We start from the raw sequence: 202,077 nt of genomic DNA, 5'->3' as shown, positions 1-202,077 counted from the left end.
AGAAATAATTGTTATACTTTCTTTACATACAGTTCTCCACTTTTGCTGCAAAACAGAAATTTAGGCACACGGCCAGACTACTAACACATTTCAATACCATTAATATGCTTTTTTTTCTCAGGAAACTCAAAATATTTGTTAATTCAACATATATAAAGATCATTTAACATGTGAAAATACAAGTACCAGAAAAATAAGCTGGCAGCAGCACTATTCCAAATTTTCAAACAAGTTTTATTCCCATACAATCCAGACATTTCCTTTTTTTTCTTTTTTATGTACACAGGGAACAGGATTCTTTTTTATGCAAACAATAACTTAGGCCCTGTCTCGACTACATGAAAGTGTAACCTGACTGCCGTGGGCACAGAGCTGGCTCCCCAGGAGGGAAGGACCCTTCCCGGCCGCAGCCCCACCACCTCGGGAGAGAATGGCCTTTCCCCTCACACCGCCCCCCCCCCCCCCCCGTCGCCAGCAGGTCCCAGGCGTGACTCGGTCCGTCCCTGTCCTTTCACCTAAGCGCAAACGAGTGGCTTGAACCTGCCAAGCAACAGGAGGGCGACTCCTCGTCCACCGTCTGCGGAGTCGGCAAGGCCCGGGAGCGAGTGCAGTGCCGGCTGTCCCCGTCCGCGGGGCACACCGCGCCCACTGCACAGGAGGACCGTGGGGCCTGGCCCCCAGCAAGTAGCCCAAGGCCCTGGGGCTTCCTTCTCTCGGCGACACAGCGGCTGGGCAGTGCCCTCAGTGGCAGCGAGACGGTGTCCGCTCCTTTCTCGGAAACTCCAAAGCAGCGTGGCTGTCCTTGCAGGAAGGGGAAGGGGGCCCAGAGGGGCAGGGTTCTCACCAACACAGCGAGCTTTTCAAGTTTCAGGGCTGAGGATGGACCGCCCTCCAGGCCTCCCCCCGAGACCGGGGGACCAGGGCCCCAGCAAAGCCAGGGGCAGGTGTGCGCTCCAGGACCCCCCTGGCCAGCGTGCGGCTCCTATGATGTCGCCCTCTGTCCACCTGGCAGAGCCCAACCAATTCTCCTAGAAGAACCACACCTGGCAGCACGAAGGCTTCCTGCCTCGCGGTAGGAAGACCAAGGTGGCAGGAGGGTGTAGAACACAGGAAACAGTGCTGTTCCTCAGCACTCCAGAACGTCAAGTGATGGGAAGAACGATGTGACGGAGCGCAGGAATAAACGTGCCGTGTGTGATCCCCAATATGCAACACAGCCAAGAATTCAGGGCGCATTCACAAGGCAAGCCGCTCAACCTCGGACCCCTTCCTCCACGGAAGCATCCGTGTCAGAGCCAGAATCAGCCTTCCGCTCACAACCAAGGGCTGTTCATTTCCACCAAACATGGCAACTATTCTCTTGCGGATGTCGAACATGGGCCAGGGAGAGAGCTCCCAGGTAAACCACTACTTAGTCCCGTCACCTCTGCTGACCCGCTCCCCCATTCTGGCCAAGGCTGACTAATGCCTGCCCTTCCCTCGATTCCAGAGCGGGAGAATCATCATGAAAGCACTCTTCGGGGCTTCACACGCTGGATGGACTCGAGGGGTGGGTAGCATTCCATTTACGGCAGCACGTCCCAACACATGCCCCGGCTTGCCTCTGTGGCTCCCGTCCAAGTGCCCATTCGGTCTGGGTGTGAACCCCCGGCCCAGGGCCCCCAACTACCACGAAGGGCAACGCCAACCCAGAATGACAAGAGAGACAGCCCCCAGTCCGAGTCAGTCTGGAGAAGCAGAAAACTAGAAGCTAGACTTGACAGAAGAAATGGAAACAAGAGAAACCCCCGGCGCTTCCTGCCCCCGGTGGCTCTTCCGGGGCATGAGCCATCAGGTCCCTCCTGTGCATCCTTTAAGCCCCGGCAGGACACCGGGTACAGCCAGGTGAAGGGGCTCCTGCGGCTCCCTGAGCTGGCTGGCAGGGGGTGCTGTTGGCCCAGAGGCTACCCCGGAGAAGCCCGGCTCCTGCCACTTCCATGAGGGCAAGGACACAAAGCCGCTGTCCCTTGTTGGTAAGCCGCCCCTGCCCACACACCCAGAAAAGTCACCATCTCTCTGTACGTCTGTACAGTCTCAGGGATTCGGGGAGCTTAGGGGCTTGGCCAGTTCCTGGGGCACAGCCCAGGCATGCAGGTGGTGGTGGTAGGGTGGCAAAGGAGGCGGCGGAGGAAACTGGTTAACGGGGGTGGTGGGAGGGGGACCGGGCTACTTTTCAGTTCACACAAGGGATGGTGGTCCCAGACCACCCCCACCCAATCCCTGAGGGGCTGCCTCGGAGTGGGTAGGTGAGCATGATCTAGAAAAAGGGAGATTCGTTCAATGGAGTGATTTCCTCACCTGCCCGAGACTCCGAGCAGAGGGTGCTGGAGAGCCAGGACTGAGGGTCTGCCAACCGGTCACAACCCCACCCGTCACCTTCCTGCCAACCCTGACCTCGAGCATTGGGCACAGAGCCACCACAGAAGAGATCCCTCACCCAACATTTACATCAACGTTCATGTACCTTAGGTTTGTTTTTTGACTAGTGTTCTTAAAAAGAGGTGGTAAAACTTGCAGGGATAGTTTTCCAAGCACCTTATCTTGCCGAACAAGAACTATTAACAGTTAAGGTATCCAGCTTATCCAGAGGAAGAAGTCAGCGAGCGCAGGGCCTACCCGACCCTCCAACAGCCGACAGCCAGGGTCTGGGGCTCGAGGCTGTCCCAAGCGAGGCAGCTGTCAGGCCACCCGGCTGAGGGGACCCAGGGCATCGTAGAACCTACCACAGGCGTTGCTTCTTAAAGTGCAAAGAGACCTGGAGGCTGCGTGGCCTGCAGGGCCCCAAAACCCACGGCACCTCCGTGTCAGGCTTCCCAGTCGCAGAGGCCACGGCCCAGCCACGAGGAGTGGGAGGGCAGCCAGTATCTGTAGCAGCCTTAGCAGAATCGCTGTGTTTGGGGGACAGAAGGTGGGGCATGCGAAGGGTTCTCCAGGGGTCAGTGGGAAGGCGAGGAAGCCGAGGCGAAGGCCACTTCCCAGGAAGGGCTAGGGAGGGCCACAGGCTGTGTGGGTGACAGGCAGGCACGGCACCCTCGTGACTCTGACAGATCGTGACTTTTGCCCCTCCAGGCCCTCCTAGTCCTGGGAGCACAAAGGTTGTCCCTGTGCAGGAACGGGCCAACCACACTTCTCCACACATCGCCCACTTCCCATGAACACCCCTGGGCCAGTGGTGTTCTGTGGCCCAGGATGAAAATGACTCCACTCCCTACAGCACACACACTAAACCAAACCCCAGGTACACCCACCGTCCCCCCAGCTGTGCCCTCTCGAAAAGGCATACCCCCACGTGCACAAGCACTCACGCACGCACACACCCACACACCCAGGCGCACACAAGAGTAGTGTTCCCACAGCACTGTAGTGTCTTCCAAAGCAGACCAGGATCCAGGCTGGTCTCCCAAGCTCTTCCCACCAAGGGCTTAAACTGTCTTCTTGGGGAAAGGGGATCTGGTGACAGGCTGTAAGCGGGACCCCAACAGCTTCTCTGGCCACCACCCTTGGGGATCCTGGTTTCCCTGTGACCACCTGCTTGCTTCTCCGAGAGGTGGGAGGAGGGGTGGATCTTGAGGTCTGCAGTGTCTTCCTCTTTCTTTTGTAAGTTACTGGGGATTTGTTTCCATGTTCCTTCCAGTGTTCTTTGTTTTAAAGGGACTGTATCCCCAAAGCCTGTGAAGTGGGAGGGGGCGTGTGGGAAGCGGAGGGGAAGCCACACACTCGTGGGTCCAGGCACACAGCCACCCTTGCTGTTCTGACCTGCCGGGCCAGCACCCTCAGCACTGTACCTTGGGTTGACAGAGCTGTGGCCTGGGTGTTCCCGGGGAGGCTGCTGGACAGGGGCTCACCTAACGGGGGTGGGGGTGCAGATATGGAAGGTGGGAAGAGACGGATGAAACGGACGGGAATTGCTCTCTGCGGGGGCTGCCGGCCTCACCCTGGGGTGGCCCAAATCTCGGAGCCTCCTCCCGTTGGCAGAGGCCGGGGCTCTGTCCAAGCAGTGGGTGGATGCCCCGAGGTTGGTATGCGGGGGCAGGTGGGGCAGGTGGTCTGGGGGAGCAGTGAGCGTGCGGAGGGCCACGGGGGCCACTGCCTGGCCAGTGCAGGCCTCAAAAGGGTCCAGGTCAAAGGGCAGGGTGCCCCCTGATGGCTGCGAACAGCTCTAGGTCTGCAGCGCCGGGCTCAGGGGGCCTGACAGCCTAGCCCACGGCAGACTGGGCCTGGTGCTGGCGCTGAGGTCTTGAGAAGGTAACAGGGGAGAGGGGACACTCTCCCCACCCCTACCCCAGTGGACCTGGTTTTGTTCAAGACCAAACGCCACCCCGTGGAAGAGAGAAGGTCTCCTTTTGCCCCAGGCCTTGGTGGCTCACAGCGTGTGTTCTGCTTGAAGCTGGGAGGGGAGCAGGGCCTGCATGGGGGACTGGGGGGTGGGCGGAGGGGATTGGGGGGGTGATGGCTGACTCGTGACAGGTGTGGAGGTGAGGAAGGGGACGGTGGAAGCCACGGCAGAGGGGGAGCTGGGCGTGGCACCAGGAGGCTCACTGATGGGCCGATTGTGGAAGAAGAAGGGACATTGTTGGATGAAGAGCTCAATGATTGTCTGGTAGGTCCTCGTGGCCGTGAGGGCGTCCATGGTGCTGAAGTCGGGTCTCATCAAGGTGGGCCAGAAGCAGATGGAAAGGTTCTCACTGGTCATGAGATTCACCTTGTTGTTGTGGCTGACTCTGTGGGGGACACCAAACTCATGGTCAGAGCACCTTGGATGAGGCTCTCCGCCGGCAGGGCCCCTGCCCTGCCCCCTGTGTGCTCATGGTCACCGTCACCCCAGCTGCTCTCCCACAACCTGAAAACAGAAAAGGCCCAAGTACAGCTGTCTGTGGCCTAGCCTGGAAGTCGACACCTGAGACCCTGTGCGGCCAGCGCTCTGCTCCCGTGTCACCACTGGGTCAGCCCCTGAGGGGTGGCTCTGGGGTCCTGGCTCATGGGATGCCCTCCACAAACCCCGCGGGTAGACGGTCTGCCTCAGGGACTCTCGTCCAGACACCAGAGTGTGTGACGCTGCTCTGGCTGAAGAGAGAGGGAGTGTGCACATCCTGAGCTGGAACTCCATAAAACACCACTCTGCCAAGAGAGGAACAGGTTTGCCTGGAAAACCAACCTATTCTGTCTGTGAAGAAATCCGGGAAACAGTCTGCTGACAGACTTCCTGCCCGCAGCTCCTGCACTCACTTGACAGGTTAAGTTTCTTCACAGCACCCCCATCTTGCCCAGTGTTTTGTCACACACGGAGAGGACTCTGGGCATGCTCAGGGCCGCCTGGGCCTCTCAGATAGAACCAGGATGGCAATGTGAGGAGCCAGGAGGCCAGGATACTCCTCGGTGAGCCAGATGTGCCCCCACTGAGGAGGTGCACCAGCAGCCCCTGGCAGACTGGGCTGGGCCCGGCTGCCAGGCTGAGAACACGGCCTGGTCCATCATTCTGCTGCTAGCTGGCCCTAACTGGCAATTTCAGGAGGAGGGAAGACCAAATAGCAAGCCCTGCAACATACTTGTTCAGGTGAGAGATGACATATTTGAAGACTTCATGGTTTTCCTTTGGAAATTTCTTGAGTACCTCCTTAAGGGCATGTAACTTCTGCTCCCGGTCATTGATTTCTGAGGAAAGAGAAAACCAAAGTCTTTCGTGGCCATGGCTGGTGGCTTACGGGCTCAAGACAAATACTGGTCCTGGGCAGGTGGTGAGACTAGCGGGCTGAGGGCCACCTCAGGGCACACACCGCCCAGGGCTTTCAGACAAGGTCAACCCCAGTCTTTCCCCCAAAAGCCTCTGCCCAAGGCAGGCACACCTGGTGGTGGCACCGACCCAAAAGCCAGGCCTACCTCTGGGTCCCAGGCCCTTGCTGAAGGGGAGCACTGTGTGCCTGGGGCTTCCTGGCCCCCACTATCCGAGACTCAAGGATCCACAGAGACACCACCATAAAGAACACCATTCTTTGCTCATCCGGTTGCCCCTGGAGACAGGCATCCCAATGCAGAAAGCCTGCATGCTTCCTGACCAGACGGGTGAGCGCTGCCACCCACCCACGCCAACAGACTGTCTAGGGAGGGAGTTTGTCACAAGACCAGGGCTCTGTCCTTTTCCTAGAGACACAAGGACCCTCTACACAACTCCCTATTGGAGGAGCTGATGGAAACAGTGGGGGAATTCTCAGGCAGTTCATCAAAGGAACTACGCACCCCCTTCCCCCATTACCGCCCACACTTTGCCCATCATGGAATCCTAATGCAGTGGGAGTGGGAATACAAGCCAACTCGAACAAGTGCTCATCCGCACCAGTCCTGGTTCAGTTAGTCGTCAGCGTCCTATGAGGCAGGGGCTTGTCAGGCCACTGAGGGATAAGGAAGGTGAAGCCCAGAAAGGCTGCAGAGCTTGGGAACCAGACCCCACTGACTGGCTGCAGAACCTGAGTGGGGCCCATTGTGCTTGCTCCCTGGGGTCCCGGCTGCCCTTTCTTGAATACGCTTGGCTTGCCTTGGCTGGGAGAGCCAGCCCAGATTTCTCTGAGCATGAAAGACCTCCTTATGACTACTTCTAAGAGCTGAAGGTGACACCTAGGACCCAGAAAAACCACAGTCGGATCCAGGAAGAGATAACAGCTACCCCTCACTTAGGGTTGTAGGGGTGGGTGAACGGCTAAAAAAATATGATGGTTCCTGACTGTTGTGGGGGCACAGACTCCTTTGCGATGGATGTAAGCTCTGGAGCCTCTCCTCAAACACGCCATGCACAACTCTGTCTACAATTTCTGGAGGTTCGCGGGTTCCCCAAAACTCATCGTATTCCTTAGGAAGCCTCTGGCCTCCACGTTAAGAACCTCTGCAGCAGGTGACGTGCCCCCAGGGTCATGGTGCAGGGAGGCGCAGGAGGAGCCTGGCTCAAGCTAGACTGGGAAGGACAGGCGGAGTGTGCACCGCCGGGAAGGGACGGCAAAGTGCAGGGGGGTAAGGCCGTGCGTGCAGCGGGTCAGAGCCCAAACCCAACCCCCGCGGTCCTGGGTTCAAATCCTGTCTCTGACACCAGGCAGCCGTGTGAGTGTGGGTGAGTGACACCTGTGAGCGTGCACCCCTTGTCTGTATGAGGGGCTGACGACGGTGATGCCGCACGGTGAGATGCAGACACACAGTCAGCACCTGGAGGCAGTCTGAGGGGCAGGAAGCAGTGGAAAGGAAGGCCGCAAGGATGGACAGGGCTGGAGTGACCCAGAGCTTTTGCTGGCAGGCTCACAGGCATGGAACCTGGTGAATCTTTTGACTCAACTGTGGGACTTCATAAAAATCGTGTTTCCGTAACAGCTGTCTGGTAGAAAATGACTGAAAGGCCACAGGAACTAATTGTGTGGGGCCATTATCACCCTCAGGGCTCTCCACCCAAGCTTTAAGGATTCAACCTCAAGAGTACACTTTCTCTCTGGCTTTGAGTTTCAAAAATCTTTCCTGTTAAGCTTCAGTACAAAGTTTACTTAAAACAAGTACATTGCTCTCATCAGCAGGAGTGACTGTCTTGACACCTGAGAAGCATGTGCAGGGCTCAGAATCCCCCACGGAATCATCACACCCTCTCCCAGACGCGAGTTTGGCACAGGTCTCTCCTGGGCGCCCGTGGTGCGCCACCAACGCAGCTGTGTGTTTCCACTGGGCACCTGACCCCTGGGGCACCTGCACCCAAGAGCAGGCCTCACCCGTGCTCCTGGCTAGAGGCAGGAAGCGGGGCTGGCAATGACGGGGGCCTGTCCCCCACTGAGCGACAAGTATGCTTGCTGCCTCTGTCTTCCTTGGGAAGAGGAGCACGCGGAGGTGGGAGTACCAGGACTCGTGTGCTGTCCTTGGGGATGCCAGCCTCCCTCCCCACGTAGCGTGGCAGCAAGGTGCTCAGCAAGGACCTAGATGGCCCCTCTCCTTGTGCTTCCCTGCTCCCTTCCTCCAGCCGGCTTTGAGGCGCAGGTGCTCCTGAGTGCTGAGGAGCACTGAGTTTGGCGGGAGGAGGAGGAGAAGGGAGGAAGAACATCAAGGAGAGCAACAGAAGCCTCTCAGTGCAGAGCCCAGCCTTCCCTCTGTCTCATGAAAAACACGGCCCATCTTGCTGACTTGACCTCACTCGCCTCCTCCCTCAAGCAAAGGAACCTTCTCTCGGGTACTCAGGACGCCACTGATTTCTTACCTCTGGACAGTGCCAGAGTGCTAATGGGACAACTTCAGAGTTGCTCTTTGTGTAGCCCTCACCACACGGGGCTCCTCCTACATGCTGGTTGAGAAAACCAAGAGGCAGCGCCACAGACAGAAGACTGGTGAGGGGGAGGGTGGGTGGGCACAGGCCGTCTCCCAGTCCAGCATGCCTGCTCTGGGTCCCCGGCCTCCTGCCACGCTGCGGGGTTCCCCCAGTGATCCTCTCTGAAGGAAAAGGTGGGATGGCGAGGGCACCTCTGCAGGGCCAGGGCCTCCCCAGCTCACACCCCGTACTTGTGAAATTTGGTCTCAGGTTCCTGAGAGGCATTTTCAGGCCAGCTGAACCAAGACAAAATCCGGACACAGACCAGACGACTGAGAACTCATTCAGAACTAACAAATACCCCCAAGAACTCAGGAGGAAGCAGAGGCCACGGCTTAGGGGTTAGCCCGCTACACTCCTCACAGCACAGAGATCAAGTGTAGCTCCAAGAAGTAAGAGTACTGGTCCAAGGTCACACAAGTTGCTGTCAGGGTTCTTGATCCCAAACACTGTTCTTGCCCTGGCTAGGGCACTCTTCTGCTGCCACCTTTAGCCCAGGCCATCAGACTCTAGGCTGGGATTTGCTGCCACCAAACTCAGAGCCTGGAGGAAAATCTCTGATGGCCTTTGACCATCTCGCACACCTGCAGCAGCAGAAAAGGAAAAGCCTGGCTCAAGGCCCTCTCACCCTTTCAGTGATGCGCATGCAGGCACTCACGGCATGCCACCCCCACCTCTCCCTCAGGTGCAAAACGAAGCCAAGGCCGAGATTTCACTCTTGGGCCTGGACTGGAAGATTCTGGGTGTCTTTCTACAGGAGGCATGACCTTGCAGTCACCTGTCCGGTGCTTCCCAACCCATCAGATGAAGCAGGGACTACACAGTCATCTGTCCATGCCATCTGCCCGGTCCTACGCAGGGCCTGGCACGTGCCAGGATGTGAGTGAGGAACACCCCTGGGACCTGATGCAGTTATCTACAGACAGACAAGAGGAAGCAGGATCCCAGAATTACTTTATCATCTCTAGCTGTAAGGCATCCCAGCTCTCGATGGGAATGGTAAGATGGTGAGCCAGTATCCTGAACCACTTGGGGCACATATCCCTTTGACAAGCTGATGAAAGCTACTGGTCTTCTCTGTAGACTAAACTGTGCATATGGAGCTTTATAAGCAGTTATGGGGCTAATGAGGGCCTGGAGCCAAAGGTCCTTAGGCTCAGGACGTCTGTGCAAAGACTGAGCTGGCTCTAGGAACCCTCTGGCACAAAAGACATAGGACGGGGCCTGCGGGGGACTGGCTGGACTGGTGGGATTCCACATCGGTGGTGGTGGGGTTGGGGGTGTCGTGAGAGGAGAAAGAGAAGACGCGGGGCAAGAATAAATGATCACAGGTGGTCAAGGCCAGGGTGAGGTGTGTGGGTGAGAAAGAACAGGGAACAACTCAAAGCCCTTTCCTCTGCCTCCTGAAATCCTGGTCCTCCTTGAGGCCACAGCCCAGGCGCCACCTCTTCCATGAAGCCCTCGACCCTAGGCCCTCTCACTGCATTTTCCGCACTTCTAGCTCAGCTGGCTTCATTCTGTCTGGCAGGTAACTAGAGTACGTGCCCTGGGAGGGCAGGGACAGTGTCTGTGCACAGAAGGTCAAGCCCCAGCATGCCACTACCTAAGCTGTATGGGCGGCGGCCACTGCTGTTACCTCTGAATCACACACACATCACCTTGAGTACGGTGGGAAGATAACTGGTGAATAATCACAAGAATCTCTATTTGTGGGCCTGTTTTCAGCAATGTTCAATATTGTGAAATTCTGGAGCTAACAAAACAATTTGATAGTGACCTTGATATTTGTTGTGATGGGATCTGAAACCATTTCCAAGCCCTGAACACACACAGACACAACAGCTCTTAGGTATTAAGTGGGAAGAGCTGGTCAAGTTGATGTTGCCATGGAAACCCAGCCAGGCTGAGAATACCTACTTTTGGGCTTGAGAATCTTCGTTTCATAATGTCCCTTAACACTAACGCTGGTCCTGCCTGGCTGGTGTCCCTGGCTCAGTGAGACCCACCCCAGGACATGCACAGCCCCAGCGGCCTGGGAAGGTGCCCAGTCAGCGAGATCCTCCCCCCGCCCCCCACCTTCCGCCCACCCCCAGGTTCAAGACAACGGAGCCCCAGCTGAGGAGCTCCAGCTGACTAGCTGGGGGCACAGGAAACACACAATGGGAAGAGGAAGCAGAAATCTCCACCCTTTTCCAGGCTGCAGGAGCAGCAAGAAGCTCCCTTCCTCAGCAGTGGAAGCCAGGGACGCTGCTGTAGGAAGGGCAGCTGATTCCCTATCAGCAACACCTCCCTCCCCTGCCCCCCCATGCCCCTCCCCAAAAAAACCCCAAAAGATGCTATGTCAGCAGTTCCTGCAGAAACAATGGGATTCTGTCGGGAGTCAGGACCCTACGAGCCTCTAGATGGCGCCAAGTCAAGACAACCGCTGACAGGAATCCTCCCGCCTGGAGCGCTGGAGCACCAGCCCACACCTTTTCTTCCTAACTTCCGCCCAGAGGGGAGCTTAGGTGGAAAGCAAGCTGGCTCCAGATGGAGAGTTCCAATGCGTTTCACATCTAGGCCAGCCTGGAGCCTGCTGGACGAGGCACCGCTGGGAGGGCTCTATCTTTGGACAGCAGGTGTGGTGCAGAAGGTTGCACTCATCCCCACCCAGCCTCTGGAGAAACCCGGACTCCTGCTGGGAAAGAAGGCCAGGCAACCCGATGGATGATCGAGCCAGAGCTCTGCGCTTCCGCTCCATCCCTGATGGGCTCAGATAAGCTCAGGAGCAGTTCAGGGGCCGTGAGAGATTTCGCTCTGCCAAGACCACAGGGATAAAGTATGGCAAAGGTGGTACCCAGCCTGCAGAAACAAGCATCATGGGAAATGCAGACCAGGGAAAGGTGACTCCGGGGGCCCCGCAATCCCAGCAGCAGCCAGGTTCTGACAGGGGTGCCTCCACAGTTCCGGCTGGGCTGCTGTCGGTAACCCCATTTCCCAAAGTCCCAAAAAGCCTGTGATCCAAGACTTAAAACCCTGATTTGTGATTTCCCCCAAACTGCTGCCCACACCATCAGCCTTGTGAGTAAATCATGCTGGCTCAAAACTCCCTCTTTTGAGTTGGGCAATGATGAGATGAGACTAAGGTCCTATAGTCTAAGGAACACAATCCCCCGCCCCCACCCCCCCCACCCCCCGTCACTGGCCAAGACCCTCCCTTCTGCAGCTGCACAGCAACGGCTCCTTCTGGGGGTCTTGGCCCACGAGGCTTGCAAAGCAGGAAGGCCGCCTTGGACTAAAAAAGGGAAAAAGTGCCACAAGGTGGAAAGCTGCAGCACAGCACCAAGTCCGGGAAAGGCTGCCTGCTGGGAAGACTCCCAATACTGTGGACAGGCGTCTCCCGAGAGGGGCAGGTCGGGGGCGGAAACAGCTGTTGGGGCCGGCAGGATGGCACAAAAAGGTCGCCAGTATAACCAGAGGTACTACCTTGCTACAGCCCCCAGTGAGCATCTGGTCAGGGCAATGCAAGCTGTCCCTTTTCCTCCAGAGGCCCAGACCACATGCTGACTTCCTTGTAAGAGAGATGGGTGAGTGGAGGGGAGAAGAAAGGCCTGTTACAGCCCTGCCTCTAGAGCTCTCTTAATCTTTCATAAATAGGAGGAGGGACAGTGTCGTAGGAAACCAAGGGTCAGGGAAGGCTGTGCGGGCCACGCTTCCACTGTGGACAAGCAAAGGAGCAGGGATGTGACTCAAGTCTGATACAAATCCAGGCTCTTAACTCATAGAGTTTTGGGGGAACCTGCAACTTCCTTGACAGAACCCTTAGAAAAGCCCCTCTGGTCTACAAAGGCAGGGGCCTGATCTGCAAGCCCCTCTGTCCTTCCAACCCCGGCTCTAAGAGCCAGAGTGGCTGCTCCCTCAGAGCAGGACCCAGTCTCATGGTGCTGCAACCCCTCCCCCCCAGTTCAGCCAACACAGCCCGGGGTGCTGCCTGCACCCGGGAGCCGGGCCGGGTTGCCAGTACTCACTGTGAGCCTCCACCAGATCAATCTGCATGTTGTACGGGACCAGGGGGTCTGGCAGCTCTGAGAAAAAGCTCTTCATGGCACCAGCCACGGTATTCACTGTAAAGTCTTTCTCTGCCAAGTCCAGGTTGTGATCTGAAAGGAAGTTGGGAGAATGAGGGCAATATAAGCTGGAGACAAGCAAAAGGAAAACTCAGTGCTTGGGGGAAGTCAGAGAAACCTCGAAGACCCTGGGATGCTGCCCAGGGGTGGCCTGGAGCCAGGGCAGGGACTCGGGATTTTCACAGACAGAACAGGACGTGGCATCCCTGGGTACTGCTAAAAAAAAAAAAAATTTTGTGAGATCTGCAGACAGAGGCTGACACCCCATGCCTCCTTCCAAGGTCATCCTTTGAACAGAGCAACTGCACCCTGTCATTCTGTGCCACCCAATCCCCTTGTCTGGCTGGGATGTGGTGCTACCTTTTCCATATACCCTCCCCTCTGGAAAAAAAACAAAGGACTTTCCTAAAAGGTTGGCTCACTTTTCATGGTGGGTTACAGAACATTACCAACAATCCTGACTGTTGCCTCCATCCTTGTTCCTTAAAGCGGCAGGGGGAAAAGACTCATCTTTCTCCCTCTGGCCCCTCCCAGCCTATGACACCACTGACCTCTGCGTCTTCACTTTTCTTTGAATACTGCATTCCTGATTTACAAGAAATCATCTACTGTTAGACATAAGCTGTTTCCATTTTGGGGAGATATAAACTGTTAACAGATTCTTGAATATACACAAGTACATACCCAAGTGTGCGGCTACACCCTCATTTTGACCTCATGCTTCCTATCCTGCAAGATAAACAGGTGTTTCCCTTCCCTAGTGTATGCCCTCCCCCTACTGCCAGCTAGCAGAGACTGGCCGTGGCGTCGCACAGTGCTATGGCTCCCCGGGAGCCTGCGGGTAGGGTGCCTGCTCCTGGCTGCTCTGTCCTGTAGGCCCCACGGGCTGCCTGGCTTCAGAGTCTGGCTTGGTCCCCCCAGGCCCAGCCACTCGCAGAGTTGGACCCTACTCTGATCCTCAGCTTACTTTCTGGCTGGTAACATCTGAGAACTTTTATTGCTTTGGCTCGTTTGCTTCTGGCACCAGTGGGTGTGACTTCTCATCCCGTAGTGTGCTCAGTTCTAGGGCTGAGAGTTTGGTTCTCTGGCCCTAGGCCTCTGAGACCTAGCTTAGGAGACAGGAGTCCCTACCAAGAGCCAGTCTAACTCACGAGATTTCAGCTTCAGGAGCCTGGGTCCCAATGCTCAGCTGATCATAAATGTTCCCTCGCATTGTTTCTCTTGTGTAGGGATTTGGCGAGGAGGGGAGTCATGTGTATTCCTGGGCCCTGGCAAAACAGGACCATGACCACAACCCCACTTCGTATTATGTGCCTGCAACCACCCTTGTTGGGCCCACTGCAAGGAAAGTAAGACCCCCAGAGGTGACCGAGGTGCATGCCGGGGTGACCTGGGACAGCATCAGTGGATGGTAACACGGGGGGCAGATGGCTGACGCGGGTTTGGCAGGGATGATGCTTCTGTTTGCTGATAGGGCCTGTCCCCCCCTCTTCCACATGGCAGTGTGCACACGGAGGCAAGGCTAAGTAGGGCCAAATATTTTCTCTTTCTCAGTCACCAAGCCTGGCTGTCCCGTCTGCCTTGGCCGGCTCCAGCCTCTGATGCTTGACCAGGCTGTGGCCTTACCTTGGTCGAACTGTCTCTGCAGACTCTCCATCTCAGACTTATTCCCGCTGACCCGGTAGATGCCTTCAGTGCTCAATCCTGAGGAGAAACAAGCAGGTTTCTTAGGAGCAGGGAGTGCAGAGCAGAGAACGAGGAGGGCTGGACTGGAGCAACAAGGCACCCGCCAGAGGAATAGGGTGAAGCACTCTGGACTTTCCTATGTGCTTCAACCCACTCACCCCCCATTTTCTTCTTCACTTCAATATTTAAAAATGCTTTTTTGTAATGTGTAAGTGCCTCAGCTAATTTTTGTCCATATTTTGATGTACTCTTTTGAATTTTATTTTTTTTTTTAAGTAGCTCCAATGTGGGGCTTGAACTCACAACCCCAAGATCAAGAGTCACATGTTCTGGGTGCCTGGGTGGCTCAGTTGGTTAAGCGACTGCCTTCGGCTCAGGTCATGATCCTGGAGTCCCAGGATCGAGTCCCGCATCGGGCTCCCTGCTCAGCAGGGAGTCTGCTTCTCCCTCTGACTTTCCTCCCTCTCATGCTCTCTCTCTACCATTCTCTCTCTCAATAAATAAATAAAAATCTTTGAAAAAAAAAAAGAGTCACATGTTCTACCCCTGAGCCAGCCAGGCACCCCTTGAATTTTAATGTTTTTTAGAAAAATGGAGATAATACTGTGTTTTAAGCCACCCTTTTCATTTACAATGTATGTTGTGAGCTTATTCTAATCAAATATTCTTCTTTTTAAAAACATCAAAGTACGAAATAACTTTTAAAGTAGTCCTATTGTGGGCGCCTGGGTGGCTCAGTTGGTTAAGCAACTGCCTTCGGCTCGGGTCATGATCCTGGAGTCCTGGGATCGAGTCCCGCATCGGGCTCCCTGCTCAGCAGGGAGTCTGCTTCTCCCTCTGACCTTCTTCCCTCTCATGCTCTCTATCTCATTCTCTCTTCCCTCTCTCAAATAAATAAATAAAACCTTTAAAAATAAAATAAAATAAAATAAAATAGTCCTATTGTTAATCATTTAGGTTTTCCCTGTTAAAATACCCCACAATTATGTTTCTTATGTTTTCTGGATAGCTAGTAAGTTTAACAGATTCTTGGCAGTGTGTGTTTCTTACTTTGTGAATTTCCTATTCACGTTCTTGTCATTCTTGTTCATTTCCCTATGAGTGGTCCCTCTCATTGTGTACTTGAAAGAGGCCTCTGAATAGTAAGGAACTATGTTAACATTACATATGTTTACATTTTGTTCCTTTTTGTTATCTGTCTTCTAATTTTGTATACTGAATTTTTTGAAGTACATAATTTAAAAATTTTAGGTTTTTAAGACCATTTTCTTTAGATGTCCCCCTTTGTTTTTATCTTTGAACAGATCTTCCTATTCTTAGAGCAGGTCCTCTCTATTTCTTCTTTCTTGTTCTTTTATTACCCTTCCCCCCCCCCCGACCCCCCAAGCTCTCTGATCCTTCTGTAATCGATTTAGTATACAGTGTCAGCTAAGGAAAAAAATAATACTTAAAAACAATACTAAAATTTAGTTAAATAATACAGAAGAATATAAAGTATCAGGTGAGAGACTGACCCCCCCTTCACTCCTCACCCCAGGAAGCACTGCTCAGCCTGGAGTGGATTCCAGTCACTGGCTACTGACCCCCCTCTTCTCCCTGTCTCAGGGAAGGAAAGCCCACTGCTGCACCCCTAAGATCACAGTTCTAAAGGATGATGAATTCACAGTGAAGACCAGAGTGGGATCTCATGGCTAAACCAACCCTGGCCCCTTCTGAAGACTGTGGTTTCAAGCAACTCTGCTTAGCCGAAAGGGCACTGAGGGCATGCCCGGGAGCCAACACCAAACACCAGAAGGCAGTGTGGGCAGCGGAGAGAGGACCGGGCCAAAAGGCGATCAGTAAGCTCCAGAGAGCCAAGTGTCTCAACGTCAGTTAATCACTGTGATTAGCGCCTCTGGAGAGGCACCCATCAGGCAAGATCAAAGCAGTCGGCCTATTTCTGGGGCCCCAGAAGAATGGCAGGTGAACCTTTAAAGAACATCGAAGCCAAAGTCATCAATTCTCTGGCTTAAAAGGTGTTAACTGCACATGGGCCTTTCACCCCCGCGAAAAGGGGGTTTCTTAAGAGGCCAGCCCCAAGGAAGGACATCTTACTGTGCAATGCCTAGCTACAAGGGAGCTGCCCTCACTGCATTTGGAGGGAGGGTGAAGTGCATACCCTTGCCAGACCTGAGGCCCCAGATGCACCCTGTGCCCCTTCGGAGTCCACATTTCCTGAGTGTCTCTAGGCCGTGCACTGAGCTAGGCGCTTTCCCACATCCACCTACCACTCACTCACTTATTGAAGCCTCAGCCCTGTTTGGGAGCAGCTCCAGGATAGAAAGGACGTGGGTGAGACAAGTGAGGATCTGAAAGGCGAAACCCTTGCCCCAGACCACAAGGATGTTAAAGTCTAAGTCCAGGGCCTCTGCCGCTCTTGCTCCTCAGTGCTGTTCTGGAACATGTCTGACATCTGGCCAACAGGTTGGGGTCTGGACCACAGGCTTCCCCCCAGAAGAAATGCCAGGCTTGGGAGAAGCCCACGGGCCTGCAGCATCCTGGGGTGCTTTTGAGATGGCACATCTGCTGCTGCTCTCAATGCCCAAAGGTCAGAGGTCAGGGATGGGCCTAGTAGTTTTACGATGGTCTCTCTTCTTAGTGACTTTCCCAAACTGTCTCAGACATACTTAAATTTCCTACCTACTGCACATCCCAGGTAACATGTATCATACACTTAACACACAAAATCATCCCCATTTCGACAAGCCCTGGCTGGGTATGTGTCAGCGGGCACAAGGCTTCACCCCCCAGGCTGGAAATACACCTATTTTCTCTACCTAGCCTTCCTTATCTGAGTATCAGTCCCCTCTGGCACTAAGACAACAAAGGCACAAATGGCAGGAGCTTAAGAAGTCCTCGAGAATGTAGCAATGGCCGCAGCACCTGAGCCCCAGTGTGGAGAGACCCTGTGTGAACTGCAGAAGAAAGACCCTGACAGCCTCCTTTCACGAACATTCGCCATCCTTTGGCAACTCTGACCTGCAGCTTGGAGAGGAGTCCTCTGCATGGTCTCCTCGTGGCCACCTGCCCCAGCAGCACCAGAGGGCAGAAAACAAGGTGCAAATCAGCTCTCTGGAAATGATCCGAGGCGTGGGCCCGCTGAAACCTCACTAGATGGATGATCACGAGAGTAGAAGCGTTTAAAAGCGCAAGGCGAGCTCCACGGCATCAATTAATCATCAACTTAGTATTTCCTGTAATCAGGACACATGTTTATTTTGCGAAATCCCATTTTAAAAATAGCAATTCTGCTGCTGCCCTATACAACACCACGGCATAATTTAGGAAAGGTATCATTTGCTAGGCCAGTACCATTTCTCACAGCTACTAATCAGACACCAATTAAATAAAAACAAAACCTTACAGCCCACTGCAAACACCACAAAGGCTGCTACTGAAGCAGGGCAGAGGGCAACGACACAGCTGAGAGCGAGGGCGCCTGACAGAGCCAGCCTGGCCTCCCAGGGCTGCGCATGCTGGGACCCACACAGATGCACACTCCAGCGTGGACTCTGGCTCCCGCCTGCCAGCATAAAGCAAAGGCCTCACCAGCAGCGCCCTTGCCCCCCGACTGCACGTCCATCCCAGGCCCCCAAGTCCACTTGAGAAGCTTCAGCCTCATCTCTGAGGCATCTCTACACACCAGAAATCTCCAAAGACCTGCTACCAAAGCAGAGCCTCGGCTCTAGGCCTTTTTTTTTCCCTTTCCTTTTTTCAAAAGCCCTATCTGAAAAAGCCCTTCAAAATCTTCTGTGTTAAAGTTAATCTTTGGGAATGCAACAAGAGAAAAGTTCAGCAAGGCCAAGGTCACTCTCTTCAAATACCTGAACAACTGCCATGTAGAACAGTCTTGTTCCAATGACTCTAGAGAACAGGGCCGAGACTAAGAAAGGAAACTGCAGGAAGGGAAGCGTTCTCTCACTATGTGAATAATCAGTAGCTACCACTGGCACTCGGCATCGGCCAGATCTTCTCAACTCCCCTTCACTGGACAGCCATTTGTCAAGGGTTGCTGTTTAAAAATATCAATACCTGGTCTAGGAAGATCACTAACAACGACCATCGTCAATACTTATGGAACGCTTACCACACGAGAGACACATAATGACAAGTGCTTACGACGCATTTTTACATTCGTTCTCACAACAGCCTCTTCGGAGAGGTTATTACCAACCCCATTTTACAGATGGGGCTGCAGAGACTAAGAGGCAAAGTAAGATGCACAAGGTCAGAGAGCTGAGGAACTGCGACGTAAACTCCATGTGACTTTAGAGTCTGCATTCTTTTACTATGTTCGGAATCATCAGTTCTCAAAATTGGCCGTGCTTTGGAATCACCAGGGAGGCTTGCTACTTTAATACAGGTGCCAGGGCTCCACTGGCAGAGATTCCGGTTCTGTGTTTGGAGTGGGGCCCAAGAACAAGTACTTCCAGCACATCGCCACACACCGCTGGCCAGGGAACCAACCATACTTTTTGATAACTGCTATTCTAGAAGATGGCCCAGACTTCTAAGACCTCTGACTCCTAAATTCTATGTTCAGTAAAACTGGAAGGGGGTTCCCAGTATGGGGGAATACATACTGGGAGAAACAGATACAGGCTACTTCAGAAACAAAGCATTTTCAAAAAGTACTGTAATTGCTGCTTTTTTGTAATATAAGCAAGCCCTTACTGCATTATTTAAACTTTATCCATGGCCACGTACGACTTTCATTAAATGTTAAAAAATAGTAAAGAGAGGGTGGCTGGGTGGCTCAGTCGGGTAAGTGTCTGCCTTCGGCTGAGGTCATGATCCCAGGGTCCCCCATACTGGGCTGCACACTCAGCGGAGAGCCTGCTTCTCCTTCTCCCTCTGCTGCTCCCCCCCTTGTGCTCTGTCAAATAAATAAATAAAAATCTTATAAAAAAAAACAGTAAAGAGAAAGTCAAAGGGGTCTTATTCTTTCTTTTACAGAATGTTCACTAAGCCCCTCCCAGGCAGATAAGTGCCTTTCCAGAGGCCTTTCAGGTGTGGTCTTCCTCAAACCTCCTTTGATGACCTAAGAAGGCTAGTAGATGGCCCAGCACCGCCGGCCCTGAGGTGTTCCCCATGGGCCAAGAACGGGCACACTGGAGCCCTGAGCCCGGCTCCTCCCCAGCACTTGGCACACAAGGGGCACTGGGAGCTTGGAAACCAAGAGGGAGAATCACCTCCTGCCGGGGCATGTGTCTGATTTTCTGAAATGTCCAAACAGGTTTTTATTCCTGGATCCCGAGCACCATTTCTCAGCACCAGTGTTCGCAGCCAGGAGCCTTTCCACAGTCAGCCTGGGTCAGGCTTGGCCTCTGCTCATTCACACCAGGACTCATTCCTCCTCAGTTTCCTTTCTAGCAACGAATCGATACCTCTTCCAAGACAAACTGACTTTTTTAGTTTTTACGTTCTATATTTAGATATAAAAACTCAGCACCTTAGTCCTATAAAAAAAAAAAACACCTTAATTGGTGCTGCCGCTGCTCTAAAATGGCCCACACCATACCGGCCTTAACTGTGAAACAACTTTTGTTGACTTTTCTGGGGGCTGAAATCTAATAGAGCATTCCTCTCTTTCATACATCTAAGAAGTCTCAGGCGGGCTAAATTTTAAGGCCAGAGGGGTGCCGAGAACTCAGGGAGAGAAGGAAACTCCCTCGACCATAAAATCTAAACCGTCTGGAAGAGGGCCGACCTCTGGGGAGGAGTGAGACGCCCTCCTTTAGGGTCAAAGGCCAGCAGTAGACGTGGGCTCTCCTTCTCCTACTCCCACCTCAGTGCGGGACGAAGGGCTGGGGGCAGTGGGGGCCTGCGGTCAAAAGCAGAAGCTGCTTGCTCGCTGGAAGATCCTGCCCAGCAGGGTTTCCCTCCGTGTACAACAGAGAGAACAGTCCCCAGTCGGCGGCCCAGCGGTGCACCTCTCCGGGAGGCCTGAGCACAGAGCTAAGGGAGTAGCTATTACCCACATGATCCGAGTGGAAAGCGAGTTGGCAAGCGGAGAAGCACCTGAGTTTTGCTGCCCAGGAGACATGGGTTCAAATCCTGCCCCTGACTTCGGCGCACTTGACCGCCGAACGGATGGGATGAACACCTACCTTCTGAGGCTGTGAGGGATAGCTGAGAAACCTATGTAAAATAAAGCCCACAGCTTAATGCCTGTCATTTTTTTCCCTCTTTGCTCCATACTCTCAACAAGCCTCAACAGCAGTGCCTGCCTGGAGGCATGGCCTGTTCTGAGGGCTCAGCCAAGGCAAGCCAGTCGGCAGAAAAATATTTTAAAACATGCATGGGCTTTGACACTAAAGTGACCTCAATTCTTATCCTGGCTCTGTCTCACTGCTGGCTGGGTGACTGAGGACAAATCACTCCACCTCTCCGAGCCCTGGGTTCCTCATCACAAACGGGTTTGTGTGCTAATGACTCTTGTCGGGATGTGGCAGAGAGTGAGGCTGCATGTATAAAAGTCTGCAACGCCAGCGACTGGCACACCGAGAGAATAGTGATAATGACAAAATAATGATGGGAGGTTAATTCTGCCTGCGGGCTGACTGTGTGCCGGGCACTCTTCTCAGTTCTTCACTAGGACTTGTCAGGGTGAATCCACCCAATAACTCTTTGAGGTAAATACTGTTTTTATTCCCATTTTACAGAGAGTGAATGGAGGCTCAGCGAGGCTAAGCCACTTGCCCAAGCCCACAGGGCTTGGTCTATGGGGGTGGGGGCAGGCTCTGAGCTGGCTCACTCAGGCTCCGTCTCAGATGATGACACAAGGGGCTCTCCCACCTGGGACGTTAACTCCCTGTCCCTTCTCCTCGCGTATGGTGTGTAGCTTCCGTCCTGTAAATGCCAGATCCATTCTGGGCTCTGAGAACGTTCCCCTGGTGCAGTCCTATGCATTCATCTCTTCATTCACACCCCACTCAGCGTTCTCCTCTGTCAATTGGAGGGTGAGGAGGAAGAGCGTCAGAAAAAAGGCCGCCTCCTCGCCAGAGAAAAAGCCAGCCAATGGCAAGTGTCCTTGCTTTATTCCTGCGATGCAGTTTTACTATTGACGACCTGAAAGAGTCCCCACCAGATCTCCCTGTTGCCTTCCTGTTTCGGATGTGCCTGGAATGATTTTCTGGCTCTTCTATTACTCGAACACTAGGGTCACTTTGGCCCCGCCAGTGCCCCTTTGTTAGCTGTCTTCCCTTGGTAATTCCCTCGTCAATCAAGATCTGTTTCTGGCAATGCCAGACCTCCTTTCTCCCCATGACAGAATGCCACTAACACTCTATTATGACTGCTTGACCGGGTGTTAGCCCCACAAGTAGGCATTGTGGCTTTATAAATTTCCAATGCTATTGTACATACACATAGTCATGTCATAAATCTCGAGGCTGAGGAGGAAGGGAGAGAAGAGATCTGGAGGGAAGAGATGAAAATATCACACCAGGTCTGGGGCATCATGTGGCTCTAGCATCTGGCTGATCCTTTATAAGCTACCCATGTATTTACTGCCATTAACTGTGAAAGAGGCCTTCTGGACTCTGCTCTGAGCCAAACAAGGGGCTCTGCATTTTTCCTGATTTTCAAGAAAATGCATACCCCAATAGATGTGTTTATAAGAAACACTGACAAAGTGAACTTTAGGTCAGCCTAGAGTTGATGCTGCCTCTTCTGGCTCTTCCAGGCAGCCCGGGATGGAGAGGAGAGGAGAGTGTGACCCATAATCGAGGTGAGCAGACTCTACCCAGCAAAGCAGCAATCAATGCTCCAAGCTAGGAGCAGCTGGGAGACCCTTCTGCCAAGAATTCGAGCATCCTTGGGGGCTCTGGGTGTGACTTCGTCGGCACTCACACAAGCCCAGTGGCACAGTGGTGATAGCCGTGTGACTCTGAGGCGAGCTGGTGCCACCACAGTGAGGGGTCTCACTGGCTAAACAAAGAGCTACCAACAAAGAAACAGCCCCAGCTAGCACACAGGTACCACGTGTCACCACCAGCCCCATGTGCACGTATAATGCCAACTTCCTTTCCAACAGGCCCCCAAGTTAGAAAGGCCCCTTAAGATCAAGGCAGATTCCTCCCAAGCATTAATGAGGGCAGAGGTTAACTTTTTTCAGGTTCCTGATTCCCAGTGAACCAAGAAAGGAACAAAGATGTCACCAATCACAGCCCAGTCTCCTTCCTTTCCTGGCTTCCCTTTCCTAAGAATTAAGAAAGAGTACTTTTCGTAAGTTAAAAGGCCTCAAATCTTCAAGCAGAAAAGGGGGTTGTGGTCCCCACTGGTCGGCAATCCTTCTGCTCTGCATCTGGGATCAAATACAAACTCTACCACACGTGGCCTGGGGTGGCCTGCATCATGGCCGGAGCCTGCTCCCCGACCCCCCCATCAGGCTGGCTTGGAAGCACAGACCCCTTCTTGCCTCAGGGCCTTCCTACAGGTTGTTCCTTCTACTTTTACCTCCATTTTTTTGGCTGGCTAAACCTCACTCCCTCAGAGAGGGCTTCCCTGACCCCCAAATCTAAATGAAGTGTGTTATGGTAACAGCTTCCATTTATGCAGTGCTTCTACCACGGGCCAGGCTCAGGGATAAGCACTTGAAGTGCACCATCTGGGCAAGGCCTCACAACCACCTGTAAGTTGTATACTACCGCTATTAGGATTCCCATTTTCCAGCGGGAGAGACCGAGCCACATGGCAAACGACTGGCAGGGCTGCTCTCGAACCCAGGCGGTCCGGCCCCAGGGCCTGTGCTTAAATCCCCACACCCCACCCGCCCTGAACTTTCTCACATGGCACCAGCAAACTGGCAAGTCCCCGTACAGCTCTGAGGCCATATGCCGCGTGCTGGCCCCCGAGGAGGCCATGGGAGCAGGCAGGGTTTTCCGATGACCCTTCTAGGTAACTGGATTTGGCACAGTAGCTCATACCTGAAGAAGGCATTCAGCAACTACCCCCGGAAAGGAGGGAAGGAAGGAAGTGGACTGAAATTGTGTGTTCTCAACTAGTCTCATGCCTCCAGGCATCCTGGCAGGCCTTCCCAGCCCCTGGAATGTGGGAAACCGAAAGCCTTAGGCTTGGTCGGCATAGAGAAGGGGGTTCATAAACAAGTGTGCCCAACTCCTATCTTCCTTTATGTACTGGGTGAGGGTCTGCGCTCCCTGCCTCCACTAGTCCCTGTGGAGGTCCCGGGGACTCAGTGATAAATTCATTATCTCATGGGGGTCAGTCACGTGGGCTTCAATATCTGGGTTGTTCACTCTTACAGGGCACGGCCATAGTTTGGCTTTGGCTGGGATCCCCCGCAAGTGGGCCGCAACCCTTTCCCGGAAGCGGGACAGAAAACCACACGCACACACGTGCACATGAAGGAGAGGGTAGGAGCGAGGGCCAAAGGAGCTCCCCTTGAGTCACCATTCAACGGCATAGGCGGGTGGGCTTCGTGGAGGCGCAGAGTGGGTAGCGCGTGCCCGGGCCACTTTCAACGACAGCCGGTGGCACCGACTGCAGGAGCAAGCTCAGCCCCTGTGGGCTAAGCTCGCTGAGGGCGGGGCAGGCTGGCTAACCAAGCTCGCCACTGTGGAGAGGGACAGCGCCACCGGAAGAGCCCGGCCAGGCAGGCCTATCGGAATGGTCTCGGGGATTTGGGCTTCCACCCAGACTATTTCTGTCTTGGATGGAAGGGCAGGGTTACTCTGTGAAACAAGCTTTCCTTCTCTTTGGCTGCTGGGCGCTCCAGGCAGCTTGCCAGGGCGTGCTGTTCTGATCAGGGCACTGGGTCCTGAGGAAATCCGCTAGCAACGCCGAGTCACAAGCTACACAAACTCTGCTTATCTGCAAGAGGCCAAAGCGGAGCTGACTGCCTGCTTTTATGGCAAGGGGGCATTTTTAGGATGCAATCGGCTTGTGTTTGACTTACAAGTGAACAGAAAATCAGAGGGTGGTGAGAAATGGGCACAGGGGAAGCAGTCAAAAAAAGTGGAGAAACCTTTGTTTTACAACTATTTAGATTATAGGAAAGCAACTCGCTAACAAACCTAGAATTATAGGAGGAGGGAGAGATTAAGTAACACAGAACCCCCATAAAAATCACAGCAGATGAAACCGCACACCTCCTATTTCAGCACTTTAGCATCAATTCAAAGCAGCATAAATATGGCAATTACTCACATAAAGCCTGTTGGTGTAGTCCAGCCATAACTGCACGTATTAAACTATTAAGTGATAGATGGGAGTATCTATCCTGAAATTAGCTGCCTTCTCTGAAAAGCTGAGTCACAGAGAACTAGTTGACTGGACTGGACTTAACAGCTCCAGTCCCACCAAATCTCCTCCACAATAGCTCTAGAAAGTGGCTACGTTGAATGTGGACGGAACTATGAAGGCTTTTTGAGGGTAGCTGCCTCCCAAATGTTAAAAGAACTTGGTAAAGTTCTGAGTCTGTTCAGTCTGATGTTACAAAGCTCCCAGTTTCAGTAGCCTCAAACAAAGAAGAAAGAGCTGGGGGGCGCGTGGGTGGCTCAGTTGGTTAAGCACCTGCCTTTAGCTCAGGTCATTATCTCAGGGTCCTGGGATTGAGGCCCTCGTTGGGCTCCCTGCTCAGCGGGGAGTCTGCTTCTCCCTCTGCCCCTCCCCACTAATGCTCGTTCTCTCTCATATATTTTATTTTTTTAATTTATTGACAGAGAGAGAGAGACAGCGAGAGAGGGAACACAAGCAGGGGGGAGTGTGAGAGGGAGAAGCAGGCCTCCCACTAAGCAGGCAGCCTGATGCAGCGCTCGATCCCAGGACTCTGGGATCATGACGGGGGAGGAAGGCAGACGCTTAACTGACTGAGCCACCCAGGCGCCCCTGAAATAAATAAATGAATAAATAAAATATTTAAAAAAACAAACAACAACAACAACGAAGGAAAAAGAGCTGTAATGTGGGTCCTTTCCATTCCGACGGGCTGTGAGCGGCCTCTGCCTAGAGGACTCTTGGACTGTTTCCTCTCTTACAAAGACAGATTAGTGGTTCTTTGAGATTAACACCGGATACAGTATATAAGGTGATCTGGGAAGAAAAAGCATGAGCACAGGGTTCTCCCCACGCTGATGAGAGGCACGCTGGCCCAGGGCTGGGCTCTTCCTGTTGCTCCTTCCCAGCCTTGGAGGACAGCTGCCTCCTCAGACCTAGGTGCCCTCAGAGGGGCAGAGGAAGCCTACTGGCAAGATCTTAAACTTAGGAACCCAAGGGGAGGGCAGGGGCGGTATGGTATAATAGCAAATAAGGTTGTTCTCTGTCCCCAGTTACTGGCACAGAGCTCCTAAAACCCTTAGAATTTCCTTAAAGATAAGGATGTCTTTTGTTATTCATAATAAGCCCCTTCCAACCATACCTGAGTTTATGATAATGAGGTGACTCTTGGAGGGGAGGGGGGGGGCCTAGACAGCTTCAGGGTGGGGACTGCTCACCAAAAAGACCAAGTCTTGATTAAAGGGTTAGAACTTTCAGCTCCCCCTCCCTAAGAGAGGGTCTGGAAATGGAGCCCAATCACCAACAGTCAATGATTTAATCAACTATGCCTAACTAATGGAACCTGCCTAACACCTCAACAACAGGATTTGGAGAGCTTCTGGGTTGGGGAACACATCCAGGTGTGGGGAAGGTGGCAGGCTCAGAGAGGGCACACGCCCCATCCCCTGTACCCTGTCTTAGCATCTCTTCCATTTGGCTGTTCTGGAGTTGTATCCCATATAACCAGCTATAAGAGTAAGTATAGCATTGTCCAGAGTTCTGCGAGTCGTTCTACCACACTATTGAATCTGGGGGGAGGTTGAGGGGACCCCTGCCTCTGTAGCCAAATCAGAGAGAAGTGTGGGTACCTTGGGGATCCACTACTTGCAACTGGTGTCTGAAGCGAGGACAGTCTTGGGAGAGTGAGTCTTTAAACCTGCGGAGTCTGACAGTGACCAACTCTGGGTAGTCAGTGTCAGAGAGCTGGGGAAGTCCTCACAGATCTGGTGTCAGGAGGAAAACAACAGCTCTCGTGCAGTCAGACAGGAAGGAGGACAGTTGATGTGGGCAGCAGAGTCCAATATTAGCTGGCCTGACTCCACGGCTTCAGGAGTTGCTAAGGCACAGTCTTCTTCAGGCTTCAAATTATCCCGGTAAAGGGAGGCAATGGGGCCAAGAGTGTAACGGCTCTGGGTTAGAATCCCAGCCCCTATCTTCATCTTTCTGAATCTCATTTCCCTTATTGGAGAATTGGAAATCACATCTATCTCAGAGGACCGCCATGAGAATGAAACAAGACTCATGGAAACACTGAGCACTGGGCCTGGTGATGTGAGCTCGGAACCGGCACTCAGTACGCATTATCTGCAAGGGAGTGGCTTCCACCTTCATTTTATAGTCCAAGAAAATCAAGCCTTAGAAGTTAAGGAACTCGCACAGGGTCCTACCTACCACACTGCCCACAGATGGCCCCTCTCTGTGAAAGGCTCTGTGCTGCTTGGGAGGGCTGCATGAAGAGTATTTCCCAATTAGATTAAGCAACCTGGAGTTCACCAACAGCTGTAGGAAATCAGCTCAAGTAGTAGTTTGGCCTTTTGTCGTGCTGTCTCCCATCAGGGCAACGTTATAATTTGCTCTCAGTTATAAAGCTGAAAATTATATGCATATTACTTATTCCAAACACTTAGCAGCCATTTTCCATGTGTAAGTTTGGTGGGGTTTTTTGGAGGGCAGTTCCAGGAAAGACAGGGTTGGTATGTTCTCAAGAACTGGGAAGCACGTATCAAAGTGCTCCCTAAAACTGGGAGACTTTCTCATGATCACTGTGAAGACACAAGAGAGACAGATGCATGCTAGGCCGTCTCTCTGTGGGGGGGGATAAAATCCCCGACGGTTGTCTATTTTCAATCTACAACATGGAGGTGAGACACCCGAAATAAAGCCAGGAGCTAACCGTACCACATAAAAACACTTTTTTTAGCTGCCATTACTGCTATCTGTCATATGCATGTGTGATCAGTGAGTGACTCTCCACTTGGAAAGGATCCAATGGGAGGGGACAGGTGCACAGTAAAGCTGGAGGTGGACTATACCCGCTGTGGTCACCGGGGCACATGGAATCACCGGGAAGTTATGAATCCTGGGGCCTGGTGAAGAGAAAACTATTTGGTCTAAGCTCAACCACTTCACTGCTACTTATCCTTTAAAGTCCCGCAACTCTACCTCCCCAGCCCTCACAGAGCTCTCTTTTGTCAGCTGAGTGGTTTAGGGCCAAATCTTTTTACTTTTATTGGACCATAAATTCCTTGAGGACAAGGGTGTGCCATCATCCTTGTTCACTCTGGGTCATCTGGTAGGTATTCCACAAACACTTGGCCCCATAGCTGTCTTCAACCTCTTGGGAGGAGACGCCCTTCACTTTTCAAACCTAATGAAGAAGGCTGTAGATTCCGGTCTATCCCCAGTGTGCATGTGCAGGCACACACATATACACACAAGCTCTGCACTGATTTTCAGGGGTTCACAGATCTCCTGAAGCCCATCCAAAGACCCTAGGTTAAGCACCTCTAAGTAAAAAATACACCTGCCTGCACAGTCCTTCAAGTTATAGACTCCAGGGGTCTGAGAATCTGCCTTTCCCCAAGTTATCTGCTCTAACAGCACTAAGTCGCTCCCACAACAAATATTTCAGCAAACTCCAAAGACAGCCCTTGTGGCAGGAGCATCCTACAGCCTTCAAAGGTGAAACAAAACTTATGCACTACAAGAGCCTGGGCAAGGAAAAGGAAAAGCAAAAATGTAGACAGACTGTAGTCAATAAGAGATCTCCGAGTGATCAAGCCTCAAGAACTCATCTTGCATCTAGTGACTTGATTTCCTTAGCTGACCTAATTTAACCAACTTAGTGCATAGGAGGGAGACATCACTTACTCCTTCGATAAATACCTGAGTGCCTAGGCCACGTCGGGTGCCATGCTAGGTGATGGCAAAGAAGAGACAGTTCCCGCCCTTGAGTTCCTCACAGGACATGGGGAAGCGAAGGGGCAGGACGAAGCCGAGTGGCAGCACCACAACGGGGTTTTGTACCCTTGGCAGAGAACCTACTGCTTCTTACTCGGAGTAACATTTCACCTTGCCCCGAGCAGGTGGGAGAGGGGGTATTCAGGGAAGGATTCCTGATGATGCAGAGGACAGAAAGAGAAACAAAGATGGAGGTAATCTCAGAAGCTGGATCCAACTCAGGAATGCACGCAACAGAGAGATCGAATAAGGGCATGAGTTCAGAGACCTAGGGCTCGGACAAAAAAACCCACTGCTTCTCTCAGGCGCACAACACCCACAGAAACAATTTATCCAGCAGTTATTTAGCGGGACGGCCAAACTCTCTGTCTTTACACCCTTGTCGGCAGAGTGTTCTCTAACGGGCTGCCTGTTGCCACTCAGGTAAATGTTCACTTAGAGTCACTGGGACTCCACGGCTGCCTCCGCCCAGCCCCTGCTGGCTCGGCTGGCGCAAGAGACACAGACAGATCATCGGGCAATGAGGAATCTTTGGCAGGTCTCTTCTCTACGGACCCACCTTCGAATTAGTACCAGCCCAGCCACTGTGGGCTGAGAAATGTTAAGTACAAACCTAGAGTGGACCATCCATCCACCTATCCTCCATGTACTGTTGTTGTGGTTATATCACAGCCTTATCGAGATACAATTCACATACCATACAATGCTCCTGTTGAAAGTATATAATTCAAAGATTTTTAAGTAAATTTACAGAGTTGCGTAACCATCATCACAATCAATTTTAGAACATTTTCATCAACCCCACAAAGAAACTCCATACCCTTGAAGGCCCTGGTAACCACTAGTCCACTTTCTGTCCTTATAGATTTGCCTATTCTGAACATTTCATATAAATGGAATCCTCAGATATGTGGTCCCTGTGACTGGCTTCTTTGATTTAGCATACTGTTTTCAAGGGTCATCCCTCTTGCAGTATGTACAGATACTCTGTGCCTTTTTATGGCTAATAATCCATTGTATGGAGAGCCTGCATTTTCTTTATCCATTCGTCAACTGGACATTTGGGTGGTTAGCACTCTTTGCCTACAAAGAGTAACGCCGCCTTCTCCGTATTATTTTAAACCCTAAATTCTAAAGTGATTTTCAGACATTTCTCCAAACCCAGGAAAGATGCATTTGAATCTTCAGGGCCTGCACCTCCACGCAGGACACCATGTCTCCCATTAGTTCCGGCAGCCTGATTCACTTGCCCTGATCTGACTCGCAGCCCCTTTCCTTCCAAGCCTGTCTACTTAAATACCCTTCCCTGGACTGTTCGCAGTATACCCTCTAGCCCTCACATTAAAAACACACGGAAATCGGTTTCTACTCTGATGTTGCAACCTTGCTCAAGGTTTGTATTCTATGCATCTTTTTTCTTCTCCTTTTCTGTGCATACAATTCCATTTTCCCACTGAATGGAAATCTTGACGGAGGAGGTCTTCTGAATGTCTCTATACTAGTCAGTCATTCATAGCCATTTATTAGAGCCCTGTGTCCTTGGTTTGCAGGATACAATGATGAAGACCCAGTCCCTTCCCTCAAGGAACTTAGGATCTATTGAGGAAGCAAAACAATCGGAGTTCAGTGTGACTGGTCACAGAGGACTGCACAGAGCCCTACAGAACATGGGATGGGGTGGGGGGGTCCTGACTCAGGGGGTAGGTCAGAGAAGGACTCCAGGAGGGGACTCTTTTTTTTTTTTTAAAGATTTTATTTATTTATTTGAGAGAGAGAGAATGAGAGACAGAGAGCATGAGAGGGAAGAGGGTCAGAGGGAGAAGCAGACTCTCTGTTGAGCGGGGAGCCCGATGTGGGACTCGATCCTGGGACTCCAGGATCATGACCTGAGCCGAAAGCAGTCGCTTAACCAACTGAGCCACCCAGGCGCCCAGGAGGGGACTCTTGAAATGGAACCGCAAGCGAAAGCACTTCGGGTGAGAAGTATCACAGAAGCTTAAGGAACTGCACACAGTTCTAATGCGTGTGGCTAAATTTTATCATTGTGGATGAAAGAAATAGCCAGAGGTGAGGCTAGATGATGGGCAGGGGCTGGATCCTACTGGCAATAGCATTAAAACTTTATTGTGGCGGTGACAGAGAGCCACTGAAGAATTTTAAACAGGGGAAGGTGTCACAATCTCATTTGTTATCGACAATTTGCAGCAGTTTGGATAAGGGACCAAGAAGGACACAAGCTGAGAAGTGTAAAGTCCAGTTACCAAGAGGCCATGCCCATAAATTGGGAAGGCAGACTAAATGCAGAGGCAGGGCCAGATATGGGACCCTGAGGACCAATTAATCAGAGTGACTGAAGACGGAGAGGACTCAGAGAGCTTCGTGCTGATAAAGTTCAGCAAATTCTCTCAGATGAAAACCTTCAAACCCTGCCTTCCCACTAACGATAGCGATGGCTGACAAGCTTTCGCGGGAAAGTCAAAATCCCTTTTCCAAATGAAATCTGAAACTAAACCTTAGAGGGGGAAGGACCCAGGGTCCTGGTGGCCTGCCTTCACCATCCCCACACAGAAGCACTTCTTTGGAATCCTAGGGATCCAAGACAGAGAGTCTGGAAAGGCCTGGCCAAGTCCAAATGCTGGAGCCTGACATTCAAAGGACTCTAGGGCAACAGAGTTTTGTGGTTAGCAGCACCTCTCACCTCCAACACCCGAATCTTGTGCAGCCCGCTTCCCCTGCCTGGAAGATTCTTCCCCATCCAGTGTCTGCTACAGAACCCAAGTTACCAGGGCACCTGGGTGGCTTAGTCGCTTAAGTATCTGCCTTGGGCTCAGGTCCTGGGATCAAGCCCTGTGTTGGGCTCCCTGCTCAACAAGGAGTCTGCTTCTCCCTCTCCCTTTGCCCCTCCCTCTGCTGGTACTCTCTTCTCTCAAATAAATAAATGAAATCTTAAAAAACAAACAAACCCAGTTTATCTTTCAGGCCCGGCCACCACCCTGACACACACCAAGCCAGCTAAAGGGATTGATTTCCTTCCGTTCCTTGTTTCCATCTAACGCCTCAGCCTCATGGACACTGGGCAAACTCACTGCCATGAACTATATTCACTGTTAATGTTCTCTTCCATGTACCTATCTCTCCAACAGGACCTGGCCTTTGGTTTCCTCAGGATCTCCTCAGCATTAAAAACGTCGTGTACTCAAATGGCCCCAAAGCATTTATAGATTGATAAACTAATTTACTGTGCGCACGCCACCCCATCAACCCACGAAAGTAAAGACAAACAACTGCAATGACTAAATATGAAAATAGGAAGAGGAAGGGCGCCTGGGTGGCTCAGTTGGTTAAGCGACTGCCTTCGGCTCAGGTCATGATCCTGGAGTCCCGGGATCGAGTCCCGCATCGGGCTTCCTGCTCAGCAGGGAGTCTGCTTCTCCCTCTGACCCTCTTTCCCTCTCGTGCTTTCTATCTCTCATTCTCTCTCTCTCAAATAAATAAATAAAATCTTTAAAAAAAAAAAAAAATAGGAAGAGGAAAAAAATAGCACGGTCTTGGATTGAAAGACCATATATTACAAAGATGTTCAACTGCATTTTAAACATAAACCAAATAAAAACCTCAACAGAATGGTTAAAATACACTAAACAAAATAATTTTAAAAAAATCCACATAGATATTTTGCAAAAAAAGTAAAATATCCTTGAAAGATCCAGGAGAAAACATCACATAGGGGCAGGTTGGAAGGTTGCCCGGTGGACCCTGGGGGCTGCTCAGTATATAAGTGAAGCTGGGACTGGGGCTGGAGAAAGATGGAAGGTTTCCAACCAACTACTCCCTTTACTGACTTGGCCTTGACTATAGTCTTTGCTAGACTGAGAGCCCTTCTAGGACAATCTGAACTGTCCTATTCATCTCTGAACCTCCAGCACCTAAGGGAACTGGCACATAACAGGCCTTGATTACTCTCTTAGGATAGTAAAAACTAAACATTATGAGGCTATAGAATTTACTAGTAAAAAGAGCAATTGGGGTGGATAGGAAGTGGAGTTGAAAAAGACTAATTATACACATTATAAACTAACAACTTAGGAAATATGATTTTGGTAAAAAATTACATCTGTAAAACAAATCTTTAAAAAGCCTCGATTTTTAGGATTTAATAGTTGGTAAAGTGATTGACACGAAATACAGGGGAAGGATATCAAAAAATGGTATTATGATAACTGGGCAGGATAACTGAAGAGGAAATAAATCCCTTTAAATCCATGCTTTATTTTGGGACAGGCCACCAACGACTCACCGGGACTGCTCATTTCTACGTTTTTGAGAATTTTAGTCTCACCATGGGTCCACATTGGCTTGTGCCTAATTCTTTCTTCTTAAAGAATTCACATATTGACCTTAAAACCTGAGGTAAAATCTTCTTCCTCTAAGCTCCAACAAGCCACATCAAGCCCTCTGGTGAACTGAAACTGCCCTATCATGCAAATACGATCCCAAATGCAGCGAGCCAGCCAGCTGAGTCAGTCAGAACTTGAAAATTATTTGTCAGTTTTTCAGTGGAGGTTGACCTATGGTATAAAGGAAGACAGAGATGTCACCTGCTTAGGTTCATGAAATAAGCTAGAAACTGAATTTTCAATTTAAAATAATCTCATCTCTGATGATATGGTATGACACAGGGTGACGTGTGGGTAACAGTATCACAGCAATCCATCATTACCGAAAGCGTATGACCAGGTGACGCTCTACAGAATTCCATGTCCACCAGGGGTACAAAAATTAACAGCACCATCGTGTCTTTTCAGGAGATGGTAACTTAGGGAGACAAGGTAAAGATGTGAAGAGTGAAATCATGCTTAATGATAGTAAGGATGGTCAGTAAGCAAGAAGGCAGGATTCATGTTGGGCCTCTGATAACAGCTGGATGTGCTGAGGCCAGAGGGAAGGAAGGCAGGCAGAGGGTAAAGGAAAACAAAAGGGAAGGAGGTGGTGAGGTGGGCTAGGGGCTTGCAGTAAGGTCTGACATGGGAATTCTCTAGTGAGAGAGAGCCCACCTACAGAAGGCCCTGTCTGGTTCAAAATAAGGACTTACTTCCAACATTATATCTGGAATGTCCCTCCCCCAGCGCTGTATTTACCAGTGTCCCTTTAGAATAGAACAGGAGCTTTCTTTAACACTTCCTCCATGTGTCAGGGATGTTTAGGATTTAAGAGGAGACCAGTCTGGACTTCACACACTTACCTGAAGTTTATACAAATCTCTTGGTATCATCAGGACACGGAACACACCATGCTCATGAGGCTGTCTTACGTTAACAGGGTTGGCTTTTGTAATTTAGCCATTATTTCTAACTCATGATCAAATAGGGCATCCATAACGATGTGCTACCAGTACCAGCAAAGTCGACAGTGTGTATATGCGTTACTCAGAACAGACCTTAATCTCTAGTCAAAGGCAACAATTTTTGACCACGGGAAATGTTCAACATCCAACTATGTTTTGACTCCCAGAAGGTTTCCAGATACAATCTCTACAGCAAAATAAAGGAATCTTGGATGCTGAAAATCTCCCATCTTGGAGCCACACACCGTGCAAACAATTCCTTGGAATCCACTACTCTACCATCCTTCCAAAGGAGGCCAGGAAGGATAAAACAGAAATCGGTTTCCTTTTTACTTTGAGCAAATAATTTTCCTGAAGAGGATACAATTATGTGAAACAGGGACTGGCCTAAAAACGACCAGGAAGAAGCAGCAGAGAGTATGGATTAGGACACAGTGAGCAGGAGAAACCACGAGTGAGCGGCAGGCTGGCATCCCACACAACCTGACTTTCTCGGCAGCCAGCAAACCTTCCTGAGCATGTCTGTCTATCGACGGAGTGCGAGGTCCCGGGCTGGGATTTTCCCCAAACACAGTGGTGTGAGCTATCAAACCAGAAACTCCATTTGGCACATCAGCTGCCTCTCAGACACATTGCTATTCTTTAAGGGCCTCAAGGTGAGAGACACGGTCACACATTCACAGCACTTCTGGGTGCCAAGAGCATCACTAGTCCAGTCTCGGCAAGAGAGGCAAGGGCTCTGGCTTCAAGCACAAGGCTTTCAGGAAACCTCAGCTACATATGGTAGGAGAGAGAGGGAACCTTTCAGCTCTTGGGGTTTCATCTGTAAAATGAAAGAGTTGGATTAGATGCTTTAAAAAGCCTTTTATTTAAGTATAATACACATTTGTAAGTTTCTTTTTTAAAGATCTTATTTTTTTAGTAATCTCTACACCCAACATGGGACTCCAACTTACGACCCTGAGATTAGGGGTCATGTGCTCTATGGGCACCTGGGTGGCTCAGATGGTTAAAGGTCTGGCTCCTGATCTCAGCTCAGGTCTTGACCTTGGGGTTGTTGAGTTCAAGCCCCACATTGGGCGCCAGGTTGGGCGTGGAGCCTACTTAAAAAAAAGAGAGTTGCATGCTCTGCCAACTAAGCCAGCCAAATGCCCCTACATTTGTAAGTTTATAGAGAAGTGCACAGTGATGAATTTTCACACAGTGAACACACCCACATAAATAGCACCGAGGTAAAGAATCAGAGCATTCCCAGCATTCCAGAAGCCCCCTTCCAGTCCCCACTGCCCACCAAGGATAACCACTACCCTGATTTCTAATAGCACAGCTAATTTTCTGTTTTCTACTCTATAGAAATAGAATCATCCAGTATGCATTCCTTTGTTCCTCTTGTTCAACATATTCACAAGAGTTACTGTATTACAGAGAGCTGAACTAGATGATTAATCATGACCTGAGCCACCCAGGTGCCCCTGAACTAGATGATCTTTAAGGCACTTTCTCATTCTAACGTGTTACCATTTAAAACCATGGTGTTGCCTTTATACGCTGCAGATAGGGGTGGCATACTGGACAGCATTTTGGCAATGTCCATCAAAATACAAAACATACACGTCAGTCCATTCTGAGATATTTATTCTACGGACACATTTGCACATCTGTCTGTGTGCGTCTGTATATACACACACCTGTAGATAGACAGCCACTGTAGTACCGTTTACAAGACTGGAAACAATGTCTTTCAATGGGAGACCGAGTAAATAAAATATATAGTATGTCCAAACCACGAGACACCATGCAGTGAGCAAGGAGAGGAAAGGGGGAAGGGGAGGAAGGGGAGGAAGAGGAGGAAGAAGTAGAAGTTTACACCTACCTATATGGGAAAATGTCCACAATGTATTTTTAGGTGAGGAAAAAAGCAAGGCATAGAACAGTATGTTTGGTGTTGCTCCCTTTGCGGAAAAACAAGTAGCACATGCTATATATTATGTGTATGTATATGCAGAGAAAATAAAACTCTGTGAAGGAACAATTCAAACTCCTAACAGCAGATAACTTTGAGGAATGAAAAAGTGACTTCACTTTTTTACTTCAAACAGTTCTATACAGTTTGATTTTTTAAGAAGTAATGTAACACTGGGGCACCTGGTTGGCCCGGTCGGTTAAGCATCTGACTCTTGATTTAGGCTCAGGTCATGGTCTCAGGGTGGTGAGATCAGGCCCCGAGTTGGACTGCACGCTCAGCGTGGAGTTTGTTTGAGATTTTTTCTCCCTGCGTGGAGTTTGCTTGAGATTTTTTCTCTCCCTCTCCCTCTGCCCCTCCCCACTGCTTGTGCAAGCTCTAAGATAAATAAAATCTTTAAAAAAAAAAAAAGTAATGTAACATTTATTGTTAAATTCCTATTCACACAATGCAGCAATAGCACAAATGACAAATGGGGAAGTCTGTCAAACTCTCCCTTCTGTCCCAGCACCACCTGGGGAGACACTCCCGAAATCTTTCCTATTTTCAGTTTTCTTTCTTTCTCCTTTTTTTAGTCATCTCTACACCTAACACGAGGCTAGAACTCATGAGCCAGAGATCAAGAGTCACAGGCTTCTCCGACTGAGGCAGCCAGGCACCCTGACATTTTCCTATCATGTCACAAACACATACATACTGGTTTCTTCTACCTTATGAGTGGGATCATACTACACACATTATTTTACAACTGCTTTTCTCACTTTACAATAAATTGTGGACATAGTTCCATATTGGTACATACAGAGAAATCTCATCTTTTTCCCACCTGCCTAGGACTCCAGTAGATGGATGCACTCTTCTCCTCTGTTAACAGACATCCTTGTACATAACTTTGTGGACAAGGGCAAACATTTCCATAGGACAAATTCCCAGAAGGGCCAATGGCTAGGACCAAGGACATAAGAGTTTATAAAGTTGTTAACAGTTACTGCCAAATGATCTTTTTAAATGGCCATATCTATTTAACAGTACACTAATGCACAATTTCTAGACACTGTGCCTTTGATGATTTTTAATAAGGAGTACCCATTTTACAACAAAAATCACAAAAGCTTTATTATTATTTTTTTAAATGACAAAGCCACTTTATTTTATTTATTTGACAGAGAGAGAGACAGCGAGAGAGGGAACACAAGCAGGGGGAGTGGGAGAGGGAGAAGCAGACTCCCCATTGAGCAGGGAGCCCGACGTGGGGCTCGATCCCAGGACCCTGGGATCATGACCCAAGCCAGAGGCAGATGCTTAACGACTGAGCCACCCAGGCGCCCAAAAATCACAAAAGCTTTACAAAGGAGATGAAGGGCGCCTGGGTGGCTCAGCTGGTTAAGCGACTGCCTTTGGCTCAGGTCATGATCCCGGGAGTCCTGGGATCGAGTCCCGCTTCGGGCTCCCAGCTCAGCGGGGAGCCCGCTTCTCCCTCTGACCCTTTCCCCTCTCATGCTGTTTCTTTCTCACTCTCTCTCTCAAATAAATACAATCTTTAAGAAAATAAAAATAAAAAGGAGATGAAAATCTAAAGACCTAGCAAAAAACCCACTTTTTAAGTTTAACCTATTTTAAAAGCTGGTCTCCTAATTGCTGAAATTATGTAGAAGGCCAAAGAAAGCACCTAATTTATTTCTGTGCGTATATCCTCCACTCACAAAGAATGCTGGCTCTCAACATTCTGGCCAGAAACAATCAAGCCACCATGACGTCTGGTTGTCAAGGTCCACGCTACAACTGGACAAGAGAACTTGCATTACCATGAATCAGGTTTCTCTGCCATATCAAGATTTCCACTTTAAAATTATTCAGTTGTAGGTTCTGGTTCCCCGCTTCCAGGAAAGGCCGAACCTTGTTAGGGCTAGCATTTCAAAGCATCTACAAACAGGGCTGTTATGCTAGTTCTCAGAAGGTGGGCAAATTTTTAAGTCAGCAAGCCCCTTGTCTGGACGAGCTAGTCTAATAAACCTCTCATTTTAAAGTTGGGGACAGGGACGCCTGGGTGGCTCAGTCGCTAAGCGTCTGCCTTCGGCTCAGGTCATGATCCCAGGGTTCTGGGATCGAGCCCCGCATCGGGCTCCCCGCTCAGCGGGAAGCCTGCTTCTCCCTCTCCCACTCCCCCTGCTTGTGTTCCCTTTCTCACTGTCTCTCTCTCTGTCAAATAAATAAAAATCTTTAAAGTTGGGGACACTCAGGCCTTAAAATACAAATAAATAAGATTAAGAGCTTGAGCTCTGGAATTAGATCAACATTTGAGATGAATCTGCTACTTACTAGTTAAGCCACTTCTGGGCAAATGATTTAATTTTCCTCAATAACAGCTTATCATTAAAATAGGAAAATAGTAGTTTCTATCTCATAGGACTATAGGGGGATTAAGTAAGATCATGCGGAAAAGAGCAAAGAGATTAGCTCAGAATATTTTCACTCTGCAAGATCACCCAGGAAGTTCTATGCGGAACTGGGCACAGACATTCCACTCTACCGGTGTGCTAAAAGAAAAACGTACAAGATGTGTACGTTTTTCCAAACACTAGAAATTCTAAATGGAACACCTGTCAACTCTGCTGATAAAACTGACAGGTGGCTGAGGTCGTCACCAGTGCTTCTCCTGGGAATGAGAAGAGTGAACTGAACTCCCTTTCCCCCGTGGTGCGTGAAGCCATATGACCAGTTCTGACCAATGCCTTATGAGTAGAGGCGAAGTAGGTGAGTAGAAGTGAAGCATTTATAGCTGGAATGAGATCCTACACGAGTCTTTCCCTCTTGCACCCAGCATCATTCAAGAGGGTGGCTGCTCTATCATCTGGATCCCTGAGTGAGGAAAATGAAGAGCAGAGCCTCCAGGACAAATATCAGGGATAAGAAAAAAATCTGCTCCTTTAAGCCACTAAAAAAATATAAAGATTTTACTTATTTATTTGACAGAGAGAGACAGCGAGAGGGGGAACACAAGCAGGGGGAGTGGGAGAGGGAGAAGCAGGCTTCCTGCCGAGCAGGGAGCCCGACGCGGGGCTCGATCCCAGGACCCTGGGATCATGACAGGAGATAAAGGCAGACGCTTAAGGACTGAGCCACCCAGGCGCCCCGAAGCCACTGAAATTTTAATCTGGCCTGACACGACTGATATTCTGTGGCCACATGCAGAAGAAAACTTTAGCTACAGAAATAATGATAATAATAATTAAGGCTGTGGTGAAAAAGAAAATCTATTCTCTCAAAAGGAACTTTGTTCTCTTTATGTAGACTAAAGAATGAAAACCTATGGGGGTGTCTGGCTGGCTAAGTCAGTGGAGTACAGGACTCTTGATCTTGGGGTCGTGGGTTTGAGCCTCATGTTGGGAGTAGAGTTTAAAGTAAACAAACAAGGGGCACCTGGGTGGCTCAGTTGATTGAGGGTCCGACTCTTTTTTTTGTTTTTTTAAGATTTTATTTATTTATTTGACAGATACAGCAAGAGAGGGAACACAAGCAGGGGGTAGTGGGAGAGGAAGAAGCAGGCTTCCCACGGAGCAGGGAGCCCAATGCGGGGCTTGATCCCAGGACCCCTGGATCATGACCTGAGCCAAAGGCAGACGCTTAACAACTGAGCCACCCAGATGCCCATGAGCGTCTGACTCTTGATTGGCTCCAGTTGTGATTTCAGGGTCATGAGATCAAGCCCTACCCTGGGCTCCACATTCAGTGGGGAGTCTGCTCCTGTCTCTCTCTCTCTCTGCCCCTCCCCTGCTCATGCTTATATGCGCTCTCCCTCAAATAAATAAATAAATCTTTAAAGCAGACAAACAAATAAAGGGGGCATTAAAAAAAAAAAAAAAAGAAAGAAAAGAAAACCTACAAACTTCTCCATACTACAAGACCTGAGGAAGCCACAGGGGTCTGCACGTCTGTTACTTACAAAGTCACAAAGTGCTTCCTGTTTTGGTGATGAGAATGGTTTGCGTTTACTCCTGCAGCACAAGCCACCTGGTATTAGAGGAGACACATCTTTCTCAAGTTTCTCAGCAGAGTGATATATATACACAAGAAATGGGTACTCAAGAACAAAGATCCAAATGAAATGCTAATAAAATCAGAGGAAGACAGAAATAGCCAGGCTAATGGAGAGAAGTCAGGAAAGGGTCTAAACACATCCCTCTCAGAAAACCCTGAAGCCACTCCCTCAACAAGATCAGGTTACCTTTCAATGACACAAAAGCAGCAATTTCCCAACCAGTGGTAGCGAGGAAGTTCTCATCGGTAGGTAAAAAATAAAGACCATAAAAAATAAGTTTTTCAGAATGCTAAATTGATTTCAGTTAGAAGACTGTATCTCATCATTTTTAAAACAGCAGAAAAAAGATGACTTTACCCCTTTCTCCACTAGAGAATCACACAAAACAACCAGGAGAATGAGAAACAGAAACATCAGATCTTTGACAAAACTAGAGACATGTGTGACCCCAAACCCCAATATGTGAGTAAGAACCGCCAAATGCTGTAAAGGTCAGATGAGGGTGTGGGAAAGCAATGAAAGAGAAAGCCTGTTGTTACAGATGTCGGACAAAGCGTGCAAGCCTATTTCTGAAAAAGTAACCCCTTCATTCTAAGGGGGCAAAACCAGCAATCCATTGTTTCAACCAGTGGGAACTGGCTCAGGGACTGGGTGACGGAGGCCGACCCATCTGGCATGAAGACTCGCACACACAGGTCAAACCTACAGGAAGCAGTCTATCAGCGAGGGAAGGCAATGGAGAGACTGCCTGAGGCATCACAACCACCGATTCCAGATGTCGGAGGGCAAGACAGGCAAGTACGCAGTTTATATATAGAATATTTAAGGAAAACTCCAGCTAAGCCAGCCCCTTTCCCCCAAAGATTTTCGGGGAGAACTTCTAGATGAGGAATCACTTCATTCAAAGATGAATGACAATCGAAAAAGGATCCAGCACATACTGAACGGTACATTTAAAAATGGTCAAGACAGCAAATTTTATATTATGTGTATTTTGCCACAATTAAAAAAAGAAAGTGCCCAAGATCTCCAAGAAGACTACCAGCAAAAAGGAAGTTACAAGAAAAACTAACTGCAAAGAACATATATCACAAAATGTTGCTATGTAGTAAATAAAAATATATTCCCATGAATTAAAAAAAAAATAAATGAAAAATGCAATACCCTCTGTGAAAGTGTGTAAAACAGAGCTAGCTACAAGTACTTAAAAAAGATATGAGACAACAAAAGTAGATAAAACATTTACAGGCCAAGCTCAGAGAAGAAGAGAAATGTAAATATTTTTCTATTATGGAAATAAAAAACACACAGAAAAGACATTGCTGAAAACCCAACAAGGGACACATAGAACAGAAGTTAAGATGACTCAAATCCACAGATTAAAAGGGCTCACTATGTTCCAGGAAAAAGTGACTTAGTTCAATTAGTAAGGTATATCCTAATAAACTTACTGAACTTTAAAAAAAAGTGTTCAGGTAAAACACAGGCTGCCCTCATATTTCCCCAACGTGTGGTCCAGCCTGGAAGAGAGCAGCGCTGTGCCTATAAAGTCATCAACAAAAGAAAGGATAACCCAATTATTTCACATCCAGGAAAAATGCCACTGAATATAAAGACAATAAACATTTCTGAGCATTCAAAAGGAAACAAAAATCTCCGTGGAGTAACTGTATTTATGAATACTGATGCAAAAACTATTAGCAAATAGCATTCAGCAGCACATTTAAAAATAATATGCTATATATGACCAAGTGATCTGTTTTTCCTCACAACACCTCCAACACCAAATGTGTGTGGGTTTTTTTCTCACACCAACCAATTCTCTGGACACCACCTGAGTGTCCAGTTCTCTTCAATTCTGACGCTAACTACCTGGAGTCGGTGCAGACCCCAAAGGTTAAGGGCTCAGTCCCACAAGCCTGGCCTTTGCTTCAGAGGCCAGCCAAGGCCTTGGGCCCTCCTGTACTTCCGACAGCTTATAAATTGGGGGCTCCCACAACACCTTCTGTAGGTTTGATAATTTGCCTGAACAACTCCGAGGACTCAGGAACACCTTTTACTTACTATTACCAGTTTATTATAAAAGCCTACAGCTCAGGAATAGCCGAAGGGAAGAGAAGTCAAGGTGTTCGGGAAGACGGATGGAGCTTCCCTGCCTCTCTGAGGGCACCACCCTCCCAACACCTTAACCAGGAAGCTCTCTGAATCCCATCATTTAAGGGTTTTTACAGAGGCTTCATTACACTGGTATTTCTGATTAAATCTAAATCACAGGCCTGCTAAGTGAGTGAACTCAGTCTCTAGCTACTTGACCCTCCCCAGAGGGTGGGGATAAGGCTTCAAGTTCCTAGGTCTTTCTGGTGACCAGCCTCCATCTTGAAGCTATCTAGGGACCCAGTCACCCAGTCATCTCATTAACATACAAAAGACATTAATCATTCCCAAATTCCAAAGGTTTTTGGAGCTAAGTGTCAGAAACCGAGGACAAAGACCAAATATCTATTTCCCATTCTATCACAACAAGCATGATTCTAGGACTCCTGGGTGGGTCAAAAGTAGAAAATTATTAATTTAATATATTCCTAAATAGACTGAATGGAGAAAAACTATAATGACTGCAACTTCATAACAGCTCAAAGGGCATTTAATAGAATCTAACTCCACTGCTGATAACAATAAAACCAAAAAATTCTTTGTAAAAAAGGACGGATAAGTAAATCCTTCAAAATGAAAAAAAAATATGTATTTACTGTAGAGGCCGCTTTTAGTTAACCAACTTGAACAATGGAAAATGGAGTAAGATAGAAGGCCCCCAGCGAGCCCCAAACCCCTGGCTAAATACAAACAGGCCCATTAGGCAACCCACCTCAAAATATCCATAAGCCCTAGCTGACCAACGGGTTACTTACGCCTGGACGCAAGTACCAAAAAAGGGAAAATTCCACATGTTCCCATACTTCCTCACTTTCCCCTTTTAACAGCCTCCCCACCCCACTGCCTCATAGCAGGTCTCTCCCTTGCGGTGTATTCAATAAACTTCTAACTCCCTTTGCTCCTTTGCTCTGCTCGGGTGAACTCTTTCACTGCCTGCGCCACCGCTGGCCCCCACCCAATCAGGTTGCCCCACATTTATCTTATCCCAAAAGTCAACAAGAAACAAGGTAAGAATAGGCACTATTACTAGTATTATTTAATATTGTCCTGGAGGTACTACTGGTCAATATAATTAGTCCAGAGGAATAAATACACGGAAAAGGAGTAAATGATAATTGGGGCGCCTGGGTGGCTCAGTTGGTTAAGCAACTGCCTTCGGCTCAGGTCATGATCCTGGAGTCCCGGGATCGAGTCCCACATCGGGCTCCCTGCTTGGCAGGAAGTCTGCTTCTCCCTCTGACCCTTTCCCCTCTCATGCTCTCTATCTCATTCTCTCTCTCAAATAAATAAATAAAATCTTTAAAAAAAAAAAAAAAAGGAGTAAATGATAATTATTTACAGATATTATAAGTTATTTACTAAAAAAAAAAACCCCAGGAAGTTCTATATCTTGATTGTGATTATCGTTATGTAACTATATACATTTGTCAAAGCTCACTGTGAGTCATGCTTAAAATTGGTGAGTTTTATTGTATGTAAATTATATTTCAATAAAGCAGACTGAATAATTTGAAATTATTACAAGCAATAAAAAGTTCGGTAAGGAGTTTGGGTACAAAGTTAGGATGCAGAAATCAAAACCATCTATATATCAACACCCACCTATTTAGTTCCTTTTTAAACATACATCTAAAAAGAAATGTGCAAGAACTGTATGAAGAAAACTTTTAGACTGAGGAACACAAAAGACAACATAACCCAAAGCTATCAACAGTTAATGTAAGGGGTGCCTGGCTGGCTAGTCAGTTAAGCATCTGCCTTCAGCTCAGGTCACAATCCCAGGGTCTTGGGATGGAGCCCCGTGTGGTGCTCTACACTCAGTGGGAAGCCTGCTTCTCCCTCTCCCTCTGCCTGCCGCTCCCCCTGCTTGTGCGAGCTTGCTTGCGTTCTGTCAAATAAATAAATAAAATCTTTAAAAAAATTTAAAAAAAATAGTTAATGTATGATCTAATAAGATCCCAGTAGGATTACAAAACGTTTATTTTTAAAACTAAACAAATAGGTTCTAAAGTTCATATGGAAAAATAAACAAAAGCAAGAAAAGCCAAGAAAACCCCAAAGTGGCTACCCATAAAACTACAATAACTAAAATAATGTAGTTCTGACACATGGACTGGATGAGTAACTAGCTAGCTAGATCAATGAGATGAGAGGGTTCAGAAAGACACCCCAATAAATAGAAGAATTTGGTATATACTACAAGTGTTTTTCAAATCAGTGGGGGGAAGACAGATGATGCATGATGCAATCAACAATGCTGTCCCAACTGAAATAATGTTGCACTTTCCACAAAATAAATTTTAGATAAAAATAAAACCATAAAATACTAGGAAAAAATGATGGCAGACTTTCGAAAATAATCCTGATTGGAATAACCCTTCCTAAATATATCAAAAGCCCAGAGGCCAAAAGAAACAAGGGAAAATTCAGCTGTAAAACAAACACAGGAATACATTCTATAAGGAAGAAACATTAGGAATGTATTTCACAGGGAAGAAATATTAGAGTCAAGCGAGGAACAAGGACACCTGTAACTTACATACAGGGGAAGGGAGTCCGCTGGGCAGAAGGCTAACAGGGGGACTTGCTTTTTCAATGCGTACTGTCCTGCAGTTCATACCAAACACACGATAAAGAAAATTAACAGTGGACGAGCTCGTATTCTGAAATCATCTTTTCTGCTACTTTGGGGTTGATAAAGTAGTCTCACTTTTGTGAAATAATTGTCTAAGAGATAGGATGCGTTTTTTTTTTTAATTTTCATTTAAATTCCAGTTAGTTAACATACAGAGTAATATTAGCTTCAGGTGATTTGTCTAATAGATAGTTTACCAAATTTAATGTCTTTGCCTGGCAGAACAGAAAATGCTTGGTAACCCTGTATTACCCCCAAAATGCTGAGGGTGACCGTACTGGCCCACTAAATCAAAAAGTCTGGGAGCCACGGTAGTACAGGTAATGATTATATTGCCAACCTCTTAACAGGCAAGATATACAAGAAATAAGACCAAAGCTGCGGTAATCCAGCTCCTGACTTGGGAAAGCATGGCTGCCAGTCACCTCTACTCTTCACAGCATCATCAGAGGGTCTACCTCACAGGGCTGTTGTAATGATTAGATGACCTACAGCACCTAGCACATGCCTATTCAAGGACAGATGAAGGCCTTACTTCTCAGATGAGGTGACCAACACACCTCAAGACAAGAACAACTGCAAAGTTTTATAACTTACAAACATGTCCATGTGTCTCTCTCCCTCTCTTTTTTTAAAGTAGCCTCCACGCCAACATGCAGCTGGAACTCACAACCCCGAGATCAAGAGTCACATGCTCTATCTACTGAGCCAGTCAGGCGCCCCTCCATGTGTCTCTCTTGATCTTGGATATTATCACCCATCATGGAGCAGAGGTAAAGCAGACATCAGCTCCATTCTGCACTGAAGAATTAAGGATAAGAGAGATGAAAGGACTCTAGTGCTCTCCCCTGGGTTTTCGCAGTCTTTTGTACACAGACATGTCCCTTCTCCTATATCTAGTCACCCATTCTCACTTCTTAACTCCTAAGGGCAGGGACCATGTCCTATTCACTGACTTCTGGACTACTGAAGATGCTCACTAATTGCCTGATGAGTGAATGACAGATCAGAACTAAAAGTTAGATGTTCTGATACCTGCATCAGTCACCTTGCCACTGTACCAAAATGGTTACTATGCCCAACTTCCCAAATGTGAAGAAACTGAGAAAGCCTATTTGGATGAATAAATCATCTAAGCCATGTATTTATTAGTTTAAATCAGACTTAAAAAAAAAAGGATGAGGGACAGTACCATCTGAACAACTGTATTAGAAGGTCTGCTTTTTTTTTTTTTTAAAGATTTTCTTTATTTATTTGACAGAGAGACACAGCGAGAGAGGGAACACAAGCAGGGGAAGCGGGAAAGGGAGAAGCAGGCTCCCCGCTGAGCAAGGAGCCCGATACCAGGCTTGATCCCAGGACCCAGGGACTGTGACCTGAGCCAAAAGCAGATGCATAATGACTGAGCCACCCAGGCGCCCCAGAAGGTCTGCTTTTAAGAAGAGCTAAAAATCTCCCTGTCATTAGTATGTTGAGAGTGATCCACAAGTACTACATTTACCAAATGTGTAGAAATAGCTGGTCCAACCTAGAAGGACATGTGGACATATTAAAATACTGTTTTTATCATCAACCCCACTTAGTAGACTAGGAAGCGAGGCTCAGATAGGGTAAGTAACTTGCCCCAAATCGCAGAGCTAATGAGGTGGCAGAACCAGGCCTGGCACTCAAGCAGAACGATTCCGGTGGGTTGTTCTTGACTGCTCTGCTGTATTCTCCTTCTTGTTAAATGATGGTTATAACTGGGTGGCAGCATTAAGGCTCATTTTTACTTTCTTCTTCAGATCTTTCAAGAACAGAAGTCTGACAGTAATATAGCAATTTCCATTTTATAAAAAAGATAGCCATTTTCTTTTTCAGATAGTTTAAGGGGTTCTCCCCCTGTAATCTTGGTTGTTTTACTGAAATGATGCATAAGTCTTTCCCTTCCAAGATCATACAGAAGATAAAGCTTCCTTACCTAAAATACAGGAAATGTGAAATAGAGATGTTCAGATTAGGAAGATATTGTTGACCTTACATAAATGCTGCCAAGAAGGCTGTTGAAAGGCTAGCTGTGTGTGGGCAAGGGCCGACTCCTCTGGGGCTCCACCCTCCCAGCAAGGATGAAATGAAGTCACGCTTACATAAAGCTCAGGACTGGGCCTCCAAAATTTTAATTATCTTCATCATTATTGTTGTTAAAACTGCTACTACCACATTCCTGCCATCAGATGACGTGCATCTCAGCCCATTTCCATGTTTTCCAAACTAGGCTGACTTTTCATTAATACCTTACTTACTGTGCTGCCCCCTTCCCCCATCGCTGGTTTGCATGGATAAGGGCAGCTGAGAACCAAGGGGCTTCTCAGAATCAAGAATTGTTTTATTTAGTTCAGTTCGGGCCAGGTATTTTCAGCTTATTTTTCCTCATCTAGTCTTAGTGATATTAAAAGAAAACAACAACAAATACATAACCTACATTTTCAACACTCAGAAGAATTTTGCATTTACCCAGATTTGGGGTCCTTTACTTGCCTTCTGGGTTACAGAGGAATACACACTCTCTACCTAGGAAGTGAAATACTTCATTCTAGATTAGTTTCTACAAAAACACTCTCTTGCTGCCACAGCCCAAATGCTGGCTCCTGACAACCACAACAGAAGAAAGAGTTTTCTGTTGTGGCTTTTCAAACACAAAAAAACAGATCACAAAACAGAAACACTAGTTGTAGCTGCAGTTATCAGGAGCTCTGGACTACGTACGAGAAAGGTCTTGTTTCAACCAAATTGCAGCTTACGTGAAAAGATAAATTGTGTGAGTTTGTTTTTCTTCAAACTGCTGGGAGGCCACCAAATTCAAAAAGCCAAAGAATTCCAGCCAGGAGTGAAAGAGGGCAAACAGGGATGAAATCATACGGCCTTTACACCATCTCTGTTTGAAAAAGTGGGATTCAATTGCCTGATACCCAAGTCAGCTTACATTTCAAACAAACAAACCACCTGAGAGCCAGGCCCTACACAAAAGAGCAAGCTTATCTTTTCAGACCAGGATTCTCAAGTGGCATTCTTCCACATCTCCTTCTACCAGTCTTAGGCCTTCTGACTTTCTCTGTTGCCTCAATTCCCATTCTTACTGACCCAGTTGCTCTCTTCTGGCCAAGCAAACACAAAGATCCCTGACTGAGGTCGCTCGAGAGCAAGGCCCCACGGGGATGCATAAACCAAGAAAGAATTGGCCCCTAATTCAAGGATCTTAGGAGTTCTGATGCCTCTGTCAATCACCTGGCCATCTGTATGCATCTGCTCAGGCTGCCATGACAAAATACAAGAAACTAGAGGGCTTAAACAACAGAAATATATTTTCTCATGGCTCTGGAGGCTGGGAAGTCCAAGATGATCAAATTACTGGCCAATTCGGTTTCTGGGGAGACCTCTCTCGTGTCTCTTCTTAGAAGGATACGAATCCTATCAGATCAAGGGCCCCACCCCTACAGCCTTATTAACCCTAATACAAGGCAAAATGTGCTGTAAAAGAGGCAGCTCTAGAGTGTGAAGACTTTAGAAAGAGTGGGGATTTGTCAGGTGCAGGGGTTGGGGGGACGTGTGAGCAAAGACACGGAGGCACAAAACTGGAAAATGTGAAGAAAGAGGAAGTTGGCAAGGCAAGCCAGGCTCGGCGGCTGCCCCATCTGCTTACCGTTTCTTGCATTCTCCCAGTTCTGGCTCTAACCCAGGCTCTCCCCCCGCCCCCCTACCCATGCTGAATTATACCCCTCCATCCTTTCAGGTCTAAACTAAGGATCGAGGTCAAACCATGCCAGCAATACAGGGGACCAGTCACATATCCAGAGAAAGGAAGTGCAGAATGCAGGAAGATCTGCAGAAACACAAGGAGATCAAGAGCATTCAAGTCCCCAAGGGTCAGGACTGTTCTCCTACATAGTGGCCAGAGCTATTTTATTGAGCAAAAGCCAAATACAGTCCCTCCACTTAAAACCCTCCATCAACCTCTTACCTTACTCAGTAAAAGCCAAGGCCCTTATACCAGGAATGTTCTACTCTTAGGAATTTCATACTGGCTCTTCTCTCTGTCTGGAAGGTTCTTCCCCAGGTAATGGCATGGTTCCCTCCCTCATTTCCATCAGGCTCTCATCATAAGACACTCTCCCCCAGCTCCCCGTATCTAAAATTTTAACACTTACTCCAGACATTTCACATCCCACTTTCCTGCTTTATTTTTACTCTCTTGAGCACTAATCATCAAGATTCTTTATATATATTTTATTTGTTATTGTCTGTCTCCCCCACTAGATTAAAATGCCTGCTGCATAAGAGCAAGGATTTTTATGTTTTGTCCAATACCATATCCTCAGCATCTCAAACAGTGCATGGCACATAGTATATAAGTGCTGGGTGAGTGAAATAAGAACAGGATTCTTACAATTCTAGGTACTCTGGGTCCCTGGAACTCTGAACCAGGCACAGAAGTCAATGCACAGGGGACTACCTACCTCAAGAGTGAGGTAAAACAGAGGTGAGGATAGCTCTGTGGAAAAGAATATTCCCAAGCCTTTACCACAGGTCAAGTAAGCATGGGGGGTGGGGGGCGGGGAATCTAAAACAACAGACTGCCCTGAGGAATGAACATCTAAACTGGGATTCAAAAAGCAGCCCATGAAATAATCAGAGGACAAGAAAGAAGTCAGCACTGACAATTTCACAAGAACAAGGGCTCCCCTTGCTGAGTGTTTACTATGTGCCAGGCCAAGCAGCTGATATGCACGATTCCATTCAATCCTCACAATCCTAATAAGGTAGGTATTTCCATTAGCTGCATTTTACAGAGGAAGCGCACAACTCAGAGGCTAAGGCAGTTGAGCTAAGAGAAGGAGCAGAGCTGGAATTTTAAACCGAGTGTGATGGGTTCCAAAGTCCATGCTTGACCCGCTCCGCTCTCTGGCCCTGAGGATCTCAGAAGGGAGAGTGAGCCACTGGGCTGTTCTCCCTAAGGGAGAAGCCTGGACCAGACCTTGACGGTGAAGGGCACAAGGCCCATGGGCAGCAGTGGCCTGGCAAATGAGGGCTCCCACACAGTTCGAGGCCTCCCTAGAGTGGAAGGTGCACCTAGGTGCCCCTTCGACCATATCAACAGTGGCACTAGAATCCAGCTGCAGCAGCTAAGGCTAATTATCCCTGATGACCCGCCAGGTACTCTCATAAGGTCTTTAACATACTGAACCATCTCCATGATTCAAAGTATTACCATCCCCATTTTACACTCAAGGAAATGGAGTCACTGTCCAGGTTAAACATTTGCTCACAAGGAGCAGAGTGGAGATTTGAATTCAGGCACTTTGCTCCAGGTTCATCCTGTACAGATTTATTCAGGAGCAAGGCAAAACGGGGAAGAAAGGCTACCAAAACCTACATGACGTGTACATGGCACGTGCGCACATGGTCCCCCTTGGGGCATGTGGCAGAAGTCCTCACTTGGCTTCTCTGCTGCCTGTCCCACAGTTACTCATAACAGATGCACTCTGTACTCTCCCCATCTCCACCTCCTGCCTTAATCTGCCCTGATGTGTTTGTTGCCAGGCTGTCTCCCAAAGGCCTCTGATCTAATGGCAAGCATTTCTCCCTAAAGATGCTACCCTCAATTAGTGGTGAAATTTAAATCTGCCACACAGAAAGCACTCTGCTCATTTACCCAGGCAAATGAGCTAAATCAGGAGGAAGGTCACAGCTCTAAGTATCTGTCAAAGACCATTTTTAGAGAGGGCTTCCACTTGCACAGAGGAGACGAGAGCCACCTCTGACCTGCGAATGATGCAGACAAGCTGAATTACAGCCACAGCCCTCAAGCCATGGCTATGGAGCTCGGCACTCACCCTCAGACATTCTGAAGCCTCACCCTTCCTCCCCTCACAAACTGCCCCCAGGGCTGAACCTTTCATTTTGGAGTCTCACCGGTAAGCATCAATAAGAACACCTACTTATCTGTGTGGCAAAATAGCCAAAATTGACTCAGAGAGCAATGCTCTACAATAGGCCGGCATGTAAACACCATGGAGTTATCACGATCTGTGCTGACCACAGTCTCAACTCAAAACCACAGACAGAACCCCAGGAAAGAAAACAGCTGTATCACAAGGTACTGGAAGAATTCAAGATTCTTTCAAGCCAGGCACACTTTGCAAACAGGGATGATCCAGCTGCTAAAAGAGTATGTGAGACAGCTCTGAGTACCCATACACGCCCTTGCCAGAACTACCCCTTTCTCCTTAAAAGACATGAAACACAAAGCCATGAACAGGTAGCAAGGAGAAACCTTATTGCTTTAGCTCACAGCTTCACAGATGATTACCCCTTCAGGGACTGATAGGTCTTTTAAACTGTCATGTTCAACATGCTACAATTAATTATTAAAAGCTGCCTCACTCTTGGGTATATACTCGAAGCACACAAGTGCACACATATGCACAATTCATGTACAAGAATGTTCACAGCAGCGCCCCAAACTGGAAAGTACCCAAATATCCAGAAGAGAATGAATAAATAGTGGATTATTCATATGACAGAAGAGTATACAGCAAGGAGAACGATCTCCAATCACATGGGTGAATTTATGGATTCAACCATGGGATGGATGAACCTCACAGACATCATGTTGAGTGAAAGAGGCCAGAAACAAAACTGCACATTTGGTATGAGGCCACTTCAAGCATAAAAAGACAAAATTACTCTATACTGTTAAAAGTCAGGATAGTGGTGATCCCTGGTAAAAAGGTTTCTGGGGGGAACCACTCATCTTGTTTCCTGAACTGGTCACACAGTTGTTGTTCAGTTTGTGGCTGTTCACCGAGCTGTACTTTAATGATGGGTGTACTTTTCTTTAATGGATGCTATACTTCAATGAGAAGTTTTAAAAAACTGCCTCTAGACGCTGTCCAATCTCATCCATTACTGTTTTGGGGAGATGTCCTGTTTGGATTTCTACAACCACAGCAAGTCAGTGACCGGAGCCACCAAAATAATGGCTGACATCAACTGAACGATCACTGTGTACCAGGCATTATGTGAGAACACTACAAACAGGAGTGCATTTAATTCTCAGAAACTCTCTGAAGGAACTACTATGTTTATTCCCAATTTGAAAGAACAGAAAAACAAGGCTTAGCCAGTTCAAGCTGAAGGCCAGCTATTACCTATGAAAGTCAGGATGCCAGGGGTGCCACAAAAGCTTAGGGTCCTACCACTGGGCTAACTGGACGGGAAATGTGTTCGTGTTATAAATGCAGAAGTTACATTAGGCCCTCAAACTGTTCTCTTTTTTGTGCCATTGACCTAATTGAGTCCAGGCCAGTTGTCTTCCAAATCCACATTCTGGATTTGTCTAATTGTTTCTTCATGGTAAGATTCAGATTACATATTTTCAGCAAAGAGACACACAAAGTTTGGTTGAACTAACAGTAGGGGTGCCAGGGCCGGTCACTTTGTTAAGGGGGTAACCCCCAGATCTCTTCATTATAAAGGTACATTTCCCCTTGGTAATTAATGTGTTGGGTGATATTTTGAGACTGTAAATATCAAGTTCCTTCAGAACTGCTCCCCAGTGATTTTATTTTTAAGTTTTTAAAAATTAACTATTGAGGTATAATTTATATACAATAAACTCTATCCATTTAAAGGGTACAATGTGATAGTTTTGAATATGCATACATGAATGGAATCATCACCACAATCAAGATATAGAGTATTTCCAACATCCTCAAGTTTTTCCCATGTCCCCTTGCAATCAGTTCTTCTTGCCACTCCTTGCTCTCAGGCAACCACCGATCTGCCTGCTATCACTACAGATTAGTTTGCATTTACAGAGCTTTATATAAATGGAATCAGAATTTGTAGTCTTGTGTGTCTGCCTGAATCACTCTCAGCATATAATGCTTTTAAGATCCAACCATGCTGCTGTGTGTAGCTGTAATTCTTCCTTTTGGCTCCGGAGTACTATTCCAGTAGATGGACGGACCAGTTTGTTTATTCACCTGTTGACGGACACTGGGTGTCAGTTTGGGGCTCTCATGAACAAAGCTGCTAGAAACAGCTGAGTACAAGTCTTTGTGTGAATATGTTTTGTTTTCCTTTCTCTCGGGCAAATACCTAGGAGGATGGTGAGTGTACATTTAGCTTTTAATAAACTGCCAAAGAGTTTTCCAAAGGGCAGTCTACCCTTTTATATTCTCAGCAGCAGTGTGTGAGGGTTCTGACTGCTCCACAGCCTTACTTCGTCCTGTTACTCATTAAATTCCCCCGTGATTTTAAAATCCAACAATGTTCTTTGCCTGAATTAATTACGCATTTGTGTGATTATGTCTAACTCTCCCACCCTCGGACATCATGGGGGATACTTTAGTTCAACCCAGTTCCTAGCATACAGGAGGGGCTTCATGAATATGAAGTCAGTAAATACCTGTTGAATGAATGAAATCTGCAGACCTCCCCCAACCCCAACAAAAAGACAGTTAGCTAAAAATTTTTAGACCTACTAATGACTTACCAGGAAGTTTCTATCTTTCTATAACCACTGGGCATTGTATCCTGCATTCTCCTACTAAACCAGAGAGGTCAAGCTTGACCTGATTCTGTTGCCCATTGAGGAGCAGTGCCCCAGAAGGCAAATAAAGAGGCCCCTCTTGCATTACACAGCCAGCTAAGTGCAAGCACTGAAACCCCAAAGCTCTGTTCTGTGGCTCAATTCCGGGCTCTGCAGGAAAGGGGTTTGAAAATATATATGATGTTAACTAACTAGAATTTAAATAAAGATTTGAAAAGAAAAAAATAAGAAATATGAATTTCAGCTGCAATATCCTGCCCAGGTAGGTGCTACCTTGAAAAGCAGTGCCCCAGTCCTGTCACCAGGTAAGAGTCCTTCCAGGAGAGTAGTGGAAGAGATTGTTAAGGGCTGCCACCTTCTCTCCAGCCAGGCTAGCCCTGCACTTTATTGACACTGGGGTCTCCCTATGGTTGATAAAAGACACTGACCCCTCCCAAGGGCCAGCTTCCTGCCGCATCTGGGTTCTTGGAGCAACAAAACAATCTCTTGTGAAATGAGGTCACATATGCCAAGTGCCCAGTACAATGCATGGATCATAGCAAGCACTCAATAAATGTGTCAGGAATAGAGAATGGGGAGAGTTAATGGGATGGCAGACCATCTTTGGCATTATTATTTTAAACAGCTTCCAGGCTTCCTTGACTGCAGGGACTTTCTCGTTCCACGGGGACACACTGAAATTAAGCTGCACTAACAAAACCATGGCCTACCAGATATTAATACGGTATGGTCTGAATGCATTATAATTCAAGATGTAGAAGAGGGGCCTTCTGCCCACATGAAACTGCTTCTCCCTGAGAACAATTTTTTTTTCTCAGCCCTCTGTGGCACTTGCTAGTGTAATTGGTCACCTCTTAGTAAGCAAAGTAATTAAGAAAAGGACTATTAGATGGGAAATCATCTTTGCTTACTGCCACCCTGCCCGCTCCCACTGCCAAAAGAAAAAGGTTAAAGATCACAGAAAGAGGGGCCAAGCAGGTTTAGTCTCACACATTATTCAGAAAAATCATTCCTAGAGAATGGTATTTTTAGTTCATGGCCGACAAGCGAGTCCACAGGCCTGGGGAATACATGCAGCAGTGCCCAGACAAGCAGGGCATGAGGCGTTCAGCCTCCAGGATACTGGACCTCCCGGGATGGGGGGCAGTGACACTTGGAAGCTCCCTCAGGGGGTTTCTATGCTGTAGAACATGGATGTTTCTCCCTTCCCACACTCTGGCTCAAAACTGGGCCAGAAAATGGAAATATGTTCCATGCTCATGGATTGGAAGAACAAATATTGTGAAAATGTCTATGCTACCTAGGGCAATCTACACATTACCATCAACTTTTTTCAAAGAAACGGAACAAATAATCCTAAAATTTGTATAGGAACCAGAAAAGACCCCGAATAGCCAGAGGAATGTTGAAAAAAGAAAAGCAAGGCTGGGGGCATCAAAATTCCAGACTTCAAGCTCTATTACAAAGCTGTCATCATCAAGACAGTATGGTACTGGCACAAAAACAGACACATAGATCAATGGAACAGAATAGAGAGTCCAGAAATGGACCCTCAACTCTATGGTCAACTAATCTTTGACAAAGCAGGAAAGAACGTCCAGTGGAAAAAAAGACAGTCTCTTCAACAAATGGTGTTGGTAAAATTGGACAGCCACATGCAGAAGAATGAAACTGGACCATTTCCTTACACCACACACAAAAACAGACTCAAAACGGATGAAAGACCTAAATGTGACACAGGAATCCATCAAAATCCTTGAGCAACCTCTTCAACCTTAGCCACAGCAACTTCTTCCTAGAAACATCGCCAAAGGCAAGGGGAGCAAGGGCAAAAAAGAACTATTGGGACTTCATCAAGATAAAAAGCTGTTGCACAGCAAAGGAAACAGTCAACAAAACCAAAAGACAACCGAAAGAATGGGAGAAGATATTTGCAAATGATATATCAGATAAAGGGCTAGTATCCAATATGTATAAAATCTTATCAAACTCAACACCCAAAGAACAAATAATCCAATCAAGAAATAGGCAGAAGACAGGAACAGACATTTCTGCAAAGAAGACATCCAAATGGCCAACAGACACATGAAAAAGTGCTCAACATCACTTGGAATCAGGGAAATACAAATCAAAACCTCAATGAGATACCACCTCACACCAGTCAGAATGGCTAAAATTAGCAAGTCAGGAAATGACAGATGTTGGCGAGGATGCAGAGAAAGGTGGGAATGCAAGCTGGTGCAGCCACTCTGGAAAACAGTATGGAGTTCCTCAAAAAGTTGAAAATAGAGCTACCTTATGATCCAGCAATTGCACTACTGGCTATTTACCCCAAAGATACAAATGTAGTGACCCGAAGGGGCACCTGCACCCCAATGTTTATAGCAGCAATGTCCACAATAGCCAAACTATGCAAAGAGCCTAGATGTCCATCAGCAGATGAATGGATAAAGAAGATGTGGTATGTATGTGTATACACACACACACACACACACACACACACACACACACACACACACACTGGAATATTATGCAAGTATCAAAAAAAAATGGAAATCTTGCCATTTGCAACGACATGGATGGAACCAGAGGGTATTATGCTAAGTGAAATAAGTCAGTCAGAGAAAGACAATTATCATATGATCTCACTGATATGAGGAATTTGATAAAGACGAGGATCATAGGGAAAAGGAGGGAAAAATGAAACAAGACGAAACCAGAGAGGGAGACAAACTGTAAGAGACTCTTAATCAAACAACTTAAGCAAACAAACTGAAGGTTGTTGGAGTGGAGGGGGGGGTTGCGGGGATGGGGTGGCTGGGTGATGGACATTGGGGAGGGTATGTGCTATAGTGAGCTCTGTGAATTGTGTAAGACTGATGAATCACAGACCTGTACCCCTGAAACAAATAATATATTATACGTTAATAAAAATAAAATAAAGCTTAACAGAAATTAAAAAAAAAAAACAACTGGGATTTAAAACTATTTTGTGACCACAGTGAGGTGTAAAGATAGCATACTAGGTAATACAGGAGGACTGTGAGTGGACTCTAAAAGTTAAGTCCTCCAGGGGCACCTGGGTGGCTCAGTCGTTAAGCGTCTGCCTTCTACTCAGGTCATGATCCCAGGGTCCTGGGATCGAGCCCCTCATCGGGCTCCCTGCTCGAAACATGAAGCCTGTTTCTCCCTCACTCCCACTCCCCTTGCTTGTGTTCCCTCTCTTGCTGTGTCTCTCTGTGTCAAATAAATAAAATCTAAAACAAAAATAAAAGTGAGTCCTCCAGCGAGATGAACTCTGGCCAGGACTGAATATTCCTACTTCCTACCATGCATCGGAGAGCTCAGATGAGCTTGGCCAATGTTCTCTTTTCACTCGGGAGTCACACTACTATAGAAGGGAGTCAAGTCAGGGGCTCCACTGCCCTGACAATTTTCCATGTGGAGGAAAACTGGGGGAAGAAAGTGTTCTAACCAGAAATACAAAGTCAGTCTGACCTCCGGCGGTGACCCCAGAGCAGCTGCAGAAGATCCATGCCCTCTTCCAACCTGATCACGGAACTAGAGCAGAAAGTGAAAAGCTGTGATCCTATCAGCACAGCAAGCACAGAGGTGCTCTCTGAGCCTGGGCTGGGCTCAAAGCATCTGCAAATCAATCCAAAAGCTGTTCTACCTACTCGCCATTTCTTAAACACGTTCCAATTTTAGGAAATATGAAACGAGGCTAAGTGAACTGGTCAGAAAGCTCGGGAAAAAAGACAGATGCAACCCAAAACCAATCTCCACCCGCAATGTTAGCAGAAGCCCTAAGAATATGGGGCTCTGGAGAGCTCCAACAGGGTCCTGGTGACTGCAGGAGCAGCAAATTTTGAGGGGAGAAGGCAGCGATCTTTTCCTTCTGGTCTGTGTCTAGAAGGAACTGGCAATTTACTCACCAAGTATGAGGAGGAAACAAGGCAGTCATAGGTGCCTGCTGTGGGCAACCCCTGGAATGTCAGGCTGCCGGCAAACAAAGCTTCTCTCCCACCCCTATCCCCCGCCGCCCCAACTCCTGCCCACCCTCTTCTCAGGTCTAAGATTAAAATACAGTTGGCCCGGAGATGGAATTATAAAGATGATGCCCCCAAGGTATATACAGTGTAAAATTAAAACAAAATACAAGCTTCAGAACGGTATGCACATGATCTTCTATTTTTAAGCATTGCGGGGGGGGGGTAATATTAGCAGAAAACATAATTCAACTACTACAGATTACTTCCAGAGATAGGGATTAAAGGACTGTCACTTTGTTATATATCTGTATTTATAATTTTTTACGGTGAGCAAGTTTATGACTCTTGTAATTAGAAAAAATAAGGTGATGGGATGGTTCAAGATGTCCCAATTCACAACACTCACGCTCCTGCCTCTCCAATGCAAGGTCTTGGCAAGTAGGTTTTTGGCACTGCTGCCGGCCGGGACCCTGGCTGTGAAGGGGTAGGGAGCAACTGAGGCCCTGAGGCACACAGGAAAGGGGCTTCTTTCTGGATTTTGTTCCCACCACGGTGGTCAGGAGTGTGAGTACTGCCTTTGAAAGTGATGATGCAATATTTTATTGCCAGGACAGGCAAAGTGCCCAGGTGTATAAGAAAGATACAAAAACTGACTTTTGACTCAACTGCTTAGGACAGACCTGGCAAACACGTTTCATCTGGAGTGTCCTCTCCAATCAGCTAGATGAACTGCCTCAATTACCACACGGAAACGAGTCATAGGACGATTTCTATCATGAGCAAGAGAGGGAGATGGGATGGGGAGGTCAGGTGGCAGCAGAGGCTCTCCTTAAGTGCAAGTTCAGTATAAGTTAGTCAGACCTGGGAAAACACCTAATCCATAATTCATTCACTCATTCACCACAGTCTCATCAGTTCCAGGCCTCTGCTCAGACAGAAGCCACATGAGGAGGTAGCCATGGGTGGTGTCAGAAGGGAGCTGAGGATGATGGAGAGGTACAGACAGCACACCACGCAAGGGGACATTCTACAAGACAACTGTCTAGACTTTTCAAATAAGGTCATCATTCAAAACAAGACAAAAGGCAAAGAGAACTATTCTGGACTGAAAGGGACAAAGGAAGCAACAGCCAAATGTACTATGAACACTGCTTGGATCTTAGAACAAAATCTCAGCTGTAAGAGATAGTTTTAAGTCAACTGAGTAAATTTAAACATGGAACATATGTGAAATACTACGGAATTAATGCTATTATTCTTAAAAGTGATAATGTTATTGCAGTTATAGAGGAGAAACTCCTTAAGCTTAGGGATAAACGCTGAGATTTTTAGGAGTGCAGCTTATTCTCAAATGGTTTAACAACAATAAAAATTAGGGGAACAAAGGGCAAATGTGGCAAAATGTTAACCCCCGGTGAATACTGAGTGATCATCATACTACTCACAATTCAGAAGCTGGGGAGAAAAGTCATGGACATTTACATTTAACGGCAGAGTCTGATGGGCAGTCGCAACAAGAACCAAATGGACACGTGGTGAAGCTACAGTGACAACCGGCGCACACTGAGCCCTTGCCTGGGCCACATGCCACATTCAGCGCCTCAGTGCAAGTCCCCCGGAACCCTAGAGGCTGCCCCTGGAGGCACGTCCTGTCATCACCCCCAGTTTACAGATGAGCAAATGGCAGAACAATGATTCCAAACCTGGTCTAACTGCAGATCTGAAGCTCGATATCACTACTCCAAAATGCCTGTCCTAGCTGATCTGCTTCTTTAAGTATTAAGTACATCAGAAGAAAATGCTATAGGAGCCCCCAAACAGGGGAATGGTTAAATGATCTGTGATCCAGCACTTTCCTGGAACATTATGCAGCAATTAAATGTCATATTCTTTGAGGGAGATCCCCTCTGCATGCTAGATGGGGTGCTGCCCGATTCATGAATACTTAATAAAACCGGTTGCTCTTCAAATTAAAAAAAAAGTCATATTCTCATGAAGTAGTTAATGACAGGGAGCATGCTCACAAAGCAATGTCTGGTTTAAAAAGCAGTGATTCTTGGGGCGCCTGGGTGGCTTAGTCGTTAGGCATCTGCCTTTGGCTCGGGTCATGATCCCAGGGTCCTGGGATCGAGCCCCGCATCGGGCTCTCTGCTCTGCAGGAGGCCTGCTTCTCCGTCTCCCACTCCCCCTGCTCGTGTTCCCTCTCTCACTGTGTTTCTCTGTCAAATAAATAAATAAAATCTTAAAAAAAAAAAAAGCAGTGATTCTCAAAAAATGGTCCTCCAACCCACCTCCTGGTTACTGAATTCTTTTCCTGCAGGAAAACAGGAGTAGGTAAGCTGGTAAACTCAGGGCTCTTTTGCCACATCTAAGTTATGCTAAAAATTTTTTGAGAACTATCATACTGCATATTCTGAATTATGTAAAAGTAAAAACCAACACACATATGCAGAGAAACAAGGCTATAAGGAAATACAGCAGACCATTAAAAGTGGTATTCACTAAATGGAAGATCAATGACTCTTTAAATTCTTTTTCACAGTTTCTGTCATTTGGTGAATTTCTACTGTAAACATGCCTAAATTTTATGAAGAGGAAAAAAATTCTTTTAGGGAAAAGAGCACACAATCCACCCCCCCACACACACGCTAAATTCATAGATACCAGGTTTAATTTTTTTCCCGAAATTCTACAAAAGTACAAACTAATGCCAACGAGGCGATGCATATAACCAAAATTTAAAAGGAGGGAGGGAGGGAGGGAGGGAGGGAGGAAGGGGAAGACAATGGAATTAAGGTATTCCAGGTTGAACACCACTCACTTAATCAACAGGTAATGTATATTGTGTGCCACACTCAGGAGACAAGAACAGAGAATCCTATTCTCAGCAAGTTGAAATGTGCCTGAGAACTAGCAGGGAGGTTACATTCAAAGGGCTACTGGGGCTGGGGAGTCTTGGAAGAACGAGGGAAGTTCCAGAGGCAAGGAGGGATGTGGGATACATTCCACACTACACGAAGAACACAGACAAAGCAGAGAAGTACCAAGAAATTCTGCTGGTGGGAATGCAAGCTGATGCAGCCACCTGAGAAAACAATATGGAGGTTCCGCAAAAAGTTGAAAATAGAGCTACCCTACAACCCAGCAATTGCACTACTGGGTATTTACCCCAGAGATACAAATGTAGTGACCCGAAGGGGCACCTGCACCCCAATGTTGATAGCAGCAATGTCCACAATAGCCAAACTATGCAAAGAGCCCAGATGTCCATCGACAGAAGAATGGATAAAGAAGACATGGTATGTATCCACAATGGAATACTACTCAGCCATCAAAAAAATGAAATCTTGCCATTTGCAACGACATGGATGGAACTAAAGGGTATTAGGCTAAGTGAAATAAGTCAGTCAGAGAAAGACAATTATCATATGATCTCACTCATATGTGGAATTTAAGAAACAAAACAGAATCATAGGGGAAGAGAGGAAAAAATAAAACAAGATGAAACCAGAGAGGGAGACAATCCATAAGAGACTCTTAATCATAGGAAACAAACTGAGGGTTGCTGCGGTGGAGGGGGGCTGGGGGGATGGGGTAACTGGATGACAGACATTAAGGAGGGCATGTGATGTAATGAGCACTGGGTACTACATAAGACTGCTGAATCCTGACCTCTACCTCTGAAACCAATAATACATTATATATTAATTAACTTAAATTTAAAAAATGGAAAAATAAAGCATTCAGCTTGTATTCTTATAAGACAATTTAAAAATTAATGCTTGTTGTAGTTAAAACAGAAAGTGGGGGAGAGAAAAGGAAGAGTGAAGGGAGAGAGGGACAGAGGAAGGCGGGCAGGGGGGCAGGAAGGCAGGCAGACAAGCATAACAGTACTGTGTATGGGAGGAGGCAAGACTGCGGCCCATGTCTGGTAGGCAAGGAGGCAGCAAGAAGAGCTTTTTGGTAGAGGAACTGTCATGTAATCAGGATGGACTGCGGAGGGTGATGATGGGGAAGCAGAAATGAAATGGAGGGGACAAAGCCAAGAGATGATGAAGCACAAGTGACAGACTTGGGAGCTGACTGGAGATGACCCTGAAGCGCCAAGCTCTGGGTGACAGGGCAGACAGTGGCACAGTCTCACAGAGCTTTAAGAAAAGCAGCAGCTTGGTAGTGGCTGGTGGTGAAGTCTTATATCCGAAAGGATTCATAAGCAGAAGGGCAAGGAGAAGCATAATTTTATCAGTGGAGAGCAAAAAGTGAATCACAGGCTAAGAGTGAAAGAAGCAAGGTGGGTGGGGTAGGTCAAGACCACTGATGTGCCCAGCTAGAGGGCATCTGGGTAACATCCCAGCACCTTGGGCTACCACAGGTGAGCCACTTGAGGAGACCATTCACACAAGGCTCCCCCTGAGAAGGGAAAGCTCTCCCTGACAAGAGAAAACCAACTAATAAATGCTGAAGGAATCAAGGAGTAAAACTACGGGCAAAGAGTAGCTTTGCAGTAGAGAAGCTTAGTACATACCACATCACCTTAACCAAGTGATCAAAGTGAATGCTGCCAGTGATGGGACAAACTGACATCATGTGCCACATGATGTGATGCATCGAGAAGGACACGGCATCACTTCCCTGCTGTTTCTGCCCCAGGTGCAAGTATGAACCTAACCGTGAGGAAAACACCCCAAAAACAAACAAAAAGCACCAAACTGAGGAGGAACCTATTACAAAATAACTTATCTGTATTATTCAAAATTATCAAGGCCTAGGGGCACCTGGGTGGCTCAGTCGGTTAAGCATCTGCCTTCGGCTCAGGTCATGATCTCAGGGTCCTGGGATCGAGCCCCGCATCGGGCTCGCTGCTCAGCCAGGAGCCTGCTTCTCCCTCTCCCTCTGCTGCTCCCCCTGCTTTCTCTCTCTCTGTCAAATAAATAAAAGCTTTAAACAACAACAACAACAACAACAAAAAAAAAACTATCAAGGCCATGAAACATGGAAAGACTAAACTGTTCTAGATTAAAAGAGACTAGAGCCTTGACAAGTAAACCTATCATGTGGTCCAGGGTTAGCTCCTGGCCCAAAACAATTTTTGTGTTTTGCTATAAAGGACATTACTGGGACAACTGATGAAATGAAAATATCCACAGATTAGGTAGCTTAGTGCTGGGTCGGTGTTAATGTCCTAAGTGTGATAGCTGCTTGGTGATTATGTAAGAGAATGTTTTTAGAAAATACCCATGGAGGTAGTTAGAAGTAAAGGTGCATCAGATCTGCAAACTTTCAAACATTTCAGAAAAAAAGATACGAATATATACAGAAAGAATGGTATGGGGAAACTGGTAAAATACATTTAAGGAACCTGGGGATTTTTCTAACTTTCAATTTGTTTAAACTTATAATTTTTGTGCCTTTCCAATAAATCTAAAATAACTTCAAAACAAAAAGTTCAGGAAAAAGTGCCCTCCCCCTCCCTGAGATGACACAAACTGTCTCTGTGAAGTGCTAGGTCAACAAGTAGAGGCTTCGGTCACCTGAAGTCACCAAATCTTTGTGTAGATTTTCTCCTTGCCCAAGGGAGAGGAGCCAGAAAGAAATGGATATAAAACCAGTGTCAAAAAGATGGACACTGAGGAAAGCCTTTGGGAACAGAATGAACTAATAAACAAAGCTGCAGATCTGCTATGATTAGGCAAAGTGCTTACTGTGATTCAACCCCAGTGTGCTGCAGAGAAAACCCTGGAAATAACTACAAAGTCTTTAGCAGGCTTCAACTTGAAACGTATTTTCCCTGATTTGGCACATCCTAAGTAAATATTAACACTGTCATGCAGCTTAATAGGATGCCTGGGAGGCTGTGCACACCACACAATACTTAGTATCATCACAGATAACACTGGAATCAGAAAGAACACAGAGGAAGGCTCTAATCCCTACCTTGGTTTCAAATTAGTTTAAGCCTATACTCTTGAGCCCAACTGTTAATGCTCAAGAACTGACATAACCATGTGCCTGCTATACCACCGTCTCCTCAAACTCATCAGCTCTGAAAGTGCCCAGGAGAAAACCAAGGGAAACAATGGCATGAAAACGGAAGTTCCAGAGGTTTCAAAAGAGAGGACGAAGAGACATGTTATGGGATCACACTAAATGAACGAAATAAATGTTTCCAACACAGGGAAAATTTTGTCACTTCAAGAACATGGAAACTATTAAGACAGCGGGTCTTCATGATAACACCAAGTTGTCGGTGGAGTTGAAAGAGAGCTGCCTGACCAGAAGATATCCAAGGATCCTCGCTGGTTTTTGACCTCAGGAAAAAAATGCTGTCAATAATGAATCTCAGGCACCTGCTCAATGGCCAAGGGCTGTAACAGTCACAACCACTCCTTCGCTGTCTTAAGCCAAACTACACTAGCATTTGTGTCCAGTGTGATGCTGCAGACGCAACGGTAATACGACCCTTCCCCGGCCCTTGAACAGCTGACAGACCCGCGGGGACTGCGACAGACAGGCTGCCGGCTCTGACAGGCAGCTGAGGGGGCATGGAGACGGCATCTAGCACCAGCCCCAGCTGCAGTCCTGAGAACAGGATGCTCCGCGCACTGAAAGGTCTAACGGATCCTGAGTGACAGCCTCAGAACTACATGCCGATAGAGGACCCGCAGGGCTGACCGCTGAGCAGACTGCTCAGCTCCTTCTCAGAAAGCCTCTCGCACTCCGGAGAGAGGAGCCCTGCGCCCCGACGACTCCGGCCTCTGGGAACAGCCCGCAGACAGTGAAAGCCGTCCTCGGCTCTGCGTCGCGCTCTTACCTGTAGCTTCAATGTACTCAATACATCGCTCGATAAACACAGGGATGGGCTTCTCTGGGGTCACGACAGTTGTCAAGGGCACCCCAAAATAGTTACTCTCCCAGGTTGCCTTTGTGATGGATGGCCGGGGTTTGGGCTTTGGTTTCTGTTACAGGAAAGAGAAAAGAAAGCACAGAAACAAAGTGAGTATCAACACGCAGCTCAAACATCGGTAAGGCTTCCAGAAGGGAACTCACGGTGCTGTGGAAACTGCTGGAAAGACTCCAAACAGGATAGAGACCCACTTGCTCATCTCACTAATTTCGTATTTTCTAGCCTCCAAATATCACACAAGATGCCAGCAAGTTGACATACAGTCACACCTCAAGTGTGAGACTGCATTATCCAAACAAAGGTGTTTATAAAAAGCAGGCCGTGTTTAGTTAGTAACAATGAGATGACTATCCACATCCTTTATCAGGGGTGCCCTGGAGTAAACAGGAAGTTTTCCAAACATCCCATATGGATAATGAATGTTATATACTCAAACATGGCTAAAATCTTTAAAAAGATAAAAGATGGAATTGAGAATGAGTAATTTCCTCTTTCCAGAAAAGAAATAGAGCACACATTCTGCAGGGCTGAAAGCTCCAAGGGAGAATTTCCTTTGCTAGACTGGCCTGGGGTTAATTCTCAGTGGCTCTGGAATTAGGAAAGGGTAAAAGCAAGTTATCAAACAGGACTAAGAAGAGAATACTTGTCTCTTTTCCGGCAGTCCCTTTCATCGGGAACACGAGCAGCAGCAGTAACAACTACTTGAGGGCTCACTAGGTACCAAGCAAGTCCACATACTATTTTTTTTTTTAAATCTCATGACATTCCGGGACGCCTGGGTGGCTCAGTTGGTTAAGCAACTGCCTTCGGCTCAGGTCATGATCCTGGAGTCCCGGGATCGAGTCCCGCATTGGACTCCCTGCTCAGCGGCGAGTCTGCTTCTCCCTCTGACCCTCTTCCCTCTCGTGCTCTCTATTTCTCATTCTCTCTCTCAAATAAATAAAAAAATCTTAAAAAAAATAAAAAAATAAATCTCATGACATTCCACTTTACCGAGGAAAAATGTCCCACGCACCTAAATGACACAACTAGTCAGTGACATGGCTAGGATTCAAACCCATGAGGGTCTGTCTCCAAAGCTCATGCTCATAAACACTATTGAGATACTCTGCTCCAAAATTATTCAATCCTTTTATTTTGAAGTTCACATGAGGAAAAAATACTCCAAACAAATGGTAAGTTTCCTAAAAGCCACAGAAATACACCTGAAAATTTGGCCTTTTGGTAAAATATCTACTAAGGAGGAGGGTAACCAAAGAGGATCAAGGTAAATGGACTCAGGTGCAGCTCCAGCAATTCCATTTCATTTCCAAGTTAATGAGACCAAATCAGAAGGGCAGATTTATTACAAATGTATACAACCTATATACTTAAAAGTATTTAGGGATAGGGCTCCTGGGTGGCTCAGTCAGTTGGGCATCCGACTCTGGACTTCGGCTTGGGTTGTGATCTTGGGGTTGTGGAATCGAGATCCACGGCAGGATTTGTGCTCAGAGGGGAGTCAGCTTCCCCTCTCCCACTGCCCCTCCCCTGCTCGTGCATGTGCGCGCTCTCCCTCAAATAAATAAAATTTTTAAAAAGTATTTAGGGGATCTTTGTATAAAATCCACTAAAGGGGACCACTAACTAGCTTCTAGGTCAGGGTCAACCATTCCCCCTTCCTTATCCTGCCCATCCTCATTCCTTTTGGTACCTCTATTTATACGGGAACAAATCACTTCCTGTTTAGTCTGAGATTCTTTGAGGACTTCCTGTACAAACAAGTGGCAAAAAAAAAAAAAAGAAAGAAAGAAAGGAACAGCTGAGAATAAAATGTACATGAAAGAAGGAACAAGCCCATCTGGGCTGGGGGCTGACATCACCTGTAACGACCACCCAAAGGCAAATCTGTATAGAGCCTACTAACTGATTCAGTGAGGAAGACTCTAATGCAATGTGAACGGATCTTGGGGTCCAAGAGAACCAGGCCCTCCACAAAGCTTACCCCTGTCCCTGTCCCGCTCCTCATAAAATCAGCCACATAGCCTCCCAGGGTGCAGGGAGTGACTGCCGCTATCTCTAGGCTCTGACCTAGACTTTTCACTAAAGAAGTAAGAAAAAGCACATTAATGATTTATGATATATCTTTACATGAGATAATTTAACCAATCTAGACTCTCTCCCAGGCATCTTCTACTTATAGGAAGTACAACATAAAGAATTTAAGGGTTGAAATCTTTTTTTTTTTTAAGATTTTTTTATTTATTTTTTAACAGAGAGAGAGAGACAGTGAGAGAGGGAACACAAGCAGGGGGAGTGGGAGAAGGAGAAGCAGGCTCCCCGCGGAGCAGGGAGCCTGATGTGGGCCTCGATCCCAGCACCCTGGGATCATGACCTGAGCTGAAGGCAGATGCTTAACGACTGAGCCACCCAAGCGCCCAAGGGTTGAAATCTTAACAGACGTGGGTTTGAATCCTGACAGACAAGTCCTGTGACTCTGGGTAAGTGACTTAGCATCTCAGGGACAGCACCTCCTCACAAGGGTTCTGAGGGTGAAATGTGCAGGACCTGGCTGAGCGCCTAGCATACAGTAGCCACCCAATAATTCGAGGAAAGAGAGGGGGGAGTGCTTCTGTTGTCACACATTGCTGCAACTGGATAACCATGAGTCAAGCTATGCTCTCCCTTAAAAATGCCATATAGTTTAGGGCGCCTGGGTGGCTCGGTTAAGCAACTGCCTTCAGCTCAGGTCATGATCCTGCAGTCCCAGGATCGAGTCCCGTGTCGGGCTCCCTGCTCAATGGGGAGTCTGCTTCTCCCTCTGACCCTCTCCCTCTTGTGCTCGCTCTCTCTCATTCTCTCTCTCTCTCAAATAAATAAATAAAATCTTAAAAAAAAAAGCCATACAGTTTAAATTATCAGCTCCAGAATCTGAATACACAAGGAAACCCATCTGGATTTCAGTGACATTCTTTTTAAAAATCTCAATCCTGCAGAATTTGCTTGTCAAAACTAACACAACAACAGCACTGTTCTTCAGTAAAACTGATGCTCTCAAATAAACTGTTAAGAAATTAAAAAATGGAACTTTAAGAAAAGCTGCAAGGAGACAGTTTTTCCAATCACCATAAAGCCTTCTAACCATAGTTCTAGTAAACACATAATAAATTTTAATCTTATACTTCCTCTACCTTCTCAATACTAAAACAGGATAATGAGGTGTGTTCTAACAATCTACATTAGCTAGAAAATTTACTCTCCATCAACTGAGTACTCAGTGTACTATGTGTTTACACACCCCTCTTGCTTAGGTTCTCTAGATGTATTATTTCATTCCAGATTCAAAACAGATCTGTGCATGTGGGTTTTAAAAACCCCATTTTACAGATGAAGAAGCTGAGTCCTAAAAAAATTCAGTTACTTGCCCAAGTCAGTTCTGACTCCAAAACCTGTGCTCCTAACCACTGTGATTCACTGCCTTCCTCTGAAAGTTCCCGGGGAAGGCAGAATAAATAAATGGATGATGGAATAAATGATTAAGAGTACACTGACAATCTGGAGAATTTCTAAGGTAATAAAGACCCACTCACATAAAATACCAAGGATCTGTAGCTGGAAAAGGAAAGAACAGAGAACTATGTCAGTTATTTCAAATAGCTAAAGCACTATCTCATTGAAAGAGATCATTTTCTATAGTTCCAAAGGATTATGCTGGGAGAGATAAGAGGAGAACATAGGCAATTTTGGCCAATATAAAGAGAAATTTAAAAAACAAAATCCCCAGCTGTTTAAAAAGGAAGGGACTGCTCTGTAAATACTCAAAGCAGAGACTCCAAACTACCTGCCATACCCATTGTCAAGGAGATTCTGCCATTTGATGGAAGGCTAAATTGGACAACTGCCTTTATCCCTCTCACCCCAAAGAATCAAAGATCTAGTTCAGTGCTTCAACTTATAAAATGCGGGAATGGAGAGTAAGCTGTGGCAATAGCACCAACTACCCTTGCTAAATGACATGGATTCTCTCTCTCAGATTTAAACTGTGGTTTATGGAATGTCAAAACACCTCCGGAGAAGTAACTGAAGGCTCTGTAGGGTGTCACAAAATTAGGATGGGACTTCTTGTACAACCGTTTCTAAACCTTTGTAGTAAGCAAATCAGACTCTGTGGTGCACGCCAAGAGGTGGGCCAGATTGCTGATATAACAAGCAACACATCAGGCACCTGAAGGGTTACTGGGCACATGTCAGATGGAAACGCCACTCTTGTGAGTGGCCTGCCAGCTGTCTCAGTCCCCGGTCAGACATGGGTTGCTCATTATGGGGTCCCTGGGGCACTCAGAGCAGCAGGCCCTTGGAGAGGAGAAAGTAATACCATCCCAACATCAATCTTCTTTTGAGGGCACTCACATAGCAGGCTGAATTGAAAAAGGCATCTAGCCAGAGGAAACCAAACCCTGAGAATAATCTACACATCTGTGGCTCTAAGTTTAGAGTCTTACTGGGTCAAAAAAATGGAAAACGGTGATTAATTAGGAGTGGCCATGTGCAGGACACTGCTAGGTGCTCTGCACAATTATCTGAAACCTCACAACCACCTTCTGGGCAAGGGTTATTAGCACCATTTTATAGGTGAGAAAACAGGCTCAGAGAGATTCACACCCAGCACAGAGAGCCAGGATCCAGGGGCTAGTGATCTCAACACCAAAGCTCCTCTTTGGCCTACGTGAACTCTATGATGAAATGCCATGACAAAAACAAAGGACTGGGTCAGTTTGAGCCACCTTCATCTTGTCCTTTTGATAGATACATTTTTTGAATGAGTAACATAGGCCATTGTTCTTTACTTCAAGTTCCTTAAAAACATGCCTGATTCTTAGTCTTGATAATACCCAGGTGGCAAAGGAAACAAAGAAATGAATCAATAGTTTACACCAGTGTGGTACTGCAAAGAAACAGTGACTGGAACTTGCCGCTGGCCCTCTGGCTTTTGAAACAAGGAAAGAGCATCACAGGAAACTCCCAACTTTGGCAGACTAGGAAAACATCTGTCACCTGCCTGTGGGGTGGTAAGCCCACTCCACGGCCCCTCCAAGTCCAGAGGGTTAGAATGCCAATCAAAGAATGAGTTAGAATGCCAATTGGTTAGATTGGTTAGAATGCCAATCAAAGAATGAGACGCAGCCCAGGGTAAGGCCCCTTCTATCAGGCTACAAGATGCCTGGGTTCCAGGGCCTGACATGCAGTAGGCACTCAATAAATTTCCTGAACAAAGAGTTTCCAATAATGCACAGGGCCAATATTTCTTTATATTTTTCCAAGTTGAGCTGAGATGAGGACTATCTCTGTACGTACAGAAGCTTTTTCTTCTCCTAACGTAGTGCTACTCTCCCGAAGATGTGAGGTGAGGCTCAGAAGGTCTTATTCATACTGACAGTACGTCCCAGACTCCCTTTTAAGAAACAGCTGAGGCGATCAATTCCCTACATCACTGTGTGGCCACTGAATAAAGGATAGTCATTTATGTACACATACAACCATGTTCCTACTGGACTCAGTTCCTAGAGAGCAAGGATCTTAGCATTTTTCTTTTTTAATGAATGATGCCCAAGGTCACATAGCAAACTAGCAGAAGAGCTAATACTGAGACCAAAGTCATCTCTCACCCTCAACGAACTTACAATCTAAGTGGTCAAAGAAGAGACACATCCCTAGCAAACAAAGCTGATCTAGGTATCAGATGAATAACAACTGAGCCACAAAGAAAAAGTCTCCCACAGCTCCAATGGAGAGGTCAGCCATTCTTTCTAGATAAAGAACATTCTTATCTTCCAGGTAGTTATTTAGTGACCCTAAGCTGACAACCTCAAATACTCTCCTGCTCTCTATAAAACACCCTCAATACATACAGAATTACTTATCTAGATTCTAGAGTCAGAAAATATCACTACAGTTGTACCACCTAACACAGTCTTTTAAATGCTTGGTAACCCATCTAATAAAGGAAATAAAAAAACAACATGAACACAGGCCGTTGGGAGTCTCTCTCTTTTTTTTTAAAGGACAAATGCCAGGGCACCTGGGCGGCTCAGTTGGTTAGGCATCTGCCTTAGGCTCAGGTCATGATCCCAGGGTCCTGGGATCAAGTCCTGCATCGGGTTCCCTGCTCAATGGGGAGTCTGCTTCTCCCTCTACCCTTCCCCCCTTGCTCGTGATCTCTCTCAAATAAATAAGTAAATAAATAAATAAAATCTTTAATAAAAGGACGAATGTCATATACCGAATGTAGTCTGGAACAGGGACAGTGGCCTCTGAATGAAAACAATTCTCCCTCTCTAGAGTGATTTTTAGCAAAGCCCGAGAGAGAGAGACACGATTTGCCAAGTTGTGTAGCAGGAGACCCTGGACTAAATGTAAGTGGTAGGAGTCAGAAAAACCAAAAGATCCCATATACTACATTACTACACATTTCCCTGAAAGCACCTTTTTGCATTCTATACTCAGCATTAGCAACGATCCTCTCATAATTTCCAACAGATCTTCAAAAGAACCTTTCCAATCAAGTTTCTCACTCATGCCCCAAATATATTCTTGGTTAACTGGTGCTCCCCCTTCTGGCTCTGAAAAAAATCTAAGCCCAAGTTTAAGAGAAAACCTGAGGGTGGATTTGTTCTCACTGGCAAAGTCTGTTCTGAAAGCATAAATGCTTACTAGACTTGGGCTCCTGCACACTGGCAGTCAGTATTACAACCTGGTCACCCACTATCTTGGAGCATCTTATTTAGGGATAGAAGAGGAAGTAGCATAAAGTCTCAGCCTTCCTAGCATCCCTAATCCTCTGTCATCATGGGAGAAGAAAGACAGATCATCCCCTCACAGGCCCCAAATAAAGTGAAACCAGAGCTTTTTGCTCTGGAAAGGTGTGGAGTCTGGCAAATCTGGGTCACTCCTTGCCGCTGTCTCAGACTGAGTGGCCGGTGCGACAGGGAGCTGACTAGAAAGGAGGGCCCAGTAGTTCTAGGAAAGTTTTTTTATACACACCCTGCCCTGTCCAACACTCACTGGATATGGACTTCTCAGAGTTACAGGTCAGTTTTTATCTGCTTGCCTCCTCTCAAAATACTGAATAAAATGCATTCAAGAAGACCTTTCTCTTTGGAAGCAGCGGTGATTCTTCACTCGGGCTGAAATAATTTAGGTCCCTACCAAGATATTTCAGTATCACTAGGTGGTGGACGAGGACAAGTGGGTTCAGTGATGATCAGAGCAATTCTCTGCTCTTTGAAAAACAGATTTGGGCTGCCTATTGTAATTTTTTTTTTTTTTTAAAGAACAGGTGTGCTATAAGCTAAGGCCCATAGTTAAAGATAGTCTATTTTTGTCACCAAAAACACACTACAGCAGCTCTTTGGGCTTAAAATAAGCTGAGAAAATGCATGACACCAGTTCAAAACAATTTCTCAAAGTTCCAGTTGCTATTTCAGTGTCTCCATGCCTTTTTTGTCCTCTAGTCAACTAGACTCTAAAGCCAGAAACAAACAGCACCAGGCCGTTCTTAGGGGGTAGTGTGAGGAAATGGATTTTTTTAGATAATAATCACAGTCCTTTGTCTGAAATGAACAAATTAACTAGATCGATTGAGTGGTCCAAATGTGTGCCTGGCTATTAAATACTACCATCCTTCTTGCAGGCTGGACTCTCAAAACCCACTGGAAATGAAAGTCAGAGAGCGGATTCAAAAATCTCCGCTCCTCCCTCTAGTAACTACACTAATGTGGGCGGTGGCAACAGGACAACGCTGGATACCGGACCTGGCACGCAGTAAGTACTAGGTACATTGAGGGAAGTACAAGACCCTTCCCATGGTATTCGCAGCCCTCACTCTCTGCAGTAGCCCCTCTAGGCTTCTTTCAAGTTTTTTCTCCCCCCAGCTCCAAGTTCCATACTGTTTTCTCAAGAGCTCTCCCCACGAAACCTCCATCTTCACTGCCTTTGTCCTCCTCACCCTGTAAGTCTCAGTTCAGATACTGTTTCCCTGAGGACCTTTCCCACCTATCCGGGCTAAAGTTAAAACCCCTTGGTCTACAATACCTTAGTACCTTGCACCTCTCCTCTGGCAGCATCCAAATGCATGTCAGCACGTTTAAAATCCACCATCCCCTCGACGTTAAACTAGACGAACACAACCACCACACACACGGTACTCAGCACAAAGCCAGGTGCACAGGTGCTCACTAAACGCATGTGCATTGAATGTTTCTTTCCAAAAATGAATGGATGAGTATATGCTTTTGAAACAAAAGTACTTCTTTTAAAAGATAACAATTCTTTCAGGAATCAGAAAATCCAAGGTCAAGTAGGCACCCCGCCCCATTTTTAAGACCACGGTATTTATTTGGCTTTACAGCTCATTGAGTAGGACTAGCCTTTTCCGAAGCACACACTTAGAGTCTTTCCTGAGCAGGTTACAAAGAGCTCATATTTCATACCATCCAGCTTGTCTGTCAAAATGCAACATCCCTCCCTGGGGAGCTAGCAGTCCAATTCCCCAGCTGGTTTTTATTCACACTAGAAACTTTAACTCCGTTCTAGGCCTCACAAAATGAGAGCTGTGTCCACACAAAGCCACAACAACCAGCCGATTCACTGAATCCAATGAAATAAGCCAATTCACTGGGGGGGCGGGGGGGGGGGGGAGACACAAACTGTCAAACTGGTTACTTGGTGCCTTATAGACCAAACAATGCGTGATTGAATTGGTTTGCTTTTCAATAGGTTGTCTTGTCATGTGGTAGCTACAGTGAGTGAAAGATTTTCTTTATCATTCTGTTTTGTCTTTTTTTTTTTTTTTAAACACAAAGATAAGAGCACATCAGATAGAAGGGTGAATGGCCAATAATGTCTTCTCTTTAAATCCGTGGTCAAACACACTAAATTCAGCAACGCGAGCTTACCCAAAAGGCACATTTTGTGAAGCAAGATTCCCCAGCCTGTTTTTTTTTGGTTTTAAAATAAGACCCTGCCGGTCCTGATCTCATCTTTGCAAACGCATGGTACTGAGAGACAGAGACCATGTGCAACACCAACTCTTTACAGACAAAGCATCTATTCATGGGCCCCACTGAAGTGCAATCGTAGATTTTCAATTTCATTCAGCTGAGTGCGGAAGGCTCCCACTATGAGGGTGGGTTGCTAAATGGTTCAGCTGGGAAAAGGACCCAGAATGACAGTCAGCTTTACAGTCTGCACTTTCATTAACAGAAATGAAAGCGATTCCCTCACACTCCAACTCCAATTTTACAGTAAAGAGCTAATCTAGCAAATCTGCCAAGGGAGCCGGGCAATTTCTTTCTCCACATCACATTGGTACCCAGAGCATAGCTTTTTGTTGTTGTTGTTAGGGCTGTTGCTAGGGTAAGTGCTGAGAAAGCAGCTAAGGAACACAAAGGGTTAAAACTTACACAAAAGGGAGGGACAATGTTGGCCCCCCAAGCCCTAAGCTAGACCAGACCAGCACTCTCCTCTCCTTGAATACAACATGCACATTTTTACCTTCAGGCCTTTACTTACCACCGAGGCTTCAGTCCTACTCACTACTCACTCTTCGAGGTCTCCTTAAATAACAACACTGCAATCCCTAACCCCTGTCCAGGATGCAGCCTCCTCAGGGTCTCACATGCATGACCTCACTCCATTTCTCACAACCAAATGAGGAAGGTGCCACTGTGTTCTTCATTTTTGCCCAAGGGATATGGAGAGGTGAATCACGTGCCCCCAGTCCCAGTGAGGGAGCGGAGGAGTTGGGATTGGACTTTAGCCCCCAGACCCCTTGCCCCTTCCCAGAACCCAAACTGCTGATCACTCCACACACTGTGCTCCTTAACGGCCCCCAGCCTGGGATTTCCGTTCTGCCCCAACACAGTGCCCCCTGGGCAGACCACCTATTTTCAGTAGTTGTGTAGGTCTTGCTGCCTCAACTGGGAGCTCCGGTCTGGGCAAGAAGGATCTGTGCCATTTCCCCAGTGGTGTCTGGCATGGAGGAGGCACTAAGTGTGTTTTCCATTACCAACTGGCTCCCCCCTCACTTCAAATAAATACTGTATTGCTTTGTCATGCCAATAAAAATCAAAGGCCAAATCCCCCACGTAGGGGTTGGCTTGGCATTCTCTGCCCCATGGTATCTTGCTTTTCCAGTAAAACCAGTGTCAGTCTGCTTTCTTAAGGCAGCAATTTTAATAGGAGGTTTGCCCCAACGGGGAAGAGAATAAAGGCTCTACTTATCTCTGCATTAGGATGACAAAGCAGCTACACTCATTTCAAAGCACCATTTTCCAAGACAGGAAAAGACAATTTCACCTTTTACTCACACTTTCCAAAGGATACTCCTGAACTGACTTCTGGCACGCTATTGCTCTTGGGCCAGAAGTATCATTTTTATTTGACTTGAAGAGGTGTGGCCCACATAACTAACAGACAGGAAGTCGATCACTTCTTGCATGCTGACCCAGCAACCCAGTGTAAGGAAGTTCTAGGTTAGGAAGTCGCTCTTCAAAAACATGGACACCAGCTGTTTTCTGCGGAGCCTACCGTGTGTGCTCTTTAAAGCATGGCTTGTTTGGGAATGTGTCTTAAAAGCATTATCTTCAACAAGCATTAAAAATGTAGCTAGAAGCCAGAAAATTAGTTATAATTCAGTGTGCTATTATGCCACCCTCCTAATTCCCAGGTGTGCAAACACCCCCACAAATTAAGACTGTCAGCATTTAGATAAGCTATTCTGGTAACAGTCTTCATCAGGAGTGGAGGAGGAAGAGAAGAAAGTCAAAACGTTAAAAATGTTTGGATTCCAGTATTGTTAAATAGGAAAGCTTTAAGGAAATACTAGAGGGCAGGTGACGCTACTTTCTGACTTCCTAAATAAGCACGGTTTTCCATGGGTCTGCCCACTACTAACCCTTGCAGAACAAAATACTGAAGGTAGATGAAGGAATCCAAGTGGAAAAACAAAACAAGGGGAAATCAAATGCCTATGATATCTACTAATGTTCAGTTCAGAAGGGGAGGGGAACAGAACACACAATACTGCCCTGCCCTTTCTGAAACTACACAGGTAAGGAAATTCTGGAAGCTCCAGCCAATGGTGATTGGGGAGCACTGTGTATGCTATCAGGGAACATAGAGTAAATACATTTTCCTTCTGAGGGCCATGGCATCGTGTTCCTCCATCTCCGAGGGCCCTCTTTAACCAGTAAGAGCTGCAGAACTAGCCTCCAGGTGATCTTTTACAACAGAATTGTCAACTCTTAAAACAGCCTGGAACTCCAGATCCTTCTGATTTGGTATATCTTGTAATAACACAAGCTTTTGGCAAGCTTTCTTCCAAAGTTCCCTGAAACGTTTTCACACAAGTCACTTTGTTCTCTGCTGTTTCATGGTCAGGAGAGGAGGAAAAGCTTTCAATGCAGAGAAATCATTCTGTGTATCCCAAGGCTGGTTGTGGGCTAGCATGTAACACAGACCTGTTGTCGGGTCTCACCAAGATGTCTTTCTCTGAAAAACAGAGTATTTCCCTCTACTCTAAAAAGGGGGGAAAAAAGAAAAAGTTGGGAAATAACTGTTCTGTCTCAAAGCCTAAGCCCAAGGGGACAGGGCGCTCTACTCTGTACACTGCAATTCTACACAAGATAAAGAGGCTTTCTCTGCTGCTGCATTTGGAACTGCTTCCCCTACATCTGATGGCAGGTTTGACACTCATAATATGTGCGGTTTACTTTCTGCTCGTCCCGCTTTGGTCCCTAAATCAAATCTGAAGCCCTCACTGATAGCAGCAGCATCTCACTTAAAATAATGCAGCTGGAGGTCACTCTAATTTTACAAATATGGGACAGGTTTATTATTGTGTGTGGGGGGGCAGGTTTATAACTCGCAGTGGCAAGGTTCTTACTTTTCATTTACGTACCTAAGACCCTTCATTGACTTGTATGCAAATAAAATAATCATCCAATTTTTCCTAATCTAAAATGCAGCAACCTGGGGCACCTGGATGGCTCAGTTAAGTGTCTGCCTTTGACTCAGGTCATGATCTCAGGATCCTGGGATCGAGCCCCGCATCGCATTGGGCTCCCTGCTCAGTGGGGAGTCTACTTCTCCCTCTCCCTCTGCCCCTAGCCCCAACCCCATGCTTGTGCTCGCTCTCTCTCAAATAAATAAAATCTTAATAAAAAGAAAATAAAATGCAGCAACTTTATGGGTCAGTGAGGGAAGAAGGAGCTTTTACGAGCTGTATGGGTGAAATGTTTGTTTAGCAGTCAGAGACTGAAACGTGCAATTTAATTTCTGGTGTTTACGTATAGGAAGAGCAAGCATATCGTCACTGGCTTGGCTACTCGTCAGGATTACCAACAAGTTCTACATGGTCTGCTCATTTTGGTAATTACCTAACTATTATTTTGGACAAAGACAACTCAAACTCAAGCTGTCTATCTAAGGTCCTTACTACTTGTGAGCTGCCAGTAGCAGCAATCTGAGACACTGCTTACTTTATGCTAAGTCAGAGACTAAATACACACACAGATCCATTTCTTTTTTTTACCAGAATAAGCTGTCCTTGAAAATCATCATCATCAATCAGCTCTCACTGAGACATTGTGTGAGCAACTCCTGTGACTCATTCCTAAACTGGTATCTTACCTTAGTGTTCCTCCTTAGACTGCGAAGAATATTCCTCCTCCTTGGATCTTCGTCTGTCTCATAGGGAATGACGGCATTGTCCCCTTTATAACCTTGAGATGCCTGATCCTCCTCTTTTTTCCGGATGGGCCCCAGCTCATCATCGCTCCCCACACTGAAGCTGGTTCGGTAACTGGCAAACCTCCCTAGCCGGCTGCATCTCGTCCTGTACAGCACTGGCTTGCTCACGATGGAGACCTTGCGGCCTCGCTCCAGAGAGCTGGTGTCCATTTCACTGTCAGAGCCATTGCCACTGCCATTGGACTGGGCTTTGTTGATATTCCGAATGGTGATGATTTTGCCTTGGGTGCTGTCATGGGGCACTGAGTATATGTTTTCTTCTTCATTCCTTGGCTTGACCACAGCATCCATGGGTTCAGCATAATCAGAAGGATCAAACCCATCCGGAGGTAGCCAGGTGCTAGAAGACACAGACTTCCTCTGTCCATCTCTATGGCCTTGGTCTAAATAAGACAGATCCCCCTTTGTAATATCAAAATGGACAGGAGGCTTTGGTTTGACTGGTGGAGGTACTTTGTTGTTCAGTTTACTTTCAAAATTACTCATGATGAAAGACAGCCCATCATTTCCCTCCAGTTCCATAGAGAGTTTAGAATGGTCTTTGGACAGAGAGGGTAGTGATGTGTCTTCTCGAAACAAGCTGTAAGAAGGGGGCTCAATATCCTCTTCTGAATCCTGCAGGTTTGAGTTGCAGAGTGGAGAGCCCGCTCGGGGGGAGTTAAACACCTCTTCCGTGGTGCTACAGGCCTCGGCAGCATTATCGTACATATGAGTAGCCTCGATTATGTTCTTTTTATCCACCACATCTTTAAAAAATGGGTGGAAGATCTCAAGTTTATGCTGGGGTTGGCTACAGGGGATGCTTGTGAACCTTCCGTCAATTTCTTGAGCAATCTCCTCCCCCTCACTCAACTGCTCCCGACTTAAGTCATTGTCCAGGACATCTATAGCGCCGTCAGTGAGTGCAACCAGCTGAATGGGGATAATATCCTGCACTTCACAAAGAAAGGCACGTAACATAGCCAAGGAGGCCTTACGTTTGGCTGAATAAAAAACAATGTACCCATGGACCAACCGGCTTTTTCTGATGCTAAATGAGGAATGGTACGAAAGAATAGACAGTTCAATGCGCTTCTTGTGGAGTCCGATTGGTAGTTCAAGTAAAACAGAGTTGTTGCTTCCACAATGGGAAGACTTACAGGTTTGGGACTGAAGGACAGGAAAGAGTATGTCATCTGCACTGAAAGGATCTCCACACATCAGACACATGACAATTCGCAGGTCAACATCAGCCAGATCTTTGATGCTAGCAGTAGAACTGACCAGGTTTAAGTTACGCTTGGAGTCCAGGAGTCCTTTCAAAACTTGACTGATTTGCTTTTCATTAATGTTGCGTCCATAACCGATGCCAGCAGAAGCAGGGTCGAGAAAGACACACTGCAGTTTGCTGGCAATCTGCTGACCTTGTTGTATTAAGCTATGTAGGGTCTCTCCACTGGTATCTCCTCTCTTGTTAACCAAGATTAACGTCAGGGGGAGATGGACTAAATGATTATCTCGCCTGCCAAGTGTGGACTCTCTACTCTTCTCTATACTCTCCACTACATAGGATAGAGATTCCTTTGAATTGTAAAGGCAGAGACAGCCATGGGGCTGAAATGTTGGCGTTTGAAAAGAGTTCACAGGAAGCCTAACATTCCCTTCTATTGGCCTCAGGGAAAGCTCATACATTTTACCATCTATCACATACTTGTCATCATTTGTACAAAGAGCTCGAATCTCATTGGCCAACTCACGTGCAAGGCCATCTTTGCCCAAGATAACCAAGTTGATCCTATCGATGTTGGGGTCAGAGAGTGAATTTTTCTGATTCCGGTCAGATGGCCGGATAAACCGAGAACTAATCAAGTGCTCAATCTTAGCATCCACACAAGCTGGGCAGCTAGGGCATGTTTCCTTGGTTGGGTGATACACAAAATGAATGTGCTTCAGGATAAGGGCATCGCGCTCTGCTTGGAGCTTCTGTAATGCTTTAAATCGCTGTTCCTCCCCCAGAACATCCTGAATGACACCCATCTTCTCCTTGCTGGGCTTAGCATCCAGCTCCAGCTCATAAAACAATTCTGAATATTCCAAAAGCAGCTCCTGAAACTCTTCCTTTGCTTTGTCTATAATTTGCTTTTGGTGTTTGCCGTAAATATCCATGTATACAGATTCTTCCAGCCACTGGTAGAAATCTTCATTCATAATAAAACTACGGGCCTCTTCCCAAGGCTTTCCCGGAGTTATGAAGGGAGAGGTCTCCAGGTTTTCTTTAAATGCCCTTCTCATCTCAGCTCTTTTCCTCTCATTCCGTAGCTTTTCTAAGTGGGCCTCGTACAGCTGCTCGGCAGGGACAGTATCCATCAAGTCAAAGGGAATCCGTTCATTCTCCATGTTGTCAATGTGGCTGGTGGCATCCCACGGTGTCTCTTCAAGCACGACAAACCACTTTAGGAATTCTGGCTTGGTCTCCAAGAGCTTTTTGGTTTTTATGCAGCTTAGGTGGTCTATTTCATCTAGATTGGGTATAAGAGCTTCAAAAGCTAACGGAAGGGCTGCCAGGTACAGCTTTCTCCTGCGCTCAATGTGCTCGTGCTTGAGGCGGTGGATGTGCTGGAGAAACAGCTTCTTGGCTTTCTGAGTCCCTTCCAGGTAGATATAGTCCTGGTACTCGGGAGAGGCCTGCATCTTTCGGCTGACACTCAGCCAGTTCTCGTTATGGCTCTTCACAATACGACTCACCAGCCACTCATACTTGTCTTTTGCCGTAGCTATCTGCTGACTTTGCTGCTTGAGAGCCTCAAAATAAGGAATGATTTTCGTCTTTCCCCGACTTTTATCAATGAGTTGCACTAAGGTGCTGAAAGCCAAGTCCACGTTTACATTGGATCTTGCTGAGGTCTCCACAACCTGGAGGTTCTTTTTGCTTAAGGCAAAAGTATGTGCGTCTCTAATGTACCGCTCAACACCCTCATCACACTTAGTCAGGACGACCACTATGGGCTTTTTTGTTTTTGCAAGCTGATTGTAGAGATTGGACACAAACTTGAGCTGGTCATCAAAGTTCCTATTCATGCCCCTGCTAACGTCAATACCAAGAAGAAAACCATCAATCAGCAGCTTTCCATCTGGCATTTGTTTCTGCTCAAAGTCCTGCTCCAGCCCCAGCTGGTCAGTGCAAAAGTACATGAGTTTTTCAGCTGATGCGAGCTTGGTTGCAGCAGCTCTCTTAATATAGGGCTGCAGGGCCGTGCTTCGATGAGGTTGAAAAGTCTGATCATCGATGAACTCAGTCTGTTCCACAATGTGCATCTTACATTCCACACAATCCTCCAGGGAACGGCTAACTTCTCCCCAGTAGAGAAAGTGGTCATTATTGACCACTCGCCCACCAAAGTCACTGGTGCTGAGGACAGAGGTATGGTCCAAGTGAAATTCATCAGCACTCGGGCGCACAAAGCGGTTGCAGAGACAAGACTTCCCAATGCCACACTGGCCCTTCTCCTTCTCGGTCCCAGACAATCCCACCACACTGATGTTGTAGGTGGGAATGCGGACATCTTGCTTTCTTGCCATCATCATCGTCGACACATCCTGCCACAATCAGCCACTTCCAAGATCAGATTAGTGTTTTCCAGTGGACCTGATGGCTTCCCCACATTATCAGTGGGGGCCGGCTGCCCATGCAGCAAGACTGTCAGGTCCCATAGTGTTTGTATACCAGTATGAGGTCAGTTTTCACCACTTTTTCATCGCCAAATAGTAAACATTTCTTCCTAGATGGGGGAGAGAAAAAGAAAACCCATCAGCATTGTAATTCTGGAACCCAATTTTAATCACTGAACTATAGCAAAAACCAATTTTCTTATTCAACAAATACTTAAACATCAAATGTGCCAGGCCTTATGCTGAAGATAAAAGAGTACGACTGACATTTATGTGCCCTCTGGAGGTACAATACATCTAACGGAGGAAGACATATATGCAAGTGGTGTGCTGAGTGCTAAAACAAGGGTTTGAGGGCTCCTCAGACAAGTGGATGATTCCAGGGCTAGAGCAGAGTTGGTACAAAATGAGCCTGGAACATACTGTTATGCAGGAAAGGTAAGAAGTGCTAGAAAAAACGATAGGGCACATCCCAAAGATATAGGAGTCAGCTAGAAGGGCTCCCACTGGACAAATCTGGCACAATTTGAGCAGCAAATTAATTAAATACAGTAATGAATTATAACCCACTGCACAAAACAGGAACTTGAGTTCATACTACTGGATAAGAAGAGAATCATCACTCAATATTAGTCTAGGGGGTGGATTTTGATGAGAATCAAGATATCTGCACAGAACTGAGGTGTCTCCTGATATGCTACTTATTAGTTGCAAAGGGAAGAGGAATAAAAAAACCACTAATTATACAAGAGAGAAACTGGGTTAACATTGTGAGTAATGAAACTTATCACCACTAAAGAGGAACGGAAGGATACCATGGTATCCCCCCAAGAGGATACATTACTATGCAGTGTAATGGCCTAGAATGCATTACCTCAACCTGATCACAAGGAAACATAAGATAAACCAAAAATGAGCAAGATTCTATTATGGGGGTGGGGTGGAGAAGTAGTGCACACTCTGTACTTTTCAAAAAATTATCATGGTCATAACAAAGAATGGCTATGTAAACATTCCAGATCAAAAGAACCTAAAGAGACATCATAAGTAAATGCAATTATCTGACCCTAAAATGAATTCTGCACCAGAATGGGAAATACAGGACATTACTAACAATTAACAACACTGGACTATGTACAGAGTATTAGATAAAAGTATTTTATTAATGTAAATTTAGGAAGTCAGTAACTACACCATGTGAGTGAATAGCCCTACCCTTATGAAATACACACTGAAGTACTGGCGGGGGGGGGGAGGGAGGCCATAATGTATGTGACTGATCCAGAAAAAAACATGTATATATATTGAGAGAAAGAACGCAAATGAGGTAAAAAGTTAACAATAGGTAAATCTGGACAAGATCGTCCTTTGTGCTATTTTAATTTTTGCAACTTTCTATAAATTTGTGATTATTTCCAAATCAAAAGCTTTTCTAAAAAAGGTGTGAGTATGGAGTAGTTTCCCTGACAAGAACATAAGCTCTGTGAGGACAAAGCCCACCCCTTCCTTCTTTTCTTCTGTATCTTCAGCCTATGACACAGTGCTTGACACAAATATTAACTGAAGGAATGAGTATCTACGAGAGCATATTAAAGAGTCCCCAAATCCAGCCTTTTGATTGAGGAAAGCCTTTATGGAGGAAGTTCCATCTTAGGAGAAACCTGAAGTAGGGGAAGGAAACATGGAGACTCCTCTCTGCAGAAGAAAGCATGGTCCTTCAAGGGAGGGGGGGGGAGTGGGTGAGATGTGTTGGCAAGTACAGAGAGATCAGATTAAGCCACTTTCAAAGAGTTTGGATTCTTTCCCAAAGGCTAGGGGGACCACAGAATATGGCTGAAAAGTGGCGCCTTAAAGGACCTAAAGTTTGGGGCGCCTGAGTGGCTCAGTCAGTTAAGTGTCTGCCTTTTGCTCAGGTCATGATCCAGGAGTCCTGGGATCGAGCCCCGAGTTAGGCTCCCTGCTTGGTGGGGAGTGTGCTTCTCCCCTCTCTCTTTACCCCTCCCCTGCTCGTTCTCTCTCTCTTTCTCTCTCTTGCTCACTATCTCAAATAAATAAATAAAATTAAAAAAAATAAAGGACCTAAAGTTTAAAGGGCTGAAGTAATGAAATGCTATGATAATGTCTTACAATAGCTTCTTGGTTGACACAAGTAAAATACGTAGGCTTTGGCTGTCTCTACATAAGTGGTCTTCTGGCAAATACTGTTTATACTGCACTGCCGTCTACTCACACATGCAAATATGACCATGCAATTGCCGATCCTGTAGCCAAATGAACAGTCTCCTGCAATAACTGAGAATTCAAAATAAAGAACAATTTTCTTTTGAATCTCAGTCACGCCTGGTAGGAACTCAGCGTTTCTACAACCTTAGTATGTTTTTGTGAGGCCTGTCTCCTAAGAAAAGCCAAAGGAAGTCAGACCCTCACACACTATTCTAAGACGACGGGGGAGACGAATGGAAGAAGAAAGTTGTCCCCTATGATGATAACCTCAAAAGGTCACAGACCTTTCCCAAACATCCATATCTTCCTCTGATGACCCAGAAAGCCAAACCCTCTATGGCAACAAAATGTGGCTAGATGTGATATGTAAAAATTGTTTGACCATTTTCAAAAGAGAAATCTCAATGATTATAATGGTGTGCTCCTAAAGAAGCCAAGTTCCAGACTTCAGCAGGGAACAAGCAGCCATCTGTGGGAAAGAAAAAAAAAACAAACCTTCCCCAACCTCCACTTCCCTAGGTGATTGCTTACTTAGGTAAAATTGTAAGATGCTTACACACATCCTTTGAAATACCCAAATAGCAAAGATTTATACAAAATCAAAGTGTTTTTGCACATTACTTGTAGTACACATACACAATTTTGTTTCAGCCCCTGAGGAGACCCAGGTTTAACAGAGCCTCAGATAGGAATGTTGATGGAAGTTAAAGTCAAGGGTGCTCCCACAACAGAGCCCTTCTCTATCAATTCCCCAACCCAGGGTTTGGCAGGACTCAAGGCCACCTACTTGACCAATCTTGAAATACAGCTTGGTGACACGGGTCCCACTTCCAGTGTCTGCTGCACGCAGCTGGCAGATTGTCCCACCTCTTCTCTATAAAGTGGGCCAAATAATCTATCTCTTCACAGAAATCTCAGGAAAACAAAACACCAACCTGCTCTTCAAAATCAAGGAATAAAGACAGCAGCTCAACTCTGAACTAAGCTAAAATGTATTCTCCACTCAACCCCTTGTTTCCCCAGTTTTTAAAAGTACTTTTCAAAAGATTTCATTTATTTATTTGCGAGAAAGAGAGAGAGAGAGCGCACAAGCAGTGGGGAGGACAGAGGGAGAAGCAGACTCCCCGCTGAGCAGGGAGACTGATGTGGGGCTCAATCCCAGGACCCCAGGATCATGACCTGAGCCAAAAGCAGACATTTAACTGACTGAGCCACCGAGGTACCCACCCCCCGCCCCACTCAGTTTTTTAAATGCATGATGTTCCGGGTAGCCCATTCAAGTCAAAGTCTCAGCAGCCTAAAGGGTGCTGAAGAGAAGAAAGCAGCACTCTCAACTCTCAAGAATGGAGCAACTGATATTTTAAACCCAGAACGCTAACTGACTGAACTAAAAAAGCTACCAAAAAAGAGAATTAGCTGGCATGGAAATGGTTAATTTGGGGACACCTAGTAACTTTCCACTTGTTAGAAACCTAATCACAGTTCCCTGGTATAAGTACACTCTTCTTACGTGCCTGTCTTTGATGTCTGGATAATGCAGTTTTACTAGTTCCTCAATTGGACTGAATTACACGGTAAACAAAGACTGTTATAATCTAAAAATGCTGCAAACACTTGATTTAAAGGAAATAACCCTAAGTGCTTGGTCACAAACACGTTCAACTTTTCTAAGAAGTGGATAAAAAAAAAAATTAGCTGAGTCACTAAATTTAATGATCTTAAGGCCACAAAGAAAGAGAAAGTAGAAGACAAGGCATGTTCAAGACTTTGTGGTATCTTTATTTATTTATTTAAGATTTTATTTGAGAGAGAGAATGAGAGAGAGAGAGAGAGAGAGCATGAAAGGGGAGAGGGTCAGAGGGAGAAGCAGACTCCCCGCTGAGCAGAGAGCCCGATGTGGGACTCGATCCGGGACTCCAGGATCATGACCTGAGCCGAAGGCAGTCGCTTAACCAACTGAGCCACCCAGGCGCCCCCGTGGTATCTTTAGTTTAAATCTGACAGGAACTGGTGTTCTTAGTGGGCAACCAAGCTATTTAAACAGCAAAATCTGAATGTCCATTCTGATAATTTGCCAATATTAATCCTTTTAAAATTGAAGAGTTACAGTGGAGGAGGAAAAGGATTCTTTAAACAGTAACTACTTTTATCTTTGAGCTTTACAGAGCTAGTTTTATTAGAAAAACTAAACCCCAACATTTAGTAGTTTTACACCACAAGTGAACTCCTTCAGAAAAGAAAATACTTCAGGAATATTTTCAGTTCTTTGTTACAAATATATGCTACACTTACTACAACATAATGCCAACAACTGAGAGCTTTTTCAGAACTTGTCACCAGGCTTCCATGTTTATTTGACTTGCTTAACCACCATACCAGCTCCCTAAAGAGTGGCTCAACTGGAAGGTAGGAGGGTGTTTTCTTTTTTAACACCTCTACAAAACCCAGGGCAAGAAGCGGCAACATTCCCAAGATAGTACACATTTCATAGGACACAGAAATGCCACTGTGATCCAGCATTACTATGACTGCTAAAGTTCATACTGTCAACAGCTCTATCAGTGTGTCTCACCCTCCCACCCCACCCCCACAATCCCAAGAGGAAACGTTTCTGGTTTCTGGGCTTTGTGATCTGGAATGTCCCGTAAGACACAGATCCACCACCCATAGCCAAAACTACTGTCTCTACCTCCGAGAATAGCCAACAAATTCTGAAAACGCATTTAGTTTCAAACAACCATGTACAGAATACCGCCAAACTAGCAATACTATAATATTATATAATAATAAAGTAAGGAAATAATTTCATAGGGAGCCGCTAGCAAAAAGGAAGTAAAATACTTGTTACCATAATTTTTCTTAATCCCAATAGAGGAAGAGAATGGAAATATGCACTGTAACTAACAAAGCAAAGAGCATTTTCTAAACCTCCTTAATACCTCATACTTCTCAACACCTTAAATTTCTGAATGAGTTTTCAAAGCTATGAATTACCATCAGCAGCTGGTTAAAATGTCTGCATTAAGTAAATATATGATAAGACTCCTATCCACAGGAGAGAGGAAGAGCAAAAGGAGGGGATCTAACTGGGAAACATTTTCCCTGTAAGACAGACTCCAAAAGGAGAATTTTCTAGAGGAAGAGATTTTTCCAAACGAACCAAGAAGGATGGAATGTAAAAGCTCCAGTAAGAAGAAAACACAAGGGGCGCCTGGGTGGCTCAGTCGGTTAAGCGAAAGCCTTCAGCTCAGGTCATGATCCTGGAGTCCCCGAATCGAGTCCCACATCGGGCTCCCTCCTCAGCAGGGAGTCTGCTTCTCCCTCTGACCCTTCCCCCTCTCATGTGCTCGCTCTCTCATTCTCACTCTCTCAAATAAATAATCTTAAAAAAAAGAAGAAAACACAAATCTACAGTCTACTGAACCACTGAACTTGAACAAGATAGTCTTTCAAAACTACAGTGAGATATCACCTCATACCTGTCAGAATGGCTAAAATCAAAAACACAAGAAACAAGTGTTGGTGAGGATGTGGAGAAAAAGAAACCCTCGTGCACTGGTGGTGCGAATGCAAAATGGTGCAGCCACTGTGGAAAACAGTACTGAGGTTCCTCAAAAAATTAAACACAGAAAACTACCCTATAATCTAGGACTCACACTACTGGATATTTACCCGAAAAATAAAAAAAAAAACAAACACGAATTCAAGGGATACATGCACCCGTGTAAGCATTATTTACAATAGCGAAATTATGGAAACAGTCCAAGTGTCCATCAATAGATGAATGGATAAAGATGTGGTACAGATATACAATGGAATATTATTCAGCCATAAAAAAAGAATGAAATCTTGCCATTTGCAACAACATGGATAGACCTAGAGAGTATAATGCTAAGCAAAATAAGTCAGCCAGAGAAAGACAAATACCATATGATCTCACTCATATGTGGAATTTAAGAAACAAAAGGGCAAAGGAAAAAAAAGAGAGAGAGAAACAAGAACAGTCTTTTAACTAGAAAATGAACTGATGGTTACCAGAGAGGAAGAGGGTGGGGGATAGGGGAAATAGGGGATGGGGATTAAAGAGTACACACTTCTACGGGCACCTGAGTGGCTCGGTCGGTTCAGCATCCAACTCTTTTTTTTTCTTTTTTTTAGATTTTTATTTATTTGAGATAGAGGGACAGAGAGAGAGAGCACTAGCAGGGGGAGGGTAAGAGGGAGAAGGAGAAGCAGGTTCCCTGCCAAGCAGGGAGCCTGACGTGGGGCTCGATCCCAGGACCCCAGTAACACAACCTGAGCCCAAGGCAGACCCTTAACCAACTGAGCCACCCAGACGCCCTGAGCATCCAACTCTTGGTTGTGGCTCAGGTCATGATATCAGGGTCATGCGATCGAGCCCCACATTGAGCTCTGCATTCAGCATGGAGTCTGCCAGAGATTCTTTCTCCCTCTCCCTCTGCCCCTCCCACTTGTGCTCTCTCTCTCCCTCTCAAATAAATAAGTAAATCTTAAAAAAAAAAAAAAAAAAAGAGGGGCGCCTGGGTGGCTCAGGTGGTTAAGCAGCTGCCTTCAGCTCAAGTCATGATCTCAGGGTCCTGGGCTCAAGCCCCACATTGGGCTCCTTGCTCAGCGGGGAGCCTGCTTCTCCCTCTGCCTGCTGTTTCCCCTGCTTGTGCACGCGTTCTCCCCCACTCTCTGTCAAATAAATAAATAAAATCTTTAAAAAAAGTACACACTTATGATGAAATAAAATTATTTTAAAAACCTAAGATAGTCTTTAAAAACCCAAATGTTTCCATTTTTATAATAATAAACGTTAGAGTGAATTTTCAGAAGGTTTTTGTTTTTCCTTTAAAAGCTTTACACAAGGGTGCCTGGGTGGCTCAGTTGGTTAAGCATCCGACTCTTCATCTCAGCGTCATGAGTTCAAGCCCCCACTTTGGAAAGAAAGAAAATAAAGAAAAGCTTTAGATAAATCAGAGAAGAAAAACTGGAAGTGAAGTCCAAGGTCCTTATTCAACAAATTCATTTATCTGTGAAATCCAGATAAACTTACAACCTTAAAGTTAGTGATGTACACAAATGATGTGTCAGGGTTATTTAGCTACACATAGAAAACGTAACCTTTATGAACCTGACTGACATAGAGGAAATCTTCATTTCCTCTGTGATTTCTGTTGGAATGTGAAACAATGCCCTTAATTCTGCTCATCTCATTACCACATGAGGAGTGTCTTATGAAATGACTACATCAAACTCAACAAGCACAACACAGCCTCTGATACTGAATACAAGAGAAAGGTAGCCACTTCTTGGCCCTAGTGACAGAGCAGCTAAATTCTCTCCTTCTTTCATAATATTTCAGAGGGGTTAACCATTTTTTTATTACTTTAGTCTCTAATCTTTAGACCTGAGAACTGAACTATCCATCAACTTATTTATAGAGCTAAGACAATGCAAAGAAACAAAGAAGAAACAGAGCACTGTCCTTGCTGATGAGAATCTTATCATTTACCTCAGATAAAATATTTTTACTTACAAAAAAGAAAAACTAAGCCACACGACAATCAAGGGCATAGACCATTCCCTGGTTTCCAGAGAAAGGACGAGGAGATCATTCAGGTCTAGAGTGGCTAAGGGAAGGTATCAGAGCAGAAGTGAAATTTGAATTGGTACACAGAAGACTGGCAGGGCTTGGGAGACGACCCAGGCGTTGTAAAGACGAGAAAGGGTAAGAATAATGGTGACCAAAATGGAAAAGCACTAAGACTGAATGACTGGAATAATTTTCATGCATGGGAGGTAGAAAAATGGAGGGGAAGCCAGGGCTCAGACTATGAGCAGACTGTATTTTCTTTTTTTTTTTTCTTAAGATTTTATTTATTTATTTGGCAGACCCATAGCGAGAGAGGGAACACAAGCAGGGGGAGTGGGAGAGGGAGAAGCAGGCTTCCTGCGGAGCAGGGAGCCCGATGAGGGGCTCGATCCCAGGACCCTAGGATCATGACGGGAGACGAAGGCAGATGCTTAATGACTGAGCCACCCAGGAGCCCCAGGAGACTGTATTGTCACTTGTGAGAATCTAGTATGACCACTATCTTTGATCCCACCAATGTTACTTACTGTCAGTAACACCACTACTTTTTAACTTATCCAGTAAACTAACACCAGCTAAGGAGTGGATCATCTAACAAAAGAAAACTCCATTTGAATATGGCAAATTTTATTTCTATTCAGTCCAATGCAAATTCAAATAACAAAATGGGGAAGGGGGCAGAAAAATATAGATTTATAAAGGAAGCAAAGAGCAAATATTTGCCCAGAATAGCACTGGAGGTTGCTCCCACTAGTACAGGGTACACACACCTACTCTTGTTTTAATGTAGGAGGGAGGATTTCCTCATAGTCGGGGAATGAATCTCGCTACATCCCCAGGGCTCTGGGTACAGGAAATCTCTGAAATGGGTCATCTGGATCTTTGGAAAGACTGATTTAAGTGTTTAACCATCTGGTCTTGAAACATGTAATCTCATGCAACAGATAGGCTATTCTTAGACACTGGGTATGTATGGGCATTCAGCTCTCACTATACCCTGTGCAAACCGAATGGACAGCACTCTCCAGAGAGTCCAATGAGAAAAATCAAAAGCCAATTTAAAGCACTTATATCTTAGATGTCGGTTTTTAAAATAATCTGGCCTAAAGTTAACTTTTAAAAGAGCAGCTACGAAAGATTCTCCGCCATTCCATTTGTAATTTTTGCAAATGTCTCTTCCTGTTCCTCTCGATTCGTTTTCTCTCCAAGCCCTGGTAAAAGCACCTCTGAATTCCAGGATTAAAAAAAAACAGAACTATGCTGCTACCTTACCATCCTAGCCGGCCCACACTGAATAAAGCAAGCAGCCCATTTTTCATCCTGACACAGTTCTCATGCTTTGAGGTGTACAGAACTCTACAAGAAGGTCCCAAAGAAATAAAATTTCTAAGCCAAGTTATTCACAGGATGAAATCAGATTCCCCTGGTGAACGAAGGGGGCTGCTTTCAGCAAAAGCACTTCCTTAAACTTTATCCTCAGCAGGTTTCTACCAGGTAGCTCTGGAGTTCTAATCAAGCTATCTGATCAAAGCAACTATAAACAAAGACAAAACCTAAGGCTGAGAAATCTTTCTCACTGATGCAGCAAGATTCCTCTGGGTTACCTATACTAAGAAAACCAACAACAACAAAGAGGATTTCTGATAAGCTGTAAAAATAATCCAAGCCAAAGGAAATGCAAAACCAAGGCCAATGCACTCCAATAAGCCTCGGGATCACAGCCTATTTACCATTAATACGGTCAGTGCAGATTCTTAACAAACCAAGAAACAAAAATACAGCCAAGTCTTACCTTTGAATATCCTGGTATTCAAATCAATTTTATACTGTTTTTGAAATGGTAAAGAAAACCTATAAAATTACTTCAACAGTTGCTTCTGAGCACTTATGATCTCTTCAGGTGTTTCGGTTTTTCTTTTAAAACTTCTCAGCAGAAAACTTTTTTAAAACAATGTTCTCCATAAACATTTCTCTGAATATGCAAGAATGGAGGCACTGTCCAGCCAAATGTGCCTTGCAAACAGAGGACAGTGCTGAAGAAACAGGCATTTCTGTCAATTGGGGGAAATAGGTCAGCTTTTTTCAAGTCCACAGTAAGCCTTACCATTCTATTCTCCTGATGGCATTCTAAGATGACATGAGGATTTCAGGCCATTATTTCTAATTATTCCTCGTTACTCATTTGCATTATTCTATAAACTGCCAGTCCTAAAACAGGCTATTGTAAGTAATAAAAGTCATGCCACATGCATAAACTTTTTAAAAAAAGAGTGGTTTTTTATTTTACCTAATAAACCTGTATTAATGATAAGGACAGTGTTCACAAAGAAACAGAAGAAACAAAACCAACTTCTAAATCCAGCAAATATTAATAACGCATAATTTGGATCCACAGGTTAAAGAACTTAGGACTCACACTAGCAAAATCAATACTCCCATCCATCTTTTCCACTTTCTGGTCTCCACATTTACTTACACACTTGCCTTATTTCAAATGAAGGTTAAAAAAAAAAAAGGGTCTGAGAAAGATGAAAAAAATTAACACAAGAAAGAACAAGAAAGAACATGCAAAAGAACCTGGAATCAGCTCAATCGTATTTGAAAATCTGCTACACTGAGGTGTTTATCCCTGTCTTCTAGAAGAGATGAATATTTGAGTCAGTATGTGTAAAACAAACTGGATTTTCTGAATGAAAAGATGTTACATGTAGGCACTTAATAACAAAAAGTTATTAAGAAAAATATTATTTCCTATTCAAATACTAATACTTTTCAGTATTTGAAAAGCATATTTCAATTCCCTACTTTGAGGCTACTCAAGGAGATACGGTGGAAAAACGATACAAGTAGAACTTCTATTTCTTAACTTGGGTTGCTCACGGTAGTCACTTCATTAATTGTTCATACTGTGCATGCTTTATACACTTTTCTCTACAGTTTCTTAAAAGCACACAAATCATATAATACGCACAAATCAGAGAAATGAAGAAGCAAGAGTACACCGAAATAGCAAATAAGCTGGGATTTGAACACGACCCTCTCTCAACCACTACGAGCAACCACGGCAATACACTCTCCCCCTTTTACACTAGGCCTCTGCCTGGCATCATGTCAAACAGGTGACTCTAATCCTCACTGTAGCAAGCCAGAGGAAATGCTGAGAAGCAGTGCCCTAGGGGGCCCGGGATGTAACTGGCAGTTCTTCAGGGCTATGGAGAAGGCTGAACAGGTGACACATCAGACCTTTCAGCCTTAAAACAGAGCAAGTCAATTTGATCTGTTTTATATGTTGGGATCCCACATAAAAAAAAAAATTCAAAAAAAAATTCTTTTTAAGTTCTATGGCAGTCTATGGGCTTTTATAAAAGCTCAAAAAACTTCATGAGTCTTAAAGCCATTAATGATCAGACACTTGGTGGTTTGATTCCCAAGATTTTGCCAAGAGACAAGAGAGTCAAAAAGAACCTCCTGATCTGTGTCCCCCAAACCCTTTCTTCTCTTCCTCTCATTCAGGAAACTCATCCAGATTAGTTACTACTGAGATCAGGAAAAAAGAAACAACTTAGTGAGAGAGGGAGCCCGGTCTACAACCCAGGTCTCCTGACACCGTCCCAACCCTTTGCCCCCCAGGTCTGTCTTCCTACTCTATTATGCCGTGCTGGCCAGAGGACATAAGAACGGAGGACATAGGCATGTACGGCGGGAGAGGCCAGGGGCAAATCTGTTGAGGGCACTGTCACACTAAGGAGAGTCTGGACTTCATCCTGAGGAAGCCCCAGGATTCTGGGCAAGAATGGCATGGTCAGGTCTGGGTTGAAAAGGGGAAATTCTGAGAGCAATCCATACACGCTCACCCTTCCTCCATACTCAGTCTGTTGTTTTACCCCCACCCAGCGGGTAAATGCTTCCCATGTAAAGGCCACTTCAAACCTGGTCATAATAAGCACTGTGAAAAACAACTGCTCATGATGGAAACGCTGACACAGTGGTGGTGTAAGATGGCCCTTTGCAAAGCCTTGTCAGGGCCCGGTCTTTGTAATTTAGTGGTGGCTCACAGGAAGCGCCTGAGAGCCAGATTCTTTCTGACTGTGCTCAAGGCCATAATTTCCTTCCCATACTTAAACCGATGACCCTGTGTCTCACTGTCAAGGGAGTTTGCCAAAGGGAAAGGGCAGATAAATAAGCAGCAAAATCCGAAGAAAACTGGCCCATTTGAAAAAAAATTCCTAAGATTCTTCTTGGGGATTAACAACAAAAGGACTTCTAGATGAACTGATCTGTTTCTCCAAATGAAAGCCCCTTGAAGGCAGAGCTGGGGAAACTGGCAGCCAACGCTTTCAGGTGACAGATGCGGAAGCTGAGGAGGAGAAAGGAAGGAAGTCACAGAAGCCGCGGTCACACCTGTGTGCTACGCAAGGCGTCCCTCCCACCCCCAGCCCCAGCCCAGAGTGGTTTCTACAGACCACCCTCGGGCATGAGATAAGATTAATCAAGATCTTGAAAATCAAACTAGGAAGGAGACAAGGAAGAACAGTCACCTAGTACCGTGGATTACAGCTACAATCTCCACCCCTCCCCATATGCATATTTTCAGGAGCTTCTGCTACATGTTCTATATAGGACCGATCTACCATCCATTACTTCAAGATAAATTTCAAACTATAAAAGTAACATGTCCTGTTGGGGAGTCCAAAAATAACTAAGAAAACACTTGTGATCATCTAAGGAATTTAATAAATGGCATTTTCTATAAAATGCTAGCTTCATGATTTTCCCTTAGATAACAGACCAGAATAGTAACTAGCTCTTCCTTATCAACCACCATTCCGTGAAAGTCCTTAGCCAGTAATTTTCATGAAGATCAATGAGTCACCTCTTATCACTACTTTAGCCCTCAGACTTAGAAGGAAAACAGGCCCAGTCTACTCTTCCATGACAGCGGTCCTACTGGAGGAAATCACCTTGACCTCATGTATTTGGATGCTGTTCAGAAAACCATGTCTCTGAGTTAAAATTCTCAAAAATACACTGTTAGGTAACAGCATACCTTTCTCAGTTACATACACACAGAATGCCCGCCCTATTTCATCCCATCATAAACCCATGCAGTGTCTCCCTCAATGACCTCACTTCCTACTCCCCAGGTTACACATGGTCCTGAGAACATACTGCAGGTACATTCTTTTGAAACGTCATAAAATCAAAGTACAACAAATAGCTATTCCTGACTTCTAATTCACATTAGAAAGAACGGAATAGAGAAGTACCCCACCATTATAAAACCTTATCAGCAGACTGATCTTGACTACCCACCGCATCGACTATGTTAAAATCTTAAATGAAAATTTTTATCACTTGGCTAATGTGACTACTACCATCTGCAAGAGGAAGAGAAGGTCTGGTGATGTATGAACACGATTCAACTCAACTCCTTCACTCTGTGCACCTCTTCCCAATTCCTCAGACCACTCACCTGCTCCTGTATCCATCTGTTATTTTGACTTTCTGTTCAGAGAACCCACTGTATAAAGGGGCTTAATTTTGCTGTCCATACAAGGACAATCCCTCTGGCAATCAAATCCCCTCAAGAGTGCAGGTGTCAGGGGTGCCTGGGTGGCTCAGTCATTAAGCGTCTGCCTTCGGCTCAGGTCATGATCCCAGGGTCCTGGGATTGAGCCCCGCTTCGGGCTCCCTGCTCCGCAGGAAGCCCGCTTCTCCCTCCCCCACTCCGCCTGCTTGTGCTCCCTCTCTCGCTGTGTCTCTCTCTGTCAAATAAATAAAATCTTAAAAAAAAAAAAGAGTGCAGGTGTCAGCCTGTAAACTTATAGAAGTTATTTGCACCAAAGTACCCTATCCAAACCACCAACCCTTCTTTTCAGTCTTCTCCATCAGGAACATCCTGGGTTACATTTGGATGAAGAGATGATACACACTTCCCTGAGCCCTTTTGCCCAGTGAAGAATCATACACAATAAGGTGGGGGTTGTCTCACTGCTGCTGCTGCCTTTTTTTTTGGAAAGGGGAGGGTTGTTTTGTGTTAACTTGTCAGTCCCTGAATTTATATATTCCTCCATTGTCTCATTTAATATATTGGAGTGGGCCATTTCAAAGACAGCAATTAAAATCTATGTATCATGGCTTGTCAAATCTTATAATTTCATGAGTTCAAAACTTAGGCTACTGACTCCATTTTTCATACTGACTATGTAACAGAAAGCCCAATCCAACCAGTTAAATCTCATGAGAGGTAAAAGCCTAGTCAGGAGCAATCAAAAGGCAACTGAGCTTGAAAGCTGTACGTCCACATTCCACACTGTTAAGGTTGCAACGAGCAGATGGCATGGATGGAACTGGAATGTGTCCGATACAGCCTTCTCACACCCGTGCTCCACTCCCCCTCCAAAACCCATATTCCTACGGGTGCAAACCTCACTCTATAATCTAATACAGTAAGGCCAGTGTTGTCTGGAGTCACTAAGTTTTATATGTGCTTGCTTCTAATTAAAGACCATTCGATTTAAGAACTTAATAAAAAGGCCATAAACCTGTATCATTCCACAAGAATGCCAAGAATGGTAAGTAACCAACTAATATTCTTCCGAAGTGACCTTTATTAAGGGCTGCCTCTACAACTTTGCCAACTAACATATCAAGAGCCAGTAACATTCCTATCACAGGCTACTCCCATTTTTAAAAAGCAAAGGCAAGTGAAAAGGCCTTCTTCAAGTAACCAAAGCAACTCAAATTCCTACAGTGAAAAGTACTAGTACAAGCAGTCTGAAAAGTGGCAAAATCAAAGTTTAAAAGGCCACTTACAGTGCCAGCAAATGATTCAGAAGAATTCTGAGAAAGGTAATACTAACATTTTAGTGGTAGAACACTTGGAGAGAAGCCAAGAGGCCTGGACTTTCTCCCTAACTAGGTCATTAAATCTTGCAGGGGGGTGGCAGGGAGGCACACATGGATACAAACTAGCTAAATGGCATCTCACAGCCAAGTTATCTTGACAGCTTTCATCCGTCAGCAGGATCACTGCACAATGATGTTCTTCAGGGAGACAGGTAGGTCTCTTGGGGCTAATGATAACCTAAGTGCACGCAATTATAATCAGACTGATAACAATCAATCCCTACCCTTGGAACAGACAATCAAATTCAACAGCTGAGAGAGACTATATCTGCTGCCAGGGAAGTTAGATCACCTGGATCCTCACAGCTCAAGTGCTCCTTTCCACATCTATGCTTGCTTAGCAAATTATCTTTTTCTTTTTTTAAAGATTTTTTATTTATTTGACAGTGAGAGAGAGACAGCAAGAGCAGGAACACAAGCAGGGGGAGTGGAAGAGGGAGAAGCAGGCCTCCCACGGAGCAGGGAGCCCGATGCGGGGTTCCATCCCAGGACCCCAGGATCACGACCAGAGCCGAAGGAAGACGCTTAACGACTGAATCACCCAGGCGCCCCCAGCAAATTATCTTTTAAAGTACAGATCTGATCTTGTCAATCCCCTGCTTAAAACAACCCCTCAAAGCTTCCCTCTGCCCTTCTACTAAAACTCCAAATTCTTACACATCCCAAAATGTGATCTCATCTCCATCATTCCACCTTTTTCTCACTAGACTCTCACTAGACTGTGGCCTTCCTTCAGTTCCCTGGATGCCCCATTCATTCGTTCTCATTCAACCATTCAACAAAAAAATTACTGGTTTTGTAAATTACCTACAATTGCGCCAGGCACTGCCCTACACCCGGGATACAGCAATGAAGAGACAAAGATCCTTGCTCACACTCTAGCAAGGGGAAACAGACAATCAGAAAACAAAAAAAAAGTGAAGGAGTTAATAAGGTGGGAATCTGGAGTAAGAGTTTTCTTTTCATGTGTTTATTGTTAAGTTTTTAACTCCAAGAAGATAAGGATCTAATGTCTTATCTACTCTGCTCTCTATCCAACCTCAGCACTGAACCTAGTACCTGGCTCAATAATTATCTGCTAAATGAGTAAGTCAATCGGTGTCTAAAGAAAAAAGCCCCCCCCAAAACCCAAAAAACAAACAAACAAAAAACCCCTCCAAAAAAAACAAAAGCTAAAAAGGCATCCACAAGTAATAAGTGTTACCTCAAGTTATCAAGGCCCCTGCAGACATTATACAGGTTTCAAATTTACTAATACAGTTTATGATCAAAGTGAATTTAGTGCCACTTCAAGAGATATCCTAATAATAACATGCATCTTACCAAGGCATCATCCCAGAAAGAGGTAAAAGCATAAAAAGTGAAAGCAAGGACCTTCAAAGATATAAAGTAATCAAGACATTAAAATTATGCAGAAAACCAGAATTCATTATTTACTCCAGTGGCGTGTCCCAAACCACTGACAGTTGTGCTAGTAAAAAGCTTATCTCGGATGGACTGTTCCCCTCCAACTTCATTACCACAGCCTTGGTCGTGCCCTTTTCTCGCAAAACCTGGACTATGGGGAGTTTCCTCACTGGTCTCTCCCAGGTCCAAGCAGTGTGTACTGTCCTGTGTTAATTTTAATACAGTTTTTGTCTCAACATTCCTACCCCAATTTGACTCCAACCTACCTTTTCAACCTTATTTCCAACTGTCCCTCAACAAGAACTCCACGCTCCAGATCAACTGTTCCCTGAACATGCCTTGTGCATTCCCGTTTCCAAACCTCTACACCAGGTACACCCCTTATCTGGAATACCATTATGCTTATCCCCTTTCTGAATGTTATCAGTTTAAAATAATGCCTTCTCTGCCATCCCCACTATGACAAATTCACCATCTCCAAGCAGTTACAGCATTCATTTGGCCACATCTGTATACTCTTCTCTGTAGCACCAGAACTGAAAGCCTGCACTACATTTCCCAGACTCCTTCGCCAGCTGGCTTTCACTTAGGTTCTGCCAAAGGCTGGAGACTAGATTGCAGGAAGAGGGATACAACACTCTTTTCCTGCTTCTGGTGTGTCTGCAGCAGCAAAGCAACTGTGGGGGACTGTAGGCAACTGCACACACCACAGGTTCTGGCACCACCGTCGGCCGAATGCTGGCTCTTGGGTTCCTGCTGAACTGCGGCAATACGGCTCCAACAGCAGCAGCAAGTCAGCAGCTCTAGACTCTGACGGATCCAGTCCAAAGGCAGCCAGCTAGCTTCCTGATCTTTGGGTAACAACCCCCTTCTCCTTTTTGCTTCTCCACACACCCCCTCTTTTCCTCCTTTTGCTCCTCCCGCCCTTCCAACACTCCTGGAACAAACCCCTTGCATTTAAATCCCACTCGGCTTCAAGTATCTAGAGTGGAGTTTCCACTTTCCTGATTAGGCAATAAATGACACAACAAACAGCAGATGATGAGGAAATAAAAACAGCCGCATCAACTATGATGGAAAAGGAAATATAAAATGGCAAAAGAAGACTACCAATTAAGAAAAAAAATCTCACACAACAAAATCCTACAACATATCTCCCTGGGTATATTACAATGTACTTTCTGAGATCTAAAGATTAAGATGCTAGTTTCACTGTACATTCAGCTATAGATAGTATAGTTTAGCTGTATTTTTTTCAAAAGGAAGTCAATATCGCATCTCTCTTTGACTAACCGAGTTTCTACAGAATAGGGAGAACCCTCCAAGCGTTTCCTTCTGTCTCCCCAGCACCTCACACACAGGAGGTACTTCTTAGGGATGTGGTGTCTGACTGGTGACTGCTATGACGCTTTGGAATTCATCGAGATTGGGGGATGAAGGCCAAGCAGTCTAGTTCTAAAAAGCAACTTGAAAACAAATCTCATCCAAAGCCCTGAACAAAAAAATTCTGAATCTTTATCAGTCCTGAAATGCAGCCACTAAGGAGGAGACAGAGGAGTTCCAGAGATTTGGGGCAGGGGCAGGGATTTTCAACTCTTCCTTGACAAAGCCACCCCAGAACCTATAAAGGCTAGCTCTATACTTTTGAGGAAGGCCTCCATTTTTTTTTTTTGGTTAAAGATCTAGCGTGAAAACCCCATTACACAAAACTGCCCAGAATACAGTTTACCTTTCTCAGAAAGATGAACAACTGAGTCAATCTGGGGCTGATGTAAACCCCTGGCTCCTGAAAGTATCTGTGTTTCCAACCTGCTCAGAGATCATGTAGACATCTCTTAAGTCTTGTCTTAAATTCATTTTCCAATGTTAGGAGAACAGTGGAACCAAGATAAGGAGAAGTGTTGGAGGATGTAAATTTTTTTAAAGGTTAAGTAAAAAACTCCTAACTCCGGAGGCTAACAACTATTAAAACCATACCTACGGGGGCGCCTGGGTGGCTCAGTCGTTGAGCGTCTGCCTTAGGCTCGGGTCGTGATCCCAGGGTCCTGGGATCAAGCCCCACGTCGGGCTCCCTGCTCAGCGGGAAGCCTGCTTCTCCCTCTCCCACTCCCCCTGCTTATGTTCCCTCTCTCGCTGTGTCTCTCTGTCAAATAAATAAATAAAATCTTTAAAAACAAAAAACAAAAAACACCATACCGACCGCCCTTCATCACATCATCTGCTGCTCCAGCTTTCCATTAACAAAAAAATGTTTCATGAAATGTAAACCTTAGAAAAGATATAAACCCCAATAAGAGCACAAAAGCAGCTTGACTTCTGCAGATTTCCAGAACTGAGCCATCAACTGTTGTCATTTTCATACTTCATTTACCAACATGCCTAACAGATACATACTAGAACATTTCCAGCCTGTTCCGTTATTACTTCGAACAACTTTACCATAGGAAACCATACCCTACAACCCAATTCAAGCATTTTCTAAGTATTAGGCACAATAAATTCCTTTCAGAGACTGGCAAATGAAAAGTTCTGATAAAATGGGATTTACTGAATGCTTCACAGATAATCAGCTCTCAACAAATTGGAATATATGAAAATAAATCTATCAATTACCATAGACAATCTTATTATTTGATACTTAAGCCAATGCTTCATAATGAGGGGCTTCGGGTTCATTGGTTATGCACCATCTCCTGAGGGCCATCTTGGGGGCAGGTGGGAAAGAAAAGGCCAGTCAGAGCAAGAGCAGTATGCCAGTGTGAGTCTTCTCCCGACACAGTAAGTGGGGAAGGGGAAGGAACAGAAGATGCCCTAGAACTGGCTTTACGCACACACACATGCAGACACCACCAGTTTTCGCATCTCTCTTTTATACCAGCAAATACTCACTAGCCAGGCACAGCACAGAATAAACAATATGCAGGTGGTTTCATTTCATTTTTCACAATAAGCCAACGCAGCAGGTACTATTACAACCCCCATCTTACAGATGAGAAAACAGGCTCAGAGAGGTGAAGTGACTCATTCTAGATCACCCAGCTTTGTGTGACCCTTGCTGCCTGCTTCTGAAGCCTGCGCACCTGGTTTAACCCCAACACTGCACTGCTGCAAAGACAGGAGGGACAAAAGCCATGCAGCTTCAGCTTTCTCGAGAAAAATCGAAGCTACGAATGCTAGAATCCACTTACTCTATTAGCAGAGCTTTCCACTGTGAGGGAGGCAGGCTCTTTTTTACCTAGAGGCAAAACTTGAATAATATACTCCCCACAGTGATGTGTGAGTACCTTATGTTGCTCAAAGTACTATTACATACTTTGCCTACCAACTTGTGAAACCTACCTGGCAAGGATAGGTATCCCCTTCATTCCCTAGATAAGAACACTGAGACCTAGAGATTACATGCCTCATTCATGGTCAGAAGGATTCAATGTGTTGTCTCCTCAATGGGAACAGTGATGTCACCCAAGACTCACGAGAGAAACAGAATGTCTGCCATAGTCTGAAACACAAAGACCATTTCCAGTGACACTTAATGGAAAATGGTTGTCTTTAAACTTCAGTATAATCTGCAATTGAGAATCAACATAGCTTCCGGGGTCTGAGCATTAAATTGTAACGTACAAGTTACCTTTCTTCATTTCTCAAACCATGGAAGGGTCTTACAAGACACGGTAAGTTTTTGCCCTAAACCTTAACTTCGTTTTTTTTTTTCCTCACCCCATCGCAAAAATTCATTTCTACTCACACAGAAAGTATGCCTGAAAAATCACCAAAGAAGTAATTATGTGACTTCACTATTCTGGAAATACTCTTTCAAGGCTCCAGAAAAACTCTATCTTTCATACAGATCATATGGCAATGTTCATATAAATCCTGTGAGGGTTGGCCCCTCATAAGGACAATCATAAAATTAAATACTTTGGGAAGAAAAGTCTCAATTTTTAAAAATATTTTATTTATTTATTTGACAGAGAGAGCAGGAGAGCACAAGCAGGGGGAGCTGCAGGCAGAGGGAGAGGGAGAAGCAGGTTCCCCACTGTGCAGAAGGCCTGATGCAGGGCTCAACCCCAGGACCCCGGGACCATAACCTGAGCCAAGGGCAGATACCTAACTGACTGAGCCACTCAGGCGCCCCTAAAGGAATTAAAATGCCTATACTAAAAATCAGTGGGTAGGTGAAAATTCATCTTTTATCTCAATCTCAAGAACTCACAAACAGTAGAGTAAAATGGAACACAGCACACAGAGGAAAAGACCTGTCCCTGACTTTTCTTTCATCAAAAGTGAAAAACACCAGGATACAGTGTAAACAAAGTCAATTCCATTTAAAGTTTCAAAGAAAAAATCATAATAGCCCAAAGAATGATCAGAAGTAACATTTTATTCATAAATCAAAGCTGCCTTAGAAATTTCACATCACTGTTTCACACTCAAAATCTCTAACCTCAAGGTAAGAATCTCACTTCATCAGGTCATTTTTGATAAATTCACCATATCTAAAAGGAAGCCTGACTTTGTCCATGAGCTTCTGAGTTGTGTGGAAATAATTTTCCTTGAAATCCACAGGCAACAGATTGCATCCTAATTGCATCATTTGCTCTTTGTTTTGAGGGTGCTGGGGACAAATCTGAAGGGCAAGGGAGTTGTATCTAAAAATACTTAACCTGGGGGGCCTGGCTGGCTCAGTCGGTACAGCATGAGACTCGATCTTAGGGTCGTGAGTTCAAGTCCCACAGTGGGCCCACTTAAAAAAAATGAATTAAAACTTCTAAAAAATTTTTAGAAATTAAAAAAATTCAGCCTAATAAAAAATGGAAGCACATGGAAAACAACCACATCCTGACTTTATGATCAAAAAAAGCCCAAATCAGTAGAGAAGTTTGGTTTTTCCCAACATGCAATCTTCACCAATGTGAAACTGTATGTAAAAATTTAAGAGCCCAATCTGAAATCTTTTTAAAAAATAGGAAGAACTCGGGCGCCTGGGTGGCTCAGATGGTTAAGCGTCTGCCTTCGGCTCAGGTCATGATCCCAGGGTCCTGGGATCGAGTCCCACATCAGGCTCCCTGCTCCTTGGGAGCCTGCTTCTCCCTCTGCTTCTCTCTCTCTCTCTCTCTCTGTCTCTCATGAATAAATAAATAAAATCTTTAAAAAAAAATAGGAAGAACTCAACAGAAGGGCAGACACAAACCCAATACAGAAACACTTCAAAGGTATTTGTAAGTAAATGTGCTCTCCTCATACATTCTCAGTTGGGAAGACAGTATTACAAATCTATATCCCAATCCTGTTTAAGGGATTCACTTATAATGGAAGGAATTAAGTCCCTGAATCTACCTAAACCCCAGATCATACTTCCTCTATTGGTGCAAAAAAACCCAATCTTCCTACGCTTATTTGCTTACAATATGCTATGAAAACCTCACTGGGGATTGGATAATGTAAAAATGCTGGCAGTGACCTTGGTACACATTTTAAATATTTTTAATCTGCTTAAATTATAGGTCAAAGGTAGGGTGGGGGCAGTACTCATAATAAATAACAGAAGAGCACTTTATAATCTTCAAAGTGCTTTCTCATTTAATCTTCACAACAATCCCAAGCAGAGGCTGGTGCCCACTGTCCAGATCACAGAATTTTCATGCTGGTAAAGGGACTAACATCCCACCCAATACACTGCGCTAGAAAAGAAGCAGGGGGTCTTGTCCGGTTGTTCCCTATTGTATTCTCAAGGCCCGGAAGAGTACCTGGTACATGGTAGATGCTCATCAACACCTCTACTACATGTTCAAAAAGTCCAATCCAGGGGCACCTGGCTGGCTCAGTTGGTGGAGTGTGTGACTCTTGATCTCGGGGTTGAGTTGGAGTCCCACGTTGGGTGGAGAGAGTACTTAAAAATAAAATCTTAGAAAAAAAAGAAAAAAGCCCAACCCACTTTGCAGAGAAGATAACCCAGTCCAGAAGTACTATGGCACAGCCAGGACCATAATGCTGGCCACCTGTACCCCACACTCCTATTTCCTAAGTCAGGGTGGGTTCTTCCCCCTAACCAGGATGTCACTGAGGCTATAAAAGGGTTTCCCAAACTCTCTCTCAGAACTCACACTGGCATCTCATCATTTTTTATGTTTTCCATAAATCTTTTTAAAGATTTTATTTATTTATTTGACACAGAGACACAGCGAGAGAGGGAACACAAGCAGGGGGAGTGGGAGAGGGAGAAGCAGGCTTCCCGCTGAGCAGGGAGCCCGATGTGGGGCTCGATCCCAGGACCCTGGGATCATGACCTGAGTCCAAGGCAGAAGCTTAATGACTGAGCCACCCAGGCGCCCCATGTTTTCCATAAATTTAACCTGCACACTTTTCCTCCTGTAAGCAGGCATTTAGTTCCTTCTTATTCATCAATCTTCACTTTTGTTCCACAACCCTCTATTATGTATAATAATATGCCCCTATAATATGCATACAGGCAGTGCCTACTCTGTACAAAGGACAGTGCCCGTGGAGGATAAAGCTGAATGAGCGTCAGTGCTCTAAGGGATTTACAGGTTGATGATAATTAAGATAGGCAGTATCAGGAGGGAGACCTGGACCTGCAAATTATGGGAGAAGGGACAGTCTCAGCAGAGGGACCAACGTGAGCTGACAGAACCTGTCACAGGAGCGTGTTCAGGAGAAACAAGTGGTGCATCTGACTGGAAGACATGGTGCAGGATGAGGAGGCCAAGTGATGATTTGGAATCAACCTGTGGAAAGAGCTGAACTTGAGGACAAGAAGCTGCCATGCCATTCCACAAGCAGTTTCTCACTCCCTCCTGACACCTCTCTTTCCGACTGGTCCCATGTCCTCTTTGCCAAAGGGGGGGAAAAAGCACACAAATGATTTGGAGTATTCACCCTATATCCTTATTATGTTCTTTTTATTTGGAAAAGTTTCCTTGGCAGTATCTTATTATGGACAATTTCAGGATCAAGGGTAACAACTGTGGCTCTACACCCACCCAATGGCTCAATTAACCAAGTAACCTTTTACCAGTTAGGATCCCTTTCACAAACTGATGAAAATTTGGACCCTCTCCCTCAGAAAAATGCACTTACACAAAAAATTCAGGAACCCCAGATTAAGAACCTTTGCGCTAGCAAAAATTATACGACAGGCAAAAAAAAAAAAAAAAAAAAAAAAGACTCAGTTACTATTTCTACTACCCAATAGTAATTAGGAGTACCCAATTTCCCCATTCCCATAAGCACAGAATTCTCTTTCTTCTGAGTGACACAGTAATTACCCTTTGTGAATACATAAAATGAGGGAATTTCTCCAAGATTTTTAATTCTTGCCCACTACTGACAATACAGCTTCCATTTATTAGGCTCTACTATGTGACAGGCCCTCTGCAAAGCAGTGGACATGTAGTAAATAATGTTAAAGTCCTATATGCGACAAATAGTTATATCCCTGTTTACGCCTAAGGAAACTGAAGTTCAGAGGGGTCAACCCTGACCTGACTCAAGGCAACCTAGCTGGAAAATGGTACAGCTGGGTTTGGAACTCTGGCATTGTGACTTTCAAAGCCTAGCTATACTGCCTCCCAGCAGAGGTGACCTTGTCACCATATTGATTAGTGGGAGAGATCAAAAGATACTGCCATCTCCTAGTAAGTAAACAATGAAGTCCAAGGGTCCAGCCCAGAATTACACACCCTCTGGGTGCCCAATAAATACTTGCTAAGTATTTATTTGCCCTCAAAGAGAACCCTATACTCCTGACCGGGGGGTGGGGGTGGGGGTGGCACCAACAGTCTTTAAGAGTTCCATGTGTCACAGCCTGAGCTTCATGGTTTCCAACTGGACCTCTCCAGCTTGGCAATGGCCTTAAGCACCTAATCTGTTACACCCTCACATGCAAAGTTTTGCAATATACCTATGAGGTAATGAGATAAGTGAACAGTAAAATTTCACTAAAACATAAAGTTTAAATAATCTTTCCCGTGTTTCTACCCTGTACATCCTCCAAGACTACAGCCATGATACAACATGATAGTTGTTCCCATAGGACTACTAGCTACCATTTCTGAGTACTTATGTTGTGTATCACCAAAAGCCTACTTATTTAGGGCCAGGACCTAGTCATCCTCATCTTTATGTGACCACTGCTCAGCTACTTGGACCTTGGAAAGCAGTGATTATTATTTTAAATATGAAGATGTTTTTTATTAAACAATAAGAACAGATGAAAGCTTAAGAGCCACAATGCCAAGCTTCCCCTCAAAAAAGAACATTTTACACAATTCTCCCTTAGATATTCAACAGTATAATTACTTGCAACAAGAACTCCTCCAAGTATCACAGAAAAACAAAATGCAGTGCCCAATTTAAAACGGTGAAATAAAAGGAAGACAAAATGAGGCCATGGGTCTCAGTGTTACTCTAAACCAGTGGTTCTAATCTTTTTTGGGTCATGGATTCCTTTGAGAATTTAATGAAAGCTACAGATCCTTTCCCCACAAAAAATAAACCACCAACATGTAGCACATACTCTTCAGAGCATCATGGATACTCCCTCAACCCACTCCCTTAAGGATCACAGACCCTCAGTTCATAGCCTCTGCTTAGAATCCACATTTCTAGCCACATCTAACTAGAGGCGATACAAATTCACCAGCCATTTTGTTTTTTAGAGGTCACACTGACATGAAGGGAAATTGAAGACAGAGGTGATGGCTTTACCACTTGCAACATCTTACCACCCATCACAAGGGCCCCTAATCCTCTTGCTACCTGAGTCATGTTATTCAGCCACAGTAACAAACTGTGGGGTGAGGATGTTCTATTTCTCCCAACTAGAATGTAAGAAATTCAAAAGCAGGGACCATATCTGATAGTATTATGTATTCCACCTAGGGTTGTACATATTCTAGATAATTAATTATTGACTGGTTTACTAAAGAACAGATTTAAAACAACCTACACATTATCTCTTAGGATAAAATGAGATAAATTCACATAGTGCAGGTAAAGATATGCTACATAACTAGCAGATTTTTAAATATTTACCTAAATTAGATCCCTGGAGCTTGATATACAAGAAATACAAGAATAAGCCTGTAAAAAAATGTGCTTTCTCATCTCTGTAGTCTTCTTTATGGCAGGGATTTGGCCATCTATGGCATATATGCTGGTTTACAGCAAACTACAGCCACCATTCTTTAAAGGCATGAGCAAAACTACCAGTGAAGCCTGAGAAGATGTGAGGAATACTGCTTCTTGTTGTGGAGCTTTTTTTTTTTTTTTTAAGTAATCTTTATGCCCAAAACTCATAACCCTGAGATTAAGAGTCTCATGCTCCCCTGACTGAGCTAGCCAGGTGCCCCTCCTATGGAGCTATTTAAGAAACATCTCCTGAACATCAAGGATGCTTAGATTCCTGGGTTATATGCCTCCCCCTTTTCTTTTTAAAGATTTTATTTGTTTATTCATGAGAGACAGAGGGAGAGAGAGAGAGAAGCAGAGGGAGAAGCAGGCTCCCAAGGAGCAGGGAGCCCGATGCGGGACTCGATCCCAGGACCCCGGGATCATGACCTGAGCTGAAGGCAGACGCTTAACCATCTGAGCCACCCAGGCGCCCCCCCCCCTTTTTTTTGAGAGAGAGAGAGAATCTTAAGCAGGCCCAGCATGGCATGGGGCTCAGGACCCTGAGCTGAAATCAAGAGTTGGACACTTAACCGAATGAGCCACCCAGTGCCCTGTGGGTTACATGCTTAGAGATAAAATAATGAAAAGCAGAGGCCCTACTTTCAAGGAGCTTAAGATGCAGGTGGAGAGGGGCGCCTGGGTGGCTCAGTTGGTTAAGCAACTGCCTTCGGCTCAGGTCATGATCCTGGAGTCCCAGGATCGAGTCCCACATCGGGCTCACTGCTTGGCGGGGAGTCTGCTTCTCCCTCTGACTCTCCTCCCTCTCGTGCTCTCTCTCTCATTCTCTCTCTCTCAAATAAATAAATAAAATCTTTAAAAAAAAAAAAAGATGCAGTTGGAGAAAGAGAAAAGAAAACAGGCAGTTCGATCACAGAGTAGTAAGTACCACATCAGAGGCAAACTCAGACAAGGCCTGAGCAGTGAGGGTCAGTCAGAGAAGGCTTTCTGAGAGGAATAAAATCTAAGCCAGATCTAAAGAGTTAAAAGAAATTAGTTAAGTTTTTGTTTGTTTGGTTTGGTTGGGGATGGGGCAGCAGGAGAACACCCCAGATAAAAGGAAACAGTATATGAAAAAGGCCCAGAAGCATGGATCTCTGGGAGATCTACAGTCACTCAACATGGCAGAATACTGAATTTATTTATTTTTTTAAATGATTTTGGTTTTGGTTTATTTTTTTTAAGATTTTATTTATTTATTTGAGAGAGAGAGAGAGACAAATATAGCGACAGCACAAGGGAGAAAAGCGAGTGTGAGTGGGGAGGAGAGGGAGAAGCAGGCTCTCTGCTGATCAGGGAGCCCTATGCGGGGCTCGATCCCAGAACCTGGGATTATGCCCTGAGCTGAAGGCAGACGCTTAACTGACTGAGCCACCCAGGTGCCCCTGGAACACTGAATTTAAGGAAAAAAGTGGACAGAGACAGGCAGAGCTCCTGGAGGGCACTTATATAAACCAAATTTATGTACGCTTCCCCCTTCCTAAAGTCACAGCCCTCAAATGCTCTTGCTCTTCTTGGCTTAAACAAACAAACATACATACATACACACACGCAAACCAAAACTAAACAACTTATTTTGGAATGACTTTAGATTTACAGAAAAGTTGCAGATTACAGAGTTCCCATATCCCATTCACCAGCTTCCCCTAATATTAACATAACCAAGGTACACGTGTCAAAACAAAGAAATTATCTTTGGTACGAAAACTAAACCAGACTTTATTTGTATTTTACCAGTTTTTCCATCAATTCTCTTTTTTGTTCCAGGACCCAATCCAAGATTCCTACATTCCACTTAATTCAAAGACTGAAAAATTCCTTCCTTTACCTCTAAGTACCATAGATTTATCATTTACCATCCCTCTCTCCCATCTCTATTCCTCATCCCCCAACATCACCAGCCCACTCTGAAGGTAAAACACATCATTTCAGAACAGAATGGAAGTTACCAATTCAGATGATCTAAAATAGGAAAAACTGTTAGGGATTAAAGGAAATTTAACAAAAAATGAAATCAGTGACATCTTTACATAGGAAAGATGCATGCACACTCACACTCACACACACACACACACACACACACACACACACACATTCACAAAAAAGAACTTGGCTTAAGGTGCTGCTTCCACTATAGAAAAGAAATTCAAGCAGACCCATTTCTGCTTACTCAAACTTGCCCAGCAAGTAATAAATCCCTTTAATTTCTTTTCTTCAATACCCCAACCACCCTTAGGAGTCAAGCCAAAATCCCCTGAACGCCCACTCATCCTCAAAACAAAATGCTGGCAAAATCATCTGGGCTACGGAAGAGGAAGAAAGATGATTCATCCTCTTTCCTAGATTTTCACTAAGAACTCTTAAGCATTAGGACAGAATTCCATTATGTCACAACAGTCTTTATAAAGGCACTTGACCAAAATTAGTCATACTTGTTTCTGTTACATTTATGACCTGCATTCTAAGCCTCCATCTCCTAAAATTCCCAAACCTGCAACAACCTTGATTAATGTTGATTTCTAGAGGGGCACTAGCTTGCTCAGTCAGAAGAGCATGTGACTCTTGCTCTCGGGGTCATGAGCTCAAGCCCCACACTAGGTGCAGTGATTACTAAAATAAATAAATTAATTTAAAAAAAAAAGTTGATTTCTAGAATTGAAGATGAATCCTGTACAGAAATCACTGCAATGTCAATGAAAACTGGCAATTTTTTTTCTACAATTAAAACACAATTGTTAACAATGGTTATCCTTGGAAGGTAGAATTTAAGGAATATTTTAACTTTCCTTACTATTTCAGCCATTGAGAGTTACCCGTCAAACATTCATCAAATACATCAAGGAGCATGGTCCTATGCAGAGTTAGGAGAAACAAGAAAAACAAAAACAAACTCTATTTTGTAGAGCATATAGTCTAGATCTGTACTCCCCAGTACTTTGGCTATCTAAAGTTTCACCAAAATTAAATAATATTTAGGGGCACCTGGGTGGCTCAGTCGGTTAAGCGTCTGCCTTCGGCTCCGGTCATACATGACCCCAGGGTCCTGGGATGGAAACCCAGGTCAGGCTCCCTGCTCAGCGGAAAGTCAGCTTCTCCCTCTCCCTCTGCCTGCCGGCTCTGCCTTACTTGTGCTCTCTCTCTACCTGTCAAATAAATAAATAAAATTCAGGGGCGCCTGGGTGGCTCAGTCGGTTAAGCGTCTCCCTTCAGCTCAGGTCATGATCCCAGGGTCCTGGGATTGAGTCCCATATCGAGAGCAGGGAGCCTGCTTCTCCCTCTCCCTCTGCCTGCCGCTCTCCCTGCTTGTGTGCTCTCTCTCTCTGTCAAATAAATAAAAATCTTAAAAAGAAAAGGAAAAAAAAGAAAAATTCAATTTCTCAGTCCCACTAGCTACGTTTCAAGTGGAAACATAAAGAACGGTGCAGAAAGTTTTTTTTAAAGATTTAATTTATTTATTTGAGAGAGAGAATGAGAGATAGAGAGCACGAGAGGGAAGAGGGTCAGAGGGAGAAGCAGACTCCCCACCGAGCAGGGAGCCCAACGTGGGACTCGATCCTGGGACCCAGGACCATGACCCGAGCCAAAGGCAGTCGCTCAACCAACTGAGCCACCCAGGCGCCCCAGAAAGTTCTATTAGACAGGACTGATCTACAAAGAAGCCTTAATGCTAATTTAGATCCTGGAAATAGACAGGGAGGGTCTGGGAAAGGTTTCTGAAAAGATACGTATATATTTGAAATGGGTATTAAAGTGAACATTCCAGGGGCGCCTGGGTGGCTCAGTCGTTAAGTGTCTGCCTTCGGCTTGGGTCATGATCCCAAGGTCCTGGGATCGAGCCCCACATCGGGCTCCCTGCTCAGCAGGAAGCCTGCTTCTCCCTCTCCCACTCCCCCTGCTTGTGTTCCCTCTCTCGCTGTATCTCTCTCTGTCAAATAAATAAAAATCTTTTAAAAAATAAATAAATAAAGATAAAGCAAACAGGGCGCCTGGGTCGCTCAGTTGGTTAAGCGACTGCCTTTGGCTCAGGTCATGATCCTGGAGTCCCGGGACTGAGTCCCACATCGGGCTCCCTGCTCGGCAGGGTGTCTGCTTCTCCCTCTGACCCTCCCCCCTCTCATGCTCTATTTCATTTTCTCTCTCAAATAAATAAATAAAATCTTAAAAAAATAAATAAATAAACTAAAGCAAACATTCCAGGCTGGCTAGTGACAGCACATGACGCTGGCCCTTCCCTGAATCATGCAATACCAAAATTTCCAGGGCAATTCCCCAAAACTCAAAAGCAAAATACTTCAAGGAGGCATTATAAAAATGAATTGGCTTTGATTTCTATTTTGCTGAGATAAACTTAGATGAAAATACCCTAAAATGAGAAAACCAGAGGATGAAGTCCAATTAGGACCTCACTAAAAAGGAGGAGGGAAAACAGAACTGGAATTCACTGCCAGATCATTCTGGAAATCTTTAACAGGTAAGCTAAACTAAGGATCAAGGGGACAAACCAAAGAATTCACTATGCTCATCCAAATACCTTTCAGTGGGAGAAACATTTCCCAATAATCGAGGTCAATATGTGAATCGAAGGTGATAAACCCGAGAGAGAGAGAGAAAGCAAGCATACACACACAACCAGCCCAGTGGAGAGCTGTATAACAATTTGGTCCTTTGCGGATGGGAGGAGGGAAGTGTAACCCTCTGGTCTCTGAATCTCACTACACTACCTAGCATGCGCTGCCTCAGTTTCCTCATCCATAAAATGGATACAAGGAGAGTACCTATTTCTGAGGGCTATTATGCGGATTCCTTGAGTTACTACATGTGAAGTGCATAAAACAATGCCTGGCGTATGGAAAGGACTAAGGAAGCACTGACTGTTACTACTGCAGGAGTTTCTGAGGACCTAGCTTCACTTGGTAGAAAGGAAAAGGATTTCCCTAGGGGTGAACTCACAGGGAAGAGGGATGTTGTGCTGTCATATGAAGAGGTGGGGCAGTCTGAAAAGTCCAATCCGTTCCAGGTTGAGCAAGTTTTGTAGACACCTTCCAACCCCATCCTATGGGCTATTAAAATGCCCAAAGCCATGGGGACCAGGTGCTAGAACTTCAGCAAGGTGTAGGATTTAGCTGTGGACCCCTGATATACTGACTTAGTATTATCAGTGTTCAATTTAAAAAAAAAAAAAAAACTCTCTCGTCTGCATAGGTAGACTACTCTATCCTTCATTCAGGCATTAATCAGGCACCCATGACAAGTCAGGCACTTTACAAGGCAACAGAAAAGCAATAAAGGTTTTTAAGCAAGGGAAGGCAACAGTCAGATTTTTGTTTAGTACTCGTTAAGAAAATAAACAAGGGAGGGGGCGCCTGGGTGGCTCAGTTGTTAAGTGTCTGCCTTCAGCTTAGGTCATGATTCCGGGGTCCTGGGATCGAGCCCCGCATCGAGCCCCGCATCGGGCTCCCTGCTCAGCGGGAAGCCTGCTTCTCCCTCTGCCTCTCCCTCTGCTTGTGTTCCCTCTCTCGCTGTGTCTCTCTCTGTCAAGTAAATAAATAAAATTTAAAAAAAGAAAAGAAAAGAAACAGAGAGGAAAGGATGCAGAGAAGGATACCTTGTAAGAGACTTCTGCAATCAAGCACAATACCTAACCTCTTGGATTTCCCAATGGATACAGTACTGTGGATTTCACTTAATTGGCTCCCAATGAATACTTAACTTCCCATTTGAGAATAACAATCCCTATCAATTTAGCATTTACTATATGCCAAACATTTCATTCATTACCTCAGTTTCTCACAACAACCCAGTGAAGCAGATATTAGTATCTTTATTTTACACATGAGAAAACTCAGAGAAGGCTCAGGGAAGTCAAACAGCTTTGTTTAAGGTGACACAATAAATGGAGGAGTGGGATATGAATGTCTGTCTAAATACGTACCCACACATTACTGGTGCTGGCCTGTGGCAAAGTTTCCCCCAGCGTACATAAAAATGAGATCTAGAAACATATATCTACAAATGCCCATATGTGGTTGCCAAATTCCTTGAGAAGGGCTACCTTTTATTCTGATAATGGATCCTAATTTTTATAATAGCAAGGAGAATTTCTCATTTTTTTAATGCCCTCCTTGGCAAAACTACAAATTAGTAAATTTGTATGTGTTTTCCCACTACCACATTCAACTGGTCTATAAAAGCCAAGTCCAGGAACCACTACACTAATAATGGCATTTACATAGCATTTACCATGACCCAGGCATTATTTTAAGCTTCTTAAATATACCACCCGTTTTAATTGCAGTGACTCTGGGAGTAGACACTACTATATTCCCCTTTTTATAGATGAGGTGCCTAAGGCACTAAAGTTTAAGTGTCTTGTCTAAGAGCACAGAGCTGGGAAGAGGGAGGACCGGGACTCAATGGGAGGCCGCCCCTGTGCCGTGGTTAGAGTACCTGAGGCTGCCTTCCTAACCCTGTGGAAAGCAAACAGACCTCAACCACTGCTACTGGCCTATGACCTATAGCGTTTAGATGTGTGAGACACTTACTGATAAGAACCTAAAACTGACTGCTACCTGGGGGCAAGTTACAAGATAACACATCAATAGCAAGCGCTGCTCTGCTGAATCAAAATACCAGCGTGCTGCCTTTGTAGCCTCTAATATGCTGTTTTACCTAAATGCTTTAATTAACCAAATTGTTCTCTTTCATTCTCCCAGAAAATTGAAAGGCCTTCCAACCTTCCGGGGCTTCCACATTCACTCTTGGCATTTAGTTCTCAAAGAAAATCTAGAATTTCAACACAAAATTCTTTGTGGTAGGCAGAGTTAAATTCTTTAACTTAAGAATTTAAGTTAAAATAAATGACTTGTCCAAGGCAACAAAGTTGGTAGGAAGCAAAATGGAAACTGACAGCAGAAAGGATTCTTTACGAGGCTTGAGGAATCCCATGAATCAAAGACTGCAGAGACTTTTTTTTTTCCTGGTTTCCCTCTAAAATGCATACCTTTAATTCAACAAATATTGTGTTCCTACCGACATGTTCTAGGATAAATGTGGCGGGTTCACAGAATAAATGGGGGGAACAAAACAAAAAAATCCTGTGGCACCTCCAAAGCGATTCAGCAATTTCTTCCTGATGTCTGAATGTAAACCCCCTCACATTTCAATTGAACATCAGGTCTTCTGGTATTCTCCCTCATGAAAGAATATAAATAAGTGTGTGATTGCGTGTGTGTATGCAAACGTTTTGTTAATTAACAACAAAAACAAACAAGGTAAAATCTTAAATCTCCAAATTATTCCTTATTCAAGATAATACATGAACTTGGACCACGTTCTTAAAAAGTTCTTTCTTGGGGCGCCTACTGGCTCAGTCGGTGAAGTGTCTGCGTTGGCTCAGGTCATGATCCCAGGGTCCTGGGATTGAGCCCTGCACAGGGCTCTGTGCTTAGTGGGGAGTCTGCTTCTCCCTCTCCCTCTGCCCCTTCCCACTTGTGTGTGCGTGTGCTCGCTCGCTAATTAAGTAAATAAAATTTAAAAAAAATTCCTTCTCATAATAAGATGAAATCTATCTTCCAAGTCAAGGTCTTCTTGGGTTGAAATGTTTGGTCACACCTAATTCTTTAAGATAAGATCGGGGGAAAAAAAAAATCAGGCCACTGGCCTTCTAAATTTTTTACTTTCTGGTACCAAAACAGGGTGTTCCTTGTGTTACCTGTAAGGGAAGAACTGCTTTTGTTGGGGCGCCTGGGTGGCTCAGTCTGTTAAGCGGCTGCCTTCAGCTCGGGTCATGATCGTGGGGTCCTGGGATTGAGGCCCACATCCGGCTCCCTGCTCAGTGGAGACCCTGCTTCTCTCCCTCTCCCTCTGCCTGCCACTCTGCCTACTTGTGCTATCTGTCAAATAAACAAAAAAATCTAAAAAAAAAAAAAAAGAACTGCTTTTGTTTTAATAAACGGCATATAAACTCTCTGAGGGAGGAAGAGGCAAGTTATGTATAACTAGTACTCTCAACAGTGTCGACACCCAAATATTGGTTGAATGGAGAGGAAAAAGGAAAAACGAAACCTGTCTCCCTGGATCTCCATCCTCCGGAGCTACAAAGTACAGGTTTGTTCCCTCTTCTGCTCAACAGCCCTAAATTATTTACATCTTAAAAGAATTTTGGTTCATAAATGGGAAGATAAGAGTAAGGCATGTCCATTCTTGATTTTGACCAAGAAAAAGACAAAATAATATACTAATGGATTCTCTCTCTTAAAACAAGCATGGGAGGGAGGGGGCACCTTGCTAAAAAGAGAACTGAGGGGGTCAGCTATGCTAGGGGCCACAAAGTAGACTTCAGTTCTCCTCATCTCTGGGGTGTACTCAATTCTATAAAGTGTATAGCATGCAGCAGGAGTCAGTATAGAGCCAAGGCTCTGAACCATGCTGCCTCTGGAACCTACTAGATGCGTGACCTTGGGTAAGTCCCCTCTGGAAGCCTCAGTTCCCTGGCTACAAAATGAAATACTACCTACCTCAGAGGATTATTGTGAGGAGGAAACAGGGAACACTCAGCAGTCTCCTGATACACAATAAGTATATCATTGCTATTAACTGGTAATGCCGCTAATTCAATTATTGTCCTAAGAAAGGGTGACTGCATTCACCTTCAAAGGTACTAGAGTCCAACAGATCTATGACTAATTTCTTGCTTTTTAGCTCAATTTTTCCTTCATGTGTTTATAATAAACACCAAACATAATACAACCATACAGCCCCCCCAAAAAAACACCCAAAGCAAAACAAAACAAAAACACTTTTGTTAAAAAAAAAAAATACTAAAATCATTGTGGAAAACTCAGGAAAAAATTTTTCACTCAAAATTCTACAACACAAAGATAAATACAAATAGCACTTTGGCATGTTTCTTTTACTTTTTCCCCCATATATATTTTAAAATAACTGGAATCATAGTGTTTATAGTTCTATATCCTGCTTTTTTCTCATACTTAATTTTATTTTCTGTGTACTTTCCCATGTCAAGAATTCTCCAAAAAACTTCCTTTTTAAATGACTCCATACTTTTTCCATAAAGCAACCATTCCCCTAAGATTAAAACATTTAGATTGCTTATTTTTTATACACATCACTATAGCTAACATCTTTGTATACAATCCTGGTCCTCATCTTTATTTCTTGGCCCATATAAATTCCTATAAGTTGATAGAGAATTTTGTATCTTTTAAAATATTGCCAGACGGGCGCCTGGGCGGCTCAGTCGTTAAGCGTCTGCCTTGGACTCAGGTCATGATCCCAGGCTCCTGGGATCCAGCCCTGGCATTGGGCTCCCTGCTCCGCAGGAAGCCTGCTTCTCCCTCTCCCGCTCCCCCTGCTTGTGTTCCCTCTCTTGCTGTGTCTCTCTGTCAAATAAATAAATAAAATCTTAAAAAAAAAATATTACCAGGGAGCCTGGGTGGCTCAGCCTGTCAGGAGTCTGCCTTCATCTCGGGTCATGATCCCAGGATCTTGGGATCAAGCCCTGCATTGGGGTCCCTGGTCAGCGGGGACCCTGCTTCTCCCTCTGCTGCTTCCCCTGCTTGTGCTCTCCCTCTCTCCCTCTAATAAATAAATAAATAAAACCTTTAAAAACTAAATACACAATAAAAATAAAACATTGCCAAAATGCTCTCCAGAAAGTTCACACCAAGTTTTCGTGCCTGACAGTCCTGATCGTACCACCAGCAGTGACCACTACCTATTTCTTTTTAATTCCCAGCAAAGAGAGACACAAAAACTCTGGAATTACAACACAAATAGGAAAGATCTGTTATTAAAAGAATGCTTTCGTCACTTGTGGTAATTTGTACCAGGTCACTATTAACCCATTTTTTTTTTTTTTTTAAGATTTTACTTATTTGAGGGCGCCTGGGTGGCTCAGTTGGTTAAGCGACTGCCTTCAGCTCAGGTCATGATCCTGGAGTCCCGGGATCGAGTCCCACACTGGGCTCCCTGCTCAGCAGGGAGTCTGCTTCTCCCTCTGACCCTCTTCCCTCTCGTGCTGTCTCTCATTCTCTCTCTCTCAAATAAATAAAATCTTTAAAAAAAATTTACTTATTTGAAAGAGAGAGAGACAGGGAGAGGTAACACAAGCAGGGGAGTGGGAGAGGGAGAAGCAGGCCTCCCACTGAGCAGGAAGCCCGACAAGGGGCTTGATCCCAGGACCCTGGGATCATGACCTGAGCCGAAGGCAGACACTTAACCAACTGAGCCATCCAGGCGCCCCCTATTACTCCATTCTTGATCAGATATGTGACCTTGAACAAACTTGGAAAAGTTACAAATATCATTCTATACAATTCACATCCTACAGTAAAATCAGGACTTAAATGCCTCCCACATGGAGACGCTCAAACAGTTTTCAACTTATTAAGAAGTGTGTGGAAAAGGAAATGATGCCCCATCATATAAAAGAGAGATTTGGACAATATGTAGAAAATTCAGAAATGTACACTTTCAGATTTATGTACTTTTCTCCATGTAAGTTGCACCTTAATTAAAAAAAAAAAAAAACTTAATGAATCATGGAACACTACATCAAAAACTAATGATGTAATGTATGGGTGATTAACATAACAATAAAATTTTAAAAAACTTAAAGAGGATCTGTACGGAAGAAAATATATGTATTTCTTGTATTCACACAGAACATGAAATCACAACTATTTTAGCTAATGCTGCCATTTATAAGCCTTTATGGCTGCTGGCTAATGCTGGGCATATGCCAACAGCAGAGACTCACTGCCTGAGCACTGAGAGGCCTTTTTCCCTTTTTCCTCATTTACCAAAGGTTTTATCTGCATTCCTCTAGTGACTGACCAATCAGAGGGAAAAAAATCTCCGAGAAGTCAGCAGCATTCAAAAAGTATTCAATTATTTCAGGCCATTAGAAATGGTATCACAAAAGCAGCATCCACCAGCTTTCCACCTACAAACTTAACATTTTTGGAAAATAAAGACCTAGTGATACTTTTATCACCAAGCATTTAAAGTACACTACTCCCAGTGAAATAATTCCCTTGAAGTAAAAGCCACTCTAGTTAAAGATGCAGATTTCGAGAATCTAACAATCTTGTATTAATGCAGTACTGGCTTTCATTTGTACACAATCAATTTGTTACTGAACAAAGAATCCTTTTTAATTGCCCATGGCAATTAACAGTAATCATTTTCTTTTGTCTTATTCCTAACTAGCGCAGGCTATAATAGATGAAACCATGATTTTGACCTTTCTTTTAAATGGAGATGGGGAGAAGTACAGTGCAACTTTTTTTTTTTTAATTTTTTACACTTCCGGAGGCTGTTAGCTGTAGCTGGCCAGCACACTTTCACTCCAACATTATTTTTGGGTTTTTTCAACCCAATATTATTTAACAACTTTCTGATTCATGAAAAAAGCATTGTAGTGAGTTCCACACAAATAAGTCAAGGGGCTAGGTGTAGTTTTGTCTACACATTTCTAGTTGCCTAGAGAATTTTCTCAATTGAAAATTGTCAATTAGGAGCCACTCAGATACTTTTCTACTTACCAAAGAAAATATAGACTTAAGGAGTCATTACATGACCAAATAGGTCTATCTTACTATATTATTTCTTTTGGACAACTTATATATATATACGAAATATATATACGTATGTACGTGTACACACACACACACACACACACACACACACACACGTGTTATACCTGGGTTTGAATCCAGGTCAGAAATCAAATGCTCAACTTTTTCAACATGCTGGCTAGATAAGCTGGTACCTGGGTCTATATATTCTTTTTCAAAATAGTGTGCCATAGAACAAACTCTGTGCTCAGTAGTCTGTGAATACGAAAGCCTTTAAGACTATTAATATGGGGATGCCTCTCAAGAACGCAGAAATTCATCAGAATAGTCTATTCAACATATACTTCCCTCAACCCACCTTATGTTATATAAGGCTAATCATTCACAACTGACTATAAATTCCTTAAGGAGATGAAGTATAGCTTATTCTTATATCCCAGAGAAATAAGGCAGACTAATAAAATAAACACAGACCTTGGAATCAGACAGACACAGATTCATAACATAGCTCTCAACCTCTCAGCTGTGTAACCCTGGTCAGGACACTTACAATATTATGTATATTTGAGGATTAAATGCTGACTAGGAGGGCATGCCCTCTGAGAGTTTAAAGCCTAAAAATGGCCATTATAGTTGGTGCACATCTCTCCACCCACCTACCCCCCAAAAGAGAAAAACAAAAAGGCTTTGGCACCTGTTTGGGTTCAATCAACTTATGTGTAGTAGTGGGGGGCCTACTACAAAATACCTACAAGGTATTTTGCTAGGTGTGACAGGAAATAAGAGATACATGACAGTCCCCACCCTCAAGGAGTTTACTATCTGGAGAGAGGAAAACAAGTATGATTAGCTATAAAATAAGGCAGAATGGAAACAGACTAGTATAATCCCTCCATTTTTCACACGAAGAAACCATAGCCAAGAGAAGTGAAAATGATTTGGCCAAAGTCATACAGCTAGTAAGCAGCAGAGCTGGGGCTAGGGCCTGAGTTTCTTCATTATCAATTCAACATTCTTTACACCATAGGAAGCTGCCTCTCAATTGTTCAAATTTGATTTCCAACTACAAATTGCCACCATAGTGACCAGCAAAGGGACATTTTCCAAATAAGAATGCATAGACACTAGGAGAGCAAAAAAAGTATGAAATACCACGGATGCATAACGCAACAGTCACAACTGCCACAAATTTCATAAAATGAAAATACTCATTTCAATAAAGGAAGATGAAGGAGATAGGTACGTCTGGCTATTTTCAACTAAAGTAAATATTACTTTCCTGTGATGATGGTTCATGGCTGAAAGTACCTGGTTCTCTACTAATATATCAACTTAATGGTTCATCTTAGCACCAAGAGACTGGCAGAAATCCCTTGGACAAACAATAACTTGAAACAACTAAATGAAGCAAGAAACAAATAAATGAAAATTAGACTGACAAATGCCAAAAGTTATTTTCAAGAATTCTTCATAGACAAAACCTCATTAAAGCATTGTATCAAATATTAAATAGAAATAAACTTTCAGGAAGATGAACATGAGTGATTTGTTTGCATTTCTTAATACCAGCAATTCAAGGGCTATTCAGACACTGCTATTTAAGAGCCTAGGTCAACAATGACTCAGCTTGAAAGATTCCATATTGCTTTTAAAAGAGGTGTATGGTTTTAGTTATGTAGTGAATACAATCTGGATGCCCCTTCCCCCCAAATTATAAACTAATTTTCACATGAATGGCTGGAAAAGAGACAATGTTTATGTTTGAAAAAAGTATACAACAAAGGCAATCCAGTTCATTTTACTGCATTCCCCAGAGAAAGGGCACTTACCCCCAATTCTGGGCTACAGGATTTGATTGGAGGGGGGGTTGAGGGGGGATGGAGAGGTTAAGAGTAGCACCAGGGGTCCAGTCCCAGTCCCAGCTCTAACTTGGTTTGTGGTCCAGGACAAGAATCTACAACCAGAGCTGGACAGCACACTAGATTTCAGACTAGGAATGTGAAACCCAGAGAGGTGAAGTGATTTATTCAAGGTTCCCACTAATTAGGTTAAGACCAGAAGATCTGCGTGTACTTCCAATACTGCTTCAATTATGACGGGAAACCTGTTACCATGCCCCATGCAAGTTCATTTCCCCATCTGTAAATCAGGAGGCTAGACTAGGCACGGGTTTTCAAGTTGTGTTGTGTGTCCAAGTTGTTTCAAGTTATTGTTTGTCCAAGGGATTTCTGCCAGTCACCTTCCCTCTTCAAGTAAAGAATCTCCAAGTTATGTATTTCAAATAATGCGAAAAAGAAATTTTAAACAACTAGACTAGATGGTCAATAAAATGTCACATCGACTGGGTAATTTAAGACACCTAGCTGGTGAAGGACAACAGTCACAGCAGATCACAGGAAGGCCCTGCAGGAAGCTCAACACCTCTCAGAAGGCCCCCACAAACTGAAGATGTGAAAGCAGAAGATACCAGAAGGAGATGGACAAACACTCTCACCATGTCAATCTCCAACTGTATTGACCTGCTGTGTCTCCCTGTCACACAGAGACTGCAGAAACACCTATGAAAGCTGTAGTTTACGGTCATCTGTGAAACCCTCACTCCTCCCAGGCTGTCCTTTGCCAAAAGCTACCATCAGGCCCATGGACAACCTCTTCCGTGTAACTCGTATCAAGAAGCATGACTCTTCTGATTTTTTTTTTTCCACTGTCCTAAATGCTTTGGCCTTCATCATGCTAAGAAAAAAGAGAAGATGGGTAAGGGAAGGGGGACATGGTCAAAAGAATAGTTTAAAAAAAAAAAGGAAGAGAAGAACTCTGATTACACTAGTATTACAGAGATTTTCTCGGCACTGCAGGAGCCCTTGAAGACCTGTTACTACATAGAAAACAGTCATCTACTGCCATCTCCTGCTCCACACCCCACCCCCGACTGGCATATTAACTGTTCCAGAAGGCCAAGGCTACCACCTCTGATTTCTGTAGCACCCAATTCCATCATGAAAGCAAATGCTGACACTGAAGTTGAAGCCTCTGCTACCATCAGAGAAATCTGACAATCTTTTTAACACCAGTTACCAGTTTAGGAAGAAAAATCATCCCTTTGTTCTTCTGTCTCCTCTCTTCCTATTATGTAAACTTAGGCTTTGGCCATGCAGAAACTTTCTGTGCTGCCCATGACGTTAAAACTCTAAAACACAAATTTAAGCAGTACTGCACACACAACTGCCTTAACTAGCTAACACTTTCCCATTAAGAATAAAAAACAACTATTTATACCAACATGGAAAACATAAACTCTAAAATAAATTCAGAGACTGAGTCATGATTCACAAGGCCAAAATTCAGAAACGAATGGAAATCAACAGAAAGATGAACCAAAATTCTGTAAGTCAATAATGGTGTGTGTGTGTGGGGAGACAATAATGGTGAAGATACATGCTGTAGATACTTAAAATTACCAGACTCTGTCAGAAAATTTAAAGTCCTAAGAACTCAGAAGCTAAAGGAACCATATGATCTATGATCTAGCCCCCTTTATCATAGACAAGTACCCTAACATTTGATGAGTCAATGGTCCAATTCTGTAGATAACAGTGAATGCTTTTTTATTTCAAGTGTTCACACAACTATTTCTAAATAAGTGCTGAAGTAAACAAAGTTTGATCATAGCTCAGTTAAATAAAGTCCTTCCAGTAAATGCTCCTTCACAGCTGGATGGCTGCTTTAATATGCAATTGCCCTAGGCCACAGGGGGAAAAAAAATCAGGCTTTTGATTTACTTAAGAAATAAAATAAATAAACCTAGAACATGCAAAGGTTCCCTCTCCCAAGTTAAGGACAGAGAATGGTTAGATGCCTTTTCTGTAAAAAAACAAAACAAAAAAAAAAACACCTCTTTCTCTGAATAGATTTCTTAAACCCCACCCCCAACATAAGATCACTGAAGAAAAAGCTCCAAGAAAGGTAGCTAAGGTACATTTCTCAGGTAATAAGACCAAAAATCCTTTCGTATCAGCCAGTTCCTGGCACCCTTTCCTCACTCTACCAAATCAGGTCACTCACAAGGCTTGGGGACTGTCAGGGCCCACCCACATACTTCTTGTACACCAAAGAGCTCCCCCACCCGCCAGCATGGATCTGCCCAGAGGCATTCAACTCCTGTGGCTGGGAGCGCCTACAACACCAGAGGGCAGAAATCTGAGTGACATTTGGCACTCTCTCTTTCAACAAACAACCGCAACGGGCTTTCCAAACTCAGGCCGTAATCATTTTGAAGACCAGGAAGCTGGAGCCTTCCTGGGGCAGAGGTGAAAAGAAATAAGCCCACCCTCCCAAAGGTCACACTGCAAACCAGAGGCCATTAGGGAAGAAGGCAAGACTACAGCTTCTGCAGCCCCAGAGCAGTAAACACCAAATGGGGCTATTACCCCCGTGGGATTGGGGAGAACTTGAGAACTAGCATTTCCCCAGCCAGAAGTAAAACAAAAATAAGACTGTCATGGGGGGGGGGGGGCAAAAAAGCACACTTTTAAGTTCTCCTAAGGGGTACTGGCTTGGAGGTGGAAGGGGGGAGAGAGTACAACTGTCTTTTTACAACAGCTCAGAGAAGGAGGGAGGGAAAGTGAGAAAGAAAGACCTGTGAGCAGCTGCACTCTCCTGTTCCAAAGGACACAAAGCTGCAAAGTCCAGGGATCTGAAGGGGCTGGGGAGCAAGATGGGAAGGAGGAAAAAAAGGCGGGGGCAATGGAAACAGACCTACCCCCTCACCATCACTAACCTTGGTAGAAGTAGGGAAAATGGGGGCGACAGTCCCACTCCAGACAGCAGTAACCAGCCAACCACCCCCCACCTATTTATTTACCCAGACCTCAGGATCCCTGGGGATAAAACCCTGAGGGTGAGGGTGCCCACTGAATCTGCAGTCTAAACCAGAGCCTAGAGAACCCTAGGCCCAACCCAGCCCCTTCCCCTCCAAAGCTGAGGACTGGAGGCTAGAGGAAGACAAGCCTCAAGAGGGGAAGCACTCAGTGGGAATGGGCGGGTCAAGAATGGAGAGCTGGAAGAAGCAAGCCTGACAGGAACCTAATGGGAAGAGAAGGAGATTGGCAGGACACAAAGGGGAAAAAAAAAAAAAAGGTGAGGAAACAAGTCAACGAGGAACAGAATTGGGAATTGGGTATCAAAAGGGAGGGAGAATCTATCCAAGAACTGAAATGGCTCCAAGAGGGAGCTGGGGGGGTGGGGAGGCAGCCGGTGATAGGAAGGAATGGTTGAGAAGATATCCCTACTACTGGGCAGCACTGGGAGAAAGAGAACTCAAAAGGGAGCTAAAAGGCAGGACAAAGGAGGGAGAACAAATACAAGAAAGGGAAGAGCGGAGGTTGAGGGCTGAATCAAAATGGTCGGGGGTGGAGGAGGTCAGGTGGAAAACTTAGAATTGAGAGAGACACAGGTGGGATGCAATCACCAGAAGACCAGAATTAAAGAGAACCACTCCGACAGGGAACAGCAAGAGTAAAGCTAAAATGGGTCAAAAAGACAGGTGGGCAAGTGGACAGCTCCGAAAGGGGCAGAGCTGGGAGAAAAACGTTAGAGCGGATGGGGCACAGCTAACAAATGCAAGAGCAAGTGCAGAAAGGATCTGGGGCAGGTCTATGAGATGCAGCGAAATGGGAAGGAGAGGGGGCGATGGGTCAGAGAAGTTATCAAAGATTCAGTGAGGTAAAGGGCAAGTCTAAGGAGGGCCAAAATGGAGAGGAGAAGACTTAGAGAAAGATGAGGCTGGAAACAGTTCTCAAGCAAAGAAGAACGGAGAAGGAAACACGTCAAAGAAAGGGGGAGCAAATGAATGAGACAGTTCAACAGTACCAACGAGAAGGTGGAGAGGAGAGGAAACCGCAAGGAGAACACTGGGCAGCACTGAGGCTGCGGACAGGCTGAGTTAGGTCAGAGAAGTGAATGGCAGAAATGAGAGCTGCAGGGTCATAGAGGGGCGAGGAGGCTGCTTCATGGAAGGCAGAGTCGGAAAGCAAGCAGGTTAGGGGGGCACAGCAAGATCTGAGATTGGGCAAAGGGCAGATCGGGTAGGTAGAAAGGTCTGGAAGAGAAAAAAAGGGTCTGAACGGCAAATGGGAGCAAGATCTGAGAAGGAGAGGAGGTGAGCATGGTGCATCCGAGTCCGAGAAGGGGCAGGGGACTGAAGCGAGAGGCATGCAAGGGTCGGAGAGCTTAGAGGCATCCCGGGGGTGCAGCAGGTTCCGCGAGTGGGCAGCAAGGCCCAAGAGGGAGATGGAATTAAGTCCAAGGAGAAGACCTAGGGGCAGCAGTGCCAAGATGAACAAGGTCTCGGGTGGATCTCCAAGAAGGTGGAACCGCAGGTCCTAAAGGGACAGTTCCTGGGGGTGCACCAGAGGACGGATAACAGTAGATGGGTCAAAGAAGGGAACAGATCTGGAGGCTGGTGAGACTGGAATTGAAGAGGGGGCAGGCAGGCGGGTCACGAATCTCAAAGTGAAGGTCCAGAATTAAGAGATGCAGAAGGATCACTGAGGAGGTGGGTCCCGAGAGCACTGCAGAGTCCATGAGGGGCGAAGCGCATTACTGAGGGGCGGAAGAGGGAAGGGGGAGGCGCAGAATTAGGAGCAGAGTGGCTTAAGTGAGGAGGGGGTGGCCGAAGCGGACACCGAGATCCCAAACGGGTCGGAAGGTAGGGGCAGACGCGGGGACAGCAGGGCTGGGGCGAGCAGGGACAGGTCCGAAGGGCGGGCGAGCCCCGCGGGCCGGGCCGCAGCGCGAAGCAGCGGGGCCAGCGGGGCCCGGGGGGTTGGGGGGCCGCTCCCTCCCCTCCCCCTCCGGCTCCTCCATTGTTCGCGGGCTCCGGGCCCCGCCGTCCCCGCCTCCCCTTGGACCCCGCAGCGGGGCGGCGCCCGGCCTCGCCGCCGGGGCCCGCGAGCTCGCGCACTCACCAGCTGGGCGCCCTCAGCGCGGCTCCGGCCTCCAGGATCCCAGCAGCGGCGACGGCGGCCCCGGCGCCATGTTCTGCTGCTCCTCGTCCAGCGGCGGCTGAGGCGGCGGCGGCGGCGGCTCCGGCGGCGGGGGGCCGGGCGGACCCTCCCTCGCGGGCTCCCTCCTCCGCCTCCTCCACCTCCTCCTCCCGCCGCGCCGCGGCTCTCCCTCGGGGCGGGGGGGCGGGGAGGGGAAGGGGGGAGGGGCGGGAACCAGGGGGAGGGCGGACCGGCCTCGCTTGCTCGCTCCCTCCCTCCTTCGCAATGGCGGCGGCGGCGCCTCCTTCCTGCAGCCGCCGCTCCCGCGCGCGCGCGCTCCTCGCTACTGCGCGTGCGTGGCGTGCGGACCGTTGCAGGAGGATAACGGCCCCTGGGCGCGCGCCGCAAGGGGATAACCGGCGCCGGGCAGCAGACGAAGCGAGGGCGTCTAGGCGCCCAAGGGGCTCAGTGCCACTACCGCGGTCTCTGGCTGGGAACGGGCGCGGAGGCCATAATGCGCGTGCGCCTCAAAGAAATGCCGCTACTGCGGTGGCTGCGGCGCGAGACAGCACCAGGCAGCCTGCGCCCGGGCAGAGGGAATGGGATGGGCAAGTGCGCGTGCGCGGGAGGGACTGCCTGGCGCGAGGCGGAGGGAGTGGCCCGCGGGAGTAGCGCGCGCCCTCGCGCGCGCCAGAGCAGCCGATCCCCTCCTGGCGGGGGCTCGTGGAGAAAGCGGGAGGGGAGAGGCATGGCCCGGCTTTGGGGGCGGGGGCGAAGGGCGCGATCCCGCTCGCGCGGGACCTGACCAGCCAATGGGACGCAAGGGGAGGTGGGTTTGCCGCGCGAGCCTCAGCCCCTGGGATAACGGAGGAGGTGAGATGGAGCGACGTAGCGTGGGGCGGTGGGGAGGTGCTGAGGAGAAGGGAGAACACCCAGCGAGGGAGTTGATTGGGGAGCACGAGGAGGCGTGGCCCGTCTCAGCCCGTTCCAAGCCTGGCAATTTGTCGTTCCGGAAGAAGGGGCAGGGCTAGGGAGCGCGTGCTCTTTTCCTCGGCAGTGAAGAAATTCTGCAGGCAATGCGCACGTTGATACGACTTGCTCTGGGTTCTGTGATCGCTCGAAATCCGGGAGAGGGACAAGGGTCTGCCCCTGCGGGCAGGCCTGACCTCCAAGTCAGCATTGTGCAAATGACTGCAAATCAAATGTCAGTTCCGGCCCGTGCAGTGTAAACAGTAGTGATGGGAAGGGGCACCGCCATAACCTTTAAGTTCTGAACTGAGGAGGGGTTCCTGTGGGACCCCTCCGGAAGTACGCATGGTGGAAGATGAGCGTTCTGGGCACCGAGTCAATATTTACGGAATGCATGAAGAAGGGCTGTTTCCTGTTATATTTTGCGTTTCTTTCCTCAGTCTCTTCATCTCCAAAATGGATTAATAATTGTACCTCCCTCATAGGGTTGCTGAGAGAATTAAATGAGATATATTTGTAAAGTGCTAAACTTTATTTCTTTTTATTTTACTTATTTTTTAAAGTAATCTCTACGGCTAATATGGGGTTCAAACTCACAGCCCGGAGATCAAGAGTCACATGCTTCACTGACTGAGCCATCCAGGTGCCCCTCATGCCCTTAAGTTTTAAAATATCCATTAAATAAAGGTTTTTTGGTTACTGATCAGAGTCCTTTCCCTTGACTTTTTTAACTTAGCGTTTTTTATGCATATAATCTGGTTTTTAGATGTCTGTGATTGTTTTTTTGTTGTTGTTTTTTAAGTCTAAGTTCTGTAAGCCAAACTTATCAAGTGCATGGCCCAGGTTTTCTTTACACTGTCACCGCAAACCTTGGTTTAGAAATGATTTTGAGATCACTTAGGGAACAGCAGATTCCCCACAAATTAATACATCTTTATAACTCCAATGCAGTGTTCAGGGGGTTCGATTCTTGGAAAGACTGTGAACTGACAGCACCCAGAATAAAGAGCACTGGCTTCACTCTGGACCTAAATGTCCCTCTCCCTGTCTTTTGGAGCCTGTCAACTCTACCTTGTCCTTTGAGTCTCAGCTTAACCTCACTTCCTCAGAGTGGCCTCCCATATTTGGTCGGTCTGACTCCTTATTTGATGAAGACAGTATTCTATGCTAGGCGACATTCTAAAACACTTTAAACACATCACTTAATCCTCAACATCTTATGAGTATGTTACAGTTGTTATGATTCTACTAAACTAAAACACAGGAAGGTTATGTAGCTAGTCAGTGGCAGATTTGAAATTCAATCCGACAGTGAGGGTCTGATGACTACAAACTTACTACTTCTTCATAGCACTGCACCAGGGCCTGAAGTTCTGTATTGGTATCACCATTTTATGTGTGAGCCCTTTGAAGGCAGGGACTCTGGCTATTTCTTCAGTCTGGCAAATGGCCCACCATAAATACTCCTTAATGAATAAATGAATGAATCCTATACTAAACAATGGGGATAGCTGAAAAGACAGAACCCTTGTCTAATGACTAACTCCTACCCCTCTTTCAGACACGAGTTCATAATGACCCCTCATCCAGAAGGCCCTCCTAACCCACAGGCTTGGTCAGGCACTCCCTCTAGGCTCCCAGAGCCCCTTTGGGTCCTCCATCCAATCCCTGACCGCTCTGGGTTTTCCCTGTCTGGTGATGGGTCTTTCTCACCGGACTGTGAACCCCGTGAGGGCAGGACCGGGGCTGTCTCAGCCAATGTTGATGTATCCAACACAGGTCAAGGCACGAGGCAGGGGCTCATGCAGTGTTTCCTTGACGGAATGATCGGAACTATCAAGGAGCGCCCTCCCAGCTCTGCAATTCTTTCCAGTGCGCTGGAGGGCCGGTGTTAGCTGAGCAAGCCTACCACAGGAAGCAGGCTTCCCTGGGGGCAGCCGCCCCCGCACACCCGGCTAGCCTCCACTCCAGGATAAATAAACAACCGAGTAAACAATTAGCTGACAGAAGTGCCGACTGCTGGCCTGGGCCTCTGTCAAGATTTCCCAAGCATCACCCCGAAAGGCCCCGAGAACTGGACGTCACACCAGCCAGAGAGGCAGGGTAGGTACGAGGCGGGGTCTGGGGTGCTGGACCCTGATCGGAGAGAGGCACAGCCAGAAAAATTCACCAAAGAGTTTTGCAAAGAGGGTGAATGTGCTGGAGCAAATTCTCTCTACATTCCTCAGAGCCTGAAAGAATCACACAGGGTGGAGACCAGGTCTGCGCTCGTCCAAAAGTCAGTGAGCTCACAGCGCCTCCTATAAACCGAACTGGGGAAGCAGCGTCTCGCTGATGCCGCGGGGGATGTCAGAGAGCGCTGAACTCTTCCGCCATTGGTCGGAAGAGCAGCCAATCGCGAGGAAGGAACGGGAGGCGGGGATGCTCGGATTCACGGCTGGATCCCGTGGCCCCGGCCAGTGGCTGACATGTAGTGGGCACGCACTAAATAGCTGATGGAAGGATGGATGATGAACCTCTCAATTTCTATATAATTTGAAAATGGAAAGATGACATGGATACCGAGAAGTACACAAATCACAAGTGTACAGCTCGATGAATCATTCACAAAGAAACACACCGCCTGTAACCTGCACCCAGATAAACAGAATGTTACCAACCTCTCAGAAGCCCATCCCCCGGACCCCGTTCAGTCACTCCCCTCCCCCAACGACAAAAATCTATCCTGATTTCTACGGCTGTAGATTAGTTTTGCCCGTTTTTACACTTTATATAAGTGAAATTCTCAATGCTGTGTAGTATTCCACTGTGTGAATGAAATACAATATATTTATCCATTCTATTGTCGGTGAGCATCTGGGTAATTTCCATTTGGGGGCTATTATGAATAGTGCTGCTATGACAATCTAGAATATGTCTTTTGATGGGGTGCCTGGGTGGCGCAGTTGGTTAAGCGTCTGACTCTTGGTTTGGGTTCATGTCATAATCTCAGGGTCATGATTTCATGAGATTGAGCCCCCAGTCCACTCCTTGCTCAGTGTGGAGTCTGCTTGAGATTCTCTCTCCCTCTCTTTTTGTCCCTCTCGCTCGTGTTCACTCTCTCTCTCAAATAAATAAATAAATATTTAAATAAATATGTCTTTGGGGGCGCCTGGGTGGCTCAGTCGTTAAGCGTCTGTCTTCGGCTCGGGTCATGATCCCAGGGTCCTGGGATGGAGCCCTGCATCGGGCTCCCTGCTCTGCGGAAGGTCTGCCTCTCCCTCTCCCACTCCCCCTGCTTGTGTTCCCTCTCTCGCTGTGTCTCTCTCTGTCAAATAAATAAATGGAATCTTTAAAAATAAATAAATGAATGAATGAATGAATGAATAAATAAATATGTCTTTTGGTAAACATATGTATTTGTTTCTGCTAGCTATGTACCTGAGTGAAATGGCTGGTCACCGAGTGTGCGTGTGCTCACCTTCCCCAAAGTGGATGTACCAATTTCCATCCCAGGAGTTATGTGTAAGAATTTCAACAGCTTCACCTTTTCCATCTTTTTAATTTAATTTTGGCCATCCTAATGGTTGTGTAGTTGTATCCTTTGTAGTCTTAATTTGTCTTTCCCCAATGATTCCTGAGGTTGAGCATCTTTCCATGGCTATATAAGCCATCTGAACAGCATCTTTTGTGAAGTGCTGTTCGAATCTTTTGCCCATTTCCCCACTGTTATATATTATCTTCTTTATTTATTTTAAATTATGCAATACTGCATGAATTTCTTGTCCTTGCAAGAAATTAAAATACTCTAGATAAAATTCAGTCTCCATGGAGTATCCAACCCCATCCCACTTACCTCTTCAGAAATGTGTTTTCTTCCAGACCTCTCTATACACTCACATGAATGCAGCATAGTATAGTGGCTCGAGGCATTGACTCTGGAGCCAGAATGCCTGCACTAGAATCTCAACTCCACCATTTGCAAGAGCTGTGTGACCTTGGGCAAGTTATTCAATTTCTCTGTACCTCAATTTCCTCATCTTTAAAATGGGGCTGAGGGCGCCTAGGTGGCTCAGATGGTTAAGCGTCTGCCTTCGGCTCAGGTCATGATCCTGGGGTCCTGGGGTCAGGTCCCGCATCGGGCTTCCTGCTCCTTGGGGAGCCTTCTTCTCTCTCTGCCTCTCTCTCTGTCTCTCATAATAAATAAATAAAAATATTTTAAAAAATAAAATAAAATGGGGTTGATAATATTAATACCTAACTCACAGGCTTGTTTTGAGGTTTCAATAAGCCAATTGCTTAGAAAAATGACTGAAACATGGTAAATGCTATACTGGTGATAGCTACAACTGAGTTGTGAAGATTTTTTTAAAATATAAGTCATATAACATTTTCATTGTGGTATAATGTAAATAACATAGAGCCGCCTGGGTGGCTCAGTCATTAAGCATCTGCCTTCCGCTCAGGTCATGATCCCAGGGTCCTGGGATTGAGCCCCGCATCGGGCTCCCTGCTTGGCAGGAAGCCTGCTTCTCCCTCTCCCACTCCCCCTGCTTGTGTTCTCTCTCGCTATGTCCCTCTCTGTCCAATAAATAAATAAAATCTTTAATAAATAAATAGATAGATAGATAACATAAAATTTACCACTTAACTATTTTTAAAGATTTTATTTATTTTAGAGGGTGATAGTGCGAGCGGAGGGGAGGAGCAGAGGGAGAGGGAGAGAGTGAATCTGAAGCCAACTCCTCACTGAGCTCGGAGCCCGACATGGGGCCTGATCCCAAGACCCCAAGATCATGACCTGAGCTGAAACCAAGAGCAGGCGCTTAACCGACTGAGTGCCCCAGGTGCCTCACCACTTAACCATTTTTAGCCATTTCAGTGGCCTTAAGTGCATTTGCAATGTTGTTCAACCATTACCACTATCCAATTTCAGACCTTATTAATTATACCGAAACTGAAACTCTGTATCCATTAAATGATAACTCCCCTTTCTGCCTCCCTGCCATGCCCCAGCCCCTGGTAACCAGCATTCTACTTTCTAGCTCTATAAATTTGCCTTTTCTAGGTGCTTCCCTTAAGTGAAATCATACAGGGACACTAGGGTGGCTCAGTCGGTTAAGTGTCTGCCTTCAGCTCAGGTCATGATCCCAGAGTCCTGGGATCGAGTCCCACATCAGGCTCCTTGCTCAGTGGGGAGCCTACTTCTCCCTCTGCCTGCCGCTCCCCACTGCTTGTATGCGTGTTCTCTCTCTGACAAATAAATAAATGAAATCTTTAAAAAGAATAATGGAAATCATACATTTGTTCCTTCATGTCTGGTTTATTTCACCTAGCACCATGTTTTCAAGTTTCATCCATGTTGTAGCATGGATCTGAATTTAATTCCTTTTTAAGATTGAATCATGTTCCATTGTATATATGACATCTTGTTTATCCATTCATCTGTTAAGAGACATTTTGGGGTTTTGGCTATTGTGAATGATGCTCTAGGAACGTTGGTGTACATGTATTTGAATCCCTGTTTTCAGTCATTTGGAATATATACTTAAGCATAAAATTGCTGTATCATGTGGTAATTCTACATTTAACTTTTTTGTGGAACCACCAAACTGTTTTCCACAGTGGCTGTACCATTTTCCATTCCCACCAGAAATGTTCAAGGGTTCCAGTTTTCCCGCATCCTTGCCAACACTTGTTACTGCTTTTTGTACTTGTTTTCTTTTGTTTTTGATAATAGCCATCCTAAACGTTGTGAAGTGGTATCTCATTGTGGCTTTCATTTGCATTCCCCTGAAGACTAGTGATGTTGAGCACATTTTCCTATGCTTATCTGCCATTTGTATATCTTCTCTGGAGAGATGTCTATTCGAATCCTTTGTCCATTTTTAAATTGAGATTTGTTGTTGTTGGGTGGCAGGAGTTCTTCGTATATTCTGGATATCAATCTCTTATCAGATATATGCTTTGCAAATATTTTCTTCCATTCTATGGGTTGTCTTTGCACTCTCTTGATAGTGTCCTTTGATGCACAAAGTTTTTAATTTTAAAATATTTTATTTATTTATTTGATAGAGAGAGACACAGCGAGAGAGGAACACAAGCAGGGAGTGTGGGAGAGGGAGAAGCAGGCTTCCTGCTGAGCAGAGAGACTGATGTGGGGCTCGATCCCAGCACCCTGGGATCATGACCTGAGCTGAAGGCAGACGCTTAACAGAGCCACACAGGCGTCCCCAAAAGGTTTTAATTGTGATGCACAGTTTTTTTTTTCTTGTGTTGCTTATGTGTTTGGTATCAGGTGGATCACATAATTTTTTAAAAAGAAAAATGTGGTAGACATTACCTTAGCCAAATGATCAAACTCACCAAGAATGAGACAAACCAGCATCACACACCCCTCATGGGATACTCTGAGAAGAACATAGGATCTTTCTGTGATATTCCTGCACCAAATGTCAAACCTGGATCTAATCATGAGGAAATACCAGACAAACCCACATGAAGGGACATTTTGCAATATAACTGATGTGGACTCTTCAAAAATGTCAGTGTCTTGAAATACTGACAAAGTAAGGGGACTGTTCCGGATTAAAGAAAGCTAAGGGAACATGACAATTAAATGCCACTTGTGATCCCGGATTGGATTCTGGAACAGAAAACAAATAAAATAAAATAAAAAATAAAAACCCTAGGGGTGCCTGGGTGGCTCAGTCAGTTAAGCATCCAACTCTTGATCTCAGCTCAGGTCTTGATCTCAAGGTCATGAGTTCAAGCCCCACATTGGGCTCCATGCTGGAGGTGGAGCCTACTAAAAGAAAGAGGGAAAGGAAGAAAGGAAGAAAGGAAGAAAAAAAGGAAGGAAGGAAGGAAGGAAGGAAGGAAGGAAGAAAGAAAGAAAGGAAGGAAGGAAGGAAGGAAGGAAGGAAGGAAGAAAGAAAGAAAGAAAGAAAGAAAAGAAAGAAAGAGAAAGAAAGAAAGAAAGAATCTATAAGGTATATTACTGGGATGATCAGGGATATTTTAATATGGATCTATATTAGATAATAGTGTAGTATTAAGGTGAAATTCCCTGAATGTGATAATTGTGTTGTTATGGAAGAGGTTAAGAAGGAGAAGTTTTCGTTTTTAAGAGGAACATGTTGAAGTGTGAAGCCTTTTGGGATGAAGGGGCACAATGTCTGCAACTAATTTAAAATGGTTCCGATAGGAGCGCCTGGCTGGCTTGGTCAGTAGAGCACGCAACTCTTAATCTCAGAATTGTGAGTTTGAGCCCCACGTTGGGTGTAGAGATTTCTTAAAAATAAAATCTTCTATTAAAAATGTTTCCAGGGCATGTGGGTGGCTCAGTTGGTGAAGTAGCTGCCTTTGGCTCAGGTCATGATATCAGGGTCCTGGGGTATAGCCTGCATGGGGTTCCCTGCTCAGTGGGGAGTCTACTTTTCCCTCTCCCTCTGCCCCTCCTCCCTGCTTGTGCTCTCTCTCTCAAATAAATAAATAAAACCTTTTTAAAGACTTTATTTATTTATTTGCCAGAGAGAGAGAGAGCAGGAGACTATACCCCCTGCAACATTAATCATTGGTTGGTTAATTTCCACTCACCTTCTGATCTCAGCTCAAATGCCACTTCCTCTAGGGAAGCTGTCCCTAACATTTCAGCTAGGTCAGGTGTCTCTGCTATATAAGCTATTGTGGCAGCCAGGACTCTGAGATGAACTGCAACAATCCTCACCAGATATTCATGTTCCTTCCTGTATAGGATAGGGCTGATCTGTGTACCAAAAAGATATGGCAGAAATGAAAGGGTGTGACATCTGAGGCAAGGTCATAGACGATATTGCTGCTTTGGCCTTGCCCTTTCTTGGATCATTCACTCTGGGGGAAAACAGCTGCCACATGAGGACACTTGTGTGTCCTTGTGGAGAGGTCCACCTGGTGAGGAACTGAGTCTTCCTGTCAAGAGCCAGCAAATTCTTTAGTTATTGTCTAAAAGATGAAATTGAGAGTTAGGCAGAAGCTTCTAGGAGTCCCCTGAGCTGCAGGGGGTCATGGGGTCTCCCCAGTGACACTATAAAAAAAAATCAAACTAACCTATAGAATTTTGGGGGTGGGAGATGGGGACCTTTGTATGCAGGATCTTCCATACAGGTCTGTGGAAGTGGTGTTTAGGGTAAAGTAAGAAAAGGGGTCAATCACAAAATAAATGAGGGAAGGCTTTCTAGGGAACAGCAAGCACAAAGGAAAGTCGCTGAGTTAGGAAAGCACTTGGCCTATTTGAACAACTGAAAAGAGACAACTGTACCCTCTGGATAGGAAATAAGAAGATCCCCACTACCTGATGTGTGTTAACAATGAGCATTCATGGGGAGCCTGGGTGGCTCAGTCATTAAGCATCTGCCTTCTGCTCAGGTCATGATCTTGGGGTCCTGGGATTGAGCCCCGCATTGGGCTCCCTTCTTCGTGGGAAGGCTGCTTCTCCCTCTCCCGCTCCCGCTGCTTGTGTTCCCTCTCTCGCTGTGTCTCTCTCTCTCTCAAAAAAATAAATATCTTTTTAAAAAATGAGTATTCATGATATTAACTAGTATTTATTGGGCATTTGCTATATGTCAAACACAGTGATAAGTACTTTGAAAGCTTACGGAAGCTTTAAAACAACCCTACCGAAGTGACCCCTTGATCAATCCTGTTTACGGATGAAGAAATAGAATTAAGAGGTTAAGTTGTTGTCCCAAAGTCCCCCAGCTAGGAAATGCAATGGCAAGATTCGTACACAGTTCTGACTCTCAAAATCATTCTCCTAAACCACTGTCCATCTCTCACAGGGAAACACTCGTCACATTTTAAACAAAGCACTAGGTGAGTGCGGAGTTACACTTTGCGCTTCCACAGCCCAGTTTCTTACTTAAAACTACTATTTCCAGCATGCCCTTCTCGCCTTGGGAAGATGGGGTGGGCTCAGGGCTACTAGAACTACATTTCCCAGAATGCAACTCCCCGTTGCTGGCTGTCACGCATGTCGTGAATTGTAGTCCTCGGAAGAGACATTCGCCCGCAACTCCCGGCATGCATTCAGGGTAAGTACAGTGTGGTGGGAAAAGGACAGTCGCGCGGCATGTTGGGAAGCGGGACCGGCCCTTTTCCCAGGCTTGCGGCCGCCCTGACCAAACACATTCTTGAGACTACAGTTCCCAGTGGGCTGTGCGCGAGAGGGCGGGCGAGCTCTTCTGCCGGAAGTCCTCTCTAGCCCTGGGTCCCCTAACTGCTGCGAGAGCCGGAGCCGCCCAGGAGCCGCGGGACCGGGGCCGCTGGGGTCCGGACGGGGGTCGCCATGGTAACGGGGGCGCGCCCACGTCGGGGCCGGGCGGAGGGTGGGTCTACGTGCAGGTACTCGAGGCTCGGTCGGGTACTGACAAGCCTCCCCTGCCGCCGTACTATGGTTTGGGCCAGGCGCGGGCTCTCAGGATTGTGGCTGACCGGAGGCCCGGGAAGGGGGCAGCTGGGCGGTGATTCCGGGCGCGGGAGTGCACCGGGGGTCTCGAAGCCATGGGACATTAGAGACCGGGGGCCAAGGGGAGGGGGCTGTGCGGGAGGGAGACATTGGAGACGACTAAGGGGTGGAGGGTTGAAATGGGGAGGCAACTCGAGAAGCGGGATCTCGGAGGTGGGGGGCAGGAATTGGAGGTGGGGGAGGGGGCGTCCCAAGAGAAAGACGCGTCTCAAGAGAAGGGCTCTTGGGAGTGTGGCAGGATTGTTGGAGAATGGGAGACCCTGGGATTGGAGAGAAGGGGGTCTTCAGAAGCCGGAAGCTGACATTGAAGGCAGAGAGGGGTTGTTGGAACGGGCAGGTTACTGCTGATGAGAGAGAGAATCTCAAGGGGAAGAGACTGGACACTGGAGAGGGGAAGTAGGCTACTGTAGGGAATGGGGCTTTAGAGTCAGGGGAAGTGTGCTGCAAAGCGGGAGAAGGCTTGGAGGTAAGGACTGGTTATTTGAAACTGACGGGGAGCAGTGGAACAGGTCTTTCCAAGAAGAGGCGTCTTGGGTAGGGAGCAGGCATAGAAGTGTGAGAGTTGGAGATGGAGCTTTTGGAGCAAGCACTGGGCTTTGGATTTGGCTGCCCTCCCCTAGGGTGGGTCTTTGGACAGTAAAGCAAGGATTCTTTTGAGAAGGGAGCTGGAAAAAGAGATAAATGGAGGTGGGTGTCAGAACAAGGAGGGAGTCTCCCCCACAAACAGGGTCCTTGAAGGCAACATGTGACCTTTGGAACAGGGGAGAAGATTGGCCTCAGAGGAGTGATGTCCTAAGTAAAAGACCTCCTGAGGCCTGAGAGAGGGGATTGAACCCTAGAAATTGGAAGTCAAAAGGGAACAATTTGAGGGGAGGGGGCTTGGAGACAGGGAAGGTTGGGAGGTGTCCAGAGGGAACATCAGGGGGTGAGTATGCAGGAGGGAAGGTACCTCTCAGGGTAGATTCCCAGAGGTGGAGAGATTCTAACTGGGAGAAGAAACACGAAGAGGTGTTATAAGGGAATTTGGGGGTAAGAGATAGGGCTCTCCCTCAACCCTTTTGGCTCTCCTTACCGTATGCCCCATGTATCTCTGGCTCTGCCCCCAGGTTGTGGCTGCCTGGTGGGGTTCCCCCCCTCCCCATCCCCCTGCCAGGCCCATGCTCTTTCCCTTCCTACCCAGGACCCCTGGCCTGCTGGGAAGTGGTTTTCCCTGGCTCAGCGGAATGGGTTCTTGGAAGGAGAGTGTAATATCCTGTGTCTGTCCTGCTTGATTGGTTGGGGGAGGGGGGTTGGAATATCGGAGAATGAGGCTTAGGAAAGAGAGTGGACTCCCAGGAATGGGTATGGGCTCCCAGAGGGTAAAGGGTTCCAGAGCAAAGCCTTTGGACTCCCAGCTGTGCTTTGTGGCTGTGAGCCTTGCTTTCTTCATCTATAAAATGGCTCTACACCTGCCTGTCTCAAACAGAACTGGGTCCAAAGGCAGGCTTCCTACCTGGGTGAACTTGGGCCTTGGTTTTTCTTTTTTTAATTTATTTTTATTTTTTTTAAAAGGTTTTATTTATTATTTATTTGAGAGAGAGAGAGAGAGCAGGAGCTGGGGGAGGGGTAGAGGGAGGGGGGAAGCAGACTGCCCGCTGAGAGGGAGCCCCATGCAGGGCTCGATCCCAGGACCCCACCAGGATCATGACCTGAGCCAAAGGCAGACGCTTAACCGACTGAGCCACCCAGGCACCCCGGGCCTTGGTTTTCTTAAAGCTAAATGATGGTGAATTATAGTACCACTGAGAACTAATACTTGATAGTCACTGTGCTACACCCCTTACGTTTATTAACCCATGTGACTGTCTTATGAGGGAGGTTCTCTCATTACGTACATTACACATAAGAAGAAACTGAGGCCCAGAGAGACTGACTAGCCTGTGGAAATACAGCCAAGAGTGCCAGGATCCATTCAGGCTCTAGAGTCTGTGTGCTTAGCCGCTTGGACAAATGCACCTCCGTCATCATAGCTCATTATATTGAGCACTCAGTATGTAATAAGCACTGTGCTAAGCACTTCTAGCATTAACTCGTTCCATTTTCGTAGTAGCCCTAGGAAGGTTGACCTGGCTTTTCAGAATCATAAAAACAAATTTCCTAGCTCTCACTGCTGATAATCACAGCTGACACAGTGCGTGATCTGAGCCAGGCACTGTTCTGGATACTTTTCATATCTTGTTTTCATCTTGTCACACTTTTATGAGACCCTCTTTTCCAGGGGGGTAAACTGAGGCACCACGCAGTTACATCACTTGAGAAGTGGCAGATACTTTGGGAAACCATTTAGCAGTGGCTGAAAAAAGTTAGACGTAGCGTTACCATATGACCCAGCGATTCCCCTCCTAGGTATATAGCCAGGACAGATAGAAACATACATCCACGTAGAAGCTTTTATGTGAATGTTCATAGCAGTCTAATTCACAATCACCAAAAAGTGGAAATGACTCAAATGTTCTAATAAACAAAACAAGGTATATCCATCCAGTGGAACGTAATTCTGCCATAAAAAGAAAGGAAGCAGAGATCCAAGCTACAACATGGGTGAACTTTGAAAACATTGCCGAATGAAAGAAGCCAAGTACAAAAAGGCCACGTATTGTCTGATTCTATTTGTATGAAATGTCCAGAACAGGCATATCTGTAGAGAAAGAAACATTCTTCGTTGCCAGGGGCTGGCGGGGAGAGAGTGGCTGCTAATGGGTGGGGATTTCTTTTTGGGGTGATGAAAACATTCTGGAATTAGTAGTGATTTTTCCACAAGTGTATGAGTATACGAAAAATCACTGAACTGTACACATCTTCAATGGGTGAAAATTTTTAAGAATTGGTAAGTAAAAAGAAGGAAAAGGGGGCTCTCTGGGATTCAGACCAAAGAAGTATGAAGCTCAAACATTTTTTTTTTAAGTTTTTATTTATTTATTTAAGTAATCTCTGCACCCGGGCGCCTGGGTGGCTCAGTTGGTTAGGCGACTGCCTTCGGCTCGGGTCATGATCCTGGAGTCCCGGGATCGAGTCCCACATCGGGCTCCCTGCTCGGCGGGGAGTCTGCTTCTCCCTCTGACCCTCCTCCCTCTCATGCTCTCTCTCTCTCATTCTCTCTCTCTCTCAAATAAATAAATAAGTAAAATCTTTAAAAAAAAATTTAAGTAATCTCTGCACCCAACATGGGGCTTGAACTCACGACCCCGAGATCAAGACTCGCGTGCTCCTCCGACCGAGCCAGCCAGGCACCCCTGCAACTCAAAACATTTTTTTTTTAAGATTTTATTTATTTGACAGAGAGAGACACAGCGAGAGCAGGAACACAAGCAGGGGGAGCGGGAGAGGGAGAAGCAGGCTTCCCGCTGAGCAAGGAGCCCCGACGTGGGGCTTGATCCCAGGACCCTGGGACCATGACCTGAGCCGAAGGCAGATGCTTAACGACTGAGCCACCCAGGCGCCCCCAACTCAAACATTTATTGAGTGCCTGCTATGTGCCAAGCTACTGAATTGAGTTTATAAACATTTAATCTGCAAGACACCCTGCCAAGATGGATCTTCTAAGGAAACTTATTTTGCCGGTGGGGAAACTGAAGTTGGGCTGGGGGGGCAGATCCTTTGTCCAAGGTCAAGCAGACAAGGGGTAGTGGAGCCTGGGCCTCAGGGCCCTGGAGCTGACAGGGGAGTTGACCTGTGGAAGCGGTCCTTCCCCTGGGGTGTTGGGACGTGGCCAGGCTGGCCTGACCGGGCTCTGAGGAGAAGTCGAGAGCTGGAAGGGCATGGGCCCTACCTACCCAGCGGGGATGGGCGGGGCTGTTGGGTGGGACCCCCCCAGCCCCTGGCCAGCTCTCCCGACTGCTCTCACTTCCTTTTCCTCCTCCTGCCCTCAGATCCGCTTCATCCTCATCCAGAACCGGGCGGGCAAGACGCGCCTGGCCAAGTGGTACATGCAGTTCGATGACGATGAGAAACAGAAGTTGATTGAGGAGGTGCACGCTGTGGTCACTGTCCGAGATGCCAAACACACCAACTTTGTGGAGGTGAAGCTACCCCCATGCCTCTCACACTTGCCTTTTTACCTTTGACCCTCCTTACCAGCCTCCTGCCCAACCTCTAACTGCAGTAACCCCTCAGACCCTCTTTCCTTCCTACATTCATTCCCTCGACATGCTTTTAGCTTTCTGTCTTCCTTTTTTTTTTTTTTCAAGATTTTATTTATTTATTTAACAGAGAGACAGCGAGAGAGGGAACACAAGCAGGGGGAGTGGGAAAGGGAGAAACAGGCTCCCTGCCGAGCGGAGAGCCTGATGTGGGGCCCGATCCCAGGACCCTGGGATCATGACCTGAGCCGGAGGCAGATGCTTAACGACCGAGCCACCCAGGCGCCCCTGTCTTCCTTCCTTTTTGGGGAACTTTTCATTATGAAAATTTTCTTTTTTTCTTTTTTTAAGATTTTATTTATTTGAGATAGAGCACAAGCAGGGGGCAGTGGCAAAGGGAGAGGGAGAAGCAGCCTCCGCAGGGCGCCGTATGCAGGACTCGAGGATACCGGGACCCTGGGATCATGACCTGAGCTGCAGGGAGATGCTTAACCAACTGAGCCACCCAGGCGCCCCTCATTGTAATAATTTTCTTCTTTTTTTTTAAGCTTTTATTTTTAAGTAATCTACTTCCAGTGTGCGGCTCGAACCCACAACCCTGAGATCAAGAGTCGCATGCTCTATCGCCTGAGCCAGCCAGCACCCCTCTTTGGTCTCCTTAAATCGAGAAGCCTCTGTCTTTAATTCCCACGGCATCAGCCGGGCTAGTTGTCCTGTAAATTCAACACATTTATCGGGGGTCTGCTGTAGGGCAGGTACTGTTCTAGGTGCGGGAATAGAACAGACCCGAGTCCCTGCCCTGGGAGAGCTGATGTTCTGGTCAGAGGGAGACAGAGTAAAGACAGCATCTAGCAGGTGGTGAGGTGCCAGGGAGAAAAAGCAGGCCAGTGTGGGAGATGGAGGTGCTGGGGTGCGTACACTGGGGGTTGGAATGCAGGTATCAATGATTTATGTAGGAAGTCTGGAAAAGGTAACAGTGGAACCAAGGCCTGAAGGAGTTGAAAGAGTGTTAGGAGAGGATATATGAGAGTGTGCACCCCAGACCCGGGGAATGGCAAGTGCAAAGGCCCTGAGGTGAGAACATACCAGGGCATTCCTGGAATAGCAAGAAGGCCAGCATGGGGGCGCCTGGGTGGCTCAGTTGTTAAGCGTCTGCCTTCGGCCCAGGTCATGATCCCAGGATCCTGGGATCGAGCCCCTGCATCGGGCTCCCTGCTCCGCGGGAAGCCTGCTTCTCCCTCTCCCGCTCCCCCTGCTTGTGTTCCCTCTCTCGCCGTGTTTCTTTCTGTCAAATGAATAAATAAAATCTTGAAAAAAGAAAAAAAAGGCCAGCATGGCTGAGGTGCTGCAAGCCAGGGAGGAGGGAGGGGGGCTGATGCGTCAGAGACAACAGGGACAGATGGCTCTGGGCCTCCTGGGCCGTGGGGTGGACTTCAGCTCTTATGAGCGAGGTGGCAGCCTCAGGAGGGTTTTCAGCAGAGGAAGGGACGTGGGCCAACCTAGGAAAGAGCAGGTTGAGGTATCTGTTCACACCCCAGGGGAGAATCCGGGCGGGAGTGATGATGAGTCAGAGTGCAGAGAGAGGGCAGGATGCCCTGATGTGGAAGGTCCCGCACACACAGGGCAGGGAAGGCTGCGGCCCTTACAGGGGAGGGACGATCGACAGAGGGGAGCAAAGGAGAGCGGAGAAGCCCTATCTAGAGGTGGGAGGTGAGGAGGTAGGGGAAAATCAGGAGATGGGGGGGGGTCCCGGCAGCCTAGAGAAAAGGGTTTCCAGGAGGAGGACGGGATGGGGGGCCTTGCGGGGGGCGGGGTTGGGGGCTGAGAGCAGGCAGAGCAGGTGCAGGACAGAATGAGGGGGTGCACGCCCACTCCCCTGGGGTGTCCCGCTGCCAGTGCCGTGTGGCCTCCTACCCCGAGTGCCAAGGGACTGGGAGCGGGTCCGTGAGGCAGGCTGCTCAGGTGAGAACGTCACACCCAGATCTTAGGTGCCTCCCGATCCCAGGCCATTCATTCATTCATTTGTTCACCCGTGCATTTATTAACCACCCACTCCCAGTGTGCCTCCGTTCACAGTGGGGACTGAGATGGCCCCGTGAGCAACACAGACCTGTCCCCAGATCACGACAACCCCGAGAGGGTAGGGCTGGGATGGAGCAGCGGGGCGGGAGGAGGGCACCTGGCTCAGCCTGAGGGTCAGGGAGGGCTTCCTGGAGGAGGGAATGCTGTGGGGAACAAGAGAGAACTGGTCCCTCCCCCAACAAACTGGGGATGATCAGGGGGAGGAGACATGAAATAATGTCTCTCTTAGGAGACTGAGGTCAGGGCAGGCCCCCTGGAGGAGGACTTGTGAGAGCAAACCCAAAGGATGAGTGGCCGGTGAGAAAGGCCCAGGCCGCTCAAACTCTCTTCCTCTCGTGTGATCATTAGTACATATTCCTTAGTACCTATATTACTCTCCTGTATCGCTGTGCTAACAAATTACTACAAACATAGTGACTCAAAACAACACAGATTTGTTGTCTTAAATAGTTCTGGAGGTCAGGTGTCCAAAATGGGTCAGCAGGGCTGGGTTCCCTCTGCAGGCTCTGGGGAGAGTCCATTTCCTTGCCTCCACCTGCTTGAGATCTCTGTCTCCGAGCCACACACTCCTGTCTTCCTCTTTCCTTTATAGGGACCTTGTGATTACTCTGGGCCCATCTGGATAATCCAGGATCACCCTATCTCAAGATCCTTAGCTGAACCACACCTGCACAGTCCCCTTTGCCATGTTAGGTTACCTGTTCACAGAGCCCAGGGATTAGGGTGTGGACCCCTTCCTATTCAGGGCCCTGCTGGAGACACAGTGGTGACAGCCCCAGCTCACAGTCCAGTGAGACCGACCGGTTCCCGGACAGTGACAGCTGGGGACGGGGGCCCAATGGCGGGGGCAGTACAGACCGGTGACCTGCCCCAGCCTGTAGGAAGAGACTTATCTGAGAGTCTATAGCTGAAGAAGCCATGAAAGTCTGGGGCGGGTCCCTGAGAAGCCTGCAAATTTACAACCAAGGTGTTGGGACGAGCCGGGAGGGTGATAGCGGGAGAGGGAGAATTTCAAGTAAAAAAAAGTGCTGCTCAGCGTCCGATCCTGCCAGGGCCACACCAGCTGTGATACTAGTGCCATCTCCGGGTGTTTTCCTGGCCTCTAGGCCTGTCTTAAACCCTCTCCTCCAGAGCAGCGGCCTTCAAACATTTGATTGTGTGTCTGTATCAGTTTATTTATTTATTTATTTATTTATTTTTTTTAAGATTGTATTTATTTGACAGAGAGAGACACAGCGAGAGAGGGAACACAAGCAGGGGGAGTGGGAGAGGGAGAAGCAGGCTTCCCGCAGAGCAGGGGGCCCGATGTGGGGCTTGATCCCAGGACCCTGGGATCATGACCTGAGCCGAAGCCAGACGCCTAACGACTGAGCCACCCAGGCGCCCCTCTGTACCAGTTAAAAAAAAAAAGTAGGGGCTCCTGGTTGGGTCTGTCAGAGGAGCGTACAACTCTTGATCTCAGGGTCACGAGTTCGAGCCCTGTGTTGGGTGTGGAGCCTACCTAAAAAAAAAAAAAGTAGAGTTTGCACCCTGATACATGCTTGTTAATCCGCGGATTATGTGCAGGAATTACTACAGTAATGTTAGAAAACGTAGTGAAGTACAGAAATTAACAGAAGAATGAGCTGGAAAAAAATCAGGGACTACTGTTGGCTTTCGCAGTTGCCACCAGGTGGCGACAAAGCACACGCGCCGTCAGACCCAGCGCTGGGACTTTGCAGATTTAGGCCAAAGACATTGTGCTTAGCAAACCAGTTTGCCTGTTTGTATCTATGTCTGTCTCTTTATCTTCTTCCCAAGTATATAAGATTAGAGTCTGCGTCCTTGGCCCATTCCTGGGTTGTGTGTGTGCGTTAGTGTCGAAGTATTTCTATTTTATATCACAGTTCAGTTCACAGTCAGGCTGAGATTGTCTTGGTTCTGAGCAGTAACTACACTGCCCAGCACAGAGCCTGCCTCACAGGTAGCGTTTATGGAATGATGGCGTGAGTTAGTTCCAGGTTAAGAAATGTGACTTTGTCCAGAGACAACAAGCAGGGAGCCACGGAAAGGGGAGCGTGGATGTCATGGAACACCCCAGCCTCCCTCTTGGCTCTGGGCTTTTTCTCACAAGCTGTTCCCTTGGCCTAGAGCACTCCTGCTCCTCCTCCAGGTCTCAGCCCAGATGTCCCCTCCTCCAGGAAGCCCTCCTGGATCAGCTGCCCACACTGGGGATGACTGAGGATGACTCTCTCTCCACTGGACCGGGAGCCCCGGCAGGGGAGGGTCAGGCCCGTGTCAGTCAACACTGTGTCCCCAGCACAGGACCAGACAGAGCAGGGCCTCGGGGACCACACCTGGGGTGAAGGACTGACTCTCTGGGCTCCGCTCTGCCCAACCTGCTGGGTCCTGCCCCCCCCCCGCCCCCCTTTTCTGACAGCCTCTCTGCCCCACAGTTCCGGAACTTCAAGATCATTTACCGACGCTACGCCGGCCTCTACTTCTGCATCTGCGTGGATGTCAACGACAACAACCTGGCCTACCTGGAGGCCATCCACAACTTCGTGGAGGTGCGCAGGCGGGCAGGCTGCAGCCCCAGGGGCCCTGGAGTGCCCAGAACAACGCCTCGTCTCCCCGCGGGGTGCACAAACCCTCTCCCCACCTCCCCGCAGCGGCGGACAGGCGGCCTCCCTCTGCCCATCTCTGCCCGCGCGGTTCCTCTCTGTTCCTCCGCCTCTGTCCAGTCTGCCTTTTCTGTTGCTATCTGATCGTCCTTGTTCTTGTTTCTGCCTCTAACTGTCTCCGTCACTGGCTCCCTCCCCCCTCCCTCCCCTCCCTTCAGTCCTCTTGGTCTGTCTTTCCGATGGTGACCTTGGTCCCCCTCCCTGAGTATCTCCCCCTGTCCGGCTCTCACCACCTCTGCCTTCTCCCACAGGTCTTAAATGAGTATTTCCACAACGTCTGTGAACTAGACCTGGTGTTCAATTTCTACAAGGTGGGCTCCTGGGGAAGAGGAGGGGGCGGGGGGGCGCTGCCCAGCGCCTCTGCTGATGGCTGGTGCCTGGCTCTCAGGGCCCCCAGCTTCCAAGGTTTAGACCGGCACCCATTGCAGGGGGAGGGCGGGGAGTGGGGGGTGCCCTTCCCTCACTTCCCTCACACCGGGGTCTCCTCCTGCCCTCCCTTCGCTCAGGTTTACACGGTCGTGGACGAGATGTTCCTGGCCGGCGAGATCCGAGAGACCAGCCAGACGAAGGTACTGAAGCAGCTGCTGATGCTCCAGTCCCTGGAGTGAGGGCGGCCAGCCCCTCCGCCCCGGCCTCCTGTTCCCTGCTCGCCCCCTCTCCAGGCTGGGGCTGCCCGGCACCCTCCCTCCCTGGTCCAGGAGGAAGGCCCCAGCTGGGCCTGGGCCACCAGGGAGGAGACTGCGGGCGGAGGCCACTCACGTGTACCGAGTAACCGTGCCGTTGTCATGTGATGCTGTGAGTGCGTGTGTGGAACCCCCAATAAACCTGTGGCCCCGCCCGGCCTGTGTCTTTTGAGCCCTTGCCGGTCAGCCCTAGGGACCGCGGGCACTCGGGACTCCCTGCCATCGGTGCATCAGTCAGCTGGTCAACAAACCCTACTTGGCCTGAGCAAGGCAGGCCACCCGGGTGCATTCACACCTGCTACTGCCCCCAGAAGGCCCCCGAGCCTGGACTTCTGGCCAACACCTAACAGCACCAAGCGTTCCCAAGTATTAGCTCCCCGAATCCTCACAAGATCCCGAGGAAGGACCGTTAGTATCCCCGCTTTCCAGGTGAGATCACTGAGCCTTGGGAAGATTAAAAGACTTGCCTAAGGTCACGTAGCTAGTGTGGCGAAGCCAGGTTTGTTCTAAGCCTGGGCAGATGGCTCCAGAATCTTTGTTTTTAACCCCAGATTGGATGGCTGTCCTTTTGCCTCAGTTCTTCATCTTGAAAATGGGTTGATAATAGTTTTGATCTCACAGGGTGTGCTTGAGGATTAAGTTAATGCTGGGAAAGTTTAGGAGGTGCCAGGCATCAGTCAGCACACATTCACTCTGCGGACATTCAGCGCCTGCTGTGTGCAGGGCCCGGTCAGAGACCCGGGGGACGCCTACAGAAGTGGACAGCGAGCACTAGATTTGCTAATCATTATTTTAGATGTGGGAATCAGGCTTGCAGAGGTGAATGCCTTTATAGATACAACCATTACAGCAGTGTATTCTTTTCTTATTGCTGCTGCAACCAGTTACAGCTTCAACCAATAGGGATTGGCGACTGACCACCTGTGGGGGGGCGGGGGCACGGGGGGGGGGGGCGCCAGGGCGAGGCCCGGATCCGCAGCCAGGTCAGGGGGTGGGAGCAGGTCGGGGGAATGTGCTGAGGTTATCAGGACATGGCGAGTGTCTGAGTTGCCTGCAGCCGCTGTGACTCGTGACCACAAAGCGGGTGGCGTAAAACGAGCCCCTAGCTGTCCTGGGGGCCAGAAGTCTGAAATCAAGGTGCCAACACTCTAGGGGAGGATCCTTCCTTGCCTCTTCCCTCCTGACATGCCGTGGTTGGGGGCCACACCCCCCCAATCCCTACCTCCGTCTTCCCAGGCCCTTTGTTCTGGGCCCGTACCGCCTTCTCTCCTTACTTTTATAGGCACACTTGTCATTGGATTTAGGGTCCACCAGCATAATCTACATGATCTCATCTCAAAGTCCTTTAACGTGATTACATCCGCAAAGAGCCTTTTCCCAAATAGGGTCACGTTCACAGGCTCCAGGACGTAGGCATGTTTTGGGAGGGCGCCACCCTCAATCACTGGAATGAGTCTGAGATACCGCGGGTCATCCAGGAAAGGCGATTAGGAGGCCCTCGAACACTCAGACCTGAGGCCCAGAGAGGGAAGGATGCAGGGAGCTTTCGTTTACTGTGGATTTGACAAATGTTTCTTGGGCATCTGCTATGTGCCAGTCACTGTTTAGCCCTGGGGGGTGGGGGGTACCACAGTGAGCAGGACAGGTCTCCTGGAGGGTGATGGGGCAATGCCTAATTAAGCAAGTCAATAGCCGGTATGTCACAAAGTCAAGTGTGATGTGGAGGCAAGTAAAACAGAGCGAGAGAGAAGTCTGGCAGATGGCTCTGCTGTTCTAGACGATGGTCAGGGAAGCCTTTCCGGAGGAGGTGACACTGAGCGGAGGGTGAAAGAAGTGAGGGAATAAATGAACCGTGGGAGATTTTAGGGGAGGGCTGTTCCAAGCAGAAGGAATAGCAGGTGCAAAGGCCCTGAGGCAGAACATGCAAGCAGGCCAGCATGGCAGGAACAGAGTGGGCAAAAGGGAGAGTGAAGATGATGTGTTCAGAAAATAGAGGGATTGTGGGAGGTGGGGGAGAGGGAGAGCAGATGGCAGCGAGCCTGACAAGCTGTGGTGGGGACACTGGGTTTATTCTGGGTGAGACGAGAGCCACAGGAAGGAGTTTTTATTGGAGGGTTTGGGGGGAGGGCGGTAACAGCTTTACTGAGATAAAACTCACATCCCATACAAATCACCCACTTAAAATGTACAATTCAGCAGTTTTCAGTATATTCACGGGCTTGTGTTACTGTCACCGCTACCAATTTTAGAATATTTTCATCACCCCAAAAAGAAACCAGTGCCCTTAGCTATCACCCCTCAATCCCTCCATCACCTTTCCCCAGCTCTCGGAAATCTACTAACACGCCGGTCTTTCTGTCTCTGAATTTGCCTGTTCCGGACAGTCCACAGAAACAGAGTCATACCATAAATGTAGCACTGGAATGTCCTGAACCGAGGAGGGATGACAAGAGCTGCTAAATCTGATTTTAAGAAGTCAAGGGTGGGAGCCAAGAAGCCAGGGAGGTGGCTCCAAGAGTCTAGGCAAGAGAGGACACTGGCATGGGCCAAGGTGGGGGCGGCTTCTGGGCACGTTTAGAAGGTGGAGTCAGGATTTGCCGACAATCTGATGCAGGCTGGGAGAGAAATCAAGGAACACTCCCAATATTAAGCCTGAGCATCTGGGACCACCGAGTCTCCTTTTCCAGGAGTGCAAAGACAGTGGAAAGAACATGTCAGGTTTGCGCTCTTGGGTCTCCACCGAGGCGGCCGTGGTTACGTGGGTCTGGAGCTCAGGAGAGAGGTCCGGGCCGGGGATGGACATTTGAAAATCACCCGAACACCGACCATATTGTATTTACTGCCAGGAGGTCTCGGAGGTCACCAGGGGGGTAGGCACGAAGAGAGAGAAGAGATTTGCAGACAGAGGGCAAGGGAGGAAGAGGAGAAATCGAAGCCTAACAGAGAAGGAACAGCCATTGAGAAAGAAGGAAAACCATCCAGTGCAGCGCGATTGAATCAAGGGGAAAAGGGGGCTCAGGAGGAGAGTACTGTTCAGATCACTACACCCTGATCAGAATGGCTCGTTGATGCGTCATCCTTGCTCGGGGGCCACGCTAATCTCTGGATCGTTCCATTTCTAGTATGTGGGCTGCCAAAGTGAGCCCTGGGATGGCTCATTTCAAAATACCTAATGCCGGCAAGCCCTCAGAGCGCCCGGAGCTCGGTGCTTTGCTGGTGGGAAAGCGAAATGGTGTGGCTTTTCTGGAAAACAGTCAGCCAAGTCCTTAAAAGTTAAACATTACACTGGCCTTATGACTCAGCAAACCCACTCCTACTTGTTTACCCAAGAGAAACAACATTATGGACGAAATCTTTATGGGAGCCCAAGAGACGTGAAAATTTATGTTCAGACCAAACCCTGGATTTGACTGTTCATAGCAGCATTATTCATAATAGCCAAAAGGTGGAGACAAGTCAGGTGTCCACCAACTGAGAAATGGATAATAAGGTATGTTATAGCCACACAATGGAATAGTCTTCGGCCATTAAAAAAAGAACGGAGCACTGAACTGTGCTACGATATGGCTGAACCTGGAAAACACGACGTCAAGTGAAAAAAGCTAGTCCCAAAAGACCATGCGTCGTAGGATTCCATTTACACGAGATTTCCAGAACAGACAAATCTGGACGGACAGAAAGTAGATTAGCGGTTGACTAGGGTTCAGGGGAGTGGGATTTGGGGGTTGATAGCTAAAGGGGACGGGGCCTCTTTCTGGGGTGACGAAAGTGTTCTAAAATCAGCCGTGGTGATAGTTGCACGTCTCTATGAAAATACTAAGAATCATCAGATTGTACGCTGTAAATAGGTAAATTGCATTAGGACATGAATTCTATCTCAAACCAGTTATAAAATAAATAAATAAATGAAATTTACCTTGCAGTTGCAAATGGGGGAAAAACCTGCACATGGCTATCTGTAGTGGTTTTTGTTTGTTTTTATGCATCTATTTGAGAGAGAGAGAGAGCACGAGCGGGGGTGGGGGCAGAGGGAGAAGCAGACTCCCCGCTGTGTAGGGAGCCCAGGGTGGGACTTGATCCCAGGACCCAGAGATCACGACCTGAGCCAAAGGCAGATGCTTAACCAACTGAGCCACCCAGGTGCCCCCAAAAGGATGAATTTTAGCGTATGCGAATTATACCTCAGTAATTCGACTTTTAAAAATGCTCCTGGGGGGGGGCGGGAAAAAGGTGCTCCTGAAGCCCAAATGTTGGCCAACCGATGAATGGACACCCAAACATGTATCGAAACAGTGCAGCGTCATTCGGCCGTAGAGAAGAAAGAAATCCGGACATGTGCTACTGCATGAGTGAACCTTGAAAACACGCTGAGTGAGGGAAGCCAGACGCACAAGACCGCATAGTGTAGGATCCCATAAGAAATGTCCAGAATAGGCAGGTGCACAGAGATGGAAAGCAGATTAGTGGTTGCCAGGGGCTGGGGGGAGGAAGGAATAGGAGTCACTGCTCAGCGCATAAAGGGTTTCCTTTTGGGGGGCGATGGAAATGTTCTGGAGCTAGCTGGTGATGGTGGTTGCACAATCTAGTGCATATATGGAAAATGACTGAATGGCGCACTTTTAAAAGGTGAATTTTAGGGCATGTGAATATACCTCAATTTTTATTTATTTATTTATTTATTTTTAAGATTTTATTTATTTATTTGAGAGAGAGAGAATGATAGAGAGCATGAGAGGGAAGAGGGTCAGAGGGAGAAGCAGACTCCCCACCGAGCAGGGAGCCCGGTGCGGGACTCGATCCCAGGACTCCAGGATCATGACCTGAGCCGAAGGCAGTCGCTCAACCGACTGAGCCACCCAGGCACCCATACCTCAATTTTTAAAAGAAAAAAAAAGGGGGGCGCCCGCCCAGCTGCCTCAGTCAGGACAGCATGTGATTCTTGATCTCGGGGTTGTGAGTTCAAGCCCCACGTCGGGTGTAGAGATTACTCAAAAATAAAATCTTCAAAAAAAGAAAAGAAAGACTTCTGAGTGGTCACGTCAGAGAAGAGCAGAGACTTGGCCCCTGGATTTGGTAAAGCGGGGTCAGTGGGGAACAGAGCAGGGCCGGTGGAGGGGTGAGGGTAAAGTCCATTCCATGGAGCCATCAGAAGTGGTTTCTGGAGAGCCTGGGAAAGAGGAACAGGGCACAAGCCCCTAGAAACTCCTTGAAGGAAGTGTTGTTGTAAAAGAGAACAGTGCAGTAGCTGGAGGGGGATGTGAGATAAGGGAGATGGGGATTGTTCTTAAAATGGACAGGCGCCCGGGTGGCTCAGTTGGCCAAACATCCGACTCTTGATCTCAGCTCAGGTCTTGATCTCAGGCTCGTGAGTTCGAGCCCCGAGTTGGCTGGGTGTGGAGCCCACTTTATATATTTTTAAAGGTTTTATTTATTTATTTGACAGAGAGAGCGAGCGAGCACAAGCAGGGCAGCGGGAAAGGGAGAAGCAGGCTCCCCACTGAGCAGGGTGCCCAAAGCAGGACTCCATCTCACAACCCTGAGACCATGACCTGAACGGAAACCAAGAGTCCGCTGCTTAACCAACTGAGCCACCCAGGAGCCCCTCTGTGGGCCTTTCCTAAAGCAGCCCCAGGAAAACTAAAACATGTGGGGGAAACAAAACTACAAGAAAAGGCAAGGTCATTTTGAGGAGGAGTACGGAAGGGCTTGCTTAACCAGAAATCAAGACCATCATTATTCAGCCTTTGCCCACTAAGAGACCATGGTATCTGTGTAAGATTAGACAAGCAGATAAACAGAAAAGAACAGACAGCCCAGGAGCGACCCATACATTCATGGGGATTTCATATGAGACAGAAGCTGCCTTTCAGATCATGGGGGAAGGATGTGGGTTATCCACATGGGGCTATCTAGAAAAAGAAAAGACTGCATTGAAAGTAAAACCTCTGGACATCAAAAGACACTAGAAGCAAAATGAAAAGGTGAGCCACAAGCTGTGAGAAGGTATTTGCAACACAGGTAACTGACAGAGGGATTCATGTCCACGATATAGAAAGAACTCTGACCGATCAGTAAGAATGAGACCGCTGAATGAAAACAACGGGCGGAAGAGGGAGGGGGAAATGGCTCCAGAAGTTCTGGAAGACAGGAAAAGGACGCAGGTTATGCACATGGGGTGCGAGATCTCTACCTGACACTATACGCGGAACATCTGAGATGTAGCCTGTCTGTAGTTACCAGCCACGTGAGCGAAGACAGGCCTGGCGGAAGGGCGTGGGAGCTTCCTTAACCTGGTTGAGAGTGAGTTCAAGGTAAAGAGGGGAGAAATTCTTTCTGACCTGAGGAAGGGAGAGGTTGGCTAGAGGGAAAATATGAGGTGGAAGACAAGCCTGGCTCCGTGCCCAACACCTGCCTGAGTCTTGTCAAGGTTAGCCAGGGTGGGTCAGCCTTGCCTTTCCTTCCCCGTGATGCCTGCACTTGGCCGACAACATCCTCTCTGACTGACATAGCACAGGCCAGCCACTTCCAGCGTACTAGTGGAACTAGATGCTAAGTCTTCCAGTAGCCTGCTTCCTTGAGCAGCATAGAAACCACCATCCTTCCAGGCACGGAAGCTGGAAACTTCGAAGGGATTCATGACTCATCTCTGCTTCTCAACATCCCGCATCCCAGCCAGCAGGAGTTCCTGTGGGTTTGACCTTCTGAATGTATCCAAAGTCTGACCCCCACAAGCTACCACCCTCGTCCCAGCACTATCAGCTGCCAGCCTCGTCCCCAACAGAAAGTGCCTCATATGGCAGCAGAATCCATTCACAGTAAGTGCACAATGTCTTTTCCCTCTTTGGATGCCTCCTGTGGACTCACGACACCCCTGTCCCCTCTCTTCCCTCACACCCCCCCCCCTTGCTCACTCTGTCCCAGGCACACTGGCCTCTTTGCTGTTCCTTGACCTGATGAGGCATGGTCCTGCCTCAGGGCCTTTGCACTTGTTCTGCCTGCCTGGGACAACTTTCCCCCAGATATTTGTGTGGCTCATTCTGTCACCTCTTTCAGGTCTCTGCTCAGATGTCACCTCCTCAGTCGGGGCCTTCCTGACCTCACCACAGAAAATAGTTATCCTTGGGGCACCTGGCTGGCTCAGTCAGAGCGCGTGACTCTTGATCTCGAGGCTGTGAGTTCAAGCTCCACACTGGGCATGGAGCCCACTTAAAAAAAAATAGTTATCCTTCTCTTCATATACCATATCACCATCTGTCTCATAACCTGTTTTATTTCTTGATTTCTTTCCAGTGCATTTATTTATCACCAGTTGACACATTGTGTGTGTGTGTGTGTGTGTGTATGTGTGTGTGTGTGTGTGGCCTCGTTACTAGAGTGTCAGCTTCATAGGGCAAGGAGAGCTGCCTCGGTCGCTGCTGTATTCCCATGTGTAAAGAGAAGTTGCTCAATAATTACACGTAGTAGATGCTCAAGAAATAGTCCGCGAGTGAACAAATGAATCCTCTCCACAGCTCTAAAAGGTAGGGACTCTGACTCTCCCATTTTACAGATGAGGAGACTGAGGCACCAAGAGTCACCGTCACCTCCGTAAGACCATCCAGCTCCCGTCTGTTGAGTTCTTGCTGCCGGGCAGGCTCTGCACTCAGCACTGGACGTGCAGGTTCACCGAACGGGATCTGGATTGTCCACGGGGCAGGTAGGGGCCATGAGGACTCCCAAAGGTGAAATCACTTAGCTGGGGCGCACAGCCAGGAAGTGGCAGATCTGGGATCAAAGCCTGTCTGGGGTCAGGGCCATCCTTTAACCTTCAGCTGCCGAGTCGGTGTGAGAGGTTGGGCCAAAAGACTGAACATCCTCATTCCATTTGTTGTTGCTTGTTTCTCCTTATCAAGTTATTGGCTAGCCCTGTACCCTCATGCCCCACCCAGTGTGCACACCTGCATTTATTTTGAAGCCAATCTCAGGTGTCACATCGTGTAGCCGCACGTCCCTTGGTATCCTGGCAGCCTTAGAATCGCCAGATCACATATGAATTTTTAATTCACGCATTAAAAATCATAAAATCACAGACTCGTCGACCTCTGGAGGGGACTCCATGACCTCCTTGGTGCTACCTCTCTGTGGGATTTCTTAGAGTTGTGACCAACAGTGAGGCCACTGAAGCCAAAGGGTCCTGGTTTCGAATTCAGCTTCCCCACACCCCCCCGCCCCCGCTGTGCAGCCTCCAAAGAGGGTCTCGGTTTACTTATCTGTCAAATGGGGGCAATGACAACAGTCCCTACCTCAGAAAGCTGTTGGGAGGTTTGCATGAGTTAATACGTGTCAGGCACTTAGAACAGATCCATCAACAGATGAACAGATAAGCGAAATGTGGTCCAGCCTCCCAGTGGAATATTCTTCAGCCAGAAGAAGGAATGGAGCAGTGATCCATGCTACAGCATGGCCGAGACCTGAAAACATTTCGCAGAGTGAAAGAAGGCAGACATGGAAGCCACATAGTGTATGACTGCATTTGTATGAAATCTCCAGAAGAAGCAAATCTAGAAAGACAGAAAGTAGAGTAGCGGTTGCCAGGGCCTGGGAAGGATGGAGAGATTGGGGTGTGACGGCTAAAAGGTGTGGGGTTTCTTTTAGAACGATTTCATCACCCCCCAAATTGATGATGGTGATGGTTGCCCACTCTATATATTAAAAACCACTGAATTGTACACTTTTATCTCAAAAGTTACGTGTCATGTGATTGCATTTATGTAATGTGACACAATTCTAGAAATGTAGGAGAGATCAGTGGCCAGTAGGGGCTCAGAAGGGGGTGAGAGCAGAGAAAATGGGTGGCTGCACCGGGGTGGGGGGGTCACCCTTGTGATGAAATGTTCTGTATCTTGACTGTTGGTGTTGATGTCCTGGTTGTGATCCTCGTTACTTGTGGATTTCATGTTTGTGAATGCAAATATGGAAAATCCCCCAAAGTAGATACTGGCGAGCCTTTCTCGGTTATTCCCAGACATGTACAAAACAACAAAAAACTTGAGTCGCCTGACGCACACATTCCCAGCTGAGGCTGAACAGGGCAACGCTCTGCCTTCTCCTTGCAGCTCCCACGCCGTAAACAAGTGTCCTTTTCACGGTCCACTTAATGCCACATTTTTCACATTTTTGTGCTTTTTGTTGGTGATTTTGCTGTTTAAAATAGCCCCCAAACCCAGTGTTGAAGTGCTGTCCAGAGTCCCTAAGCGCAAGAAGACGGGGATGTGCTTTTACGGAGAAAATAGGCAAGATTTTTACATGCATGAGATGAGCTTGGTTCAGGCTCGAGTTACAGAGCTGCTGGCCTGAGTTCAACGTGAGGGAATCAACAACGGATATTATGTAAGGTGTTTTGAAACAGAAACACACATGAAGCAAAGTTACATATTAATGGTTTCATGAACACGTTGTTGTCATGAATAGGAAGCTGTCAGAACCTAACCCCGTACTTCCCTCCCACCACTAACTCAGCATTTGCGGCAACTTTGTAGAACATCGCTGCCAATGAAGAGAATCGGCTGTGCTTTAGTTTTGTAACATGTTCCCACTGGAGGAAACTGGGTGAAAGGCACACAGGATCTTCCTGTATTATTTCTTAAAACTGCAATGTGCATCTACAATTATCTCAGGATAAAAAGTTTAGTTAAAAAAAATAGAGTGGGGGGCGCCTGGGTGGCTCAGATGGTTAAGCGTCTGCCTTCGGCTCAGGTCATGATCCTGGGGTTCTGGAATCGAGTCCCGCATCGGGCTCCCTGCCCCTTGGGGAGCCTTCTTCTCCCTCTGCTTCTCTCTCTCTCTCTCCCTCTGTCTCTCATGAATAAATAAATAAAATCTTAAAAAAAAAATAGAGTGGGGAGCCTTGGTGGCTGAGTTGGTTAAGCATCTGCCTTTGGCTCAGGTCATGATCCCAGGGTCCTGGGATCGAGCCCCACATCGGGCTCCCCGCTCCACGGGCAGCCTGCTTCTCCCTCTCCCACTCCCCCTGCTTCTGTTCCCTCTCTCGCTGTGTCTCTCTCTGTCGAATAAATAAATAAAATCTTAAAAAAAAAAAAGAAAGCTTCCTAAATGAGTGAGCCTGGTTCCATATGAAATTATGAGGCAGCCTGTAACTCTTTGGGTGCAAGCTCAGGAAAAATGATCCAAATGATTTCTAATGGCACATTACCAAAAAATATCACAGCACAAAAATATCAGTATTTTGGTGATAAAAAAATAACACGCTGTCCTTACTACTGGAAACAGCTTGTGTTATCACTAGACCACACACATACCCACATACCCTGATTTTGGACACTTCTTCATTTTTTTTTTCAACAAACAGTTCCTGAGGACTTGTCGTGGCCCTACCCTGTGCTGGGGACACAGAAGTGACCAAGATACTTCCAGCCCTGCCCTCATGGGGGCCCACGATCCAGGGATGGAGATAGACCCATCCCTGGATAGAGATGACCCAGACTGGGGCAGGACAGGGAGAGGGAATCCCAGGAGGCTGGGGGATCCCAGAGTGGAAGTTGGACCTGGCCTGGAGGGAGAAATCAGAGAGGGCTTCCTGGAGGAGGGGATCTAAGCTAAACAGGATGAATAAACACAAGCCAAAAGGAAGAGGGGGTAAGGCAGGAGCTCCAGGAGAGGAATGCAAATGTGCAAAGGCCACGAAGAAAAGGGCAAGCGGCTACCCTGGGGAAATGAAAATATTTCTGTGGCTAGAGTATCATGGAAACAATAATAGCAAAGGCTTAAAAAAGCATCTATGTTGCGCGCCTCCTAAGCGCTTTGTACCATCACCCTAGGCTGCAACCTTCCAGTCGCATCACCCTATGAGGAGGGCCTGAGTTATAGGAGACACAGGGAAGGGCAAATGACTCCGCCAAGGTCACACCACCGTAAGCAGTGGATCTGTTAGGTGGAAGGAGCTAGACGGGACCAGTGGAAGGAATGCCCGGAGGCAGAGTCCCACGACCTTGAAGGGGAATGATAGAGACAGGAGCTGGAGGCCAGGACCATGATAAAGAGGCTACACATTATAAGGCTCAACATCCTGACCTTGTGCCTTCCAGGACCTTGCGGCTGACAGATCGGGAGCTGTCAGGTGCAGAAAGTGCATTCTCCACTTCCTCTGTTGCCCCAGGGTAACCTCTAGACTCATTATAATAAATTTACATTGCGGCCCCGCCCCGCCCCATGGAGCAAGGCTGCGGAGACTGTTCCGGGACACAACTCGGAGGGTCAATAACTCCCCCTCCCAACCTGTGGGAGGAGTTTCCCAAAGGATTGGAAGCAGCCTCGGTTAGAGACCACCCCCCTGTACGTCCCGGCTCCTCCCAGCCCAGAGAAACCCAATAATATCCAGTCTCAAAGCAACCTAGGGGACGGATCCACCTGGCGGCACGTGCCCGCCCTCCCACCTTGAGAGTGTACTTTCGCTTTAATAAACTGCTTTGTGCTGGCTCCTTTCCTTCTGGCTGTCTTTATTCTGAGCGCAGATCCCCCACGTAAATCTTCTTCTGGGGAATCCAAGGACCGAGACCTTCCTTCACACAGCGCAGGCTCTCACCCGTCACAGATGGAATCATAGGCGGTCTGACTCTTGAGTCTGGCCGCATAAGCTTTGTCCCAAGGTACTGGGGAGCTATAGAAAGTTTTTTCCTCTAAATAAACTTTTATGGAGGTACGTATTAGTTATCTGCTGCAGTATCACAAATTACCCCCAAATTTAGCAATTTAAAACACCACCAGCAAAATTTTTTTAAATGGCTCCACGCTGGGCGTGGAGCCCAATGCGGGGCTTGAACTCACGACCCTGAGATCAAGACCTGAGCTGAGATCAAGACTCCGAAGCTTAACCGACTGAAGTGCCCAGGTGCCCCAAAACAACAAACGTTTAACTCACGTAATTTCTGGGGGTAAGGAATCCAGGAGCGACCTAGCCGGGCAGTTGCGTCTTAGGGTCGGTCATGTGGCTGGGACCATCTTTTGAAGACCTCCACTAGGTCTGGAGCGTCTGCTTCCACGTTCACTCAGGTGATTAGGGGTAGAAGGCCTCGGTTCCTCAGTGGCTGTTGGCGGGACCTCCGGCCCTCTGTTTAATCAAACAAGGAGGCCATTAAATTGGAGTGGCCCTAACACAGCAGCTTAGAGGAGTGAACCCAAACCTAAGCCTCAAGGTATAGACACGGAAACCCAAGGACAACCAATCAGCCAGCTCCCTGACTGGTGTGTGATCGCTTAGTGTGGGGTCCCTACATAGCCTCAGGATGGAGCTGGTCACCAGAAAGAGGGAGTGATTAGAGGGTTGGAACTTTCAGCCCCAGTCCGCATCTCTGGGGAGTGTGTGTGAGCGTGTGTGAGTGTGAGAGTGAGTGAGTGTGTGTTGGGGCGAAACTGCTGGAGACTAAAGCTCTGTAAAGGGGGCACCTGGGTGGCTCAGTCGTTAAGCGTTTGCCTTCAGCTCAGGTCATGATCCCAGGGTCCTGGGATCGAGCCCCGCATCAGGCTCCCTGCTTCGTAGGAAGCCTGCTTCTTCCTCTCCCGCTCCCCCTGCTTGTGTTCCTGCTCTGGCTCTCTCTGTCAAATAAATAAATAAAATTAAAAAAAAAAAAAAGCTCTGTAAGAACAGTTTTTCTTCCCCCAGTTTACTTTCCCATTTTCTTTTTTTTAAAGATTTTAAGTAATCCCTACACCCCTCTTGGGGCTCGAACTCACCACCCCGAGATCAAGAGTCGCACCCTCCAGGGACTGAGCCAGCCAGGCGCCCCATTTCCCATTTTAATTTAAGCGAATTTTACATCGGGTAGTTTTCCCTTTTTATTTTTTTATTATTTTTTTTTAAGTAGGCTCTGCGCCCAACATGAGGCTTGAACTCATGACCCCGAGATCGAGTCGCATGCTCCGTGGACTGAGCCGGCCAGGCGCTCCAGCTTTCCCTTTTTAATCACAATTAACATACTTGAAAATTTTATACTGAGGATTTGGAAAAAGAAAGCCGACAGTAATCTCATGACTAAAATTATGAATTCATTTTCATTGTCTAGGAGAAATGGGTAATTTCAATATTAGTGGAGCATTGTATGGAGTTTAAAATAGCAACAAAGTAGGAGTGCCTGGCTGGCTCAGTCAGTGGAGCACCTGACTCTTGATCTTGGGGCTGTGAGTTCGAGCTCCACATTGGGTGTAGAGATTACTTAAAAACAAAAACAACAACAAAAAACTCTTTAAAAAAAGTAGTAATGAAGTTTTCTGTGGTTTGGTTATTTTTAGCTGAAATTTTAATTGTTCCTTCTTTATGGATCTGTAGGCGCATCTTCTGAAAGATTTCTATTTCATTTGCAACATGGCCAAAGGCTGCACTTGAAGGTTAATTTAAGTTTTGGAGGCTTCTCTTTCCCAAGGGGCAAGGCGGTTTTGCCAATCACTTTATTTCCCAGTGACAATGGGGGGCTCGATCCCAGGACACTGGGATCATGACCTGAGCTGAAGGCAGACGCTTACCTGACTGAGCCACCCAGGAGCCCCTCTATAGAAAAAATTCTTACGTGACAAGATTTGATAGGCTTCTGGGTTGATTAAACCCATCCACCTTCTGGGATGGTGCCTTATTCCAGTTCCACAGGGGCAGAAGCTTTCTGTGCTCGGGATCCTTCCAGAACTTACCTATGTACCTCTTCATCTGACAGTTCATCTGGATCCCCTATAAGGTTTTTAAAAAGTAATCTTTGCACCCAATGTGGGCCTTGAACCTACAACCCTGAGATCAAGAGTTGCATGCTCCACGTTGGGTGTAGAGATTACTTAACTAAATAAAACTTTAAAATAAGTAAATAGGGGCACCTGGGTGGCTCAGTTGGTTAAGCGTCTGCCTTTGGCTCGGGTCATGATCCCAGGATCCTGGGATCAAGTCCCCCATTGGGCTCCTTGCTCAGTAGGGAGCCTACTTCTCCCTCTGCCTGCCACTTCCCCCGCTTGTGCTCCCTCTCTCTCTGACAAATAAATAAATAAAATCTTTAAAAAAATTCATAGGAGTATTGTACTTATAAGAACAGACATAGGAGGGGCGCCTTGGGTGGCTCAGTTGTTAAGCATCTGCCTTCGGCTCAGGTCATGATCCCAGGGTCCTGGGATCGAGCCCCATGTCGGGCTTCCTGCTCAGTGGGGAGCCTGCTTCTCACTCTCCCTCTGTCTGCTACTCTCTCTCTGTCAAATAAATAAATAAAATCTTTAAAAAAAAAAAGAACAGACATAGGAATATTATATATGGGAAAACTATATTATAGTAAGACATACAAATATATAGAATGTTATATGTCAAATATATGAATATTTTATGTAAATGCCATGTATAGAAAATATAGGAAGACTAGAGTTAGAGAAATATACACAGAGGAATATTGCATACATGAATATAGGAAGATATATTTGAATACAGATATATGTATATAAAGTTTGGCAGTTAAGGGCACAACATGGCTTCTGGAGCCAGATGGCCTGGGTTCCAATCCCAGCTCTGCCACTTAATATCGTGTGGCTTTGGGCAAATGCCTGAACTACTCTGTGACTCAGTTTTCCCATCTGTAAAATGGGGATAATAACAGTCCCACATCACTGATTTGTTGTGAGGATTACATGCTTCCAAGAGTGCCTGGCATGTAGCTTAATAAACCAATACAGGGGCGCCTGACTGGCTCAGTTTGTGGAATGGGTGACTCTTGATCTCGGGGTTGTAGGTTCGAGCCCCACATTGGGTGTAGAGATTACTTAAAATAAAATCTTATAAAATAAATAAATCAATACATAGCGGGCTGTTTTTCCTTTGGGCTCACTATACTCACAGCCCTGCATCTTCCTTTTCCGCTTTCTGCCATGGGAAATCCCTCTAAGACAATGGTTTCACTCTGGCTGCACCTTGGCATCACTTAGCTTTACAAAATACTGATCCCCTGGTTCCAGGGACTCTGATTTGGCTGCTCTGGGGTGCGGCCTGAAGATCAGAATTTTTAAACATTCCCAGGAGATACTCCTACTTGGCTGCAGTTGAGGACCCCTGGAGCAAGCCCACCAGAATGGATTCTGGCTTGCCATTTGGAATGGCTGCATGAAGAGTTTACAAAGTTGGGGCACCTGGGTGGCTCAGTCAGTTAAGCCTCTGACACTTGGTTTCAGCTTAGGTCGTGATCTTGGGGTCATGATCTCCGGGTCGTGAGATCGAGCCCCCCAGCGGGCTCTGTGCTCAGTGTGGAGTCTGGGAAAGATTCTCTCTCCCTCTCCCTCCCTTGTCTCTCGCACCTTGGGTGCACACGCACGCGCTCTCTCTCCCTCTCTCTCTCAGATAAATACATAAATAAAATCTTAAAAAAAAAAGAGTTCATGAAGTAGGTGAATCATCATTTTTTCAACGCAAAGATAGCTTTTCGTCTTTGATTTCCAGCTTCTTGCTACTCCAGTCCTGCAGTGAGAACCACGCCTTTAGCTTACTCTGGAGACTTGATTTCTATGGGATGCATTCCCAGCAATAGGGTTGCTGAGTCAAGGGCAAAGATGCATTTCTTTTAATGGACGTAGATTATAGATTGTGACAGATGCTGCCAGATTCCCTTTCAAAAAGGCTGTAACAGTTCGCATTGCCATCAGTGATAGATGAATGTGCCCTTTCCCATAGACCCCACCCAGCAGCATGTGTATGCCTCTCTGAAATTTGTACCATTTAGGGGGTATAAAGGAAAGTCTCCATGTGGAGGAGCCTTTTCATATCTTTTCATATATGTATTAGCTGGTTCATTTTACTGCTCTGCAAATTATCTATTCAAACCCTTTGTCCATGTTTCTTCTGGAGTGTTTTTCCTTTTTTTTTTTTAAGATTTTTTTCTGTTTATTTATTTGAGAGAGAGAGAGCACATGGGAGGGGGGAGAGTCAGAAGGAGAAGCAGGCTTCCCGCTGAACAGGGAGCCCGATGCGGGGCTCCATCCCAGGACCCTGGGATCTTGACCTGAGCCGAAGGCAGACGCTTAACGACTGAGCCACCCAGGCGCCCCTGTAGCTGGCTTTAATATCTGGTGAATCCAGTCAGCCTTCATTCCTCTCTTTATTTATTTATTTATTTATGTATTTATTTATGTATGTATTTATTTTTATTTAAAGATTTTATTTATTTCCTTGACAGAGAGTGACACAGCGAGAGAGGGAACACAAGCAGGGGGAGTGGGGGAGGGAGAAGCAGGCTTCCCGCGGAGCAGGGAGCCCGATGCGGGGCTTGATCCCAGGACCCTGGGATCATGACCTGAGCCGAAGGCAGAAGCCCAATGACTGAGCCACCCAGGCGCCCCCATTCCTCTCTTTAATAATGACCATTCTCAGATAACTTTCTGTCTATAGGAACTTCAGAATTGTCTGGTCAAATTCCAACATGAAACCCCACTAGAAATAGATCGAACCATAACGAATGAGTTTGGCTAAGCAACTTCATCTTTTTGAGCCTTGGCTTGCCCGTCTGTAAAACAGGGTCTAAGTGATGTGAGCAATTTCATGAGCCCATGCACCGAATGCTTGTAGCGCAGTGCGGGGCACATCGTCAGCCCTGGATAAATAACAGCCATTAGTCACAGGAAGAGTTCAATAACTATGATCCTTCTTGTGATTGTGATTTTGCGTCCCCCCTTCTGCCTTCATGGCCTCTCCCCTGTCCCCTCAGCTGTCACAACGATTCCCGTTAAAACCCAGGTTGACCATGTCTCCTCTCTGCTCAAAACCATCCCGCGGCTCCTGTCTCACTCCAAGCAAAAGCTAAAATCTGACAAGGCTCCGCAGGATCTGTCACCCTGCCTAACGTCCCCATTTCATTGGTCCTTACTGCTGCCCTCACTCATTCTGCGAGGTGGCTTCTTGAAACACAGTCCTGCTTCTGAGCTTTCACTCGGGCTCTTCCCTCTTCCTGGAACGCCTCTCCCACATGTCAGATGTCCATCAGATGTCATCTTCTCATGGGGGACTTCCTTAAACACCCTATTTAAAATTCCAAATTGATGAATTATTGAACACTGCCTCTGAAACTAATGATGTACTTACTATGTGTTGGCTAACTGAATTTAAATTAAAAAAAAAAATCCAAACTTCAGGGCGCCTGGCTGGCTCAGTCGGTGAAGCGAGTGACTCTTGATCTTGGGGTTGTAAGTTCGAGACTCGTGTTGGGTATAGGGATTACTTAAAAATAAAATCTTAAAAAGAAAAATCCAAACTATTCCCCTTCCTACTTACTCCCAGCACTTCCTGACTGGCTCCCCTGTTTGTCACCAGCTGATGTTCTAAACTTGCACTGTCAAATATGACAGCCAAGTGGCTAGTGAGCACTTGAAATGTGCCGAATCTGGGGCGCCTGGGTGGCTCAGTTGGTTAAGCGTCTGCCTTCAGCTCAGGTCATGATCCTGGGGTCCTGGAACTGAGCCCCACATCGGGCTCCCTGCCTAGCGGGAAGCCTCCTTCTCCCTCTGCCTACCACTCCCACCTGCTTACACTCTCTCTCTGTGTCAAATAAATAAATAAAATCTTAAAAAAAAAAGAAAGAAATGCCAAATCCAACTTTAGATGTGCTGTAAGTACCAAATACACATTGGACTATGAAGATATGATATGAAAAAAAGTAGAACGCAAAATAGCGCCATAATTTCTATGTTGAATACATGTTGAATGATAGTATTTTGGACGTATGGGTATCTTAGTTCCTTATTGCTGCTGTAACAAATTCCCATCAGCTCAGTGGCTCAGTAGAAGACAAATTTGTTATCTTACAATTCCGGAGGTCTGAGATGAGTCTTACAGGGCTAAAATCTTCTAAATCCTAAAAAAAAAAAAAAAAATCCCCTAAATCCTTATAGGGCTAAAATCAAGCCACCTTCCTTCTGGACGCTCTAGGGATGAATCTGTTCCCTTGCTTTTTCCAGCTTCTAGAAGCTGCCCACATTCCTTGGTTCTTGAGCTCCTTTGCCTCACTCCAACCTCCGCTGACGTCATCAGATCTCCCTCTCTCTCTGTTTCTCCTGCCTTCCCTTTTCCCTTATTAGGACCCATGATTACAGTAGAACCCCCCCCCGCCAGATGATCCAGGATAATCTTCCCATCTCGAGCTTAGTGTAGCCACATCTGTACACTCTCTTGCTATGTAAGTTAGCACATTCACAGGTCCAGAGAACTAGGAGGTGGGCATCTTTGGGGGCTATTATCCGCCTACCTGAATTACCTTAGTAATAAAATATATTACAAAAGTTAATTTTGCCTATTTCTTTTTATTTTTTTTTTAATGTGGCTACTAGAAAAGTAAAAATGACCTATGGGGCTCCCATTCTGTTGCTGTTGGACAGCACTGTTCAATATGTTCTGCTAGTCTATTCATTATCTGCTCCCTCCTACTACTAGAATGTCTGCTCCAAGAAGCCTGGGATCTATTTTATTTACCATTATGTCCTTGGTGCTAGCGCAGTTCCTCGCACATAGCGGGCCCTCAATAAATATTCGTTGAGGGAGCAGATATTATGAATGTTTTTCCTGATGACCTCAGACACCCCTACTTCCACTCCACCCTCCCCCATATCTTCCTTCTCCTCTTCCAAGACCAAGGATTCAAGGTAGAGGCCAGATTGGGCAGGGTAGGAGAGATTTGGGACAATCCTGGAAGGCTTCCTAGAGGAGGGAGCAAGGCTGGTAAGATGAAGGGATCCCAGGCCAGTAAAGGTCTTACAGATGATGACACTCTCCCTCCAGACTGTGAGCCTGGCTGTTTCCATGGAGATGGATTCAGGTCCCACCCCCTGGGCCAAAGTGTTGGAGATATGGTTGCCATGACAACGACGGGCTATCCTCAGGATGGCAAGGTCTGTTCCAGCCAGATGCCCTTTGGGTGGAATTAGAGTAATGTGGAATAAAAATAGCAGCTCGGGAAAGGGCTAAGCTCTCTATGTCGAAGCTCACAAATCACACTGTGACACCTGCTGGGCTGGCTGGTTGCAATCAATGGCAGACCCCCAGCTCCCTGGCCCTTAGTCCTCTGGCTTCTGTCGCTCTTCCTGTCCTAACTCTTGGGCATTTCTTTTTTTTTTTAAGATTTTTATTTATTTAATAAAAAGAGCGAGAGAGAGAGAGAGCAAGCGAGAGCATGAGCAGGGGGAGAGGTAGAGTGAGAGGGAGAAGCAGACTCCCCACTGAGCAGGGAGCCTGATGCGGGGCTCAATCCCAGGACCCTGGGATCATGACCTGAGTCAGGGGCAGACACCCAACTGACTGAGCCACCCAGGCGTCCCTTGGGCATCTCAAAATGCACAGAGATGGCTGTTCCAATGTGCTGGCCCCTCAGTGCCTTGACCTCTTCTTCTCCAAAGACCTTGCCCTCCGCCTACCCTTCATCCCTCCCTCTGTCCTGTGGCCAGAGCAGACACCTGTCACTTGACAACCACACACTCCCTCCACCATTTCAACTTCTAGCAGCCCACACCAGCACCCCCATTTGGACCTTTCCAACTCGCTTCATCTGGTGTCCCAACTCCTTTAGTCTCAGCAAGACCTCCATTCCATTAATCCGCCTGCTTTGCACGGACCCAGCCCCCTCATGACCACTCAGCCCTCACACAGCTTAGAGCCTGTGTCCCCTGCCCTCAACTCCCTTACTCCCTCTCATTCATTGGTCTTATAGGAAAGACACCCAGCTATCTGCCTACTGTGGCCTGCAACTGGTCGGCTGAGTGGCTGGAGAAGAATCTGGAACCACGGCGCCAGGTCTCACGTTAACTTCAGCACCTTGGACCTCAAGGTTTCACTAACATTGTCTGGCAATTGTTTGTCTGAGCCCTAGTCCCTTTGTTCTTCCAAAACTCCTAAATATGTTTTTTTTAATTGTGGTAAAAGATACATAACATAGGGGCAGCCGGCTGGCTCAGTTGGTAGAGCATGCAACTCTTGATCTCGGAGTCGTGAGTTCAAGTCCCACATTGGGTGTAGAACTTACCCCCACACCCCAAAAAATGCATAACATAAAATTTATCATTTTAAGCATTGAAAAGTGTTAAATTCGGAGTCATTAAGCACTTTCACCATGTTGTGCAACCATCCCCACTATCTTTCGGTCTCTACCAATTTGTCTATTCTGGATAGCTCATATACATGGAACCCCACAATATTTATTCTCTTGTGTCTCGCTTCTTTCACTTAGCGTAATGTTTTCAAGGTTCATCCATGTCGTAGAGTGTGTCAGAATTTCATTTCATTTCTCCCCCATTGAAATATTTTATTTGTATGTATGTATTCCCTCCCTTGGAAAAGATCACCAGGACCTTCCCTCCTGTGTGTTTTTGTCCTACCTGTTTTGGTCCACGACACCAGCTGCGGTTGTCAATGCAATGAAACCAAACTAATGGGATGGGTTTATAAGCTTCACAGCAATTTTCCCAGCTCCATGATCATCAGTGATTTCAGTGTAATCAGGCTTCATCATCTCAATTAGAAGCTGGAAAATTACTTTGGAGCATGGCCTAATAAGAACTTGGCAGGTGCCTCTCTTGTTGGCATTGTTAATGTTCTTGAGCTCTTGAGAGCGTCGGCCAGGACATTCACACCAGCTTTATGGAGGCGTGGAAGGATGGAGGCTGAAAAATGTTCCATTGCATGGATATACCACATTTGGTTTATCCGTTCATTTGTGGAGGGACTCGAGTTGTTTCCTAGACAACTCAAACTCCTACATCTCCTCCCTTCTTGCCCACTGTCAGTGGGGACTTTCCTTCCTATGTCACTGAGAGAGGAGAACCCCCCAGAAGAAAACTTCCCCAGACTCCTACTACTCATCTACCTCTTTCCTCCTGTTCCTTGGTATACCAGTTATCTGCTACTGCTGCATACCAAACAACCCCCAAACTTAGTGTAAAACACCCCTGTATTATATTCATGGATTCTGTAGGTCAGGCATTTGAACAAGGCACAGCAAGGGACAGCTTGTCTCTGCTCCCTGATGTCTGGGGCCTCAACTGGCAAGAGTTGCAGAATGGGGTGGGGGGTGGGGGATGACTCCAGGCTGGGAGCTGGAATCAGCTGGAGGAGTCTTCACTCCTGTCCTGGCAGTTGGTACTGGCTGGGACGTCAGCTGAGCTGACAACCAGAGTACCTTCATGGGACCTCTCTGAGTGGGCTACTTGACCTTCCTCAGCGCATGGTGGCTGGGTTCCAAGAGTGAGTGCCCTAAAAGCAGGCGGGAGGTGCCTGGCACTTGACAATGAGCGTCGGAAGCCTCACCTCCTCTGTGTTTCGTTGGTTCACGCAGCCGCAAGGTTTTGCCCAGGTTCAAGGGGGAGGGAACACACCCTCGCACAAAACACACTCAGTGGGAGGAATGTCAAGGTCACACTGTGAGAGCATTTTGGATGGGAGAGATTGTTGTGACTGTCTTTGGAAAACACACCTTCCTTAGTAATGACGAACTATGCTCTTGAGCCGGGGGACCCTTCCTGTCTTGCCTCGGTATGAACAACATTCCAGCCGTCCTCTTCTCCCCTGTTTCTCCTCTGAAATCTAGGAATCCAGATCATCCCTACCAGCACACAAAAGGGCTGTTTGATCTTCTCTGACCTTTCTATAAAAAATACTGAGTCCCCAGCCCACTCTGTTGCTTATGGTTATATCCTCAGTCCTTAGAACAGTGCCTGGCTGATGGTAGGTGCCTAGTGAATATTTTTTTTAGCAAATATTTTGAGTGAAACTGGTATTGAGAGTTGCCTCCAGGAAGGGGAACTGGGTGCGCAGCAGATATACATTGTTTAAAAATGGGAGCTGCCCGCACCCAAGGTGAGAGGGGCTTTTCTCCACCCTTTTAAAATTGTAAAATAGAGGGGCGCCTGGGTGGCTCTGTCGGTTAAGTGTCCGACCCTTGATTTTGGCTACTATCTCAGGGTCGTGAGATCGAGCCCGTTGTAGGGCTCTGCGCTCAGCACGGGGAGTCTGCTTGAGATTCTCTCTCGCCCTCTGCCCCTCCCCCACTCTCAAATAAATAAATCTTTAAAAATAAAATAGAAATACTTACTTTTCTCTATAGCCCTTTTGAGTCTTCTGAATTATGCACTCTGACTACATCTTACCCGTTTAAATTAATACATTATATTATTTTTAAAGATTGGCCACCCAGGGGTGGCTCTGTCAGTTAGGCATCTGCCTTCGGCTTGGGTCATGATCCTAGGGTCCTGGGATCGAGCCCCGCATTGGGCTCTCTGCTCATCAGGGAGTCTGCTTCTCTCTCTCCCTCTGATCCTCCACGCTGCTCATGCTTTCTCTCTCTCAAATAAATAAGTAAAATATTTTAAAAAATAAGTAAATAAAATAAAATAAAAAAATAAAGATTAGCCCAGGGGCACCTGGGTGGCTCAGTCGGTTAAGCGTCTGCCTTTGGCTCAGGTCTTGATCCCAGGGTCCTGGGCTCGAGTCCCACGTCAGCCTCCCTGCTCTGCAAGGAGCCCTGCTTCTCCCTCTGCCTCTCTCTCTCTCTTTCTCTCTCTCATTAATAAATAAATAAAATCTTTAAAAAAATAAAATAAATATTAGCCCAGCATCTGGCACAAAATGAATCAGCCACTGAAAGTCATGTGTTGTCATGATGAGGTGGGGCTCGCCCTGCCCATCCCGCCTCCATTCTCCTCCTCTGAACACCCCCGCCTGGGAACTTCTGTTTCCTCTGAGCCTCCCCATGCTGGCCCAGCCCAAGCCCAGCCCTAGGGGTGTTTGATCTGACCACTTCAGAAACTTCACCTCGGGCCTGCAGCCCATGAAAGGCAACTGGAGCTGGGAGTCCTCCCCAGAGGAGCCTTTGAGGATGGGATGATAGAAATTAGCCGGATGAGGAGCTCAGGAATGTAGGGCTGGGTCAGGAAGAGGCAAGGCTGAAGGGAGCCAGGGAAGCAGAGAAGGCGAGCCTCCTAGGGCATTTACCAAGTACTTTCTGTGTACCCAAGCATGTGCTGGACAGTGTTGTGGACGCGATGGCAACCGGCCCTGCCCTCACAGGGCATTGCGGGAGACGGGCCAGTGACTAGAGAGTGACAACCCTAGAGTGAACTGGGTTGGGGGGGGCAGGGCGGGCACCTGATGCAGTCAAGGAGGGCTTCCCAGAGGACGGGCTACCAAGCTCCTTACAGAATCTATGACAAGCATGGAGACCCATGTTTTTGGCTGTGTCTGATGCTACTTTCCCTTAAATCCTTAAATCGAGCTGTGCTGGCCTTCTTTCTGATTCTTGAACTCTCAGAGTTCATTTCCAAGCCTCTGAGCCATTGTACTTGCTGTTCCTTCTGCCTGCTTCTCTTTTCTCACTTCCTCACCTGAAGGCTCCTTCTCAGTCAGACTGTAGACCAGTTCTTGCAGCACTTAACTCTTTTTAAAAGTCCCCTGTTTGTACTTTCTGTTGTCTCCTTTATTTTCTGTCTTGCCAGCTAGGATATGGCCTCTTCTCAGTTCCTGCTCCCTAATCCCTGGCACCTGCCCCCCCTCCTCCCCTCCCCTCCCGCCCCTGACAAAGAGTTGATGGCTGTCACATGTTTGTTATGTGAAGGAAGGAAGCCATTGTCTCCCAGATAAACCTCAGTCTGGTGAAGAGGTGGGGGGGGGGGGGAATGGAGTTCCAGGTGGAGGGAACAGCATGAGCAGGGAGGGAGATGGTGTTTCAGAGGCCCTGGGGGAGGTTGTGTGTGTCTTGTAGAAAGAGGGAGGAGGGAGGAAAGTTAGAGAGAGGGAGGAATAGGGGGGAGCAGGGAGGGGGGTGAGTCTGCTCTTACCCTTCTAGATGGAGTATGAAGGATCCAGAGCTTTGATCCACTGGAGAGTTGGAGGTGGCGGGATCATATCAGGATCCTTTTGTGTAGGGGCAGAGGTGGCCAAAGATGCCTTTTTGGGAGACCCCATGGGTGGCTTGCAGAGGCCAGGCCAGAGGGCAGGGTCTGAGCGATAGGCCTCGCCTCCCAGAGCCTCTAAGGGCTTCGTGCAGAACATTCCATGGCAGGACCTTCTGGCACAGGCTATGAGGGCTTGGCAGCCCCGGCCAGTCCCCACTCTTAGGTCACTGCCCCGGCCTCGTCACAGCCCAGGCTCACCCTCCTCCAGTCCCTGCTCCCCACAGCAGCCTGGGGCAGTACTTTTAAGAGAACACTTGAAAAAAAAAGTTAATAGGTAATTAAAGGCACATGGCAGAGATTTCTAAAAGTACAGGAGGGGACTCAGTGAATGCCTTCCCTTCTCCCTTCCCCCCTGGGGCCCCTCCAGGGAGGCACTGGGGCCGGGCCTCCAGTTTCTTGGGTTTTCTCCAGAGATAGTCTATCATATGTAAGTGCAGATGGCAAAGTGTTATTCAGGTTATTCACATGATTTTTTTTTTTTTTTTCAAATTTAAGAGTAGAGTCGGGGATGCCTGGCCGGCTCAGCCGGTAGAGTGTGCAACTCTTGATCTCAGGGTTGTGAGTTCAAGCCCCACCTTGGGTGTAGAACCTACTTTAAAAAAAAAAGAGTATATTCTTTTATTCAACACATGTTTATATTGAGCACCTACTGTATGCCGGGCACTGTTCTGGGCACGGGGGGGGGGTACAGCAGCAAGGAAAATAGACAAAATTCTCTGCACTCGTGGAGCTGACATTCTAGTGGGGGGAGACAGACAGTGGATAAATAAAATAAGTACATTTTGACATTATATAGCAGGTCAGATGGCATGGTAAGTCCTTTTGATAAAACAAAGCAGGCAAAGGAGGCGGAATATCAGGGAAGCAGGTTTCATTTTTTTAAAGATTTTATTTATTTATTTGACAGAGAGAGACAGTGAGAGAGGGAACACAAGCAGGGGGAGTGGGAGAGGGAGAAGCAGGCTTCCCGCAGAGCAGGGAGCCCGATGCGGGGCTCGATCCCAGGACCCTGGGATCATGACCTGAGCCGAAGGCAGACGCTTAAGGACTGAGCCACCCAGGCGCCCCAGCAGGTTTCTATTTTTTTTTACAAAATGGTCAGAGAAGGCCCCAGTGAAAGGGGATGTTTGAGCAAAGGCCCAAAGGAGGTAAGGATGTGAGTCACATGGTCATCTGGCGGCATGGGTGCAAAGAGCAGAGGGAACAGCAAGTGTAAAGGCCCTGAGGTAGGAGTGAGTCTGAAGTGTTGCAGATCCAGGAAGGAGCAGCGAAGCTGAAGAGGAGTGGTTGAGGAGAATGGGGCCGACACATAAGCTCTCAGAGACTTGTCCACAAGTTGGCTTTTGCTTTCTCCTCTGGGAGATGTCTCAGTGGTGTGCTGGGGCCGGCTTGTAACAGTTTGTGAGAGCCGATTGCTAAATTTTGGGGAATTTTGCAAGCCAGTTGGTTACACGCAGCCATTACTGAAAATTAAATTATACACATTTACGGTGAAATAAATGACATTAGACACAAAGACAATAAGTAGTCAACACTTATCACTTCCTAATTATTGTACTACGTTTTACTACTATCTCCGCTCCGGGGGTTCCTTAACGCCCGTCATGTCCGCATGGTAAGAAAACACTACCTAATGGTGGCCTATTGTGTATTTTTTTCTGAATTCTGCATTCAACAATGTCACAACTCAACGGTATCAACTGGTAGCTTACAATGTGCAGCGGTGGGAGTAGTTACACCATAGACACTGGCAAATCAGGGCCGTTTCTTCCCCCAAAGAGCTGGTGATTAAATATTTACCAGCACACCACTGTAATGCATAGAGATTTGGCTTTTTTTTTTTTTTCCCCTGTAAAGCTGGGTAGTGTTCTGTTGCAAGGATGGGCCATAAGACACTTTGCTGTCTTCTTCCTGATGGGCGCTTTGCCGGTTTCTGGTGTTAGCTAGCGCAAACAACATCAGTGATTTCCCGCGGGTGTGACCACAGTCATATACTAAATCCCCCAAAGAACTTCTGTGTTCTTTGAACAAAGCAAAAGGTGTGGGAATTCTAACGTTAATGATTGTTGCCTAATGCCTCTCCATGAAGGCTGTACCCATTTCCACACCCACTAGCAAATGGGTCAGAGTGCAAAGTCTTCTTCTAAAGACTGCACTTGCAGGCGCCTGGGTGGCTCACTCGGTGGTGCGTCTGCCTTCAGCTGGGGTCATGGTCCCCAGGGTCCTGGGATCGAGCCCCCGCATTGGGCTCCCTGCTCAGCGGGGAGTCGGCGTCTCCCCTCTCCCTCTCCCTCTCCCCTCTGCCTGCAGTTTACCCTGCTTGTGCTCGCTCACTCTCTCAAATAAATAAATAAAACCTTAATAAATAAATAATTAAATAAAGACTGTGAACTTGGCCGTGTCACTTTGCCGCTTAAACTCTTTGATGCCCCACCCCCACCCTCCACGCTGATTCTCCCAAGGCCCAAGTCCTTCATAGTCAGGTGGTCCCTTTGTCTGGCGACTGGAATTTTGCATCATGACCCCACCGTGACCCCTCAAAGAACTGCACATGCCAGCCACCTTGATAATCTGCTGTCTGTACCCTGAAATGGGCCGTGTTCCCACCCACTCTCCTTTGCTCCTGCCTTCCCCTCCTCCAGGAGCTTACTCCCAAGAGCCTGATCACCAGACTAACCCCCACTGGATCCGTTGGGTTCCTTTTTTATTTCAGGTGACTGAAATCCTTACTGTAACTGTCTCCAGCAACATCGGACTGATGAGTTCATCGGCGTGAAAAATCGTCCAGTTGGCTGGCTTCAGGCAGAGCTGGCTCCAGGAGCTTGAACGATGCCATGAGGCCAATCTGGGCCAGTCAGTTCTGTTCTCTTTCATGCTGGCACTCTTTGGCAGACTCGGTGTCTAGAAATCCTCCCCGCATCCTCCCATGGTCATGGGAGGCAAAGAGCCGGAGGGGGAGGTCAGGTTCCAGGTGGAGGAACAGCTGGCCGTGGTGTGTGCCGGGACCGGGGCTAGAACCCGGAACGGGGCCTGGTGAACAACCCAAGAGCTACATATCACTCTGCAGGCCTAACTCCAAAGAGAGGACAAGTCCTTGCCCACTTGCTAAATTCCTCAGTTGAGGGGCAGAGTGGGAAGAGCTGCTTCGGCTCTGGAGGCGGAAAATCTGGGTTCAAATCCCGCCTCTGGGCTTTGGCAGGATGAAAACAGGTTTGGAACTAGGTCATGTTGACGGTTACACTGTGAATGTGTTCAATGCCACTGGATTGCACTCTATAAAATGATTAAAATAAGAGTGCCTGGGTGGTTCTGATGTGGTTTTGGAATATAGGGGAGGTTCAGTGGGGTGGAGTCTGGAGCTGACGACCAAGAAGGAATTCTTGAGATGTCTTTGGTGCAAGATGGTGGTTTATTAAATCATGGGGACAGAACCGCGGGCAGAAAGAGCTGCGGCCCCAGGGTTGTGAGGGGTGGCTAATTATATACCCTGCGGTTGGGGGAGGTAAGGAAAAGGGAGGTTTCAAGACAACTTTCATATGCTAAGGAGGCCTTGTCATTTGTCAAGTTAGGGTCCTTCCCCGCCCCCCGCCCCCCAGCAAGGCATTAACGTTAAGATGGCTGGGAGAGGGGCGCCTGGGTGGCTCAGTCGGTTAAGCGGCTGCCTTCGGCTCAGGTCATGATCCCAGGGTCCTGGAATCGAGTCCCACATCGGGCTCCTTGCTCAGCAGGGAGCCTGCTTCTCCCTCTCTCTCCCTCTGCTTGTGCTCTCTCTGTCAAACAAATAAAATCTTAAAAAAAAAAAAAAGATAGTTGGGAGATTCCTGGAAGACTGTCACATGTCCCACCCCGGGGTAGGGGTTGGGGGGAGGTTGCAGGGTGTCAGCTTATGCTTTGTCTTCAGCCAGCCTTCTGCTCCCTCATCACTTCAGTTGATTAAGCGTCTGCCTTGGGCTCAGGTGGTCCTGGGATCGAGCCCCGCATCAGGCTTCCTGCTCAGCAGGGAGCCTGCTTCTCCCTCTCCCTCTCCCCCTGCTTGTGCTCTCCTTGGCTCTCTCTCTCAAATAAGTAAATAAATCTAAAAAAATTATTAAAATAGGGGCACCTGGATGGTGCAGCTGGTCAAGCGTCTGACTCTTGGTCTTGGCTCAGGTCGTGATCTCAGGGTCGTGGGATCGAGCCGCGCCCTGGGCTCCGAGCTGCTCAGCGTGGCATCTGCTTGAGATTCTCCCTCTCCCTCTGCCCCTCCCCCCACTCTTTAAAATAAATAAATAAAATCTTTTACAAAATTAAAAAAAATAAAATGATTAAAATGGCCAACATCCTGCGAGGTGCCCACAGCTCGAAAATAGTGAGGCCAACGATGCTAAAAATATAATAAAATAAAATATAAATTAAGAGGAGAAAGAAGAAAATCCTGGCTCGACCGCTTACCAGCTGTGTGAGCCTGGGCAGGTCAGGCCACCTCTCTGAACCCTCTGCTTCCCGGACTGTGAAATAAGGGTGATAATAGGGCCACCTTGCCGCCGGCTTGTGGAGAGAGGCTTAAACAGGTTGATGAGACCTTTATAGCGCTGGGCAGCACCCAGGATTTTTTGGTGAAGTGTTCAATGGCCTAATTACATCAAAATACCGGGTGGATTGCTAATGGAAAGAGATCAAAGGCGAGATGTCACTGTCCTAGTCTGGTTGGGCTGGGTGGCTTGTAAACCATAGAAATTTATTGTTAACCATTCTGGGGCTGGACGTGGGAGATCAGGGTGCCAGCCCCGTCGGCCGAGGGCCCTGTTCTGGTCACAGACTTGCATCCTCCAAGGCGCATGGCAGAAGGGGTGAGGGCGCTCTCTGGAGCCTTTTATAAGGGCACTGATCCTAATCCTGAGGGCTCTACCCTGTGATTGACTCACCTCCCAAAGGCCCCACCTCCTAATAGCACCACCTGGGGGAGGGTAGGTTTCAACATATAAATTTTGTGTGTTGGGGGGGCACAAACAGTCAGACAATCGAAATCCCATAGTGTAGGATTCCACTGATATGAACTGTCCAGAAGAGGCAAATCATAGAGACAGAAAGCAGATTAGTAGTGTCCAGCCCCTGGGGGAGGGGACGGAGAGTCACACCTTTAAAGGGCACGGGTTTTTTTCCTTTGGTGGGGGAGTGATGAAAATGTTCTGGAACTAGATGGAGGTGGTGGTCGCACGACATTGTACCAAATGCTACTGCTTTAAGATGCTTTAAAATGGGGGCGCCTGGGTGGCTCAGTCGTTGAGCGCCTGCCTTCGGCTCATGTCATGATCCCAGGGTCCTGGGATCGAGCCCCGCATCGGGCTCCCTGCTCCGCGGGAGGCCTGCTTCTCCCTCCCCCACTCCCCCTGCTTGTGTTCCCTCTCTCGCTGTGTCTCTCTCTGTCAAATAAATAAATAAATAAACCTTAAAAAAAAAAAGATGCTTTAAAATGGGTCATTTTCATGTCATGTCAATTTCACCTCACACAATTTTTTTTAATTCACTTTGGGGGGCCCCTGAGGGGGGTCAGTTGGTTGAGCGTCTGCCTTCGGCTCAGGTCATGATCCCAGGGTCCTGGTGATGGGGTTTTGGAATATAGGGGAGGTTCAGTGGGGTGAGGTCCGGAGCCGAAGACCAAGAAAGAATTCTTGAGACGTCTTTGGTGCAAAATGGTGGTTTTATTAAAGCACGGACACAGGACTCCCGGGCAGAAAGAGCTGTAGCACCGGGGTCAGAAGGAGAGACTGATTATATACTTGGGAGTTAGGGGAAAGTAAGGAAAAGGGAGGTTTCAAAAAGAACTTTCATATGCTAAAGAGGACCTACAAGATACCGGAGGCCTTGCCAATGCCATTGTCAAGTTAAGGTTGTTTCCCCCCTTTAAACAAGGCATTAACATTAAGACAGTTGGGTGCTTCCTGGAGGAAGGTCACACATATCCCACCCAGGAGTTGGGGGGGAGGGGAGGTTGCAGGGTGTCAGCTTACGCTTTGTCCTCAGCTAGACTTCTGCTGCCTCATCACTGGGATCAAGCCCCCCCCGAGAGCCCCGCGCTGGGCTCCCTGCTCCGCGGGAAGCCCGCTTCTCCCTCTCCCACTCCCCCCTGCTTATGTTCCCTCTCTCGCTGTGTCTCTCTCTGTCCAATAAATAAATAAATCTTTACAAAAAATAAAATAAAATAAAAAATGCACTTTGGGGGGAAAATTGGGTGGAATGTGTCTTGATGTCCTTCTCGGGCTTCTCTTGTTCTCTTCCTGGCCTGACGCCCCATCTCCAATCCCCACTCACAGCTTCTCCTCTGGCTCCTTCAGTAATTCTCTGTGGAACTTCGTGACTCGGTTTCCTTGTCTGCACCAAGAGCGGATCGGACCCAGGGGTCTCCGACGAGCCCTCAATATTGTGTCCTTAAGTATTACTTGAGCTCAAGGTGGCAACAACTTCCCCACCCCCCCCGCCCCCGCCCCGCCACCCGCCCTTCCCGCCGCACCTCCCCCAGCTGCCCCCTCCCCAGCTCCCAAAGGACTTTGCCCAGGGCCTGTTAATCAGCACTCAGATTAACTCAGATGCCCCCTCATCTCAAGCTGAAGTGCAAATCCTCACACCCCTCAAAGCGAGGTCACTGGCCTCACACTCCCCTCAGAAAGCAAAGCAGGGGCTCTTGGGCCCTTTCTCCTGGAATCCAGCTGGCTGCACAGGTGGGGGGGGGATTACTTGCTACTCAAGGGCTCCCCTAGCCTCAGATGCTTGGGGGGTGACAATTTCTCCAGACTCACAACGTCCTGGTCCTTCAGGCTGGCTGCCTCCAGAGGTGACGCCCACACAGTCACCCTGAACAGGCGGTGTGATCATTTACTCTCTGAACTGGCTCCTTTCTCTTTTTTTTTTTAATTAAAAAATTTATTTATTTATTTATTTATTTATTTATTTATTTATTTATTTATTTATTTAAGAGCGAGAGTGAGCAAGAGAGAGAGCACAAGCCAGGGGAGAGGCAGAGGGAGAGACAAAAGCAGACTCCCCCTGCAGATGCCTGGCTCCGAGATCATGACCTGAGCCGAAGGCAGACTCTTAACCAACTGAACCACCCAGGCGCCCCGACTCATCTCCTTATTCCATTGCCAAGGCCTCTGCCTTTCAGGGGCTTCTGTCCCGTGGTTTTATTGAAATCTCCTGCCACCTTGGGGGTAAAAGGTCAGCTAAGAAAAGGGAGGGCCCATCTCTCTGCTCCTACCCACCCCCCCACCTTTGACCATTATCCTATCCTGACTCCCTGGAAGCATCAAATGTCCTTCTACCCAGGTCACCCAGGTCACCCAGGCCCTGAGAGAGCTGTGGGGTCCCAGGGGCAGGGCCTGGAGTGGTGGCTGGGGTTGCTGCCTGTGGAAACGGCTCCCAGGATCTTGACTGCATCTGGGGAGAGGTGGGGAGGGCAGTGCCTGTCACCCCTGCTCTGGGCCTCAAGGCCCAGAAACCTGAGTTACTCTCCTACCACAAGCCCCAGGCTGGGGCCTGACAGCCTGCAGCTGGGGGAGGCGGGGCCAAGCAGCCCAGACAAGCCAACTCTTAAATAAATAATTAGAAAGGTAGGAAGGGAAGGTCTGGGCCAGTCTCCAAGGCCCCAGGCTGCAGCTTCCCAGCCACGCTTGAATGCCTGAAGCCCCCGAGGCTTTTGGCTCTGATGTACCCAAGTGTCCTGCCTCCTCCTCTTTTTCCTGTTTTGGAAGGAGTCAACCCACATTCCCAGAGTCCCTACTGTGGGCCCAGCTGGCCCCTGCCCCTACCCCCCAGAGGGCAATGCTGGGGACTCAGCGCTGGTCAAGACGACCCCTACCCGCAGCCCAGTGGAGGCAACAGACCCATCCCCAGACAGTGACCATCGAGAGTGGGCCAGAGTTGGAGGAGCTTGGAGGGACACCTGACCCAGCCTGGGGGTCTGGAGGATTCAGGGGTTCCCTGAGTTGGAATCTGAAAATCTGGGTTAAGCAATGAGAAGGGTTGTGTGAGAAAAAGATGGGGGGAAGAACCGCAAAGGTCAGGAGGGAGCAGACCTGGTAGGGCTCCGCAGACCAGTATTTTTCAAAGCGTTTTGAATTTAGGACACTCGATGCGCAACAGAAGGCGTATTTTATTTGCAACCCAGCCTGTGTATGAACAGGTGTGCACACACAGATAAAGTAAAAAGCCACGAAACAATAATTACTTATACACTATGCTTTGATATTTAGTATTCTTTTTAAAAAAATTTTTATTGTTATGTTAATCACCATATATCACATCATTAGTTCTTGATGTAGTGTTCCATGATTCATTGTTTGTGCATAACACCCAGTGCTCCACGCAGACTGTGCCCTCTTTAATACCCATCACCAGGCTAACCCATCCCCCCACCCTCCTCCCTTCTAGAACCCTCAGTTCTTTTTTTTTTTTTTTTATGTGAGAGGTGTCGGGGGAGAAGCAGGCTCCCCAGATGCTCGATCCCAGGGCTCTGGGATCATGACCTGAGCTGAACGCAGATGCTTAACCGACTGAGCCACCCAGGCACCCCTGATATTTAGTATTCTTTAATCAACAGCCTGAGGCTCATTATTTAATGCCTTACTACCAGGTTGACACCTGAGGTTTGAAAATATGGACACAGAGACTGTGCTAAGAACCTCTACACTCCCACCAAAGGAGTGGAATTCTAGAAGCAGCAAGGATGATCATCTTCAGGGCTGGTCCCCTATATTCCCATTCCCCTCTCCTTCTGGGGGATGTGGTAGGATTTTACTTCCTTCCGTTTGCCTCAGAGCCTAGGAATCTGTATGCTAATATGCAAAGGAAGCTTTTTTTTTTTAAAGATTTTATTTATTTATTTGACAGAGACACAGTGAGAGAGGGAACACAAACAGGGGGAGTGGGAGAGGGAGAAGCAGGCTTCCCGCGGAGCAGGGAGCCCGATGCGGGGCTTAATCCTAGGACCCCGGGATCATGACCTGAGCCAAAGGCAGATGCTTAACGACTGAGCCACCCAGGTGCCCCGCAAAGGAAGCATTGTGATGGGGGTGTAATACGACTCCATGAGGACAGGGCAGAGCGCCTTTGGCCACCACTGTGTCTGCGGCAGAAGCCAGCACAGGGTAAATGCATGATTTAAACTAAAGCCTTTTTCCCCCCCTGAAGATTTGACTTGATTTGATTTGATTTGATTGATTTATATTTATTTTTAAGTAGGCTCCATGCCCAGCGTGGAGCCAATGTGGGGGTTGAACTCATGACCCTGAGATCAAGACCTGAGCTGAGATCAAGAGTCAGGAGCTAGTCAGAATGGCTAAAATTAACAAGTCAGGAAACGACAGATGTTGGCGAGGATGCAGAGAAAGTTGGGAATGCAAGCTGGTGCAGCCACTCTGGAAAACAGTATGGAGTTCCTCAAAAAGTTGAAAATAGAGGGCGCCTGGGTGGCTCGGTTGGTTAAGCGACTGCCTTTGGCTCAGGTCATGATCCTGGAGTCCCGGGATCGAGTCCCGCATTGGGCTCCCTGCTCGGCGGGGAGTCTGCTTCTCCCTCTGACCCTCCCCCGTCTCATGCTCTTTCTCTCTATCTCATTCTCTCTCTCAAGTAAATAAATAAAAATCTTTAAAAAAAAAGTTGAAAATAGAGCTACCCTACGACCCAGTAATTGCACTACTGGGTATTTACCCCAAAGATACAAAGGTAGTGATCTGAAGGGGCACTTGCACCCCAATGTTTATAGCAGCAATGTCCACAATAGCCAAACTATGGAAAGAACCTAGATGTCCATCGACAGATGAATGGATAAAGAAGATGTGGTGTGTGGGCGCCTGGGTGGTTCGGTCCTTAAGCGTCTGCCTTCGACTCAGGTCATGATCCCAGGGTCCTGGGATCGAGCCCTGCATCCGGCTCCCTGCTCAGCAGGAAGCCTGCTTCTCCCTCTTCCACTCCCCCTGCTTGTGTTCCCTCTCTTGCTGTGTCTCTCTCTGTCAAATAAATAAATAAAATCTTTAAAAAAAAAGATGTGTGTATATGTGTGTGTGTGTGTCTGTGTGTGTGTGTGTGTGTGTATAATGGAATATTATGCAGCCATCAAGGAATGAAATCTTGCCATTTGCAACCACGTGGATGGAACTAGAGGGTATTATGCCAAGCGAAATAAGTCAGTCAGAGAAAGACAAGTATCATATGATCTCACTGATATGTGGAATTTGAGAAATAAGACAGAGGATCATAGGGGAAGAGAGGAAAAAATGAAACAAGATGAAACCAGAGAAGGATACAAACCATAAGAGACTCTTAATCTCAGGAAACACACTGAGGGTTGCTGGAGTGGAGGGGGATGGGGGGGATGGGGTGGCTGGGTGATGGACACTGGGGAGGGTATGTGCTATGGTGAGCGCTGTGAATTGTGTAAGACTGTTGAATCACAGACCTGTACCCCTGACACAAATAACACATTATATGTTAATTAAAAAAATTGGGTGCTTAACCGACTGAGTCACCCGGGGCCCCCCTGAAGATTTTATTTTTAAGTAATAGCTACACCCAATGTGGGGCTCGAACTCATGATCCCAAGATCAAGAGTCACATGCTCTTCCGACTGAGCCAGCCAGGCGCCCCTCCAGCTTCATTTCTTGGCACTTTCCTCCTTGAATTTTCCACTCCAACCAAATAGAACTATTCTTGGTTTCATAAATTCCTCACCTCCGTGTCTTTGCCCTTCCTGTGTCCTCTGTTTGTACCCGTTCCCGCTTTCCTTTCCTGTTTAGCTCTGACATCCTTCGAAATTCAGCTCAGATGCCCCCTCCTCCAGGAAACCCTCCCTGACTTCACTTCCCAGACTGGGCTTCTCCCCTGGGCTCCTCTATCCCAGCACTTCTCACTTGGGGTTGTCACTGTCTGTCTCTCCCACTGGACTATAAGGCCAGGAAGACAGGAGCTAGGCCTGTCTCACTCACTGCAGGGACCCCAGTGCCCCTCAGTCCAGGACTGGGCACCCACTAGGTGCTCAGAAAAAGTTTGCTGAACACATGAATGCAAATCTGAGGGAGAGGCTGCATCGTCTGGAAGCTCCTGATCATAGGTCTGATGGAGAAGGCTGATGCCCCGAAGTTAACTCATTCCCACCTGCTGTCTGATACCCGGTCCTCTCATGGAGGACACCATTCCAAACAATACCCATTTCACAGACGGTGAACTAAGGTCAGGAGGGTCCTCCGTGCTCTGTGCTGTCCAGATTCCACACTGCTCAGCTCAGCCTTCTCCTGGCCCCCCTCACCTCCTTCCCAGAGCCCCAGGCCTTTTCTTTTCCAAAGATGAAATTCCTGAAATTCGAATCTGGGTAGGAGGTTTGGCTGAGCATAAGGAAGCCTGGTTGAGACTAGTTGGTATACTTTCCTCTCTAAGCCCAAGGAGGGAAGGGGGTGGGACACTCCTGGCCAATCCTGGACCAGACCCTCAAACCTTCCCCTCTTGGCCCAGACCCAGCCCACACTTCCCGAAAGTTCTGGGATTCCGGGCTCCCCTGAGTCTTGGAGACTCCTCCCTCCAACTTGCCTCCCCATCTGACACCCTTGCGCTTGAAATGTGAGAGCAGCAACTATGTGAAGGCTGGCCTAGGCCGGTGTTGCCCAAGGAGCCTGGGCCACTTCTCCATACCAAGGGCCCTGATTACCGGGAGGGCTGCCAGAAACTTCCCTGCCCCCAGCCTGGCCACCTGCTGGCACGGCACCTGAAACCCAGCTGTCGGGTCCCACCTGCTGCCCTTGCCCCATGACCCCAAGGCATGAACACTTCTGGGGGGGGGCGGGGGACGGGGAGCGCCAGCCTGTGAGTTTGTATCTAAGGGGAAGTGTGGAAGAAACCTTTTTTACTTTCACCTTAGATAAAATGTTGATTTCAAGAAGTCATCACGGCTTAAAATACCAGGAGGCTGCAGTTTGTCAGCTACCAACCAAAGCACTTCGTACACATGAACTTGGTTCATCATCCCTCTGTGATCTCTGAGGCCAGACATCATCATCGCGGTCTCACAGCTGAGTAAACCACGGGGCTCACGCTGAACCGCAAAGCCATGCTTTTCTTTCTGAAAGCCACCACTTCGAGCACCTTCTGTGGATTTTCTTTTTTAATTTAAGATTTTATTTATTTATTTGAGAGAGAGAACGCTCTTCTGTGGATTCTTGCAGAGATAGTCAATGCATTTGAGACAGAGGCTGTTCAATATTTGTTTTTCCCCACAGATGATAGGGTACCCCGTCCTCTACACCCCCTCCTGCACCTTGTGTATTCCTCTTTAACAATATTTCTTGACACCCGATTCATTACTGAAACCTGCCCTCCACCCAGTTCCTCTGGGTCATTCTATTTGACGTCTCTCTGTGTTCCATTCTGTGGATGTGGTTTGTTGACTGAAGGAATGAGTTACTGGATAGACAGATGTCCAGCTGAAGAATTTGGACTTTATCCCAAGGGGAGCCACTCAGAGGGTGGGGTGACCAGGTTAGAGCCATGCTTGGGAACGGTCTGGGCTCTTCTCAACTCTGGGGCTTTGCACGTATGGGTTCCTTTGCCTGGAATACTCTCTCCTGGGCTTGGTCCAACCACCATTTGCTATCCCAGCTGGGATGTCCCCTCCCCCAGGAAGCCCTCCCTGACCCCCAGGTTGGGTCAAGCATCCCTGCCCTGGTCACTCTGTGCCATCACTTTCTGGGGGTGGGTGGTCTCCCTCATTGTACCGTGAGTCCCCAGAGGACAGAGCCAAGAATGTATTGGTCACCGGCACCACCCATCACAGGCCAAACATTGAGCTCAGAATAGATGATGGTCCCTTGAAAGAAATACCTCTGCTTGGGGAAGAGCCAACTGCAGGGGTAGCCATGGTGTCCCATAGGGGTGGAGGGCACAGGCTGGGGTCGGAGACACCTGAGTTCAAATTCCCTGCCTAGGTAGGGGGTTTGGGCCACAACACACCTCATGTCCCTGGCTGCTTCCAAATCAGTAAAAAAGTAGAGTGTAAGGTCTCAAGGATGAGTGGAGATAAGATAACGCCTCTCTCTCTCTCTCTCTCTCTCTCTTTTTAAGACTTTATTTGACAGAGACAGAGAGAGAGAGAGAGAGACAGCGAGAGAGGGAACACAAGCAGGGGGAGTGGGAGAGGGCAAAGCAGGCTTCCCGCGGAGCAGGGAGCCCGATGCGGGGCTCGATCCCAGAACCCTGGGACCATGACCTGAGCCGAAGGCAGACGCTTAGGGACTGAGCCACCCAGGTGCTCCGAGATAACATCTTTTCAATAACAGCATTTCAAACAAGGTGGACGCCTCTCCTCCTGCCGCCTCAAGGCTTTACACCTGCTCTTCCTTTACCCTAGAATGTTCTTTCCGTATTGAAGACTCCTTCTTGTCATGCAGGTCCCATTGCAAATGTCACCACCTCAGAGTGGCCCATCCTGACCACTCCACCTCTCTGCCATACAACGCTTCAGCTTTCTCCAGAACTTACCCTCTGGTAGGCTAAGGTTATTTCCCCGTCTCCCCTCACTAGAATGCTGGTAAGGAGTTTTGTCTTTCTTTCGTTCTTTCTTTTCTTTTTTTTCCTGTCTCTTTCTTTCTTTCTTTCTTTCTTTCTTTCTTTCTTTCTTTCTTTCTTTCTTTCTTTTTCTTTCTTTCCTTCCTTCCTTCCTTCCTTCCTTTCTTCTTTCTTTCTTTCTTTTCTTTCTTTCTTTCTTTCTTTCTTTCTCTTTCTCTCTCTCTCTCTCTTCTTTCTTTCCTTCTTTCTTCCTTCCTTCCTTCCTTCCTTCCTTCCTTCCTTCCTTCCTTCCTTTCTTTTCTTTCTTTCTTTCTTTCTTTCTTTCTTTCTTTCTTTCTTTCTTTCTTTCTTTCTTTCCTTCCTTCCTTCCTTCCTTACTTCCTTCCTTCCTTCCTTCCTTCCTTCCTTCCTTCCTTCCTTCCTTCCTTCCTTCTTTCTTCTCACTGCTGATCCCCACACTGAACAGCACTTGGCCCTTAGGAAGGGCTCAAGGAATATAATTTGTAGAACAAATAAAGTGCTCAGGGACTGGTCCCTCACGTTTTGTATCAAGGGTCACTATGGGCGCACTCGAATTTATGCTCACGTCAGCTCCAGGACAAATGAGGAACCGGTACTCAGCTGGTAAGTGGTGGAGTCAGGATTCGAACCCATGTCTGTGTAGATTTAGTGCCCACACTCTCTAGCACACACCCAAGCACACGGGAGCTGGGCGGGAGTTTGTTAAATGAATACGACTTCAGCCTACGAGGGTAGGGGGCTTCCTGAAGTAGTTGAGGATGGGAGGACTTGGGAGGGGAGAGACATCGAAATGAGGTCCACACCACATTCCAGTGTGCCTGGGCGACACGTCTTCAGAGCTTGGGCAGATCTCAGCTCACCTGGCACCAATGCCTGAGATCCTCCAGGATGTCACCACAAGTTCTCAAAGCTCCTTCCCAAGTGGGTCTGGGGCTGGGGCTGGCAGTGACCAGGGCGGAGAGCTTACCACCAGGGCCCAGCAGCCCCCCAGAGCTGGTCTGAGCCCAAACCATGTTCTCCAGTAACAATAACAGCAATTACAGGAATAGTACCAGTTAACTTTTTAAAGGGCTGACCTGCACCCTGTCTAAATGCTTTAAACATATGATCTCCTTCGATCCTCACAGCACCCAAGGAGGTGTGATCTATTCTTCTTCTTCCCATTTTACAGGTGTAGAGACGGAGACTCACAGAGGTTGTGACTTGCCTGAGGCTCCAGCAGCTGCCTCGGGAGGACACTTCTGAGGTTATCACTGTCTACAGTCTTTGAGCAAATGCCAATGTGTGAAATGTCCTCAGAGAACAGGACAGCTGGGGAAGGAATTACGATTTCTTTTTTAAGATTTATTTATTTATTTTAGAGAGAGGGAGAGCGAGCACGAGCAGGAGGGCCAGAGGGAGAGAGAATCTCAAGCTTACTCAGCACTGAGTGCAGAGCCCCATGTGGGGCTCAACCTCATGACCCCAAGATCATGACCTGAGCAGAAACCAAGAGTCAGATGCTCAAGTGACTGTGCCACCAAGGCACCGCAAGGAATTAGGATTTCAGCACTGCCGGGAGGAGTAGGGAATCGCGAATCGTGACTGATTCACTGGAAATGACTCAAATGACCAAGAAGGAATTTAGGGAGGCAACCCAATAGGTAGGGTTAGGAACTTGGGAGGCAGGCAGCAACTCCCAGCCTCCTCAGGTGTGGCCTCAAGGCACGTGACTTCCTCTGGCCCTAAGCCCTGGTTTTGGGCATCCAAAGAATGGGTATAACAATGGGACCCACCTCACCAAGCAGTTATGAAGATTCCAGTGAAATCAGGCCTATGCATTTGTCAAAATCAGCAAATGGGGCTTACAATCTGCATTTTATTGTATGTGTGTTTTACCTTAAGAGGAAAAAAAAGGGGCGCTTGGGTAGCTCAGTCGGTTAGGCGACCAACTCTTGATATCAGAGTCCTGAGTTCAAGTCCCACGTTGGTTCATTTCCAGCATGGAGCCTACTTAAAAAAAAAAATATATATATATATACATATATATGGAAATATTTGGTGAAAGCATTTATAAAATCATTAGCACAGTTGTTAGATTGAATTCTAATTTTTAAGGGGTGAATTGTGAATTACGTACCCAGGGGAAAGTGGATTATAATCCTAAACTAAGAACTGCTGTTATTGATGTGTCGGGTTCTGAACTGGGAACATTTATTTGAAAACATTTTGGGGCGCCTGGGTGGCTCAGTCGGTTAAGCGTCTGACCGGCTCAGGTCATGATCCCAGAGTCCTGGGATCGAGCCCCACGTCGGGTTCCCTGCTCAGCGGGGAGTCTGCTTCTCCCTCTCCCACTCCCCCTGCTTGTGTTCCCTCTCTTGCTGTGTCTCTCTGTGGCAAATAAATAAAGCTGGGGGAGCAGAGGGAGAGGGAGAAGCAGACTCCCCGCTGAGCAGGGAACCCGACGTGGGGCTCGATCCCAGGACGCCGGGATCATGACCTGAGCCGAAGGCAGACGCCCAACGACTGAGCCACCCAGGCGCCCCCCCAAAAACATTTTTTTAGATTTTATTTTTAAGTAATTTCTACACTCAACGTGGGGCTCCAACCTACCACCCCGAGATCAAGAGTCGCATGCTCCCCCGACTGAGCCAGCCAGGCGCCCCTGGAACATTTATTTTTTAAACTATTAACATTATTAAATAAATAAGTCCATCTAATTTAAATCTTACACCAATCATGTGTGGGATGAGTTTTAATAATCTGTATTTTACATTCAAGGAATTTGAGTTCCGAGAGGCGACAAAATACCGAACTTAGGGCGGAGGCACTGCAGGCTGGGTTGAGCCACCTGCGGCTCACTTGCTCTTTCTAGAGACCCTCGAGCGGGAGAGCAGTTGTGGGTTAACGGCCCCCACCCACGTCCGGATTCCTTTGGCGGGAAAAAAGGTTTCCCTTCGATGCCCCGCCCCCAACCGGGCCCCGCCCCCGCCCCTCCGGTGCCCCCGCCCCTCGCCATTGCTAGACTTGGTTAGTCCGCCTTCTATGGGTGACTTGGCCAGACTCAGGCCTCGGCCCCACCTCTCGCTCGCAGGAGGGCTCCGAACGCGCCTCAGCCAATCGGCGCCTGCGGTTCGCTCCCCGCGTTCTCAAGCCTCGCCCCTGCCCTTAATCCTGGAAGCTTCCGGCGCGTGGGCTCAGAGCCACGCGGCGCGCCCGCGAGCTTCCTCACGGGTCCCCCGCCGTTACCTCCCAGGGTCCCGGACCGCCGCCTTCCGCGCCCTAGGGGCCTGGATCTCCTCTCCTGGACTCAAAAGCCTGGCTCCCCTCTTCCCGGATCTCTGTCTCCCGCCCCTAGATTCAGGCTCCCCAGCCTCGGTTTCCAGGACCCCGGCACGCCGGACCCCTGCCTCCCGGATCTGCGCTCCCCGGGCCTGACCTCTTGAGGACCTCTGCCGCTTGGACGCCTTCAGCCTTCCAGAGCCAAGGACCCCAGCTCCCAGCCTGATAAACTCCTGTATTCCCATCCCTGGGGCCGAGAAACCCAAGTGCTCCCGGATTTCGGGAGCCGGACACCACCTGGGAGAGCAGAAGAGCCTCAGCGCCCAGCTTGGGGATCTCAGACACCCCAGGAACCAAGGCGCTGTGAATTCCCAACTCCCGGGAACCTTCCAAAGTTCCCGCCTCCGGGCTGTGTTACAAAACTCTCCGTTCTAAGAAACGTCCGCGTCGCGGGAAGGAGACCCAAGCGCGCCCAGCTTCCAGGCACTAAGGAACTCCGGAGCGTTCATCATGGTGGCCGATCCGCCTCGGGGAGACCCCAAGGGGTTCGCAGCGGCTGAGCCCACCGCGAACGGTGCCCCGACGCTGGTCCCTATAGAGGACCCCGGCGCGACAGGAGGCGGATGCGGCGGTTCCCGGGACCGGGTGCGCCGCTGCCTTCGCGCCAACCTGCTGGTGCTGCTGACCGTGGTGGCCGTGGTGGCAGGTGTGGCGCTGGGTCTGGGAGTCTCGGGGGCCGGCGGCGCGCTAGCTCTGGGCCCCGCGCGCCTGGCGGCCTTCGCCTTCCCCGGCGAGCTGCTGCTGCGCCTACTGAAGATGATCATCTTGCCGCTGGTGGTGTGCAGCCTGATCGGCGGCGCCGCCAGCCTGGACTCGAGCGCGCTCGGCCGCCTGGGCGCCTGGGCGCTGCTCTTTTTCCTGGTCACCACGCTGCTGGCGTCTGCGCTCGGCGTGGGCTTGGCGCTGGCCCTGCAGCCGGGCGCCGCCTTCGCCGCCATCAACGCTTCGGTCGGGACCTCGGGCGCCGCGGAAGAAGCCCGCAGCAAAGAAGTCCTCGATTCGTTCCTGGATCTTGTGAGGTCAGACCCCGCCCGCCCGGTGGAGTCGGTGGGGGTTGGGAGAAGGGATGCCTCAGCCACGTGGGGAGGGGACGCGTGTTAGAGATGGCGGGAGTGGCCACTTGAATCGGAGAGGGCATCCCCGGGGGCCTGAGGAAGACAGGACGGGGTGGTGAGGGATGGTGATGGTGGCCCTCTGAGGGTCAGATTACAGCGGGTGAGGACAGACCCCTGGGAAAGGAGGCTTCTCATGTGGGCGCCCGGGGACGTTAGCGGGGACCCTACAAGAAGGTGATCGGCGAGGAAGTCTTAATAGAGGGAAGAAGGAGTAATGCTTGGGGGAGTTTGGGGAGGGAGGGGACATAGGAGGGGCTCCTGGGAGGGGAGAGGATCCTGGAGGTGAGGGGGGGCTTCGAAGGGGATTTGGGGGCTGCTAAGGGCCTCAGGATGGGGCTTCTGGATCAAGATTTGAGTCCAGGGTCAGACGGCTTGTAACCCCTGGGTAAGGAGTCTGAGGGGGACCAAGAGGAGATCTGAGTGACGTCCAGCCCCAGGGCTCCCCACACTACGTGTCACCGGGACATAACCAGGTTTTCTTCTCAGCCTCCCTTCCCCACCCGGTTCAACTGGGCCCTGGCAACTTCCCTCTTATATGTTCCTGGTAAACCCTGCCACCTCCGAGGACTTTCTGTTCCATTTCCTCCTGTCTGGGGAGCCTGTCTGGGCTTTCCCTCCACCCACCCCAAACCCACAGGAGGCTGCACAGAAGGGGGCCAGTTAGAAAGAGAGCACACTCCTTTCCTTCTGATCTCTGCTCCCCACCCAAGAGTGGCTCTCCCCGCTTTGAGGAGGGCAGACCGCTTGGGTTGTCTTTGGGGCCTGCTGATTCAGTGTTTCCAGGTGGTTGGGGACTTCCTGGAAGTTGCTGGAGGAAATGATGAGTCACGGAACTGGGTTCTCCCAGCTGCTTGGGGGATGCGTGCCGGCTGAGATGAGAGACTTGGGGGCAGGCTTGGTGTCTAGAAGTCACAGTGGGTGGGCGCCTCCTGGCTGGGGGAGATTAGCAGGGTCCTGACCCAGCCCTGCCGGGCCTGGGTGGGTACAGGCTTTCTGGCCGATGGGCACACCCACTCGGAGGCTGTTGATGTGCACAGGCCTCCCCTGTGTGCCAAAATAGAAGGAACTGGCACTTGGCCAGCTCCTCAGAGACTTAGCTGGAACATCTCAGAACCACACAACTTTATAGGCAGTTGGCGCACAGCTGGACACAGACACTCAGCCACAGCTGCGGCCTCTCACACTGACACGTAGCCTTACACCAGTTGTCACATGTGCACTCACACACACACACACACACACACACACACGGGATACTAGCCTCTCTTTGCACAGCCACTCACGGATGCCAAGGACCACGCCAATCCATCGAGCGTTGCTCAAACATCCATGCTCAAGAGCCCATACACACCAACACCACCCCACGTAGCTGAACACTAACCCGCACCCCCCACCGGATACCAACGTTTGAGAAACATCATTGGTGGAGGGAGGACACCAGAATGCTGGGTGATTAGAACTACGCAGCCGGCTGGCTGGGTTCAAATCCCAGCTCGGCCACTTCCTAGCCAAGGCAAGTTTCTTTCCCTTTCTGTGCCTTGGTTCCCTCTTCTATAAAACGGGGATCAGAGGGCTGTCATGAGGATCAAATGAGTGGATGTAGGGGGCCCCCCGGGCGGCTCAGTCGGTGAAGCGTCGGACTCTTGATCTCAGCTCGGGTCTCCATCCCAGGGTGGTGAGTTCAACCCCCGCGCTGGGCTCCGTGCTCGGCAGGGAGCCTACTTATTTATTTATTTTTAAAGATTTTATTTATTAGAGAGAGAGACAGAGTGAGAGAAAGAGAGCACAAGCGGGGTGAGGGGCAGGGGGAGAAGCAGACTCCCCCGTTGAGCAGGGAGCCCGATGCGGGGCTCCACCCCCGGACTCCAGGATCATGACCTGAGCCGGAGGCAGATGTGCTTAGCCACCCAGGTGCCCTGCGGGGAGCCTACTTAAAAAAATAAAAAATAAAATAAATAAATGAGTGGATTTATGTCAAGCACTACAGGGACTGTAGTCCCCACATTTGCCGTAATTTTCGTCCCACTCCGAGACACGCTCACTGGGGTTTACCGCACGTTGCTGCACAGATACACATTCATGACACAAACAGCCATCCCTTGTCACTCTGTCTTGCTACCTGTTTCCAACACACCCAGATCTTCCCCATACCCTGTGACCCACTCAGCCCGGGCCCCAAGGCCGAGCGTTTCTCAGCCCTCCAGGAGGAAGTGGCTGATGCAAGATGCCCAGGGTATTAAGTTTGCTGCGTGGGGTGGAGCTGAGGCCCTGGGTGACCCTGCCCCAGCCTGCCTTGGGAAGCCAGTGTTCCTCACCTCCTCCAGTCCACAGTCCCTCGGGGCTGGCCGGGGCTAGCAGGCCAGCCTACGGGGCCCTAGGAGGCTAGCTCAGACTCCCCGCCCCCCTGGAAAAGTGTGCGGGCCAGGGCCCAACTCTGCCAGACCACAGCCGGCCTGAGGCCTAGGTGGCGACCACACTCGGGTGCCAACAGGGCCTCCAAGGTTCTTCCCATCCCTAGAGGCCAACGCAGCCCCTCGTGCACATTCCCCTCCCAACCTCCCCCCCTCCCCGGGGTATTTAATAACGTGCCCTCCTCCGTGTCTGTCTCTGCAGAAATATCTTCCCCTCCAACCTGGTGTCCGCGGCCTTCCGCTCAGTGAGTCCTTGGGGGTATGTCCTGAGGGGTGGGGGGAGAGCTGGGAGGGAGACAGCCAGTTGCAGCCCCTGGATGCCTGCTTTTGGGTGGCCTCTGAAACCCCTCCCTGCCCCTCACCAAGACAGGAGAATATGGGTTCTGAGCCCCTTCTGGGTTCTAATTCTAGCTGTGTGACCCTGGGCAAGTGCCTTTGCCTCTCTGAGCCTCAGTTTCCGCCTCTGGAAAATGGGCACATGGTATGAGAATCCCGCCTCAGTGGGGTTACTGGCAGGATGCAAGGAGATCATGTTTAGGGGTGCTTAGGACTGGCTTGGCGCACTGTTAGCGCCAGGATGGGGTGGGGGAGCCTCTGTGGCAGTTGATGCTGACTCTTGCCCACCCCCACCTGCAGTACAGTACCTCCTATGAAAACAGATGGATCAATGGAACCAAGGTGAAGGTGAGAGCAGGGGAAGGGGGGTGGGGCCCCATCCCTTGGCCCATTGCGGGGGTTTTTCCATTTTGTTCCCACCCCAGCCTTTGTTTGCCCCCCCCCACACCGGGGGTCTTCTGACATTTGGTGGTATTTGTTTTATACTCTCTGCAGCCACTGCCCAATTTCTATCTTTTCTAGTCTCTACATTTTTGCATCCTTCTTCTCCCTCCCCGGTGCAGGCTTCTCTTCTGCCCCCCGCTCCCCTGCAGGCTTCTCTTCTGCCCCCCGCTCCCCTTCTCCCACCTACCCTCAGCCCCCCTTCTCCCACCTACTCTCAGCCCGGCACAAAGTAGTCCTTCCAAAGCACAAACCTGACCCTGTCTCTCCCCTACCCAGAGCCCCTTTATGCTCCCTAGTGCCCTCGGAAGCAAGCGCAGGCTCCTTGTCACAATCCGTGGTACCCTGTGAAGTCAGGCTTCCGCCCGGCCACCCACCCAGTCTCATGTTCTGCCTCTGGCCAGCCTCTTCCAGCCACAGTGGATTTCTTTCAGCTCTTTGAATGCCCAAGGTGCTCTCATTTCCAGACAGTTGCACATTGTTTCCCCTCTCCAGAACCTTCTACCACCTCTCTTTACCTGATGAATCCACCTGTTCTCCAGATCTCAGCCCCTTCCTCCACAAAGCCCTCCCTGATCCCCCGCCACACCACCTACCAAGCTGGCATTCCCCCCTCAGTTCCGACACTCCCTTGGGTTTCCCTATTCCAGTCACTCTGAGTGGTCCCTGGTGACAGGCCTGTTGCTCCTGGACTTGGACTGTGAGCCTTGGGAGGAAGGGACAAATGAGCTTCAGGAGCTCTTTTGTCCGTGTTGGGTCCCAGCAGGGCCCAGGACAGGCCCTTAGTGACTGTTCAGGTTGACCGAGAGTCCTGCTCCCATCCCAATTTGTTCCTTGCTCAAAGGTGCCCATTGGCGACGAGGTGGAGAGTATGAACATCCTGGGCCTGGTGGTATTTGCCATTGTCTTTGGTGTGGCCCTGCGGAAGCTGGGGCCCGAGGGAGAGCTGCTCATCCGCTTCTTCAACTCCTTTAATGACGCCACCATGGTGCTGGTCTCCTGGATCATGTGGTAGGTGGTGGGAGAGGGAATGGGGGATGTGGGATGGGGCAACCCGCCATCTGTCTGCTCCTTGGAGCCAGATGGCCTGGATGCACACCCAGCATTGACCATCCCCTGGCTGTGTGACTTTGGGCAAGTGATCTACCGTGTCTGTGCCTCAGTGTCTTCATTATAAGATGAGGACCATGTAGTATTCCATGGGAGCTGAGACTGACGCCAGCACCTTCTGGATCCTCCTGGAAGGTGACTAAAAGCCAGCCAAGCTGTGGCCACAACTTAGCGAATGCATCTCCGTTGCAGAGATTTGAATGGGATCAAATGTCCAAGTTACCAAGAAGATGAAATGAGTAATAGGTGGTTTAAGCAAAGCACTTATAAAGTGTTTTAAATGTCTAGCACCTCCTGAGCATTTACTTACTGTTAGCTATGATCATTGTCATTATGACTTCCCACCTGGGTGCCCTATAACAAGTGACTTAGCTCACTCTGCCTTGGTTTCCCCATCTGGAAAATGGGACTGACAGTACCAGGCACAAATGAGTGCGAAGTTCTTGGGACACCGCCTGACCTATAGCATGCTGACAGTAAACAGTATCGGCTAATATTTATCAAATACGTCACTTATGTAACTTCTGGGCACATCCCACTGGCTGGAGCTTGGGCATTTGGCCAAACCTAGCTGCACAGGTGGCTGGGCAACGGGGCCTTTCTCCTGCTACCAAAGAGCGGAAGGGGTTTGGGCGACAACTAGCCATAGTGATCGAACCGGGAAGGCGGTCTTGGGAGGCCTCCTGGCTGGGAGGCACGAGCACTCCTTTGATCCTCACTGCCGGAGAGGGTGATGATAATTCCAGCAGAAGTTTATAGATCACTTACTGTGTACAAAGAGCTTTCAAGGCACTTCCCCTGGCACCCCATTTCCTCCAATATTCCTATGAGGCCGGTAGCCTAAATGTCCCGCTTTTACAGACCTACTAGATTTCCGTTCAACTGTAGCTACAGAGGACTAAAATAGGAGCTTGTGTGGGATTGTGGTAAAGATTCAATCATGTTCCAGGGCTCAGCGCATCATAAATGCTTCATATCTGCGGGTTGTTATTAAGACCCGAGTGACGGACTTTGTAGTTTTCATGATGTGGTGCGAGATTGTATCGGTTTAAATCATCCTCGCTGCTGTAACAAACGAACCCAGAGCATGTAGATGACTCACTCGTAGGAGCCACGTGTTCAGTCCGAATCTGGTTGGTGCTTCAACTCCAGGCGGGCGATAGGAACCCCCAGGCTTCTTTATCTCCCTGCTGCCCTGTTTTCAAGGGGAAAGAACTTGGAGGATGGCAGGGAAGGTGCCCAAACCCTCAGCACACGCCATGTTTCCTGGCCACAAGGGAGCCTGTGGTCAGGCTGTGTATGGAGCACCAAGCCTGGTCCTGCGTGGACATGCGGTCAGAGGCTGCAATCTGTCTCCTGGGCACTTAGGTATGCCCCTGTGGGCATCTTGTTCCTGGTGGCTGGCAAGATCGTGGAGATGGAGGACGTGGGGATGCTCTTCGCCAGTCTCGGCAAATACATCCTGTGTTGTCTGCTGGGCCACGCCATCCACGGGCTCCTGGTGCTGCCTCTCATCTACTTCCTCTTCACCCGCAAAAACCCCTACCGCTTCTTGTGGGGCATCATGACAGCGCTGGCCACTGCCTTCGGGACCTCTTCTAGGTATGGCCTTGGGGCCGACTAGTGCAGGATTTTTAAGCTTAAGGGGCCTGGAGTGGGTATCAGTATCTGGAGACCCTTGACATTTTGTAATTTGGGGACAGTGGATCTGGGTATAGGGGCCATACTTTTGTGAGTTTCTCATAAGGTTCTGGAGTACACCCATCTCCGCCATGAGAAGACCACTGTCTTAGAGATTTCTTCTTCTTTCCTTCCTGGGAACCCCTCCTCTTCCACAAGGCCTGGCCCCGGGGGGGGGGGGGGCAGTGGTCTAGCGCGCCACCCTGGATCTAATCATTTAGGAGCGCTTTCCACCCTCTTCTAAGTATTTTGTCCACCTGTGCCCTCAGAACCCGGCCCTCCCCACAGCAGGGGTCCTCAGAGAATAGCAATTCTTAGCCAATTTCTATTATTGGTGGAGCTGGGAGGGAGTGTAGGTCAGCGAGCTCCAAGGCATTATAGAATTTAGGTTTGAATTTTTGTGTGTATTTTGAAGGACAGCAGCCTGTACTCTTCCAGGGAGTCCAGGACGCCTATATTTTGGAATCCTGGCGTTCTGCAGGATCCCAGGTGCCTCTGGCTCTGGGAAGAGAAGGGCATGGGCATGGAGAGCTGGGGAGGGCTGGGCGTGGCGGGGGGGGGAGGTCTAGGCTGCCTTGCGCTGATTGGCCAGTGGGGGTGGTCGACTGGGCGGGGCTTCGGCAGGGGGCGGGCCACGCGCTGACTGACAGGGCCGCCCCTCAGCTCCGCTACGCTGCCCCTGATGATGAAGTGCGTGGAGGAGAGGAACGGCGTCGCCAAGCACATCAGCCGCTTCATCCTACCCATCGGTGCCACGGTCAACATGGATGGTGCGGCGCTCTTCCAGTGTGTGGCCGCGGTGTTCATTGCACAGCTCAACCAGCGATCCCTGGACTTTGTGAAGATCATCACCATCCTGTGAGTGTGGGGTGGCTGTGGCCAGGACCCCCCCCCCACCGGCCCCTCTGACACCTCCCCCCAGCATGGACGCAGGCTGGAGGGAGCCAGCTTCCCGTGCCGCCGAGGCCCCTCTCCCTGACCTACGCTCTCTTTCCCCAGGGTCACCGCCACGGCATCCAGTGTGGGTGCCGCGGGCATTCCCGCCGGAGGCGTCCTCACTCTGGCCATCATCCTGGAGGCAGTCAACCTGCCGGTTCAGGACATCTCCTTGATCTTGGCTGTGGACTGGCTGGTGTAAGTGTGGGTTTGGGGCTTCGGGGGCCTAACGGGTACACCCCCCGGGGAAAGGGGGTGAGCAAGAGGGTCATTGAGAGCCTGTGGGCAGAAGAGGAGAGCAAGAAAGGGGATGGTGTCTTGAACGTTCTAATCAGAGGGAACGAAGGGATCTTGGGGGTTCGTTTTTGGGGGGGACCTTGGGGGTTCTAAGAAGAATGCCAGAGAGGTAGTGTGCCCCAGTGGTTAATAGAGTGGACTTTTAGGCCAGGCTGCTTGTGTTCAAGTCCCAGGGCCATCTCTGCTAGCTATTGTGACCCAAGTTGAGTCCTTCATCACTCGTCTCAGTTTCTCCACCTGTAAAATGGGGAGAACAGAATGGTCTCTCCTTGAGGATCAGATGACGGAAACATGTAACTCCCTTCTGAGAGCCCCTGGTCAGAGTTACTACTTCTCAGCCACATCACTCCTAGGTATAATGCCAAGAGAATTGGAAACGTGTTCACAAAAACTTGTACATGAACGTTCGTAGTGGCATTATTTGTAATGGCAAACAGGTGGAAACAACCCAATGTCCATCAGGTGATGAATGGATACATAAAACGTCATATATCCATAACAATGGAATATCATTCGGCAATAAAATTGAATGAAGCATGGACAGATGCATACATGCTGCCATGTGGTGGACCCTTGAAAACCTCATGCTAAGTGAAAGAAGGCAGAACACAAAGGACCACATATCCATATGATTCCATTTCTATGCGACGTCCAGCATAGGCAAATCTGTAGACCCTAGGTTAGCAGTTGCCAGTGGCTGGGGAAGGAGGGAATGGGGGATCACTGCTTGGTGGGTGTGGGGGTGTCCTTTTAGAGCAATGACAACGTCCTGGAATTAAGTAGCAGTGATGGTCGTACCACTCTGAATATACTAAAAGCCACTGGGTTGTATACCTTTTTCTTTTTTTGAGAGGGAGAGAGCATGCACATGCGTGAGGGAGGGGGCACAGAGGGAGGGGCAGAGGGAGAGAGAATCTTAAGCAGGCTCCGCACTCAGTGTGGAGCCCGACGAAGGACTCGGTCTCATAACCCTAAGATCATGACCTAAGCCGAAATAGAGGCGGACATTCAACCAACTGAGCCACCCAGGTGTCCCTGGATTGTATACTTTTAAAGGGTGAATTTGGGGCGCCTGGGTGGCTCAGTCGGTTAAGCATCTGCCTTCAGTTCAGGTCATGATCTCAGGGTCCTGGGATCGAGTCCTGTGTTGGGCTCCCTGCTTGGTGGGGGGTCTGCTTCTCCCTCTCCCTCTACCCCTCCCCCCGCTCGTGCTGTCTCGCCCCTCTCACTCTTTCTCTCAAATAAATAAAATCTTTTTTTTAAAAAAAGTGTGAATTTTATGGTATGTGAATTATACCTCAATTTTCTAAAATGGCACACACACAAAGTATAAAGAGGAAGGGAAAAGAGCTCTTTAGAATTATAAGTAGAAAGGCCTGAGTGAGAAAGTAGTATTTCAGGGGGAAGGGGAGAGGTTGGATGAGTCTTCTGAGGCCCCGAGAGAAGGGAGGGGTGGCTTTTTGAGGTTCCAGGAGGAGCAAATCTTGTGTTTTATTGGAAGAAGAATCGTTTGGGCTCCAGGGAGGATGGAGGAGGGGGGTCTTGGGGTTCTGAGGCAGAGAAAGTGCGGGATACTTTGGGATTCCACAGGAAAGGAGAGAGGTGAGAGCTAGGGGCCTTCTTGGATTCTGGATGAAAAGATCTTTGAGGGCGCCTGGGTGGCTCAGTTGGTTAGGCGACTGCCTTCGGCTCAGGTCATGATCCCGGAGTCTCGGGGTCGAGTCCCGCGTTCTCCCTCTGACCCTCCCCCCTCTCATGTGCTCTCTCTCTCTCATTCTCGCTCTCTCAAATAAATAAATAAATCTTAAAAAAAAAAGATCTTTGAGGTTCTAGGAGGAAAGGATAGTGGGGATTCTGGGAAGATGGAGGGATGAGCTGGGTCTAGGATCAGGGTCCCATGAAGGAGGGCACCATGGGGACTCCAGGCTTTGCGGGGAGAAGCGGGAGGGTTGAGCGCCACCCTCTGCCCTCCCACTCACTTCCCTGTCACTCCTGCCTCTTCAGGGACCGGTCCTGTACTGTCCTCAACGTGGAAGGTGATGCCTTTGGGGCGGGACTCCTCCAAAATTACGTGGATCGCTCAGAGGTGCAGAGCTCGGTGCCAGAGTTGATCCAAGTGAAGAGCGAGATGCCCCTGTCTCCCTTGCCTGTCTCCACCGAGGAGGGGAACCCCCTCCTCAAACGCTGTCCCGGACCTGCTGGGGATGCGGACCCCTGCGAGAAGGAATCAGTTATGTAAACCCCATAGGGACGTTGCCTGCCCTGATGGGGCCACTATGGACATTGGGATCATGAACTGGGGCCCTGGAGGCCCTGCCTGCACACTCGGGGGACCCAGGGGCCTCAGCTGCTGCCCCCCGCCCGCCACTGCCACGACATCAGATCTTGGGAGGCCTCAGTGCTGGGGTAGATGTGTATGTGTGTGTCTCCCCAAATCTTCCCCAGTCCTCAATTCCTGTTCCCACCCAAAGCTAGGAAACAAGATGGAAAAATAGTGTAAATGTGGGCTTCTGCCCTCTGCGAGGAAGGATGTTCCAGTGGGTTTGCTGGCTGTAACGTGTGTGTGTGTTGTGACTCTACGGTACATCCCACCCTATCCCCAGGCCCTCTCTTCCCTCCACAGTAACACACACTCCAGGGGACCCTGCCGGGGTGGGGGACACCAGAGACAAAGACTGCTGTCACTCCAAAGGACCTTTTTGAGCAATAAAGTTGTCAAGCGCATCTCATCAGATGTTTTTAAGACTAAAAGCACGAGCCACCCAGAAAAAAACAAACAGAAAAATCGGGCTTCGTTGACATAAAATAGCTGTTCATCAAAAAACCCCACTGGAGAAACCACGATGAGCTGCCACTGCACACCTGTTGGAAGGGCAGAAAGCAAGTACCGAGTGTGGCTGAGGAAGTAGAGCGACTGGATAGAGCCCCACACTCTGCGGGCGGGAACGCATAACAGTCCAGACACTGGAAAAGTTGCCGGGCGGTTTCTTACCGAGTCAACATAGTACACTTACCTAACGGCTCAGGAGGCCCACTTACCAAAGAGAAGAAAAAACTTCGGTCCACCCAAAACCCAGTACACAAATGTCTATAGCTGCTCTCCCCATAATTGCCAAAATTTGGAAATGCATCAATTGATAGAGGAGTACAAATGTTACGATGGATGGCCGCTCAGGAAAAAAAAAAAAAAAAAAAAAAAAAAAAAAAACCATTTGGATGCATCCCACGGATAACATTTTGAGTGAAAGCTGGAAACAGTATATGCTACCTAGTTCCCTTTCTATGAAGGTGTGGAACGGGCTAAACTGGTCTATTGTGAGAGAAATCCAAACAGTGATGACCTATGAGGGTGACTTCGTGACTGGGAAGGGGCCCAGGGAAACTTCACGATCTAGCAAACCCAAAGCTTGAGGCGGGTATTGCTTACACAGACCTATACGTTTGGAAAAATTCGCCTGCACACTGAAGATCTGCATTTTATTTTTTTCTATTTTTTTTAAAGATTTTATTTATTTAAAAAAGTATTTTATTTATTTGACGGACACAGTGAGAGAGGGAACACGAGCAGGGGGAGTGGGAGAGGGAGAAGCAGGCTCTCCACGGAGCAGGGAGCCCGATGCAGGGCTCAATCCCAGGACCCTGGGATCATGACCTGAGCCAAAGGCAGACACTTAACGACTGAGCCACCCAGGCGCCCCGAAGATCTGCATTTTAGCCTATGTATACCATCTCCCAGTTGAGAAACTTCGTATGACTCCAGGGAAGAAAATGATTTTCCAGTCTAACCACCCACATAGGGATGCGGGTGTCCCTTGATACTTGAAACTCTCACTATCCAAACAGTGCCAGTAAGGACTTGTCCCCTCCCTTTTTTAGAACCCTGAATTTGCCGTTTGAATAAAACACCCTGCTGTGCAAATGTTTTTATTTTTTTATTTTTATTTTTTTTTAAAGATCTTTATTTTTTGACACACACAGAGAGAGAGAGACAGCGAGAGAGGGAACACAAGCAGGGGGAGTGGGAGAGGGAGAAGCAGGCTTCCCCGCTGAGCAGGGAGCCGGATGCGGGGCTCGATCCCATGACCCAAGCCGAAGGCAGACGCTAAACAGCTGAGCCACCCAGGCGCCCCTATTTTTATTTTTTTAAATATTTTATTTATTAATTCGAGACACAGAGATACAGAGAGAGCATGAGTGGGGGAGAGGTAGAGGGAGAAGCAGGCTCTCCGCTGAGCCAGGAGCCAGACGGGCTCGGTCCCAGGACCCCGGGATCATGACCCAAGCTGAAGGCAGATGCTTAACCATCTGAGCCACCCAGGCGCCCCGTGCAACTGTTTTTAAGTCCCGTTTGAGTCCAGGATGTGGATGACACCAATCGCGCCTCACCTGCTCTAACAATCCTGCCTTGTACATTGCTGAAACATGTTACCTTCCCCTCCCAGAGCCCTATGTAGGCTCCTGCCAGGTACATGGAAGCACCACCAATCTGAGTTCAATTACAGATGGTATCTTGAGTATCTTCAGCATTTTGCGGGGGGGGGGGGGGTATTTAGTTACATCTCATGATCATTGCAGTGTGGAAGGAAAATATAATTCATATCTGATTCGGTGAAAAATTGTGTATTGCACACAAACATAACCACTAATGAGTTCATTAAGTGTTGAATAATGAAGCAATTGGCGTTTTCAATGCTTTCTGTTATGCCAAAATCCTTGGTGGGTGGTTATAAAAGTGTTTTAAGAGTTTTAATGGTAATTGGGGCGCCTGGGTGGCTCAGTTGGTTAAGCGACTGCCTTCGGCTCAGGTCATGATCCTGGAGTCCCGGGATCGAGTCCCACATTGGGCTTCCCGCTCAGCGGGGAGTCTGCTTCTCCCTCTGACCCAACCCCCTCTCATGCTCTCTCTCTCTCTCATTCTTTCTCTCAAATAAATAAATAAAATCTTTTAAAAAAAGAGTTTTAACGGTATTTGGGGAAATTGGTTGGGGTTGTTGGAAGGAGCTGGGAGTGCATTATTTTCCCCACTTAAAATAGTTGTTTATCTTCAAATTTTCTTTCTTTTTTTTAAAGATTTTGTTTATTTGACAGAGAGAGAGAGCGAGGGCGAGAGCAGGAACACAAGCAGGGGGAGTGGGAGAGGGAGAAGCAGGCTTCCCGCCAAGCAGGGAGCCCGATGTGGGACTTGATCCCAGGACCCTGGGATCATGACCGGAGCTGAAGGCAGACGCTTAACCAGTTGACTGAGCCACCAAGGCACCCTATCTTCAAATTTTCTATTTAGTGCTTTTGGGGGAATGGATCAGATTATGAAGGATGCCTGTCTAAAGAGATACACGCATGTGTAATATATCCCATATCCTATATGTACAATATGTATACGTATATGGAATCCATAACTAGGCCAAGTTCCAATTTCCCCGTTTTTCAATTCCATTTTCAAGACTTACTGGGCACATGCCACTAATTTGCCTAAGATACTGATCTGGGTCATTTAAAAAGTCTGGAACCGGGCGCCTGGGTGGCTCAGTCGTTAGGCGTCTGCCTTCATGATCTCAGGGTCCCGGAATCGAGCCCCACATTGGGCTCCCTGCTAGGCGGGAAGCCTGCTTCTCCCTCTCCCGCTCCCCCTGCTTGTGTTTCCTCTCTCGCTGTGTCTCTCTCTGTCAAATGAATAAATAAAGTCTTTAAAAATAAAAAATCTGGAACCATTTCAAGCCTTCTGAGTGTGGACAGGGGCTCCCAGACCTGGTCCCCACTAGGATGTGCACTCCACGAGGGAGCCACCTCTGTCCTGTTCACCACTGTCTGCCCAGAGCACAGCATGGTGCCTTGCGCATGGTAGGCACTCAATAAATATTTGCAGAATGAATGAGTCGGGCTCCAGCTACAGAGCCACCTGGCCAGAAGAGGCTGTTACCTGGTTGAGATCCTGTTTCTGCTGCCCGCCAGCCCTGTCGCCTTACCTAAGCACTGTGGAGTCTCATCCTCTGATGACTATGGCCCTGTTATGCCTCACCCCAAGGTCACTGGTGAAGGTTACATAAGAAAAGAAGGAAAAGCATCTGGACAGCCATCCTCTGGGGCCCGGCTCCCACCTCCCTCTCCCTTTCTCCATGGCTCCACTCACCCCTTTTTTTGGGACACCCCTCTTGCTCCTTCGAAGGAGTCTAGCTTGGGAGGGAGTCCTCACACTAGCCCTGCATTGGGCCAGGATGGGGGGCTGGCAGGCACAGAGTAATCACACCTTTTTCTTTTTTTTTTTTTTTAAGATTTTTTATTTTTTATTAGAGAGAGTTACAAGCAGGGGGAGCGACAGGTAGAGGGAGAGGGAGAAGCAGGCTCCCTGCTTTGCTAAGGAGCCTGACATGGGACTCGATCCCAGGACCCTGGAATCACGACCTGGGCCGAAGGCAGCCGCTTAACCGACTGAGCCACCCAGGCGCCCCACACCTTTGTCTTTCATTGCGACAATGTTTCTAGGCCTGCTGGACTCCCTCTCCCAATCTGCTTTTTTTGGGGGGGGGTGTCAACCTTATTAAGGTATAATTTGTATACAATAAAGTATATCCATGAAAGTAAGTATTTGCATAAAACTGACAGATGCATAGATCTTGAAAACCACCACAATCAAGATACATGATATTCCTAGCACCCCCAAATAGCCTGGTGCTCCTTTGCATTCTGTCCCTCCCTCCGCCCCCAGGCCCAGGCAACCACTGATCTGCTTTGGGTCACTGAAGATTAGTTTGCATCTCCTAGAATTTCGCATTAGTGGAATCCTGTAGCAGGTAGCTTTTTCGTGTCCTGTTTCTTTTTTATTTTATTTTATTTATTTATTTGAGAGAGAGAATAAGAGAGAGAGAGAGCATGAGAGGGGGGAGGGTCAGAGGGAGAAGCAGACTCCCCGCCGAGCAGGGAGCCCGATGTGGGACTCGATCCCGGGACTCCTGGGTCATGACCGGAGCCGAAGGCAGTCGCTCAACTGAGCCACCCAGGCGCCCCTCCTGTTTCTTTTACTTAGCATAATGCCTTTGAGATTTAGTCACGTTCGCGCACATATCGGTTTATTCCCTTTTGTTTTCAATCACCGGCGAGTATTCCACTGTCTGGGTGCAGGTTTGTGTATCCACCCACCTGACACGGACACTGGGTGGTTTCTGGTTTGGGGCCATTGTGTATAAAGGTGCATATGTCCACAGGTGGTTTACCAGCCATTGACTTGCCATAGCAAATCTTTTGTAATGCCCAGGAGGACACACAAATATTTACTGCTTGGTAAAGGGAGCAGAGGGTCCAACAGCAGTAGAGACTTGAACCTCCTTCCCTCTGGCTGTGCCTAGTGTTGACCCCTTGGTTGCTGGGGGAGTGGGGGGAGAGAAGTCCAGGGAGTCCCCATGGAGAGCCAGGCGGGTAATAACAGGGGGTCCATGGCGATGATCGTTTACCAACAGATCAGTCATCTATAACGTAATATTTTCATGCTTTAATCACATCACGGCCACATGTTGGCTTGTCAGCTCTGGGAAAATCCTCTGGGCTCTGCTGACATGAAGGTCATAGATACTATAACCCACCTGCGCATGATTTTATGTTATTTATTTTTTAAAGTTTATTTAGTCATCTCTACCCCCAACGTGGGGCTTGAACTCACGACCCTGAGATCAAGAGTCACGTGCTCTTTCCGACTGAGCCAGCCAGGCGCCCCTGGGGCTCAGATAATTCTTAACCAAGTTTTTCCACGTGAGGCTAAAGTTTGGTTAATATGCACTAGTATGGATGTGCTGGTTTTTACAATATCCAAATACTCCTGGCTGGCTAATCATGCAAAAGGAATTGAGAAAGCACTAAAATTCAGTAATAACATATCCTAATACAAACTCATTAATTCAAGTTAATTGCTGCAATAGGTTTTCTGTCCTATTTCTACCTAGTCGATCATAAAGAGACTGAATACACAAAGCTGTCAGGCAGTATTATAAAGGCTACAAAAGTTTTTAGTGTAATTGTTATTAGTTCGGGAACAATGAAGAGAGGAGAAAACGCCAAAACACTACGGATGGTGCTAAGAGAAATTCTTTATCTGTTGAGACCCCAAGTCACCCAATGGCATTCAGTTTAATGGGAAGTTGCCAGAAGCACTTGATGTGGTTTTCTTATCAAATCACAGCTAAGCCAAGATTATTTTATATATATTTAATATAATAAAGTAATTAAATAAATGAATATATATGTGTATATATATTTAGCATATCAATCAAGAAATCGCACCAACAATTTCTAAGTAAGTTTCTAAATAAAACAAAATCACTGCATGATTTAAGAATGATTTGAGCTTCAGCTTATGTTCTTGGCAAACAATTTAAAGAAATATGTATATATAGAGAGATCGTTCCCATTCTTCAGAGAAGAAAAAAATATTTAAACATTTTGATGCATATATTGACGTATATATTAATTTGTATCACCGTACCAGTTGCAAACGATTTTGAACATCACTCTTCCTTCGTGGATGTCCAACGGGACATTTCAAAACCGTATGTGACAAGGGCCAATGCTTTATTATGTGGAGAGCCCTGCATATTATGACATCTCCATCCCTGGGCTATGCCTCCCAAGAGCCAAAAGCACCACCCGATCGCAGTGATGACCCAAATCATCCCCATATGTTTCCAGAATGCTCCATGGAAACCCAACAGTCTCTGGGAGCCATTTGCGGGTTCAGTGGCTAAAAACAGAGGCTGTGTTCTACGACGTCAGACTTTGGATGTG

At 47.4% G+C, this 202,077-nt stretch overlaps 3 protein-coding genes, 1 long non-coding RNA gene and 1 other non-coding gene across 6 annotated transcripts; 2 read left to right on the top strand and 3 right to left on the bottom strand.

Moving 5' to 3' along the window:
- Positions 1-210: 210 nt before the first annotated feature.
- On the bottom strand, positions 211-124,767 carry ARHGAP35 (Rho GTPase activating protein 35). 2 transcript variants are annotated; one of them, XM_027617449.2, is made up of 7 exons: positions 124,166-124,767; positions 76,506-80,383; positions 63,744-63,888; positions 14,095-14,172; positions 12,370-12,501; positions 5,586-5,691; positions 211-4,760 (listed from the first exon to the last, which is right to left on the bottom strand). In XM_027617449.2, the coding sequence occupies exons 2-7, from the start codon at positions 80,187-80,189 to the stop codon at positions 4,403-4,405; spliced, it is 4,503 nt and encodes a 1,500-aa protein (XP_027473250.1). In that variant the 5' UTR covers positions 80,190-80,383; positions 124,166-124,767; the 3' UTR covers positions 211-4,402. The 2 variants fall into 2 exon arrangements, with proteins under 2 accessions (XP_027473250.1, XP_027473251.1); XM_027617450.1 differs by lacking the exon at positions 124,166-124,767 and adding an exon at positions 97,119-97,251 and having other exon boundaries at positions 4,403-4,760.
- Positions 124,768-134,305: 9,538 nt separating this feature from the next.
- Positions 134,306-144,337, top strand: AP2S1 (adaptor related protein complex 2 subunit sigma 1). The gene is made up of 5 exons (XM_027618940.1): positions 134,306-134,459; positions 138,545-138,694; positions 143,272-143,385; positions 143,751-143,810; positions 144,006-144,337. Exons 1-5 carry the CDS (start codon positions 134,457-134,459, stop codon positions 144,105-144,107), a joined length of 429 nt encoding a protein of 142 aa, XP_027474741.1. The 5' UTR covers positions 134,306-134,456; the 3' UTR covers positions 144,108-144,337.
- A 2,887-nt stretch (positions 144,338-147,224) lies between these two features.
- On the bottom strand, positions 147,225-147,328 carry LOC118356474. Its single transcript, XR_004819783.1, has one exon. It is a non-coding gene; the product is annotated as a U6 spliceosomal RNA (small nuclear RNA).
- Positions 147,329-155,730: 8,402 nt separating this feature from the next.
- On the bottom strand, positions 155,731-168,198 carry LOC113935328. The gene is made up of 3 exons (XR_003524018.1): positions 167,997-168,198; positions 156,100-156,288; positions 155,731-155,838 (listed from the first exon to the last, which is right to left on the bottom strand). It is a non-coding gene; the product is annotated as an uncharacterized LOC113935328 (long non-coding RNA).
- A 16,512-nt stretch (positions 168,199-184,710) lies between these two features.
- Positions 184,711-196,037, top strand: SLC1A5 (solute carrier family 1 member 5). Its single transcript, XM_027619454.2, has 8 exons — positions 184,711-186,001; positions 188,711-188,753; positions 189,145-189,192; positions 190,130-190,296; positions 191,764-191,997; positions 192,739-192,933; positions 193,075-193,209; positions 195,313-196,037. Exons 1-8 carry the CDS (start codon positions 185,433-185,435, stop codon positions 195,545-195,547), a joined length of 1,626 nt encoding a protein of 541 aa, XP_027475255.1. The 5' UTR covers positions 184,711-185,432; the 3' UTR covers positions 195,548-196,037.
- The last annotated feature ends 6,040 nt before the right edge of the window (positions 196,038-202,077 follow it).

This window comes from Zalophus californianus, chromosome 17 (assembly GCF_009762305.2).
Source record: "Zalophus californianus isolate mZalCal1 chromosome 17, mZalCal1.pri.v2, whole genome shotgun sequence".
In the NCBI taxonomy this organism is placed as follows: Eukaryota; Metazoa; Chordata; class Mammalia; order Carnivora; family Otariidae; genus Zalophus; species Zalophus californianus.
This window is presented reverse-complemented; position numbering and strand designations above follow the sequence as displayed.

Excerpts from the sequence above, each read along its gene's own strand:
- ARHGAP35 (XM_027617449.2), bottom strand. The coding sequence starts at position 80,189 with ATGATGATGGCAAGAAAGCAAGATGTCCGCATTCCCACCTACAACATC. Across the intron at positions 14,173-63,743 it reads TGAGTACATTGAAGCTACAG|GATTGAGCACTGAAGGCATC; the intron begins GTAAGAGCGCGA and ends GTTTCTCCTCAG. Across the intron at positions 12,502-14,094 it reads GCAGAGACAGTTCGACCAAG|ATCACAACCTGGACTTGGCA; the intron begins GTAAGGCCACAG and ends ACTTCCTTTCAG.
- AP2S1 (XM_027618940.1), top strand. Across the intron at positions 138,695-143,271 it reads AACACACCAACTTTGTGGAG|TTCCGGAACTTCAAGATCAT; the intron begins GTGAAGCTACCC and ends TCTGCCCCACAG. Across the intron at positions 143,811-144,005 it reads TGGTGTTCAATTTCTACAAG|GTTTACACGGTCGTGGACGA; the intron begins GTGGGCTCCTGG and ends CCCTTCGCTCAG.
- SLC1A5 (XM_027619454.2), top strand. The coding sequence starts at position 185,433 with ATGGTGGCCGATCCGCCTCGGGGAGACCCCAAGGGGTTCGCAGCGGCT. Across the intron at positions 186,002-188,710 it reads TCGTTCCTGGATCTTGTGAG|AAATATCTTCCCCTCCAACC; the intron begins GTCAGACCCCGC and ends CTGTCTCTGCAG. Across the intron at positions 191,998-192,738 it reads GCCTTCGGGACCTCTTCTAG|CTCCGCTACGCTGCCCCTGA; the intron begins GTATGGCCTTGG and ends GCCGCCCCTCAG.